This window comes from Histomonas meleagridis, assembly GCF_020186115.1.
Source record: "Histomonas meleagridis strain 2922-C6/04-10x chromosome Unknown contig_35, whole genome shotgun sequence".
Lineage (NCBI taxonomy): Eukaryota > Parabasalia > Tritrichomonadida > Dientamoebidae > Histomonas > Histomonas meleagridis.
In genome coordinates, this window is record NW_027150878.1 from 1 (window position 1) to 262179 (window position 262179).

The 262179-nt window shown below is 28.0% G+C and overlaps 70 protein-coding genes across 70 annotated transcripts; 38 read left to right on the top strand and 32 right to left on the bottom strand.

Moving 5' to 3' along the window:
* Nucleotides 1-31660: 31660 nt before the first annotated feature.
* Nucleotides 31661-32455, bottom strand: GO595_005484 (PRP38 family protein; the record flags this gene model as incomplete). Its single annotated transcript, XM_067918732.1, has 1 exon — nucleotides 31661-32455. One exon carries the CDS (start codon nucleotides 32453-32455, stop codon nucleotides 31661-31663), a length of 795 nt encoding a protein of 264 aa, XP_067774280.1.
* A 1342-nt stretch (nucleotides 32456-33797) lies between these two features.
* On the top strand, nucleotides 33798-35840 carry GO595_005485 (3'5'-cyclic nucleotide phosphodiesterase family protein; the record flags this gene model as incomplete). The annotated part of the gene is made up of 1 exon (XM_067918733.1): nucleotides 33798-35840. The coding sequence occupies one exon, from the start codon at nucleotides 33798-33800 to the stop codon at nucleotides 35838-35840; it is 2043 nt and encodes a 680-aa protein (XP_067774281.1).
* A 16675-nt stretch (nucleotides 35841-52515) lies between these two features.
* Nucleotides 52516-53442, top strand: GO595_005486 (flagellar outer dynein arm-docking complex protein 1; the record flags this gene model as incomplete). The annotated part of the gene is made up of 1 exon (XM_067918734.1): nucleotides 52516-53442. The coding sequence occupies one exon, from the start codon at nucleotides 52516-52518 to the stop codon at nucleotides 53440-53442; it is 927 nt and encodes a 308-aa protein (XP_067774282.1).
* A 14031-nt stretch (nucleotides 53443-67473) lies between these two features.
* GO595_005487 (uncharacterized protein) lies at nucleotides 67474-74787 on the bottom strand (the record flags this gene model as incomplete). Its single annotated transcript, XM_067918735.1, has 2 exons — nucleotides 67474-68820; nucleotides 71650-74787. The coding sequence occupies 2 exons, from the start codon at nucleotides 74785-74787 to the stop codon at nucleotides 67474-67476; spliced, it is 4485 nt and encodes a 1494-aa protein (XP_067774283.1).
* Nucleotides 74788-78243: 3456 nt separating this feature from the next.
* On the top strand, nucleotides 78244-78552 carry GO595_005488 (uncharacterized protein; the record flags this gene model as incomplete). Its single annotated transcript, XM_067918736.1, has 1 exon — nucleotides 78244-78552. The coding sequence occupies one exon, from the start codon at nucleotides 78244-78246 to the stop codon at nucleotides 78550-78552; it is 309 nt and encodes a 102-aa protein (XP_067774284.1).
* A 384-nt stretch (nucleotides 78553-78936) lies between these two features.
* Nucleotides 78937-80691, top strand: GO595_005489 (Clan MC, family M14, Zinc carboxypeptidase-like metallopeptidase; the record flags this gene model as incomplete). The annotated part of the gene is made up of 1 exon (XM_067918737.1): nucleotides 78937-80691. The coding sequence occupies one exon, from the start codon at nucleotides 78937-78939 to the stop codon at nucleotides 80689-80691; it is 1755 nt and encodes a 584-aa protein (XP_067774285.1).
* Nucleotides 80692-80873: 182 nt separating this feature from the next.
* GO595_005490 (uncharacterized protein) lies at nucleotides 80874-81539 on the bottom strand (the record flags this gene model as incomplete). The annotated part of the gene is made up of 1 exon (XM_067918738.1): nucleotides 80874-81539. One exon carries the CDS (start codon nucleotides 81537-81539, stop codon nucleotides 80874-80876), a length of 666 nt encoding a protein of 221 aa, XP_067774286.1.
* Nucleotides 81540-81866: 327 nt separating this feature from the next.
* GO595_005491 (acetyltransferase, GNAT family protein) lies at nucleotides 81867-83060 on the top strand (the record flags this gene model as incomplete). Its single annotated transcript, XM_067918739.1, has 1 exon — nucleotides 81867-83060. The coding sequence occupies one exon, from the start codon at nucleotides 81867-81869 to the stop codon at nucleotides 83058-83060; it is 1194 nt and encodes a 397-aa protein (XP_067774287.1).
* Nucleotides 83061-83644: 584 nt separating this feature from the next.
* Nucleotides 83645-84676, bottom strand: GO595_005492 (microspherule protein 1-like; the record flags this gene model as incomplete). The annotated part of the gene is made up of 1 exon (XM_067918740.1): nucleotides 83645-84676. The coding sequence occupies one exon, from the start codon at nucleotides 84674-84676 to the stop codon at nucleotides 83645-83647; it is 1032 nt and encodes a 343-aa protein (XP_067774288.1).
* A 1322-nt stretch (nucleotides 84677-85998) lies between these two features.
* Nucleotides 85999-87081, top strand: GO595_005493 (uncharacterized protein; the record flags this gene model as incomplete). Its single annotated transcript, XM_067918741.1, has 1 exon — nucleotides 85999-87081. The coding sequence occupies one exon, from the start codon at nucleotides 85999-86001 to the stop codon at nucleotides 87079-87081; it is 1083 nt and encodes a 360-aa protein (XP_067774289.1).
* Nucleotides 87082-87199: 118 nt separating this feature from the next.
* GO595_005494 (RasGEF domain containing protein) lies at nucleotides 87200-89101 on the top strand (the record flags this gene model as incomplete). Its single annotated transcript, XM_067918744.1, has 1 exon — nucleotides 87200-89101. The coding sequence occupies one exon, from the start codon at nucleotides 87200-87202 to the stop codon at nucleotides 89099-89101; it is 1902 nt and encodes a 633-aa protein (XP_067774290.1).
* A 2913-nt stretch (nucleotides 89102-92014) lies between these two features.
* On the bottom strand, nucleotides 92015-92962 carry GO595_005495 (serine/threonine-protein phosphatase PP1; the record flags this gene model as incomplete). The annotated part of the gene is made up of 1 exon (XM_067918745.1): nucleotides 92015-92962. One exon carries the CDS (start codon nucleotides 92960-92962, stop codon nucleotides 92015-92017), a length of 948 nt encoding a protein of 315 aa, XP_067774291.1.
* A 558-nt stretch (nucleotides 92963-93520) lies between these two features.
* GO595_005496 (putative ATP-dependent RNA helicase DDX49) lies at nucleotides 93521-94267 on the bottom strand (the record flags this gene model as incomplete). Its single annotated transcript, XM_067918746.1, has 1 exon — nucleotides 93521-94267. One exon carries the CDS (start codon nucleotides 94265-94267, stop codon nucleotides 93521-93523), a length of 747 nt encoding a protein of 248 aa, XP_067774292.1.
* A 70-nt stretch (nucleotides 94268-94337) lies between these two features.
* Nucleotides 94338-95423, top strand: GO595_005497 (uncharacterized protein; the record flags this gene model as incomplete). The annotated part of the gene is made up of 1 exon (XM_067918747.1): nucleotides 94338-95423. One exon carries the CDS (start codon nucleotides 94338-94340, stop codon nucleotides 95421-95423), a length of 1086 nt encoding a protein of 361 aa, XP_067774293.1.
* An 873-nt stretch (nucleotides 95424-96296) lies between these two features.
* Nucleotides 96297-97460, bottom strand: GO595_005498 (SNF7 family protein; the record flags this gene model as incomplete). Its single annotated transcript, XM_067918748.1, has 1 exon — nucleotides 96297-97460. One exon carries the CDS (start codon nucleotides 97458-97460, stop codon nucleotides 96297-96299), a length of 1164 nt encoding a protein of 387 aa, XP_067774294.1.
* Nucleotides 97461-98321: 861 nt separating this feature from the next.
* Nucleotides 98322-99455, bottom strand: GO595_005499 (PCI domain containing protein; the record flags this gene model as incomplete). Its single annotated transcript, XM_067918749.1, has 1 exon — nucleotides 98322-99455. The coding sequence occupies one exon, from the start codon at nucleotides 99453-99455 to the stop codon at nucleotides 98322-98324; it is 1134 nt and encodes a 377-aa protein (XP_067774295.1).
* A 481-nt stretch (nucleotides 99456-99936) lies between these two features.
* Nucleotides 99937-102473, top strand: GO595_005500 (leucine-rich repeat domain-containing protein; the record flags this gene model as incomplete). Its single annotated transcript, XM_067918750.1, has 2 exons — nucleotides 99937-101083; nucleotides 102460-102473. The coding sequence occupies 2 exons, from the start codon at nucleotides 99937-99939 to the stop codon at nucleotides 102471-102473; spliced, it is 1161 nt and encodes a 386-aa protein (XP_067774296.1).
* Nucleotides 102474-104109: 1636 nt separating this feature from the next.
* On the bottom strand, nucleotides 104110-105267 carry GO595_005501 (major facilitator superfamily transporter; the record flags this gene model as incomplete). The annotated part of the gene is made up of 1 exon (XM_067918751.1): nucleotides 104110-105267. The coding sequence occupies one exon, from the start codon at nucleotides 105265-105267 to the stop codon at nucleotides 104110-104112; it is 1158 nt and encodes a 385-aa protein (XP_067774297.1).
* A 672-nt stretch (nucleotides 105268-105939) lies between these two features.
* GO595_005502 (GTPase-activator protein) lies at nucleotides 105940-112596 on the bottom strand (the record flags this gene model as incomplete). Its single annotated transcript, XM_067918752.1, has 2 exons — nucleotides 105940-108176; nucleotides 108948-112596. The coding sequence occupies 2 exons, from the start codon at nucleotides 112594-112596 to the stop codon at nucleotides 105940-105942; spliced, it is 5886 nt and encodes a 1961-aa protein (XP_067774298.1).
* A 6951-nt stretch (nucleotides 112597-119547) lies between these two features.
* GO595_005503 (uncharacterized protein) lies at nucleotides 119548-120228 on the top strand (the record flags this gene model as incomplete). The annotated part of the gene is made up of 1 exon (XM_067918753.1): nucleotides 119548-120228. One exon carries the CDS (start codon nucleotides 119548-119550, stop codon nucleotides 120226-120228), a length of 681 nt encoding a protein of 226 aa, XP_067774299.1.
* Nucleotides 120229-121366: 1138 nt separating this feature from the next.
* On the top strand, nucleotides 121367-123247 carry GO595_005504 (Spc97 / Spc98 family protein; the record flags this gene model as incomplete). Its single annotated transcript, XM_067918755.1, has 1 exon — nucleotides 121367-123247. The coding sequence occupies one exon, from the start codon at nucleotides 121367-121369 to the stop codon at nucleotides 123245-123247; it is 1881 nt and encodes a 626-aa protein (XP_067774300.1).
* A 253-nt stretch (nucleotides 123248-123500) lies between these two features.
* GO595_005505 (RNA-binding protein) lies at nucleotides 123501-123872 on the top strand (the record flags this gene model as incomplete). The annotated part of the gene is made up of 1 exon (XM_067918756.1): nucleotides 123501-123872. The coding sequence occupies one exon, from the start codon at nucleotides 123501-123503 to the stop codon at nucleotides 123870-123872; it is 372 nt and encodes a 123-aa protein (XP_067774301.1).
* A 474-nt stretch (nucleotides 123873-124346) lies between these two features.
* Nucleotides 124347-124787, bottom strand: GO595_005506 (DNA-directed RNA polymerases I II and III subunit RPABC3; the record flags this gene model as incomplete). The annotated part of the gene is made up of 1 exon (XM_067918757.1): nucleotides 124347-124787. One exon carries the CDS (start codon nucleotides 124785-124787, stop codon nucleotides 124347-124349), a length of 441 nt encoding a protein of 146 aa, XP_067774302.1.
* Nucleotides 124788-125086: 299 nt separating this feature from the next.
* GO595_005507 (transcription initiation factor IIE subunit beta-like) lies at nucleotides 125087-125869 on the bottom strand (the record flags this gene model as incomplete). The annotated part of the gene is made up of 1 exon (XM_067918758.1): nucleotides 125087-125869. One exon carries the CDS (start codon nucleotides 125867-125869, stop codon nucleotides 125087-125089), a length of 783 nt encoding a protein of 260 aa, XP_067774303.1.
* Nucleotides 125870-125981: 112 nt separating this feature from the next.
* On the top strand, nucleotides 125982-126518 carry GO595_005508 (cytidine deaminase-like protein; the record flags this gene model as incomplete). Its single annotated transcript, XM_067918759.1, has 1 exon — nucleotides 125982-126518. The coding sequence occupies one exon, from the start codon at nucleotides 125982-125984 to the stop codon at nucleotides 126516-126518; it is 537 nt and encodes a 178-aa protein (XP_067774304.1).
* A 221-nt stretch (nucleotides 126519-126739) lies between these two features.
* GO595_005509 (uncharacterized protein) lies at nucleotides 126740-127063 on the bottom strand (the record flags this gene model as incomplete). Its single annotated transcript, XM_067918760.1, has 1 exon — nucleotides 126740-127063. One exon carries the CDS (start codon nucleotides 127061-127063, stop codon nucleotides 126740-126742), a length of 324 nt encoding a protein of 107 aa, XP_067774305.1.
* A 526-nt stretch (nucleotides 127064-127589) lies between these two features.
* GO595_005510 (XYPPX repeat family protein) lies at nucleotides 127590-128165 on the top strand (the record flags this gene model as incomplete). Its single annotated transcript, XM_067918761.1, has 1 exon — nucleotides 127590-128165. The coding sequence occupies one exon, from the start codon at nucleotides 127590-127592 to the stop codon at nucleotides 128163-128165; it is 576 nt and encodes a 191-aa protein (XP_067774306.1).
* An 83-nt stretch (nucleotides 128166-128248) lies between these two features.
* Nucleotides 128249-129868, bottom strand: GO595_005511 (PIKK family atypical protein kinase; the record flags this gene model as incomplete). The annotated part of the gene is made up of 1 exon (XM_067918762.1): nucleotides 128249-129868. One exon carries the CDS (start codon nucleotides 129866-129868, stop codon nucleotides 128249-128251), a length of 1620 nt encoding a protein of 539 aa, XP_067774307.1.
* Nucleotides 129869-135496: 5628 nt separating this feature from the next.
* On the bottom strand, nucleotides 135497-137269 carry GO595_005512 (ABC transporter family protein; the record flags this gene model as incomplete). The annotated part of the gene is made up of 1 exon (XM_067918763.1): nucleotides 135497-137269. One exon carries the CDS (start codon nucleotides 137267-137269, stop codon nucleotides 135497-135499), a length of 1773 nt encoding a protein of 590 aa, XP_067774308.1.
* A 145-nt stretch (nucleotides 137270-137414) lies between these two features.
* Nucleotides 137415-139307, top strand: GO595_005513 (ABC transporter family protein; the record flags this gene model as incomplete). Its single annotated transcript, XM_067918764.1, has 1 exon — nucleotides 137415-139307. The coding sequence occupies one exon, from the start codon at nucleotides 137415-137417 to the stop codon at nucleotides 139305-139307; it is 1893 nt and encodes a 630-aa protein (XP_067774309.1).
* Nucleotides 139308-141961: 2654 nt separating this feature from the next.
* GO595_005514 (DNA repair protein RAD51-like 4) lies at nucleotides 141962-142876 on the top strand (the record flags this gene model as incomplete). The annotated part of the gene is made up of 1 exon (XM_067918766.1): nucleotides 141962-142876. The coding sequence occupies one exon, from the start codon at nucleotides 141962-141964 to the stop codon at nucleotides 142874-142876; it is 915 nt and encodes a 304-aa protein (XP_067774310.1).
* A 2313-nt stretch (nucleotides 142877-145189) lies between these two features.
* On the bottom strand, nucleotides 145190-146860 carry GO595_005515 (uncharacterized protein; the record flags this gene model as incomplete). Its single annotated transcript, XM_067918767.1, has 1 exon — nucleotides 145190-146860. One exon carries the CDS (start codon nucleotides 146858-146860, stop codon nucleotides 145190-145192), a length of 1671 nt encoding a protein of 556 aa, XP_067774311.1.
* A 782-nt stretch (nucleotides 146861-147642) lies between these two features.
* On the bottom strand, nucleotides 147643-148098 carry GO595_005516 (uncharacterized protein; the record flags this gene model as incomplete). The annotated part of the gene is made up of 1 exon (XM_067918768.1): nucleotides 147643-148098. The coding sequence occupies one exon, from the start codon at nucleotides 148096-148098 to the stop codon at nucleotides 147643-147645; it is 456 nt and encodes a 151-aa protein (XP_067774312.1).
* Nucleotides 148099-148616: 518 nt separating this feature from the next.
* On the top strand, nucleotides 148617-149195 carry GO595_005517 (uncharacterized protein; the record flags this gene model as incomplete). Its single annotated transcript, XM_067918769.1, has 1 exon — nucleotides 148617-149195. One exon carries the CDS (start codon nucleotides 148617-148619, stop codon nucleotides 149193-149195), a length of 579 nt encoding a protein of 192 aa, XP_067774313.1.
* A 5752-nt stretch (nucleotides 149196-154947) lies between these two features.
* On the top strand, nucleotides 154948-156135 carry GO595_005518 (60S ribosomal protein L3; the record flags this gene model as incomplete). Its single annotated transcript, XM_067918770.1, has 1 exon — nucleotides 154948-156135. One exon carries the CDS (start codon nucleotides 154948-154950, stop codon nucleotides 156133-156135), a length of 1188 nt encoding a protein of 395 aa, XP_067774314.1.
* An 819-nt stretch (nucleotides 156136-156954) lies between these two features.
* On the bottom strand, nucleotides 156955-157752 carry GO595_005519 (CAMK family protein kinase; the record flags this gene model as incomplete). The annotated part of the gene is made up of 1 exon (XM_067918771.1): nucleotides 156955-157752. One exon carries the CDS (start codon nucleotides 157750-157752, stop codon nucleotides 156955-156957), a length of 798 nt encoding a protein of 265 aa, XP_067774315.1.
* Nucleotides 157753-158683: 931 nt separating this feature from the next.
* On the top strand, nucleotides 158684-159688 carry GO595_005520 (serine/threonine-protein phosphatase alpha-2 isoform; the record flags this gene model as incomplete). Its single annotated transcript, XM_067918772.1, has 1 exon — nucleotides 158684-159688. The coding sequence occupies one exon, from the start codon at nucleotides 158684-158686 to the stop codon at nucleotides 159686-159688; it is 1005 nt and encodes a 334-aa protein (XP_067774316.1).
* Nucleotides 159689-161210: 1522 nt separating this feature from the next.
* Nucleotides 161211-161834, top strand: GO595_005521 (CAMK family protein kinase; the record flags this gene model as incomplete). Its single annotated transcript, XM_067918773.1, has 1 exon — nucleotides 161211-161834. The coding sequence occupies one exon, from the start codon at nucleotides 161211-161213 to the stop codon at nucleotides 161832-161834; it is 624 nt and encodes a 207-aa protein (XP_067774317.1).
* Nucleotides 161835-162264: 430 nt separating this feature from the next.
* Nucleotides 162265-162732, top strand: GO595_005522 (Archaeal ribosomal protein S17P; the record flags this gene model as incomplete). Its single annotated transcript, XM_067918774.1, has 1 exon — nucleotides 162265-162732. The coding sequence occupies one exon, from the start codon at nucleotides 162265-162267 to the stop codon at nucleotides 162730-162732; it is 468 nt and encodes a 155-aa protein (XP_067774318.1).
* Nucleotides 162733-164445: 1713 nt separating this feature from the next.
* Nucleotides 164446-165483, bottom strand: GO595_005523 (sel1 repeat family protein; the record flags this gene model as incomplete). The annotated part of the gene is made up of 1 exon (XM_067918775.1): nucleotides 164446-165483. The coding sequence occupies one exon, from the start codon at nucleotides 165481-165483 to the stop codon at nucleotides 164446-164448; it is 1038 nt and encodes a 345-aa protein (XP_067774319.1).
* A 1931-nt stretch (nucleotides 165484-167414) lies between these two features.
* GO595_005524 (uncharacterized protein) lies at nucleotides 167415-168068 on the top strand (the record flags this gene model as incomplete). The annotated part of the gene is made up of 1 exon (XM_067918777.1): nucleotides 167415-168068. One exon carries the CDS (start codon nucleotides 167415-167417, stop codon nucleotides 168066-168068), a length of 654 nt encoding a protein of 217 aa, XP_067774320.1.
* A 3151-nt stretch (nucleotides 168069-171219) lies between these two features.
* GO595_005525 (cytidyltransferase-related domain containing protein) lies at nucleotides 171220-172260 on the bottom strand (the record flags this gene model as incomplete). Its single annotated transcript, XM_067918778.1, has 1 exon — nucleotides 171220-172260. One exon carries the CDS (start codon nucleotides 172258-172260, stop codon nucleotides 171220-171222), a length of 1041 nt encoding a protein of 346 aa, XP_067774321.1.
* A 355-nt stretch (nucleotides 172261-172615) lies between these two features.
* Nucleotides 172616-177820, top strand: GO595_005526 (uncharacterized protein; the record flags this gene model as incomplete). The annotated part of the gene is made up of 1 exon (XM_067918779.1): nucleotides 172616-177820. One exon carries the CDS (start codon nucleotides 172616-172618, stop codon nucleotides 177818-177820), a length of 5205 nt encoding a protein of 1734 aa, XP_067774322.1.
* Nucleotides 177821-178014: 194 nt separating this feature from the next.
* GO595_005527 (protein KTI12-like) lies at nucleotides 178015-178842 on the top strand (the record flags this gene model as incomplete). Its single annotated transcript, XM_067918780.1, has 1 exon — nucleotides 178015-178842. The coding sequence occupies one exon, from the start codon at nucleotides 178015-178017 to the stop codon at nucleotides 178840-178842; it is 828 nt and encodes a 275-aa protein (XP_067774323.1).
* A 536-nt stretch (nucleotides 178843-179378) lies between these two features.
* On the bottom strand, nucleotides 179379-179693 carry GO595_005528 (60S ribosomal protein L44; the record flags this gene model as incomplete). The annotated part of the gene is made up of 1 exon (XM_067918781.1): nucleotides 179379-179693. One exon carries the CDS (start codon nucleotides 179691-179693, stop codon nucleotides 179379-179381), a length of 315 nt encoding a protein of 104 aa, XP_067774324.1.
* A 1872-nt stretch (nucleotides 179694-181565) lies between these two features.
* GO595_005529 (uncharacterized protein) lies at nucleotides 181566-182756 on the top strand (the record flags this gene model as incomplete). The annotated part of the gene is made up of 1 exon (XM_067918782.1): nucleotides 181566-182756. The coding sequence occupies one exon, from the start codon at nucleotides 181566-181568 to the stop codon at nucleotides 182754-182756; it is 1191 nt and encodes a 396-aa protein (XP_067774325.1).
* An 892-nt stretch (nucleotides 182757-183648) lies between these two features.
* On the top strand, nucleotides 183649-184230 carry GO595_005530 (40S ribosomal protein S5; the record flags this gene model as incomplete). Its single annotated transcript, XM_067918783.1, has 1 exon — nucleotides 183649-184230. The coding sequence occupies one exon, from the start codon at nucleotides 183649-183651 to the stop codon at nucleotides 184228-184230; it is 582 nt and encodes a 193-aa protein (XP_067774326.1).
* A 79-nt stretch (nucleotides 184231-184309) lies between these two features.
* On the top strand, nucleotides 184310-185650 carry GO595_005531 (STE family protein kinase; the record flags this gene model as incomplete). Its single annotated transcript, XM_067918784.1, has 1 exon — nucleotides 184310-185650. One exon carries the CDS (start codon nucleotides 184310-184312, stop codon nucleotides 185648-185650), a length of 1341 nt encoding a protein of 446 aa, XP_067774327.1.
* A 1439-nt stretch (nucleotides 185651-187089) lies between these two features.
* GO595_005532 (putative importin-beta 3) lies at nucleotides 187090-190308 on the top strand (the record flags this gene model as incomplete). Its single annotated transcript, XM_067918785.1, has 1 exon — nucleotides 187090-190308. The coding sequence occupies one exon, from the start codon at nucleotides 187090-187092 to the stop codon at nucleotides 190306-190308; it is 3219 nt and encodes a 1072-aa protein (XP_067774328.1).
* Nucleotides 190309-195141: 4833 nt separating this feature from the next.
* On the top strand, nucleotides 195142-195507 carry GO595_005533 (uncharacterized protein; the record flags this gene model as incomplete). The annotated part of the gene is made up of 1 exon (XM_067918786.1): nucleotides 195142-195507. The coding sequence occupies one exon, from the start codon at nucleotides 195142-195144 to the stop codon at nucleotides 195505-195507; it is 366 nt and encodes a 121-aa protein (XP_067774329.1).
* A 3129-nt stretch (nucleotides 195508-198636) lies between these two features.
* GO595_005534 (soluble inorganic pyrophosphatase 1) lies at nucleotides 198637-199236 on the bottom strand (the record flags this gene model as incomplete). Its single annotated transcript, XM_067918788.1, has 1 exon — nucleotides 198637-199236. The coding sequence occupies one exon, from the start codon at nucleotides 199234-199236 to the stop codon at nucleotides 198637-198639; it is 600 nt and encodes a 199-aa protein (XP_067774330.1).
* Nucleotides 199237-201007: 1771 nt separating this feature from the next.
* GO595_005535 (40S ribosomal protein S20) lies at nucleotides 201008-201370 on the bottom strand (the record flags this gene model as incomplete). Its single annotated transcript, XM_067918789.1, has 1 exon — nucleotides 201008-201370. One exon carries the CDS (start codon nucleotides 201368-201370, stop codon nucleotides 201008-201010), a length of 363 nt encoding a protein of 120 aa, XP_067774331.1.
* A 1328-nt stretch (nucleotides 201371-202698) lies between these two features.
* GO595_005536 (uncharacterized protein) lies at nucleotides 202699-203265 on the top strand (the record flags this gene model as incomplete). Its single annotated transcript, XM_067918790.1, has 1 exon — nucleotides 202699-203265. One exon carries the CDS (start codon nucleotides 202699-202701, stop codon nucleotides 203263-203265), a length of 567 nt encoding a protein of 188 aa, XP_067774332.1.
* Nucleotides 203266-203865: 600 nt separating this feature from the next.
* Nucleotides 203866-204828, top strand: GO595_005537 (polymorphic repeat outer membrane protein; the record flags this gene model as incomplete). Its single annotated transcript, XM_067918791.1, has 1 exon — nucleotides 203866-204828. One exon carries the CDS (start codon nucleotides 203866-203868, stop codon nucleotides 204826-204828), a length of 963 nt encoding a protein of 320 aa, XP_067774333.1.
* Nucleotides 204829-206934: 2106 nt separating this feature from the next.
* Nucleotides 206935-208242, bottom strand: GO595_005538 (26S proteasome non-ATPase regulatory subunit 11-like; the record flags this gene model as incomplete). Its single annotated transcript, XM_067918792.1, has 1 exon — nucleotides 206935-208242. One exon carries the CDS (start codon nucleotides 208240-208242, stop codon nucleotides 206935-206937), a length of 1308 nt encoding a protein of 435 aa, XP_067774334.1.
* Nucleotides 208243-208879: 637 nt separating this feature from the next.
* Nucleotides 208880-209239, top strand: GO595_005539 (mediator of RNA polymerase II transcription subunit 10; the record flags this gene model as incomplete). The annotated part of the gene is made up of 1 exon (XM_067918793.1): nucleotides 208880-209239. One exon carries the CDS (start codon nucleotides 208880-208882, stop codon nucleotides 209237-209239), a length of 360 nt encoding a protein of 119 aa, XP_067774335.1.
* A 328-nt stretch (nucleotides 209240-209567) lies between these two features.
* GO595_005540 (Myb-like DNA-binding domain containing protein) lies at nucleotides 209568-210128 on the bottom strand (the record flags this gene model as incomplete). The annotated part of the gene is made up of 1 exon (XM_067918794.1): nucleotides 209568-210128. The coding sequence occupies one exon, from the start codon at nucleotides 210126-210128 to the stop codon at nucleotides 209568-209570; it is 561 nt and encodes a 186-aa protein (XP_067774336.1).
* A 689-nt stretch (nucleotides 210129-210817) lies between these two features.
* On the top strand, nucleotides 210818-211768 carry GO595_005541 (Clan SC, family S9, unassigned serine peptidase; the record flags this gene model as incomplete). Its single annotated transcript, XM_067918795.1, has 1 exon — nucleotides 210818-211768. The coding sequence occupies one exon, from the start codon at nucleotides 210818-210820 to the stop codon at nucleotides 211766-211768; it is 951 nt and encodes a 316-aa protein (XP_067774337.1).
* Nucleotides 211769-211772: 4 nt separating this feature from the next.
* Nucleotides 211773-212690, bottom strand: GO595_005542 (Bromodomain containing protein; the record flags this gene model as incomplete). Its single annotated transcript, XM_067918796.1, has 1 exon — nucleotides 211773-212690. One exon carries the CDS (start codon nucleotides 212688-212690, stop codon nucleotides 211773-211775), a length of 918 nt encoding a protein of 305 aa, XP_067774338.1.
* A 162-nt stretch (nucleotides 212691-212852) lies between these two features.
* Nucleotides 212853-213341, bottom strand: GO595_005543 (Myb-like DNA-binding domain containing protein; the record flags this gene model as incomplete). The annotated part of the gene is made up of 1 exon (XM_067918797.1): nucleotides 212853-213341. The coding sequence occupies one exon, from the start codon at nucleotides 213339-213341 to the stop codon at nucleotides 212853-212855; it is 489 nt and encodes a 162-aa protein (XP_067774339.1).
* Nucleotides 213342-213904: 563 nt separating this feature from the next.
* GO595_005544 (uncharacterized protein) lies at nucleotides 213905-216256 on the bottom strand (the record flags this gene model as incomplete). The annotated part of the gene is made up of 1 exon (XM_067918799.1): nucleotides 213905-216256. The coding sequence occupies one exon, from the start codon at nucleotides 216254-216256 to the stop codon at nucleotides 213905-213907; it is 2352 nt and encodes a 783-aa protein (XP_067774340.1).
* Nucleotides 216257-216706: 450 nt separating this feature from the next.
* Nucleotides 216707-217819, top strand: GO595_005545 (uncharacterized protein; the record flags this gene model as incomplete). The annotated part of the gene is made up of 1 exon (XM_067918800.1): nucleotides 216707-217819. The coding sequence occupies one exon, from the start codon at nucleotides 216707-216709 to the stop codon at nucleotides 217817-217819; it is 1113 nt and encodes a 370-aa protein (XP_067774341.1).
* A 1457-nt stretch (nucleotides 217820-219276) lies between these two features.
* On the top strand, nucleotides 219277-219933 carry GO595_005546 (putative splicing factor 3A subunit 2; the record flags this gene model as incomplete). Its single annotated transcript, XM_067918801.1, has 1 exon — nucleotides 219277-219933. The coding sequence occupies one exon, from the start codon at nucleotides 219277-219279 to the stop codon at nucleotides 219931-219933; it is 657 nt and encodes a 218-aa protein (XP_067774342.1).
* A 20423-nt stretch (nucleotides 219934-240356) lies between these two features.
* Nucleotides 240357-241166, bottom strand: GO595_005547 (40S ribosomal protein S2-4; the record flags this gene model as incomplete). The annotated part of the gene is made up of 1 exon (XM_067918802.1): nucleotides 240357-241166. One exon carries the CDS (start codon nucleotides 241164-241166, stop codon nucleotides 240357-240359), a length of 810 nt encoding a protein of 269 aa, XP_067774343.1.
* A 2779-nt stretch (nucleotides 241167-243945) lies between these two features.
* On the top strand, nucleotides 243946-244761 carry GO595_005548 (Phosphatidylinositol transfer protein; the record flags this gene model as incomplete). The annotated part of the gene is made up of 1 exon (XM_067918803.1): nucleotides 243946-244761. The coding sequence occupies one exon, from the start codon at nucleotides 243946-243948 to the stop codon at nucleotides 244759-244761; it is 816 nt and encodes a 271-aa protein (XP_067774344.1).
* Nucleotides 244762-247565: 2804 nt separating this feature from the next.
* Nucleotides 247566-249647, bottom strand: GO595_005549 (phosphatidylinositol 3-kinase, root isoform; the record flags this gene model as incomplete). The annotated part of the gene is made up of 1 exon (XM_067918804.1): nucleotides 247566-249647. One exon carries the CDS (start codon nucleotides 249645-249647, stop codon nucleotides 247566-247568), a length of 2082 nt encoding a protein of 693 aa, XP_067774345.1.
* Nucleotides 249648-250498: 851 nt separating this feature from the next.
* Nucleotides 250499-251566, bottom strand: GO595_005550 (actin 1; the record flags this gene model as incomplete). The annotated part of the gene is made up of 1 exon (XM_067918805.1): nucleotides 250499-251566. One exon carries the CDS (start codon nucleotides 251564-251566, stop codon nucleotides 250499-250501), a length of 1068 nt encoding a protein of 355 aa, XP_067774346.1.
* A 5619-nt stretch (nucleotides 251567-257185) lies between these two features.
* GO595_005551 (PIKK family atypical protein kinase) lies at nucleotides 257186-258148 on the top strand (the record flags this gene model as incomplete). The annotated part of the gene is made up of 1 exon (XM_067918806.1): nucleotides 257186-258148. One exon carries the CDS (start codon nucleotides 257186-257188, stop codon nucleotides 258146-258148), a length of 963 nt encoding a protein of 320 aa, XP_067774347.1.
* A 743-nt stretch (nucleotides 258149-258891) lies between these two features.
* GO595_005552 (uncharacterized protein) lies at nucleotides 258892-259632 on the bottom strand (the record flags this gene model as incomplete). Its single annotated transcript, XM_067918807.1, has 1 exon — nucleotides 258892-259632. The coding sequence occupies one exon, from the start codon at nucleotides 259630-259632 to the stop codon at nucleotides 258892-258894; it is 741 nt and encodes a 246-aa protein (XP_067774348.1).
* A 562-nt stretch (nucleotides 259633-260194) lies between these two features.
* GO595_005553 (Transcription initiation factor TFIID subunit 5) lies at nucleotides 260195-262059 on the top strand (the record flags this gene model as incomplete). The annotated part of the gene is made up of 2 exons (XM_067918808.1): nucleotides 260195-261298; nucleotides 262033-262059. 2 exons carry the CDS (start codon nucleotides 260195-260197, stop codon nucleotides 262057-262059), a joined length of 1131 nt encoding a protein of 376 aa, XP_067774349.1.
* Nucleotides 262060-262179: the final 120 nt, after the last annotated feature.

Below are 262179 nucleotides of genomic sequence, written 5' to 3' on the forward strand. Positions count from 1 at the left end.
AAATGGTAGTTTATTAAGCAGTCTTAATGAAGATTTAAAAACATCAATACAACCGTATTATTACAAAAATACTTATAATGCTTCTGGAGTAAAAACTACAACAAGAATTTGGCACGGTAAAGATAATAGTAATTTCTTTATAGGATTACCTTTTGCTGAAGGAGAAGATTTCCAAGGAGGCATTTCAACAACAGGTACTATACAAATAGAACTTCACGGTAATCGTGTAAATACAACTGATTATTTAGCTACAAGTGCAAATGCATCACCTGTAGGTATATATTTTGAAGATGCTATATTAAAAATACGTTCTGTAAAACCAGAAGGAAGATCACAAATTGAAATTACTAATGCATCTGTAGAACAAGTTATTAACGGATTACGTTAAAAATATATATTATAAAAATAATATATATAAAAATAATATATATTATTAAATATTTATTTTTGTTTGTCTATATTTTCATCAGATGCTGTTATAAGTAAATTACTGTTTTTAATATCTTCATCAATGTCTTCATCAGGTATTGGTCTTATAGATATTGTTATATACATAGGTGATAATAAATGAACTTCTTGCATATTAGCGTCAACTAATTTTAATTCTAAATGTGACAAATCACTGCTGTTAATCAATACTTCAAAGTCAGCATTATTAACAATAATAGGATAATTATTACTAAAAGAATTATCAATTCTGAGTATTATTTTTGATATATTGATGTTTTCATTTAAATTTCTATAACTACTTTTACCTAAATTACTTACTATATATAATACAGGTGTTGATAAATAATTCCCTACAGAATCACATAATATTTCATATTTATTAGTTTCTGTATTTAAATAAGTTGATGTTAAAGGTAAATTTGTATTGTATAAACCTGTTAATTGTTTTATATTATAACTCATATCATTTACAGTAAATTCATTACCGCTAATAAATATTAATCTGCTTGTAGAATCAGTCTCAACAATAACATTACTTTTTGTAATTAAACTTGTTAATAAACTTGCGAAACTTGTATAATTTACATCAGTATACTGTGTGTTAAAAATATATTTTGTATTATTGATTGTTATATAATCATCTTTTTCAATGACTACTATATTACAATGAGTTGTTAATGATGTAATTATCATTTTAGCAAATCTTGTATAAGGTAATGGTAAATTAACATTAATTCTGTTATAATGATTACTGTCATATGATGAAATTATATAATCAATTATTTCATTAAACATTGTATTTTATTTTTATAAAAATAATGATATTTGAATTATATATATGTATTATATCAACTATTTATGTAATCAATTCTGTAATAAATACATTTATAAAAATATATAATATTGATATTGATAATAATGATGAAGAAGAAGAGATACCTGATAATATTAAGAAATCATTATATTGTTAAAGTTTATTTTTCAACAGTCAGCATTTAATGCTGATAGCAGTTTTACTGCTTAGCTAATGTAATAGTTATTTTTTTGGCTTTTATGTATATATTAAATCTACTGTGTTGATCTCTAATTTTAGAATACTCATTCCATAACTTATCTACGTCAAAACAACTTGCAGGTGATTCTTTAATCAAATAATAAAAGTCTTCTTTAGAGATACCTGGAAATAATACTATATCAGATAATGTTCTTTTCAAATCTTTTGGTATTGATTTTACTGTTTGTACACATACAATAACATTAATATTGAAATGTCTTAATTTTTTCAATAATCTCATTAAATCAGTCTCTTTATTTTTTAATAACACGTGATTTGCAAAATCATCTAATATTAATAACATTCTGTGAGGATATGTTTTCCAATTGTAATAAGCTAATTTTAATGATATATATTTCAATATCTTTTCTTTTGAATTTAATTTATGTTTAAAAAAGACTCTTTCTAATTCCTCATTAATTTCTTTAAAGTTACTGTTAATATATTTCATTATTGAGTTATATTTTAAAATACGCCTCATATATTTGTTTAAAAAATCTAATAAATCGTTATCAGATATCGCTATAAGTTTACTGTTTTTAATTAATATTTTGAAAGAATTTACTGTTTCATCAAACTTATTACTAGTAGAACATATACATATTAACTCATAAAAAGGTTCATTAAATAATACTTCTTGTTGAGCTACTAATTTTAAATAAGTATAACTTTTACCCGATCCCATAGGTGCAATAAATGCACAAATACCGTTCTGAGAAAATGGATATTTTTCATGTATAGGTTTTATTAAAGCATTATCTAATAATACTTTATTTTTGTTACTAATCTTATTAAAATTGTTATCTATTTCCTTGAATTTTTTGTCAATAGATTCATATTTACGCATCATTTTATTAAAAATAAAAACACATCATATTTTAAATTGTTTTAATATTTTTTCCTCATATAAATATGGAATCATTTAAAAGTTATTTGTTAAGTGATTTTGAAAGTCTTAATTATAAAGCAGTAGATATTAAATTTAAACACTCTGAGAAACCAGGTATCGATAAGAAAACTAAAGAACCTTATATTCGTCACAGTATATTAGTAAATATGAAGTTTTATAATCAAAACCTCAAATTATTAAGTGCTGTTAATATTAAATTTATTAATGATAAATTAGCTCCTGTAAGTGCTAAAAAATTAAAAAACATATCACCAGATGAGCTCAATAATAAATTTATTGATGCTAAACAACATATTGTAAGTGAAATATGTAATGACATACAAAATAAAATTGAACATTTAACGTCAAAAATAAATTCTATTAACAATTATTGTCAAACATCTAATAATGACCTCGAAAATGATGATATTATTAAACCCACAAAATCTAAGAAGAAATTTGATATGTAAAAATGAACAAAAATAAAATAATATTATTTTTAATGACTTAATTCAAGGTTATATAATAACCCGTTGTCATTACATGACGCTCAATGTTTTTACAGGATCTTTACTATTAAAACATTTATTTTTATACTTATTATTAACGTGATATATATATTCATTATTAATATTTTTACCGATCCAATTATCAGCTGATTTAATATATATTTCCTTGAATATGTGTTCAATCTTAAACTGTCCTAATTTATCACCAATATATCCTAAATCCAATAATTTGTTATAATCTTCTTCAGATATTAATAAAGAATCAACTTTAGAATAATATACATCAGATATTAAACTTTTAATATGATTCATTTTATCATTAAAATTATTTAATACAGACTTTGCAAATTGTGGATAAGTAAAGTGTTCTCTATAAGGTTTTATTGTATAAACATAATTATTGGTATCATATTTAATAACGTAAGGTGCAAATTCTTCGATATATTTATCAACGCTGGCATCAGTCTTTAATTTTTTATTAAAATTAGGAGGTTTTCTAATAGACATTCCCCAACAACTATTCATCATAAATTTCAATGTAGTAGATAATTTATTATTGTTATTATTTTTGGCATTCATTCTTAAATTATATAATATTTCAATAAGTTCTTTTATTTTAGTATTTTGACCTTTAAAATTACCGTTATTATCAGGTTTACCTATAGGTATTGATATTACAGATGACATATAAGCACCGTTTAAATCTATATAATAATACTTTCCTGTTAAATGTATTTGTTGCCATATAGTCTTAGGAAATATACATTCATTACGTATTTTATTAGCAATATCACCTGATAACTCATATACATTATCAAAACAACCGTATTCATACATTATTTTTAACATTAAATCACTGTATCTGTAATAAGCTTTAACATTAATTTTTAAACCTAAATTATTAATAATATCTTGTAATTCATTTAACCTGTAGTTAACTTCATTATCATCAATATTATACCCAAATAATTTCTTACCGTGTTTCATTCTTTTAACAAAATTAGGTATATACTTCTTATCAGGAATATGTATTAATCTATAACTGTTATAAGATTTATTAATAGTTTTATAACTCCAACACAATTTATTATAAGTATTAATATCCATAGGTTTTAATAGATTGCATTGTTTCATAGTATTAATTAAATAATATACAGATATAGGTTTAGAAGCAAATTCCCCGTTCACGGGTGCCGGCTTTAAAGCCGACTATTGTCTTATTTTTACTATAATTTTTAATACTTTCAATTGATATATTAACACTTTCGTTTAACATATAATGATTATCTATAATGATTAATTTTATAGTTTTATTATATTGTTTACCGTAATCTCTGTGAGTAAAATCTTTGTTAGCCATATATCTGACATTAATATGTACTTTTAATAAATCTGATATATTATTTAATTCTGATAAAGGAACTGTTCTAGTATTTTTAAAGATCTTAACATATTAATCTCATTATCTGTAAATAAATTACTTGCAATAAATGATTGTATCAAACAAGATTCATTAATATGTTCATTATTGATATTGTTGAAAATACCATATTTTGTAAGATCTATATTAGTAGTATTAATATAAGGAAAGAATCCTGGATTAACTCTTTTACCGTTTTTCAGATCTTTGAACTCAAATTTTATAGATTTAATATTTTTAAAGGTATCTAATGCTAAAGTATTACTGTCACTAATATCATCTTTTTCATTAATTATATTATATAAGAAATTAACTGTGTTCATATTTCCATGATAATAAGATATATTATTATTATCGTCAATAATTGTCATCCTAATATCTTTATTAATTTTTGATCCAGATGATTTAATAGCATACATTAATGATTTTAACATAACATTGTTTTTATTAGAATTCACTGTATGAGTAAAGTCTTTCTGAACCATTAATTTCTTAATTAATTCTTTAGTTATATTGTTAACGAATTTATTATGTATAGGTTTCTCTGCGGGTTCATGATCAGATAAAGCTATATTATAATAATCATCAAAGTAATCATATTTACTGCGTTTATTGTGTTTGATTTTATACTGTAGTTGATTAACTGATAAATGATCATATTTATTATTCATTTCATCATAAACTTTGTATTTGGTTTTAGTATTTATATGTTCAAAATTATCTGGTAATGTATAACCGTAATTATTGAACAATTCTATTACTTGTTTTGTTGTTAGCTTTTTAGGCATATATATATTATATTAAAATAAAAATAAAATAAATTTTATAAAATTATATTTTTAAAGATTGTTTACTTATATGTTAATCCTGATGTTGATTTAACAAATTTGAGTGATATTTTACGTTTATCGATAAATTCTATAACATCTGGAAAACTGTACTTTAAATTATATGTTTCGTTATCCTTTTTGACGTATATTTTGCTAACGTAATCATAAGTATTACTCTTACAACAATATGTATCAGTATCAGCTTTTAACAGTTCAACTTCATTAGTATCACATAATAATTGCAATAATTTAATTAGCTCATCTTCGTCAGCAATTATATATTTATTAACAATTAACGGATTATTTTCAATAATATCTAAACATAATACTAATGCTTGAATTAATAAATCTTTGTCGTGAATAATGTTTTGTAAATTATTATTTAAATCATTAGCTGTTTCGACAGATCTGTTTTGAATGTTTTTCGTTATTATCGTTAACGTCAGGATATTTAACTTCTATATGATCTACACTCATAGAACGTTCATAAGGATTTACTACGACATTAACATTTTGATTTTGTTGCGGACTGTTGATATTTGTATCTACTTTTGCTAAAAAGCCTTTTGAACAAGATAACACTCTTGAATGAGGCACTGACATATTTTTATTATATGTAAAAATATACTATTGTAATGGACTTATTTGATTATATCAAAGAATTAAAACTTAAAAAAGTGTTTACTATAAAACAATTACCTTATATTGATTTAATCAATTTTTATATTGAGGACTTAGTAATATATAAATATATTATAATTGCTAAAAACAATATTTTAAAAAAGTCTAAAAAATTAGGTTTAAAACTCTATAAAATACAAAATAATGTAAATATAAAAATGAAACCTCCAATTAAAAACATTGAGAAAGGACGTTATATTTTAATGTATGATCCTAATAAAAATGAAATAACTGTATGTACAGGTGAAGAAAAATATTAATTATAACATATATATCCTTCATTTAAAAGTAATCAATACCTTCAGTTCTTGATTTAGGCTGTAATGAATCTAAATAATCTCTTATTTTAATGTATTCATCTTCAGTAATATTTGATAATTTATTATATAATTTATCATTTTTAAGTTGCATTCTTATGTTCATACTTGCGGGGAATGTATACTGAACAATAAATGTTTTGAAAGATCTGTTGTTATCAGCTGATATTCTAATAACATCATCATCCTTATATATTGTTAATTTACGATTTTTAACGTTATTAGATCTAACAGCTTCATCATAAATGATATATTCATCAATTTGTTGTTTTGCAATAAGTTCTTTATTTTTGTTTTTGTACAGCTCTAATTCATTTGTTAAATTGTTAATAACTTCTTTCATATTAGATTCATCATCAATTAATTTTGCTTTACCAATTTTATTAATAGTATCCATTATTTTTCCGACATATACTGCATACTTAGGAGAACACCAAATAGCTATGTAATTTATCAATCTTTGATCAACATAAGTACCCTGAACTTTATCAAAACCTTTCTTTAATTTATAAACAGGGTTTTTAGGGTGCACAGAATTCGGAGCACCGTCATTATAACCATATTCTTTAAATAAATTCATTTAAATATTCAACCCAAGATTTATTTTCAAATAGTTTATATATTCTTTTATTAAATCGTTTACATAATTTAGTAGCGTTAATAAAACCGTCTTTTTCTCTAATTAATACAGATATATTGTTGTAAGTAGAATATATAAATTTTTCATTATTAGATATTATTATTTGTTGTTGAACTTCTGACATCACTCCTTTTATGACAATAAAAATAATGATAAAATTTTATAAACGATGTGTTTTAGGTTGCTCCTTTTTCGCGCAAACCTCTTTTATCAATATCGTAGTATGCGGGACAATTTTGTCCCAACTCATTTTAACATATAAACTTATAAAAAATAATCTGTTAACAACAATACTTTTAATAAAATTATTTCAATGTAACTGCATTTCGATAATTATATATAAATACTAATTGTATAATAAATTTACAGTATCTTGGATATATAAATTTTTTATTACTGTTTGAAAATGTTATATTAAAAGTATTACCGTCTGTTGGAGGATTAAATAATACAGTCGGTTTATCATAAAAATCATTATTTAGACCTATAAATCTGCGTTTATTATCACTAAATGAAGCATTAAACTCAATATATTCTCGATCCCACACATTATCAAATTGTAAGCTTATATTAGATTGGTTTTTTAATTTATCAATATTTGTTTGTGAAGTATCTTGATTCAAAAACTTTAAGAAATTTGTTAGATTTTCATTAGAAGTGCTTTTGACATCTTGAAAACAAAAATTGCATTGATTTATTGTTTGTGTATCAGATTTATATTTACAAAAGATATTTAATGTATTGTTTTCATCTAAATCGAATAATAATATATAATTTGTTGCTAAGTTATTAAATTGATTACACATATCAAATAATATTTCACGTAATGTATTATTTGATTGAATATATAAAGTAACATTACGTGTAAGACCGCTTGATTGACTCGGACCTTTAGCCCAAATTTTTAACATAATAGTATGACTTGTAGGTGTTATTTTTAAACGTCTTAAACTGATAACTTTATTTTGACTTGGACACTCAATCCAACGCTGTGGAAATCTAAAAGTATAACCTTTACCTTTATCTAATTTATCAATATTTTGTTCATTTTCTTGTACATCAAAATTTGTATATATTTCTTCTACAGGCAGTTGTGATACACTAGTGCTCATTTGACGTTCATTTTTATACATTATTTAATTATAATAAAATATGTTAAATAATAGGATTGACAGAATTGAAAACGTTGTAAAATCATTATTAAATAAAAATAGTGTTGTATATTCTAATCACAGTAAAACAGCAGATACTATTAGTAACGGTATATGTTCATTAACAATTAATAGTATAGATAAATCATTTATATTTACTTACGGAAGAAATCATATAATAATTAATCCTTTAGATAACAGTATTAAGAAACCTTGTTCTTATAAATGATATATTTAGTAAGTGATATTATTACAGGGTCAAATATTATGAATAATGCTTATTTAAAACAAATGTTTAGTGATATTTGATAAAGTATTGACTTTATATAAAGAATTTGTTAAAATAAATGAAGATAATAATACTGTTAATATAAGCAATTTATTAATAGATACTATTAACGGCTATTCTACAGAAGATTTTGCTTTAAAAGATCATACTCATGATGACAGATATTCTTTAAAAGATCATAATCATGATGATAAATATTCTTTAATAGATCATACTCATAATATATTTAATAATGATATTACTGTTAACGGTAAAATTAATGATTATTATATTTTAAACAGTGCTGGAGGAGGATCTAATTCAACAATAACAATTCCTTGTATAGCCACTGTTAAAACAGACGGCGTTATGGAAGTAGGAGAATACATTGATTTTCATTACAGAGATGATTATAATAAAGATAATACTTGGAGGATTAGAGCAATAACTGATACATTAAGTTTTCAAGCAAAAGGCGGTAAAACAATTATTTTTTAATAATAACGGCAATATAACAACAAATAGTATTAATAATATATCTGTTGACAGTTTTTCTTTAACAACACATAACCATGATGATAGATATTCATTAATAGATCATATACATAGTGATTATTTAACAAGTGCTAATTTAGATAATATTAATAATAAATTAACTGGTATATATTATAACGAAGAATTATTAGAAACTAATGAGGAGGAAGAAGAGGACATTTATGAAAAATATACATTAATAAATCAAGATCTTATTGTTAACGGTAAAATTAATGAAATTGATACTAATAATATAGCACTTATTGAAGACGGTATTTTAACTATTTCTGATGTAATATTATTTGAGAATGGTGTTAATATATCAACTTACGATAATATCACCGATGAAGGAATTACTGAAAACAATTTATTAATTAATTTTCCAAACGGTAATAGTATTATGTTAGAAGACAGTGGTCATACTTATGGTATAGTTAATGTTGACGGAGTATTAACATCAGAATATTATTTAACAAAACAAATGATTATAGATGATGATGAGATACAAGAATTATTAACAGGAGCACCTGGAGAAGATGGTGAAGGATATAAGAAGAACTGGCTAGAATACTTATTAGATGCCTTTTCTTTTGCTATGTCATTAGCTGAATTTGCTGAACTGGCAAGTAAAGTATATAACAGTATTAAAAACAGTTCTTGGGCTATGTCGTTAATTAGCAGATTAAAGAATGTGGTTACAGGAGCCAGGGGTTATATACCTATACCTACAGTAAGATCTGTTGTATTTGATGAATATGATATATCAACAGATGAAAATTTAGATGATTTAGAAGGTCCAGATGATACTGATATCGATAATAATTTTAATGAATATAACTATTTAATAAATCTGTTTCCTGAAATGAATACTATATTTAAGAACTTAAAATATTATTATAAAGATGTTTCTAAAGGACAGAGAACTAATGAATTAGGTATGTTATTAGTTGACTGTCAGATATATAAACGTTTTATAAATCATACTCATGATCAATACTTAATAAGCTCTGATTTAAATAATTATACAGGAATTACTTATCATAAGGATTTATTAGAAACAATTATTAATGAAGAAGAGGAGGAAGAAGATGTTTATGAAATATATACTGATATAAATCAAAATTTAAAAATAAATGGTGATATAGAATGTAATTTTATTAACGGTATTGATTTAGATGAATTATCAATAATTAGTAATGATATATTTAATATTAACAATAAGCTAACAGGAATTACTTTTAATAAAGATTATATAGAAACTAATGAAGAAGAAGATGTTTATGAAATATATACTGATATAAATCAAGATTTAAAGGTAAATGGTAATATAGAAGTTAATTCTGTTAACAATATACCTGTTGATAATTTTTCATTAATAAATCATACTCATGATCAGTATTTAACTAATGATAATTTAACTGATATAAATAAGGCTTTAACAGGAATATCATATAATGAATACGGCGTTTGGACAAAGGTTGAACAAGATTTATTAGTAGATAATGATATTTCCTGCAGAATATTAACATCAAAACGAAATATTAATATTGATTGCAGCAAATATCCAGATGATACAAATATTTATCAAGGATTATTTATTTATAGATCTAATGCAGTAACAGGTAATTCTATCAGAATGGAAATAGGTGTATTACCATATGGCGATGATTGTAGTATAATAGAACATTACGTAGGTTCTGATGATAATATTGATACTTGTTTAAGATTTAAAACTTGTGGCGGTAATTATGTAAGTATATTTAGAAACGGTAATATTAGTTGTAATTCTATTAACGGAATTGATACTAATAATATTTCATTAACAACACATAATCATGATGAAAAATATTCATTAATAAATCATAATCATGACGATAAATATTCTTTAATAAATCATACTCACAACACAATTGATAATAATTTAACTGTTAACGGAAGCATTAGTTGTACTTATATTAATGATATTGATACTGATAACATTTCTTTAAAAAATCATACTCATACAGAATTTAATAATAATTTAACTGTTAATAATAATTTAACTGTTAACGGAAATATAAATTGTAATTATATTAATGATATTGACACTGATAACATATCTTTAATAAATCATACTCACAACACTATAAATAACGATTTAAAAATATATGGTAATTTAGAAGTAAATTATATTAATAATATACCTGTTGATAACTTCTCTTTAACAAGTCATAATCATGATGATAAATATTCTTTAATAAATCATACTCATAATACTATAAATAACGACTTAACTGTTAACGGTAAAATTAATAATTATTATTTGAATAACGGTTCTTCAGCAGGAAATTATTTAAACACATTGCCTTGTATAGCTACTATTAAAAGTGATGGTGTTATGGAAGTAGGTTGTTATATAGATTTTCATGATAATAATGAATTTAACAGTGATTACTCTTGGAGAATAACATCTACTGATTCATTAGAGTTTAAAAGAAACGGTTCTAGATCAATTACTTTTAATAATAACGGCAATATTCAATGTAATACTGTTAACGGAATTAACTTAAATAATTTAGCATTAACAAGTCATACTCATGAACCAAATGATATAGTTCCTTATCAAAATGCTGTATTAAAAACAGGTAGATTTTTAGATTTCGTATATCATGATCAATCAACAGAAGCACCGGGAACATATACTTGGAGAATAACTTCTTATCAAAATGAATTAGGATTTTGGCATTATTCTAATGATACTTATAGAAAAGCAATTATTTAGCAGTTCAGGAGGAGGTCAAATTAATAAAACAATTATACATAACAGTCCTATTTCTGAAAATGAAAATATTAATAATTTCACTATTGGAAAACCTGTGTTTATAACAGGAAATGTTTATAAATTAACTTCTGACAAAAATAATGTTAATAAATACACTTCTACAACGGATTCTACTAACTGTATACCTTCTGTTAAAAGTACAGGTTCTTATAAAGAATTTATAGGAATATGTGTTGATAAACATATTGCTAACAGTATTTTTCAAATAGGAGATACTATAAAACAAGATATTAGTATTAATCAAAATACTATAGATTTTAGTTCTCACGGAGATTATTATTTTAATGTTGATAATTCATCAAAATATAATATTGGTGATATAATATTATATGATGGCAGTATTTTAGATGATGATACTGTATTAACAACAAAAATAAACAGTATGATTATTGGAAAAATAACTACAATAATTGATAATAATACAGTAGCTGTTTTTAAAAAATAATTAAAAATAATATATTTGAAATCTCTTATTTTTAATCATTGTCAATATGTTCTGTTTGATGATATATATTTTTATACTCATCTTTTAATATATTATACCACTTTCTTTCACCAGAAGTTTGACGTTTTCTATAACACTTATCTTTTAATTGAAGTTGAAAAGACCTTTCTTTAATATCATATGGTTTATTATATAATACTTCTGAACATAACCAACCCTCACATAATTTATCATAATTATCACATATGAATTGTTCTACAGGGTTTCTTGATGCTTCTATTAAATCTTGTTTAGCTTCTGTTACAGGTATAATTCTGGGATTATAATTATTAATATCTTTTTTTATAAAATATGTTAATAAATGATTATAAAACTCAGGAGTAAAACTGTTATATAAATTATTCCAATAATCATGATTGTCCTTATATTTACCGTTACATAATAATACGACATATCTTCTGTCACCTGATTCTATTTTTACAGGATAACTGTTATTAGTAACGAATATACAATTAGCAACGTTTTCAGAAGTTCTTCTAGGTTGATTTTTTTCATTAATTCTTATGGTTTTATCAGTAATAATTGATTTTAATGTATCAAAGTTAGCAAGTCTGTCTTCACCTACATTTTTTAATTCATTTAATACTAACAACATTTTACTTTCAACAACGCTGTTAAAATTACCTGTTAATTCACCTATTTGATTAATATTTTTTTCACTATATCCGCTTAATAATTCACAAATAACGTCAGTAAATGTATTCTTACCAATACCTTGCAATCCTTTTAAAACAATTGCAGTTTCAGTTTTTTTACCGGGATTTTGTATTATATATGATACCCAATTTAATAAATAATTATATATATCATTATTATTATCAGCAATTACTTCATGAATAAGACTTAAGTATTTAGATATTATATCTATGTTTATTTTATCAACAGATTTGTATTTATATCCTTGAAATATAGAAAATATACCTTTATTGTTATTACTATAGAATCTAACTCCCTTTATAGTTAGTTTTGATTGATATGCTATAAAAAGCGTCGTAAGCAGTGATTGTTTTTCTATCATCTTTCCAAAGTTTAATCATTTTAAGCAATTCTTTCATATTAGTATTTGTCATATAACCAATAACATATTTATCATTATGAATATCAAACGTTTTAATAATAAACATTAAATTATTACTTTCTACAAATCTAATTACTTTGCTTAGATCTTCAACAATATCCTTAAAACATTTATATATATGTTTCTCAGCTTTCTCACGTATATTTGTCATGCTAAAATCGTCATTAAGTATTATATCATGTATAACAATATCGTCAACATCATTTTTGATGAATTTTTTATAAAAATCGTTATTATAAAGTTTGATTATTTTAATTAAAACTCCGTAATGAGTTTGTAAATGCATATATCTCTCTTTAGCATTATAAAAGTTAGATTTAGCATTAGGCGTTAAGTTACAATTATTATATATAAAGTCATATGCTTCATTTATTACTTCATTTGGTAAACTATTAATAGCTTGAAATAGCGGGAATAATGTAATTTCTTTTGATAAAGGTATATCACCAGAATCATTATGTATTTCAAGACCTTCTAAACCATACATTAATGTTCTAGCAAAACCGACAGTGATATTGTCAGAGTTATTATACATCTTAATAATATTTTGAACTTCCTGTGGTTGTTCTATAGTTATTTTTATATCTAAATCCTTTAATATATCATTAACATTTCTGATAATAATACTGTCATAATTACCTCTAATAAATTCATATGTTGAAATAGGTAATTTATGTGATGAATCTCTATATTTTGAACCCGCCATTACAATTAATGAACGTTTATTTTCATCATAACAATTAAATATATCTATATCAAATTCATTAGATTTATAACATTTAATCATTCTGTTATTATTAGCAATAAAATCATCTGTATTACAGTATATATGTAAACCGCCTGAAGCTGTTTTTACAACAATATCATCATCAGATAACTTAGATAAAATATTATTACGTATTTTATCTTTAGTATCGTTATCTAAAGATTTATTTATATCAATATCTATTACTGATAAATTTTTAATTTTATTATTTAATAAAGCTTTGCCTGTAACAGTGTTTCTTCCGGGTTGTCTTTTGTCGTGTTTATTGTAATTATATAAGTTGATGATATTATTACCAAAACGTTCTTTTAATGTTGTCGTAGTCTGCGACATGATCTATTTTTATAAGAGAAAAAAAAATGAAATTATATAAAAAGAATACTGCTTTTTAAAAGTAATATTTTTGATATATATTTTTCCAAACATATTAATATATATATATATTTTGAAACATAATACTTATGAAAACAATACTTATAAAAACAATACTTATAAAAACAATACTTATGAAAACAATACTTATAAACATATTATTTTTCAACAATCAATATTACAGCAGATTTATAGTAAATCTATAGTATTTCTTCAAAGTCCTTGATGTCCCAGTCTGTCCGTAGACATATAACTTCATCTAAAACTTACCCGCAACACGACAATTTACGCAATTACGCAACAAAAATATTATTAACAATATAATTACAAACAACATAAGTTTTAAAAAATGTTGTGTAAAAATATATGTATTAAAAAGTATGTTATTTTTGGTTATTTTTATAGTATTTCTTCAAAGTCCTTGATGTCCCGGTCTGTCCGTAGACATATAACTTCATCTAAAACTTACCCGCAACACGACAATTTACGCAATTACGCAACATAACAACAATAATATATATATATATTGCGTAATATATATTGCTAACAATTATTATAATAATAACCCTTTATAAAAGACGTAGACAGACAATATGTATATATATTATATTTTCAACAATTTATATTTCAACAATTTATATTTCAACAATTTTATATGTTAACAATTTATATGTTAATAATATTATGTCTGACTATGTCTTTTATAAAAGGGTATTATTAAAATAATTTGTAGCAATATATATTATACAACATCATATGTTTGAAAATTGCGTGTTGCGTAGTTGCGTGTTGCGGGTAAGTTTTAAGAGAAGTGTTCGTCCATAAGACAACCGTGGACACAAGGACTTTGAAGAATATATTTTGAAAATTCAACTTCTAAAAACCTAATATTTATCATTATCATGTTAGATATATATTTTGAAAATTCAACTTTTAAAAACCTAATATTTATCATTATCATGTAAGGATATATATATTTTGAAAATTCAACTTTCGAAAACCTAATATTTATCATTATCATGTAAGGATATATATGTTTGAAAATTGCGTGTTGCGTAGTTGCGTGTTGCGGGTAAGTTTTAAGAGAAGTGTTCGTCCATAAGACAACCGTGGACACAAGGACTTTGAAGAATATATTTTGAAAATTCAACTTTTAAAAACCTAATATTTATCATTATCATGTAAGGATATATATGTTTGAAAATTCAACTTTTAAAAACCTAATATTTATCATTATCATGTTAGATATATACTTCAAAATTTAATTTTATTCTCGAAGCGAATGAGAATGAGCTGAGAGCACACACCGAGCGAAGCGAAGTGCACATAGAAACGAAGTGGAGTTGTGCTGTGTGTGTGTTTAATGCCTCACACATTTAAATATAAATGTCATCATGAATTTAAATATATTTTATTACTTTCAATCAAAACCAACCGATTTATGATAATTCAATCGATTTTAGCCGTTCATCCTTTAGTTTATGTAGCGCGAGTGGGAGCGAGTGCGTAGCACGAAGCTCACATAGCGCTGTGTGTGTGTGTGTTATCTGTTATATCTCCTTTACGCTTTCTTACTGTATCAATTATTCCTGGAATCTTTTTACCAAATTCAATTCCTCGACTGATTATTGGCGAGACCTTACCGTAAATTCTCTTTCCTTTATCAATAACTTTTCTTACAAGTCGTCCTGCACCTTGAATAAATTTTCTTATTCCACCGAATATACGACCTAATCCCATTTAATATAATTAAAAAAACGTTTTAATAACTCTTAAATGAGTCTAAACGTTAATAGAGAAATTGACAAAACACATTTTAAAACTTACAGTCACGTTAAAAAACACGTGCAAAATAAATTTCCAAATGTTAGTGAAAAGAAAATTAAAAAAGTAATTTTAATAAGATTGAAGAATAAATTTATTAAAACAAAAGATATAAAACCTTATATGATAAAAATATTTTCATTAATTCCAAATTGTTGGTTTCATGATTTATATGATAACACCAAAGGAAAGACTCCTCGTTATTGGCACGTGTTTATTGGAACAAATAATAGATATGTTTATTGTCTGCCGTTAATGTCAAAATCAGCTTTGGCAGTTCATGAAACATTAAAACAATTCATTGTCAAATTCCATCCGGTAAAATTAACGTCAGATGAAGAACCAGCATTTATTGAAAAAAATAATTTAAAACTTCTTTCTAAAAATAAAGTTGCCGTTCATACTATATCAGACAAAAACCATTCGTCTTTAGGCATTATTGATAGATTCATGCGAACAATAAGAGATATGAATACTCCAACGGAAAAATCTAAACATCAATCACATGATGAAAAATACACATTTATTACTCCAGAAAGAATGAAAAAAGTTTCTAAATATTTATAATAATATTTACCATTCAGCCATCGGTTGTTCTCCAAAAGAAATGTTTGATAATAAAGATTTAGAAAAAGAATATATTATTAAATGTTTAGAAGCTTCAGATAAACAGAAAAGAATAAAATATCTCATTCTTCCTGTCGGTTCATTTGTACGTTATATATTACCACGTCATGAGGCGCCATACGGCGCCGGAGTTCGGAGAGCTCTCGGAATAACTAAGAAAAGATTTCAAATCAGCCGTGAATGTTATAAAATTGATGAAAGAAAAGGAAACATGTACGTTTTAATTGCTCAAGACGGAACGGTAATTACTAAACCAAGATACAAACTAATACCTATTGGTAAGAATAAACCAAATAATATTAAATATGCGTCAACTATTCCTGGTAAATGGGTTGGTTCTGTTGAAAAAATTTTGTCATTTAATCCTAAAACAAATAAGTATAAAGTACTTTTTACCGTTCCTGGGCAACGTTCATATCAAGATGAAATTCCTGCTTCATTTCTCCGCGGTAATACTCCTCATAAACAGTCAGAAATTGAAAAAGAATTTTTTGAAAATACTACTACTAATACTACTACTAATACTACTACTAAAAAAGTTATTAGCTAAAGGAAATTCGAAAGTGTTTTGTGAGTTTATCCGTTCATGTGAAATCACTTGAAAATCAAGAGTTTGAAGGAGAAAAAATAACGTTTCCGGAAAATACAAACAATAAGAAATCGTTTGATATGTAAATCATATGAAAATGCTCATTTTCTCCGATTCGTTGAGGGTTCACTTTTAGGTCATTTTTAACCCTCAAAATTTTAATGGTACTTTTTTGATAAAAATAAACATATTCATAAAGCATCAGTTATAATTCATCAGCAACTATTTGCTCTTCTAATGTCTTATGGACTTTTTCAAACCTATCATATACTTCTGGTAATGAATTATACACTTTAAATACTTTTCCATCAATCCTTTTTGCAGAAGCATTTCCAGTGAATTTTTTCATATTTGCAATAAAAGTCCTTTTACTGCAACTGTTAAATTTATTTTTATCAATAAAATCACAATATAAATTAAACAAGTCTGGTCCAGTAATATTTTTGATTTTATCATAGTCATCTCTAGCGAAAATTTCATAACTTGACATATAAGCTTTTTTCATATTTTCTTTTGCTTCAGTATTTGGTATTATTCTTAAATTTGCTTTTGACACATCCATCATCATGAAAAATGTAAATAAATTTTCATAAAATTCAGGTGTAAATGTTTTTGCCAATTTTGCAAAATATTTAAAATCTTGTAAATGTTTATCACTAGTTTTAGTCACAAGATATCTTATATCATAGCTTTCAATCTTGATTGGAACATCATTGTTTGAAACCATAATAAAATTAGCAACATTTTCCGTTTCACGCATCGGTTCATTCTTTTGATTGATATTCATTGTTTTATCTGTTATTATAGACTTCAAAGCATCAGAATTTAAAAATTTATTGGTATCAATACTTTGAAGGTCATTTAAAACCAGTAATTTTTTATTTTCTAATGTTGCATTGAATTTTCCTACGACTGACTCAATATTTGTAACGTTTTCATTTGCGTATCTTGCCATTAATTTGCATATTACATCTGTAAAGAATGTGTTTTTTCCTGTTCCTTGATTTCCTAATATAACTAATGCAATTCCAGTTTTGAAGTTTGGTTTTCGAAGAATGCTTGCAATCCATATTAAAATATATTTATAAATTTGTTCATTACCATTTGCTATTACTTCTCTCACATGATCTAAAAACGGTTGGATAATTTCATTTTTGACTTCATCAAGCTTTTTATAATCATATCCTCTAAAGTAAGAAAAAATCTGAGGATCATTTGGATAAAATTTTAATGCTTTAACAGTAAATTCTTTTGTATTTTCTATATATAAATTCCAAGCGGAAACATTTTTTGTTTTGTTTCCTTCAGTTCTTTTACCAATAATTATTTTTTTCAACTTTTGTTTGGCAATATTTTCTGATGTATATGATACTTTCACACAATCATTTAATGCGTCATAATCTATGAATATGAACACTTCCGGTGTTGAATCACATACTAAAAAACATTTCTTTAAATCATTTATTGCTTCGTCTCCGTTTGAATCATATGGAGCATTATTTCTGATGTTCATTAAACAGAAAGAATTGTTTATATTAATCGTAACTTCTGACATCTTTTCAGTTGCATTAAAAAATCAAATTACTACTTTAAAACTAAGCTTAATTTATAACTTGTAACGTAACGTAACCTGGTAACAGAGCCTCCTCTCACTTTTTATCCTCCTTCTTCTTTTTTCCAAATTGTCAAAGTTACAGGTAACGTTACGTTACAAGTTATAGTTAGATTTTCCGCACATGCTTATCTTTAAATGTGACCGTTGGTTCTAATTTTCATTCTTCCTCTTGGCGCCAATGCTTTCTTTTATTTAGCGCGGGATTGAGCGAAGCGTGAAACGCGAAGCTCAAATAGCGCTGTGTGTGTGTGTGTATAACATTATTAATAATAACACTATTATGTATAACATTATTAATAATAACACTATTATGTATAACACTAGCAATAATAACATTATAATGTATAACATTATTAATAATAACACTATTAATAATAACATTATTATGTATAACACTATTAATAATAACACTATTATGTATAACACTATTAATAATAACACTATTATGTATAACATTATTATTTTGTACAAAATAATGACATCCTAAATAATTACATTGCTATATGTAAAATTAGATTGACATTTTAATCAATCACTCAATTACTTTTCTATCCAATTTATGAATAATTATTATTCAACTTATATACAAAATTTATTAATTTCTACCAATATTAATATACATTTAGAAATATTAAAACGAATATATATTGTACAAAATTTATATTCCTTATATATATATATATATATATATATATCATAATTTTTGATCGACAACAATATATTAATGATTTTATCCTACCCTATCCTACAACATTATCGTGAGAAATTTTTTTTTTAAAAATACGATCTTATTACATTATTGATTAATTATCCATAAAAATTATTTGAAATTATTCAATGTATTTAGATACATTTAGAAACACTATTTGAAATTTTCATATTATATTCGAATGATCAATTTGGTAAAACTTTATCAAAATTCTGAGTAAAAATTTTCCTGATTATTATATCAAAAAGCAGAAAATCTCAGAATTAATTTTATAAAAATTTTTGGTTAATGTCATGTAATGTATAATATATAAATATTGGAGAACATTAACGTCATATCAGTAGAAAATCAAAAATATTTGAGAACATTTAACGTCATGTATATCAAAATTGAATTATATCCAATGACCTGTTTCGAAATATTCGAGATCACTTCATTTAATGGAAACAAATCTATTTGATTTATCAATTGAGAAATTATATGAAATGGTACCTTCGGATCAAAAAGTACCATTTCATTTTTTTCAAAAATTAGAAAAAGAAATTATTGTTTATGCAATTCAACAAAATTTCCCAATTCCAAAATTATTTATTCAAAATGTAGATATATTATTACCAATCAAACAATCAGGTATTAATTTTTTCAATCAAGTCGAACTTCCAAAATTCACTCAGAAGATATGTTTGAAATCATTGAATATTTGAAAAAGATCGCATTGGAGAATGGATTTAAATTATGCCGATGGGACGGTAAAAATGACATCAGATGCACACTCTATTGTGAAAAAGGAGGTAGAATTCGTAATTTCAAAAAGACTAAAAAAACAAAATGTCCATTCATCATAAAAATTACAAAAACAGGTTCAAATGAATTTTATATATCTAAAAAATCTATATTAATTAATAATCACAACGATTATGAACCCACTAGATATTTAAGCGTATTACAAGAAGGCACCAAGGATGTGATTATTAAAAGATTGGGTACAATTCTTACGCCCACACAAATACAAGATATTATTCCAATTTTTGCACCTGAATTAAATCTTACAACATTTGATATAGCACAAATTATTTATAAAAAAGAGCTCAAAAACTTTTTACCTGAAACTCTTATGCTTCAAGATTTTGTAGAAAAAAATGGTGGGAAAGTATTCTCATTTGATATTGGATTTTCTGAAAAAGTAAGAAGAATTGCTATTTTGACAATTATGGACTACGAATTACATAATCTTGATTGTTTCTCAGACATAATCCAAATTGATGGAACTCAACTCCCAACACATCAATTGCGTTGGGAAATGACGCCAATAACACTATTAGATAACGACTGTAGAATAAGATCTGGTGGTGTTTTATTTTCAGCCATGATGGATAAAACAATAATTAATTGGCTAATTCATAATTTATATACATTGAAAGAATTTCATTGTAAAACTATAATAACGGATGAAGACAGAGCTTATATACCTGCATTTAAAAAGTTAAACGCCGAAGGAATCAATTTTAATCACCTTTTATGTGCAAAACATAAAGAAAACAATTTTAACAAAAAATTAAATGAGTTTGGTTTGAGTAAAGATCAAAAAAAAGCTGCATCATTAATGTTTCATCAAATATGCTATGATAATAACCCAGAAGTAGTTGATGAATTAATCGAAAAATTACAAACAATACATCCTAAAATTAAAAAATACATGGAAGAAAATGTAATTCCTTTGATAACGAAATTTGCTAAATCAAAAATCAATGTTTTCACGAAAGGAATAAATACCACTAGTAATGCAGAATCAAGAAATAGAATGATTAAATGCAGGTTAAATAAATCGACAAATAATTTGCTTGCAATAAGACAAGCAATTAATATATGCGATATGAATGCATATCATTCCAACCGCCAAAAAGATTATAGAAGAAGAAAAATGGAATCACCATTTCTATATGAATTATGCCCAAAAATACAAATAAAACTAATGAAAAATTTGGAGAGGGCAAAAAATTATAAAATAACTCAAATGGTGGAAAACAATTATATTTGTTGTCTTCCAGAATATGAGGAAGATTCAATAATGGTCACTCCTGAAAAATGTATTTGCAATGAACACATGGTTTCAGGAATTCCATGTGTTCACTTAATTTCCTTATATATTTATCTTGATAAAATCAATGAAGTTGGTCGTTTTATAAATCCATTTTGGATTAAAGAGCAAAATCACCAATTAAATGGTGAAATAGAAGATATAATGGTAAAATTTGACGATGGTGAAAAAGAAGAATTAATATACTTTGAAGAAGAAGATAACGAAGAAGAAGATATAAGTGAATTAAAAGAAGAAAACCAAAAGGCTAGATATCTTGAATTACTTCATAGAGGAAAAGAGATCGCTTCTCTTGCAAGTCGTTCGAATGATGCATATCGTGAAACATTGAAACAATTAAATTATATATATGAAAACATGCTTAGAATTCAGGGAGGAAATAAGATTGAAGATATTGATGGACTAATATTTGAAGATGCACCTGGAATTCCAAGATGCAGAATACGAACAACAAAAATGCATCAACAAAATGTTAATCATCCAAAGATTTGTGAAATTTGTTCATTGCAACATGGAACAAAAGATTGCATTGGCTATAGTGAGTGGGTAAAATTACAACAAAAAATAAGCATGGAAGAAGGAAGGAGATGTAGTGTATGCAAAGAAATAGGTCATTATAAGAACAATTGTCCATTTAGAAATAAAATTAGAAATATATATTTCGAAAACGAAAATGCATAAACATTACCAAATTCAAGTATTGTTATAAGATAATTATCAAGTTTTGCTGTTCATGTAACTTTGCTTATTGCGATGAGATTAATGTCAAGAGTTTGCTAATTAGCACTTTTGTATATTGCTTTGAAATTAATTTTTGTTGATTTATAATTGGTCCTACCTCAGTTAATGCCAATATAATACACCACAAATTCATAAAATAGTTTTTTACGATACAAAATACAATTCTTTGCTTTTTTCATTCAAAAAGTCATTAATTGATCGTTTAAGTTACGATATAAGCACAATATATTTACAACTTCACATTATAAAAAATGATCATTTAAAGAAAAATCTTCAACAAAATGTCATGGCTTGCATGCAAATTTATTTATTTTCATATCATTTGATCTCTTATGTTTATATAATTATCTAAATAAAATAAAAAATAAAAACGAAAAAATTACAAAAAATTGCATGTTGATAAATCGAACTTGATGCATACCTACTTTTTAAATGTATATATGCAGTTACACCATTAACATATCTAATGAAATTGTCGGATAATCATAATCAATTCCTTTATTTATTATCAAAACTGAACTGGAAACGTAGGAAATTTCTCATATTCCTCGTCAATAATGAACAATATATTCATATTATGATTGATGATATTGCTTTATTGAGCGAGAAAATCGCAAATTATTCGCAAAAAATCCAAAAAACGATCAAAATTCATACAATATTTTATTTCATAAATTGGCAGATTTTCACCTTAGAACAGACATTTTCACTCAGAACAGACGGTAGTGTAAGTTTTTGTGATGGTATTCAAAAATAGGTGAAAAAAATGCCAATGAAAAAAATTGAGAAAAAAAATAAGCATTCAATATTGTCGTATAATTACGACGAACCATTCATTGTAACGAGTATATTTTCATAAATATAATATCTTATTTAATTTATTAGATACCAGTAATTTATCAGAATCCGTTGTTAGTAAAAATAATGCATTTTTGCCATAATCACTCTGATTTTTCAATTTTTTATTCATCGTAATTTCTGATCAAAAATAATTATACTTTTCTGATAATGGGTTATATTCTATTTTTAAATATAATAATATATGTGGTTATAACCATAATTGTTTGTTCGATATATATTTATACTTATTCAGTTATATGATTCCACAATATAGATTATAATGTTATTAGATTTTATATATCGTATTGTATCATGTCTTTTTACTTATATAAATAACATAACAATAATGAATGAATCTATTAAGTTCTATGTTATATTATATAAATATTTATGAATATGAAAGATACACTTCAAAATATCATTTAAAACATTCCATTAGTATAATTCTAATTGTTCTATTCCACATAATGTATTTAGTGGATGGAAATTTGTTATTTCAGTTAACTTAAGTAATTCAGTCAAAACAATTTCTGCATCAGCTTTTTCTAATTGTTCATCATTAGAAACAATTAATTTTGGAGTAAATATTGAAGGAATTGCGTAAAATTAGATCACATTACTATTCCAAATTTAGTTAAAACAATTCAATATTGTACATTTTCCGATTGTCTATCATTAGAAACAATTAATTTTGGAGAAAATATTGAAAAAATTGGAAGTTCAGCTTTTTCGAATTGCATAAAATTAAATAATTATTATTATATCAATTCCAAATTCAGTCAATGTAATTGATAGTTTAGTGTTTTATAATTGTTCATCATTAGAAACAATTAATTTAAGTTCTAATTCAGATGAAATTACAGATTATGCATTTTATAATCGCACAAAAATAAATAACATTACAATTCCTCAAGTATTTATTTTTGGGAATTATGTATTATCTAATTGTATAGAATTAATTTATTTATAGATCAATTTCATATTTTTATACACCCTGATAATAGAGTTTACATTATTTATATATAATTATTGGAAAATTTATTTATTTTTTGGGAGTACAATACACCTCACGAATAACATTTTTTTGTATGAATAACGATTATTTTCTGCTCATTTCATTAACGAAATTAAAATATAAATATCTTGGTCAATACGTGTAATAAATAAGATTACCACAAGAGAAGATGAATGAAAAAATAAATGTCTTTTAATTCAAGTGTATTTCTATATGAATATTTGGATATGAGGTTTTGACATTTTTATTCTCACCGAAATTTTAATGTCAACTACGATACGATTTACAACAAAATTTTTACAGAAATTCTATCACAATAATTGAATAGCATAGAAAAAGTTGACTGTGACGACCCAAACTAAGAAAAAGTTATACACCGATCATGTTTGCCGGTTATTCGAACGATATATATATCGGTGATTCAAATAATCTATCGTATTTTTTTTTGAAAAATTTTTATAATTTTTTATGTGTTCAATTAATTTTATTAAAATTTATAATATAATCACTACTCTTTGCCTTCATATTATTTTTAATGATGAAATGCTTATAAAAGCAATAGATAAAATTCATTTTTTGCATATTTTGATCGTTTTTCTATTCAAAAAGTGACTGGGGACGCGTACCCGGGACGTATGGAAAATCCCATGGGAAAAGGAAATAAAAATATTTATAATAATGAAATAAACGGTTTTATCGATATTTGTTATCGTTATGCTCCGATTTTATCATCGCAGAAGGAGCCTTCCATGTGCGAAAATAATAGAGGGGTTGCGGCAGAAGGCCTTCGGCATTTTCTGCCGAACCCCTCTAAATTGCACATAAAGCACTCACCATCCTGGAATAAATTCCAATGATTTTGCACAGCCCAAAAAAACTCTTTTCCCGACAAGTGCCATTATTCATTCAATATTTTCTATGAGGTCTCGCAACCCGAGGTAAAATGAATTCAATGAAAATCGAAAAACACAACACTTTTATAATAAACTATACAAATTCATCAAAACTCAAAATGTATATTTCAAATCCTTCTTTTTGGTGAAATTACAAAAGGAATCTTTGATTGCCCTTGAATATAAAATTAACTATTAGTGTTCTAACTATATTCAAGAAAATAAAATATAAATATATCGTATAAAAAAAGAAAAAATCATTTCCAGAAAGAATGTTGATGTTTTTAATCTTTCAATATTTTTTATTACTCAAATACTTTTTGTGGAACTTGTATTGTTTCCACGCATGGCATTGCCCCGTATACGTAGGATACTCTTATAAACATAGCTAAAGGTCTATATTGTAATCCCTTAAAATAACTTTTGAAGAATTCACAAATGCGCTTTTTCTCATTCTTGAAATATAATATCATCACATTATCAACTTTAGTTATGCAAGGAATCATAAAAAAACTTTTTGCCATTTTGGAGAAAAATTACATTTTTTCAAAACTCTTTGACGTTGCAAAAACATATTGGAATTTATACTATAACATAAATCTCATGATATGCATAAGTTAAATATAAAATTTCATCAAAAAATATGGAAATTTTTGAATCATCACGTATTTCTAAAAAAAAAAATTTATCTTATATTTTTCAATGCTATCCAAATGTTTGACTGATGTACATATATTGCTTTGAGTATCTTAGAATTAAAATGATTTTATATTGAGAAAAAATCAACTTTTTTAAAATTTACCTGAAAACACCGAAATTTTATTCATTTATATTTTCATTTGAAGGATGTAATCCAATACATACACAAACATTTACACCAACTGAAACAAATATTTTTACACAATCAAGTTCATTTTCACATTCAAATACATTTACTATGTCAGGTTTACATTCAAATACATTTACTATGTCAGGTTCACATTCAAATACATTTCCTATGTCAAATTCAAATACATATCCAAATACATTTACCAATTCAGGTTCATTTTCAATATCAAGTACAGGTTCACATTCAAATACACTTACTGAATTAAATTCATTTTCATCATATTCCACATTTACAGAAACATATTCTTCTGATGTAACTTTAACACATTCATATTCAGTGACATATATTTTATCAATGACACAAACATTAAGTATTTATAGTTCATTTTTCAATTCATTTATTCTTACGAATATTAATTCAATATCTACATATATTTCAACATCAGTTATATATTATGATTATACAGTTAGTCTTTATTCTGATTATTTCATGTCTTATTCAGATTTTAATATGGGTAAAAATAGTGAAAATAAAAATGATAATAAAACAAACATTTATATTGGTGTTGGAGTTGCAGTAGGAGTCGTTGTTTTTGCTGCATTAATTATTACATTTTTAATTTACATTCGAAAGAAAAGAAATCAAATTAATGAAGGATCATTTAATGATAATGATAAAATGATTATTATTAAAGATGATAATAGCAATGATGATAACAAAGAACAAAATTTTGGTGTTCGTGCATAAAAATACCCTTTTCATTGAATAAAACAACAAAATTATTCGGAATGTTTTTCATTATAATTTTTTTTGATAATTTATTGAAAGTTTTAAATAAAATTTTATTTTTGATTTGAAGTTTGACAAATTCGGTATGCTATATCAAGGAAACTTATTTGATTTTATTTATTAATAATTCTTTTATGTAAATCTTGGAGCACCACAGCAAACCGATAGAGCTTTTTGAGTCTGCGACTCTCAAAATCATTTGAGAATTTGGAAATCATTTATCCATTTAATACAACCTACTTATTCATTTGATGTTTATCTTAACATTCAATACAGTTAATTTCTTTAAATGATTTCAATTTATTAATTAAGTGCAATATTTTGTTCACTAACACTCACTTACTCATTTGTTACAGCCTTTAGTTGTTTGATGTTTGTCTCTTCATTTAATACAACTCATTTCTTTAAATTATCCGAAATTTTATTGAGATTATAATGGAATGCTCCACAACCAAATGCGCCTAAAATGATATGGTCAACGTTATTCTAAATACAACATTGAAGAATTGTTTGAATACGTGAATCTCTCTATTAAGTTGATCAATATCGATACCTTTTCGAACGCTAAGATAATCAACAGCAGATGTAATAAGTGTTGCAAAAATTGGTTTGTCCAAAAGTGTAAAATCTAATAATTTTTCCTTCAAATTGTACATTTGGACTGAAAATTAAGTAACTGGATGCTTCGCCTTTGGTATTATGTATGCTGTATTCATAAAATTCATTCTTTTGTATTAAGTAATAATTAATTTTATGAAAGTTGTCCTGGTATATAATCTTCTTGTGAACTTACTTTTCTTGTTATGGCTGGTACATTCATTGTAACAGGTGCATTGAATACTATTTGGAAGATTTCTCTGGTGACTGAATCAGACGAAAACTTTATTGAGTCGATGGTTGCTTGTAACGTTTAGATAACCTATTCAATTTTCGCTTTTTTTTTTTTTTTATCATAGCTAAAGCGACCTGGTATTTTGTTTCACTAAATTTTTACTTGTCCTGGACTTTGCAAAACAAAAATGAACAATTCAGTTTATTCAATAAAAAATATTTTTCTTAAATAAAGAAAATGTTGCTCAAGTAGTTCTTTCAGTGTTTGATATATTTGATAATAATTGTCAGTATTCATTAGTAAAATAATTTATTCATTATTTGTAGCAGGAATGAATAATTCAAAAGTCTATATGAATATCATTAAAGAAATAAAAAAAAATTGAAGATAACAAACAGATACAAAGTAAAATACATAAAGTTTTCTTGAAAAATGATTTTGAAAATATGTTATCAAGAATCAAATTATTTTCTTGAGAGAATGATTCAAGAAAATTTATGTGAATCGAACATAATTGAACAGGTGAGAGAAGAATCATATTTTATACCTTACATGTCCAAAAATTCCAGAAGAGAATGACTATTTGAAACCAAAAATGGGAAACATTAAAGAACTTTCAAAGAATGATTGGGAAATTAACAAGAAATTAATCAAAGAAAGTGTTAATCCAAATGAAATTGCAAAAATAATTCGAAATGATGAAATAGAAAAACTTCAAGAAATATCATCACAACCAAATTTTGATTTTAATCAAACAATTGAACCATCACTTTATGAAAGATGTTCATTTATTAATAAAAAAAATGTTTCATTAATTGATTATGCAGCATTTTTTTCTTCTATTAAATGTTTTAAATATTTACGTATGAATAATGCAAATGTAAATAACACATGTAAACATGCAATTGCAGGTGGAAATGAAGAAATCATTCATCATTTGAGGATGCATATGAAATAGCAATTGAATTCCATCGAAATGATATCTTCAAATACATACATGAAAATAAAATATGTCATATTAAAAAATTAGAAAAATTAAAAATTTAAAAAATGAAAAAATTCCAAAGATCTGGCTAGCAGATGCTCATTTGGGAAAGTATCTAATAACAACCCGCTCACCTCATGTTTTTGGTCTTTTCTTTTATCAATTATAATTTTTACACGCATATTTTTATAGTTTTTTTAATATTAACACATTAACAAATTTTTTCAATCCCAATATTTTTCTATTATACTCATATCTTTTTTATAATTTTATATCTATAGGGGGGTCCAAAAGTTCGTGTAATTCAACTTTTTCTCAATAAATAAACAAGATATAAAAAATCTTTTTATTAATTTGTATAGTACTCCCCTTTGTTATTAATAACCCATTCGAGACGGCGGCACCATTCTTCATATACATCTTCAATTTCTTGTGTTGAAATTCCATTGAGAATTTCCGAAATTTTTTGAATTAATTCGTTCTCGTTATTGAATGTGTAGCCTTTGATCCGTTCTTTCACAACACCGAATAGCCAAAAGTCACAAGGAGCAATATCTTGTGAATAAGCAGGGTGAGACATTCTTCTAATGCCTAATTTTTGGATCTCGTCGGAAGTAACGGTCGCGTTGTGTGACGGTGCATTGTCGATATGTAATAAACAACCTGAAACTCCCGACATTTTTCTTCTTTGTTTTATATTATTATTTAACTTTTGAAGTATACCTTGTATCATATACTGTGCACTAAATTTTATATTATTTGGTAAAGGATCTATTAAGATAATCCCTGCCGTACTTAGGTATACGCTAATCATCGTTTTGTTAACCGTCATAATTCTTTTGGGAATTTCTGGCCTTTTGCTTCCAATTGGAAGCCATTGACTTGTATTGTTGTTTTCCCGATATATCCATGTTTCATCACCTGTAATTATGTTGCACTAGGGGTTTTTATTGTTTCTGAGAATTTCTAACATTTCGTGTGCAGCCTGAACCCTATCGGCTTTTTGATCATCATTGAGTTGATGGGGGATCCATCGAAAATTCAACTTCACATAACCCATTTTATCATGTAAAACCCTAAGAATTGTTGTCTTAGGAGCGCCCAACATATTGGCAATAGCTTTTGCTGATAAAAATGGATAGTTCATTAAAAGATCCTGCACTTTTGGAACTAATGAGGTATTTTTAGGTCTCCCTGTACGGTGTTCGTCATCAAGTGATTCTGAGCCTTCTTCAAATCTTTTAAATTATTTTCTTATAGTATTTTCATGAGGACAATCTTCTCCATATGCTCGTATCATTTCTTCATGTGCTTCTCTTGGAGATAATCCTCTAAGATAACAATAACGATATACCGACCGAAATTCCTGGTTCATAAGTGGACTCAAACGGTCGCTATCGTTTTCAAAATGTGAATATTTCGATTCACAATTGATAAAACTCAAATTAATACATAAATAAATTATAGAACACTTTATGAATATTATATATTAAATATAAAATTACAGTAATGTTTACTCATTGAAATAAAGGGGATTACACGAACTTTTGGACCCCCCTATATATCTTAATAAGTTTATTTTAAAAATTTCTTATTGTTTGCTTCGCTTTGATCCGCAAACGGCGCGAAGCGCATTCTTGTTATGATAAGATTCTCAATTAAAATATCTAAAAATCAATCAGAAGAAATTCAAAAATGCATTATATTTGGAATAAATAGCTATATTATATTACCATATTATAAAGAAACCTTTTGAAAATGTTGAATCGAGGATACTCAAAATTTTATTATTTATCTTTCCCAAAAAGTGGTTTCAACTTGTTATTGATGAAACTCTCGAAATCATTAGAATCAATTGTCTTTAATTTAAACGAAAATAATTTAGAAACATCAGTTCAAGAAACAATTAATTTATTTGTTGATGTACTACCATATACATTTAACTATCTTGTTACCATACTTATATTTCAGCATTTGTTTCTCAAGCTAATGATGAAAATACATATATTAAATATTTATTGATTTTAAATGCAAAAGAAGAAGAAAAAGAAAAAAAAAACCAAAGTAAAACTGAAGTTAATATTGTTCAAATATTTTGTAAATATTTACTGAAAATAAAAAAGCAAGAATCATATTTCCTTCTTGAAAAGATGATCGAAGAAGAAATAGGTGAACCATCTTCAGTAAAGAATGTGAACACATTATATTTTTCTCAATATAAAACAAAAGAAGAAATAAACAAATTAATGAACAAATGGGCAGAACCTCATAAATTATCAAAAGATGCTTGGAAATTTCATATGCAATATGTAAAAGAAGGAGTTAATCCATTAGAGGTTGCGAAATGATGATTTAGAAAAGCTTCAAGAAATATCATCACATAATGAATTTGACTTTAATCAAATAATTGAACCATCACTTTCTGAAAGATGTTCATTTGTTAATACTAAAAAATGTTTCATTAATTGATTATTGTGCATTTTTTAGTTTGATTAAATGTTTTAAATATTTATTATCAAATAATTCTAATATTAAAAAATACATCTAAATATGCAATTGCAGGTGGAAACTTAGAAATTATTTATTTATGAGAACAAAACAATTCATCATTTAAAGAAGCATCTGAAACAACGATCGAATTTCATCGAAATGAAATTTTTCGTTCTCTTTATGAAAATAAAATTAACATTTTTTTCCATACGTGCTTGCCACATTTTTAGAATTTCAGGTGGCAATGAAAGAGTTTAAGTATTTTTATTTGAATGGGCATTACTGATTAATAAGTAAATTTGATTATTTAATGTGAAATAAAGTTAATTAAAATCTTAGATAATTAAAATATCTTCATTATTTTTTATTATTATATGTTCAAAATCATTTTTTCTAAATTTAATTGTAATATAAGGAGTTATCAAAAGCGTTTTCGAATTTAATAATATATTGAAACGTTGAAGGTGTACACGTTTATTTACAAGTGGCCGTTTACGAATCATTTCAATGGTTTTAAGCCCAAAAGCGCGCGGATACGATTTTCTTCTGCGATTTCATCAACAATAACAGGTTTCTCTTTTTTGTGTTTTTTCTTTGACTTGAACTTGAGCTTGCCTTTCAGTTTGAGTTTCTTTTTTTCTTCTATTTCTTCAAATAGTTGGCCATCAGGGGCCATTAAAAAAAAAAAAAAAACTTCTTCACGAAGGGCTTCATTAAGATGATTTAATGGTGAATGGCGTGGAGGCAATCCAACCCTTGGCGTAAGAGGAGGAAGTGAGACACCACACCAAAATTCATCATGAATAAACGAATGAATAATCTCATCAAAATGTGTAATTTGAAATTCATCATCACGAAGGATTGCTACTTGATTGTATTGCATAAGAAGTGGTTCAAGAACGATGTAAACTTCTTCTGGTGGAAATGTGAATCGAACATAAAGAGCTGCAAGCAAACGAAGATGTTTCATTTGCCAACAACGTGTGTTTAAGAAATATAAAATGATGTCTCTAGATGGTTCAAGTTCAAGAAGTTTGAGAAATAAGCACAAAAATTCACATGGAAGTTTAAGATGTCCATAAAGACCACCAACGCCTTTAATCATTTGTGCTCTATCAACAAAAACGACTAAATTAACACCAAAACAATATTGAAGCCAATACACTGAATTATAAATTTTGTGTCTAGTTTTTGGGTCAAGCAAATGTTGAGGTGCTGTGCCTCTAACACTTTTCTTATAGTTTTGTATTGGGCTCCAAGAAGGATGAACATATTTACTTTTTCTTTCACGCATTTAAAAAAAATTTCTTGTCGCTTTTAATTGGTAATTGAATTGTTTACATTTCGTTCGTTATTTTATTCTTCTGGCAATTGTTGTGCAATCAAACGTGATTTTCTATGAGGAAAAATGTTGTATCACTTGTCTTTTCACAACCTAATAGAATGAAGAAAGCAAATAGAAGATCTAAGCCAACAGCATATTCACAAAAATATTCACTTGTAAATCGAAAACCTCCAAAAATTTCATCACCAAATTCAGCCATATCAAGGCCAAGCAATTCAAAAAAATAAACAAAAACAAAATATATCTCCAAAACAAACAAATACAGTTATAAATTGTTATCAAGACATTTCTTTTGACACTGTTTTTGATAAAATGGTAGAAAATCTTCAAATAATGCCTCTTAGTGAATGTTTTGAAAAATTATTAGAAGAAATATTTAAAACGAAATATGTAATTTTTTGGGAAATTTCATCAACAGAAATATTTTCAGCAACGCACAAGAAAAAAATTCCAAAAGATGACTCTATATTATGGCGAGTATCCGAGCTTAAAGAATTTCTTTTTATAAAGAATATAGAAAGCGAAGAAGCATTTAATCACACAGAAGCCGATACATTTTTTATTCCAAAGAATTATTCAATACTTTACATACCCGTTTCATATGATTCCAAAGAAAACCAATTTATTTTTCAAATTGGTAAACCAGAAGAAGACTTTGTTGAAGAAGATTTCCAAAACTTAGATAAATTTTTAGCTAAGATTTCAATATATGGTGATTTTCTATTTCAACGTAAATCATTATTACAAATTTCATCGGAATTAGTTAATCCACATCAAAGTTCCAATTTTTTTTGTAATAAACTTATTGAATATTTTCATTCACGTTCAGCCGAATTTTATTGTTATAGACCGAAAACTAATCAAATCTTTCAAATCACTAAAGATTCGACAACAAATTCAGGCGAAATATTATCAACAGATAAAATTGGGTTTATATCATATTCATTTAAAACGCAAAAAATTATAAATGAAGAACATATCTTTAATGTTCCATCATATAACAAAGAAGTTGATGGTGAAGAAGATGAATCAATCTTAGCAATACCATATAAAGATGAAAGTGAACAATTATGGTGTTTTGTATTGCGAAGAAAAAAACGATTTTCATACATGAGTGAAATAATATTTTCAGTTTTTATACCATTCATAGTTCGAACGATTACATTTGTAGTATCACCACCACAACTTGAAATGCAACTTGATAATTTTGAGAAAAGACTTAAAGCATTACTTGAAGTTGCCGAAATTTTAAGTGGTGTACTTGATATTGATGTACTTTTTACCTACTATTATGGATCGAGCATGTAAATTATTAGATGCAGAACGTTGTTCATTATTTTTAGTCGATGCAACACATAATGAATTAGTTACACGTTTTCATGGCGGATTAGAAAATGCGATTCATGTTAAAATAGGAAGAGGTATTGTTGGTATATGTGCACAATCAGGTGAAACAGTTAATATTCGTGATGCTTATGCAGATCAACGATTCGATAGATCAGTCGATATAGCAACAGGCTTTACGACACGTACATTATTATGTATACCGATTTATAATAACAGAGGTGAAATTACAGGTGTTACCGAAATGATTAATAAGAAGAATGACGGACATTTTGATGAAGATGATGGGAAAATGCTTATGGCGTTTAATGTATTTTGTGGTATTTCACTTGATAATGCACGATTATATAAAGCATCATTAGATTTAACAAAACAATTACGTACATTTATCCAAATGTCAGTAGCTATAAATAGTACAATTTCACTCGAAAGTACACTCGATGGGATTATGACGAATATCCAAAGTATAGTTAATGCTTCAAGAGTTACTGTGTTTTTAAATAATGAAAACGAAAATAATTTATATGAATATCATACTATAGGTACACCTTCAACTTATGGTACTGTTTTTGCTGAAGAAACAGTACAAAATAGAAAATTCATGTTATTTGATCATCATGAAGTTTTAGGGAGAGCACAAACACAACAATTAAATAAGGCAATTGAAAAAATATTAGCTGCAGGATTAGATGCAGATATAATGGTCTTTGGTGATGAAGATGGATATTATATTGAAGAAGAAGAGGAAGAAGAATATTTACAATATGAAGATGATGAATTTTCTCGTATTTATCCCGAAAGTTCTAAAATTAGTACACAACATTCACGAACAATGAATTCTAATAATAATAATAATAATAATAATAATAATAATAATAATAATAATAATAATAATAATAATAATAATAATAATAATAATAATAATAATAATAATAATAATAATAATAATAATAATAATAATAATAATAATAATAATAATAATAATAATAATAATAATAATAATAATAATAATAATAATAATAATAATAATAATAATAATAATAATAATAATAATAATAATAATAATAATAATAATAATAATAATAATAATAATAATACGTCATCACATAACTCTACAAATGTATTTGATTCACAAGTTACAAATAAAATTAATGCGGACGAAAATACAGAAGTTATTTGTTGTATTCCTTTATTTAGTTCCGAATCTACAATTCTTGGCGTTATTGAGTTTTCTTGTAATTGGAAAGTTATGGGCGAAGATATTAAATTACTTGATTGCTTTTCAGTATTCGCAAGTGTTTCTATTGAAAGATCACAACTTAAAGAAAGAGCAAAGTTTGGCGAAATTGAAGTCGAATTAAAAAATTGGATAACAGAACGAGAACGAACTTTAACCAATAAAATTCCAAGTAAACTTATGATATCAATGGATAAACTTACTCAAGTTTTATTGGTACAATTCGATGCGCCTGAATGGGATGGAATTGGACATGTTAAAGTATTGTTTTCGATTTTCGATATTTTCGATTTAATGAATCACTTTAATATTACAAATGAAAAATTATTTCGTTTTATATTTGAAATTAGAAATACATATCGTAAAGTTCCTTATCATAATTGGCGTCATGCAGTTGATGTCACACAATTTACTACATTCCAAATACTTACAGGTGGTCTCGATACAGTTCTTACTAAATTTGAAATTCTCGGATTAATAGTTTCCGCTATATGTCATGACGCTGATCATGATGGGTTTAATAATGCATTTAATATTAAAGCCGAAACGCCACTTGGGATTTTATTTAAGAACCAAAGTGTTTTAGAAACTCATCATTGTTCAGTAGCGATTAATGTTATCTCTAAAGATGAATGTAATCTTTTTCATTCATTATCACCTGTTGAAAACAAAAACATGTGGTCATTAATCATCTCATTAATATTAGCAACTGATATGGCAAATCATTTCGATATATTAAAAAGAATTCGATGACATTTTCTCGGAAGGTAAATTTACTATGAATGATTCACATTGTAGAAATCTGTTGTTACAATTAATTTTTAAAGTGTAGCGACGTATCAAATGTTGCGCGACCGTTCCAATTGGCTGATAAATGGAGCGAAGTTCTTTGCGAAGAATTTTTTTTTTTTTTTTCGTCAAGGAGACTTGGAGAAAGCACGCGGAATGGAATATACGTCTGACCTAAATGATAGAGCGCACCTTGATAAGCCAAAAAGTCAAATTGGATTTTATACTTTCGTTTGTTTGCCTTTGTTTCAAGCAGTAGCTAAAGCTGTGCCGAAGCTTGAATGCAATGTTCAACAATTGAATTCAAATCTTGAAAAGTGGAAAGAAGCAAAGAAACAAGAAAATCAAAAAGAATAAATGTATGAATAAAATGTTTCTATATATTAAATTTTTATTTTGATTTGATATAAGTTATTAGTATGTGAAAACAGCATGCTGTCTATCCTTAATTAAACTTAAGTCTAGACTTGAATCATTTGAAATCATGACCATCATTTTGTAAAGTATTGATTTCACACGAATTTTGTGTTGCTTTAACTTCTTGAAATAATCAAGGACTTACATAAAAAATCAAACTATTGAAAATAACACATAAAGGCATCTTTCTTTCGAAATATTTTTTAGGTAACAATTATTATTGCTTCTTTGAACAATATGATCTCAATGAATATGAAATTCACATTCATGATGTTTATCATCTTTATTTCTCATTCAGTACAAAAATTTGATGACGCTACGGCAACACTAACAATTACAAAGTCAAGTGAATTTACAGACGAATACAAAAACAAAGCAAAGCATGTTATCATTTCAAGTGGAATAACAAATATTCCTAATAAAGCTTTTTATTATGAATGAACTTTATTGATTACTGTTGAAATTAGTAACTCAGTCAAAACAATTGGAGAAAAAGCATTTGATTCTTGTTATGTTTTAGAAAAAGTTTCAGTTGGAGAAGGTATTACAGATCTAGGAGAATCTGCATTCCAATATTGTAAAGCATTAAATCGTGTTACTTTTAAAGGTCCTCTTACAACAGTTGGATCAGAAGTATTCTATATGTGCACTGGTCTTGAAACTGTAATTTTTGAAGAAGGTGTTCAGTCATTAGGTTACTTAATGTTTTGCAAATGTTATAATCTTCAATATGTTACAATTCCAAGTACAGTTACTTCAATAACAATCAATCCATTTGCTTACTGCAGTAAACTTCAAATGATAAACATTTCAGAAAACAATCAACATTATTTACAAGTTGATGGTGTTTTATTTGATAGGAGTTTGACAAAGATTATAAGTTACCCAACTGGAAAACCATCAAAAGAATATAAACTTCCTGATTCAGTAATTTCTATTGAAAAATCTGCATTTATAAATTGCATTAATTTATTATCAATTACATTCGGAACAAATGTGAATACTATAAAAAATTTTGCATTCTCTGAATGCGTATTTCCAAGATTAGTAATTCCTGACTCTGTTATAAAAATTGAATCACAAGCTTTTTCTGATTGCCATCAATTGGAAACAATAAAAAACAAAAAAAATGTAAAAGATATTGGAAATTATGCATTTGATTATTGTACAGTACTGAAATGTATTTACTTTTTTGGTGAAACTTCTCCAACAATTGGAGCCGCTTCTTTTAGAAATGTTCCAGCAAAATCTGTTATGGTAAGTGAAACATATAGAGACAAAAAATTTGGAAATTTAGATGTTACGAATAAAACAATTGAAGGATGTACTCTAATTCCAACACCAACATTTACACCAAATGAAACAAATTCATTTACATATACAAATGATGATAATTAAGTAATCCTCTCAAAAGAATTTAATTAAGATAATTTTGTTGTTCACCCATGATCAAAAATTTTATTGAATAAAACATCAAAATTATCCCTAACCTTTGCATTTTATTTTATTTATTATTATTATTATTATTATTTGAAATGTTCTAAATTGAATTAAATCACTTTTAATCACCAAAACATTTCTTAATTTTCTTCTGATTACTCTCTGATAATTTTAATCTTCATTTCGGATATTAAATATTCCTTGTATAACTAGCTTTCAATGTTATAATTTTTTTATCTATTTTATTTTTCGAAATATTAGTGTGAATTATATTTTGTATCAGTGAATAAAATAAATTAAATGAATTTTTTATAAGCTTTTGATATGATATATGCTAATATCAGGATTATAAATAATATATTATTACTATTATATATATTATTACTATTATATATATTATTACGATTATATATATTATTACGATTATATATATTATTACGATTATATATATATTATTACGATTATATATATTATTACGATTATATATATTATTACGATTATATATATATTATTACGATTATATATATATTATTACGATTATATATATATTATTACGATTATATATATTATTACGATTATATATATTATTACGATTATATATATATTATTACGATTATATATATATTATTACGATTATATATATATTATTACGATTATATATATATTATTACGATTATATATATATTATTACGATTATATATATATTATTACGATTATATATATATTATTACGATTATATATATTATTACGATTATATATATATTATTACGATTATATATATTATTACGATTATATATATTATTACGATTATATATATTATTACGATTATATATATTATTACGATTATATATATTATTACGATTATATATTGTGTTGCAATAGATGATACTGAATACACCAATAGATTTCATTATCCCTTTTTACCCTTTTATGTATATGATGAGAATAACAAAAAAATAATTTTAAAAAACCATCGAGTTTTAACTACCTTTAATATCTGATAATTATGAATTTTTTATTTTTGCCCAAAACTTTGGCAATGAAAAGGATTATATATGAAAAATATTTTTTAGAATAAATAGAAGTGTTGATTTGCATTAGAAAGTGAGAAACATAAAAATTATTATTATTACATAGAAAAAAATATTAATATTGATAAATTGGAAAGCTTTCAGAGTTAAATTATCCATAATAATGAGGAAAATTGTTTGTTAAATTTTCACATTTGGATGATTTCGTAATTTAGAGATATTGAAGAAAAATGATCAAAAAATACGTTACTTTTGGTTTAACGTACAAAAAAGGGTAATCTTTCTGTGCGTCAGGATAATATTCTATTTCATGGATGATAATACCAAAAAATGCGCCGCGTCACATGTACCACGAAGAGTTTTGATTTCATCAACATTTCTATATTCTTCTGCAATAATCGATGGAATATCATAATTAATTTGTTGGATCTTGTTCTTTATTTATGATTAAACATATATAAAACATTGCTGTATTGATTTAATAAATATTGTAAAGTGTTTTATCCTTTCTGTTATAGTTAATGGTAAGAAGAAATCCGATCATGATACAATTAAAAATTCTCGAGCAAAAGAAATATTAAATTATATCAGAATTCAGTGGTAAAAAAAGAAATATTTACTGCATGTCAATTATTTAGAATGATCGATATAACAATACTTGAAAATTTAGCGAAAGGTTTATTAGAATGTTGGAAAAAAAAGCCGAAAATAATATAACTGCGGAACTTTCTCTATTTTTAAAGTCGAAGTTTGTTTTAATGAAGAAAAAATTATTATTACTCCATCATTAATAGAGTTATTAAATTTAACTCGATGTTCGTTTAATGAAACAATTTTTCATGTAAAAAAATTTATCACGAATTATACAAAGCCAACAATTAAGGAATCAACACCAAGAAAATATAAATGACTTAAATGATTTATTTGAAAATGGACCAAATTTCAATCAAATGGTTTCATCAAATATTTTATTCGATAGTATTAAATATCATGTTTTAAATACAATTGAAATATCTTATAAAGATGCAGAAGCTTTAGCTCAACAATATAATGAATATTATCCAATATATCACGTTGGACAAATTTGGGATCCAAATTCTTATTTATTTGAAAGAGGTGGAAATACAAAAATTATTAAATTATTTGAAAATGATGAAAATTTGGATGAAATAGAATTCGATTCACAAAAAGATCTAATTTTTGATTTTAATAAAGTAAAAAATGATATAAAACAATTTAAAAAAGATATAGAAACTTTAACACGATTTAGAGTTTGTGCTGATAGAGGTTCACTTTATATTGATTCAAGAAAACTTCAAAAGAATTTAGTACAAATTCCAAATAAATGTTTAAATGATTTATTTGATTTAATTAATGAATTAACATCATATAAAATAAATATATTACAAATGATTTTTAATGGCTGTTTTAAAAAATTTGAAAACGATTCAAATGATCTTGATAATTATATCGATTTTTGTAATTTTATTGATAATACATCTTATTTAACACCTTTAACTTCTCTTGAAATTGATTTTATTGGTGATGCAATTAAAGTAATGAAAAGAATTTGATAAGGATTTTTACCACCGATGCGACCGTTTATGACGACCGTTATGCCAATACCCTGTGTCTAATCTCTGTTTCACCATAAAAATAAATGCATTTGAGTGAAGTACAAAAATTAAAGGCAGAACTACCAATACTTTTTACATTTGCTCCAATGAAAATCGTGCTTAATTTTTCACATATGGAAAAAGCACCTATTCCAATTTCTACAACAGAGTTAGGAATTGTTATGTTTGTAAATAAACATTCAGAAAATGCATTATTTTTTATAATTTTTACACTTCTTCCAAATGAAATTGATAATAACTTTATACACAATTCAAACGCACTTTCTTCTATTGATATAACTGAATCTGGAACTTTAAATTCTTTAGATGAATTTCCATATGGATAACTTATGAGTTTTGTAATACTCTTATCATATAAAAACTCCATCACGTTCTGTGTACTATGGATTTTCTTTGGAAATATTTATAATTTGAAGATTGTCACAATCAACAAATGGATTTGATGATATCAAAGAAACTGTTTTTGAAATTGAAACATATAAGATCCAATTGTTTTCACACTTTCATTTAATTGAGTTGATTGATTTTTATGGTCTGACATTGAATAGATAAAAAAATTATAACATTGAAAGCTAGTTATACAAGGAATATTTAATATCCGAAATGAAGATTAAAATTATCAGAGAGTAATCAGAAGAAAATTAAGAAATGTTTTGGTGATTAAAAGTGATTTAATTCAATTTAGAACATTTCAAATAATAATAATAATAATAATAATAAATAAAATAAAATGCAAAGGTTAGGGATAATTTTGATGTTTTATTCAATAAAATTTTTGATCATGGGTGAACAACAAAATTATCTTAATTAAATTCTTTTGAGAGGATTACTTAATTATCATCATTTGTATGTGAAAATGAATTTGTTTCATTTGGTGTAAATGTTGGTGTTGGATTCAAAGTACATCCTTCGATTGTATCTTTGGTTATTTTTAATTCTCCAAATGTTTTATCTCTATATGTTTTACTTACCATAACAGATTTCGCTAAAACATTTCTAAAGGAATCCATTTCAATATTTGGAGAAGTTTCACCAAAAAAAGTAAATACATTTCAGTATTTTACAATAACCAAATGCAAGAGTTTGAATATCTTTTACATTTTTACCGATGACTATTGTTTCCAATTGATGGCAATCATAAAAAGCTTGTTTTTTAATTTCTATAACAGAGTCAGGAATTACTAATCTTGGAAACGCGCATTCAGAGAATGCAAAATTTTTTATAGTATTCACATTTGTTCCTAATGTAATTGATAATAAATTAATACAATTTGTAAATGCACATTTTTCAATAGAAATTACTGAATCAGGAAGTTTATATTCTTTTGATGGTTTTCCAGTTGGGTAACTTATAATCTTTGTCAAACTCCTATCAAATAAAAAACCATCAACTTGTAAATAATGCTGATTGTTTTTCTGAAATGTTTATCATTTGAAGTTTACTGCAGTAAGTAAATGGATTGATTGATATTGAAGTAACTGTACTTGGAATTGTAACATATTGAAGATTAGAGCATTTATAAAACATAAAGTAACCTATTGACTGAACACCTTCTTCAAAAATTACAGTTTCAAGACTAGTGCACCTATAGAATACTTCTGATCCAACTGTTGTAAGAGGACCTTTAAAAGTAAAGTTTAATAATGCTTTACAATCTTGGAATGCAGATTCTCCTAGATCTGTAATACCTTCTCCAACTGAAACTTTTTTTAAAACAGAACAATAACCAAATGCTCTTTCTCCAATTGTTTCGACTGAGTTACTAATTTCAACAGTACTCAATAAAGTTCATTCATAATAAAAAGCTTTATTAGGAATATTTGTTATTCCACTTGAAATGATAACATGCTTTGCTTTGTTTTTGTATTCGTCTGTAAATTCACTTGACTTTGTAATTGTTAGTGTTGCCGTAGCGTCATCAAATTTTTGTACTGAATGAGAAATAAAGATGATAAACATCATGAATGTGAATTTCATATTCATCGAGATCATATTGTTCAAAGAAGCAATAATAATTGTGACCTAAAAAATATTTCGAAAGAAAGATGCCTTTACGTGTTATTTTCAATAGTTTGATTTTTTATGTAAGTCCTTGATTATTTCAAGAAGTTAGAGCAACACAAAATTCGTGTGAAATCAATACTTTACTAAATGATGATCACGATTTCAAATGATTCAAAAAACAATTTATTTAAGAGTCGTAAATCATCATAAAATCAACCATAACTTGATATCTAAGTCGTTTTGATTAACTTTTTTTGATATAGATAAGTTTATTTTTGGATGATCTATTAAATGGATATGCTTGATTGGAAAAAAGAATTATAAAATTTAATAATAATTTTCAAAAATCAAAATTTAAAGAAAAATCAATTTAAGCATATCCATTACATGCTCACTATGTATCAATATATAAAAAATTAATTTATTATTATAATACTAAGAAATGACCTAGAAATCTGCACTTTTCATCAAAAATTTGCAAAATTTCACTAAATCAATCAATATGATGATAATAGCGTGATGTACAAATTTTTAAAAAAAAAAAAAAAATATCATACAGGAAATTTTGATTTGAATGGTCTAGGTTTTATTTAAAAATATAAGCTACATATGTAAATATAAATGAATAAAATTTCGGTGTTTTGAGGTAAATTTTAAAAAAGTGGATTTTTTTCCAATATAAAATCATTTTAATTCTTAGATACTCAAAGCAACATATGTACATCAGTTAAACATTTGGATAACATTGAAAAAATATATGATAAAAATTTTTTTTAGAAAATACGTGATGATTCAAAAAATTTCCATATTTTTTGATGAAATTTTTATATTTAACTTATGCATATCATGAGATTTATTTTTTTAGTATAAATTCCAATTGGTTTTTGCAATGTCAAAGAGTTTTAAAATAATGTAATTTTTCTCCAAAATAGCAAAAAAATTTTATATGATTCCTTGCATAAATATAGTCGATAATATGATAATATTATAGACCAAGAATGGAAAAAGAGAATCAGTAAATTCTTCAAAAAAGTCGATTTAAGGGGAAAAAATCCACTTTTTGTATCAACATTCTTTCTGAACACCAACAGTTGATTTTGTGTTCAATAGCAATCAAAGATTCCTTTCGTAATTTCACCAAAAAGAATGATTTAAAATATGCACTTTTAATGGACCTTTCAACAAAAATCGGTAAAATGGATTTTTTTTTTTTTTTTTTTGATGATGATGATGAAATTGTGGTTAAATTGCCAATAAATCACATAGGTCGAGCTGGATTATAATGGATAGATTGAATATGTCATAAAATATGCTTTTTGAGATATTATTCAATATTTGAAGTTGAAAAAACAATCGTTTTTATATCAACACAAATTTTCTAATAACTCTAAGAAAGTATGAATTATTGGATGATTATTCAAAGTGTGATAACTTTTTCAGTGAAAATATTTTGATTCAAATTTCAATTCAGCATGATGAGAAATTTTCTCGATAAAATCAACACTATGGAAGATATTTATCAAAATTTTACTCTATCAAATTGAGAGTTTATTCAATGGCTTTCAGACGATCGATTTATACTCAATATTCATATCAATTATACATTTATGAGTGGTGTTTTCGAAAAAAATTGGTTAATTATTTTGATGATCTTCGGAGTTTAATTAGGTTTCAATATTTTAATTAATATAAATAAAATTATGTAATCATTAATTTTCTAAACTTTAAATTTTGAGTATAATTATTGTATTTTGTTGTGTTTCTAGAAATTTATATTTTGCAAAAGTTTGCTTATTGTTAAATTTTAGAATTTAGTAGCATCAATATATAAATAAATTTTTATAAATGCTTATATATTACAAATGAATATCTTTAAAGCATTCCATGCTAATTATAAAGTATTTTATGTTAATTGCACAGTATCAATTGCATTCAATTATTCTAACATTCCCACAAATTATTTATGGATTTAGAAACATATTAAATCAGAATTCTAATTTGATAATCAAAAAAATTAACTAAAGAAATTATATTAACAATTTTTAATGATTTTTTTTGAATATTATCTTGTCCTTATTTTTGCAATAATTGCTGCAGATGAATCAATAAAATTCGGAGATGTCATCAAATTAAAAAGTGTTTGTATGAAACCTAATAATATATTTTTAATTAAGTTATATATTCAAACCTGAATTCGTTATATTTCTGAACAAAATATTGATTTTCCAATCTATGAAACAGTAAAAACAGCAAGACCTTTTACTCATTATTATATAGATTGTTATAATAATAAATCAAAAAATAATGTATTTAATCGAAGTGGTTCCCTTTCAGAGAACGCTATTTTATGTAAAATTCAACAAGGTGATTGCAATCATCATTATGTATATAGTACAATAAAAATTAATAACATTTCTATAAAAATAATATTAATATCGCAATACCATCTGGGAAAATGTTTGGAACTCAAAAAAATAATAAATGATATTGAAAAAAAATTTTAATATTACATTTGAAATAGAAGAAAAAAAAATATTAATTTTAATGGTAATATTTTTTATGCAGATAGTGACACAAAAACAAAATTTATTACTTATAAAAGTAATATTATTGTTTCTGATTTCTAATGTGATTGTATTCCAAATATTTATGGACGATTAATTTAATTCATATAATAACAACATTCGTTTCGATAATAATCAAGAATTAAATGTTAATCAAATAACACAACATGATAAAGAATTATCTTTAAATATCTAATTTTCATTTTTACAATCTGCGATTGTTTCACTAATAGGATCTGATAATAAATTGATGGGAAATGAAGTTTTCCCCATATGATCTTAATTTAGGATTTTTCGAGAATCTTTCATGTGGGTTATTACAAAGTAAAAATGTACAAATAATTTATCTTGCACTTAAAAAACTTATAAATGTTTATTTATTAGTTAATATCGGAGATGAATGAATGAAAAAGGGCAGGTGATTATAAATAAAGGAAGTTCTTAAGATATTTACACAACACATACTTTAACACAAACATATTTATTTAGTAAATCGAATAAGTTTTCTAAATCAAATACATTTTCGAAATCAAATTGAATTATTAATTCAGACATGTTTAGCGAACTATTAATATAGCATTATCATTCGCATTATTGTGTTTAAATAATCGTACAATAACAAAATGACATTTTTCATTTTCTTTGAATTATGCTGCCAATAATTTACAACAAAATAAATTTGAGAGTGCGTTTGAAATGTGTATAAAGTTATTATCAATTTCATTTGGAAGAAGTGCAAAAATTATAAAAAATAATGCATTTTCTGAATGTTTATTTACAAACATAACAATTCCTAACTCTGTTGTAGAAATTCGATTAAGTGCCTTTTCTTCAAGTGAAAAGTTAGAAACAATTATCATTGGAAAAAATGTGGAAAATATTGAAGCTCTTGCATTTAGTTTTTGTGTTTCACTTAAATGTATTTATTTTTATGGTGATATTTCTCCAACAATTGGAGTGAATTGTTTTAGTAATATTTTAGCAAATTCTGTTATGGTATATGAAACATATCAAAAAAAAACATTTGGTGGATTAAATGTTACAGAATAAAACAATTGAAGGATGTAAACCAATACCAACAAGAACATTTACACCAACTAAAACAAATACTTTTACTAAGTCAAGTTCAAGGTCATATTCACATACGCTTACAAAATCGAATACATTTTCATCATATTCCACATTTACAGAAACATATTCTTCTGATGTAACTTTAACACATTCATATTCAGTGACATATATTTTATCACTTACACAAACATTAAGTATTTATAGTTCATTTTTCAATTCATTTATTCTTACGAATATCAATTCAATATCTACATATATTTCAACATCAGTTATAATTTATGATTATACAGTTAGTCTTTATTCTGATTATTTCATGTCTTATTCAGGTTTTTATATTATTGAAAACAATGTTATTAAAAAATGAAGATAAGACAAAACTTTATATTGGTGTTGGAGTTGCAATTGGAATCGTTATTGTTGCTTCATTAATTATTGCATTTTTAATTTACATTCGAAAGAAAAGAAATCAAATTAATGAAGGATCATTTAATGATAATGATAAAATGATTATTATTAAAGATGATAATAGCAATGATGATAACAAAGAACAAAATTTTGGTGTTCGTGCATAAAAATACCCTTTTCATTGAATAAAACAACAAAATTATTCTTAATGTTTTGAATTATAATTTTTTTTGATAATTTATTGAAAGTTTTAAATAAAATTTTATTTTTGATTTGAAGTTTGACAAATTCGGTATGCTATATCAAGGAAACTTATTTGATCTTATTTATTAATAATTATTTTACTTAATTAAATTAAATAAATTATTTTTTGAATGAAATTTGTTTAACTTTTATTAATAATAAATAGTTATATTAAATAAAGATATATAATATTGAAATCATCTAAATTAAATTCAGATTGAAATTTATTATGAATAAAATCATTTAAAAATTAAACAAATTCAAATAAAAATTTATTTAAGAATTAATTTTAGAAAAATGTTTTTTTAATATATCTTTAGGTAAAGCATAGATAGGATCTATTTCTTTAATACCTGGGAAATTTATTAATGAAAGACCTGCACAACCAAAAAATGTATGATACGGATCTGAATTATTTTTAGGTTTATCTGAAATTCCGCCATTTATTAAATCTTGTGATGAAAGAATGAAATTTTGAAGATTTTGAACATTTATCCAATTTTGGCGTTTTATCATTTTAAGTGATGCTCCGACCCACCAGGAATAGCACACGTCTGCTGTCTTTTCTTGTCTTCCATTAAAACCTCCTGTTGAAGTTTGTCGTTCATAAAGCCAAAAACCGAGTGAATCTTGATTAATAACATTAACAGAATTTAATATCGATAAAGATCCGACAACTGTAAATATTTGACCTGAATGTGATTCACATCCTTGAAAACATCCAAAACCTGAATCAAAATTTTCACATCGTAAAAGCCATTGAATAATTTTTTCTTTATATTTATAAATTAAATTTATTTGATTTAATAATGATAAGATTGATAATGAACAATATGTAAAACGTGTATCAACTTCATTCTTAGAATTACCTTTAAATGACCCATCTTCATTTAAAAGCGAAAAAACATATGAAATAAGCGAATTAACATTAATTTTTTCAAGTGAATCAAACAATATTAAACAATAAACTGCTGATAAACTTGAATGAATATTAGAATCATATCCAATATTCCCTCCAAATCCTCCATCTTTATTTTGACATTTAATAATAAATTCAATAATTTCTTCTTTATTAACTCGATCTAAAGAATCTAAAAGATATAAACATGTTAAAACCCAATAATATGTATTCATTCGAATAGGAATAGAGATAATATATTGTGATGATTCTTTATCTTTCATAGAATTTAAAAGGAATTGAACATGTTTCTCTTTTTCGAATTTCATTTTTTTGTTGAAATAAACTTCTCAAATAAATAGTAAACGGTCGAAAGCAAAAAATAAAATAAAAATAAAAATATTTTTATTTATATAATGTAGATACTCGTTTCCGAAGCAATATAATTAAAATAATCAAATTAATAATTAAAAGAATATTATTAATATATATTCGAATATCTCTTATAATTAAATCTTTCATATAATTTCTTTCAAATTTCATAAATTTTTCTTTATTTTGAAGAAATTGAAGAAGAATTGTTCGAATTATTTTAGGAAGAATTAATATGATTGGTAATATCGATTTGTTATCTTCTTCAATAGTTTTACTAATGTTATTAAATAACATTTCAAGATTAAATGGAATTTTCCCTTCAAGCGTGTGTAATATAATATGGAAGTAACCTGTCGACGTTTTCGATGCTTCAATAATTCCATTTTTCGCTTTTTCTGTTTTGTTAAGTTTCATGTAAATTTGGTATAAATATTCACTGACATCTAATGTAGTCATAATATTAATAATTCGAAACATTTCTAACGATATCTTTAGTCTTTCGGGATAACTTACGATGTTTTTCTTTCGAAAGCTTTTTCCCATTTATATAACATTAAGCCCGAATTATATGCCGCGACAGGAATGCCGCACTCCGATAGTTCTAGCCATAATATTAATGACGTTTCATATCGTCGTTTTTTATAAAATTCTTCCGCAATTTCAGTGTTATCAATCCATGGACCAAATTGGATATTAGTAAATAAATAACTTAATGCTTTTCGATCATTAAATTTCGGTGAGCCAAGAAGTAGCATCTCTGCAACGTAATGATTCGCTTCTAATATACCTTTTCGTGTTAACTTTTTAACGTTTTATATGCTTTATCTCGCGTTTCTGGATTATTAATTTCACTAATCGCAATGTTAAATGACGCGCCGTCATGCCCTAACTCGGACGCGCGTTCAATGAGTTTTGCGCCTTCGGGATCTCCTTCGGACTTTTTGATGACGCCTAATATGTTCATGGCATTCGGCTCATTCATTTCAACAGCACGTTCATAATATTCTTTCGCTTTGTCAAGATTAACAGGGAACACCTTCGCCTAAATGATGAATGCGACCCAAGTGAACAAGCGAGATCGCGTCGTCTTGATGCTTCTCAAAGATTTGGCGCGCAGCTTCTTTGTTGACTTCTTGGCCTAATTTACCATAATAATAAACTTTACCCATGTCAATTTCTGCTTCTTTATCGCCAAGTGATATCTTATATTTTAATAATGAAAATGCGGATGAATCACTTTCTTCATCTTCAATTTCTTCAAATTTTAATTCTTTATTAAGTTTTTTAATATGTTTTTGAGTTAATCGACCTGCAAGATTTTCAACAATGATAGAACTACTAATAGGTAATAAAATATTAGATGAATATTTATAGGAATGTGGCGCACCATATCCAAACGCATATGAATATGATAAACTTAAACAACTATGCGAATTACCTTTTTGACACCCAATACTATGATAAATACTTGATTTAGCATAATCGCGTGTGACCCCTAATCCATAATGATAAAGAAATCCTAATTTGGAATATGATGCTTCAAAACCAGTTCGAATCGATTCTTTAAAATATTTCTTGGCTTTCTTAAAATCTTGATGATATGGTGGAATACCATACAAATAATAATTACCAAGCAAATGTAATGCAGGTGGATATGAAGATTCTCCTAAATTTTCAATAACGGTGAAATTAATATTAGTTTCATTATTGATGGCTTTTAAAAATTCTTCACGATAAATCCTTCCATATTTAATTGATATGTTTTGAAAACATGTTTTTAAACTTTCAATTTTACTTCCTTCTGAATCATATTTCATGATAATATCATGAAAAAGATATGTTTTATTTTCTATTTGTTCAATTGAAACAATAAATTGGATGAAAAATAACATTTGGTCAAATATTTTTTTTTCTTCTTCTTTTTTATTTCTATTTGTTTTTTAGGGTGCCCCTCATTCGAACAAAGTTACTCAAATTTGTTTTCATTTTTTTTTCTTATCATTTTTATTATGATTCTAAATGATAATTTAAAAATATGTGAAAAATTTGCATGGTGTTATAAAGGTAATAATAAACCAACCACAATCTTAGAATATAGTCAAGATGGTTCTATGGTTGGATTTTCAAACGAACCAGGTCAAGTTTTTATTGTTGATTCATTTGAAGGGAAAATTATTGAAAATATTACACAAAAATATACACAAACAAATATAACAGGATTAAAATTTCAAACGAATAATAATCAAGATCAAATTTTAATTACAAGTAAAGATGGAAACATTTTTTTATATGATTTTAACAAAAGAGAAATTTGTAAAAAGATTCGACATTTAGGAAGTGAATTACTTACTATGAATATTGAAACATTTGGCGACACATTTGCTATAGGTTGTTCAGATGGTTCTATTCGAATTTATGATATGGAAACATTTCAAAGAAACACTATCTTAAATAATCAAACGAAGAAACATAACATATCGAATATTTCATCATTAATATATGATCCAAACAATTCTAATATTTTATTTTCTAATATTAATAATTATATTTTAGTTTGGGATATTCGAACAGGTACATCAGAACGTTCAATTAAAGGAACACATATTCGAGGACAAGGCCTAGATATTTATGATAATATTCTCTTTACAATTTCATATTTAGATAAGAAATATATTGAACTTTGGGATTATCAAAAAGGTAAAAAAATATATTCAATTCCATTACAAAATAACATAAATAATGAAAAAATATATCAAAATAATATTGTTAAAATATCAAAAAATGGAATGGTCATCATTACAAGTGATGTAAGTTCAAGCATTACTGAAATATTTAGTTATCCAAAATGTAATTTAATTGGACAAATAAATCCTAATTCATCATTAATTACATCAATTAATGTTTCACCTTTTGGTGCTTCTTTTGTCACAGGTTATGAATCAGGTGATGTTTATTGTTATATGATTAGAGAAAAATAAAATAAAGTAAAAATTTATATTTATATTTATTAATTAAGTTTAATTCTTTTAAGATTAATTGCTTCTATTTGAAAATTTTGAATACATTTATAATCTTTAATATTAATATCTTTCGGTACTTTTACATGAACTAATATAATTGTCTTTTTAATACTCCATGAAATACGTGATAATGTTCGTGAAAGTTGATGAATTTCTTCCCAATCTTGAATTATACTGATCATATAACTTGAATGAACAAGTTCTTGATGATCACAATATAATACAAAATCAGTCCCAAATAATGAGCCATCTCGAATAATCCATAAATTAGTCCGATAATAATGATAAACTGAATAATGAATTGGGAAAATTAATGGTCCACAAAGTTCACAACAAATTTCCCATAATTCTTCAATCGTATATGATAATCCAATATCACCTTTTAATAATTTTAAAAAAAATACTTCATAAGGACTTAATATTAAAAGTTCATTAAGATATCTTCCAAAACCAAACTTGTTATGTAAAATTTGTCCATTTCCTATTAAATCATTAATAAAAAACATCCCACCAATCTTATTAATTGAAATTTCTGGTAATTCATATGATGGTGAAAATTTCTTTTCTTCTTCTGTTGTATTTTTCCTCATGAATTTAATGATAATGACACTTTCTTATCGTAATTTAGGGTACACTAAAAATTAAATAAAGAATTATGATAACTTCTAAATATTTTTTTTTTTTTTTTGATTTTTATTTATTATTCCTAATTAAAAAAAATATATAATAAATTACTTAAAATATTATTTTTATTTATTGTGCATTTTCTTGTGTTGTTTCTTTCTTTGGTGGTTGTGTGTAATGATGTTTTTCTTTTGGTTTCTTCTTGAGATGCCTTGGCGCTGGACCTTCGTTTGAAAGTAAACCTGTCGCTAAGTTAATTTTCCCACGCATTTGAAATGAATAAAAATCATTGGATTGCATGCGCTTAACTTTCTGTAAATATTTCCCTCGAAATTCATTCTTCTCTGCTTCTGTTAATCGAATAACTTTACGTTTGTTGATACCTTTGTTTTTTTCTTTTTCTTCTTTCTCAAATTCTTTGATATATTCATTTGAAACTCGTTCTAACACTTCTAAACTTGGATGTAACTCGGAATATTTATTTAAATATCGTTCTAATCCAAATGTTCCTGAACTCGCATAAGGGATTTCACGTGAATGTTTCTTTTTTTGATTTAATGCTCGTTCTAAACCTCGTGTACTTTGAAATTTAACAAACGCTGTATCACTATTAGGAAATGTAATTTCTTCAATGTGACCAAATAATGAAAATATTGATTCTAAAAGATTTGTTAAATTTTCTTTATTTGTAGATAAAGGTAAATTAAAAACTTGAATTTCTAATGCACTTTCCATCTTATAAAAGATACTATGTGAATATTTTGAATCTTGATAAGGTATTTGAAGTATTTTCCATTCTGTATCCATTTAAATAAGAAATTAAAGATAAAATTTTTTTTGGTCAAGCATGGAATACGTTAATTCAGCACGGTTATATTCGTTAAAATAAAATAAATATAAAAAAAATCAATGGAAAATCCAGCAGAAGTTCAAGAAATTAGGAATAAATTACGAATGATGAAATTCCCTCAAGATGAGATATTAAATACAGTTCGAAAACAACAACGAGCAATTCATAAACAAAAACAAGCGAATGAGACCATTCGAACAGAAATTACACAATATGAAGCACAAATTAATAAAATTAATCAATCCATTGAGAAATATAAGACAGATGAAGAATTACAACGATTACAAACACTTAAAAAGAATTTAAGTAATAAGTTAAGTGTTTTAAATAATGATTTAGCCGTTGAAGAATCTAAACGTAAAAAACTTGAAGAAGATGTAAGTAAAGCTAATTCCAAGACAGGAGGTTTATTTCAACAAACACATGAGAATGAAGAAATTCAAGCACGACTTCGGACCATGGAAAATCGATTAGACAAAGCATTAGTTCGATATAATAATAATTTAACGAAATTAGGAGAATTACGCAAAGAAATAGATGAATATCGAAAAGAGAAAAACACGTTTCAACATATCATTAAGAAAGCAGAAATCGAACGCGAACGTAACGACCAAGAAATGGCGCGACTTATTTCCGATTCTAACGAAGCATATTCCGATCGTGATCGCATGAAAATGGACTTAGCAGAACTTAAACAGAAAGAAAAAGAATCGATACAAAACTATGAAACAGATCTTTTATTAATTAATCAACAAATCGAAGGACAGCGCATTACACAAAATCATCCACGTGATCAGCAACAGCAAATTCCATCGATGAGTAGTCAACTTAGTTCGCAAACAGATCAACAAGAAGAACTTGTGCAACAAACTGAACAATTATATACATCTAATCAAAGAGTATTTGACTTGTTAGGTGTGAAGAACATTGAAGAATTGTTTTCAGAGTCAGAACAACTTGAACGCGAAAAATTATTCATTATTTAATTGTGTTATTGAATATAATAATAATAAAACGAAACTTGAAGAAGAAATTAAAGGACTTCAATTACAATATTTATCACTTCAAAGTCAAAGTGAAGAAAAAGAAGAAAATAATAACAATGAATTAAACGAAATTACGAATAACATTAACGAAATAAATCAAAAATTAGAAACATTAAAAGATAAAAAAGAAAAATCGCAAAAAGATTTCACAGTAATTTATAATGAAATTAATAAATTATTTAATACACTTAAATGTGAATGGGATAATGAAACGACGAATGACAATAACGAAATTACGAAAATCAATGTTATGGCCGCTTTATCTTCTATAGAGAATAAAATAGCGCTAATAATGAATAAAGTTGCAGAAAAGACTAAAATCCAATATATTAACAGTGGAATCAGTAAATTTTCTTCAGTTACTTCAATAGATACAATTTCACGTCAAAATACAACAAGAAATCAAATAAACAAAGAAATGCAAAACAAAATTGCTGACTCAAATAAGCCAATGTCAATCGATGAAATCAAAGCTTTAATTGGTTAAATTTTATTATTTATTATATATAAAAAGAGTTTGAAAAAAAAAATTATTTTTATTAAATTAAAACAATATTTGTGATTGTGTTTTATTATTATTTCCGAATATTTTGTTTAATTTCTTTTTTTGTTGAAATTTTATATAAATATATAATAATAGAAATAATGAAAACAATCGAAAAAATAGGTGAAATATAAATAAAGAAAAATGATAATATAATAATAAATGTTAAAATCTTGTTAATAGAAAATGATTTTTTTGTTGTTTTTGGTGATTCTTGTTTGGCTAAATTTTGATTTTCTTTTTGTAAGTTGAAAAGAAAATTATTATAATTACGTGAATAATTCTTTCTTATAAATGGCGTATTAAATGCTGATGTTTGTGGTGATTTAAATGCACTTTCTGGAATTTGTGGTGAAGGAGGAAAATAATCTCCATTAATCGAAAGAAAACCTTTAACTGGTGTTTTATAACTAAGTTCATTTATATGCTTTCTTGTAGAAGAAACTGGTGAATATAATTCTCTTTGATCAAAATTATCTGAATCTGTTTCTTCCATTTTTAATTTTAAACGTACACCAAAACCAATTCATCATTAAATAATTCGATTTTGTCTAATTTATACAAGAACCATTTAATTTATGATTTAAGTATGTTACGTAAGAAAAGATTTCAATGTTTAAAAAAATATGTAATAATAAAGAACAAGAATCTTATGAAATCAATAAACAAAGTTAACCAAAATCACTTGAATTCCTTAATGCCGAAAAATTAACAAAAACGCAAACGGCAAAAGAAAACATAATAAATTTTGATGAAATTAAAAAAAATTTACATTTTTCAAGATGATTGATTGAATTTGTCATTGAAATATTAGTTAATACATTTAAGAATGCGAACATCATTTAACTCAATAATATGTTTTTGATATTACCATGATTAAAAGTACTCGAAAATCTATCAGTAAAAGTTAATCCAATTTTTTAATGTTACATGAATTAAAATATTATACAAAGTAAGAATTTATAACATCCGTTGATATTAACATCATATTACAAATGTTTTATAAGATATCAACAACAATTAATGAGTTTCTATTAAAAAAAATTATTACAACAGCTAATAATACCTGTGTAAAAAAATTATCTCTAATTAGAGTTCATGTTTTCCATTTATAGATAAAATGTTACATAGTTAGTAATAAGCATAATGTTGTATTGGAAACATTGTTTGATAATTAATCTGGTTCTATTCAACAAACACTCGAAGGATTAAAAAGGAATATTAATAACTTCATTAAGAACTCAATTAATTTGTTACTGGATGATTTTAATATTTCATTAATAAAAGCGTTACATTTTTATATTTATGTTTCAGATTTTCGTTTACTAGATGATGAGAAAATAGAAGTCAATGTCCAAAATCAAAATCTATATTTCCTTTTTAAATATTATTAATAATTTCCAAATATTATTTTATGATATAAAGTTTTAAAAATAGACCTTAAATAAAACAAATAAATAATCTTTAGCATTAACATCATTTCCTTTATGTTCAAAAAGTAATTTAACTATTTCTACATTTCCATGATCAGATGCTCGAATAAGTGCTGTTCTAAATAATTTATATAATTTTCAAATATTATTTTGAAATCCAAAATTGTTAAAATAAATTTTAATGAAAACAAATATATATCTTTAGCATTAACATTGATTCCTTCATGTGCAAGAAGTAATTTAACTATTTCTACATTTCCATGATCAGATGCTCGAATAAGTGCTGTTCTAAATAATTTAAATAATTTTCAAATATTATTTTGAAATCCAAAATTGTTAAAATAAATTTCAAAGAAAACAAATATATATCTTTAGCATTAACATTGATTCCTTCTTGTGTAAGAAGTAATTTTACTATTTCATTATTACCATTTTCAGTTGCTAAGAGAAGCGCTGTATTAAATATTTTGAATAATTTCCAAATATTATTTTGAATTTCTAAATTATTATATTAAATTCTAAATAAAACAAATAAATATCTCTAACATTGATTTCAATTCCTTTTTGATCAAGTAGTAAATGGACAATTTTTGTAACATTATTTTTAGATGCCATAATAAGTGCTGTTTTTATTTCCATAAATAGATGAAATTGTTGGATTTTGTTGATTATTTTCCTCAGATTTTTCTGATTTATTTCCATAAATATATTTAAAAACATCATTTCGATAGAATTTAATTGCAATTTCATACGCATCTTCAAATGTTGAATGATTTTGTTCACATAAATGAATGATTTCTTCGTTTCCACCTGCAATTGCATATTTACCTGTATTTTCTACAATAACACCATTCATAAGTAAATATTTGAAACATTTAATAGAAGAAAAAAATGCTGCATAATCAATAAAGAAACTTTGTTCTTATTAATGAATGAACATCTTTCATATAGTGATGGCTCAATTTTTTTGATTAAAATCAAAATTATTTTGTGATGATATTTCTTGAAGTTTCTCTATATCATCATTTCGAATTATTTTCGCAATTTCATTTGGATTAACTCCTTCTTTAACATATATCTTATGAAGTTCCCATTCGTTCTTTGAAAGTTTATCATAATTTTCTTTGAATTGATTCAGAAGATGAGATTTTTTTGTTTCTTCATCTGACATTAAATGTATAAAATATGGTAACCTTAGATTTTGAACATTATTTGCTTCTATAAAATTATGTTCAATCATACAATTAAGAAGATAATATGATTCTTGTGTGTTTTGCTTAAGAAGATAATTTGTGAATACTGATGTTATTTTTTGATTCAACACTATTTTTTATATTCAAATTCTTCTATTTCTTTTAGAAATTCTAAATATATATCAGAAGAATTTAATTTTTATACAGAAAATTATATATACCATTTGACTTATAATTGAATTAAATGATAATGCGTTTGTAAAATCAAATTTATTAATTATTAAACCTATCATTTGAGTTATATTTTCTTTGCTCAAATTAAAAATTGCATTGTTAATGGATATAAGTTTGTCCAATTCGTTCTGAAATTTGTTCTTTGTTCCTTCCATATAATTAATTGTCAAATGACCCAAAAGTGACAGCAAGTTAGGGTACCCTGGCACTAAGACCTCGTTTGGTCTCCAAATTAACGGTCTCTGGTATTCTGCTGTTTATGTATACTTTTTAAATGGTTATCCCTAACAAAAAATGAGATGGAAATAAAAGGGAATTATGGGCATAAAATCATCTGATTTTATTCCAGGATGGTGAGTACCTTATGTGCAATTTACAGGGATTCGGCAGAAGGCTTTCGGTCTTTTCTCTATTATTTTCGCACATGGAAGATGGCTCCTCCTGCAAAGATATAATCGGAGCAGGATTTGCATTCATCATCATAAAATTTATTTAAATTAATGGTATTGTAATATGCAATATATTGAATAAATCAATCTTTTTAAATGTATCTTAATGTTTTTGTTCTTGAATTTGGAAAAAAAATTATAATAATTTTGATGTTTATTGCTTAAAAATATTCCTAATGATATGCGTAAACAGCAAAATTATTTTGTTTGAATTCTTTGAAAATTTTCTTCATTATTGTCACTATGAATACTCTATTCAAAAAATATATATTTCATTTTCAGTATCATCATTATTTACTTCATTACTTTTATTTCTTTTATTTCGAATGTAAATTAAAAATGCGATAATTAACGAAGCAATAACAACTCCTCCAACTCCGACTCCAACACCAATATAAATGTTTGTTTTATTATCATTTTTATTTTCACTATTTTTAGCCATATTAAAATCTGAATAAGACATGAAATAATCAGAATAAAGACTAACTGTATAATCATAAATTATAACTGATGTTGAAATATATGTAGATATTGAATTGGTATTGGTGAGAATAAATGAATTGAAAAATGAACTATAAATACTTAATGTTTGTGTCATTGATAAAATATATGTCACTGAATATGAATGTGTTAAAGTTACATAAGAAGAATATGTTTCTGTAAATGTGGAATATGATGAAAATGTATTTGATTCAGTAAGTGTATTTGAATGTGAACCTGTACTTGAAATTGAAAATGAACCTGAATTGGTAAATGTATTTGGATATGTATTTGAATTTGACATAGTAAATGTATTTGAATGTGAAAATGAACTTGACATAGTAAATGTATTTGAATGTAAACTTGACATAGTAAATGTATTTGAATGTGAAAATGAACTTGACATAGTAAATGTATTTGAATGTAAACTTGACATAGTAAATGTATTTGAATGTGAAAATGAACTTGACATAGTAAATGTATTTGAATGTAAACTTGACATAGTAAATGTATTTGAATGTAAACTTGACATAGTAAATGTATTTGAATGTAAACTTGACATAGTAAATGTATTTGAATGTGAAAATGAACTTGACATAGTAAATGTATTTGATTCAGTTGGTGTAAATGTTTGTGTATGTATTGGATTACATCCTTCAATTGTTCCTTTTGTGGCAGTTAGTTCGCCAAATGTTTTGCTTTGATATGTTTCAAATACCATAACAGATTTTGCTAAAATATTCCTAAAACAATTTTCTCCAAAAGTTGGAGAAGTTTCACCATAAAAATAAATACATTTGAGTGAAGTACATTTTGAAAATGAAGAACTTTCAATATTTTTAACATTTTTTCCAATGATAATTGTTTTTAATTTTGTACATAAATAAAAAGATTTAAAATCAATATTTTCAACAGCATCTGGAATAATGAAACTTGTAAATACGCATTCACTGAATGCAAAATTTCTTATTACAGTTACACTTTTTCCTAATGAAATTGATATTAAATTAGTGCATGAAAAAAATGCATATGATTCAATTGAAGTAACCGAATCTGGAACTTTGAAGATTTTATTTGTATTACTAATTGGGTAACTAATAACTTTTGTAAGATTTTTATCACATAAAGCTTCAATAAAATTAGTATAATATAGATTTTTTTTTGAAACATTTATAATTTGAAGACTTTTACATGCAAGAAATGGATTTGTTGATATTGAAGAAACTGTACTTGAGATTGAAACATATTTTATATTCTTACAATCGCGAAACATAAATTCTCCAATATGTTGAACACCTTCACCAAAAATTACTGTTTCAAGACCAGAACATAAAAGAAATGCATTTGATTCAACCCTAAAAAGTGGACTTTCAAACTTCAAATCTTTTAATGAACGACATTCTTGAAATGCAGATTCTCCAATAATTGTTATACCTGTTCCAAATGAAACATTTTTCAAGTGATCACAATGATAAAATGCTCTTTCTCCAATTGCTGTGACTGAGTCAGCTATTACAACAGTTTTTAGTAAATCCCATTCGTAAAAGGCAAAATATGGAATTGTATCGATTCCATTTGAAATGATAACATGTTTCGCTTTGTCTTTATATTCTACAGTAAACTCACTGGGATCTAAAATTGTTAAAGTTGCTGTTGTATTATCAAAATTTTGTATTGAATGAGAAAAAAAGAAAATAAATATAATGAAAATAAATTTATTGCTAATTTTACTTCTGATTTGATTAGAAATTAATTGATGTTTTATCGATGAAAAAATAATAAATGTTAATGTAAATATATAAGAACATAATTTAGAATTTAATTGAATAGCTTTAAAAAGAATGAAAAAAAATGAAAAGATAGAAGATAAAAATTTGTTCAATTGTTTGAAATGGGTAATCAGTTTACGAAAAATAATATCTTTAATATTATGTATTTTTGTTAAATTGTGATAAAGAAATGAATCATTAATTTTGTTTTTCATTTTGCTATTTTTAATTTTTACAGGATGATTAAAACCATATATTGGCATATAAAAATGATTTCTAATTGCCATTTGCATTATTAAAAAGAAACAAAACAGCATTGAATTTTTTGTCTCAAAGAAGTGATTATTTTTTTGAATAAAATAGCTTCAAAATAACAACATAATTTTTACATTCAATTTTAATTGTTTAGTTTTTAAAGTACGCCCTTGGTCATTCAAAATTAATTAACAATTGATCAATTATAGACAACAAAAGGACATAACAAAAATGAAACAATTGGAAGACACTTTAATATACGATCAAAAGCAATTTAATTACTACAAAAATAAAAAGTGACAGAATGACGTTCAGATTTTTCAAAGAACAGTTGGAATTCAAATTTCAATATTTTTGTGTGGTTTCTGCGTTATCAGATTCAAAAAATATTTTGATTTCATAAAATAACGTTGATAACGTTAATTAACCGCTTTATTTTAATTCAAAATTGAGATGATGTTTTTTTGACACTTTATTTTTATTACACTGCTCATGAGCAAAATTGCAGAAAATGAACAAAATCAATTATCTCCTGTAAAAATTCCCAAGATAACGACAACTATTTCTTCGTTTGGGCTTCTTAAACTATATGCAAATATCAAAAACTTAGGGAAATTTGAAGAAGTTATTAATTTCAAAGATCAAAATAATCAATACACTTTCAATGTTTCAGAACTCTTCGATATAACTATAGATAAATTAACACCTCAATTTAGGTATATAAAATATTACAATCCTCAAGGTGAAATTTCTCTTTTCATATGGATTGAAGGTTCAGATCTTACGACGCTTAAAGATACAATGATTTCGATGAAAAATGAACCAATCGAAGGAACTGATGATTATATAATTGAAGGATGTAAGATGCATCAAGGATATTATAATGCAGCGAAAGAAATTATTTCCCATTTCAAAGGAATCAATGGAGAAAAATATAAAACAAATTATTACAAAGAAATAATATTTTTAGGGCATTCAATAGGAGGAGCAATTGCTTCAATTGCAACAACACTTTTACGTTTAATTGATAAAGTTAATGTTAAAGGAATTACATTTGGAACAACACCATGTGTTTGTAGTCCATTAGACAAACGAATTAATGAAGAAAATCAAAAAGAAAAATTTTTAATCACTATATGTAATACAGATGATATTGTTGCATCAAAAGGCCATACATTTGGTGTTAACATTGCTAATTTCTTTTGGATTTTCATTAAAAATGCTGCTGTTTCCGTGATTAAAAGTGGAGGTAAAATTTCATATGAAAAATTAGTTGATGTAATTACAGGTCTTTATGAAGAAAAAACTAAATTTACATATAACAAATATATAATTCCTGGTCGTTTAATATATATTCAAGATCAAATAATTAAGTGTAAAGAACAAAAAGAAACTTTTTTAATATCAAAAGTTGTTTCATCCGGAAAAGTTTCAAATATTGAAATAAAATTTACTAAAAAAGCAATTAATAAATTATTTGTTCATAATCATTCGTTAAATAATTACATATCAATGATAGATCGAATCCAAAATAATAAAGCAGTTAAAATCAGTGATTCACATAAATTATTTCATGGAGCTCCAACTGAATGTGATAATGTTGCAACAGAGAAATATGTGTTAAATAATATCGATAAGTTTACTAAAATAAAAGAAAGAAGAGAAACAGCACCAGAATACTTAGGTTTTGTTTATAAAAATGCACAAAATGGCAATAAAAATATTAAAGGTGATGAAAAAGAAGATGAAATCGATGATTGGTTTGAACCTATAGATGAAGTTATATTATTTGCAAAGAAAGAAGGTATAAACATTAATGAAAATATTCATTACATATATTAAGAGCTTCTTTTTTATGTTTTGGGTTTATAATTTAAATTTATAGTTTATTCAAAATATATTATATTGCACTTAGAATTGCATCAAGAAAAGGATTAAAAGATATTGTTTCTTTAATTCTTGAAGAAAAAGGAATTGATGTTAATTCTAAAGATGTAAATTTATTTGTTTTGAAATTTGCTTAAATGATAAAATGTTTATATATAAAATTTGGAATTAAATCAAATGATTTTGGACTGCACTTATGTTCTCATCAAGAGGTGGGCACACAGAAGTAGTTAAGTTACTTCTTGAACAAAATGATATTAATGTTAATAATAAAGATATTTATTTACATTATTTGTAGTTGATATTAAATATTTGATATATTAATATGAAATTTGGAATTTATATTTATGATTTATGACTGCTCTTATTTTAGCATCAAGAGAAGGTCATATAGATATAGTTAAATTACTTCTACAACAAAATGAAATTAGTTTTAATGATAAAGAAATTTTTTCTTAATGTATAGAGATCATTCCAAATTTTTAAAATTTAATAATAATATTTGGAAATTGTTCAAAATATTTTATACAGCATTAATTTTTGCATCACAAAATGATCATACAGAAATAGTCAAATTATTACTCGAATGTAATGGAATAAATATCAATGAAAAAGAAATTTTTTCAACTTTTTAAGAAATCATTTCCATAATTTAATGTCTCAATATTATATTAGGAAATTGTTCAAAATATTTGATACAGCACTTATTAAAGCTTCTCGAAATGGTAATACTGAAATAGCTAAATTGCTTATTGAACAAAAAGGAATTGATATCAATACTAAAAACTTTTGTTTCACTTATTTAATATTTGATTGCATAATTTGATATCTCAAATTCAATTTTGAAGTTATTTTAAGTCGTTTTGTACAGCGCTTATGTGCGCATCTTCATATGGCCATTTAGAAATTGTTAAAATCCTTACAAAGAAAGATGCAAATATTTCAACTAGAGATATTAATTTTTATAATTTGAAGTAAATTTTAAAGTATTGAAGTTATTTTATATTTTATGGAATTTCTTTACAATTAATAGAACAGCATTTATGTATGCATGTAAATTTGGACAATATGAAGTTGTCGATTTTTATATTAAGAATAATATAGTTAATGTTAATGATAAAGATATTTATATATTTTTATTAATGTTTATTTTAAAAATTTAATATATTCAAAAAATATTTAAAAATTATTCAAATAATTTTATACAGCCCTTATGATTGCATCTGATGAAGGTCAAACAAATGTTGTTAAAATACTTCTTGATCAAAGAATAATTGATGAAAATACCAAAGATATTAAATAGATTTATTTAATGTTTGTTTTCATTATATTTTGTTTCAAAATAATATTTGGAAATTATTTTAAATATTTCAAACATCACTAATTTTAGCAGCTAAAAAAGGATATATTGAAATAGTAAAATTACTTCTTGGACAAAAAGCAATCAAAGTTAATGAAAAAGATGTTTATTTGTTTTATTTAATATTCATTATAATGATTTAATATTTATAAATAACATTTGGTATTCATTTTAATTACCTCAAAAAGCATTTATGGTTGCAGCTGCAAATGGTCATATTGAAATTGTTAAATTACTTCTTGAGAAAAAAGGAATCAAAATCAATGACAAAGATATTTATTTGTTTTGTTTAATATATCTTAAAATGGTTTAATATTTGATAATAAAATTTGGAAATTAATGAAATTATTTGAAACAATCTTTATGAAAGCAGCCAAAAATGGTCATATTGAACTTGTTAAATATCTACTTGAACAAAAAGGAATTAATATCAAATCCAAAGATATTAATTTGTTTTATTTAATGTATCTTTTAATGGTTTAATCTTCCATAATAATATTTGGACTTTATTTATACGATTTGAAACGGCATTTATAAAAGCAGCTGGAAATGGCTATGTTGAAATTGTTAAATTACTTCTTGAAAAAGGAGCCAAAATCAATTACAAAACTATTAATTTGTTTTATTTAAAGCTTATTTAAATAATTTGAAGTTTCAAAGAAATATTCGGAAAATATTCAATTTATTTTGGACCGCACTTATTAGTGCAGCAGAAAGAGGTCGTATATCAGTTGTTAAATTTCTTCTTAATCAAACAGGAGTTGACATTAATGCGAGAAATAATATTTATTTCGATAATTTAATATTTCAAAAACATATTTAAAAAATAATCATTTTATTTGATACAGCACTTCAGTTTGCATCAGCAAATGGTCATACTGAAACAGTTAAATTACTTCTTGAACAAAGAGGAATTGAAGTCAATACTAAAAACAATATTTATTTACATAATTTTTTGTTTTAATTTTATTTTTGGAATTTATTGATATTATTATGGACACCTCTCATTGCAGCATCTGAAAAAGGACACACGGCAGTAGTTAAATTGATTCTTAATCAAAAAGGTACAGCAATCATTGACATCAATGCTAAGAATATTTATTTGTTTTATTATGTATTTAATTTGTGATTTTTGTTTTTCAACGTAATATTTGGAATTCATTTAATGTATTTGATACAGCACTTATGAAGGCATCTTTACTTGGATATAAAGAAATAGTTAAATTACTTCTTGAACAAAGAAGAATTGATGTCAATGCTAAAGAAATTTATTTATTTTGCTTAAAATTTATTTCGATTATTTGCAATATCAAAATAATATTTGGAAATTGTTTAAATTATTTAAAACAGCACTAATGAAGGCATCGCAAAATGATTATACAGAAATAGCTAAATTACTTCAATAAAAAAAGGAGAGTAGGGTGCCTTAATAAACATAAAATAAAAAAAACTTTGCATTTAAGAAAAGGCTTACAATTGTATCGATTTTTTGATTAAAATTTTTTTTCTATGTCATAATGAATCATATAGATGAATGAATTGAATGTATGTTGTTTATATGAACTATTGTATAAAGTCTTATGATATAGGTTGTGTTTTAGCTTTGGTTGTCATTTTATTTCCGTTAATTATATTATTACTGGTGATTTGCACGTATGATTTAATGAAAGATTTGGCAGTTAATTCATAAACGTTCAACATTTCCAAAAAATAGCCGTTTAAAAAAGACGTTACGATTAAAAATAGAAAAATTATGTACCAGAATTGTTGATGATGTTAACCTAAATGGTTCAATTTATTCAGATGTAAAACCTCAAATCAATGATTTTAAAATATTCAAAACAATTTCAAAAAGTATCAGAAAATATAAAAAATTCTCGAATCGAATAATTAAGGAGAAAAGCATTTAAAACATTTAAAATAATTTAAAATCTAAAGCTGGAGAATTCGTTAAATCAGAAATAAGAGATCTTGAAACTAATATTCTGAATAAATCAATTTCGCAATTATATGAATACACTATAGGAGAAGTAAGTAAACTTATTATAGAAAAATGTAAGCCAAAGCTTCAGCAAGCATATGAACAAGACATTAATACTTCTATTTTAAATTTTAAAAATGAAATTTTCTCCGATGTTATAAATGAATATGGAAGATAAAATTAGAAAAGAACTCAAAAATAAAAATTACGATGCAAATGAAACAGTCAAAAATTGTGTTGACTAATATCTTATGAGTTAAAGAAAAGATAAATTATTGTAAGTAAAATTCAAACGTTATAACTTTTTTGAATTATGTTTTAATAATAGTTTTACGAAAGGATATAGTGCATCAATAGTAGTATAATATAAATATAAATTTGGTGATTAAAAAATTAATTTTACAGACATTTATGCAAATTGATTAATCGAAAGTATTTTTTGGTTCTAGCTCTTAAAAAGATACATATCATTTGTCAAAATAAAGTATTTAAATGATCTTTGATTAAAGGGAGCCTCGAATAATAAACGGTTGTATTTTATAATTAAAATTCATTTTTCTCTGTTATTTAAGAAAATATTAAATTTTTATATAAAATTTTACACTTACCTATACAAAGATAGTAATATACTTTGATTAATCCTAATAATTATCAAAAAAGTATTCTAAAAATCACACAATCACAATTAAAGCATGAACAATTTCTCATGCAAAATATTAAATTTTTGAGCTCAAATATGCTAAAAACTAGCAAAAAATAAAATAATAATTCAAGTGAAGTATATGAATTGTTTTTGAAATCTGAAATAATTGCTATAATTTTTCATAAGCAAAATTTCAAAAATATGTCTTGTGAAAATCTTATTTCGAGAGATATTACTATGAAATTGGTGATGTAGTATTATTTGATGGTAATAAATTATCAGATGATTTAGTAATAACTACTAAAATATTAAATTCAATAGTTGGTAAAGTAACAGGAAAAATAGATGATAATTTATTGAGTATATTTAAAGAATAAAAGAAAATATATATATTTTCAATTTTTTAATGGAAATATCTAAATTAAAAACAAAACCAAAGATAGATAGATTAAAAGAAATTAGAAGAAACATAGGCAATATCGATATCCAAGATTCCGCTCATTATTTAACCAAAAATTTTACATCTTTGTCAAAAGTAATAAATAATGAACTAACAATTTGTGAATTCATCAAAATAATAAATGAAAAATATAGATTAGTGAAAAATAAAATTGGTAATAAAACCTTAATAGAATGGTATCAATTTTTTATGAATTTAATCATTAAATACAGAATACAAACATTAGTTAAAAAAAATAAGAAATTCGATTATGAAACTATTATAGATGAATTTATTTCAATGATAAAAGGATATAAATTATTATTATATATTCTGACGTCAGCATATAGAATATAATCTATATGAAGATCCTATTTGTAATATTACAGGTTTTAAATTTTTAGCTAAAAATAAATATTTATTTAATAGTGCAAATATTCCTTATCATGTTGATTATTAAAATATAGGTAAAATAAAACCAAATTTAAAATAAATTCCTTATGAATCAAATAAAAAATATCAATCAAAATATATCGGAAATGAAGGAGAGTATCAAATGAATTTATTTTTTTCTAATAAAAATCCATTTTAATAACAATATTGTTATTTATTTACAAATTAAAACTAGATATTTATTTGATACTATGACTAATATAAGATTAAATGGCAAGTATAGTAAAAAATCAATAGAAAGTATAGCTAAAGCTTTATATAAATTTAACAGTACAGAACTTCTTAATTATAGAATTATACATTGTGATTCAGAAAAAACATTTTTATCGAAACCTTTACAATATATTGCAGCACATTTAATTGATACTAAAATAATTCCAGTAAAAAAAATAATATTTAAAAATAAATCTTATCCTATACATATTTCTTTAGCTATAATTAATAGAATTTGTAGAACTATTAGAGATATGGCTGATAATATGGGTTTAGAGTGTATTGAACGCCAAGATATGGATAAAATTATTCATAATTATGATCATGCTTATCATCATAAAACATTATCTAAATTAAATCATAAAAAAATCTCACCTTATGAAGATAAAATTAACAATAAATCTTTTGGTTTACCTTTACATGAATTAAATTATGAAATTATGAAACAAGAAAAATATTATTTACCTCCTGGTACTCAAGTAGCTGTTTATAATACAGATCAATTACAAAAGCGAACCAAAATTCTTAAGAATGAAAATTTCGTGGGCTTAATTAGAAGCTATTGTCGAAACACTTTTATAAAAAAATAGCAATTTCACGTCACAATCTAATAAAAATTTCATAATTTCCCTTTTACTTTACTCAGAATTTTGTTCGATACCTTTCATCTTCTCTTCGAGGTACTCCATCTTCCACCTACACAAGTGCACTCTTGATTCCAATTGCAGCCTCTTCATTAAGTGGTCTCTTGCAGCGGCCAAATTGATACCTTTTCCAGAGCTTGCTGAGTTCTTTGACTTTTCCATTGTTTCGCATAATTTTTCGAATCCTCCATTTATTATATTTAATTGTTCTTTCATTTGAGTAATTTCATTTGTCACGTTTTCGAAATCGATATTTTTCACTGATTCGCCAAATATTTCATTTAATTTCTTTGAGAATTCGATTAATTTGTTCAAAGTTGGTAAACCATTTTGTATTACATCATTAATTTCCTTAATAAAATCGATAATTTTATTACCCTTTTCCAATAATCCATTCAAGTCCTTCACATCCTTTAAATGATCTTTAGTATATAATAATAAATTAATATAAGCAGAAGCTCCAGAAGAACATAAGTTCAACAAAGTAATTGTGAATTCTCTTGTAGCTGATGGAATATTTTGTTTAATTTCATTAATTCTTTCATTAATGATTGTATATTGTTCTTGTAAAGGTTTAGATACAGCAAATATTTTATCCCTTAATTCACCTAAAGTTGCATCTTCATTATTAGCAAATGTTATAGCTTCATCACATAATGTTAAAATTAAATCTAAATCTTCAAGTATCGATTGCGTTGAAGAATCAAATTGTATTCTCCAATTAGGATTACTATGACATTTAGATTTTAATGATTTATTCATTAAGTCACAATTATTACATAATGAATTTGCAGCTTTAGATAAATTCATTTTGTTTTGTAAGTTCACTGAACTTAATGAAGTTTTAAGTGTATTAATAAGTGTTAAATCAATTTGTTCATAAATTTTGGTGATCTTTTCTACAATTTCGGAATTCTCTGGTGACGTTTGAATGAACAATGAAAACTTTTGTATGATTTCTTTGGTTTCATTAATGATATTAATTGTCTCTTTACATATTTCTTGTGTATTTAAGTTAGATGAATCATTTGTAAGTCGTGGCATCTTGATTTTAGATGGAAGTTTATTAGCTAATTCTGGTTCATAAGGTAAATATTCAATGTTTGTTGTTTGTTTAATGATTGTCGATAATTTAAATAATGTTTCATATATTGGAAATTCTTTGGTAATAATCGAATTAATATCATCATTTGTTATTAATGTAATAAATGAATTAATTTGTTCTTGAAGTTGATTAGTTAATGTATTAAATTGTTCATTTAATTGTTTCATTGTATTTTGTTGTAATAATTCAATTGATGATGGAATAATTTTATTAATTTCTTCTTTAAGTAATGGACTCTTTTGTGATAATATTAATAAGAATGATTCCTTAAGTTTAGAATTAGTGAAACCTGCGTTAATTAATGAGATATATAATATAATATTTATTAATATTTCTAATAATATTTTTTGTAATTTAATTATTTCATTAGTTTCTTCTTCATTATTAACGAATGACAAATCTTCAACAATATCTCCAATATTATCAACATATCTTCTAAATAATCTTAAGTTAATATTTGAGAAATCTTTAATATATGTTAATAAAACTTTAATCGATTGATATGATAAACGAATAAATTCACTATAAAATTGGATATCTGGTTTATTCTTAAGGATAATTCCATGTTCACTCATTATTTGTACATTAGATGTGATTAATAATAATTGTTTTTGATCAACAATTTCTGTTAAGTTTTGTGCATATAAATTATTATCTGTACGAATATCTAATAATTCATCAATATTTTGTACATTAATTATTGAATTAGTAATAATATTTGATATGTCTGTAACATATGAAATAATTTTCATTCGTAATTCTTTAATATTATCTTCATTTAATTGTTCAATTTTATCAATTTCATCAATAGTTGGTAATATATTCTCTAATAATTGATCTTTAACTTTCTTTTCTATAGCTGACGCTTGTAATGACTTAATTTCAATGATTTTATAATGGACTTCTTCTGTTTTATATTCTGATAATAAATGTATTAATTCAATTGATTTCTCATTCGATTTATCTTTAATTTCATTCTCTTTAAGTGACCTAAATTCAATAAATGATGAAATCTTTTTAAGTTCATCAAATACTTTCTTAAGTGATTCTTCATTATTAGAATTCTCAATAAGTTTTATGATTTTAATTAATGAAATATCTAAAAGTTCTTTAGAATCTTTTTGAATTGTAGGTAATATACCCATAAATGTTGATAATATTATCGGTAAATATTTAATGAAACTTTCTTTGTTTGTAACTTTCTTATTATATTTGACCATTTTCTTTTCGATTTTAGATAATTCAATTGATGTATAAGTTGGAATTAATTCAACAAAACTCTTTAATGATTGATAATATTCATTATTATAATTAATATGTTCTTTAATATAATTAATGACTTCTTTAGTTTCATCATAATATTGTGTACCTTCCATATAATTTAACACTTGTAAAAATTGTTTATTCGATGTATTATTAAATTCTGGAATTTCTTTATAATTTGGTTCTTCATATTTATCAATAATTTTAATGATTTCATCTAATAAATTATTTAAATGTGGTATCCATGCTTGAAGTTTAATATCTGCTTTATAACTCTTTTCTTCATTACATAAAATAGAGAATTGTTGATCAATATTATATATTAATTGATAAAGAACATTAAACTTATCCATAAATTCTTTAATATGATCTTGAATAGAATTAGATAATGATACAACAAATGATAAATATGAAATGATTTTACGTAAGAACATTGGGACTTTCATTGTATCAGTTTGTAATGTTTCAATTATTTTCTCCATTTCTTTCTTAGATTGTAATAAAAATGATAATGCCATTGATCGATATTGTACTTTCGAAAATTCCATTAATGGATTTAACCAAAATTGAGTTATTAGTTTAAATTGTTTCATTCTTTGTGTAGAATCTATTTCTTGAATATAACGTGAAATGAAACATAAATTAATGAAATTAGCCGTGATAATTAATGAAGGATTTTCAAAGATAATTATCGATTGTTTAATGTTTTCATCATCAGGTTTTTGATGTAAATATTCTTTAATTAATATTTCAGAATTAGAATAATAATATAATGAAATAGTTAAATCTAATTGAATCATAAATGAATTATATTTTTCGATCAAATTAATTATTTTTTCTTCTTTAATTCCTTGTAATAATAATGTAGAATAACATTGGATTTCATGTAATGAATCATATTTTAATGTAATTGATGGGAAACTTTTAGAATCAACTATAACATCCACATTAAATGAATTTAATGAATTCTTTAGATATTGTAAATAATAATTTGCTTTAATATCTTCTACTTTAAATGAATTAATTTCTGTTCGTAATTCATTAATTATATTACATAATGTTATAGAAAAGCCAATGATCATTTTTTGTATTAAATTATTCTTAAGTTCTTTATTAGCTTGTGCTTGAATTAATGTACGTAATTCATCATAATAAAATTTACCTTTTTCATGTGCTTTAATAAATGTTATAGAAGCTATTAAATTAGTTGACATTAAATCAGTATTTTGTGATAATAATTCGAATTTATCATCAATTATATCAATAATATCTTTAGATAAATTATCAAATGATTCAATTCGATCAAATATTTTTTGGATATCTATTGAATGCAAAACATTAGTAAAGAAATGTGATGAAGAAGATTGACGTATAATATTTGTAGATGTTGAAATATCAGTATATTTACTTAAGTTATCACAATATTCAATTAATATATTTAATAATGTCTTTAATGCTGAATCTTCTTTAATGATTGGTATGATTTCAACAATCATTTGATATATTTTATTAACATTTTGTTGTTGTGATTCTCCTCCTTCATTTGTAGATAATAAAGAACTTTGTAATAATCTAATTTTTGTAATAATATCAGTATTCTTAATTGTAGTTTGTGATAATATACTGTTAAGTTTATTAAATAATATATCTGTAGTTTGTTTAAAGATTTCAATATCATTTTCTCCAATATGAGGTTTAAGTATTTTCTCATTTATCATTTCACAATTCGAAAAGAATGTTTCAAGTTGTTTTGTATATGAATTAATTTCATTTACAAATGGCTTTGTAATTAATGTAAATACTTTAACTTGTTCTTTCTTCCTAAAGACTTCTTTTAATTTAGATAATAATTGTGATTCATTAGATTTAACTTCTTTAATAACTTTAGACATATTATCGAAATATAATTTCCAATATTTCATATTCATTAATATGTTTTTATGTTTAGAAAAGATTTCAATGTTTGCAAAATCATTAAAGAAACGTGATACTTCTTCAAATTGTGGTATAATATCTTCAACCATTAACTTAATTTCTTTTCCTGAGAAAAATGGTATTATTGTTAATGTAGGTGGTTTAATAGTTTCATATTCAGGTAATTGATTTATACATGAAATGATTAAATCAATTTGATCAATTACATTTTGTATTTTTGTGAATTTCTCTTCATTCGGTTGAGTTTTATCTTGTGAATCAGAAAGGATTTTTCTCATTTCTTGGAATGTTTCAATTTCTCGATCAATATTTTGAGATTCATTAATATAAGTTAAATCTTTTAATAATTTAGAAGAATCATTAGTTAAATTTGAAACATTTTTAATATTTGTAGTTAATTCTTCAAATATTTTATTTAATTCTTTAGTCGTAGCGATATGATTAGATAATATTTCTTCAATAATACGATTAATATTATTAAAGTAATAAATATTTGAAGCATCTGATAAAATTGTTGATAATTCTCTAATTGGTGACATTATTTCTTTAAGAATTGATAATGTTCGATTAATAGAAACAAAGATTGCACGTGTAGATTGTTTTAATTCTAAGTTAAATATTGTTGTTATAGTCTTTAATTCTAAAATCTTATCTTTAATTTGTTTATAAAGTTCATTAGCTTTAGAATCATTATTTTGTTCTTCATAACTTAAGAACTTAGTAATAGTTTCATTAAGTGCATCAATTAATGTTTTAATTTGTTTCTTTGTAGGAATTACATGATAAGGATCAATTTTAATTTCGTTTAATAATGTAATAAAGATATCAACTTTCTTCTTAGAAAAGATTAAAGCTTGTTGGAATGTTTTATCAGATGTAATTGAAGTTACCATTTCAGTAATACTTTTACAATCAATAATAGCTCTTTGTAATACTATAGTTTGTTCTTTAATCTGTTCAAAGTATGGTATCGAATAAGGACGAATTGTAAGTTGTTGACGTATTTTATGAACATTTGAATATGCATTACCTAATGATATTAATGCACTTTCAATCTTATCAACTAATTCTTGATTATTAATAATCTTTTGATCATTTTTAATAGTATTTCCTACTGTTAATAAAATTGCTACTGAAAATAATGCTTGATGAAGTATATAAATATGTTTTAATCGTTCATTTGGTTCATGTGGAATTAAAGGTCTTAATACATCTTTGATTATAATAGTGAAATGTTCAATTGCTGGTAAAAAGACTGATCCTTGACATAATGGTAATACACTTTCAGCAAATTCAGTTAATGACTTTAATTCTTTTAATAAGTTAATTAAATGGAATTGTGTATTATATAAAATTGTACCATTAGTAGGACATTGTTTAAGTTGTTTAAGACTATCTTGAAATGTTTCACGATATTTCTTTAAGAAGTTAACCCAATTTTCAATGATTATTTTACGTTTACCTTCAACTTTAACCATAATTTCAGATCGTATTAATTTTTGACATTTAATTAATATGTCAAGATTCGATAATATTATTTCAAGATTTCCGACAGTAATATTAGAAGTTGATATCATTAATAATGAATTAATAATTTCTTCTTTATCATTATCAGGTAATTTACCTTTTTTAATAATTTCATTTGTATTATATATTAATTGTAATAATGAATCTTGTTCAAACATATTCTTCATACATTTAAGTAATACTTCTTGAATTTGATTAACTTCATTAGGGAATTCATTAGCATAATTAGGTAATAATGGGACAACTTTAGTTTGATAAGGTTCTAATGTACCCGGATAATATAAATATTTCCCAGCGCCACTTAATGTATAATAATATGTGAAATTCGATATATCAATTTCTTCTGCATTATTTAATGATTCTTCTTTCATAAATCCATCAGTAATTAATTCTGATCCAAGTTCTTTAACAAATGTCGCATACGCTGAAATTATTGCATAAATTGTTGTGTAATTCTTATGATGGATTTTAAGTTTTTGTTCTTGGCCATCAGGTAATAAGAACTTAATGGTAACTGTCCCTTTAGATTTATGGACTGATACATATCGGAAATATGGTATTGAGTATAAAAGTTCTTTTGATTCACCATCAAGTAAATCAATTTTACTTGGACCAACAAATAACTCGGATGGTACATAATTCTTATCTTCGCCAATGGCATATTTACATTTGAAACTTTCGCTGCCAAAATTCGGTATCGATAATGAGATGGTGATGTATTGGCCAATCGATTCTTCTTTGGTAGGTGGCTTTCGTTCCTTAAGAAAATCAATGACTAAAGCTTTGACTTCTTCAGAAGTGTCCGCTGGAATCGATTCTTCTGTAACTTGGGAAATATCTGCGGATGTGATATATAATGAATAATAACAAAGTTCGGCTTTCTTTTCATCTGATATTGTAAGACTACTCTTCTTAAGATACTCGGATACATCATTATAAGCTAACATTGATGAAGATGGATCCATTAATTGTGATTTGGTGAAAACAAAATAACGTCTCTTAAATACAACTTTGTCATAATTGGTACACTGTTGAGGTAAGGATAGTTCTAAGTTAAGTGGGACATGTTCACCATCAGATGATATGGTAAATAATGAGTAACCAATTGCATTACCGATTCTAAACTTTTCTGCAATGAAAGAAACAAGCTCCTTAACGGTCTTTGAAATATCAATCATAAGTTTCTTGGTAGTTCCATCAGATGTTAGAACAGATATGGCTAAACTTGTCCTTAAAACAAATATTGTCATCCCATCCTGTGGATGGTAATGAGAAATTTCCTTGTCTGGATTTACCCACTTGAATTCCTTGTCTTTCTTACGGATAAGTAAACGAAGATTTTTAGCTTCAGGAATTTGCAAATTTTTAAGTGCAAGAGAAAGAAGTTGAGAGCCCTTGATGTCGCCCGGGTATTCAAACTCTTTTGCGTTTTTTCCATGTATGTTATCGCAGGTAAGAAGGCGGATTGTTGCGGACATATTTTTTTGAAACACTGATTAAACTTTTTCAATTGCTGTTTTGAAAACTGCCATTGAAAAGTGCCAAAAGAGAAGAGTTGGAGAAAAGATAGATATAAAAAAACATTTCAATTAATTAGTTAAATATGTTTGTAATCGAAATTTATGTAAAAAAACAAAATTAAATTTATATAGTATTCATGAAAGTTCATTATATGAATTAAATTCTTGAAGCCTCGCCGTTAAAAAAAATATCGTGAAGTGAACAAAACAAAGAAACAATAAAATTCTAATTGAAAAATTGAAACAATTTTTTTGATAGTGGAAATATAAATATTTCATTAAATTAGTTTATAAATTATAATTTTTTGATAATATATAAATAATAATACATTTGTATTATATATTTAATTTTATATTATGATATATTAATTTCTTTCATTAAAAATTTAGTTTAATTTGATTTGACATTAAAAATTTGACAACGGTTTGTATCATCGTTTTGTCTGTTTTTTGTATCAGCGTGGTAAATTTTTTTTTTAATAATGAAAAATTTATTTTTAACCTAAAGAAATTTATTGACGTCTTTTCTGCTTCATTTTTAGTTGTCATCTTAATTAAGTTTAATTATTTTATTATTGATTAATCAAAAGGAACATAAATCCAAAACATGAAAAAAATCTTTAATAAAAATTCACTTATTTCCTAGTATTTTCATATTATCATTTTTGATATTTATTTCCATTGTGTTAATCCCCAATTGAATCTCCGAGCATTCGTAAGTAAATATCTCAAAAATCTATCGTTTAGCTAAAGCACAAACGTTTTGCATGACTTGCAAGTGAAAGATAAAAAATATATAACATATCTCATATTATTAGAAAGTATTGTTTTTGAATTAAATGACGAAAATATTGAGGCTTTAGTTGAAAAATTATTAAATGTTTTTGATGCAGATAATTCATATTCTTTTTTTATTATAATATTCCATTTGTCATTTTCAGCATTTACTTCTAAAAAGATAAATACAAATGTAATTTTTACATTTTTAAATATGATTTTTACAAAGAAAGAAGAAATTGTAAAAAGCAAATTTCCTATTAAAAATATTCTTTCTCTGTTAAACATTGCATATAATCCTCAAGAATCATATTATTTTCTTCAATGGTTGATAGATCAAAAATTTATTGAGCCTGGTTCCATTCAAAATATAGAAACTTTATATTTCTCTCATTATAAATCACAACAAAAAGTTTTATTTTCATATAAAGCTCTTCCATCATTTAGTAAGTTCAAAGAAAATTTCGAAGAGCTTAGTAAGAATGATTGTGAACTTCATAAGAAATTAATTCGTGAAGGAGTTAACCCAAATGAAATTGCAAAAATAATTAGAAATGATGATATCGAAAAATTACAAGAAATAGTATCAAGCCCAAATTTTGATTTTAATCAAGTAATTGAACCATCTCTTTATGAAAAATTTACATTTATTAATCAAAATAATGTTAAACTTATTGAATATGCAGCATTTTTTGGATCTATTAAATGTTTTAAATTATTAAAACTAAGTGGTTCTAATTTAGAAAATATTGGGAAGTATGCAATTGCTGGTGGTAACCTTGAAATAATTCATATTTGTGAGCAAAGTAATATATCTTTTTTTGATTCATTTGAAATTGCGGTTGAATTTCACCAAAAAGAAATTTTTTATTATCTTTATGAAAATAAAATTGCTGAAATTAAAGATATAAATGAATTGGGAAAGAAATGTATTAAATATAACAACTTTGAAATTTTCTCATTTTTAGAAGATAAAGGAATGAAAGTAAATGATACCCTTTTTATGGAAGCAGCTTCAAATGGAAATTTATATCTAATTAAGCATTTTCAAAAAGAAAAACATTTCCCGAATGATATTTTATATTATGCGATAATTTCAAAAAATTTCGAACTTGTTAAATTTATAGCTGAGCAAAATAAAAGTTATATTAGTGCCAAAAATATTTATTATTTTGTAATAAAGTTTATTTTGTTAAATATATGTTTCAAATTAATAATTGGAATTTGTTTTAATAATTTGAAACTCCAATAATTTTTGCAACGTCATGTGGTTCTGTTGAAATCGTAAAATTTCTTCTTGATGGAAAAATTTCAAATATTAATGCTAAAGCTATTTGTTCAATTTATAAAGAGTTTATTTCAATTGTTTGGTAATTCATCGTTTTTAATGGTGTACATAAAAATTATTTAAAACTGCATTGATTATTGCAGCCGAAAAAGGTAACACTGAAATTGTTGAGTTACTTCTTAATCAAAAAAGTATAAATGTAAATGCAAAAGATGTCTTTTTTTCATATTCAATGTATATTTGAATAAAAAGCGATTTCCATATCATATTCAAAATTAAAATATATTATTTAAAACAGCACTTATGTATGCTACTACAAATGGTAATGTTGAAATTGTTAAATTACTTGTCAAACAAAAAGATATCAATATTAATGCAAAAGATATTTGTTTAATTAATTTAATGGTTATTTCATTTAATTAGTAAATTATAATATCATTTGGAATTAATTTAAAAAATTTTTTACAGCCTTAAATTATACATCAAATGAAGAAATTAAAGCATTAATTTCACATTATTCAAAGGACAAAAATAAAAGTTGATTAATTTCTTACCAATAAATATAAATAACAACTTAGAAAGTAAAATTTATGTTAGAAAATATCCCCTTGATAACCTAAAGTAATAAAAATATCAGATGAAAATAGATCTTTTTTAATGTTTTCCTATCTTGAAAGCTAACATATAATATTTTTATTATGTTTTGAGGTTTAACATCATCACCAGGTTCCTCAAAAAGATACAAATAATAAAACCATAATTTCGTAGAAATAAAAACGAAAATTATCTCATGTAAATAATGAAGATATTGTTCAGAAGCAAATCATTAATGATTCGCCCAGGTGTAAGAAAAACAAAAATATAATGAACCATATTATTAGGATAAGAAGGTGAGCAACTACTTTCTTTTGCGCCTTTTTCACGTTTATATTTAAATGTGGTTCTTATTCCAATATTTTATAAATATAAACTAAATTCACAAAAAATCATTTTGAAATTTAAATTTATAAAAAATTATTTATCTTTAGCCAAAATACATGTACATCAACAAATTATAAAATCGATACATTTAAGCAATAAATAAATTTTATGTTTTTTAACCTTGAAAAATTAAATAGTTTATATTAACGGTGATTTGCCTCCAGAGATTTTGTAAAGTATTCAATTTCGTACGGCTTTCCGATTTCTGGGGGGAACATCCCGTTCAGTACGATCGCTTATTACTTTTTCAATGCTTTAACCAAATTTGAGAGATCTATCAAATTTGAAAAAAAGATTGAAATTGAAAAGGGGTTTTTCCGGCATCCTTTGAAAAATACCCATTTTTACCCTTAGACCATAAATCTTGTATGGAGAACGAAACAACGAACCTTAGAAGCAGTATGCTTGAATCTAGTAAAAGCGATGGTGACATCGGCGAAGATAGTGAACCTCCACTTGATATATCCCAAAAATTGTTTTATGGATGCTTTAAATATCATCCATCAAAGTACTTAGCAAAGTATAAACGGCAACCAGTGGGAGTTACTAGAAGGGACTTTAATTGGGACTTAGGTGAATCAAAAGCTGTCCAAATTAAAAGCGAATCATTCCCAGAAGTTGGCCCACTTGATGCTTTCCACAGAAGCAACCACCTATGTGAAATTGATGTTTTTTGAATATTAACCATGTAATTATTAAAAAATAAATTCATAATATAAATTTGAAGAGGAATTCTTTCCGATCGCAAATTGTGATCCCATTTGGAATTCCATCAACCAAACTCATGAGTTCGGTTTAAAGCACGTTTTATCTTCTGTGTTTCCAAAAAAAAATTTTATATACATAACTTTAATATCAATCAATGATTAGTCATTTACTTTCTTGAGGAGTTACAAAACGACACAAATTCTTGCTGAATTAAATAAAAACTTATGATTTTTGCTAGCAAAATAAAACAATTAAGAATAAAGAGATAAAAGTTACTTTGGGCTTCATCTTGTGTCAGATATATTGTCATTGAAAACTGAATGACAAATTAATTGGTGCTCTTAAGGTAACAAATGGAATCCCAAACTCTTCCTGATTATCAATGTAAACCAAAAACAAGATTGGAAATCCCTATTTCATTGCAAAACCCAAATAGCCATCCAGGAGCGCCAATGATTCCATGTGTTTTTAAGCAAGAAAATCCTGATGAACTGCGGGAACAAAATGAACTAATTTATGATCCAATGGATCCAAATGTGTGTAAGAGTGATATAAAGTTCTCTGGTAATTTTGAATGTGGAAACCTTGGTAAAGTCTATCAAATTGGAGATAACAAGTATGAAATTCATATACTACCAGATCCTAATGATCAGCAAAGTGCACAATGGTTTTTTTTCAAAGTTGAATCACTTAAGCCAGGTGTTTATTACTTTATTATTGTTGGTTTTTATCGTCAATGCAATTTACATTTCAAAGGATCACAAGCTTGCGCTTATTCTCAATTTAAATCTAAACGAGGAATAGGGTGGCATCGTATTGGTGAAGAAATGAATTACTTTCGATGGAAAACAGGCAAATTTCCAGAATGGGCATGGAGCTTCAAATTTACTGTTGAGCAACCAGACACCATGTACTTTGCCCACAGTTATCCATACACATATACAGACATGCTTAACTGCGTTGGTAAGCTTCAGCCACTTTGCAAATCATCGACATTATGCCAATCAGTTGGCGGCTTAAAAGTTCCCGTTGTTTTCTGGGATGCTGACCAAGAGAGTTGTGTTGATGTTGCTCCGTATCTTGAGGAAGGTAAGCAACTCACACATGAAGCTCCACCAATTCGCGAGGAAAATATTGAAGAATTTTCACAGACAATTATTGATAAACTCAAACAGTGGGGTCGAAATGACCTTAATGATGGCGTAAAATCAGATAAGAAGCCAGTTATTGTGATAGCAGCACGTACGCACCCTGGAGAAACGAATTCGTCATTTGCAATCGAAGGTTTGATGCAAACGGTTTTTGCGAATAACGAATTCGGTGTAAAGCTCAGAAAAAGTTACTCGTGGTTAATAATACCTATGATTAATCCAGATGGTGTAATATGTGGGTTTTATAGGCCATCTCTTTCTGGTGATGATATTAATAGAGTTTGGCAAAAGCCAGATCCATTATCACATCCAATTGCTCATAATGTTCTTAACTTATTAACAGTTCTTCGACGTACAAGACCTATTCCATTCTTTTTAGATTTCCATGGCCATACCGGCGTATGCAATAGCTTTGTTTATGGATTTATGAATGATAATAATCCCGCGATTTATAAAGCTGAAAGAATCTTCCCATTGCTTATGACAAAACACACGAATTTGTTTTCGAATGAAATGTGTTCATATCTTAAGCAGGAAGCATATGAGGGAACAATGAGAGTTGTGTTGAGAAGGAAGTTTTTGATTTTGTTCGCTTATACACTTGAAATGAGCTTTGGCGGTTCAGACTTTGGTCCAAGACATGATACACAGTTCACGCCGCATGACTTTAGGGAAATTGGCGTTGCAACTGCTCATGCATTGGATGAAATGTTTTCAGAGCCAACAACACTCGCGTCAAGGGAAGTGTTTGAGTTGTTGAAATTCCCCGAAAATGTGAAAAATGACTTAAGTAGTAAAACAAATACGAAAATTGAAATTGAGGGAACTGTTATGGAAGGAAAACGCGAATTTTTCAGGTTCAACATAGACGACATAAGCACAAGTCCACCTAAAAAAGAAATGACATTAAAGTTAAAGCAACTTGTTTATGACAAAAATTATATAAATGTGTTGTAATAAACTTTTATATATTATCCGAAACTTTATTAAAAAAAATATTTTTGTAATTTATAAATCGTTGTGATGACTTACAACAAAGTTGAAAAAAGAAATATCAATATAATAAAAAGGAAATATCAAAAGTTGTAAAAAAAGTATGAAATAGAACAAACATTTATTATAAATATATCTATAGGTTTTCATTTCTTAGGCAATGAATGATCTTTTAGTTTCTGTATCTTAGCGATCCATTCGAATTCTTTCTTGCTGATTTCACTTCTCTTTGCTTGAATCTTTTGCTTCATTTCATCTTCCTCTTTTTTGTATAGTTTCTGTAGTATTTTTAATTCTTTTTGCTTCTTATTAATCGCGTTAATTATTTCTGTGTTTTGGTTGATGTGATTCTGAACTTTTACATTTTCATCGCCTTTAACTTGAGAATTCTCAAGAAGAAGTTGATCAATCCTTTGAAGGAGTTCATCTGCTGTTTCATCTGGTACGTAATCAGGAAATGGAAGATTTTCCTTTGCGTATTTGAAATATCGAGAAAATTTTTGTTCAAGTATTACTGATGTTGAATGTACTTTTTCGATTTTCCTTTGTAACTTAACAAGTGTCTTTTCCATTTCCTTAACTTGTGTTTGAAGATCCATTGCATCGATTTCGACTGAATCAATATTTGGTTCATCAAAAATTTTTAATAATTCTTGATCTTCCTCACTAAATGTAATTGGCTTGTTAAATGATAATTGAGAAATTCGAATTTCATTCTGTAGTTTTGTAATATTTGATTCAGAATTTCTAATTTCATTTTCAAGATATAAAAGTATATCATCTGATGAACGAAAATCAGTAGGCGCACTCATTTCTTGACTTTCTTCTTGGATAGCATCTGAAATTTCAAAGTCAATATTTATACTAATTTTTTCTTCGATTTCTTTTATATGACTATTGATCTCTTGAATTAGTTTTTTGTTTGTTGCTTGGAGTTTTTCTAATTGTTCTTCCTTTAAATAAATGTCTTTTTTGATTTTGAAAATAGCTTCTTCACTATTTTTAAATTTATTCGAAGCCACGGTTATTTGATTAATTTTTTGTTGAATTTGCCTTATTTCTTCTTTTTTATTTCTTATTTTTTGCTGAATTGATTTGAATTCATTCTCATACATTATTTCACATCACATTTCACCTCAATGGAAAAAGATCATTTAACATGGTTTCATAGACCACCTAAATATGTAAACAGAGCAGTTGCACCCGGAAATCGTCATTTATCACGAATATATACAAAACCAAAAGCGGCAGTTAGATTACCTGATTTTTATCCAGAAGGTCAATTAAAAATCGCACGCAATTATTATGGCGCTCACCCACAGCTACTCATGACACTCATTGGTGTTAAAGAAGTATTCAATAAACAACTTCCAAATATGGGTTCCTCATATATTACCAGACTTGTTTTCGACTTTCAAGCCGAATCAGTCATAATTCTACACAAAGGAATTCCCACAGCTGCCATTTCCTCACGTCTTTTTCCAGAACAAGGTTTTATTGAAATAGTATTTCTTGCTGTTGATATGTCCTATCAATTATGTGGCTATGGTAGACTCATTATGAACTTCCAAAAGAATGTTAATCTTGCACGCGGAATGACAGACATATTAACATGTGCCGACAATGATGCAGTTGGGTATTTCAAGAAACAAGGTTTCAATTCAAAAGACATCAGAATGAATCCTGACCGATGGGTTGGCTACATCAAAGATTATGATGGAGTCACACTTGTTCATTGTCGACTTCATCCTGAAATTGATTATATCAATTATCAGGATCATGTCCTTTCGGTTCAAATGCGAGAACTCGAGAAAAGAACCGGATTTCGAGTCTCGAAGCCCATCCCCGAATTTGCCAAGGAGACTCCAACTCTTCCTGATGGAGTTGTGCATCAATCATTGCCTCTGCCGGTTATTTTTAACCGCTGCATTCCAAAAGTGACAAGCAATGGGGTGACCCGTCTTCTTACTAACTATAATGAACACATGGAGACGATTAGAAACAAATTAAGAAAAATATTAAAGGCATTGAAAGCAGATCGTTATAACTCTGAGATATTCCTAAGGCCAGTAACAGAAGAAATTGCACCTGACTATTTTGAAACTATTGCATCGCCAATGGATTTGTTTTCTATTGAGAATAGATTGAATAAGTTTTATGATTATTATAAAAGACCTGAGATATTTGCAACAGATATGACGTTGATGTGCCAAAATGCTAAAAAATATAATGGACCGGAATCGCCGTTCTATACTAACGCAGTTGACATATTTCGGAAGTTCAAGAGACTCTATCACGAAGAGTTTCCGAATGCGATACTTCCAAGTACATAGGAAATATATGTGTGTTACATTTTATTATGTAGATTTATAAATAATACAATTTCGATTAGTTTTGTCTTGTTGGTTTTATTTGGTGTATAAAATTCGAAGAAATATGTAAAGAACGAAAGTAATAACAATTTTAAAAATGAAAATTTTAATTATTTCCTCAATTTTTACATAAATAAAATAGGTGTTTGATGAAAATCTTTTGACTATGTTCCTCCCAAATTTATGTTTTTATTTCATAGAATTTTATTTATGAGTTCACTCTAAATGTAGGTTCATGTATTTAATATTATTTTTAACAATGCAAAAAATGAATATTTTAATATGTTAGAACAAATTATTTGAAACAAAAAATCTTCAAGTTACTTCTAAAAAAATGTAAAGACAATATAAAAAAATATTAAATTTACATCCATAAACTTAATGTTATTTTAAAAACTTAATAATAGAAGAAAATTTGATCTTTTTCTTCTCTTTTATAAAAAAAATTTTACACATATAAATTAACAAAACATTAAAAAAAAATTCAAAATTTGTATATAAATTTTAACTTTATTCCACAATCTGTACATTACATCTTTAAAAAATCATTTCTTTATCTTATTTTGTGTTCCAGCATTTTCGCAAGCAGTTTTAAGATCGGAAATAAATTTCATGTTCGGTATAAATATCAGCAGCGCGTCCATGAAGTCAAGTATAGCGCCCGGCTTCAAAATGCACGAGCATCCGCAAGGAATTAGTTTGCCATTAACCCTAAACTGACGATTACCAATATTCTCCAAGTAGAAGTTGAAGTCGTCCATAAATGACAGCAGCGCTTGATTTCTTGACACGTGTGTACATGATGTCAAACCTGCGCTGGTCAAATCGACATCAACGTCAAAGTCAGCTGTACCTCTACCAATCATTACAGATTCACGGCACATACGATATTCGAAATTTTCGCCTCGAAGAATTGCTAAACAATCTTTCATCGATGATGAAAAAATTTGAAGATTGGATTCTAACATGTTAATTTCTGCATCAACTTTCTCCTTTTCGTATTCAATATTGACATTGTTTGGAATACATCTGTTGTGCCCATAAAATGATGCATTTTTTGTGTTAACGGTCGACAGGTGGAATTTGTATTCATTTGTGACTTTTTGTACATACTCATTCAAAAATTCAGAGGGGTCTAAGTTTCTGATTTCATTCAATCTGTCGATGATCGACTTCATGCTTCTGCACGGCTTGAACACGAAGCCAAATTTATTCATAAAGTCGGGAAATGATATCTCATTTTCATTACGAATGTATGTAAGAAGTGCAAAATCTTCATCTTGTGTAAAAGGGACTGTTGGAATATTATCTGGCTCAAATAAAATTTCTGGAGGTGTGTGTAGATATTGGAGCCAAAACGACCTAAGCTCTCCCTTGGAATATTTGTAAAGTGGACTCATTGATACTTGTAAATAATCAAAAGGTACACTCATTGCAGATATAATCAATGATTTTTTGGATTCATTGTCAAAATTTATGGGGATAATAATTTCTGGAGGGGCCAAAGGGGGAACAAATGGCCTTGATGTGTTTTCTTGAGTTTCTTCTGTGGGAGCTGTCGTTTCTTCTTCAGCCATTTTTGTCAGGTAATTCAGAGACTTTGTTTCAAAAAACGAGAAATAAATAAACGTTTCAAATGAAAAAAATTCCTCATTAAGTATCAATCCTTTGACAAAGTGTAAAAGGCGTATGGTCATAATTCGTCAAATGAATAAATTCATAATTTTGATGAAATGTACTATTTAACTAATGTCCAAAAATTTTCAAAAAGAAGTGCTTAACCCCAAATGAATAAAAAGAATTACTTATTATCCTTTATTAACACAAAAAATTCGAGTTATTCATTGGTTTTTCCTATACATTTCGTGCTTGATGTTGTAAACCGTCGTTACAACACACAAAATTGAAAGAAAAGATGCCAACGTTGTAAATGTTATAAAAACAGGACGTTTCGACCAGTCTGGAGCCTTCCTACAGTTTATAGCTGGAAGCAAAGGATAGCTGTAGTTTGATTTTGGATTTTTGTTTTCCATTTTTGTTTGGAATTTGAGTATGAAGCTATCTGATTTGGAAACATCGTTTGTTGTCAACTGAATGATTGGAGGAGCAATAGCAGAACCTAAAATTCTTTGGTATGTGAAGGATCCTATTTGCATGAAAACATTGGAACCATGTTCATAAATTGTGAGTGATGAAGATTTCGTTTCTAGAAATGCATTAATTTCTTGACTTGCTGGTGTGATAAAAACAAAACACTTGTCTTGATGCGCTTCAAGCCTTTGAAAACCTTGACCATTTGGACTCATTTCAATGTATTCTGTTGAATTGGATGAAATATAAATTCCATTAGTACATATTCCCAATGTTGGAATTAACGAAAAATTTAACACCATTTCAACACGGGATTTTATTGTTATTTCTGCAAAAGGATGTTGATAAAAATGCATGAGTTGAATTGAAGAACCAGTAAATTCTTTTTTATGGACAATGCTTTTATTTGTGGAAGCATGCCGATACTCTGTAAGTGTGATATCTTCTGTTGGACTATAAAACGCGATATAGAATGGATAAATAGTCGAATTAATACAAATTTCCTGACCTGTATTAATATTTTTTTGATAGTGAAGAGCATCATCAGTAACATTAATAGAAATATCACATATGTTTAAACAAAATCCAAAAAAAATACTTAACATAAAAAAGATGAATAATTTCGCTATATAAACGGTCGAATCTCATGAACGCGACCGTTAATCGTTCAAAAAATTCAGTAGGAAATAATCGTTAATTTTTATAAAATTTGTCAAACAAAAACTCTTCTTCAAAATGCCACTTTTTATTAAACATGAGTGAGCAGCAAAGACTTATCACAAAGTATATTTCAAAATTAAATAATATTATGCTCGCTTGTTACTCCTTCCATTTTCTTGATACTCAACACGATGAAGCAGCTCAAGTAATGTTACGAGAAAGTTTGAGCAATCTTTCAACTCAGTGTTCAAATGAAGCAATAAAAAAAGCAATTTCTGCTACCATACTGACAAAATCAAGAGTACCATTCGGAAAACGTGCTAAAACAGTAGACCAAAGTTTGAAATCTAATGAACCAAGGGAAGCAGTCAAAAAGACAAAATTGGATGAACTAAGAACTAGTTTTCTTTCTCTTTATGTTGAAGATGCACTTAAATTTTACAAAGAATATCGAGAAGAAAATCGAAAAAATCAAGACAAAATCGATAAATGTTACCGAATCAGAGCTACATGTCACTTAGCGCTTGGTAACTATACTCAAGCTCTTTCACTAGCGCAAAAAGGGAATATTTTTGACATTGCTTTTATATCTTCAATTGTCGAACAACAATATGATGTTGCGGAAAAGATGATACCTCTTGCTATCAGAACCATCAACTCTGTTACAAAAGTACCTGATTCATCAGTATCAATGTATGAATTAATCATATTAACAACAGTTGTTGTGCTTGCCACCAGTACCACTGGCAAAGCCGAGAATCAACTTGCAAATTTATTTACAGCCACAAACTATGAGTTTCCATTACTTGTCAAATTAAGGGATGCTTTTATCGATCGTAAATTTAAAGATTTTTTACGGCTTTTAAAGCAACTCCGTCCTATTCTTGAGGTATCTCTTTACACAGCCCATGTTGTTAAACCGATCATTAATGCGATCAAATTAAATGCGATTTTTAATTGCGTCCAAGTTTTTGCCGAGATCACATTTAATGAGATTTTTGATCAAACAGGTGTCAAACAAAGCAAAATTTTGGGTTTTCTTTTGACATTAATTCGCAGTGGAAAATTAAACGGAAAAATTGATATGGTCCAACAAAAGTTTATTGGAGGAATTTGTGATCTTCAATATAAAGAGAATGTCAACTTTCTAGATAGGGTCACCACTGTTAAGGACAATTATTTATTGAATCAATTTATTCAAGAGTATAACAAAACTAAAAAACCAAAATAAGTAAAAAAAAAAACGTTTATTTTTTGAGATAACTTTTTTATAAAAGTGTCAAGTTTTTGTCAAAAATTGAAAGTATCGTCATAATTCGAACAGACACTGTCAAAACCACATAAACAAAATGTCAGGCAAAGTCTCTCTATCAAGATCCTATAATCCGATTAAGCAACAGCTTAACACCCGCAAGAATGGAAGCGTAGTCGACTCATCTGTCCTCACAACGAAGAAAGAAACAGATCCTAAACTTCAAAAGGCACCACTTCCTATTTCTCACGAATTTGATCTCCTTTGCGCTCAACATCGTAGTGAAGAGAATGTCGATCGTTCAGATTGGCTTCAAAGGGTTCTTGATAAGCATCAAAACATTCGTGAGCTTCGAGAATGTGTTAACCCTGTTGTCCGTGCAGCAACATTTGCACGTCTTTATCTTCCATCAACACGTTTAATCTCACATGAAATGCTTCTTGCCCTTATTTCTCAACATTTCCGAACATTAGGTCTATCTGAAGCACAAGCTTCACTTCACTCAGAATGGGGATCAGATTTCAACATACCACCACATAAGCTTTATTCACAATTAGCACTTCTTATTCAACGTGGAGTTCATCGAGCCGAAAGATTTTGGGAACTTTCAATGCCATCAGTTCATGCATGTGCCACTGAGAAACTTACCCAACAAGCACTTGATGAAGAAATCTCCAGGACGATTGGAGCTGCTCCTAACATCAATGAAGATGATCAATCCTTATTAAATGAGACACCTGGCGATCCCAACTTCATTAAATATGATGAGAATGGCGAACCAGTTGAAGCCAGTCTTAACCAAATCATCTATTATGTCACCACGAATCTTGTCAAGAAAGATGAAGGTTCATCAGAGACCAGCAAATACAACAACACATCCATGTCTGAGCTCACCAGTGCGTTATGCTTAACCATTTCCTCCTATGCCTCAGCCAAAGTCTTTTTCAAGAAGATCCGCGATCGATTTGAAATGTTATTAGCAGATGACACACAAAAGACGAATCAATTGTTATGTGTTAAGCTATTTAAAGAATGGATCCATGGTGCGATTAATGATATTGAGCCACAAGTCTTAGATGCGGCAATGCAATTTACAGAAGAACATTTAATGTCACGTTTCCCATCATATTGCCGAAACATCTTTGAAGGACGTTCAGATAACACCACACAGCGCCAAAAAGACTTTGAAAGCAAAGCGAAGCCCGTTGAGTTAGGTAATTGCACAGGCATTTGGACTGGTGATTTTACATTATTTGATTTACCAGTTAAAGAATTAGCGCGACAACTTACAGTGTGGAGCTCAAACAAATACTATGCGATCAAGCGATGCGAACTTTTAGATTGCGCATGGGATAAACCACGTCTTAAGTATCGAGCGCCTAATGTCATTGCGTTAACTGAACATTATAATCGTTTCTCACGTTGGATCGAATATTCGATATTATCAGAGAAGAAGTTACAAGATCGAATATATCGTATGGAATGGTTCATCTCATTAGCGCAAGAGTTATTTGACTTGAATAACTTTTATGATGCGATGTGTGTTCTTTCAAGTTTCGAAGCAAATTCTATTTATCGATTAAGAGAACATCGAAAGTTATTATCACCACAATCACAAGAAAGATTACAAGACTTACAAACAAAGATGGATATCAATGGTAACTTCGTATCGCTAAGAAACCTTTATAACAAATGTTTGACATCTTCTACACCCGCATTACCTTACATCGGAGTATTGTTGTCCGACTTGTTTAAGTATTACGAAGGTACACAGGAATACGTCAATAAGCTAATTAACATTAGGAAGTTTAAGGGAGTGTACAAAATGATAGCAAAGATAGAAGAGTTCATGAGAGATAAGTATTGCATATACGCAATCGATCAGGTCCAGGCAGAGATAGATAAGTTCGAGGAGCAGGACGAGGACGTATTGTACGAAATGTCAAACGACGTCGAAAAGGAAGGCGCCAAAGGAAAAGAAGACCTTAAGGATGAATAAAAGTCGTAATGCCATTTGCAGTTTATACAAACTTTGGACGTTTTGGTAATGGAATTAATGTGTTGAGTATTATGAATAGGAATAAATGGAATTAATGTGTTGAGTATTATGAATAGGAATGAATGGAATTAATGTGTTGAGTATTATGAATAGGAATGAATGGAATTAATGTGTTGAGTATTATGAATAGGAATAAGTTGAATGAATTATTAATGACGATATCTGCGTTTAACTTTTGTTTGGAATTTATTACTGTTCGATTCTTCATCAATATCATCGACTCAGGCACAACATATTTCCAATAATTGCTACTTCATTCATAATATCATCATTGATTTTCATTCCTTCTTTAAGTAAAAATGAAAATATTTCATAATTACGATATAATATACAAAGCTTTCCTAATTCTTCTAAATTATTAATTTCATCTAATTCATTTTCATAAATATGTTTAAAAATATTATTTCGATGAAACCCAATTGCTGTTTCAGATGCATCTTCAAATGATGAAGTATTTTGTTCACATAAATGAATGATTTCTTCATTTCCACCTGCAACTTCATATTTACCTGTATTATTTACATTTGCATTGTTCATAAGTAAATATTTGAAACACTTAATGAATCCAAAGAATGCTGCATAATCAATTAATGTAACATTTTTTTGTTAATAAATGAACATCTTTCATAAAGTGATGGATCAATGCTTTGATCAAAATCAAAATTTGTATGTGATGATATTTTTTGAAGTTTTTCTATTTCATCATTTCAAATTATTTTCGAAATTTCATTTGGATTATGTCCTTGTTATTACATACAAATATTTTTGTTATTTGGCAAATATAGATTATTTGACATATTTAAGCGTTATGTTTTATTCATCTTTTAATTTTTATCAAATAATTAAATCGAAAAATCAGTCTGTACTTAGTACAAATTATGTCGAAGATGATCCATTTGCAAAAGATTTTAAAGAAGAAACATTTATAAAAGTATAAATTTCCATTAATGATTAATCATTAATAACCTATAAAATATGATTTAATGTTAAAAAAAGGCTCTAGTTTCATTAATTAATCTTTCAATTTTGATCTTATTTAGATATTAAATAAAATTTATTTAAATATAATTAATTATTAAGAATAGAATAAGGGCACTTCGTTGCAATATGCTGATCTGATCCACATATGCTACATCTATGTTTTTGGTTCTTCGTTCTCCAGGTTTATCTACATTTCTTCATGGTTGAGTGTTTGGCGTTCTTGGGATTAATAATGTTGAAGGAGGGAAAATATCTTCATTAACCAAGAGTTCTTAAAATATAATAATTTATACGACGTAAGTGTATTATGAGCATGTGATTTAAATATAAAATTTCATATAATATATTGATTACACACAATGAGTTTTTTGTTCGTAAGGATTTTTCTTCTTCGTTATATTCATTAATTGCACAGAATATAAAGCCAAAAATTATAACAAATTACAGTTATATTTATTCAACTTTTTTTGTTACTGAATTCACATTTTTATACAAAACAGCAAACAATGTAAATATTGATCCAGATGCAACAAGAGCCAACAGAACTATTTTTGTATTAGCCTTCATATACGCAAATGTTTTTACTTCAATTCTTTTCCATTTTGCATGTTTTGGTTTAAAACTTTTGATCCATTTCGGAAATTCATTAATATCATTTGGCCCTTCTGAAAATTTCTGATGAACTGGATCGATGACAACAATTTTTGGAGTATTATCTTTGTTTATATTACACCCACGTGCAAACTCTGGATTTTCATTGACGTCAACATAATAAACGCGATCTGTTTCATGAAGTTCTTTCTCAACGATGGAGAGAACGTTATCGTATTCATTTGATGCGCCGATAAAAGCGGTTATACACATTTGATGCGATTCTTTGAATGACGCAAAAAGAGAATCAGTTAACGGAGGGAGAACAGGAAGAATGTTGTGTAAGATAAATGATATTATCGATTCTGTAGTAAAGTGATCTGGTTTATATGTGATATTTGTTGATTTGGATCGAAACGCTATAAGTTTTGTTTCACTAGAATTCAAATAGAGAAAAAGCGAAGAAGTGTTTTGAAATGTCTCAACAGCTGTTTTATAAGAATTTAATGTTAGCTTGTCGTCTGTGTAAAGAATAAATAAAGAAAAAATTTTTGTTGTGTTGAGATATGATTGAATTAAATCAGAAGAGTTGATAATGATTAATGGATATAATAACTGTTTCTCAATGAATGCATTGATGGATTCAAAGGAATAGATGCCATCATAGGAAAGGGTCTTATTATCAACACTTAAATAAATGATCTGTGGATATTTAGATATATTAGTAAGTTTACGACATAGCTTTCTATCTGTGTCGCAATTTATATCATTGAAAATTATGTTTTCTTTGTATTGTGAATGATTTATAATATTTTCCCAAATAGGATTGAAATTAAGGCAGTGTGGACAAAAAGGATTCCATAATTTGATGACCATCGGCTTTCTTTCTGTACTTTTAATATTTTCTTCAAAATTATCATGCGTAAGTTGGATACAGCAAAAGCTGTACACCAAAAAACATAACATTCAGTAAAGTTATCAATTATTTTTTGCATAGTTTACAAAATATGTTCGTGAACAAAGAGAAACAATTCATCCTCTCAACATTGCAAGAAAATAAATATGTAAAAATAAGGTTTAATTTACCTTGCTATCAATGAAACTAAATAGATAATGTTTTTAACAAATTCAATATTGAAAACAAATATCTTCTAATTCATTTTTATTTACTATAATATAATGAACAATAATAATAAAATGTTATAGAAACAAATATAATTCTGCATTATTTAAATATCTCTAATTTATTAGTAGTAAAATGATTTTGTGGATCCACAAATATCAGAAATCAAAGAATTCATCTGTATCCGATTCAACGAATTCAAATGAGCAAGAAAGCTTTGCGTCTATTTTGAGCATTGCTCCTTTATTTCCATAATGTCCACAATAATTTGATGCTGAAAATACTGTAACAACAGTTTGTTGTGGATAGAATGGAAACTCATATCCATCAGGAACAACTTGATGAGCCCGACAAATGAGATCGAAATCATATTTGTAAAGAAAATCATTTGCAACATCGGCACCAAACGTATACGAAGTACCACGCTCGCTCTCTTGGAATCCACTGTAAACAGTAGATGGGTCAGCCCATACCAAATCTGTAACCAAACCGCTTTCTGGAATATCGAGTGGCCGAGATAGTTTTTCAATCATTTCAAGACTTGCCATTTCACCAGATATGCCGCCGTGAACACAAAATATGCGGTTACTGACTATAGCGGCTAAAGGAAGATAGCGAAATACTTCATTAAATTTTTTCCATATACTCACATCGTGCTTTTGTTTGCACTCAGTAAGGAATCCATAAAGTTCCGAGATGGCTTCGGTTTCATGATTACCACGGAGTAAATATACATTTTGTGGAAAAAGGATTTTCATGCAAAAAAGTGTGGTAACAGTTTCAATGGAGTGATCTCCACGATCAACATAATCGCCCAAAAAAAGGTATTTGGTATTTTCTGGATCTCCACCTTTCTCAAGATATTGTAATAAATCATTAAATTGTCCGTGAAGATCACCAACAACACAGACAGGCGCTTGAAGGTGAATAAGAGTTGAGTCTTTTAGAAGAGTTTTTGTTGTTAGATCGCATACAAGTTTTAAGTCTTCCGTGGTGATTGGGACATCTTGAATTCTTTGAAGCCCACGACTATTCATAAGTTGTTTATATATTTCTTGGATTGTTGATTTTTCAACAGGAGAAAAAATAGAATCTTGCTGAGACATTTGTAAATTGAGTTACAATTTTCCGATTTAAATGAATTATTTTCGGTTTTATCCAATTTTTTGAATAATGTTTTGGGCTTGCTCAGAAGAAAGATTGAGCCTAAAAGTTAAACGCTTTAGCAAGCTGAAAATACTTTTTCACCATAACGTCCGAAATAACTATCATAAAAATGGATGATCATCAATTTAAAATGGTTATACCATAACTAATTAATAAGAAATATTAAATTACAATATTGAGTAAAAAAAGGTGAAATATCGAGAACGTTTATTACCATGGCTTATGAAGCCGTTTATTTCAAATGAACCAACAAAACAATCATTTCAGCATAGTTATACAAAACGAAGCAAGAAATGTATATGAACAAATTAATAGTAGGCAGAGGCTTTCGATTGATCAAATGTTAAATGAAATCCAACAGGCCTTGGATTTTATTGGATACGTAGAAGTGCCTAACCAAGCAACAGATGAAGAACATGCAAATAGTTCAAACTTTGATTCTGACTCAGATATAATTTGTCTTTAAATTGTTTATTACATAATTAATTTTATTGTTTTCAAAGATTTCCATAATTCCAAAAATATGTATTACCATCACCACTAAGACTTTGATGTTCATCTGGTTGGAAACTTGCTGATTTTATGACATTTGGTGGTTGAGAAAGAATGTTTGAAACGAGCATTTTTTCATCTAAAGTAGCACTATATAGTAAAGTTTGTCGTGTTTCAGGCAAATATTTGACTATATCTTCAATATCTTTCCAAATGCTTTCATTCATTTGAAAAAGTATGTCAATTTCATCAAGAACAAGAAATCGTAGATGGTCGAAAGGAACTCGTGTTGCAGATTTGAGATATCGAAGAAGATGCCCAGGAGTAGCAACTAAAATATGTGGATTTCTTTCAATAATAGATTCCTGTTGATCATGTGAAAGACCACCAATGATTTCGGCGACATCAATTTTTATTCCACTTCCAAATAAATTAAATTGAGCAGAAATTTGTTTTACAAATTCACGTGTTGAAGTTAAAATTAAACAACAAATTCCGTGTGAATCTTTGGATAGTTCTGAGATTATAGGTAATACGTATGCTGCTGTTTTCCCACTACCAGTCGGTGCAATCGCAACGACATTTCTTCCAGATAAAATCTGTGGAATTGTTGCCAATTGAACAGGAGTTGGGCTTGTGAACAGGAGTTGGGCTTGTGAACAGGAGTTGGGGACCCCAACCTGTTCGCATGCTTTTAATATAAAATCTGAAAGTTCTAAGGAAGAAAAAGATTTGCTGATGCAATTATCCATGGGGAAAAAATCAGAACGTACATTCAATTTTACCCTTTTTGAATCCAAACGTAAATTTTTGTTTTGCTGAATGGAAAAATCTTCTCCAAGGAGAAAGAATTATGATCTCATTGATTTGAACATGGGGTTTGATCCTATAGTACCTGAAGTTCCATTTTCTCTACAAAAACCAAATTTTAATAAAAGTCAAAAACATTCTGATTCTGATATTCAGGGAAATAAAATTTTACCAAAAAAAATCGGAAGTGGAAGTGAAACTGAGTCAGATCCACACAAGAAATCAAAACCACGTAAAACAAAAAAAGTCAAAAAAATTTTACATCCATTCAAACGAAAAAATGCCGAGCAAGGGCTTGGACGTACATCACCAGAGAAACCAGAAATTAGTGAAATTTTGGAGTCAGTTAATTCAAAAAAAATCAGTACATCAAGTAGTGATTTTGATGAAACTAATATGCAAAAACCAATACCAGAACCAGTTCATGAGAAAGTTAACCTCAATCCATCCATCTCTAATCAACTATCTGAAAAAGTAATAATTCCCAAAGAATCGCCAAACGTCCAACAAGATAACCAAAAAGCAAGAAATGAGAAGCGTACTAAAAGGGCTTCCTCGAACCATATTGTTTTAGAGAGGAATTATTATATTAATTCTTCAATAGTTGACAACTTTTTCGACGCATACAAAGCAGACGTCAAGGCTGTTTTCAAGCAAACAGACGTTGATGTTTCAATTCTTGAAACGCTTTCATCCAATTTTCAAAAAGTGACAGAGAAAACGGTCGAATCGCATCAAATGCTTATGCAGGAAACGGAAAACCTTGGCAACAATCTTGATAATCTCATTATATCTGTTAAATCCACAACTAATTCCATTGATAATATTAATGGGAAAGCTAAAATGTTGCAAAATGATTTACAAACATTTCGAAGTGAAATTAAAAATTGCGAAAATGAACAATATACACAAAATAACATACTGGAAAAGATACTTTTGTTTTTCCTTTCCAAGCTTATGATAATTTTCGTGCTGATTAAGCATGTTTTGATTTTCCCGTTCAGAGCAACGAAAAAGCCAAAAGAGAAACAAATGGAAAATGCGAACACTCCAAACGAAAGAATTCATACAACAAATGCTTCGAATAATGCGGATTAGCAATGACTCGTCAATAGACGCATGCGGACTTGGTATTTAATAAAATATGTTGTTTTGTTTAAATCGTTTTAATCAAATTTCATAAAGTTATTAAAGCATTTTAATCCTATGAATTTTCTTATTTGAATCCAAATAAACTTTATTATGAAAACTGTGCAAAGGCCGTACACACCTTAAATATTTAAAAACTATAATGCTTTGCTAACTAATAGAAGCCCCTAGTCATTCATTTCAAAGCCCAAGAGCACTATTTTATTATTATTATTATTATTATTATTATTATTATTATTATTATTATTATTATTATTATTATTATTATTATTATTATTATTATTATTATTATTATTATTATTATTATTATTATTATTATTATTATTATTATTATTATTATTATTATTATTATTATTATTATTATTATTATTATTATTATTATTATGTATTATTATTATTATTATTATTATTATTATTATTATTATTATTATTATTATTATTATTATTATTATTATTATTATTATTATTATTATTATTATTATTATTATTATTATTATTATTATTATTATTATTATTATTATTATTATTATTATTATTATTATTATTATTATTATTATTATTATTATTATTATTATTATTATTATTATTATTATTATTATTATTATTATTATTAAAATTCCTTTCACAACTTTTTCCCTCTAAAAATTGAAATATAGTTTATAATATTATAAACATTTCTTAATACTTAATTTACAATATAAATATTATGGTCAATCGAAAGGAATTAGTATCAATAAATTTAAGTCAGCACAATAATATTTTCTTTATCCTCATTCCAAACTAAAATATTATCACTAAAACATTTATTACCAAAATTGGCTCTTATCCCGGGTAATACGCCATAATTCTTTCATTATAATTATTTTCATTATTCATTTGTCCCATATTATAACCATAGTAATGTTGTTGTTCATTACTTCTTCTTCTCCCACTTTCATTTTGCATCAATTGCTGTAACTCATCTTCCAATTCCTTTTCATCCTCCATCGAATACTGTTGCTGCTGATTTGCAACAGCATTTGTTACTTCTCCGTATTGATACATTTCGTCCATGTTTTTATATAATTCGTCTTCGTTAATTTGCGATGTCACTTGTTGCAAATATTTTGTGTTTTCTTCATAATGTGAGGCAACACGCATTGCTATTTCATTGTCAACTTTCTGATATAGAAGTTGCATTTGCTTCGTGTATAATTGATTCGTTTGATATTCTTGTTGCTCGAGAATTTTCATCATTTTAAGATGCGTCTTGGCTTCAGACTTATGTCCACGCTTAGCACACTTAACTGCAAGTGATTTTTGGATGTTGATTTTGTCTTGAAGTTCATTGATTTGTTTGACAAGTGAAAACATGTTTTTCTTATCGTTAAGAATCACTTGAACAAGTTCATTCGTAACATGTTGGATACGTTTGGTAGGAAAGTAAAAACCATTTTCATACTTCTTGACGCCGCGTGATCGTTCAAGCTCGCTAAATAATATATCTTGACTTATACCGGGAACCTTTTCAATGATCTCTTCATTGGTAAGAACAGTATCAAGAAGCCCTGATGCATGATTAAGAATTCCATGGATAAGTTCATCAACGAGTAAACGAAGATTATTGACAAAAACATACTCGTCACAATCTCGACTAACAACAAGCCCAATTAAGGCATTAGCAATGGAGCGTACAAGAGACTTGCTTTTTACATCATCTTTCTTTTTAATTACTTTTTGCGATTCTAAATATTGAATGGATGGTTTGATTGTTGGAATGACGGATTGATATTTGAATGCTTCTTGAAGCTTTGTAACAGAAAACTCTACAACCCTGGTCTCTGCGCCCCATTTTTTTATTATTGTAGACCAAAATTTTATTTGATCATCCCATTGAGATGTATTAACTGAACGATTTGGAAGAACCCTAAACAAATATTGAAAGTCTTCTGGGTGAAACCTTGTGTTGAAAATTATTGTTGCTTTGAGATAATCTTCCTCGTCCATGTTTATTCAACCAGATATACAACGGTTTTCCGGTAGAAAAGTTTGTGTCACTTTTAGCTGGCAATGAATTTGAATTTGTAAGCTTTTAAAATGCATTTTAACAACAGTACCCATTAGGAATACATGGATTTTTATTTTAATATATTTCTCATCATCTTTCCATTGATTTGATCTAATATTAATTTAAAGAATAAAGCTCTTTATTTTTATTCTTTGCTTAAAGAATAGTTTCAAGTGTACTCAGTTTCATGATCTGATTTGCAGCTTCCTAATTTTAATTCTTATTTATTATCATTTAAAATATTATTAAGTTGAATATTTATTTATTTTATTTTCAAAATCCACAATGTTATTATCAATGAATTATCCTCTCCTTTTTTATTTAGTTTGTTAGTTAGCGCTGTATCATAATTAGTTGTTGAGATGGTGCATGTGCTAAAGATTTCAGACTTGTTAATGGTGGTGATTTCGATGCTAAAACTGATTCAGTGAGTGAAATTTGCGTTGATGGTGATTGTGTAATGTTAGAAAAAAGTAATTCATATTGACTGCGATCTACTGAAAAAATAATCATTATCTTGAAACTTTCCAAGTGTTAATTCCATAATTGGTGAACAAGTTTTTGTAATTAATATCTTCCATTTTATCTTGCGATTTCCCCTACAACATAAATATTTTCTCCAAGGCACTCCTTTGTATTTTGAGAATAATACTTTTTTTTTTGATTACTTAAAATATTAAACATAAAACTTTTAATTAAAATATGCATTACATAAACAAAGGCTGTACTTAACACTTTAGAAACTTAATATTAAATTTAAATTTATTCATTACAATAACAATTTGAACGATATTTTAAAATTACGCGCATTCACTTAAAGGAACAAAAGCTTTTTCTTTAGAGAAAACTACAATGTGCAATCCATAGTGGATGTAGGCCTTTACCTTTTTTTCCTCAATCAAAAGGCATAAAATAGATTCTGTTTCCATGATTGTATAAGGGTGAAAGATCGAAAGCGACTGTTGAAAGACAGAGACAGGCACTTTTTCGCTGTTCCATTGGGCATGTGCCATCCGAAATATCTGGTAATACACTACGTTTCTTGATTTGCACATCAATTCGAACAGCCCGAGCTTAATAAATAAAATTTGATTTCTTTCAAATGCATCATCAAATAATTTCAAATCTCCATTTTCAATAGCTATGACAAAATCATCAAAAATTTGGAGGTCATACTTGGTCAAGAAGCCATCTCGTATATTAGGTAATTCACCTAGTGGAAGTTGAACTGGAATTAAATATAATAAAATTAATCTCCTGTTTTGGTAAAGGTCAAGTGGGCACTTAAGAAGCGCGTCAGTAAGATTATCCCTAGCTTCCTTGAGTTCGCCCTTAATTGCAGAGATTCGACCTTTATAGAACCTGAAGCACGATACATCACTTTTTGAGAAGAGGTTGTATTGAATTGGGTGCGTATCGTTGTCAACACTTGTCAACAGTTTTTCAGCGTGTGTGTACAAGTTTCTCATGAAGTATACAGCCATAAGTTCATTAACAATGGCTAATAATGGACTTTGACCTGGCTTAAATGTTTTGATTGAGAGTGCTAGTTTTAAAAGTTTTTGCATTTGTGAAACACTTTCATTATAATCTACATTTGTAGCAAAATAACGAAGTGATTTTGCTATTGATATAATACAAGGAACTGATAAATGAGGAGGTATTGTTGAAAATTCACGAATTATTAGTGAAATTGATTGTAAATATTGCTCAAAACATTCTGCTTCTGTTTCTGCTTGTGCTGCTTGAAATAGTTCTGTTAAGGCATCTGCCCAAACTCCCCCAAGACCAGTAATTATGTTATTTCCGATGAGTGCTTGATACGAATTTTGAAATTGTCTTAAATGCTGTATACAAAAACATGTTGCAATAATCCCTCCATCTTTGTTCCTAATAGCGCTTACTATTTGTTGTGGAGTTTTTGGTTCATACATTTTTTATGACCAATTTCTGAATTAACGTTCCCAAAATTGTTATAATGAACAAAAAAAAGTCACATGATCCAGAAAGCTAATCCAAGAAGACTTTAAAGAGTTAATTGTTGAAGCAATAGTGCTTCGTCTTATGTAAATTGAAGTAGTAATGTTTTTAGATTTATAAATTATTCTAATGGAAACTAAAATTTATTACACTAAGCTAACGTTGCTTAGTGGTTCTTAGTACTAAGGAAGTATCTTTTGAGGAAAATTATAAATGTACCAACATTAAAATATTATTAGATTTTTTCTGGATGATGTTCTAACGAATTAATTAGATAATTTTTACACACGTGTGGGGTTGTTTATTTACATCATGTTCTGAAAAAGCCACGTTTGATAAGTTTACAAAAATATCGAAATTTTGCAAAATTTTATTTTTGAAAACTTTATATTTCCCAAAAAAAACTGTCAGCGCGCAACTTCAAAAAATTTTTCCATGTGTTTTCTTGCATTAATTTTAATATTCAACGCAAGATGTGATACAACTGAAACCCTTGTTATTTCTAATCATGCAATTATTCAAAAGGGTGATTTTACTCAAACAGGAATTAAATATATTAACATTACAACAGGCGTTGATAAGATTGGCGATTCTGCGTTTTATAGCTGGGCATCTTTATTAAGTGTTGTCATTGGAGATTCAGTCACAGAAATTGGTTCAACAAGTTTTGCAAATTGTTCTCTTTTAGGATCCATAACAATTGGTCCAAATGTATTCAAAATATTAGGCGCTTCATTCGCTGAATGCAAGTCATTAAAAACAGTAATATTTCAAGGAAATAAAATCAAATCATTTGAATATGAATTATTTAAATTCTGTAATCACTTACCAGAAATTGAGCTTCCGGACTCATTAGTAGAGATTGGGGACAGGGTATTCTACCGTTGCATTTTTTTAACATCCATTAAATTTAGTCCAAATCTAAATAAAATTGGGGCCTCTGCGTTTTATTCAACAGGCTTACAGGAACTTACGATACCACCACTTGTTACAAACATTAGTGAACAAGCGTTTACATATTGTAATAATTTAAGGAGTGTTAATCTCTGTAATGTTCGAATTATTAAAGAATACGCATTTAATTATTGTGGTTTATTATGGAACGTCACATTTCCGGCAACAGTTGAAGTCATTGGAGCATATGCTTTTCAGCAAAGTTCTATAGAAGAACTTAATTTTACGGACAAGTTAACGACAATAGGTTCATATGCATTTTATTATTGTGACTATCTTGCCACTGTTACATTTGGGAATGGGTTAAAGACAATTGGTGATAATGGGTTTTCAATGTGCACAAGTTTAAGGAATATTATGATTCCGAACAATGTTTTAACAATTGGGCCTGATGTATTTAATACATGTGAGCATTTAAAGAAAGTTATTATTGGAAATGGAATAACTGTCATTAGTTCTCATGCGTTTTCTTCATGTAAGGCATTAACTGAAATCATTTTGCCTGATACAATTACAGAAATTGGAATTGAAGCATTCTATTATTGTGCGTCTTTATTATCTATTAATTTTAGTCCTAATTTAATGTCGATTAACAAAAATGCATTTTATGCATGTAGTTCATTGAAAAGTATTATAATTCCGGACAAAATCGAAATAATCAATGAATATTTATTTGCTTTTTGTTATGATATTAGTTCTTTGACACTTGGGAAAAGTGTTAAAAAGATTAATGATCAAGCATTTTCATATGATTATTCAATTAAAGAATTAATATTACCTGAACCTCTTGAAGAGATTGGCGTATCTGCATTTTCTTATTGTAGTAGTATTTCGAATTTAGTTATAAATGATAATATTAAAACGATTTCATCAAGAGCATTTTTATATTGTTCATCAATAAAAAGTTTAACATTTCCTGATTCACTTCAATCGATTGGTGATGAAGTGTTTGCACAATGTGCTTCTATTACAGAAGTTAATTTTGGAACAGGTTTAAAATCACTTGGTACATCTGTATTTTATTTATGTCAAATGCGAAATGTTATAATACCAAAAGCATTAAATATAATACCAAACTATACTTTTTATTGTTGTTATCGTTTAGAGTCAGCTGTTATTAATGAAAATATTAATATAATTGGACAAAGTTCTTTTTGTTATTGCAAAAACTTAACACAAATCGAAATACCTAAGTCAGTAACTGAAATATATTTTGGTTCATTTCAATATTGCACTAATTTATCGAAGTTAGTATTAAACGAAGGATTAGAAATAATTGGTTCCGAATCATTTTCATGGTGTTCTTTTACTAATTTAACAATACCAAATACAGTTAAAATAATTAAAGGTTATGCATTTGGGAAATGTAATTTATTAAAATCAGTTGAACTTAATCCAAATATCGAACGAATTTGCGAAGAAACATTTTATATGTGTTCTTCATTAAAGAAGATTACAATTCCACATAAAATTACTGTATTAGAACATTCATTATTTGCTTATTGTTTTCAACTTACAACAGTAGAATTTACATCAAACATTACTGAGATACATGCGTTTGTATTTTGCCAATGTTATCTTTTAGGCAATATAACATTATCTGATAATATTACATCGATTGGTGAATATGCTTTTTATTATTGTACATGTTTAACAGATATAATACTTCCGCCTTTAATTACTATTATTAGTGATCGATTATTTTCTTCTTGCGAAAGTTTAACTTCTGTTGATATTGGAGAAAATGTACAAACAATTGGAGCAAATGCATTTTATTCTTGTAAATTCACTACAATAACATTACCTAAATCATTAACATTTATTAACTCTAATGCATTTTTAAGATGTTTTAAGTTAAAAACTGTTATTGTTTTAGGTGATAACTTAAAAATTATTAGCGATAAAGCATTTGGTAATTGTACAAAGTTAAAATGCTTTTATTATAATGGTACAAATGAGCCTTCAATTGCTTCAAATGCTTTTAACGATTGCGCGTTAACGAAGGTTTACACGCCTGAAAATTATTACGGAAATGTATTCGGTGATTTCCCTATTGTAAGAGGAGAAACTTTAGAGGAATGTAATAATACAGACGAAAAACCAAAAATAAGAATTTTGTACGTCATAATACCAGTCGCGTTGGTAGGCGTACTATTGATTACGGGAATAGTAATTTTAGTAAGGTTTTTGCATAAGAAAAGATTGCAAAGAAGAGATAGTATATATAGCGAATCTTTACTCGATATTTTAAGGGAAGATAGCGTCGGCTAAAATATGTTTAATAAAATGTATTATATATTTCTTCATTCTAAATATTTAATACTTCTTCTAATTAAAATGAAAATGTTCCTTTTGATACCCTCATAAAATGTAAAAAATAATAAAAAGACCACCGGGAAGACTCGAACTTCCAACCTTGAGGTTATGAGCCTCACGAACTAAACCAATTGTTCCACGGTGATTTCGATTTTTAATGAAAAATAGTGCTTTTGATATAATTTTTTAAGTTTGATGGAATTCTAAATCTCCCAATTAAATTTAAGATTCGCTTCATCCGGAAGACGTTATGTCATGTGCTTTGAAAATGATTAACGTGCACTTGATAGTTCAAAAATTGAACAGTTTATTTGTACGTTATGTTTACGATGCTTCTTTTTATTTATTTTGTAATATCTAAAGAAATTATAAATGAACCCAAACCACTTCCTGAATTAATAGTTGGAGAATGGGACATAGCTGGAAATAATACTGGAAAACCAGAAATTTATTATAATATGCAATTTCAAAGAAATCTTGATAGAGGAACAACCACATGTTTTTTACGACACAAAAAAGGGTGGAATTTTTTGGGTCTTGGTGGTTCTGATTTACCTATCATTCAATTTGACTTAATTTTCCTTTCTGATTTATCTGGAAAATTATTATTTGATAACAATTACCAAATTCCTTTTACATTCCGTAAATCACATATCGGGGGTGTAGCGGCTGGTTTTAAAATACAAGACCTTGGAATCCATATATCTCTTATCAACAATACTTTCTTTTTTATAAATATACACAATCAATCAAAATCAACTCGGTATGTTGCTTTCCGATCTATTCAAGGTACTCAGGGCCTTAATCCCAAAGTTAAAATGATCTTGAAAATATGTGTAATTGTACTAATTGTGCAAATTGTAATTTTTGGTCTTTTAAAATTTGCACATTCATTCATAGAAAAGAAATTGAACATAAAGAATGATGAAGGTGTAATTGATTTGGACAAATATGGGGAGATATTGAAATATCAACAAATGAAAAAATCAAAAAAAGATTAATGTGTAAAATGATTTTGTTTTGAATAAAATAAATCAATTTAATAATTTTTCATGGTTAAAACAAATGTATATTCATTTTTTTATACAACATTTCTAGTTAGTAGAAAAGAATAATGAATATCATTAAGTTATAAAAAATATTTTAAAAATGATATGAATGGATATGGTTGATTGATCCATTCATATTTTTTATCTTCAACAAATTTTAGAAGTAAAACTTCTTTTACAATTTTTTATATATCAATTTCATATATCAAATGAACCACAAATATTAAAACAGCAATATCGCTTTGTATAATGTTTATTTAAATCTAATTGAAAATAAGTAAAACTTATTTTAAACATTCAAATCCTCTCCCATTTCCTTACCAGAAGTTTCAGGCAATAACAATAAGCCGAATAAGAAAGACAACACCATCAAAATAGAGAATGTCAAAAATGTATATCTCATTGTTAATCCGCTAATCATTTCTGGTATAACGAAAATTACACATGAGCACAAGATTGAGTTCACAGCTTGCACAATAGAATAAGCTTTAGATCTCACATCATCAGTGAATAACTCAGGGGATATGAACCATGGCAAAGGACCAAGTCCAAGTCCGAACAAAAACACATATAAAAACAGGAAAATGATTGGGAAATAATTCGAAATAGAAATTACATCATCAAGAAATATCACAAAAAGAGAAATGGCAGTTCCGATAGAAGAAATAGACCAAAGAATACGACGCCCAAACTTATCAACAATAAATGAGGATACAATTGTAGAAATAACTTGTGCACAACTTACAATAGCGGCAGAAATAGAAGGTGACAAAACAAGACCGACATTATTAAATATGGTTTGGAGATTGGTAAGGAGGCCATTGAAGCCAGAAAATTGTTGGAAGAAAACTGTGGCAATAGAAAGTAAAAGTGGCTTAACATATTTCTTTCGGAAAATTGTGACTTTATCAAATGACTTAAAGCCATTGTTATCAATTGAGACTTTGGAATCTGGGAAAAAGAATATAGTAATGCAAAGAATCATGGAAGGAACCATGGAGATGAATGCAATTTTCCAGTAATCAAGCCAAACACCCATAAGATAAATAAATACACAACCAATGGATACAAATAGTTGGCTCATTACACCGTAAGCACCACGATATTCGGTTGGTGAGATTTCTGAAAGAAAAATAGGAGAGATGGTCATGACCAACCCAATACCAACACCTGAAACGGAACGAGATACAAAAAGAAGCCATTTCTGTTGGCCTACAGGACATACAATCAAAAGAACCCACCCTACTAATACGACAATTGATGATATAAAGACTAATAAGCGACGACCTGTTCGACCAACTAAAAGTTGAACTAATGGAGCGCCTAAAACAGCAAGGAATGAGGTAATTGCATTGAACAATGTTGATTCAATAGAAGATAGATTCCATTTTAGAGTAATTTCAGGTAAACCAGGGGAAGTATATGAAAGAGTCATTCCAACTGCCATTGTTCCGAAACTAATGAAAACTGCATGAAGAAATGCAAGAGAAAAAAATCCCATTTCCCAAATTCTCTGTAAAACAACCCATTGCTCTCAATTTACCTTTCAAAATTTGAATTAATATTTTCAGGCTAACCTCATTGAAAAGTATTTAAACGTGCTGGCAAAAAAGCCGATAGAATATTTCATAGTTTTTCTCCATCAATTTATTCCACTATAATGGATGTAAAGTACCAAAAAACCAATACACAAACTGTTTTATCCCAGTAAAACCTTTTGATGTCTTATCTGGAATGTATAATGCAAAAGAAAATGAGGAAAATATATATTTCATTGATATCAGAAAAAAAATTGTAATAAAAACCTTTGAAAAAAATGGAATTGTAGTGTATAAACAATCTGGTTATGATAAAATGCATCTAAAATTTATATTTATTTGATGAAACATTAGATAGAATCAAATCATTTCAGAAAAACTTTCTGATCTCAGTAAAAATTTATTTGAAACAAAAAGAAATGATCAATGATCTGATTCATTTCTTTCTTCACACATTGGACAAAAATAGCCATTACATTACATTACAGCGCAGAATGATTTCTTATTTTTTAATTGTCCATCACATTAATGCGCGTGCGCTAAAATAATTATTAAAACTTCATTCATAACCAGAATTTTACTTAACCAAAGATTAATGCCAACAAATAATTGCATTGTTCGATATTGAGTTTCACTTCTTTCATTCCCTCATAGTAGTAAGGCAATAGCATTGGCTCCAATGTGTACTTCTGCGATGGGAACTGCGCAGTCATCACCAGCAGCGACAAGAAACTCGAGTTCTTCACGTTTTCGAAGAGCTCTCTGATGAACTTTGCGTTCAGCACTGGAAATGCGCTGAAACTTTCTCTGCTTGCTCGGAGTCGTTTTTCGAGATATTCGGCTAATGAATCAGAGTTTGTCATTCGTAACAGCATTAGCAATGCAGCGTTTATTGAAGCTGATTTGTCCCCGAATTCAACGTTACATAACTCATTAATAGTTTCCTTATTTTGATAATTTGCAAGACAGAAAACTTTGACAAAATAATTGTTAATGTTCGACATTTCCAATTTTTTGATATCTGCAGCTACAACGGAATCGCAATAAATCGATACAATTATTAATGCGGAATAAATTATATCATTTATGAATGGTAAAGAAGTACATTCATTTAAGTAATTTAAGACATCATTTGATATATGATTAATGATATTATTACAATCGTCGAATTTTGAATATTGATATAATGATGAAAATATTAAATCAATACCTGAACTAGAACATAATGTTAATGTCATAATAATTCCAGTGATGAATAGTTTGGCAGAAAGTGTTTGGTCCATTTTAATTAATGATAAACCAATACATACAGCATTAGTAATTATCGGATCTACGAAACCTGTTGGGTCAATCAACACACGTGTCAAAGATTCTGCATTAGATTGAGCTGCGAAAGCGCACGCGAATATAATTGATTGAGATTTCCTTAACTTATTATCAGAATCGAAATCATTTGAAAATATTTCCAACAAATTATTTTGAATGGTACGCTCAGGTAAAGTACTCAAAACGTTATTGAAAACCGAAGCGATAGCAGCGGTGTTTTTGAGCCATGGATAACAACGACCAAATTCCTTTAAGTCATCAGGCTGAGGGTTATTCGCGAAAGCTTTAGTGATCACAGAGGTATCCATTGGCAAAGAGGAGCCGGAAATATAAATTATGAAATGAATAGCGTTCACGAAAGCAGGAGCACATTTTCTTAATACGTTTGATGAATATTCCAATCTCATTTGAGATATATTATATATTAACCAAGGAATATAATTCACGTCAAACAAATGGTTACTAAATAATACGTTCCATACTCTACAAATGAATAATATTGTTGAGTCATCATTCTTATATGGTGGCTTAAAGACAGTATCACACCAAAACTTAGAGATTAAGTCAGGTTTGATCGAAGCAAATCCAGTGACCATTTCGATGTATTCATCATTCTTTAATTTGTATACATTATTCATAAACAATTCGATGGAATGTGAATTAATACATATACTTGGCCATATGAACTTAACAAAAGCGTGTGAATCATAAGCCAATTCCTTAAATGTTTCGAAGATATTCTTCATGAATTGAGGATATTTATCAATATTTAATGAATAATATTCGATCCAACTCTTTAAATATAACAAAGTTGAGTTTTTATATTTATCGATATATTGATAAGCCTTAAAATATTCAGTTAAGAATGAACTAAATGAATCGGAATTATTCTTTGCTAAATCGTCAGATAATAATTGTGCATAACCAATCATATTTAATGGTAATGCTTCTGTTGTAGCATTTGCAATATTAATTGTATGATTAAATTGGAATGATGCATAAGTAGCTGATATTAAATCTAATGCAGCTTTCTTAACTATGTTCTTTACGTCATCATTCATTAAGTTAATAAATGCTATGTTTAACATTAACCAATGTAATGTTGATGAATCAATTTTAACATATGATTGTGATTCAACATTTTTAATGATCTTAGAACGATTATATAAGTTTAAGAAACTTTCTGCTAATGGCGAATTCTTTGTTATTGTTATACTATATACCATTTCTTTAGTAGAAAACCCAAATTCAACTAAATTAGAATTAGTTTGTGATAAATGTGGTTTAATCCGTGATTTAATTTCATCTAATAGTATAACTTTTAATGGAGTAATCTTATAATTACCTAATGTTTCTGTTTGCCCTGCAAATTGGATTGAATGTGAATGTAATCGAACATTAGTTTCGATTGTATTAATTATAGCTTTATGGACTGAATCTGGTTGTGATAATCCTTCAATAACTTTTAATGGTAATTTAGTTGATGGTGTACCTAATAATTCGGTATAATTATTGATTGAATTTATGAAATAATATTGCTTGTTTTTGTTTTGGATTAATGATGGAGCTGAACTAATCCATTTAATAAATGATAAAGGTGTTAATAAGAAAATATGTTTGGTTACTTTTTGTACTGGTTTCATTTTTGCTAAAATTGATATTTCATTTAATGATGGTACTTTATTTTCATCAAATCCATCTAATATATGTACTAATGTAATATTTTGATCATTTGAATTATGTAATTCTTTAATTATTAAATGTGAAACTATTTTAATGTTTTTAACATTAATTAATTTATTATAAAAGATATAATATATTCCATTATTATCATTAGGTGATTTATGATCATCTTTAATTATAAAATCATTTAATTCTAAGATTTGATCTTCTGGGAATTCCATTGTTAATAACTTTTCTAATTGTGAATTATTATTATTATTACTATTATCTTCTTCTATTAAATTATTTTTACTATTAGTTTTAGTTAAGTTTTTAGGTTCACCTAATGTTTGTATCTTTTGTATTAATCGTAGTCCTTGAATTTTAATTGGATTTGTATCTTCCATTTCATTAATACCACTAGTTATTTGACTTAAAACAGAATATAATTCACTATGTAAAATTGAGATTTCTTCTTTTTCATCAAATTTCAATTTATTACTTGGTCGATTTAATTCTGTTTGAACTATTTCTAAGAACATTTCTTTAAAGACTTTATTAGCTCTTTCTGCTATATCATTAAATACCATTAAATGTTTACCTTTTTGATTTAAATGCCCATGTAATGTAGCAGCCATTAATACTGTCGATACCATTAATAAAGCTGCTCTAGGCTTTGGAGGTAATACATCTGGTAATCCTACTAATTTAGGAACACTAAATGCTGGTAATAAAAATCGTAAGAACAAAAACCCACTTAATATTTGTATTGAGAAATCTCCATATTTTTCACTAACCTTTTGATATATCATTTGTGATTCATATACTAAACTTTCAGGCATTGAATTACGTGCTGAAAGGATTTTATCAATACATTCATTTAATAAGTCTCTAAAGTTTTGTTGATTCTTTTCTAAGTTTTCTCCTGCTTCTAATTTATTTGGATCAATTTGATAACTAACACCATTTTTACATTTCTCAATAACTTCTTCAAATACTGGTCGTAATGTTTGTGTCATCCATTCAGTACCTACAATTTTAGGGAAATGTCCTACCGCACGTGCAGGTACTGCATTACCTCTAAATAATGTATTTTTACTTGCTTCATCTGATGATTCTACTTCTACACTTATCATCTTCTCTAAGAATTCATATTCAACTTTCCGGATAATGGCTGATTCAACCATAGCTGCACCAAATATTTCTGCTCGACTATAAGGTATACAACTACAGATGAATTCAACAAATTCCCAATTACCAGTAAATATGAAATCTATTAATGTATCATTAGTTTGTTCAGAAGTTTCATCCAAAATTTTTGCTTCTGGTACTTTAAAGACTGAAGCTACAGCTGATATAAATGCTGCTCGAACATTATCATTATTAGCAAATCCCATCGATATACAATGTTCAATACCAATACTTAAATTCTTTTTAAGTAAAGAAGCTAAAACTGGAATAATTTCAGATGCTATAGTTTGAGGTAAATCTAATCTATTCTTAATTGAAGCAAAATAAAATAAGAATTGTGAACTCGCTTGTTGTTCTGGTGTTTTAGGATCATTAGAATCAATACAATCGATTAATGATAAATTATCTAAAAGTAATGATAATGCTTCATATATTAATGATTCATAATGTTTTGATGGATTATCTTTAGTAGGTAACCAACCAATGAAAGTTTTAGCTATTTGATGTTTAATTATAGGTTCAATATCTTTAGAATTCTTATTTAATAATTTGATTAATGAAATTATAGCTTGAACACAAGGTAATCGTAATATTTCTCCTTGAACTAATCCACAATATGATACTATTCGTTTCATAAATGGTCCAAAAATATTAACTGCAATTAAATTAGGTGTCCATTGTTTTTGTTCTGCTAAACCTCGTACTACTTTTAATGCATTTTGTATAAATGTAGATGTAGAATGATTAACATCAAATGATCCATCTGGATGTTGAAATGCTGCTACCCAATTATTAATTAATCCCATAATAGGATTAAAATCTTTCACTGAAAATGCAGTAGGGACTGCACTAGAAATACATGCACCTAAATCTCCATCATCATGTAAGATAATTTTCATTTGTTTAGATAACATATAAAATTGTTGAAAAACTATTGTAAATAAAATAGATATTGTACCTATCCATTCTTCTTGTAACATTTCAATCGGATGTTGAACTTGTAATTGTGGTTGTTGTACTAATTCAATCTTTGGATTAATGGCTTTAGTTAATGCTAAGAAATATGGGAATAATGTATTAAATGCATTATCCATTGCTTCTCTTTCTTCATATATAACTTTCAAATGGATTTTTATCGAATTATCAGCTGTCTTTAATATCGGTACACGATGTGCTTCTGTTACAAGTGATTGATATTCAGAAACAGGTAAATTAAAATCAAGAAACATTTCAGATGAATGAACAATTTCTAATAATGATGAAAGTATTGAGACACCTTTTAATCGAATATCTTTATTAGAACTTGCTAAAAAGAGTATTGCATCATTCTCTAAATATGTTAATATCTTAAAAACTATAGTTTTGTTTTCTTTATCTTGAAATTGTTCATTTTGGAAATGTAATGTTAAGAACTCAGTGATTTGTAATAATACTTCTGGAATAGAATGTGAAAAACTTGTTCTCCGATATAATGTAATCTTTTGATAAGTTTCATTTAAAAATTCTAAAATTTGTGATACAATATCATAAAATGTTTGATTAGCTATAGTACTTTCAACATATTTCGAATCAAAGAAACATAAAAATGCATTTTGTGGTGTTAATGATTCTTCTTTTTGGATAACTTTAAATAATAACTTTAATGTTTCTGGTTTTTGGAATATAATCATTCTAAAGAAATCAGGTGAAGCTTGAAATGCTATTAAAAGTTGTTGAATACAAAAAATAGACTTTGAATCACTTGTAGTTCTCGAAATGATAGTTATTGTTGGTTCAATTAATGGTTGTAAGAAGTCTTTATCAATGTTTTGGAAAAATGATATTTGCTTACAAATACGTCGAATCATTCTAGATAAATAAATACGCATTTCATATGATTTCTCATTAAAATATATTGGAATTAATTTGGTATTAAAGTCATCCGGATGACGCCATAAACAATACATAGGGAAATCAATATGCGCCATTTGATTAAGTTCACTTTCTTTATATTCACGTTTTCCACTTGTATAATACTTGAGAAATGAATCATAAAAATGATCCATAAATTGACATAATGAATCATTACAATTGGAATAAACTGTGGCACGAAAACCTGTTAATAATGTGGCTATCGCAGTGTCTTTCTTAGAGCCTTTGATGTTTTTGATATTAACTAATCGGCCATGAAATGATTTCTTGTTACTAAAATCATATGTTCCAAGTTTGGATGGAATTAACATTTCTAATAAAAGTTGAGTGGGCCACGCAAAATAATTGCTCTTCTCATTCCAGGTGACAATAGTATCAATAATAGATTGGACACATGTAAGTTCTTCGCCCTTATTTAGGAAATCTACTAAAGCAACTATATCACGCTTAAATGCCATTAAAACAGTCTCTGTGATCATGTTACAGTAGGGTTGTCGAAAACTTTTAGGAACTTCGCCTAATTTGGTCGATATTGGCTCAAGTGAATAATGTAAATATTTGACACTATAGCTCATATGGATCCACGGCTTAAGCATTTGGTAGAGTTGCTTGGCTGATACATTGGAAACAAAGTCATGTTGAAGTTTTTGGAAAAATAAATTATAAACATTACGTGAATGTGACCCAAAGGAACCTAGAAAGGCTGAAAAGTGTGCATGAACAAAATATGTATTCCGACCAAAATCACTTGAAAGAATAATTGTTGATTGTTTTATGACTAATTCACATAGTTTTGGATCGGCAATTTCCTCTGCACCTGGTTCTTTGGTATTAATGCAGCTTGAGGCTATCCTATAATAGATACAAAGTTGATATAAAACATTAAAATCCCATGTTTTTTGCTTTTGTGACATTAGAATACTATCGGTCTTTTCAAGAAGTTGCTTTATGATTTCCCCAATCCATGCATTACTAAATTTATGTAAGAGTATGAGTTGTTTTTGATAAAATTTCTCAACAAATTGTGATGGTAAAACTGGATCAGTATTTTGGGAAGCATGACTTATGGCATTTGTATCAATAGCTACTGTGAGTTCATCTATAACATTTTTTATTGCCTTTTCGGGGGTGAGGCTATTTTTTCCCATTGATATTTTATTACCGTTCAAAAAGTCAGTTTAAAAAGTGGCACTTGTCAATTAGCCGCTTATGGTAGTATAAAACATTGAAATTGACTTTTGCTAAAATCCAAACCAGTGAAACACATTCAAACAAAGTTTCAGAATTTGAATTTAATACCGGTCTCTTTTAACGTTCTCGTTTTTTTTCATCTTTGTTATAAACATTTTGATCTTACTCAAAGAATTAGGTAGTGTTTAATATAAACATTAAGATTATATGAAATTTTCCTAAATTCAGAATTACTTATGAAATATCTAGTTGATAATTATCATTCTTCATTAATAATAGTTTTATTTTATCTTTTGTGTTAATGTGGTTTTTGATACAAAATCATTTTATATTTCTTATCGTTGTTTTTGCTAAGATATTAAATTTCAATTGATAAATCTATTTAGAAAACTTATTTAAGAAAAAATTCATATAAATATTGTACTTTAACTTTATTAATTTTCTAAAAAAAAAATTATTTTCAACAATTTGATAAAATTTACACGGTGAAAACTATATGATAAATAATAATTATTTCTTGTAGAAAGAAAAAAAATATTTGAAATTTATTTACTTTTAATGAATTAAACATTTGTTTTTATTTTTTGATGCTTTTTCTTCTAACATTTTTTCCTCAATTATTTTTACGATTTCATTGTTTTCATTTTCAGTAGCATACATAATTGCTGTTTTAAATAATACATTATAATTTTCAATTTGAAACATTAATTTACTTATATAAATATCACTTACTCTTATATCTTCCTGTTCAAGAAGTAATTTAGCAATTTCAGTATTGTTTCGTGCACAAGCCCACATTAATGCTGTCCAAAATAATTTAGTTTAATTCCAATTTTTAATTTGAAACATAAAATTTAATAAAAATATTGAGAAAAATATAATTTAATATCAATCTTGTTTTGTTCAAGAAGTAATTTAACAATTTCAAAATCACCTTTTTATCCTCAAATCATAAACGCTGTCCAAAATAATTGCTTTTTCATATGCACTTTTAAATGATGAATGATTTTGTTCACATAAATGAATGATTTCTTCATTTCCACCTGCAACTGCATATTTACCTGTATTTTCTACATTTACATTATTCATAATCAAATATTTGAAACATTTAATTGAACCAAAAAATGCTGCATAATCAATTAATGAAACATTTTCTTTGTTAATGAATGAACGTCTTTCATATAATGATGGTTCAATTGTTTGATTAAAATCAAAGTTATTTTGTGAAGATATTTCTTGAAGTTTTTCGATTTCATCATTTCGAATTATTTTTGCAATTTCATTTGGATTAACTCATTCTTTAATTAATTTCTTATGAAGTTCCCAATCATTCTTTGAAAGTTCTTCATAATTTTTTATAAAAAAAATTCTTTTGGGTCGTATAGTTTAAATCTCATATTTTGAATTTTCTTTAAATGAGAAAAATGTATTGAATCATTTCTAATATAGCTTATATCAATGAAATTTAGTTCAATAAATTTTTGTATTAAATAGTTTGTTTCATTGACTTTATAATCTAGATAACTCAAAAGTTTAATGCCGAAAGTTTGAGAAACATTAATTTCATTTTGACCTTTATCTAATTCAGAAAGTAAACGAAAAAACAACACATCATCTGTATAATGTATTGTATAAAATATCAAAGCAATATGTAACACAGTATAATAATAAGAAAATAAATGCTTGTTGGGAGACATTTCTATGATAGATTTAACAAATAGTTCAATATTTTCTTCATTCATATCAAAAATTAGTTTTTCCAGGGATACTAGAAAATCTATTATTTGTTTGCTATGTAATTTTTGAGATGGAGGCATGAATAATTCTGATGGAGAAAAAATTCAATATTTTTTCATTTTCAATATTTTGTAGTTGCAAACATTCCTTATAAGAATTTCTTATATAAGGTTTAAGTGTTATTCGCACGTTAGCATAAAACACTTCACTTTTTGCCAACAGAACTTTGAAAGAGCATTAACTTTAATCTCCTTATTTTTTTTTTCCTTGGTGTTTAACTTAAACTTATTTTGTGGTTTGCAAGACAATTATTGTATATTAAAAAATTTTAATCCCAAATGAAATTCTTGTGTTGGTTATTAATACCCTAAAATTTTTCGGTTAAATCGTTTTCACATGTTAAAAATAAAAGAGAATTTGGAATGGCCAATTATTTCCAAAAACGATTGGGTTTTTCTTATATTGGTCAAATCATTGGTTTATCGTCTTCTCATTGAAAAATTGAACGTTCTCAAATTATCTGATTTTTCATCTATTTATATGGGAGGTAATCAAAGTCAAGCAATCAATTATAATGAAAATCTTCAAAACCTTCAGAACATTGAGAAAATTATTTTCGATTTAAACGAAAAAAACATCAATGAATCAGTAGAATCTTCATTATCCAACTTTCCAAAGGAATCTGCATATTCATTCATATTTATTGTTTGCAGAATTGTATATTCATTTTTTGTTTCAAAAGGTCTTGAAAAATTATGTTTTGAGTATTTACAGACATTTGAAAGGAAATTAAAAGAAAATAGTAACATTTCATTCAACAAAGTAATTGATGTTTTTGCACAATTATTATTATCTATTAATAACCAAGAAACAAAATATCTTCTTGAAAGAATGGTTGAGAATAAAATGATAGATCAAAAAATTTGCACAAAGAAAAAACATCAATATTTTGCTCATTACATAGGCAGAGAAGGAAATGGAAATATGTTTGATTATGAACAAATATACCAAGATTTTATAAAGAATTATGAAGAACTTTCAAAGAATGATTGGGAACTTCATAAGAAATTAATTAAAGAAGGAGTTAATCCAAATGAAATTGCAAAAATAATTCGAAATGATGAAATCGAAAAACTTCAAGAAATATCTTCACAAAATAACTTTGATTTTAATCAAACAATTGAACCATCATTATATGAAAGACGTTCATTCATTAACAAAGAAAATGTTTCATTAATTGATTATGCAGCATTTTTTGGTTCAATTAAATGTTTCAAATATTTGATTATGAATAATGTAAATGTAGAAAATACAGGTAAATATGCAGTTGCAGGTGGAAATGAAGAAATCATTCATCATTTAAAAGTGCATATGAAACAGCAATTGAATTCCATCGAAATGATATCTTTAAATATTTTTATGATAATAAAATTGTTGAAATTAATGACATCGAAGAATTAGGAAGATTATGCCTTCTATATGATAATTATGAAATTTTATCGTTTTTGCAAGAAACTGGTATGAAGATCAATGAATTTATGATTATTAATTCAATTAAAACAAGTAATTTGTTTACTACACAATATTTTCTTGAAAAAAATCCAATATCAATAAACTTTTTGAAGCTCACAACTATCTCTGGGAATGAAGAACTTTTAAACTTTCTTATTAATAACAAATATATTAATTGTAGACAAGAAATTGTTTATTTATTTTTTTCGAAATCCTTTTGAAATTATTAATAATTCAATAAAACGTTTAAAATATATTTATAATTTTCGAAAAAGAACTATTAAATGCATCTGAAGCTGGTTATATTGTAATTGCCAAATTACTTCTTTTACAAAAAGAAATTGATGTTAATGCTAAAAATATTTTTTTGTTTTATTCGAGGTGTGTTTTAATGATTTGATATTTCAAAACAATATTAGGAAATTATATAAATTATTTAATACTGCGCTTATTTTGGCATCAGAAAGAGGAAATATAGAAATTGTTAAATTACTTCTTGAACAAAAAGGAATTGATATAAATACTCAAAATATTTAATTGTTTTATTTAAAATCTATTTTAATTTTTTTAATGATTTAATATAATATTTGGAAATTATTTATAATATTTGAAACATCATTAATGAAAGCATCAGGAAATGGGCATATAGAAATCGTTCAATTGCTTCTTGAACAAAAAGGAATTGATATTAATTCTAAAACTATTTCTTTCCTTTATATAATATTTCATTTATTAAATTTATATTTCAAAATAATATTTGGAAACCAAATAAAATATTTAGAACAGCACTCATTTGTGCATCTGAAAGAGGTAACGTGGAAATTGTTAAATTACTTTTTGAAAAAGAAGGGATAGATATTAATGCTAAAACTATTTATTTGTTTTATTTAAAATTTAAATTAATATTTTAAAATTTCCCAAAAATACTTGGAAATTATACAAATAACTTGAAACATCACTTATGTTTGCATCTCGAAAGGGATATATTAATATTGTAAAAATGCTTCTTGAACAAAAAGGAATAGAAATTAATGCTAAAAATAATTGTTTGTTTTATTTAATATTTGCTTTTATAATTTGATATTTCAAAAATATTTTTGAAATTTATTCGAAATATTTGAAACAGCACTTATGAGGGCATCTCTTTATAGTAATCCAACAATGGTCAAATTACTTCTTGAAAAAGAAGGAATTGATATTAATATTCAAAACATTGATTTGTTTTATTTAAAATTTATTTTAATAATTTAAAACATCAAAACAATATTTGGAAATTATTTATGATATTTTATACAGCACTTATTTTGGCATCAGAAAGAGGAAATATAGAAATCGTTCAATTGCTTCTTGAACAAAAAGGAATTGATATTAATTCTAAAACTATTTCTTTCCTTTATATAATATTTCATTTATTAAATTTATATTTCAAAATAATATTTGGAAATTATATTAAATATTTAGAACAGCACTCATTTATGCTACTTGTAATGGTCATTTAGAAATTGTTAAATTAATTCTTGAACAAGAGGTGGTAGATTTCAATTCTAAAGATATATATTTCTTTAATATGAATTATATTTGATAAATTTAGTGTTTAAATATAATGTTTGGAAATTATTTAAAATATTCGATACAGCTCTTATGTTTGCATCTTCAAAAGATGACACAGAAATAGTTAAATTACTTCTTGAACAAGAAGGAATTGATATAAATGAGAAAAATATTTATTTGTTTTAGTTAATATTTACATTAATAATTTAATATTTCAAAATAATATTTGGAATATTTTTTATTTATTTGAAACAGCTTTGATTTTGGCTTCTAAAAATGGACAAACAAAAACAGTTAAATTACTTCTTAAGCACAAAGGAATCGATATTAATGCAAAAGATATTTATTTATTTTATTTTTATTTTATATAGGCAATTTGATGTTTTATTATTTTATTTGGAAATCATTAGAAATATTTTATACATCATATAATTAAACTTAAGGAAGGTTTTGTTTGTAAATATTGTAAAACTTATTGGACTTCTGATTCTAAAGGTTTACATAATCATTGTAAAAAGAATCATGCATTAAATACTATTGAAGGTACAAATTTACCGTATTATAGAATTAAATGTTGTCCTTTAATGTATTTAAATTTTAATGAAACAGAATTAGAAGTAATTAAAAAAGATATTAAAGATTATGAAGATAAAGTGTTTATGAGTAGAACAATCACAGAAAGAGAAAGATTAGCGGTCAGAGAAATTCCTTTCATTTTAAATAACGAACAAACAAATGCTATGGAACAAAGACAAAGAAGAGAAGAAAATGACCGTATTGATTTCAATAGAGATTTACAATTACAAGCGATTCAAAATTCCCGAACATTATATTCTACTCTTCCAGATCAAATACCTCTTCCAGTAAATTTAAATTTAATTAATAATGAATTTGATTTAAATAAAATTAAAAATTTAAATAGAGACCAATTATTAATTTTAGCTAGGAAATGGACTTCTGATAATCAAGAACAAGAATCTCAATTTATATCATTGCCTAAAACTTGGGGTAAAAATAAATTTAAAATTAGAGCTAAATTACCAGATTTATTTAAATATAAAATTGAACCTTTAATAGAAATGCTAAAAATATTTATTTTAATAATTTTGGAATATTTCAAAATAATATTTAGAAATTGTTTAAATTATTTGAAACAGCACTTATTTTAGCTTCTGAAAAAGGTTATACAGAAATAGTTAAATTACTTCTTGAACAAGAAGGAAATGATATTAATGCTAAAAATATTTATTTGTTTTATTTGAAATTTATTTTAATAATTTTGGATTTCAATATAATTTTTGAAAATTATTTAAATTGTTTAAAACAGCACTTAATATTGCATCTTCAAAAGGTTATACAGAAATAGTTAAAATAATTCTTGAACAAGAAGGAATTGATATTAATGCTAAAAATATTTATTTTAATAATTTTGGAATATTTCAAAATAATATTTAGAAATTGTTTAAATTATTTGAAACAGCACTTATTTTAGCTTCTGAAAAAGGTTATACAGAAATAGTTAAATTACTTCTTGAACAAGAAGGAAATGATATTAATGCTAAAAATATTTATTTGTTTTATTTGAAATTAATATTAATAATTTGATATTATAAAGTAATATTCGGAAACTATTTAAATAATTTTATACAGCACTAATATTAGCGTCAGAAAAAGGTTATACAGAAATAGTTCAATTACTTCTTGAACAAGAAGGAATTGATATTAACGCTAAAAATATTTATTTGTTTTATTTAATATTTATTGTAATAATTTAATATTTTAAAATTATATTTGGTAATTATTTAAAACATTTCAAACAGCTCTTGCTATCGCAACTAGAAATGATAACAAAGATATAATCAATTTGTTTAATGAACATGAAACTAATGAGTAAAAATGTCCATTATTGGAATTTTATGTGTTTATTGTTATGAGTGTTACATGATTTGAATTACCATAAAATAGTGAACTTCTTTTTGTTGTAGATAATAGAATTATAATTAACGAAAAGAAGATTATGGCAAATGAAGTGTATTTTTCGAAATCATTTGTTGTGAAGATTAACGGTCTCTTGTATGCGTTGCTATCGTTCGATTGGCACTTTTTAAATGTTGGTTGGATTGTTCTTCTTATTTGAAATCGTTTTTTGTGTTCACAAAGAGTTAAATATATCAACATTCGTTGAAGGAGAATGGAATGCTACAATAAGTCATATTAATAGTGAAGGCGAAATTGGTCAATCTGAAGGATTAATATTCATTAATTTTACAAAAGAATCTGAAATGAAAAACTCTTTCATAGGAACTCTTAAAGGATATGACTATGAATTTGATGTTAGAATCATAATTAGTGATGAAAATCCTCAACAGTTCACAATTGAAAAAGATTTTCCTCTTATGCCACACCAATTTGTTACCAAAGCAGAAATGACCTATGGAAAGAGGAACATGCCATATGCAAGAGGTAAATGGCAAAACTCGACTCAACATTTTCAGATTTTGGTTTTCACTCAATTTCGTTTTGAACTATCTATTTATAGAACTCATGAAAAAACGGTTGAGGTCATTAGATTTGTTAAGACTCCAAAACCACAATATCCATCAATATTTTCTGCCATTTTACCATCAATACTTATTGGTATTCTTTTCATAATATATAAATTATATCGCGTTCATGAATATATAGAGGATCAAGAAGCAAAATCTAAGCAGGCTGCTGCTAAAAAGAAGGGTGAAGAAGGTAAATCACCAAATCAAGATAAGATATCAAATAAGCAAAAAACCGAATAAATACATAAAATATTTTACTATTTTAATAAATATTTATATTTTTGTAATTTAATAATGTTAAATATTTATTGATTTATCTCTTTTGATATATTAAAAGAAATTGATTCGTTTTTTTATTGATATAGTTTTGATGTTTGTTTGTAAATTTGCCTTAATAATTGAATATATATATAAAAATGAAAAATATTACATCATTTTATTATGTTTTGCCTTTCTCTATAAGTAAATCAGCTACTTCATTGCGTTTATGTATAATTGTAAACTTGAATGCGGTACCGCATTCGATAATAATATATTCACCAATTTTCATTCCATTTTTTAATAAAAATAAAAGAATTTCATAGTTTCCACATTGAATGCAATAATATTCAATTATATTCAAAATACTGTAGTTTTGGATTCGTTGTTGATAGTTTTCGCCTAATTTTTCTTATTATTAATATCTAATTTTTCTAATTTATTTTCATAAATATATTTAAAAATATCATTTCGATGAAATTGAATTGCTGCTTCATATGCACCTTCAAATATTGAATGATTTTGTTCACATAAATGAATGATTTCTTCATTTCCACCTGCAACTGCATATTTACCTGTGTTTTTTACATTAGAGCCTTTCGCAAGCAAATATTTAAAACATATAATAGCAGAAAAAAAATGCTGCATAATCAATTAATGTAACATTCTTTTGATTAATCAAAGAACATCTTTCATAAAGTGATGGTTTAATATATTGATTAAAATTAAAATTTGTTTGTGATGATATTTCTTGAAGTTTTTCTATTTCATCATTTCGAATTATTTTCGCAATTTCTAATTGATTAATTCCTTCACGAATTAATTTCTTATGAAGTTCCCAATTGTTCTTTGAAAGTTCTTCATAATTCTCAATAAAATTGTTTTCCGTTATCATATAACTCATCATTTTATTTTTTTTTTCTGTTTTATATTGTGCAAAGTATTTTATTGTTTCCTGAACTATTGATTCAAGGTTCCCTTGAGTTAGGTTAAATATGTTTTTATAAAGTGGACATAGTAGTTGTGAGAATATATTTGATTCCATTTTATGAAAAAAACTTGTTTACAAGCCGTTTAATTGTACGGTCAATTTCAATTGAAAATATTCTAAACGTAAAAAATGGTTGAACTGGTTATTCCAGATTTTCTTTTAATTGACACACCTCCAGTTTTAACCAAAGATACACTAGAATGTGAACCTGCTGATCTATCTGAACTACCAATATCAGTTGAAGAAAAAGCTTTAATTTCTGATCTTTTTTATTGCCTAATTGGTTGTGATGGTATTTATATCAAAAGAAATGAAAACGGAAACTTCAAAATGGCTTCAAATGCACGTGAGTCAGCTACAAATTTTATTGAAAAAATGTTACCTTCATGTGATAATTTTTTGATTGTTCAAAAGTATTCCGAGTCACATCTTGAATTTAAATATGGTAGAACATCTCACGCTTTGTGTGCTGCCTTAAGGACTTTTCTTCATGATTATATTCAACAGATTGCTGATTTAGAAGTCCAACCAAACATGACGCTTTCATTATTGCTTATACATCTTCAAATTCCTGCAGAAATTTTAAAAATTGCAGCTACTCTTGTTAAGAAAATTCAAAATTTACATGGAACTCAGATCACAATAGTAATCTACAAAATGCTTCTTTCTTTAAGAGGTAATCCGCATCTCAACAAATTTCTTTCGTTTTTATTTAACGAATCCATACAACCTTTACTTGAATTCATTGATAAATGGGTTTTCCTAGGTGAAGTTGATGATCCTCATAATGAATTTTTCATTCGTGTGAACCGAAAAGTCACACGTAAAGACACCATTCCTGATAGTTTTTGGGATGATCGATATTCGATAATTCATGATATGGTTCCCAACTTCATTCCTCGTAGCGTTATCGATCGAATTTTCTCGTCTGGTAAATCCCAATCAATTCTAAGTAAGTTTGGCAACATTAAATTATCGATCACTCGTCACCTCACATTTAAAGATTTACAATTTGAATCTCTGCTTACCAAAATATGGAAAATTTCTGCGACCACTCTTATTAATTTATTTGTTCATGAGCATCGACTTCTTTCATGTTTAGGGGCACTTAAAGATGTCTTTTTATGTCAACGTGGTGATTGGTTATCATTATTTTTACGAGCAGCAGATTCAACACTTCGAAAACCACGTGAGCAAATAACGCCACAAGATTTCGAGCCATATATTTTAGCCATTTTCAACAAAGATTATTATAAATTCATCACTGCATCTATTGAACAAGATCAACTTCCATTTTCATTACAAGTTATACATTCATTTGGGAAATCAATTGTATCAAAGAATGCGCGAAAAGCTAAAGTTACTTCAAGTAAATCATTATGGGAATATTTCACATTTAAGCCAAAGATTCCGGAGCCATTAAATTTACTTTTCACGGAAGCAGCGCAACAAAAGTATACATTTCTATTCAGACATATGTTGTTATGGAGAAGACTTGAACAAAAGTTTTGTCACGATTGGAAACTTAAAAAGACTATAAAAGAAATTAGTGTTGCGCGACACTCAATGCATGTGTTTATTACCGCTTATTTAAACTTCATGACAACTATAATCGTGCATCCTTATTGGAGTACGTTCGAAAAACAAATCCAAGAAGTCGATGATATCGAACACTTATGTTCTGCTCATGAACAATTATTACAACAGTTGATAAAAGGATGCTTCATCTTGAATGAAAAGATTTATAAAAGATTAACTTATATATCAACACTTTGTTGGCATTTCGCAAAGGAGTTGAAAAAATGGAACAGATCAATAGCTAATGAAATGACAGAAATAGAAACAATGAAAAAACTGGCTGAACCTGTGCTGAAGTTTTATGAGAGATTTAAAAAGGCTGTGAAGGATTTGATTCAAGAATTAACTGTTCAGGCCGAAAGAGACGTCGATCAATGCTATTTGAACTTCGTTTTGTTGTGTATCACTGTAAATCCGGAATTCCAAAAGTAAACAAATGTTTTCATATTAATTTTTATCCTGTTTTAAGCTTCGGAATTAGGAGGCAGAAGAAGAATAAAAGAAGTAAAATTTATGCATTTTATGATCAATTTAAAGTTACTTTATGTAATTCATGCCAATTTGTTGATTAAAAATACTTCTAAAGAATACATTTATAAATGATGAAAAAATTTCAGAGGTAAATGCAAAACTGACATGGCCAATTCGGAGGAGGTTTGAGCGGTTATTGTAGGCATTGCAAAAAATGACGTCGAACCCAACCGATATCCGATTTCGTCTTAAGTTTCACAAACCTCATTACCAAATATTTGTTGGTGGTGTTAGATACTCAGCAAAAGAGGAAGAAATACGAAATCTTTTTTCGCAATTTGGAAAAGTTATATCCGTGATAATCCCCCTCTCGAGATCAGGATATACAAAAGGATGTGCTTACGTAACTTTCACAAAAGAAGCTGATGCAAAGGAAGCTATTGCACACCTTGATAAAACAACCTTCCAAGGGAGAACTATCTATGTCGAAGAGAAAAGAGAGTACGATGAAAATCTCCCAAGGATAGATCCTAGAAATCCCGATCAACCAGGAAAATATTTCCCTCGAAAAAAATCTGATGATTAAAAAATTGTTATTGAAACTTTACAATAAACTTCCATATATTACCTGTTTTCTCCAGGGTTTGTTCATTAAGGAAAATTTGTATTTTTAGATATGGTTGCATACTTATCATTTGATTTAAATTTCTATGCTTATTTGACATAATTGAAGAAGCTATATCCTGACTACATAATGATAAGAAAATTAAAATTTTGATTCAACATTATTTGGTATTATTTTTTTATTTTTCTAATTTGAGCAATATTACACTGAGCCAAACTTAGTGTATTGTAAAATGGAAAAGGGCTTTGATTTGATGAAGAAATAATAAATATTAATTTTTTTAATCAATTATCCAAAATGGTAATTTACTTAAAAAATTATTTATTTCGTGTCGTACGACTGAAATAAAATATATAAAGAGAAGCATATATTTCTAATTTTTATATACTAAAAATTAATATCGAGTGTTTTCAAAATAATTTTTACTGGCTAAACTTAAGACTTAATTTCACGCATCAACAAGTAAACATTACGAGCAATTGGGATTTGACTTAATGCATGTTGTTCGCCAGTCAACTTCATTAATAATCCGCCAAAAGAAACATACACAGTAGCTTTATGGTTAGCACTATCTTCTTCATAGCGGTAAACTTTTCCATACATAATATAATCAAATTTTGAAGCAAACGTTGAGTTTTGTAACATTCCTGGATGCCAGTGTGTAGAATCACTTGGTGCTTCTGTTGATATTTCTTGGGAAATAACAAGGGAAAAATATTCATCTTGCCTCATTTCATAGAGTTGTGAATTAATATCTAATATAAGTTGTGAATCACCGCTTTCGTTGCTGCAAACAATACGTTGGATGTTATCAAAAGATCTTCCTTCAGGATCTATGGCATTTACAGTGAAGTTATCAGTAAAAAGTTCAGTCATGTTGGAAAATGCCCGACCAATGCAATTGCCCTTAAAAGGGTAATTTCCTCGAGTCCGTTTATTATATCCAAACAAAAACAGCTTTCACCCACCAGAATCAAATGATTCCATGCAAACTTAGTCATTTTTGGTGATTGTTAATATTGGTACAATTTTTATTTAATTTCTTTTGAATCTTGTTAATTAATTTTCTATTCGAAAATTCAATATAAGACATTACATGCCTGCTTTACTTCGAAAACACAAACCAACCATCAGATCTTAACAAGCAAGACAAAAAAATATTACCTTTATTTTATCTACTTATTATCATTTTCCAGTGAATCAAGTAACTCTTGGTTACGGGAGATTCTGTTAGTCCTTCTGACCCTCCTCTTTGTTCTTGTAATTTCTTGAGAATCATCATCAGTTGGAAATGGTTCTACCAATTCCATTGGCTTCCCACCGAGCTCCATGAGCCTTGTTTCGATCTGTTTCGGTGTGTCCGGGACTTCGGCCTTTTTCCACAAATCTCTAAAATATTGTGGCGCTTGTCTTGCTTTGAGCTCTGGGTCGAAGTAATAGTAAAGTTTGTTCTTTTTATCTTCGTCAGAGTTAAACTGACCAATTTTTCCTTCTTCTACAAGTGCAGCCAAATCTTTCTCAAATCCTTTGTATGCGCCTTGTAGGTCAGATAATTTGACGCTTTTCTCTTGTTCAAGAGTTTCTAGTAGTTGGTTGCGATCGAAAATTTCTAAATCAACACGATATGAATATAATTTTTCATTATATGTGATTCTTGGATTGTTCTTTAAAGCTTTTCGAAGACCTGGTATTGACTTGATCTCGAATTTTTTGTTGCCCTTTTTTTGGAAATGTTCGTTGATTTCTTCTTCTGAAACTGGTGGTTGCCCATTTTCTGATCTTTCTTTTAAGTAATTTTGAATGTTCATAATATGATAAGTAGCCATAAGGCCTTCATCTTGCGCATCTTCGGCTTGCCTACGATTTATTCCTGAAAGAAATGCTCCAGCATTCACAGGTAATTCTGTTGATTCTGAGTTTTTTCTCCTATGTGACTTCTTCTTTTTTCGTGAGCTCATGTTTGAGTTGATATCATTGAGAAATTGTTTTGTAATGTCTTCTGTTGATTTAGCTTTCATTTAGCACTTTTATTGAATAAACTAAACAAATATGTCACTTTTCAATAACCAGATGTGCACAAAAAGCGTTGATCAAATTTCACAAGAAGAAAAATTAATGCACGAAAAATATATGAGAGAAGCATTAAGTATAACAGATAATGCTTATGATGAATGCGAAGTAACAATTGGGTGCGTTATTGTTCATAATTCCGAAATTATAGCTAAAGGATGGAACTTAACAAATCAACTTAACGATGCAACTAGACATGCAGAGCTTGTTGCTTTTGATGAAATCATCTCTAAATATCCAAATGGCAAAGAAATCATACGAGAATCTACATTATATGTTACATGTGAGCCATGCATAATGTGCGCTAGCGCTATAAAAATGCTTGGTATCAAACTTGTTGTGTTTGGTTGCAAAAATGATCGCTTTGGTGGTTGTGGTTCTGTATTTTCAATTAACACAGACAAGCACATGCCGAAACTAAAGTCGTACGACTGCATCAGTGGCGTTTTGGAGGAAGAAGCTATAAATGTTTTACAGAAGTTTTATGGAAGAAAGAATCCAAAAACGCATGAAGGCGAAGAAAATTTAATGAAATAAGAATTATTGTTTATAAACATGTATAATAACCAAGCATTTTAGTATTTAGTTTAAAAAAAAATTGATGTGATTTCTTATTTTACTAAAAAAAAAAAAAAATTAATAAAATATTGTGCATTTATTCGGAAAAAAATGTTTTCACCGGGTCAAAGTTAAGAGTTTGGTAATAAATAATATCAATTTTGTGAAATTTGATTCGAAATTTGAAATTTCTTTTATTTTTAATGCGACTTAGCAGCTTCAATGAAGCCTTTAGTAAAGTCTTTGATTTGATCAAACGTGGCAAATTTTGAAGGATGAAATGATAAAATAAAAGTTATTGTTGGTGTTGAAAATTGTTTGGCTAATTGCATTACAAGGAGATTAAGCATTTCATTTTCTTGACCCATAAGTTGTTGTAATTCAATATCATTATCTTTTTCAGTCATTATAATATTTCCTATGCCAGGTATAGAATTGTGAATAATAACAACTGCGTTGTCTGCATAAAAAGAAATAGATATCTCAAATTCGCCTACTTGGAGCTTGGTTCTGTTTTTTTCCATTTTGTGTCACTTTTGACTGGCTAAAAAATAAAAAACAAAATAAAAAATTCTCGTGTTCTGGCTGACTTCTGATAAAAATCCAAATCAAATATTCAAAGCTAAAATCAGATGAAATACTTACTATCTATTTTCTAAGGAACAAGGGATGACTTTATAATGATAATTATCAGATGAGAAGAATTTCACTTTTGGTAGGTGATCATAATGAAGCTTAATTACATTGAATGTATTCTACAATCAAAATGATCTGTACTTAATAAGTTATTTGCCAATTAACTTACCCTCTCTATTTTTGGTCAAATGTTTTATCGGTTGCGGTTTTTTCGGTGAACGAAATTTAAATGTTTGGAAATTTTTATTGAAAAATTTTGTAAATAAAATCTTGCTTTTTAATTTTAAACTGATCCAATGAATTAACTGCTGAAAAACGCGGTAGAAAAACTGTTGTGTTTAAACGGTTCAACATCATATCACAAAGAATATGCAACTAAATGTAAGAGTTATTGAAGCCCAAGGGCTTCCAAAAATGGACAAATTTGGAAAAGTTGATGGATATGTCGTTGTACAACTTAAGGGGGAAAGTCTTCAACGTAGAACAAGAGTAATTCAAAAAGAATACAATCCAAAATGGAACCAAGAATTCTCATTCCCACTTAGAAATCCAGCTACGCAGTCAGTTTTATTTACACTCAAGGATCAAGATGCTGTTGGTAATGATGATACAATTGGAACAATTGAAATTCCTATATCATCAATTCCAGCAAATATTGTTGTTGATCGTTGGTTAGACCCACGGCCAGCTCGTGGTGTTAAGAATCCAGGTAAGATTCACTTGCTATTACATGTTGCGGATAAGAAAGTTAAACCATTTTCTGCGCCTGTTCAACCACCACCAGGTGTATATCCGCCAGCGCCGGCACCTGCAGGATATGGTGCTCCTCCTCCGCCTCCACAGCAACAAATCTACGGAGCACCACCTCCAGGTTATCCTCCTCCAGGCTACGGAGCACCTCCACCACCAGGATATGCTCCACCAGGTTATGCTCCACCTCCTCCAGGCCACGGAGCTCCACCGGGTTATGGCGCACCGTATCATCATTAGTAAAATTCTTTTCTCTTTACCAAAAAATTGATGTACAAAATCTAAATATTTTATATAAAAACAAATTCTATACTAACAAACAATTACCAAAACGGAGCCCAACCATAATACATTTGAGCCAGATTCAACTCGTCTGTTGCCATTTCGATTAATTTTTGCACTTGGTCATGGACGTTTAAGATCTCTCCGAATTCTTGGCCGCATAACTTATCGTTAACTCTTGCGATTGCTCTTTTCAGCATTGCGCCTTTTTCTTCTGTTTCTCCATTCCATTTTGTTGTGAAGTCGACTGCGTTTTTATACCAAATTGTATCAGTAATCGGATCTTGAACGAATATATCTAAGAATGCCAACAACGCGTCCTTGTTCTTCCTCATTAACTTCATTACATATTCCGCCGTCATTGAGAAAACGCCATTTACGCCACTTGCGCCAAAAGCTCTTACTATCATTCTCGTCAATCTAAAAGGTACAGTTTCATGTACATAAGCTCTTAAATTTGCCTTTTCGAAACAATCACTAAAGTCAATATGTACAACATTTCCAGTACCTTTCATCACTAATATATTCGATGGATGTCTATCGCCAATACCCATAATATAACCAATGATAGACATTAACCCATTTGATCGAGAGAAATTTGTGATTTTGTTTAACCAAATTTCGGCGTTTTGTGACTTTAACCAAAGTGTTTCACGGATGTCATCATCAGGATAACATGAACATACTTCTCGATGTAATTCAAGTTTTTGGACAATGTTTAATCTTAAAGTCGCTTCTTTTTCACCTATGATATGATTATTCCCAACGTATTCCCTTAACATTTGTTGTTCCTTATTTTCGATAATACCTAAAACTTTCCGATGCCATGAAATCATTGAATATAATGTTTCTCCTCCTTCTGCCCAAACAATTAAACCAGCGTTTGGTGCTATAGGTACAATTGGAACTTGTCGAATATGTAAATGTTTTTCTATTCCGAACTTATCATCATGTAATATCGAATTGGCTAATGAAAACAATTGCATTATTCGTTGATCTAATCTTAAGTCTTCTCTACCTTTTAATAAATATTTATAATTAATTCCATCGCTACCAATAATCCGTAATTTTCTTGGACGTTTTGCAGAAGGAATTAATTTCATTACATGGCCAATACTTTTAATAGTTGCTGGAGCTTTATTCACTGAATAAAACCCAGGAATAGCTAATGAGAATGGTTGATCGACAATATTTAAATCTAATTCATTAATATCAATTGTAGTAATTGCTTCCATTCGAAGTTGTAATATTGATTTAATACCATGTGATGTATTATATAATAAAACTTTATCTTTAGGCTTAATATTATTAATATTATTATTGTTTTGAAATATCGATGATAATCGATCATGATAATATGAGATTTTAGAAAATGTAAATATGTTCTTAACAAATTGTGATTGTGTAGAATCCATTATATTTAACACTTGTTTTAATAAGTCCATAACTTCTTTCTCATATTTTTCATTCTCAGAACATGCAACTGCTCGTTCTAATAATACTATAGCTTCTTCAACTGCTGTCACTGCTATATGTAACATAGCATTTGTAAATATTTCGGCATCTTTCATTACTTCATAATGTTTTTCACCCATTTGTTCAATAAATGTTAATAATGTTTTAGATGAAGTTGGCGTTCTTTTAACTAAACATAAAGGCATAGCTAATGCTTGAAAATGATTTATGGAAAAGTTTTCGACTATTTTATATACTACTTTTCGTACTTCTTCATTCTTATGATCAAATTGTACCATTAATTGTGGAATGATTTGTATCACTGAAGAAGGTGATAAAGAGATTAAATTCTTTGAGACATTTTTAAAATTTGTTAAATGTGATCCGAAAGTAAAAAATAAATTACATAAATGACATAAGAAATGTAATGATGGTCGAGTTAATGATATTAACTTAGCAAAGCCATTAATTGCATTACTTGCATAATTAACTCGATCAATTTCATTATATTCATTATTTTGTGCACAACCTAAATTAAAAAACGCCCAATTTTTCCATGCTCTAATTTTCGTTGGTTGAATTTCAATAACTTTTTTAAGTAATGGTATAGCATTTGGATTAATAGGACATCGATTAGTATAAGAACAAACTGCATCACAATAAATTTCATCATTAATATTCTCTTTGTTAATGATTTCAATGAATTCATCATAATTATTAATTAATTGATTATCATAACGATATTTAGCTTGAAGTAATTTAATTTTATCATTTTCTTTTGCGTTATTATTCGTAAATAAATTATTATAACAATTATTAAATAATGTCCATTCTTGTGATCTTCTTAATGAATTAACATAATCGAAATTAATTTCAAACATTTCTTCTTCATTACATTGAAGTAATTCTCGTACTTTATGTATATAACCTAATTGTGTTGGATCACGATTAATATAATTTGCTTTAGATTTCCATATTAATAAAATTTCTTTTGATGTAATTTTGTTTTCACGTTGATATATTATATCTTTTAACTCTTCAAATATCATTGATTTATAAATAATTGGTATCGATGGTTCATAAGTACCTGATAAAAATGACGAAAAATTCATTGATAACATTTTTAATCCTTTTTGTACCCATTTTTTAGCAGTATTTAATTGATTAAAATCTAATGCAACTAATGTTCTAAAGATACATGTTATAGGATCATCATTTTTAATTGACAATAAAAACTCATGTGGATTTAACTTCGAATTTCGTGCAGCTGCTACAAAGATTATCGCTAATTGTGCTTGAATATCTTTGGAATATGTTTTAAAGTCATCAAATTTCTCGATAATACTTTGCCAATCTTCAATTAACATTGAACATGATAAATATTTAATTAAATAATTCTCATTACATTTCGTTTCTTTCAGTTTTTGTGAATATACATCACGTGCTTGTTTCCACATTGATAATGCTTCAAGTAATTCACAATTAGAATTCGGAGATTGAACTATTGATAATAATCCTAATGCACATTCTTTACGCTTTAATAATGATTGAATACGTAATAAATGTTGAATGGTTTCAATGTTTAATATCGAATTCTTTTCATAAAAACGTATTGCTATAAACCATGAATTACATCGTTCTGCAATTTGCCCAATAATTAATGGATCTGTAAATAACGTAAATTGTGCTCGATCCATAGCTTCACATGCAGATATAATTATTTCTAAGATATTTGTAGGTGTATGCGAATTATGTACAATTTCTAATAAATAATTGCTTAACGTACTCCTGTCGTTTTCACTTGATATGTCCCAAACAGATACAATTACAAAAGGAAATAATCCTCGTTCAAAATCAGATGAAACTCTTAATAATGGATGTGAAGCACGAATAGCAGGAGAATTAGAACATAATACAAGCTCTTGAGTAATTTGTAATAACCAAGAAGACCAATCATTTTCACTTACAGAACTTTGAAGTCTTCCACGACTAAATACTTGTGATAAAGAAGAAGGTTTTATCGAAGGTTTTGACCTAATTGGATAAGGATCAGGTACAGCGTCGAAATTCCGTAAGAATTCAAATGCCGAATTTGAAGTAATTTCATTTAAAAACTTTGAAATTTCAGGATGTAATTCAGATAAATTTATAGGTAATGAAAACATTATCGAAGTAAAACGTATTATTAATAATTCGATTAAACGAATTGATATATATTGTAAATGTGTTTCAGTGTTTATAAAATTACAAGCTAAATGAAATGATGGTAAAACTATTTGAGGAAATGAACAATTACGTAATGTTTGACATAAAAATGTTATTGCGAATTCAGATGTGATATCATTCTTATATACATATTTTTGGATTAAATCGAAATATAATCGAATTGATCCATCAGCATATATTACTATTAATGTTAATGCTAATAAATAATTTATTATGTTGTTCGAATCTTCTTCTTTTTGTATTAAATCATATATAATTTTAAATGTGTTTGGTCCATATTCTTTAAAGTTACATTTAATAGCAAAAATTAATGCACATAAAAGTTTAATTGCATCAATACTTGTGTTCTCTTTTAAATAAGGTAAAACTAATTTATAAATATCATCTTTATATGGTAATATTGCAACATCTACAACTAATATTATCGTAGTTAAAAAATGTAATAAGTCATCAGATGCAATTAATTCTGGTTTTACATGAAATGAATTTATTAATTTAATGACATCTTCTAAATATATTAAACATTTTTGTGAATCACTTTGAAATATATATGTTAAAGCATTAATCAAAACAGGTAATTCATGTGGTTTGCCATCTTTTAATTGACCTAAAATATATTTCATTACATAATTTAATGTACTTTGTTCTCGATTAGTACTATCATATAATGGATATGATTCATTAATTGGTATTGGTGTCTTAGGATTATGAAATTGATGTGGATCTAATGCTCCAATAGTACCTAATAATTGTAATATTAATATGTTAACTCGTGAATTAGTTGATGTCTTTAAAAATTGATATAATCGTTGATGAAATTTAACAATTTTTTTACTACTGATTAATTTAGTAATAGGAAAATTACGAAAAAGTGATTTTAACGATTCTGTAGCTGATAAATGTATTGACGTCTTTTTATATATAAAAAATTGTTCAACAATCGATGATATTATCGAAAATAACATATCTTTATCACACGCTTTTTTATTTGCTAAAGCTGTGATGCTTTTTAATGAATATATTCGAATCTTTTGATCATATTTTTGTTCAAATTTATATATAACTCTTTTTGGTAATGTTAATGATGTTTCAACTTTTGAATTTAATATTTCGATTATAAATTTTATTAAATCTGTTTGATGTGATCTTGCAAATGATCCACTGCTTTGTATGATTAATGGTAATAAAGATATTTCTTGCATTCGATCACGTTTTAAAGGTATTTGAAAATAGACAAAAGGAAATTGTTTAAGTTTTGTTTGAAAAAATTTCATTGTCGATAGCGGCGTAAAGTTCTGAATTCTGGAAATTAAATCTAACGTTGAAATTTTGACTGAATAATTATCGTCTTCGTAAAGTTGTTCAGCCATAAAAAACAATGAATGATCTGAGAAATGTGATAATAATGAATCATCAATCGAATTACATAATGTGATTTTTAATTTAGATGAAAGATTATTTTGGAGTGATAATAATAAAGAAAGTAATTTTTTTTGTTTTTCATAATCAAATCTATGAATGATTATAAATAATGTTTGAATAGAAATAATTTTTATATTTTCATTAGAACTATTATTAAATATATTAAAAACAAATTCCCAATAATCTTCAATTGGAAACTCTGTTATTATTGATAATTTCGTGATAAGTTGAAGAATACATTTTATTGAGTTATTATTCTCAAATGATTCATTAAGTTTCGGTACAAATATACTTATAATTCGAAATGAATCTTCTTTAAATGCTGTAAAATATGACGAACAAAAATTAATTGAATACTCATTAAATTCCATATGTTGCATTTTATCTAAAAACAAATTCCTATCAACTAACTCTGGTGAACAATCAATAATGCTAGTGGCTATAATGAAAAAACAATCCATATTATTGACTAAAGTTGGAAGAAGTGAATTACCAAAAAGGCTGAACGTTTTTGGCATAACCCTCAGAATTTTTGAATAGATCATACAAATTTTTGGGTTTTTGAAATCTATTTGATCGTTGTTCTGAAAAAGCGATAAAATTGAGTTTGAAATTTCTTGCGCTTTATCATTGAGGACTTTGCATAGTTTAACAAGGATTTGAAGATGTTCTGGAATTGGACTTGTGTTTAAAAATGAGATAATACTTGTGAAAATGTCGTTTGCCTTTTCATTACATACATCATTATTATTTTTGAGAAAAGATTTAAGCAGTAAAAGATATCTTGGTAATTCAGTTGGTGGGCTGTATATAATTGTGGTGATTTCTGTGGAAACTATTTGATTACCTTGTGGACTGATTTCAATAAATTGTTGAAAAAGATCAACTGCTGGCTTTTGAGTTTCTTCTAATCCAATCTTTAAAAGTGCTGTGATTGCTGTTGTGAATTCACTTGAGAATTTGATGAAAAAATTGGGATCAATTGTAAAAAGATGATGCATAAGAAAAACTGATGACAATACACCAGACCTTGTAGTTCTTGCTGTTAACCAAGAAAAACACCTTTCAAAGAGTTTTGGAATTATTGGAATTGAAATAACTCGAGATATTCGTTTAACAAGGTGGGCAATTCCATCAATTAATATTACGGATTCTAATGGTAGGATTCTTTCGAGATTTTGATTGATTAATATTAGTTGATTATGATCTTCTTCAATATCAACATAATATGAAAAACCTACTAGAGCAGCAAGACGATCTTCAGTTTTCCTATAATGGAGTTTTTCTTGAGACCACCGAAAAAGTTCATTTAGAAAATTTCTTTGATTTTCTTCATTCGCATTTTTGAAAGATTTGGTAAATAAAACTCGTGAGTGTGTAAAAGCTTCCTTAAACGTGCTCATGGAAGATATTTCATTTTCAATATTTTCGAAGCTTTGCGAAAGAAAAGAATCCATGATTTGCCTAGGGATTTTGGCGTTGAACCCGTTTAATATTGTCCTTAATAACGGTTTTTACTTGTCCATCGAGCCATTCAAAAAGTTATGATGTAACGAGGAACGTCATTTTACATATCTCTCATGTTTTTTCTTCTACTAAGAATTATAACAAAAATGCTTGTACAATATGCATGTTATTCGAAAGCCGTTTGGAATATTCAATAAAAACAAAATAATTTTTTTACAAATTTATATTTGATATTTCCATTTCTTGAAATTCTTATGATTCAGAGTACCAAAATCATATTGTTTTTGTATCAACAACGAAATGTTATATATTAATTATAAAATGAAAATTCAATTGAATGTCAGACCGAACGTGTAAATAAACTTAAAAAAAAATATGTTTTATGCAAATATATATAAACTTAACTCAAAATGGACTGAATTCTAATGATTTTAGATATATTTATTTAATCAAGATTAAGAAAATCTGATACTATATTTTATGATTGTAAATACATGAATTCTCAAATAAATACATATCATATTATTATTACTCACGGAAATACAAACATAGTACGTAATGTTTTGACTTAGAACGTCTCCAAACACAAGACTTACGATTGCAGAAAGATTAGTCAGCAAAGTTATTAGATTGAGTGCAATTTGATCGTTCTCGTTTTCAAAAAGAATAGTCAGATATAAAATTTACTCTTTAGTTCTAACGTATTTAACAATAAAAATTCACTGTAGTTGGTACTTAACCAAATCGGCATAAAACCCGTTCTTTGCCAATAGTTCTTTATGTGTACCTTCTTCTAAGATGTGTCCATTTTGGAACACCAGAATTCTATCTGCGTTAATCACAGTAGCCAATCTATGTGCGACCAAAATGGCAGTCTTTCCGTGTCTGAACTTTTCGAGTGATTCGTGCACCAATTGTTCACTTTCTGTATCCAAAGCAGCAGTTGCTTCGTCCAAAAGTAGAATTGGTGCATTAGCAAGAATAGCTCTTGAGATACAAATTCTTTGTTTTTGTCCACCACTTAAACTTGTTTGGTGTACAACTGATTTATATTTCTTAGGTAAATCAGTGATAAATTTATGTGCATTACCTATTTGTGCTGCTTTAATAATTTCTTCTTTCTTAGCATCTTCTTTAGAATAACGAATGTTATCTAAAATCGAAACCGAAAACAAAACAGGTGTTTGAGGCACAACAGAAATAAATGACCTCAAATTAACACATGATAATTCGGAGATATCTTTTCCATCAATTAATATTTGTCCACTTTCGATTTCATAAAATCGTTGAATCAATTGAAGTGTTGTTGATTTACCACAACCACTTTCACCTACAAAAGCAACAGTTTCACCAGCATTAATCTTAAAACTTAAGTCTTTAACAGCATAATTCTCTGCTGATTCATATTTGAAACATACGTTCTTGAATTCGATTGTTCCATCAACTCTATCCAATGTGTCTCCTTTCTTTCGATCTATTTTAGGTTTCATTTCGATTAATTGTATGATTTTCGCTGATGATATTGCAGCTTTGTTCATATCATTACTTACTGCAACTGCTTGTGTAAGTCCAAAGATGCCCATAATCATTGAGAAGAATACAATGAAAATATCACCGCTTGTGTAACCATAATACATTTGATTCATTACCATGTCACTACCAAAATAACAAATTGCCGCAACCATTAAGTTGGCAAGTAATGATATTGTTCCATCTTTAATCCCTTGTGCTATACTTGTCTTGAAGAATACTTTATCAACTTCAATAAGTTGATCCTTATATAAGGATGATTCATATAATTCATTATCAAATGATTTAATTGTTCGGAAACTTGCAATTGCTTCTTCTGCTTTGTTGTTTGCTGCTGATGAACTTTCATTATATGTGATCCATATTTTATCAATGATTTTGTCTCCAACACCATAAACTATAAGACATACAATTAACACAGCACCACCAATGATGGATAAGCGCCAACATGTAACAAATGCTAAGATAACCCCTGCAATGGCTTCACCTGCCATTTGAAGTGCATTTAAAAATTTCTCAAAATAAACATCATGGATAATTGTTACATCTTGTGAAAGTCGGCCAACAAGAATTCCTGTGGGTGTTCGATCAAAGTAATCAATTCCTTGTTCAACAACATTTTTGTAAACACGTTTTCTTAGATCTTCTGGTAATGATGAATTACAATACGATCTAAGACCATAAGCAATACTAGATGCGAAGAACATTCCAACAACGAAATATGCCATATCGCATATAATTGGAACAAATTCATCCATGAAGTTTTCGCTTGCAAAGACAGTAACCATATCACCAAGCATGATAGACATCATAACAGGTAATGCCCCTACAACAAAATGAAGAATAAATGTTAATATGTATGGGACTTTATGTTCTAAATAGCCCATGATCTTGAAATATTCACCTCCTCTTCGCATTTTTTCATCTTCCTTACTCACAACATTCCTGAAAGTCGATTCCATTGTTCTGATTGGCAATGGCCAAAAATTTTGATTGAAAAAAGGGTTAAACCGTTCACAAATTTTATCGTAAAATTGAAAGTCTACAGAAAAAATTGAAAGCACTTTCAAAAATCACATTAAATTTCAGTCTTAACGACCAGATTTCATGCAGTCTTCAAGCTTAGCCTACCGTCATCCTTCTGAATATTCATCAATAGACATGACCCTTTCTGTTCATAAGGAAACAGGTGACTATAACCAGAAAGAAGAGTTTCATGCAAGAATCAAATTATATGGAATGTTAATGAAATATCCTAAAGCAATAATTGGTATTTTTCCATCAGTAATCTTTGGTGCAGTACCAATTCTTTCATTTCTTTTCATCGGTAATGTAATTAATGCACTTACAAATTTCGAAGCAACACATGGAGAAGTTAAAGATTTCGAATCCGTCAAAAACAATGTGTTGTACTTAGTTATAGTTGCCATTGTTGTCGCAATTTGTAAGTTTTTAGATAGTTTTCTTTGGATTAAAGTTGGCTCTGAATTTGTTAACGACTTAAGAGGCAATGTCTTCCAAAAGATCATGATGAGTGATGTATCATTCTTTGATGTAACGCCAATTGGTGAAATCTTAACATTACTTGGTGAAGAATCTCAATCAGTTCAAGATAATTTCGGCATTACAAAAGGACAACAATTCCAATTCATTGGACAATTTCTCATTGGAATCATCTTTTCATATGTATATTGTTGGAAAATGGCACTTATAGCCACATGTGTTGTCCCATATTTCATAGCTGTCATTGCCATTTGTAGTAAATACATTGATCGCCATTTCAATCTTAAATTCATCTTCACAGGCAAAGAGATTACTATTGCTGATGAAACATTATCTAACATTCGAACTGTTCGAGGATTTAATCGGGAAGATGCTGAATTCGAGCGATTTATGGTAGAGACACGTAAAGCTGCGCATGAAGATCGAATGACAGCATTATTCATCACTATAATGTTTGTTCTTGTTGATCTTGGAACGTGGGCCATGATTGTAGGTAATATATATTATGGAGGACAACTTGTTGATTCAGGAGAACTTAACTCAGGAAATTTGTTATCAATTTTCGGATATTTAATGTTTAGTTGTATAGCTATCATTAGCTTACAAATGTCAATGCAAGGTGAAGAACAAGCAATTCATTCTGGTAAGAAGATATTAGAAATTATGAACAGAGAACCAAATGTACCATTTGAAGGAGGGGAAATAATCGAAAACTTTAAAGGTCATATTCAGTTTCTAAATGTATCCTTCAAATATCCGACACGTGATGTCTACGTCTTAAAGAATGTATCATTTGAAATCAAACCAGGTCAAATGGGTGCATTAGTTGGACATTCAGGTTCAGGCAAGTCGACATGTGTACAATTGTTAGAAAGATTTTATGATGTAACTGAAGGTGTTATATTACTTGATGGTAAAGATATTAAAACACTTGATCCACGTTGGTTACATCAGAAGACAAGTTTAGTATCACAAGAGCCGATTTTGTTCCAATTATCTGTTAAAGATAATATTAAATATGGTGTGAGAGATGCAACTGATGAAATGATTAGAGAAGCTGCGGAGAAAGCTAATGCACTTAAGTTCATTGAGAAATTGGATGGAAAATTCGATTATTTCGTTGGCGAAAAAGGTGATACTGTAAGTGGCGGACAAAGACAAAGAATTGCAATCGCAAGAGCTTTGATTAAGGATCCAGTGATACTTATCACTGATGAAGCAACTTCTGCTTTGGACGCGGCAAGTGAAAAGAAAGTCCAAATCGCTTTGGATGAAGTAATGAAGAATAGAACTTCTGTCGTGGTGGCGCATAGATTAAGTACAATTAGAAACGCAAACATAATTTACGTGTTCGATGCTGGAGAAATTAAAGAAATTGGTAACCACGAATCACTAGTGAGGAAAAGAGGTTACTATTATGAACTGGTGAGAAGGCAAATGACAGAAGACGACGAAAAGATTATAAGTAAGGAAAAGAAGAAAAGCAAAAAGAAGTGAATGATTCAAAGAAAAAATCGATAATTTCTTTGATCCTTTTATATAAATTTAATAAAATATCTTAGATTAAGCAAATAAATTTTTGTGGTATTGCAATTGTTCAAGGAAAAACATAAATTTGGTGAGAAACTTGGAGATAATGAAAATTTGAGCAAAAACACCTCTTCTGAAATTTCAGAGAATTTTTCTGATGGTTTTGAAATTTGTTTGAAAACAGTTTATGACGAAATTGACAGAAACTTACAAAAATGAGGAGAAAAAGTTTTTTGGAAGAAAACATACATCTCGGTCAAGTCAAACAGATGACCTTCAATCAAACATGTCAAAATAAGTGATGAAGCAACTCAACTTGAAAATGAAGGGAAAACAGAAGAAGCGAACGGACTTTTGGCTAAAGCACAAGAAAACGAAAACATATTTGCTTAGAGAGAGATTGGATGATGAGATCAAAAAGTTGGTAAAGATAATAAATAATATTATTTGAAAGAGCATTTGTGCAATTTATGATGTATCATTGGAACCGATTAATATTAATGAAATTAGGATAACGGGCTATTTTTCATTAAATAATTTAACTATTTCTGTATGACCATTTTAGATGCTTTCATAAGTGCTGTTCGAAATAATTTAAATAATTTCCAATTATTATTTAGAAATCCAAAATTATTAAAATAAATTTTAAATAAAACAAATAAATATTTTTAGCATTAATATCAATTCCTTCTTGTTCAAGAAGTAATTTAACTATTTCTGTATAACCTTTTTCTGATGCAATATTAAGTGCTGTATTAAATATTTTAAATAGTTTCCAAAAATTATATTGAAATCCAAAATTATTAAAATAAATTTCAAATAAAACAAATAAATATTTTTAGCATTAATATCAATTCCTTCTTGTTCAAGAATTATTTTAACTATTTCTGTATAACCTTTTTCTGATGCTCTAATAAGTGCTGTTTTAAACAATTTAAATAATTTTCAAAAATTATATTGAAATCCAAAATTATTAAAATAAATTTCAAATAAAACAAATAAATATTTTTAGCATTAATATCAATTCCTTCTTTGTCAAGAAGTAATTTAACTATTTCTGTATAACCTTTTTCAGAAGCTAAAATAAGTGCTGTTTCAAATAATTTAAATAATTTCCAAATATTATTTTGAAATATCAAATTATTAATATAAAAACTTTTAGCATTAATATCAATACCTTCTTTTACGAGAATATATTTAATCAGTTCAAAATTACCTGATTCCATGCCAAAAATTAAAATATTTTTTGGAATTTTTGTATTTTTGAGAAAATATTTAATAAGATATAAGTTTCCAATCTTTGCTGTTTCATGAATGATATTATCATTAATTATCATTCCTTTTTCTCCCAAAAATGAAAGAACTTCATAATTTCCACTGTTAATACAATAAACAATCAAATCATTGTCTGATTTTTCTTCCAATTTATTTTCATAAAGATATTTAAAGATATCATTATGATGAAATATAATTGCTGTTTTATATGCATCTTCAAATTTCGAATGATTTTGTTCACATAAATGAATTATTTCTTCATTTCCTCCTGCAATTGCATATTTACCTGTGTTTTCTATTTTAGAACCATTCATAAGTAAATGTTTAAAACATTTAACTGCAGAAAAAAATGCTGCATAATCAATTAATGAAACATTTTTATGATTAATAAATGAACATCTTTCATAAAGTGATGGCACAATTTTTTGATTAAAATCAAAATTTGTTTGTGATGTTATTTCTTGAAGTTTTTCGATTTCATCATTTCGAATTATTTTTGCAATTTCATTTGGATTATGCCCTTCTTTAATTAATTGTTTATGAAGTTCCCAATCATTCTCTGAAAGTTTCATATAATTATCATTATAGTAAAATTTATTATGAAATTTTTTTTGTTTTTTGTTTTCATTTTTTTCCTCTATAATGTGAAAAATATTTTGATTTAATGCTTTTAACAATATCTTTATGAATTAAATTGCATTCAATCATTTTATCAATTAGATAATATGCATCTTGTGATTTAATTTCATATATATATTCATAAAAAAATTCAATGATTTTTGGAATGTTTTTATACATTTCTTCTTCTTTTTGAATTGATTGTAGATAATTAACATAAATAGAACTTTCTTTATGTTGTGAATAAAATGCAAAGTAAACTAAATTACTTATAATATAATTAAATGAATATGGAAAAGTTATATCAAATAATTTCATTGTTTGTTGGGTTGAAAAAACAAGATTCTCTTCTGCTAAATTAAATATTAATTGCTTGAGAGAAATAAGTTCTTCTATACTAATGGTTTGACTTTCAAAATTAATATTATCTCTTTTTAAATTATTTGTAGTTGAAGAAAAATCATGAATATCATTCATTTCTAAATGACACTTTTTCATTCACAATTTTTTTTTAATTTAAATCTCAAGAAACAATAAAGTTTCAATATTAAAAATTGAGACATAATAACATTAATTTTTAGTAAACTCTTTCAACCGGGGGCAAATGACTAAAGCCGAAACAAAACGCTTCCTAAACGAAAAGCAGGCATGTGGCAAATAAAGTATTTAATATTTTCACTGTATCTGTTAAAAATTTGTGTCAACGATGTGAGTGAAGTTCACTTATTATGGCGCTGCTTAAGGATGAGCTCCAAGAGAAGTTTAATTCTTTATTTAGTGGATGTAATTTATGTACAGATATTGATTTCGCACAAATGACAGCAGATCAAATGACTGATCCGCTTCAAAAGAAAAAAGATATGTATATCAAATGCAAAGATTTTTTATTTAATGGATATAATCATTTAATTAAAGCGGATTTAATTCAAGAAAGAGATCCTATATCAACATCAATGGATTTTTTATTCGGAGGGCCTTTTTATCGTGGAGAAGTTACAAGTATAGAAGGATCTTCAAGTACTGGCAAAACTCGACTTTGCCTAAAAATTGCTCACGAAGTTTCACAGGCAGGTCGCGTTTTGTACATCGATTCTGATTTTACCTTACAACCAAATATATTAGGAAAAATAAGAGAAACATTAGGTCTTGAAAACACTGTACAACCAACATATGGTGTTGCTGATATTACCAACCCCAATGACGTTTCCTCTTTTCATATTTGTAGTTGTACAAATATCATCGAATTATATGATTCAATTAATCAATATTTTTCACAAGCTAATGCAGACTTAATTGTTATAGATAGCTTAATAGCACTGTTTCAAAGTACAACATCCAAAGATGGCCCTGGATCTGCAATGCTCCAAGAATTTGCAATAGAACTAAAACATCTCGTTCAAGAAAAGAATTGCGTTGCCATTGTTACAAATGTTCTAAGGCGCGACCCTGGAAATAGGAAACCTTTTCTTGGGCGTTTATATTGTTCGTTATGGCATCAACGTCTTCAATTATTTTCTCGTAATTACATAACAAGTCAGTGCAAACTTGTAGCATCGCAGCGGTACAGAGAACAGATGCACTTGCTCTCATTGCAAAGGATGACTGAATGTCATGATGAAGTTGGTGATTTTGAAGAGGTTTAAACGGTCGACATCAGCTTTTTAAATGCTTATTTGGCTTTGCACCCATAAACGAACTCCAACTCAAAAAGTCGTATCGGGAAAGTCACTTTTTTGTGATTTTTAGGGCGCCTCGTTTTGTTCAAAAGATGGAAGTGTATCTCAAAAAGTTAAAGAAAGGAGTGCCCTTTTTCAAAATATGATCATATCATTATAACATCGGCAAAATAGAATATGTAATTGATTAAAATTAAATTTTCATTGATTTGATTTCGATGATTATCATTTTTTGTATCTTAAAATTTTTAATTAGTTAAAATTAAATTTTCATTGATTTGATTTTGTTGGTTATCATTTTTTTGTATCTGAAGATTTTGTTATAATTTAACAATTTTGATGTATCATTTTTGTATATTTGCCCGAAATTATGGGTTTGGTAAAATGAATGTCAATTGAAACATTCCCCATCGTTATTTTCAAAAAGCCATGTTTTTCACAATATTGAATGTGTTGTAAAATATTTGAAAGAAAATTCTTGGATTGATGGAAAGGATAGAGGAACCACTTATCGATGAAACAACATCAAATGATAATTTAACCAGTTACTCAGACTCGTCATCAGATAAAAGCACTCAAACAAAGAAAAAATCTTCATCAATTTGGAAAACAATAAATATGATAAGTTTTTTCGTATGTATTAGTCTTCTTATATTTTTCACAATTCTTTTTCCGTTGATATACTTAATTCCTCTATCGGAGTATCAGGAATCCAAAAGGCTTCATCCAGCTCAGGAATTTCTTGAGGTACCATCCATTCTTAATTTCTTTCATTGGTTCTATTATGCTGTTGCATTTATTGTTTTAATGGCGATTCCTTTTTCCAAAATTCGAGATCCAAATCTTAAATCACAAAGATTTTGCGTACTCACATTTTTTGGAATTATCTTAGGTTGCATCACTATACTGTTTCCCATTATTACTACGTATCGCTACATTGATAAATATATCGATAATGCAAAACAATACACAGAATACAATCGAAACATCACTCATATGATTTCATGGATTCCGAACATTATTTTTAGTGCCAATGGTTATACCTACAACGAAACAACGAAACAAAAAAAGATATGTACACCTGAAACAATAATTATCCAAGGAATAAATGCGACGACAATTAGCAACATCACTGATATTGAAGAATATGGCTTTATACGAATGAATCTTGCAATTACATTAACAGCAGAACAACGGCGATATATATCCGATTATTCTTCTCGATATAAAAAGGCTTTGCCTATTACAATTGATGGCGAAAAGATTCATTGGGATTACAAATTTGGAGTTCGAATGTTCGAATATCCAAAAGATTTGTTTTTGGTACAAAAACATGAATTAAATGGAAAGTTAAGTAAGGCGAGTTATGTATCAATGGGAATGTTTTGGTCATTGATTGGTTACACTTATCGCTTGTACGCGATTCCGATATATAAACATAAGATACAGAAAGTGAATATGACATTTGACATGAAAGAGATACCAAGCGAAGGAGATCAGCTGTGGAAGACACTGGCGCAGACAAAGTGTCGCCCGACTTTGTAAAAATGTATTATTCGTATTATTGTTGTTGTTGAAGGAAATTTGATATTTTAATAATCTTTCGCTTTAAATTTGAGTTGTAGACGTATTAATTTCTGTGTGATGTTCCTATGTGGTTTTATTAGTACTGTAAGAAATATATATATATATATATATAACACAATGATTATCCTTTATTTAAAATTAATCTACATTTTAATTTGAACCAGTCCTTGATAATGCATATGTGTTTTTAGAAGATGGACTACATGATTCATAAAACCTGTATATATATATATATATATATAGAAGCTTGAATTATGTAAGATTTTTGATTTGATATCTTTCTCATTTTTTCCAATCAAATTTGCTCAACCACACCAAGCACTCTTTGAATCTCGAGTCATTTTTATTTTTTATATGTAATTGATTTGTATTTAAAATTACATCTCAATCAAAGAACAAACATCAATTCTTCTTTTGTGGTTCCAATCGTTTTTGTTTGTAATTTGTCATCTTATGATTAAATTGATTTTTGATTATAAAAAAATAGAAAAATTTGTGCTATAACTTCATAGAAAAACCACAGTTACAAGATTACTTCTTTTGTTGTGTATCCACAACAATGTTTGTATATTTTCTTTTAATATCTTTTTGTATATCAATTCCTTGTTCATTAACAAATATTTTATACTCAATGCAATTCGAATATTTATCGTTAAAAATGACTTAAAAGAATATTTTAATTATTTTATTATTTTACTTTACTTCGATTTCAAATATTGGGTTACAATTTTCGAACTTCACATTAATTCTCTCTCCTTCCTTCCACTTCGACAACGCTATTGATGACTTTACTATGTTCATCAATATTTCTGTTTGCCACTTCGATCTCTTTCCTCCGTTAATTTTTGTAGCCTTAGCGATCATTTCCTTTGCGCTATTAAACTTTCTTGTTATTTCATTTCTTAGCACGTTGAGCGGCAAATTTTTTGCTTCGTACAACGCCTGAAAGTTATTATATGGTATAGCAATTGGCTGTATGAAGTATCTTAAAGCTGAAGTTCTTTCTTCGTAAATCTTTTGTTGACATGTAAACATTCCGTTAACTTTATTATATAAATTTTCTTTGTTTATAAGTCGCATCACTTGGAAACTCGCGTCCATATACAATGAATATGCTTGCGCTTCGATTTCTTGAATTGATTCTTCTTTACGTTGCCTTTGTATGTCTTGCGTTGATATCGCTGAACGATTTCCTTTACGTCGTTGATGTATCGTATAGATCGATTGAACGGTACGTTCGTTCTCATAATATTCCGAAAATTTGGACCATATCGATGATAAGTTCGAAAATATTGTTCCGTAATCATTAGCATTATATAGATTTGAGATGATTGCAAACTTAATATATGTGTCGGATAAGATTAATGAGGTTAAACGACTCCAATGAATCGTTGGATTTGCGATTAAGTATCGATATGAATCAGAAGTAACTTTAGGAAAATGATTCGAATTGACTGCCTTAAGTTGAAGTTCATGTGTTATTTGTTGGATGTGGCCCCAACATTTAAGTGTATATTCGGATAATATTCGATGCGCACAACAAATTGGTTGTATTAAGGCACGAATACAATGCTTTACGAAAAAGTAGTACTGGCTATCAAATTGTTTCTGATCAATTAATGTGGCTTTGAGAATTGATGTAGGAACATGATACTGTTGAAATTCATGTTCAAGTAATTTTAATGCTGAGGTCTCAAAAATAAGTTGGTCATCACTTTGTGGGAAAATAATGGAATAAAGAACGATACGGACGAACGTTAAGGCGTTTTGATGCGAAATGCTCCAATTCGAAGCTGTGGCAATTAGGTCGCTAGTATTGGTGCTACGTGGATATTCACGAAGGGAAGATAAGTCAGAAAGCATTTGAGTACAAAGTGAACAGGCTGTTTCATGATCTGGAATTTGAAGTTTAGATGGAGCACAATGAGACGGGAGTTGACGATTATGAATAGTCATACAAAAACCAATTGCAGCTGAATCTTTTGGATAATTGGGTGCTGTTGGTGGTTCAATTGATGTGGGATTCTCAACATATTTTGCAAGATTTACTTCATATTGACAAAAATCAAGTATGTCAGAAAGTTGTGGGTTTTCGGATTTTAATTTTTCTATTTTAGAGATTTCTTCTTCGATATTGTATTCATTAAAATATTTTTTGATTTCTTCTAATTCTTTAAAATCTTGCGTCCAAATTGCACTGTTAATAATACTATATTTTATTGCATACTCTTCAATTGTTAATGTTGCATATGTAAAAGAAAAAATTATGGATTTAAGAATTTCGTTTTTAATTTGATAATCTTTGTGAATGTAAATACAAGTTAAAATGCTTTGGAAAATGCTGTAACCTTCTAAGCGTGACATTTGACAATCAAATAAATATCCAGTAATTTTTCTAATTTTATCATCTGTTATATTTTCATCAGGAATTTGATTTTTTCCCATATAATCAGCAACGCTAAATATTCCATTTGATAGTAGATGACCATCAATTCGTTTTGAACCAACAGGTAAACAGCTCATTGTGGTTTTTGCATTCATTTTTTCATTTGATATATATTCATCATACTTTAGTTGTGCTTGACATTGTTGAAAGATGGAAATTGGTATTTCAGTCCAATTTTCTTCCATGTAGCCAAATGTCAATAATACAACAGTTCAAATTTTCATGACACAAAAATTATTGAATATGTGAAATTTGAATGACAGTTGGAACTAAAACCACATTGGGAAAATCTGTTTGAGGATAGTAGAATCCAGGAGGACTAAAGCTTTAGGTTTGGACAACTTCAAAGCCGCAAAGCCCTCTAGTCGGGCCTACTTATAACATTACAACATGATTTTTCACATCTTCTAATAACTGAATTGCGCCATTTTTCCTCTATCAGAATATTATTTCTATTAAAAATATTCGTCAATTTGGGGTGCCCCTATTGAGCAGACGTTTATGGGGGAGACGTTAAACTTTTTTTTGAAAAACAAAACTTTCTAACTTTAATGTTAACATTATAATTATCAACCTAATTTTTTTGCCAGTATTATTATTCATTGTAAGTATGAATGTGCGTATTTTAGAAATTTTTTAATAATAATAAATAATTCCTTATGAAACATTTGTAAATAGGTCTTACTCACATGAGAACAATTTAATTTGGCACAGAGATACCACACTCTTCCATAAGTTTGTCAGTATCAAAAACAACATCTTTTTCTAAATCGACACTTGGAGTCTGTGGCTTTTTGAAAAATTTCCCTAAAATCTTGTTGGTTTTCCTTCGCCTTGTTTCTTTTTCAAGAAGTGTTAGCCTTCCTTTAACTTTTTGAACAAAATTGAGCATGCAATTAATTGATTCAAAAATCTGATTTAACTTTTCCGTCAATTGATGTGGATCCCCAAGTTGATCAACTGCAGCGACCTCCTCAACCAAAGCTAGCATCTCATTTAAGCGAATGAGAATTGGTTCACATTTTTGACGTTCTTTGACTCTGAATCTGATAATTGCTTCATTATTTGGCCCAATTAGCTGTACTAATTCCTCACATAGATCTTCAAGAGAAACATTGCATTCTTCGATTTGTTTTTCTGTTTCTTGGGTGCTCATTTGAAAAAAGTGCAATTATTAAAACCGCGAAAACCGTTGCGGTTATGCATATGTGGAAGTTGTTCTGAAGGATTATAAATCGAAATCTAAGAGTCAAAATACTTCAAGAACAAAAGGGATTGATTTAATTCATTACGTGTTTTATGTATGATTTAATGTTTATATATAATATTTTAAGATAAATTTATCTTAATTTTAATATTAAAATTATTTAAATCAGCACTTCCAAAGCATTTGTAAATGATCACCCTAAAGTCACTGGTTTAATAATAATAAATAAATCAATGTATCAAAACAAAAGTATGTACATTGTTGATTAATCATTTTGATAAAAACGAAACTTGGGCTAAATACTCTTTAAAAAAAGACTTTTGTTGTCTTTGTGATTTGTTAAATATACAGATTTAAAATATTTTAAAAATATTTTTTTCCTCTTTATTCTTCTATTGGGCACCCGAAAACGGTTTCTTTAGTTTTGGGCGGGAAAACGCTTGACAAGACGTTAACTATTTGTTGGCATGAACGTAGATGATTTAAGCAAACTCAGTTCTGATATATTAAACACAAGCGATTTAAGTCCAGATGCATATGCCCTTGCAAAAGTCATTCAAGAACTCCTCCCATTATTCAAAGAAAATGCGGAATTATATTCAGACATGAGGAAAAAACTCGTTAATCATTATCTTAATCAACCATCACTTGAAATTGAAAAATCTTTTTCATTCGAATTAACAGATAAAATAGCAGAAGAAACTCCAAAACCAGATAATTCAAAATTAAAAGATCAACTATTAAAATTAGCTAAACAACTTTCTCAGTTTAACCAGCAGTCAATTGAAACCAAAGCGCAAACAGAAAAAACAATTGAACAACTTGATAAAGAAATATCTGATTTAAAGGATCAAGTTAAAAATTACCAAATGTTAATAGAAAGATTGTCTAGACCTAATTCAGAAATGCCAACGCCAGCGCGAGTCTCTTCAAAATCGTCAGAAAGTTCCCTATTTCAAAGCACATCTACTCCCAAAAGAAGATCATATACACCTCGAATATCACCATCTTCAGGACAAAGAGTAATGTTTTCAATGCCTAATTAGTTTTGTAAATAAAAATGTATTTATTTTTCATTTAAATCAAACGTTATGAAAAGTTTTGGAATTTGTTATATTCTTTAGCAACAATTTTATTTAAAAAAAATAATAAAAACAAATTTAACAATTTATTTAAGTATATTATGCATATAAAGTTCTGTTGTATATATCTTTTCATAAAACTCCTGCTGAGCAGCGTTCATTGTCTTTTTTAATGTTTTGCTTTGCAACGTTTGTTCGAATTTATCTTTTGCAGTTTTCAATTGCTTAATTAGAATTTCGTCATTAGTTTTTTGCAACTCTTCGACCAAAACGTTATACTTTGGGATAAATTCGTTTAATTCCAATTGCATAAACTTAATGATATCGTCTGTGTTCTGTTCAATGAGAAAATCTTTTTCAGAAAAAATAATTGGAAAATTTAATCCATTATTTGATATAACTTCCATAAATACATTTACATCGATTTGTTTATCTTTCGATATATTAATTGCCTCTCCGAATAATTCACTAATTATATTCGGCTTTAAATCAAATTTTAATTTTTTAAGTAAATTCTCAAATTGTGAATAAGTTATAATTTTATTTTTCTGTAAAATTTCATTACATTTATCTTTGAGCGATTCATTGATCTTCATACATTCTTCATTATAAGCTGTTAATATAAAGTCGATTATCCCATCAAGTTGTACTAAGTTCTTTCCACTAAATCGTATCAAATCGGCGCCGGAGATTTTGATAAGGCGCTCGATATAAAACTCTAAAATTTTACCATTCGAAAATCGTTTTAATACAATTTCGGCTGCGTTACATGCTGATGGTATTGGTATTAAACTCGTCGTTTCTTTGCCACTGCTAATGTCGGGAAACAATGGCCCTGGATTTGCTTTGTTCATCATTGTAAGTGTATATAAATAAAAATGTAAAGTTTGGATCGGTAATGGATCAATTAACCCGAAAAATCGTGCAAATAATGTAATTCGTGAAATGCCACTTTCAATATATTCTTTAATTGTCTCTAATAAATCATATAACGTTCGTTCTGTATAAAAACGTGAACCATAAACGTTTAATAGAATATCATATACAATATTACAAAATGGTTCGCGTAAAAGAGATTTATCATAGGTTTTATATGAAAAATATGTCATGTAATTACTATAAATATAAGAAATAATAGAAAATACCCACTGAAGAGAACGTTTGTTGGGCTTCGTATCAGATGGTAACGATAGGAAAAGTGGCGGGAACTTTTTGAGCGGATCAAATGAACTGTTTGGTGAAAAATCAACAAAATGCTCAACATCATTTAAAACATTGGCAATATCTAAAGGAGATACTACATTTTCTCGCATTTTCCAGCGGAAATTTTGAGAACGAGATTCAAGTTCACAACTTGAAAATGAAAAAGTCGGTTCATCTTTAATTTCTTCTTCTGGATTTGTATCTGTTATCTTTAACTTGGCTTTAAGTGCTTTGATTTCTTCGTTGAGCTTGTTACAGAGTTGAACTTGTTCATCAATCTTTTTTTGGATATCAACAAGCTTAAAACCATCATTCTCTTGAGTACTATTCCAACTGGCTTTATCTTCTTCATATGCGGATTGAACAGTATTTAATTGAGATTTAACATATTCTAAATCTGTCTTCAAAAACTGCATTCGATCTTTGTGACATGTGAGAATATATTTGCATTCTTCTTTTTGAACTTGAAAAAGCTTGGTTAAAAATTGTTGGTTTCGTTTCCATAAAACAGCAAATAATCTACCTCGCTCTGCACAATCAATAGAAACTTGACGAACAAGTTCATTGAAAGCAACAGAAAACCAATGTTGAGCTTGAACGCAAACATCTAAAGGATTGTCGTTTTGTTCAAGATTTTCTGCTAAAACTGAATTAAGCCATTCTCCTAGTAATTCTACTTCTCGCCTTGAAGCAGGTGCTGGTGTTGAAAAGTTTTTCTGCCTCCAATTTTTTGCTGTGAAAGATGAACGAGCAATAGATGGTTTTGAAAATCCTACCGGTTTGGAGCTAAGTGGCTTAATTATTTTTGAAGTATTACTTTGCTGATAGACTGGGAAAGGTTGTCTAACAGCCCTCATTTTGGTTCAATATCTCGAAATTCTTCCCAATGTTAAAAAACGTATTTTGGAGCACACCTATTTCGGCCGTTTATTTGATTATTAAACGTGCATTTTTTTCATCATTCTGTTTTGTTCTATATAAGCAATATGTTGGCTCAAAGTAAATCAAAATGATAATACTTTACGTATACTTTAATTAAATATAAATATTAGTAATAATTAAATATTAGTAATAATAATAAAGTATACTTTAATTAAATATTATAAACATATTGTTTATTTTTTATTATATACTGATAATTTATCCTTAAAAGATTGACTCACATTTTTATTTAGTATTACTTTTGGTGGTAGAGTTGATGCATTTGTTGTTGGCTTTAAATTAACTTTATGAAGATCTTGTTTTTTCTGTTTTTTCTTTTTGTCAATTGGTTTTAAATGCACATTTAGTGCAGCATATGCAATGTTTTCACTACGAATCTCTTTTTTGTTTGCTTTAATCTGTAAATTTGGTGATGAATGTGTTATATTTGGATTATTTTGAGATTTGATTTGTATATTCGTTTCAGATTGAGTTAAATTATTATCATCACTAATTGCACTATCATCAATTTGTGCATTTGATATTGGAAATAATTTTGGTTTTGTATGGGCTGAATTATCTTGTTTTAAATTAAAAGATTTTGCCTTTTTTAAGATTGATTTCTTTGTAGTTTTTTCATCATTTTCACTTGAATAAAGTGCTATTTTAGTAAGAATTGTTTTTGATTCATTAATATTTGTTGTTACATTTCTTGATAAAGCTTCTGATTGTTTAAATTCTACTTTTCCTTGAGGAGGAGATTCTGATGGATTACAAAATTTAGAAGGAATTTTTAAAATGAAAAATGAATTTATTTGAATTTCATGATTTTTATCATATCCGCCATAACAAATAATTTCTTTTGTACTTTCGACATATTGACAAGCAAATCTAGAAAATCCTTTTATAAAATTTCCTTCAATATTTATTGATTCTGTGTTTAATGTTACAAGGTTAACAACAACTATTGGTATATCATCGTTTGTGTTATTAATCCCACCAATTAAAAACATATATCTTTGAATAATTATAGCTTTATGCATTGTTCTTGGAATTGAAGCCATTTCTCCTGTTAAGTTTAATTTTATCCATATATTGTTTATTAAAGAATATGCCCAACAATCATCAAATACATTAATACCATCATCTCCGCCATATATTATCATATAATCTTTATATAAAACTGCAGAGTGACTTTTTCTTGGTGCTGGTTGTGGTGAATTTTCATTTGGTTTAATCTTTGTTATTTTATTTGTTTTTTGATCATATGATAAAATTCTATTAATTACTTGACGCGATCTTGGATACATACCACCAAATATTAAAAATCCTGTTTTAGTAGGAATCATCGTATGATATATTCGAGAAAATTTTTCATTTTGTGGAGGCCGATATATATGTTTCCATTTATTTGCTTCAAATATTGCAATATGAGAAGATGGACCTCCATAAATATATATTTTTTTCATAAAAACAATCATTGATGTAGTTATAGAACGAATAGTGATTAATTTATCAACAGATATAGTTTTATTTGTAATATTATATGTTATTAAAGGAGTTGGAACTTTACCTAATATATTTCCACCAGCAAAGTATATAATATCATCAAGAATCACGGATGATAAATCGGATATTGAAGGTAAAATTGACGAATTTTTTACTTCTTCACATCTTATAACATTTTCTAAATTCTCAGAAAATTGTGAATTTCTTAAATTAATAAAAGTATCAAGCCACTCATTCTTTATAGTAACATTTTGAAACTCTATAAAATACCATTTATCTTGCTGACTTTGAAATTCAATAACCTTTTCTGATTTTGAAGGAAGGAAACTTATATTTTTTAAAACTTCAAAAAATTTTGGTATTTCAGGATCTGAACCTTTTGTTAATAAAATCATATCATTAAATGTATATAAAGTTCCTTTGTTAGCAGTGTTTAAAATATTAATTGGTACTTCACTAATTATCCTTCGATCTTCAGTAACTAAATTTAATTGTTTTGAAAGTCGATAATCTATTTTACTTACTTGTTGTCTTTGTCTAAATATATCACCTGCTGTTTCCATTTCATGCGTTATTTTTTCAATTGAATCTAAAGCAATTGGCAAATCAAAACTATCAGGATGACTCAAAGGTGTATACTTAATTAATTCTCTAATTAAAAGAATATAACGTGGCATTCGTTGTATTGGCATTATTAAATAACCATTAAAATCAAGGCCTGTTTTATATGGATTAGATTGAACAATTTCAAGCATTTTTTTATCATTACGTAAATTTCCAGCAATATTATTGATTTTATCATAATCAACGATATATTGTTGAGAAGCCATAAATCTAGATGAAAAAGTAACAAATGTTTCAGATAATATTGATGAATACTTGATTCCATTTTTCTGTAAGCTATTAAGAAAATTAACATGACAATCAATCATTTTTGGAAGTTGACCAAAAATTAGATTCATATTTGATTCATTAACAATCTTGGCTTCAATCATTTTTTGGCGAAAATGATTATATAATGTATTAAGACCAAAGCAATATGTTACTTCAGTATCATATAACTCTTTAAGTATTTTTTCTCTTGTTTGTATAAGTTTAATTGATTCTGGTTTAAGAGAACAAGAAAAACTAAATTGGAATTTTTCAGCAAGATCAAAAATTTCATAAGCTGAAAGATTTTGATTTAATAAAGTTTTCCCAACAAATACTTGAGGATTATTAACTTCAAGTTCAAATTGTTCAACAATACGAAAAAACACATCTTTTCCTGTTAACTTTTTAAACTCAGTATAAATGAAACGTACTACAAATGGAGGAATATCAATATTATCTTTACATATAACTTGTAATATTAAAAAGAAGAATTTTTTATCTGATTTTGGAATTATTTGAAACGCATAATCTTTTGATAATGATTCTGGATCAGGATCTTTAAGTTGTTGTATTAGTTGTGGATATTTCGAACTTGGGATAAAGTTATTATCAATTAATGGCTTAATAAATGTTGGCGTTTTGATGGCAAGCATATAACCTTCAGGAATAGATAAGGAAGTTGAAATATTTAAAACAGTTTTATTAATAACGATGTTTTGATGTTTATATTTAGGTGGAAACCCAGATTGAAGGATTGCAACAACTGAAGCCATTCAAGAAAAATTAGACACAATTGGTTTTGGTTTTTATTGAATAATGAAATGCTACATAAATATTTTTAATTGAAATATTTTCGATATTCCGTGACAACTTAAAGAAATTATTTAATCAAAGAAGTATTTGGTTTTATTCAATAAAATATTTGATGATGAAAAGTATTATATTTTTTTGCTTGCCTAATGACATGAATAAATCTTTAAAATATTACTGTGCATTTCTGCTTTAATAAGTCATTTATTTATAATAGCATCAAATGATAAAGAAAAATCAAAATTAAATATTGAGTAATATTATGTATCAAAACTTTTTGAATTTTATGTTTTAAATAAATTTTTATAATTTTATAAAATTTACTTCAAAAAGCTGGTTTTACATTGGCACTTTTATAACGGTCATGGCGGTTTGCGGGTTTGGTCGTTCCTTTTTTCTAATGTCTCATCGTAAGTACAGTGCTCCACGTCGTGGTTCTCTTGGTTTTCTTCCACGTGGTCGCGCCTCCCATGTTCGTGGAAGGATAAGGTCATGGCCAAAAGATGATCAATCCAAGCCACCACAACTTCAAGCATTCCTTGGTTATAAAGCTGGTATGACACACGTTGTTCGTGAAGTTGTTCGTGCTGGGTCCCGTCTTAACAAGAAGGAAGCTGTTGAACCAGTTACACTCATCGAAACACCACCAATGGTTGTTGTTGGTCTCATCGGTTATAAAGAAACAGTCCATGGTCTGAAGCCAGTTACTACTGCCTGGGCTAGCTTTGTTGGTGAAGAAATGAAGCGTTGCTATTACAAGAATTGGGCTCAATCCAAGCAAAAGAAGGCCTTCGGTAAACTCGATAAGAAGGCTGATGACATGAAGAAACGTATCCAAGACATCAAGGAACAATCCTCAGTTGTTCGTGTTATCGCTCACACCCAACCAAAACTTGTCAAACTTGGTTCCCGTAAAGCCGAACTCATCGAAATCCAAATCAACGGTGGTGATGTTGCCGCTAAAGTTGACTATGCAGTCAAGCTCCTTGAAAAGACAATCAATGTCGGAAACGTTTTCGCAGAAGGTGAACAAATCGATCTCATCTCCGTTGGCAAAGGCCGTGGTTGGGAAGGTGTTATCCATCGTTTTGGTGGCAAGCGTCTTCAAAAGAAGACCCATCGTGGTCGTAGGAAGGTTGCCTGTATTGGCCCATGGCATCCAATGAGAGTCCTTTGGACCATTGCACGTGCAGGTAACAATGGTTTCCACCACAGAACCGAAATGAACAAGAGAATCTACAAGCTCCAACTCGTCGAAGGCGGAAAACTTGATGAAAGTGGTTCAACTGAATATGATATCTCCAAGAAGTCAATCAACCCAATGGGTGGCTTCGCTCATTATGGTAACATCACAAACGATTTCGTTATGATCAAAGGATCTGTTTGCGGTGCTGTAAAGAGAACCATTACACTCAGAAAGACAATCAACGCTAACACAAAGAGAATCGCAACAGAAGATATCAACCTCAAATGGATCGATACTGCATCCAAGTTCGGCCATGGAAGATTCCAAACAAAGGAAGAACGCAACAAGTTCCTCGGAAAGCTCAAGCTCTCAAAGGTCGCTGCTGAACAAAAGAAGGAATAAACAACCACAAATTATTAACCGAAATCTTTTCTTAACTTTATTTGAAAGTGTAACGCATAAACGTTCTCTAATATGTGGAAATGAATTCGTATTGACATCATAACATTTAGTGTGACTTTGTTCCTTACAAGGAAAGCAAAAATTAAATGAAGTTGAGTTACATCTAATTTTTTTGAATCCAGTTTGAAATCAAAATTTAGATAATTAAATCTCATATCAAATAATCTTAAAACAATTTCAGTTGAAGAATTAACTTCAAGTTAAACAAGAAATTCATTACAGCTTCTTTTACTAAAAAAATTTTATGATTCCATTTTTCATAAAAGATTTTCAAAGCTTTGAAGAAACTGTACTGACCAAGCCAATACTAGTTTGGCGTTTCTGATGATGTGGTACCTTGTTTTTGTTGTAATAATTCCTGAAGCATTTTGACTTGTTCCCACCTACTTTTAGAATTAATAACGTCAGCAGATACTCCAATTTCTAACAATCTTTCTTTTAATTCAGCAAGAGTTAACGTACGAAGGTCTCCACCGGTGGAGACAGATCCGGATGACATTTCAAAATGAAAGAATGACAGGTGATATAAAAAAGTGCAAAATTTTGAAGTCTGATTTTGCCTTTCACGCGCACACTGCTGATATTCTCTTACTAAAAATATTAAAATGACTGATATAACTAAGTCTATTCAATTCTTATTTTTCTTTTTTGCATTATAATTAATAATTGAAATAATTAATTAATTGTTTTTGTAAAGTCAGAAGAAAAATATAGAATAAGTTAAATTACAAACAAAAACAAAAATTTACTCAAAAGACCTTAGAAATCCTTGTAAAGTTGTTGCATTACTTCGCGTGCAGAAGGTCTTTCCTTTGGATCTTTCTTGAGCATTCCCATTATTGCTCTTGTAAGTTCGGTTGATACCTTTTTCTCTTCGAGGAGTTTAACATTTGGTTCATTGTATAAAACGTTGATACTGTATTCATATTCATTTCCGCCATCATATGGAAACCTTCCTGTGAGAGTTGCGTATAAGCAAACACCTAATGAGTATATGTCTGACTTGTAAGAGTTTGAACCAATTCTGATTTGTTCGGGAGCTAAATACATATATGTTCCACGTCTACCGTTAAGAGGGCCACCCTCAACAATTTGTGAAAGACCAAAGTCACAAAGCATTAATTCATCGCAGTTTTGTTTTGCTTTGAGTATTATATTTTCGAGTTTGATGTCATGATGAATAATTTTGTGAGAGTGCATAAAATCAACGGCCATAAAAATATTACGAAATGCTTTCCTGACCTTTGTTTCTTTTAATGGCCCGTTTTTATTAATGAATTCGTTAAGATCAATTGATCCTGGTTCCATAACAATCACAAAATGTTTTTTTGTTTTAAATGAATCAAGATACTGAACTACTCCAATAGTGCTACATTGCATGTGGATTTTTACCTCGTTTTGGAATTGTTTTTCATTAAATTTATCAAATGGAATTTTTTTTAAAACGACTTCTTTGTTTAAATCTGTGCTCCTACATAAGTAGCATTCTGAATATGCGCCATCCCCAACTTTGCAAATTTTTTCGTATCTTTTTTCCGATGTATTTGTTCCGTCCATTTTGTGATTTGGCTAAAATTTGCCTTCAAATTTTTGATCCATTTGAAATTTCAAAGGCCTGTCAAAAGCTGGTACGAAAAGGTTTCAATTCAATTATGAAAAAAATTCTGTATTAATTTTGACGTGATTTTATTTGGTCGGACACTTTTGGTTTTGAATGGGAAATTTCTTCCTGTTTAGGAATGGACAATGTTTAACGATTTATAAATCGTACTCAATAATGCGCTGTTCTATTCTTCCACTATGTAAATCTTTTTATCCCTTGGTATCAAATTATCATCTAAATTCAAAAAAAAAAATTTCTAATCAAATAAACTCAATTGTGACTACACAGTTAAACAACTTCTAAACTTGGATAACATTTTGCTAACAAAAACAAACATACATCAAGCTTTATGATTTCTTTTAAGAACAGAATTTGTATTAAATAAAATGTTGGATTGGGCCAGGTGTCTCGCGATAACGACAATCGGAAACGTTTATCCCACCATTAATTATGTAGAGTGTCTCATGACTTTATACGGAACGTAACGCTAAAGGTAGTAGGCACTCCAAAAATTGGTACGGCCATAACCGAAAAAACCGATATTTGGATTGAATTTTTTTTGTTTGTTTTAGCGTTCACAACACTAATGTTTTAAAAGGTTTTGTAGTTTCAAGTACTTTTGCTTTAATAACAACTAAAACATTATGTTTTTATGATTTTAAGTTAAGAGTTTAATTGAGTAATTTTAATTCATGGAAGACTTTTCAAGTTTAAAATAGCTTTAATCATTAAGAACAAATTTTAAATATAAAACTTATTCTTTACGCTTTTATATTATTTTTAAAAATAGTTTTATTTAAAATGTATAATTTTTGGAATTCGTTTTTTTAAAAAAATCTTTTTATAATGAAGTTTTTTCAAATTGGTTTTTTTTTATGATTTTTAATGATAGAAGTTGAAAAAATAATTGCAAAGCTATGGGCAATCGAAAATGAGCCAATTAGCATGCCAGCAGGTTTAACAGCTAAAGAAATTAAATGGATTCTTAAGAAAGTTCGAAAAATATTTCTTGAACAGCCAATTCTTCTTGAGCTTGAACCTCCATTAACGATCTGTGGGGATACTCATGGACAATTTCATGATACTCTCCGCATTTTTAAAACAGGAAAAATTCCACCACAAACAAACTATCTTTTTATGGGCGATTATGTTGATAGAGGTGCACAAAGCATTGAGAATGTTTGTCTTATGTTTTGTTATAAGATTCTTTATCCAAACAATTTTTACTTACTTCGTGGTAATCATGAATGCTCATACATCAATCGTGTTTATGGTTTCTATGATGATTGCATTTGTCAATTCAGCCTTTCTATTTGGAAAAAATTTTGTGATGTATTTAACTGTTTACCAATCGCAGCGATTGTTGCAAAGAAAATTTTTTGCATTCATGGAGGAATATCACCAGATATAACAGACCTTGATGATATTAGGAAACTAAAAAGACCTTTAGAAGTGCCTGAAGAAGGATTATTATGTGATTTGTTATGGTCTGATCCTTCACCTTTAGCTGAGTTCTGGGAACCAAGTGATAGAGGAACAAGTTACTATTTTGGGTTGAAACAAACTGAAGATTTTCTTCATAAGTTTGGCTTCGAACTAATTTGTAGAGGACATCAAGCAGTAATGAATGGATATGATTTCCCTTTTTACCCAAACCAAAGTATTGTAACAGTATTTTCAGCTCCAAATTATTGTTATGAGTTTGAAAATAAAGGTGCAATGTTGAAAATAGATGAAAATTTGTTTTGCTCTTTCTTAACATTGGAACCAGTTATAGTGGATATAGATATAATAATTGAAAGACCAGGAACTCCTCCACCCAGAATATGTAACTCACCTGAAAATAAGCTTATTCAAATTTCATGTGAACTAAAAAAATCAAATAATTAAAAAATTATTACATCAATTTGAAAGATTGGATAATTTAATATTATAAAATTATTAAATTAAGTAAACAAGTAAATTTCTAAGTGGTATAAATCCTTTGTGATTTGATTAGAAAATAAACGTATTTTTTTGAATGCATAAATAATTGAAAAAGTTGTAATGAATGAATTGTGATATGATATGATTTTGGTCGAAGAGAATCTTTGGGTTCCACATGAGTTCAAGCGAGATACAAAGATTTCTGAAAGCATCAAATTATTATGAATCCCTTAAAATATCAAGAGGATTTTCACAAAAAGAATTAAAGGAATCATATTATAAATATATTAAATTGTTTCACCCAGACAAATGCAAAGATCCAAATGGGATTCAAGCGTTTCACCTATTGAAGAAGGCATACGAAACTCTCTCAGATCCTGAAAAGCGAAGACAATATGATATATCAATTGATCCAAAGTCAAAACCAATAATTGCAGAACCATATCAACATACTCACATTCTCAATCCAGCATCATTTGAACAATTCTTCCAAAAGAGTAAAAAGCCAAAAAAGCAGCCAACAAAAAGTCGCGTTTCAATCTTAATTTCGATGATTATTTTACTCATAATCATTTTGTTTTTCGCAAGTGCAGAACCAAACAAAACCAAGTTAGCTAAGAAGGAAATCGAAAAGAATATACGTTTTGGAAGTGGCGGATATTTTGATTCAAAATTTGTTAGTAAGAACTATAATCAACAATTTTATGTGAGTAACGAATTTATTGAAAAACAACAATTTACAAGTGATGCTGATGAAAACAAATTTATTGATTATCTTACAAAAGTTGCTGATGGTATGTACATTGAAGACTTGAAGAAAAAATGTAAAGAAGAAAGAAGACAGTATAGTAACATTAATTTTAGGAAAAGCTGTAAAAAACTTGATTCTTTATCCATTCGACATGAATAAATATGTATAGATTTAATAAATATTTTGTTTATAAAAGTTGTTCTCCATTTTATAGAATAATGAGCTTCTTTAAATAATGATTAATTCATAAAAGGGAATTTTAAGTTTAGTTTAAATTGAAAGTGTTTGTTCGAATAAAAAATACAAATTGACCCTTTATTAACGAAAAGCGCCCCCCAAACATCTTTAAAAAAGTTTAGTAAGACAGATCAACCAGCTTTTGCACAATCACTAAAGACAGTTGATGATCCATTAAGTAGGTTTCCATTTGACTTTAGCTCAAAAATTTCTAACGAATATGATAAAGAACCTAAAAAATTAGTTTCTCCGATTACTGTTCCGGGTTACAAAGTTGTTCGATGCATTGGTTCTGGTGCAGAGTCAGATGTTTTTGAAGTTATTCAATATTCTGGTACAGAAATGGAAGCAAAGTCATATGCCTTAAAACGATATAAAAAAGGTGTGTTTCCTGAAGGTAGTTTACCACATGAATTTATTATAAGCAAAATGCTTAATCATCCAAATTGCATACAATTCCATGATAATTTTACAATTGACAATTATCACATATTGATTATGCCTCTTTCCAAAGCCGGTTCTTTTCAACCACCTAAAGATCCAGAACATCCAATTCCATTAATATCCATTTTTATGGCCATATCATTAATTAAGCAAATTTCATCAGCACTTAACCACATGCATAAGCAAGGCATTGTCCACCGAGATATCAAGCCACAAAACATTCTCATATTTAAAGGTTTATTTCAATTATGCGATTATTCAGTATCGCAAAAACTGAAAAGAGAAGACGAGAAAATCGGAGGAGCGATTGGCTCTTATCCTTTTATGGCTCCTGAGATCTTTAGTGGCCTTCCATATGATCCGAAATCTGCTGACATTTGGTCATTTGGCATCACAGTGTACTCTTTGATATTCGGAACTTATCCGTTTCATATTAACGAAGCGATTGCGTCAAATGAACAACAAAATAAAACATTGGAAAAATTCATTTTGGGATTTCCGCTTTTGTTTCCGAAAAATCCTCATTTGCCAAAAGAATTGAAAATAATAATTTCGGAAATGTTGGAAATTGACCCGAAGAAAAGGATTCAAGCAAAAGCAATCGAGAATAATGAATGGATAAATGAACAAATCGATGAAAACAATTCAATTTTCGAGAATATATTTAAAGAAATATAATGCATATAAATTTGCTTTAAATTTTTTTTTAATTTGTAAATTATTTAACAATGATTTTGCATTCGTTTCTGGTGAAATAGAATTTCTTCATCTTGTGATTCATGAAATGTGATAATCATTAATGCAAGTAAAAAGATCAAAATGACATATGAAATTTTTATCTCTCATAAAGATTAATGTCTTTATTTTGATATAAGATTATCTTGAATTTTATATTTCAATAAACAATGGATTTAAGATAAAATTATTTAATTTGTAAATATTTGAATATGATTGAAAGAAGAAAGAAGTCAATGATAATAATTTAGGCATCAATCATTTCAATCTTGAATTTCAAGATTAATATTGCGTATATAAAGTTTTTGCGATTTTGAAATTAACGGTTTCATGTGCAACGACCGTTTATTTTCGGTTTTGGTCCTTCCTTTAGATGTCTGACATCCAAACCGAGCGCGCTTTCCAAAAGCAAAAACAAATTTGCCTTGCATCAAAGAAGTACCGCGGTTCCGATAAAAAACCACGCTATACAAAGAACATCGGCCTTGGAATTAAAACACCAAAGACTGCAATTGAAGGAACATATATTGACCATAAGTGCCCATTCACAAGCGACGTCTCAATCCGTGGTCGTGTAATGCGTGGAATCGTTGTTTCAACTAAGATGAAGAGAACAGTTATCGTTCGTCGTGATTATCTCCAATACATTCGTAAGTACAAACGTTTTGAAAAGCGTCACACAAAGATCCCAGCTCACTGTAGCCCATGCTTCATTGTTAAGGAAGGCGATATTGTTCAAATTGGTGAATGCCGTCCACTCTCAAAGACAGTTCACTTCAATGTCATCTCTGTCAAACCATGCGCTGTCGGTGCTGACAAGAAGCAATTCAGGGTCTTCTAAACAATTAAAATAATTGATTTATTTAATCAAAATTTTGAATTGACTCACTCTAAGTTTTTTATATCAAAATAAACTATTGTCTCCCTAATTGGAAACATCTTCAAGTAATGAAAGTCTGGTTCAAAACATGCTTTTTTTTAAAATAAAAGTGACCATAAATTCATAGTTTATTTGGTCAGTTAATCTATTTAACGGTCATCCAAGATTTTTAAAAATTTAAAAATGTTTACTCTTTTTGATGGAATTATTCATAAAATTATTGATAGTCGAACTAAAAAAACGACAGTTTTAATCTTAGGTATTGATGGATCAGGTAAAACTACACTTAAAGAAGTTCTATGTCAACACGCAAACCCAACACGAAAACCTAAAAAAATATTTCCAACATATGGACTTAATACAGAGACCATTAAAGAAGGGAATATAATGATTCGAATTTGGGATCTCAGTGGACGCCAAAATTTTCGAAGTCTTTGGGAAGATTATTATCGAAGTTGTGATTTAGTTCTTTATTTAGTTAATGGACATCAAATTGAACGTATTCATGAGACACGTAAAATATTTGATGAACTTTTATGTCGTTCAGCGACAGCAACAACAACAACAACAGAAACATCAACAACAACATCAACAATGAAACCAATGATTGTGCTTTTATTTAATCAATGTGAGAATGATATTGTTGATATCTTTCCGAGTTCAGAACGTGTTCCAACATTTTTTATTGATTTAGAGAAACATCAAAATATTTCAGAATTATATGAATATATCAAATCTACTTCACACTATTAATTTATATAAGCATATGTGGATATAAATATATTTTTGTTTAATAAACCATAAATTTTATTTTTTATTATTAATGGTAAAAAAATTTATTTACTCGTAAATTATGAATATTTTTAGCATTAATATCAATTCCTAATTGTTCAAGAAGAAATTTATCTATTTGTATTATAAAAATAAAAGTGGTATATAAAATAATTTGAAACATAAAACCATCAAAACAAATTTTAATAAAACAAATCAATATCTTTAGCATTAATATCAATTCCTTCTTGTTTAAGAAGTAATTTAAATATTTCTATATGACCATTTTGAGATGCAAGCATAAGTGCTGTTTCAAAGTAATATATGCTTAAGAAGGAGTTTGACTATTTCTGTATAACCATTATTAAATGCATTCATAAGTGATGCATTAATTATTTTTTAGAAATTCCATGCATTGTATTGAAACATCAAATTAAAAAAAATAAACTATAAGAAAAAGATTGAAATGTCTTAATCATTAAAATTAATACCTTTTGATCAATAAGAACCTTTGCAACTTCATTAGAATGAAGTACTGTTTTAAAAATATTTGATGAACTTCAAAAAGATAAATAAAACACCAATCATTTAATAAAACCATATTTTTCATTGAGATTAAAGATAAGTGAGATCCTCAAGCGATTATTAATTTTATTAACAAATCATAAAAATCAAACTACCTTATGTTTATATCATTATTCTTGTTTCAAATGTTTTTTCTTTTATTTTCTTTACACTTCCTTTTCTTGTATATTTAAAAAAAAATAGTATATAAACATTTGTTTTCAAATCATGATTCTTAACACATCAAATGAAATTATTTTATGAAAATCCAAAAATCACTTTTATATGTTTAAAAAAATTTGAAAATTAAATAATTTTTATTTATAAAATATATTTAAGTTATTTAGTGAAACCTCGAAGCGAAAAAACGCCGAATAACAAAACTCCGATTGAAGCAATTGTCAAAAGGTTATGAGATTTAATCTTTTTCCTTTCATTACTCTTTTTCTTTGATATATTATTTCCGGCAATTTTCAACAGTTCCAATTCTTTTTCATTCATATTATCTTCAATTAAAATGAAATCCGGATATCCATATTTATAACATTTAGACAAAATGTAAGCAGATTCTGAATTTCCTTTTTCTGCTTCTTTTTTAAGGATATAAAACCAATTTTCATTAGCCTTCATAAGTGTTTCTATTCGTTTTAAATCAGTGTATTTCTCGTAATAAAATATCGATTCAATTAAATCCTTTGAAACTCCTTTACCAAGTTCTAACATTTGTGAATAATACTTACAACAATCAATCGAATTTAAATCCGCAGCTTTTTTATAATATTTAGCTGCTTCTTCAATATTTTTGATTTCGTTTTCAAGGATAAAAGCACAATTGACTGTCGATTGAACGTCGTCGAATTTTTCAGAACACTCTTTGAAATATTTGAATGACTCTTTGATGTCTTTTTTGACTTTTTCAGTGCCGATAGCAAGCGATAATCCGTAGTTGAACAACGATTGCTTGTGACCACTATCAGCGCCAAGCTTGCAATAATGTAATGCTAATGTTTCATCAATAGGTATACCTCCAAGTCCATAATGATAAATTTGCCATAATTTATAATGTGCCTCTTGAAAGCCTAAATCTGAAGCTAACTTATAATATGAAACTGCTAATTTTTCGTTAATGGGAACACCAATGCCATACCAAAGGTGTTCCGCATAGGCATATGCACCATTGCTATTTCCTTTGTCTGCTGATGATTTGGCATAAAAAGATGATTTTTGTAAATCTTTTGTACAGCCAACTCCATTTTCATACATGGTACTAAGCTGAAGATCAGCATCAGAATGACCGAGAGATGAGCATTTTTCAAATATTGAAAGTGCTTGCTTTTGTGATTGCAAATCTGATTGAAGAAGACATTTTCCATACATATAAGTGGATTCAAGGTCCCCTTGATCTGAGCATGTCTTGAAGTATTTTAATGCATTCGTAAAATCATTTGATTGAAAATATTTCATCCCTAATTGGAATTGTGATTCGATGTTGTTTTCATCAACTTCGCCCGTTTGAGAATAAATTTTTTCATTAGATTCTGTTTCGTTTTTTGTTGCCTGTATTTTAGAAAAATAGCGAACATGTTTTGTGTTAATCTGTATTTCATAAGTTTTTAATAATTTTAGTTCAACACCTTTGAGAGAGCTTTTCCCATTGGAAAATGATATCTTGGGGTTGATTAATAAATTTTTTGCTTTGAACTTAGCAAAGCAACATTTTTGGGTAAGCATAAAAGTGACCATAAATTCATAGTTTATTTGGTCAGTTAATCTATTTAACGGTCATCCAAGATTTTTAAAAATTTAAAAATGTTTACTCTTTTTGATGGAATTATTCATAAAATTATTGATAGTCGAACTAAAAAAACGACAGTTTTGATCTTAGGTATTGATGGATCAGGTAAAACTACACTTAAAGAAGTTCTATGTCAACACGCAAACCCAACACGAAAACCTAAAAAAATATTTCCAACATATGGACTTAATACAGAGACTATTAAAGAAGGGAATATAATGATTCGAATTTGGGATCTCAGTGGACGCCAAAATTTTCGAAGTCTTTGGGAAGATTATTATCGAAGTTGTGATTTAGTTCTTTATTTAGTTAATGGACACCAAATTGAACGTATTCATGAGACACGTAAAATATTTGATGAACTTTTATGTCGTTCAGCGACAGCAACAACAACAACAGAAACATCAACAACAACAACAACAGCAACAATGAAACCAATGATTGTGCTTTTATTTAATCAATGTGAGAATGATATTGTTGATATCTTTCCGAGTTCAGAACGTGTTCCAACATTTTTTATTGATTTAGAGAAACATCAAAATATTTCAGAATTATATGAATATATCAAATCTACTTCACACTATTAATGAAATTTTTGTTTTGTTTTAATTTGTTTTTATTGTCAAAACAAAAATTCATATTTTAAGTGTTGGATAAAATATATTTTTCCTCATTAATTTTGTACATAAATGCTCAATGAAATTAATAAAAATGTTTGAATTTGTCTATTTATTAAATTTTACACTTTTGAATATCTTTGCAATCAGTTGGTTTTATAAATAAATAACCAATCAATATCAATTTTCTGACTTTTGGATGCAATAATAAATGCATCTTTCTCATTAGTAAATAAAAGAACAAAAAGAACAAATGCAAATCAAAAAGAAAACATTTTTTTTCGGATGTTGTGCAATCCAGTACATCCGGGATTGCACAACAAAAGTCTCAAAATGTGGATTTGGATGCTCAACCAAACCAAAGTATACAATTGCCAACAATTCGAAAGTTTTCTTCAACACCAAACAATGCTGTTGCTTCTGATGAATGTGATAACAGTAATACAGACAATAATAATAACGTCGTTCATAGGACAGTTAGGATTTCAAAGTCACAGAACTTTAGAAGAGTGATCCTAACACAATAAAAAATAAATAAACCTCAATACATTCCTGGATGTTGCTCTTTTTATAATGTAATTGGTTGGTGTAATGCGCTTTGAATAATGCTTAGAAAATTTGATTTGGATTTAAATATATAAATTAAAGAGTATTTTGATTACCAAAAGATGCTGTATGGAATGCGTTTGGGAAAAACTAGTATTATTGTTCAAATAGAATATAATGAAACATTTATAATCATTTTTTAGTGCATTTGTAAAGGCACAAGTTTCATGTTGTTGTTAAGGCAAAATCAAAATGCTTGTGATAATCAAAAAAAAAATTAAAAATAAGATAATGGGAGAAGAAAAGGAAACAAAAAATTGCAGCAGCCGTTTAAAAGACGTTTATTTGCAATGAAGAAATTTAAGCACGAATGGAATGGTCCAACTGCAATTGGATTTGATGAAGATGAACAAAATGAAATAATTGAAATTCGAAGGAAACTTCGTAAAGCACTTTCACGTCGCCGCAGTCGTTTGGAAAATATTCAATCTCTTCAACAAAAGCAAAACTACATAGAAAACAGGTTCAATCAAAATTTAATGACATTAGATCTTCATAGCGCTGCTCTTAAATATGATAAAAGAAAACTTCATGGTATTAATATTGGAATTGCAGAATATTTAGTAGATTCTTCCTTCCAAATCAAAGAATTTGAGTCGGAATCTCGTGGCCTAATTACAAAAAACAAAGAAAAGTTAAAACAATTGGAAGAAAAGAAAAAAGCAGATTTTCAAAATGATATGAAACCGCTAGAAAAAGAGCTACAACAAAAAAGGCAAAAAGCTGAGGAATTAGAGGCAGAAGCAAGAAGTCTTGATGAAAAGGCTCGCCAAAAACAAAGGCAAATGGAGCAATACAAAGAATACCAAGAATGGGTTTCATTAAGTAATGAATACAACAGACTTTGTGATGAAGCGATTGCACTGGAAAGAAGCCTTCCAAAGGAAAAAAGTATTTCCAAACCAATGCAAAGGAAAAACTTACACACAAGATTCTTTGATTAAATTGTTATATAAATTCGTATTAATATTTATTTCATTATAACTTTTTTGATATATTAGAAAAGACGCGTAAGTTATAAAATCTGTTTACTTTCATACAACTACGAAGAATTGCTTGAAAAAAATATATAATGATCCTTGTGCTAGAAGATATTTATCACCGAAAATGCAGAAGATTTTAACTTTTACAAATGCATCAAATTGTAAGTTGTTAAAAATGAAAGGCCTTAAACAACAGCTTCTTCAAAAAAGAATTATGAGTGAAATAAAATGGTATAATTTAACATCTGTTCATTTAACTTTGTATGTATATATATACTTTTTTTATTTGTTAATAAAAAGCTCCTAATGAATGACACTCTTATCAAGGTAGACAGTTTTCCATAGTGTCTTTTAATACTATATATTAAACTCGACTTGCGATTTCCACCCATCGTATATAGCGATCATCCTACGATCTTGATATCATGAATATATAATATATATACATTATTACATCTATGATTAATATATATCTAAGAATAATATCATAATTAGCACGAGATAGATCTATTCTTTCATACCAAAAAAGTGACAAAAATTGACTTTTGTATGGTTTATATCAAGCGATAGCAGCAACGATAAGTGACGATAGCAGCGAATTTGAATGATGGTAAATTTCACGATATTTTTACCCTTTCCTCGAAAAGATATTTATTTACATCATTGTAATTTGTCAACAGCCAAATTAAACGATTCTTGGTTTGTTAAAAAATAAAAATATTGATATTTTATCATAGAATCGTGATTTGTTTTTTATTCCAAATAATTATATGAAATCTTGATTTTCTTGAATTTATTGAAAAAATGAATGATGTGATAATTTTCGTAATACCTTAATGATGTACTTATTTAACCTGATTAATGATTTATTATCAATAAAATAGTTTCTGTAGAATTACATATTCTTGAAATATCTTGAGACAAACGATACATTTTTTTCTGAAAAAAACGATTCTAAAGCATTGAATTTATTTGATGATTTTTTTTTTTTTTTAATTTTTGTATTTTAGCAAAATGTTTAATTTTATTGAATGAATATTATACAAATTCAATTAGCAAATTATCTTTAAAATACTGACTTGAGATAAATTTATCGATTTTTTTTATCTCATATACTCATGTGCTTTCAAATTTTAAATATATTACATTTTTCGAATTATCCGACATTATATGTAATGATGTTGATTTCTCTATTTTTCCGAATATGATTCGATACCACCGCTTCCTGAGCAAACAAAATTCGAAAATTGTTTTTGAGAACGATACGAGCTGATTGAGTGATTTTTATACGTCATTGCCCAAATAATTTCTGAATTTTTAATTTCTAAATAGATTAAGATATTATTCTTAGTTTTAAATTAATCATAGATGCAACTATGTATTTATATATTATATGTCCATAATATCAAGATCGTAGGATGATCGCTATATACGAACATAAGTTATTAATATCATTCTACATGTTCAAGCGGTTCGAAGTCAAATTTGAATGAGTGGACGTATAAAAATCACTCAATCAGCTCGTATCGTTCTCAAAAACAATTTTCGAATTTTGTTTGCTCAGGAAGCGGTGGTATCGAATCATATTCGGAAAAATAGAGAAATCAACATCATTACATATAATGTCGGATAATTCGAAAAATGTAATATATTTAAAATTTGAAAGCACATGAGTATATGAGATAAAAAAAATCGATAAATTTATCTCAAGTCAGTATTTTAAAGATAATTTGCTAATTGAATTTGTATAATATTCATTCAATAAAATTAAACATTTTGCTAAAATACAAAAATTAAAATCATCAAATAAATTCAATGCTTTAGAATCGTTTTTTTCAGAAAAAAATGTATCGTTTGTCTCAAGATATTTCAAGAATATGTAATTCTACAGAAACTATTTTATTGATAATAAATCATTAATCAGGTTAAATAAGTACATCATTAAGGTATTACGAAAATTATCACATCATTCATTTTTTCAATAAATTCAAGAAAAATCAAGATTTCATATAATTATTTGGAATAAAAAACAAATCACGATTCTATGATAAAATATCAATATTTTTATTTTTTAACAAACCAAGAATCGTTTAATTTGGCTGTTGACAAATTACAATGATGTAAATAAATATCTTTTCGAGGAAAGGGTAAAAATATCGTGAAATTTACCATCATTCAAATTCGCTGCTATCGTCACTTATCGTTGCTGCTATCGCTTGATATAAACCATACAAAAGTCAATTTTTGTCACTTTTTGGTATGAAAGAATAGATCTATCTCGTGCTAATTATGATATTATTCTTAGATATATATTAATCATAGATGTAATAATGTATATATATTATATATTCATGATATCAAGATCGTAGGATGATCGCTATATACGATGGGTGGAAATCGCAAGTCGAGTTTAATATATATGTATCAATATATATTATAGTTGCAATATCAACTATTTAATATCATTAACCACCTGTTCTTGTAGATATACAATATATATATTATAAATTAATAAAAATATTATTTGAATAAGATCGTTTTTTTGTTTCAAATACATTTTCAAAAAATGATTTTTTTCTTATGGAAAGTAATTGATTCAGTTTCCTATTACTTCATGAATATACAAACTTATATAAATAAATATTTCAATGAATTATATCAATACACAACTTTCAACCATTTAAAACATTTCAACCTCGATCGGAAGAATACATTTCATTAGTGATAACTTAATAAATTGATTATGATTTATATGTAATTTTATGTTTTGATATCTCTACATGATGTTAGTCCATCCATTATTATACATTTTCGATTAAATTACTTATCTTTCAAACATAATTTACTTCAAATATAATATATTCAAACAATTTATAAGATGTTTTAAAGCATTCACATGAAATTATAATTCATAGTATATTATTATACTATTATTATACTAGTAATATTACAAGTTTCAGATTCGATACTTTGATCGATTTATAATTGATTACCGATTTTACAAATGAATCGAAACAAATTTTAAACAGAAAGAATTTAATTCAGGAAAATTACGTAATTTATATTTAATTCTCAATTTGACACGTATTTCCATATGATGAAAGAATTTTTATTACTCTGCTGGATGCACTTCGTATGCCGAAGTTTCCTTAACCTTATTTCTGTTAGCGTATTGTTGGTAATTCTCCAGCACTCTATGTATCACAGACTTTGCTGTAAATTCCGGATAATCTGATTGTATTTCCTTGAATATTCCGAGTTGCTTCGGCACTCTAAACGCATCTTCGCCATTTAATCTCGATGGCGACGAACCCTCGACAACGAGCGATGGATTGATTTGGTCCATTAACTCTTTGGTGATTACATATGGCGCGCCAATGATGACATCGTCGACGTATTTCATCGCAAGGACATTAAGGACTCGTTCTTGGAGAGTAAGAATTGGCATCGATGGGCACATAAGGGCTTCCATTGTTCTGTCATCGTGAACACCAACAACTAAGTAATCGCCTAATTCTTTGGCTTTACGAAGAAATGAGACATGTCCCGGATGTAAAAGATCAAATGTACCATCAACATAGATGACTTTATCGCCATATTTGGGCTCTTTTTGATTGGAAAATTGGGCAATCCGATGGGTTGTTGGAATGTATGTATAAAGGGAAGCTGATGAACCAGCTATTTCACGAATGGCTGGAAGATTGATTCCTTCAGGTAACTCGGATTCAGGAAGACGAAGCATACGGCCAATGATGTTGGTTGTTGAGATGGCTTTGGTTCTTGGAACTGTTGCGAACATATTTGCTTTACGAATTTCTTCATAACAATCATTACCATCACCATTTAAAACAATGTCATCGCCATGAACACAAGCTTCACATCCAAGATTTTTAACATAATCTACTTGAGCAGTATATGGTGCATTAGGAATTACTTTTGTAACCCATTTACAAGAAGAAACAATTTCCAATCTTTCTTGGAGAGTGAAAACAGGAGGACCTTTGTTAAGTTTAATTTCTTCATCATTATGAATTCCGACATATAATTCTTTTCCAAGTTGAGAAGCTTGCCTAAGGAAGTTAAAATGTCCAAAGTGAACAAGGTCATAACATCCATCGACATAAACACGATTATATTTAGGTTTTTGTTCCATTGAAGGCCTGAGCAAACGGTTAATTGAACGAAATCAGTGCTGTGACAAATTTGACATGTGATATCAAAAGATCCTTGAATCCAAATTGCTTAATTCATGTTCCAAAATTGATATTTTCAATAATATTTTCATAGAATTGATTTGTTATTAATGTTTGTTAATCGGAAATTTGAATATTATTTCAATATATTTTAAACTGAGAGGATGAATGGTTAATTCATCACTTCATTTTATAACCGTCATTTCTAACAAAAGTGAATTCTGTCATCTCATCTTTTCACTGCTTTATTTTGAAATATATTCAAAAAGTAAACCGATTATTTTTAATGGAAAAATGGCGGCTATTCATTCTCTAATGGGTGAATTGAATATAACCCTTTCTGTTCCTTATTCTAGCGAACCGACAGTCCAAGCAACTGTTTCTGCAAGCTCAACAATTGGAGATCTGTTTCAAAGGGCAGTACATGTTTTCAATGCAATTCCAAACATTTCATCCTATGAAATCCTTGTGTCTTTAACTGATGGAACATATGCTTTCGCAGGCAGTGAAGAAGCTCTCGGTAACTTCAACATACCTAAAGCAGCTAAGGTCATACTTGTTCCTAAAGAATATGAAGTCGAAGTCACTTATGAATCATTAAAACCATTCAAAATCATGGTTGCAGCTCGCGAGCCAACCCAATCTATTGTCACTCACGTTTGTGAACAAATAGGTTCAATGAATCCAAAAGATTTCATTTTAGCAGATGGTGACTTTGCACTTATTGATTCTCTTTCACTTGCTGAGCAACGCCCAGGTGTTACCAAACTCCAGATTGTTGATTCATCTTCCGAAAGCATCAAAGTTAAATTCATGGATGTATATCTTCGAGGTCCAGTTTATTTATCATATTCAGATGCTCTTAATCTTTCAGCTTATCTTCTTCAAGCCACAAAAGGACCTTCCAGATGTTATAAAGGTACGTCAGCAGCATTAAATAATTACATGCCAAAACGTTTCCAATCTATAGCAGGTGCAGGTGAAGAACTTTTCATTCATTGGGAATTTCTTCGTGATACCACACGTACCAAAGCCATTAAATTATTTACATCCAAAGTTCAATTACTTCCATTGTTTAACTGTACATCATTTTCAGGTGAACGTATGCGTAAAGACAAGACATCCAATTTACCACAAGAATTTGAAATCATTGTCACTGATAAGCGTCTCATCTTTTTGGACTATAAGTTATTTAAGACACGTATCTCAATTGCGTACAGAGATCTCTTAGAGATTGAACGTGATGATGATGAAATTGAGATTACATATAGTGATGATGCAGAAAACATCAAGAAAGTCAAATTTGAGACCAACACATCAAAGTCACTTTTGCGTAAACTTATCGAAGTCAACAAATCCGAAGAAGAAGCCGAAAATTATGAAATTTCAGGAAGCACACAAAACTATGTATTCCATAAAATTGAAGAATTAAAAGAAGACAAGAACCGAATTCAATTTTTCCCCACCGATTTCATCTATAAATTTGTTAACACTGATGAAACAGAACCACGAATTACATATTTTGAATTAATGCATGCGTTATTAATTCGAGCCGATAGTTGTGCATGGCATTTATCAGTTTTAATTGGTAAAGCTAAGAACCAAACATTAAAATCATTTAAGAATGAATTAGTTGCATATTACAAACGAATGATGGCTTATTTAACATATTTAACATATGATTATCGACCATATGATACTGCAATAGATTTAGGTCCAGTTTTATTAAATTTAGAGAATGAAACTAAGAAAGCTAAAGAAATCATTCAAGAAGTTCTTAAGAATTTATCATTTGTTAAACAAATGTTTATCCCAATTTCATCCGACGCTATTTATGTCTCATCGAATAATGTTATTGCATATGTATTATCACATTTATTCTCAAACATTGAATTTAAATATGCGACAACAGAATCCAATAAGTTAGAAGTCTTTGATCAAATAATTAAAGAATTTAATGATAATTTTATCCAAATGAAAGAATATATTCGTCAATATATCTTCTCAGTAGGTTCAGTTGACTTTAAGAATGATTTACAAAAGACATTAGACTTTGTCTTTACACATTTCTTATTATCATTAGATAAATTATCAATTATTGTTGATACATCTGAATTTAAACAATTAGATCCATCAATAATATTACATCAAGATTCTTGTAATATAATGATGGAAAACATTGTTCAATTCTCACATTTAATTTGGGCTGATCGTCAAGCATTATCACAAGATCATTTAGCTAAGTTCCTTGAACAAGCAGCAATGTTAGCTAATTCATTATTAAGTGATACGACTAAATATAATTTACATGTATCCGCAATTTCACAATTCTTAAAGATCGCACGCTTAAATTTAGTTGGATTAAATTCTACACTTAAATCAATCTTTACACATTTCGTAGTATATGCAGAACGATTTATTTCTACATATGAAAGAGTTCCATCATTTGAACCACCACATATGATGTTAAAGTTATTACAAATCTCTTCATTACTTGTAGTAGCACAACCATTAATCCATCCAAAAGAAATTGATATTATTCTTAAACAATTAAATCGAATAGCAGTTGAATCATATAATAAAATCATTGAAGATATTCCTACATTTGATTTATTACTTGAAGAAGGACGTAATTCAAATATAGCTGCATTAAAATGTTATATTGTCGATAACTTAAAGAAATGTGAAACAGAAAAACCAATTTCTGAAATCATTAATGATTCATTACCATTATTTGCATTACAACAATTAATAGGACGATTAGTAAGTGAATGGTGTCCAATTTTATTAAATATTTTCTTCTCACATTTAACATTTATTCAAGCATTCTTTGCACATTTAATATTCCAAGCTAAACAAGATGTAATTTCTGGTAAAATTAAAGTTTCGCCATTATTACAAAAATCTATTGAAGGATTAACTAAATTTGATGAAAGTTCTTTATGGTTACCTGAATTAAATAATGAAACATTAAAGAAAACTACATTAATCTTTGAAGGTGATAATGAACATTTTGGAGAAATATTAAAACTTTTAAGAATTGGTAGTGATGCTTATACCGGATTGATAATACCAAAGATTACTACACATGAACAAGTTAAAATATTAATCGATGCAACATGTTGTATCTCACAACAAGCTTATAATGCTGTTAGTATGACATTACAAAATGATATCTCTAAAGCTATGGCTTCATTTGCACCATTATATTTAATGTCTAATTTCATGATGAACTTATTACATGATATCGCATTACAACCATCATATTTCACAGTACCTGCAATATACTTAAAACAAAAAGAAATTGTCGAATCAATGAATTATGGTGCAGCTTCATTCTTTAGTAGTTTTAATATGAATAATGTATACATTACAAAGATTCATTCATTTGGAGAATTAATTAAAGTTATATATAACATTACATATTATTCTGATTTAACTATATTATATCCAATACAAAAATTCGACTTTAAAGTTGAACTTAATCAAAAAGATGTTATTGATCATCGTATTGATATGACTGATTTAATATGTAATTATCGAACACTTAAAAGTGATTTAGTTGAATGTTTATTATTAAATGAGAAATCAAATCTTGAAATCATTGCAAATAAAATTGCAGAAGTATCTACAAAAGTTATTGGATTATTAAATTATATTGATTCAAGTAATATTATAACACAACGTATTGTTGAAGGATATTCTAAATTTGCAGAATCTTTACCACGTATTTATACATATAAATTAAGTTCAATACATTTACGAGAATCTTTAGATTCATTAGATGTAGCTATTGATGAATCAATTGATTATATAGCAGTTAAATTATATGAAACTATTAACCAAGAAATGATTAATGAATTAATTAATCAAATTAATAATAAAACATTTCAACCTAATGAACGTAATAAGTTCATACATAACTTTACTAATTTAATTAAAGAGATATTAAGTAATAATGAAAATGATGAAGAATTACTTCAAACATTAAATGAAATCTTAATGTTAATTGAAGATAATGAAATATATGAAGTTAAATCATTAGTTAAAGCATTACCAGATGATATTAATAAGTCATTACTTAAATGTATTAAAGATTCTGATTATTGTAAATATATCATTAAAATAGAGAAATATAATGATGAAATTAAATATAGTAATACATATATATGGTATAAATATTCCATTAAGAATATCATTGATAAATTAAAGACAACAGAATTAAATAATGATATAGTTAAATCAATTGATGAACTTACAAAAGATTTAAATGTTTTATCAATCGATAAAATCGAAAAGAATATTAATAAGTCATTAGACAAATCAAAGATTGAAGAATTAAAAGAATTACAAAAACAATGTGAAAGAGTTAAAACATATTTAGTTAAACTTCAAAAAGATTACGATAACTTTATCCAAACAATATCGACATCAACATCAACTAAAGGCCCAGCATTAATATATAAGAACTCAATCAAACAAATCATTCATATGTTTTATAATGAATATCAATTACAAGATTGGGATAATGAATCATTCGAAAGTTTATGTAAAATTGCTATATCACCAATTGAAACTAATTTCTCATCTGATTCAATTGCTGACTCATTAATCTTTTCTCGAAGATTAATGCGAAAACTTCGATTAACTAAAACTACAGTTCAAAGTAAATTCGTTACAAACATTGACTTATTATTAACATCAGCAGAGAAGTCATTACGTGAATTATATATTGGTATCCAAAAGACGTCAATGGAATTAATGAAGAAACAAAAGATTGTTGTTGATAATTATGTCGAAACATTTAAGAAATTAAAGGATTCACAAATTAAGAAGTTTGTAGTACGATTAATGAATAACTTATCATTAGATATCGCTACAATGGATGACTTTAATGCTTCTGTGATATCTCAAGACGTGAAAACTTTATACGAAGAAATGAATTCTGCAATAGATAAGTCAATACAAATTCAAGCATTAATACATTTCATTGAAGGTATCGAAAAGTCGATTTTACCCGTAGATTATGATCGACTTTTAGAAATACTTCATAAGTTATTAGAGAATATGAATAGTCGAGATGAAGTGATTTTCGATTATGAACAAGACGCAATCATTGAATTGGCATTGAAATTGTCCGATTGTTTGGCTCAATTGTATTCAATTAGGAATTCGTTAATGTTAGTTAAAGATATGCACAAATTGATCGCTATAAAGGATAAACTTTTCAAATTCATATCGGAATTGATCTTAACGTACGAAACTTACGCTGAAGAAATTAACGTCTTCAAGAGCACAGGGCACCCCATATTGGGCGTGTTAAATACAATACCAGTGATGTGCGAAAAGTTGTCAGCTTTGATCGAAAAGTCGTTCATGTTACAAATGAAGAAAGAAGACGTAGAAGCTGTCATCGATGCTATGAAAGAATATGCTAAATCATGTCCAAAGGAAATCGCGCAAACTATGGAAACAGCAGTGAATGAAACAATTGATGTGATCCAAAAGTTAAATAACTAAGTAAAAAGTACACTGCCATTAGTTTTGTGATGATTCAAAATTTTTGATTATGAAAAAAAAAAAATGAAAACTGTGAAATTTTTGTTCGTTTTCTTCGCGTTGTTCCAATAATAACTTTGGATTTGTTGGAATGATTTTGTTCTTTGAGGATGAGATTAAACTTTTTAAATGACGATTCGATCGGTGAACAGTTAATGATTCAAAAAGTGGAATTGGGGCGCCCCGGTACAATGGCGCTCGTTGTTTTGTCTGGGGTTCCTGGATCAGGAAAAACTCGACTAGCACAACATTTAAAGCCGATTTTCGAAGCTACTGGAAGAGAATGTGTAATTGTTTCCGAACCTAGCGTTGAAGATGGTACGTTTTCTGCATCAAGACGTGAAACTGCTGGAAGAAGTGATTTTAAGGCTGCTATTCGGAGAAACATCTCACCAGAGAAAATTGTTATTGCAGATGGAATGAATTTTATCAAAGGTTTTCGTTATGAATTATACGCAATGGCACGTGAAATTGGACTTGGTTTTTGTTGCGCATTTTGTGATGTCCCTGAAGAAGTGGCAAGAGAAAGATCAAAAGATAGATATCCAGAAGCAACATTATCTGATCTTATTGGAAGAATGGAAAAGCCAAGTGAAAGAAACAAATGGGACCGCCCATTAATAATCGTTAAAGATGCAGATGATAAATTGGTTCAAGAGCAAATTGTTTCACATGCATTATCAAAATCATCAAAATTAGCACCAAAGAAAGCAACATCAAAAGCTATTGGTTCATCAGCACAAGTTAACACACAAATTGATCAAGCAATTAATGCTTTTTGCAACGAATTGTTAAAAGTTCAACAAACAGTTCCTCTCGGATCAACGATTGTTGTCTGCGGCGCAAAGTTTGTGCTCAAGAAACAACTTAACTCTGGACAGCTAAAGAGAGCACGAAGAGATTTTGCAGCTCGTGCAAAAACTATAAGCGATGCGTCAAATATAACACAACTCTTTGCAGATTCTTTGGAAGTGCTTTTCTGATATTTGATTTACGAACTTGAAAAACTAAAATAAAAGTATGTGAAATAAAACAAAAAAAAAGACAAATTTTTATTCAAAAATATCATTAAAACATTTTTGTTCATTCGAATTCTTCAGGAAATACGTTTCTGTTTTCTACAATATGATTCATATTCATTACAGAGCCATTATGCTACTTTAAAATGATCGATGGAGTACTTTGAAAATACATTTTTTCCAACATACAAAAATTATCATTGATGAGATTTTACCCATCAAATAACAATGAAGTTTCTCATTTAATCTTTATTGGTTTACAATGTACAAATATAAAAAAGCTCATAATCAAAAAATTATAACAATAAGCTTCATATACAAAAATGCTTTGATTTTAAAAATAATTAATTTTTGAATATAAGAGAATATGCTAACGTTTCTCCCTTTACATTCACACCATAATGTTGGTTATAAGAGAAATATAAAAAAGCATAAAAAAAATTGAGATAATATTTTATCATTCTTCTCTCAATATAAAAAGAAAGAATTTGTTTTAGAATTTACCAAGTTGGTTCTGCATGCTTCTTCTTCTTGTCAACCATCCATTCGAACTTCCTGAGACGACCAAGGCAATACATTGATGATTTCTTGCATTGTTGGCATGTGAAACGAAGGCTGATCTTCTTTGATGTCTTCTTGCTACGACGAAGGAATGGTTTAACACGACCCACGAAACCTTCTTGCTTACGATCATATCTACGACGACCAAGTGCAACCTTACGTTCTTCGCCACGACTTGCTTGTGTAACCTTAACTGTGGTGTGCTTCTTGCAGAATTTGCAGAAGAATTTCTTTGTCTTTGGGTAATGAACCATCGAAAGAAAGGCCAAAACCTCCAAAACCACTACGATAGATCAAACGATCGTTTTTAATTCAAAATACTTTCCAACGTTAAATTTAAGGCACCCCAAAACACAATTCCAGTCACTCAATTGAGTTATTTTTAAAAACAAAAAATTTGATAAATGTATTTTAATATTTACTTTATTTTTATATTAAAGCTAGAAAAAACAAAAAAATTAATCTTTAGATTTCAATAATTACCATTAATAAAATAGATTATACATCAAAAATAATTAGGACTGGTATCTAAAATCATATATTTTGAAAAAATGATTTCAATATTCATCAATTTGATAGCAATTTTTTATTTTTGTGATAAGGATTTAATAAAAATCAAAAAATTCACCAGAATTTTAACTACTCATTGAGGAACTCTATTTTTTCTTTCCATAAAGGTCGAAAAGAAATTAGATAATGGAACCTGTGTTATAAGAAGATGATATGGAATCCATAATAAAATCAAATATTAATCAGTTACACATAAAAATCATGTTTATATCTCTGGTTCCATTTAATTAGAAACATATAAAAATAAGGTTTAGTATATATATATATATATATATTAAATGTTTTATTAAAATCCATTAAATTTTAAAAATACGCTCTAAAATATCAAGTAAGAACATGTTAAATCATAATTTTCCTGAATAAATCTATGCATTACAAGAAATCTATTTAATAAATTGAATTCTTTAAAGAATTCACTGATTTTTAAATAATATAAAACTTAAAACTTCTTTTCGTTTTGATATTGAAGTTAAGTTAGTTAATCTATATTCATATTCTTAATGAAATATATTTAATTTATAGAATTTATTTATGTAAACATGTTTTTTGTTCTATTTTTAAACACATGGAAAATGTATTGCTTTTTCTCCAAGCAAATTTTTTCCTTCTCATTCATCCGAAAAGTCGTCAAAGGTGAAATCTGAATCAGAGAAATGAAACTCATTGTCTCCGGATTGGTTTTGATCTTCATCTGTAGCCGCACGAATATCGTTACTAAAAGACATATCATCAAGTAATCTGAAGAATTCTCCATTTTCTTGATGTGTATTTTGCCCATTATTTATTTGCGCTTGATTGCTTGTGGATCTTCTTGTTTCGGCATATGTTTTAATTTCTTCCAAGAGTTGAATTGAATCTTCGGTAAATTTATTATTCTTAAAATAAAGGGTATAAACTTTACCGCAGGGTAATGAAAATGTTATAGTATCATGAACTTTTATGAATCTTGATCTTCGACCCATGAAGAAAAAATGAAAATCTGTTTACGTGACTTGACATTCTGACAGATGCATTGAATATTTTGACCAATTTGATTGTTTTGCCAGAAGTTTAATAGGTTATTGACAAAAGATGTCAAGAGTTGTGCAAAGAAACCGTTAACAAAAAGGGGAATATGAAACAAAATCCCATCAGCAAATTGTTAAATAATTGCTATAAATTATGAAATGATATCATTGATCTTGAAAAATTTTTAAGTGGAAGGTTTGAGGATACGTCAAAAACCATTAAGCATTTCATTTAATTACAAAGAGTTATTAATAGGTAATTCATTATTTTTGATTATTTCATATGAAATAATATTTGTAGATGGATAGATAGATTATTCTTCAATCAATAAGATTATTATATTTTGAAAGAATTTGCTTTATGTTATACACTATCTTCCGTTAGTTCCATTTGTGTTTCCTACCATATGCACCCTGTGTAAATTACAAATCAGTGTAAAACAAATGCGTTTGAGAGTGCCCAATTCGAACCTTCTGCTTGAAAAAGTGCTATTGGCAAATTTCGGTTTATTCAAATACGATCAGTTGCGCTTAAGATTTTTTGCTTCCATGAATACAACCATCATTTCGTTAATTGCATCTAGTTTAGCAAAAAGCCCATTCATTTCATTAAGAGGAGAAACTTTAATTTCTAAATGTATTTTTTCTCGTCATTTTGCAACAATACTTCATGGAGGTTATAACTTTAAATCAAATGCAAAAATTTCTTCAACCACATTTCGTGACACTCTTGGTACAGCCATAAGAATTTCAAATAGTGGCTTTGAAGATTTAATATTTAATTCACCACAAGAAATAACAAATTCCTCAAACCTTGAAATAACCCATTGCTTATTTATAAATTGTAACTCAAATCAGCAAGGAGGTGCTCTCAAGTTTGGTACAACATCAACAATTGGTACACTTCGAATATCTAAAACAGGATTTCACAATTGTCGAAACACAAAAGAAGGAGGAGCTTTCTATGTCAAGTGCACATACTTTGAGATGTCTTCTGTATGCATTGATCAATGTTCAGCAGAGACATATTCAGCCGGATGTTTCTTTGGCAAGTATAACAAAGCCATAGTAGAAAACTCCTACATAACCAGCATATCTGGGAGTGAGAGTGGCGCCGTTCTCCTCATCGAGAACAACGAGCCTTCTCTGCGCGCATCGAATATAACATCCGTCACATGCGCAAACGGTCGCTCTATCGCTGAGTTCGGCGGTTATTCCAGTCAATGTCTGAAAGTTTCGAATATTCTTTTTCTTCGATGTTCTGCGCAGAACATCCTCTATTTTAGTGAGCAATATGCTGCGACAATCAGCACAATTAACTTTATCAAGAACAGGGGCACAAAGAACTTAGTTTATTTGCACCCGAATTGTTTGACCGTGACCGAATGCGCATTCATCGAAGACGAATCCGAAAGATTCTTTAACGACGCTTGCTTCCTGAAGAACTGCGTCTTCAGCGGAAGTGACCAGGCGAAGATTCCCGATGCGGCCGTGAAGCAGAGCCTCACGTTCGACGCCGGCTTCCAAACGTTCCAATTTAACATTCCCAACAGCGACGCGTGCTGGAACTTGATGACAAAGGACACGGCAGGCACTGGAGGAGGAGGATCTTCCGCGTCAACGATTTTGGCGTTCTTGCTGCTGACTGTCGCTGTCATTGGCATCGCATTCGTGGTGTACAAGTTCTGGAAGAGCCGCCGACAAGGCGAGGCACTCCTCAAAATGTATTCGTCTGTCTAAAGGAGTTCATAAATGATAATGATCATGCTGTGAAAAATTTGTACTTTTTGAAATTGTGTTTTTGAGTGTTGTTGTCGCATTTTTTGGAGGAGAAAATTTTTTTATTTTGTGCCAAATAATTTGACAACAACAAAAAAAGAATTTTTGAAAGCAAATTTTGCCGGTTCTATGAAGTGATGTCATAATTATTTTGACACGTCAATTTTATTTTTTGAGCGGTTTTTTCTGGATATAATTTTGTTTTAAAATGTTTACTTAATACAATATTGTGTGGTACGTTGGGTTTAAACGTATGAGTTTTTGTACAAAATGCCATGGATTAGAAATAATGAAGTTTAAACTTAAACTTGCAACTTTTGTATATATCATGGGCTAAATGATAAAAGTTTTACTTGAATATATATAGGCATCAATTTTTAAAATTTTTATTTTAATTTTCATATATACACAAAATCCTGGATCTCCCAAAATATATTATTAAATAGGGAAACAGTTCTTTGTACAAGCTCAAAAGATCTTTGAAAGTATTTTAAAAAAATTCGTAATGAATGAAATTCACAGGTTAAGTTAGAAGCCAAGGAAATAAAAAAAGAAGATTATTACGAACTAAGTCTTTCGAGAATGACTTAATAAAACTTTAAAAGTAATATTTGATGAATCAAATAACCAATATTTTGACTAAAAAATATACGGCAGCTGACTCTAGCAACGACACTAGCCGGAGCTATCAAAACTGCAGCTTTGTTAGGGATTTTGAATTGGCTTCCCCACGAAGATGGCCAGGCCAAATCCCAATTGCTCGTTCAAACAAACCTCAGTCAATTTATTGAATATCCATTCTATCGTCCTTCTCATAAAAAATTGAATATCTCTGTTTGGCTTTCCTTTTTTCATGCAAGACGTGAAACTCTTCGGAAAGTGGTCTTATTCCGACATTGATTTCAGCCTACTTGACAAAGCCCTTGTCGACTACATCTCAGTCCACGAAAAGCAACAAGTTATTCTCCCACATACAGCCGGACGTTATCAACATCAACAATTCCACAAGGTTAGCTGCCCACTTGTTGAACGCTTTGTTTGCTACCTCATGTGCCACGGTCGTAATGCAGGTAAGAAGCTTATGGCTATCCGCATTGTTCGCCAAGCTTTCGATCTCATTAACCTTGTTACAGGTGAGAACCCACTTGTTGTCTTTGTTAAAGCTGTTCAATACTGTGGCGCCCGCGAAGATTCCACCCGTATTGGTGTAGGTGGTACAGTCCGTCGTCAAGCATGCGATGTTTCTCCACTCCGTCGTATCAACCAATCACTTGCTCTCATAACAGAGGGAGCTCGTAAGTCAGCTTTCCGCTCATCCAAGACAATTGCCGAATGTCTTGCCGATGAACTTATTGCTGCATCAGGAAACACAAACGATAGCTATGCTGTCCGCAAGAAGGATGAACTTGAACGTATTGCCAAATCTAATCGTTAAACAACTCATCAATTAATTTTACTTATTCGCCACTTTTTCGATTTAATAAAAATTCATAACTTTACAAAAACCATTTCAAATGTCCTCTCCAAAGAGAAAAGAAGACAAGAAAAAATTCGATGTTTCAACACCATATGAATTGCAAAAAGGAGTATGCGTAACTTTTGACGAAACAACAGGACAACTTAAAGATGTTCCGAAAAAATTGGTGGCAGTCTTGGGACCAAGAGTTGCTGCAAATGTTGTAGAAGATCAAAATATTGACTCTTCATTATTACCTCCAGCAGCTACAATGTATAATGGAAATCTTATTACTGATCCAATTTCTTGTGAACACGTAGTTCACGTAGATTTTAATAGCGAAATGGGATTTGTTGGTCTGCCTCCAGAATGGGAGAAACTTCTTAAAGTTAACGGTATCAAAAAAGAAGAAATCATCCAAAATCCTCAAGATGTAATTGATACAATGAACTTCGTGAATAATCCTTCCCAAATGATATCTACAGTAAACCAAGTTGTCAATGGAGACGTACCACCACTTCCAGAACTCAAAGATTTTCTTCGAAGCGATAATCCAAGAACTTTTCTAACAGACATTGAAAAACTCGATGAAGGTTCCACATGTACTGTCTACACAGCAAAGCTTGATGGCAAAACTGTTGCTCTCAAAGAGATGATAATGACAGAAAAAAATGAAAAGACACTTCTTGAAGAAACACGATTTATGAAAAGCATGAACAGCCCATACATAGTTGAATTCTATTCTGCGCATCGCATTGACAATCAATTGTGGATTGTAATGGAATACATGAATGGCGGGTCATTAACAAATGTAGCCACATTTTGTGATTGTCAAGAACCCCACATTGCATTCTTTGCTGACAAGATTCTTCGTGCTCTTGAATACATGCATAGTCAAAATAAGATTCATCGTGATATTAAGACAGATAATGTCCTTCTTACAACTGACGGTAAAGTCAAGCTTGCTGACTTTGGGTATACAGCACAACTATCATCTAGTGGTGAAAGTCGTAAATCAATTGTTGGCACGCCATATTGGATGGCACCTGAATTAATTCGATCACAACCGTACACTTTTTCAGTTGACATTTGGTCACTTGGCATTTTATGCAGAGAACTGGCAGAAGGTGAACCCCCCTATGTTGAGGTGCCCCCAATGAGAGCACTTTTCCTTATCGTCTCTCAGGGGCTCCCCGAAATTTCCAATATCGAAAGTAGGTCACCCCAATTTTTGGACTTCTTGAATCAATGCTTAAATCCTGATCCAGCTAAAAGACCAACTGCAACAGAACTTCTAAAACATCCATTCTTGAAAATGGCCTGCGATATAAAATACATTCCTCCACTTCTCCAACTTGCAGCAGATCTTGCAAAGGAAGATGACTTTGAGGACTTTTAATTAAACTTCTATCACTTCTTGAATCTATCTTTTTATCATCATTGTCTTTTTTAGTGTTTCCCAATTGCTTTGTATGACATTTGACGATGCAATTCTAAGTACAAAGTTAAAAGAATTATCACAATTTTAGATATCCAGCGCACGAAAATTTATCTTTTATCGATTATTTCTATGTTCAGCATGTGACTTATTCATGAAAATTACTCAAAAACATTTTATTTTTATTTAACCAAAATTTGAAACACGTAAATATTGAACACAACTCGAAACTGTTTCTGAGAATGATTTGAATCCTTTGTACTGCAGCTGCGTAATTCCGTTGCTGTCTTTCTCAATATATAACCACTCTGATCCATCAATTTGTCCAATAAATCGAACAAATTCGTCGTTCGTTTGTTCGAATGTTGTCGTGTTCTCAAATGTGATTTTGTCTTTGTTACTGTTACTGTTATTGTTATTGTTCGTTTGTTGTTTCCGATTAATTGTGTTCGTAAGTAAAAACTTTTTGATCAAAATGCGAATTCGGAATTGTGACAGCGCTGCTCAAGAATCGCGATGAAAATTGTTGTTTAATGTTAGAGAAATTTGATTTTATGGCGTTTTCGATACTTTTGTAAATGATTTCTTTCGTGATTGGAATGCTAAAGATCAAAAAGATCAAAATTTCGTCTTTTTCATACGCAATGCAATAAAACTTTTCGCCACTTTCTAATGTGCCTTTCGAAAATTCCTGACTTCGGAAAACCAAACCACATATGATAAATGTGACAAAAAATATCCAATAATTCTGGAAGTAATTGACGTTGTAATTGTGTTCGTCCAATGTTTTCAAACGTAGCACTGCAATAAACTTCTGAGCCAAGACTTTTAAGACATGTAAAATATTGATCTGTTTCAAAATATTCGCATTCTTTACTTGATCGAAAATCTCGACAAAATCCTAAAAATGTAAGATATAAACCAACTTCGTTATATTGTAAGTCTACAAGTTTAGTTGTTGGATAATAATAATAAACTAAAGGATCTGCGCCTTCTTCTTTTGGTGGAATTCCATCATATATTGTGAATGAAATTAGTTTTGGAATTTTAATATCTTTTAAACTATTTTCCATTTTTTGAACCGCATTTTCATATCAAATGTCTCAAATGAAGTGAAAAAAATGACGGCGGCCGTTTATATCACCTTTCACAAAATCTTTTTAAAATGAATATTAATATTAAAATTAAAAAATACCCTTGCCAAAAACACATAAAACAATTGCATAAGCTAAAATTAATATGGTTTGCATTCCATTCTGGTACATGATCTCCAAAAATTTTTGATCGTTCTTTTTTGTCATTGCGGACTTTGAATACTTTATCATCTTATTACGTAAAACACAGAATTCAATGCAACGGTTTTATCATCTAACAAAATCCACACACAAAACCAGATTAAAATGGATATAAATACATTTTGTACACTTGCTTTGGATGCACTTTCATTTAGTGAAACTAGAGAGCAGAGTGATATGACGCTCTCTAATTTTGTTCAACAATCACCTATTCAATTTGCCCTTCTTTCTTATCAACTAATTTGTGAAGGTGCTAATCAAAAAATCCAAGATGTTGGAGCAACTCTCCTATACCATGTTATTAAGGTTGGTATTTGTCAATCACCTGAATTTATGAATGTTTTTTGGGGTATTTTTTCACAGCATTTCAAAGATATTCTTACAAAACCAACAACATCAGAGACTACTAAGTCATTACTTTCTAATACTATTGCTACAATGGCTAGTACCACATTTAAATTAAATGGTGTTTCAATAATTCAAGAATTTATTATGGAGCTAAGCGACATTCCTGAATTAGAAACTGTTATTCTTCTTGTTGTACAAAAAATTTTACTTGAAGGATCCGGTCTTTCAGGATTTCCACATAATTATTTATTACAACTTGTTTCTAAAACCCTCCAATATGACTCTTCTGTTATTCCACGTGCACAGCTCTTTTTTGCTTTATCTGGGTCAACTGAAGATAATGCATTTTTTGTATCAGTTTTTCCACAACTGTTAACACAATTTCCACAGGACAAACTCCAGCAGTTACTTGTTGTGATTGAAGGGTTTGCTGAAAAGCATGCCATCTTATTTAATGATATTTTAGAAAGTTTTGTTGGTTTTTTAGTTAGTATAGCATTATGTCAAACATGTGAGTATCGGAACATGGCTCTTTTTATCTTTGCTGCTTTATCAATAGGTGCTCCATTAATGTGTTCTAATTCCCCAGCATTTTATCAAAATGTATTTCCATGTCTTATCTCTATTATCTCTGAAATTGATGAACAAAGTATTATTATTCATGATCATAATGATACATCATCACCAGCAGTAGCCATTGACACTTTTAATTTAATTTTTCAATCATCCGGGGCACCCCAATACTTTATATTTTTAAATCAATATCGTAAAGAATTTTTAAATCAACAACGAGAATATAATTGGAAACAACTATATGCCTTATTATTTCCATTTACTATTGCTTCTGGTTTAATATATCAAGTATTTTTAGAAAATGATGATTTAATGATAGATTTCACACGAGATTTAATTGGTTTTTTACAGCCTAACATTAATAATCCTTATATTAAAATTGTTACATATAAAATAATCTCACGAATGTCCATTCATTTATATATCCATTTTCCTATTAAAACAAGTGAAACATTACTTCCATGTTTATTAAGCTTTTTAAATGAGCCACAACTTGAAGTACAAAAAGCAGCAGTTGAAGCATTATGTAATTTCTTAGTTGGGTTTAATTATCGTCTTAAAGATTATTTTAACGCAGTTTATCCACATATTATTGATTTAATACCTAAAGTAGCTCCAGAAATCCAAGCATATTTATTTGAAATCGTCGCACGATTTGAAAATGCAGTTCGTGAAAACTTTATACCATATTTCCCGACTGTATATTCATTAGTTAAACAATTTTATCCAACGTCACAAACATATTCACATCGAATTTCTATCATTCAAGCATTTGCTGAAGGGTTATATAACATATTACATAAAAATAAAACAGTGCCACAAGATTGTTCACCATTAATTCATACGTTTTTAAATGATGTTATCCAAATGAAAGATCGATATATTAATGAAGTCTTTGATCAAAGTTGTCATAATGCGATGTTAAAGTTAATTCGATTATTAGGTAGCGATATAACTAATTATGCGGATAACTTATTAAAAAACTCGATCGAAACAGCACAATTAGATTTATCACCCGAAGTATTTGAAGAATTCGAAGATACTTCATGTTGTCCATTATCTATTTATAGCAAAATTAGTCCGAATGGTAAACCATTAAAAGTCTTTGTCTTAAAGACAAAAATTATTGAGATACATAATGCTATTGAAATCATTAATGTTATTGTAATCTTATTACGGAAAAAATTAACGCCATATTTAAATGTATTTATAGGAATCATTCAAAAATGGATTGATTACCCTTATATGTCATTTACTATCATCAATAAAATCATTAAATTATTCGATAACTTATTAAAATATTTCTCTGATGAACAAGAAATTATGGATCAATTATTACCATTTGGATTTTTAATGTATTTCCATATATTACAATATTTAGATGACATCATTAAGAACAATGAGTTAATTACAATTTTATTAAATCATTGTCGTGTATTATTGTCAACATCATCGAAACTTGGACGTGTTAATTTAGAAACATTTGAGAATACTTTTCGTTCATTTCCACAAATATTACATAAAATTGTCGAATCGAAAGCTAAACGAATTAAAGACTTAGATAAGTTTAATACACAAGAACAAGAACTTGATATCAAAGTTAATCAAACAGATTCTTGTTTAGGTACATTATTTGAAGTTGTTCGTATAGCAATGAAGAATTTCCCACAAATCTTCTTACCACTTTATGAAGAAATCTTTTTACCGCAAATCGAACAAATAATTACAAATCCATTAACAAAATCAACAGGTTTAAGTTTATTAGCAACTTATATATTAGTTGTTGGTAATGATATGTCACGTATAAACATAATAAATAATTTCTTTCAACAATTAATTAGCTCAGTAATGATGAAATCATTGGATGTCTCGATTTCAGCATTAAATCAATTAATCGAAATCGAAGAGAAAAAATTTCCTTTATCAAATGATTTAATCCAAGTATTATATAATACTTATTTAAGTATTATGCGTGATGATAATTTAGTAAACTATAAGATGATCGCAGAAATCCCCGATGTGGCATTCGCTGCTTTCACATTGTTAGTAAAAAATTATTTAATGCATACGCCAATAAGAGATCAGGCTATTGACGAGTTCTTCGAATCTTTCCCAGTTTGGGAAGAAAACCCTTTCTCCGATATAGTCTTTAGCTTCTTGGCAGACTTGTTGGAATCAAATGACCCGAAAATTTTGGGTAATCCCGACTACATATTCACCGCTATTAAAGAGGTCGCTTCGGCAATAGGAAACTTCATGATGGAGTCCAAAACCGAAGAAAGATTGGTGGAAACGATGAAATCAATATCAGTGAGGTCGAGAGATTTGTTCGAAGAATGCGCTAAAGAAGTGTCGCCAGAAAGAATGAATAAGTTGTTGCAGTATATGGGATTGGTACAATAATGATTAAAAAATTGTGTAATCTTTGGAATAAATTAAATTTGTATCATAATATGTTTCGATGCATTCATAAGATGATTGCAATGTCTTTTGGTTTATTTTAAATTGCCTTGTAAAAATTCATTTTATTTTAATTATGAGTTTTTAGTTCATTGCAATATACATTTCATTTGTTTCGCTGATGATTCATATATTTATTTCCATAGTTTAATTTTTTTGCTAATGATATGATATGTATTGATATAATGGGAATTATTCAGAATTAAATCATGTAAAAAATTGATTCATGAATTAATGCAATATTTATTTATTTATCAAATTATCAAATACATTCTATTTTAACACTTTCATTGAGAACCATTATATTAATATTTTTTTTATCTAATTTTTGTTCTGTTCGTCACTTTCTTGTGATTTGATGTCTATCAATGATCTTTTTGTATCTTGCAATAACAACCAAATTATGAATTGTTAGATAACTTCGGTGGAGATCATTTTTAGCAATTTTGGATACAGTTATTCAAAAAAGCAAAATTCTTTTTGGAGCAAACTTTTCATTTGTTTTAAACCACCTTCTTTCGTGGTAAATTCTCAACTTATAAGTACCAAAAATTTATTTTTGTTAGTTGGCCTACCACCCAAAAATTTAGGAGATCCAATACTTTCAAGCATGAACAACATGTTGGTTTAGGCGACCAAATAATCATTCAACACTATTTTCTATAGTTTACCCAATCGGATGTCCTACTTAGGAGAAGAATACAAAACAGAATTTGGAGAATTTCTAGACTTCGAAACAGATGATAATCCACACGTTGAGTTTAGAGAACAGTACGATGAATTTATTCCTCTTGAATCAATAAGTATTGAAAATTCTCCAATCTATGAGCATATCTCAACAATTGTACAGAATATCAGAGCACAAAGAGAAAGCCAGGCAAACAAATAACAAAACATCAAAAAATGTTATGAAAATACAACTTAAATTATTCGTATTTTTCATAGTGAGTCCTTAATAAAAATCATTAACACCCAATCTTTGATCCTTATTTTTAGAGTTAAGTTTGGCCAATTGTTTTCTAAGTTCATTATTTTCTTTTTTGAGCTGATTGACTTCTTCTACAATGATTTTTATTTCTTGTTCCTTGCAAAACTTTTCTTGTTGAAACCGTGAAGCCCTATTTGTGTAATTTCTTGTCTCAGTCAAAATTTCTTCATCATAAGTTTGAACATTTGAAAGTGTTTCTTTCATTCTTTGTAAATCATCTCTTGTTGTTTGTATTTGCTTTTGTCTAAATTGTTGAATTTGTTTAATCATTTTCTGAAGACTTTCATTTTTAAAATTTGCATATTTTAGTTCTTGCTCTAATTTTTGTTTCTCACATGTGTACTGTTTGTCTAAACTTTGTAAGTGTTCGTTATATTTTTCTTTTCTTTGTTCTATCTCATTTGTTAATCTTTGAATCTCAGTTTGATGTTCTCTCTCTCTAAGCTCAACAGAATGTAAACACTCATTAATCTTTGAACGAATAGCGCGCATTTCATCTCTATGCAAAATTGTTATTTCTGATAATTTTGCTTCAAGTGATTGAATATGTTTGTTGCTTTCAGCTGCTTTGTGCTTCGATTGTTGCAAAAGAGTATTTCGTGATATAGCTGCTTGATTGGCTGTTGATCTTGCAAGACTTTGTAGAGAAGAAAGCTCGTTTTTGAGTTCTTCAAGCTTTGATGATTTTTCAAAAAGAATAGAATCTAAATGTTTTTTTGCCCATTGCTCAGCTTCATTTAATGCTTGTGTACAATTTAATCTGAGCGTTTCTATTTCTTTTTGGTGATTTTTGTGAAGCCTTTGGATTTCAGTTTCATATTTTTGTTTGATTTCTTCAATGGCTTTTTGTTCAATATTAATATCTTCATTATCATCATCACTATTTTTATTTATATATGTTAGTCTTGATGCTTTATAATCATATTCAGCTTTCAGCTTTGTTAAAATAATTTCAGATTCTTCTATTAACTTTTGAATTTTTTCAATTTCATTTGCTTTCTGTGTTAAAATTTCTTTTGCATCTGTATGTATTTCTGATATTTTTGTATTGGATGAACGAGTGTTCATCTTTGGTGATTCGATTCCTAAACGTACAAAAAAAAAATCTATCGTCAAACAGAGCTCACAATTTCCAAGCTTCTAATGAATGATATCTTTTCTGTTCTTGGGAATTCAAAAAAATCAGAAGAACCAAGCAAAAACATTGAACTACGCTTATCAGAGAACTCACAGCCTCTTGTTATAGCATTAACAAAAAAACTTACACCGCAATATTTAAATTCAATTTTAGCTTCAGCATATAACTTCGGACCAAATTCTACATTTATATTATCACAAAAATGTGATAATTTTTTACTAGATAAAATTAATTTATCTTATAAAGATTCATACATGCCTCAAAGTGAAGAATATTTTATCAATGTAAGCAAATTTGATTTCGATATTGATCAAAGATATGAAGAGATGAAAGATGCAAATGAATCAATTCCACCAAAATTAACAATAGATGCTTTCTTCACATTTATTTCCCATCAAAGAACAAAAAATACATACCATCCATTACAAGCTTACGAACGATTTCTTTCAAGGGCCATCATTGATATTGTTAACAATGACATAACGCCATTATCAAAATCATTAGTTCCATATCTCAACGAAAACACACCTATTGCATCTACAACTAAAGACATAACAACTAGTATTTTGATTGACGTGTTTACGACTCTCTTTGGTGATAGTTGTCTTTGGGAATTAAATCAATCCCCATCTTCATTTCCTTTTTGGCCAAGATTAATTGGTTTTATAGCTGGTCTTCTAATCAACCATGACATTGAATTTTCATGTGTCCGCAAAGCTCTTAAACCTTTTCAACCGTCGAAGTTGATAGAGTTATTTATCGTTGACATTATTAGCATCCTTCGTCAAAAAATTGTTGTATCTGAAATCTTTAAAATTGTTTCAAGCCTTTTCCCTGACTTATGGATCATTAATTCTTTTATGAATTATAAAGATGTATACAACATGTTAATCGTAAACGACTTTTTTTCGATCATGCCATTTGTCGCAATTCGGTGCATTGTTCACCGAGCGCTCAAAGGACAAATCGACCCAAGTGATGCTTCAAGCTCAATTTTACAGCTCGGGAATATGTCACTTTTTGCATCTAAACGGTTTTCGAGTGCAATGATTGATCCAATTTTCGGTCACATCTATAAAACGATTCTTAACGATGATTTACCGTACCTAGAAATGAGCCAAGATCAACTTGATAGTATTTTATTACTTTTAAACAGATTATCACCAATGTTAATATCGACATTTTCAAAAAATAAAAACTCACAAATGTTGCTTTTGACGAGGCTTCAAAGACTTCTTGAAAAGCGTGGATTTGAACCAAAAGGCTTATGCTTAGTTTTATTTTCTTTTATGTATGAAAAAGGTATTGTTCATTTTGATGCTTTAAATAATTACGTACAAAGTACACCAACGCATTTGGGTGGAAAAAATTCCGTAATGCTCGAGATAAACTCGTTTTTGATGACTATGGTACCAGGACCTTTTCCATCTCTAGCAAAGGAATTTGTAGTGGGAAAGAACACTCAACAGCAATAAATGTTAATGTAATTAGTGTTATGTAAAATAAATTTTTTCGTATAAGCTTTATTATAAATATTTTAATAGTATATCTTGAAATACAATAAATGGTTATAAGAAAACAACAATGTGGAATTTCAATGTATTCATGAACTTAAAAGCAAAATTAATACAAATTGGTGGTGTTTTTATCTGCGATTATATTCTCTTATGTTGGATTATTTCACACATTGCATTTCAAAATGCAATTCTAAGAATTTCATAGCCATTTGTGTCGTAATTTTGGTATTATATGCTAAGCTTTATATGAGATGTTTTTAGTGTTATAAAATATTTAAATAAATGTCACATTCATTTTTCTTTTTTATAGCAAAATCAAATTTTCAAGAAACCGTTAAAATCGTTTCTCAATTTAACCGTTTGTAACTTTTCCTTAACTTTCACGTGAATAAAGTTAACAAAAATGAACAACAATATTGTTTTCAAATTTCTGTTTAATATCTCAACAAGTCAGGATTAAGTAATTAGAGATGAGCGACTTAGAATCTGAAGCCGAGATTAAAGATTTAATTCAAGAGAAACTTGCAAAATCTGATAAACAAACCCAAGATATACCGCTTTCTTCTTATTATCATTATGAAAAAAAACCAAAAAAGATTCCATGGCTAGTAATCTTTATATGTTCATTCTTAGTAATTTTTTTCACTGTACTTTTCTTTTGTGTATATTTCATTCCACGTAGCGAATATCTTAATGCCAAAAATGAACATCCAGAACTCGATTTTTTTGATATTCCGTTCTCACCTGTTATATTACATTGGCTATATTATATTTTTATACTTGTTCTCCTTGTTTCAATTCCATCCGTAATATATTTTGATTACTCTGTCGCATGCATTATGATAGTAAGCACAGCCGCATGTACAGTATTTTCTTTCATACTGATTGTACCAATTCTGGACAACAAAGAAAGTATTCTTCGGAGTGCATTTGATGATTCTCAATTTTATTCATTTTTTGAAAATAACATCAGAGAAATTGTTAACCAAAATCCAATATTATCTGTCTATTGGCAAGGCCGTAAAAGCAGTGGTTATCAATGTTATCCTCGAACAAAAATCATTGAATCAAATAGTTCAAATACTTCTACATATTTACCACAGTTTGCAGACTACGGATGGGTGCAGTTAAAGATGAACATTGAACTAACGCGCGAAATGATTGATTATGCATATAATTATAGTTTGATATATCGGAAGTATTTGCCAAATTCTAGCTTCAAAGGACACGCAATCACATGGGAAAACCAAACTAAGTACACACTAAGAGGCTACAACACTGATGTTACGCTCATTAAGCGGAAAAATTTGGAAGGCAAATTGAGCCCTGACGTCGGAAGAACTATGATGGCGTTTTTCTCTGGCGTGGGCTACATATACCGATTGTGCACAATTCCGATATACACTGCGCAAATTAATAAGACAAATGTTGTGATGAATTTTGAGCCAATTAATGAAAGTGATCAATTCTTTGAAATTATTAGTGTGACAAGTTGCTGATGAATAATAAAAAATGTAATTTGATGTGTGTTAACATATTAAACAAATACGTAAATGGTTCTTTTTTATATAGGATAAGAAGTGAGAGAAAATGAAATATTTTTATTAAATTTAAATTAAAATATAATGAGAAAATAATGGAAATTTCTATTTTGTTTTTTCCTTTCATTATTATTTAAAATTTTTAAGAATATTGATATGAAAATATCTTAAAACTTTTCACAATTTAGTAATTAAATTTGATGAATTAAAAATAAGATATTATTATATACATTAACAATTCCATTATCAGTCTCATGTAACTAACTATTTATGAATTCATAAAATAGGATATCCTTTCTTTGTACATATACATTTTATTAATTTTCCATTTTTTTATTTTATTTTAGAACATAGTCATTATTATTTATATCATAATAAATATTATCACAATACATTTTACTAATACATGTTTTGAATAAAAAAGCAGAAATTTCTCCAAATATATTCGGGTGAAAAAGCTCTATTCGGCATAAAAAACGCCATCCGCATCATTTTTCTATATAAAAAAATCATCATTTTGCGGTTGTCTGGTTTATTGTTCAATTTAAATCTCAAAACTCAAATTAGTTAATCATTCTATGAATTTTTTCAAAAACATATTGAACCTATCACTGTAAGTTCGTTAACAGACTTGTTTGTTGGATTTCCGACAGCAAGATTTCTTTAAAACTGCTTTGCATGAAAATAAACGTACGATTTTATGGTAAAGCTATAACAAACCAAAATGGAAAGCCATGAAACTGAATCTGAAACCAAAACAAGCGCTCAAAAAGAAACTGAAAGCTTAACTGAAGTTACTCCCGTTTCAAGTGAACCATCTAATAAAATTTATTTTACCAATTTTTTTAATAATTTAGAAACAACAAAAAACAAGCAGGTACAACTTCAAGGTGAGGTTGATATTCTTTCAAAAAAATTAGAAGCCCTTAAAACCATATATTCACAAATCAATCCAAAATTTATTACACAAAATGAAACCAATTTAATCAACTCCCAGATAGGCTTCCTGTTTAGCCAAAACACAACTCTTCAACTTCAAAGTGCATTAACGCAATTAGTTGAAATAACGAAACAAATCAGTTCACTGAATGAAATTTGCACAAACATTGAAATAAAAATCAATTCCGAGAAATCTCTTCGTTCACAACTCATTGAAGCCAACTCTTTTATTAATTCATTTTCACCCGCCATTTTCACATCATATTTCACATTACCTGATTTCACATCACAATTCTCTTCAACAAATGATTCTTTTGTATTACAATCTGATATCTCAAATCTTGAATCACGACTTAAGCAATTAAATTCATTAATACACAGCTGTTCGCGCGCTCAGCCGTTGACTTCACTTAACACATCTATTTTTACTTCAATATTTCGATCATCAGAACTTCAATCAAATTCACAAAAAAGTCTTTACAGTGAATCACAGCAAAATGTGAATGAGCTTAAACTTGAACTTCGAAATACAGAATCATTAATTAAAGAACTTCAACAAAATAATTTCGAATGTCAACAAAAACTTCAAAATTATAAATTTAATTTATATAAAAATGAACAAAGTTTTGCCCAAAAATATAACAAAAGTCTGCAAAATTTCGAAAACGAACAATTTGATTTGGATACAAAAATATTAAATTTAAAGAAACAATTAAATGAATCAATTAAATGTACAAATGAAATTAATTCGGAAATCGAAAAGATAATAAAATATGAAAACGAAAATGAATTTACTGAAGAAGAAAAAAGTTTGGAACAAAATATTAACAAATTAAAAAATGAAATAAGTGAATTAAATGCGAAATATAAAAATGTTAAAATAAATGAAAAAAGAAAAATAAAAAAATTAAAAACAGAAATTATAAAATTGAATAAAATTTATGAAAATAATATAAGCAAAATTACTTATAGTGATAAGGAAAGAAAAATTAGTGAAATGTTTTCAAGTATTGATGAATCAATGAAAGAAACATTTGAATCAGAAAATTTGATTTAATGTTAAATGTGGTCTAATAAATGTAAAATTATCTTTTTTTGTTTAAAATAATTTATGTGTGATTATATTGACAAAGTTATATAACATTTGATTCAAGTAAGTATTGATTTGATTTATAAGATTATAACCGAAAAATTATTTTTAATTATACTTGTCTGCATCGCAGCTTTATCAATTTTCAGTTCTTTGAAATGATTTGCTTCTTTGAGTTGATTTTTCATATAAAAAAGCTATAACATGCTGTGAACTGTCGTTGTTTCGTCAAATCTCTATGAACCAGTCAATATTTAATAGACTTATATTATATTTTATATCCTGCCACTTCATGCATATGAATTTAATTCCAGCATTAAGCAAGATATTGTATAACTTTTTTTATATTTTTTATCGCACAACCCAAAAAATATATATAATGTATTATTTCTATTTACGCTAGATCATAACTATATGGTGGCCAATTACCTATTTAAAGCTCCAGCTGGAGCTCCTCATCACATTGAGAAAATCTTTATTATAATAAGAAACATGGTATGATGCTTCATCTTGTTGCCATATCCATTGGCATTGGCCAAAAATGTGATAAACTGTGGTTAATACTGAATAGGTTTTTAAAATTTCATCAAACTTTTTAATTGAATATTGAAATTATATCATGTGATATTTATAAATGGCAAAACTGATATTGGGGCGCCCCATCTACTGGACCTGGGTCTAGACCTTTAAATTGTGTGAAAGAGGTTTTGACAGGCCAAATTGGTTATTAACACGATCTATTCGTCAGTATGGGTATGATCGCCAGTTTGACCAAACAAAGGAGTTGATCAAATGGATAGCATCGTTGCTTAACATTCCATACAGCCTCTCCACATTTTTTATAATAATTTTTTTCAATACTGCAAAAACAAATTTGTTTATTGCAATATTACAAGTACACGTATAATATTTTTTCAAGCAAAGACTAAATATTATCCTGCTGATTAAAGTATTCATCATAAGAATTTAATGAGTATTATTTTTTTTAATCAACTTTTATGGAAAAACTTTTTTACACACACATGTTCTTACAAAATAGAGTAATAGAACAATTTTTTTTACACATGGAAAAATTCGTGGTACGCAGCATTGCAACTTTGGATAACTTTCTTTGCTTTGTTCGCACCTTCCATTTCAAATGTTTTCATGTCTTTATGTTCAAGCATTTGGCTGTCATCGAAAAATTGATTGATTTGGATCATTTTATGAGGTGGAAGTTCGGATATATCGAAATATATATTATACTCAGGATCAGTAACACATACCCCGATGATTATATCATCGCTTTTACCTTTGTTTATTGTGGGCATAACACCAATTGGGCGAGCTTTCATGAGACATAATGGTGGAACCGAAAGTTGACATAAAATAAATATACCAAGTGGACCACCTGCGTCGGTTAGAGTTTCTGGTATTAAGCCATAATTTGCTGGGAAAACAGTGGATGAAAAGAGAATTCGATCAACTTTAAGAAGACCTGTTGGATTATCAACAGATGTTTTTAGCCTAGACTCTGCTGGCGTTTCGACAACACAAGCAACAACTTTGGGACTAGCTTGACCAATTGGAACATTATGCCATGGATGATGCATCATCATAGAACGATCAGAAACTTTCTTGGGTGAAACTATTTTTGATTCAGGTTTGTGAAAGACCATATCCAAATACAACCTGTATTCGTTATCATCGCTTTCAGATGGAATCATTATTTTTTAGATTAAACGGCCGCCGTCATTTTTTTCACTTCATTTGAGACATTTGATATGAAAATGCGGTTTAAAAAATGGAAAATAGTTTAAAAGATATTAAAATTCCAAAACTAATTTCATTCACAATATATGATGGAATTCCACCAAAAGAAGAAGGTGCAGATCCTTTAGTTTATTATTATTATCCAACAACTAAACTTGTAGACTTACAATATAACGAAGTTGGTTTATATCTTACATTTTTAGGATTTTGTCGAGATTTTCGATCAAGTAAAGAATGCGAATATTTTGAAACAGATCAATATTTTACATGTCTTAAAAGTCTTGGCTCAGAAGTTTATTGCAGTGCTACGTTTGAAAACATTGGACGAACGCAATTACAACGTCAATTACTTCCAGAATTATTGGATATTTTTTGTCACATTTATCATATGTGGTTTGGTTTTCCGAAACGAGAAAAGGAAAATTTGACGTCAGAAAGTTTAAGACATATTAAACGTAGCGAAGAGCTTCTCGGTATCTTTTCAAATCGCCCATTTCTATTACGTTTATCACCATCACATGATCTTTGGGAACTTAGCGAATCGATTATTGCTGACTGTAAACAAGTTTCACCACAATTAAAAGGAATTTTATTTTTTTATCGCGAATATTTTGTTCATGGTAATTTATCACTGAAAGATACGCAAAGTTTATATCATTGTTATCGAAATAATAATTTTATTGAACGATTTACGACACAATTCAATAGTCAGGAATTTTCGAAAGGCACATTAGAAAGCGGCGAAAAGTTTTATTGCATTGCGTATGAAAAAGACGAAATTTTGATCTTTTTGATCTTTAGCATTCCAATCACGAAAGAAATCATTTACAAAAGTATCGAAAACGCCATAAAATCAAATTTCTCTAACATTAAACAACAATTTTCATCGCGATTCTTGAGCAGCGCTGTCACAATTCCGAATTCGCATTTTGATCAAAAGTTTTTACTTACGAACACAATTAATCGGAAACAACAAACGAACAATAACAATAACAGTAACAGTAACAAAGACAAAATCACATTTGAGAACACGACAACATTCGAACAAACGAACGACGAATTTGTTCGATTTATTGGACAAATTGATGGATCAGAGTGGTTATATATTGAGAAAGACAGCAACGGAATTACGCAGCTGCAGTACAAAGGATTCAAATCATTCTCAGAAACAGTTTCGAGTTGTGTTCAATATTTACGTGTTTCAAATTTTGGTTAAATAAAAATAAAATGTTTTTGAGTAATTTTCATGAATAAGTCACATGCTGAACATAGAAATAATCGATAAAAGATAAATTTTCGTGCGCTGGATATCTAAAATTGTGATAATTCTTTTAACTTTGTACTTAGAATTGCATCGTCAAATGTCATACAAAGCAATTGGGAAACACTAAAAAAGACAATGATGATAAAAAGATAGATTCAAGAAGTTGAACATCAATAGCTAACTTTGTGTAAAAATTGTTATTCAAAATAATAAATTTATTAATAAGTCACTGAATAACATTTATTTGTTGGCATTGAAATTTCTGCTGATAAAAAATATGATGATTTAAGTGTTGTATCTTAATTCTTTAAAGAAAGCAGTGGTATACTTAAATTTCTAAGGAATTACTCATTATTATGTTGAATTATTATTGTAAATTGATAAAATGATTATATCATAATTCAAATTATATTTTACTCAGTGATAACTGAAACTTCAACATGAACTTCGGGTTCAAGACCAATTTGTGTAACCTGCTTTACAGCGGCAGGTGTTCCAACAAAGTCAATAACACGCTTGTAAATACGAAGTTCAAGATGATCGTATGTTTCAGTACCGTTACCACATGGTGCTCTGCGGGTTGTGATCCTAAGTCTGCGGCGTGGCATTGGGATTGGTCCACGAACTTTGAGATGTTCAGCCTTAAGTTTTTGAGTTAAGTTATTGCAAACTTTTTGAAGATTTGGGAGCTTTGAAGATGTGATTGTGAGGCGAATGCGCTGTTGTGCTTGGGTTGTAGCAACTTCCTTCTTTTCATCACCAGTTGGGACGCTCATTGGAAAAGGAAAGACCAAACCGCCCAACGATAGAAAAACCATTTTCAAAGTATGGACATTTTATTATAAAATAAAAATACGTTAATTGCCCAGATGGAGCTTTTTGAGGCTTCAAAAGCCAATAATATCGAAAAAATTAAGTTACTAATTGACGAAGGAAAGGATGTTAATGCTAAAGTTTTTAGTTTTGATTTATAGTTTCTTTCATTATCTTTTTGTTTATTTATAATTACCCGAATGTTTTTCTTTACGATAAGATGTTTCTTTATTTGTTTTGAAACAGCACTCCATTGGGCTGCTATTAATGGTTCTTTAGAAGCAACAAAAATTCTTATTGAAAAAGGTGCTGATCCAAATGCTCAAACTGTCTATTTTATAACATTTCTGTTTATCTTTATATCATTATGTTTATTTTTTGTTTATTTTGTTTCATTAATAATTTTAAAGAAACTCCTTTACATCTTGCTATTCAAGAGAATCAAAAATCAATAATTCGTTTTCTAATAGATAATGGATCAAATCCAAATATCAAAGTTTTTTCTTGTTTTACAATGTTTCTTTTATATTTTATTATGAAGTTTCATTATTTAAAATGGAATTTCTTTAAATTATTTGAGAACAGTATTTTTCTAGCAATTCGATGGTCTGATGCGGAAATTCTTGAATTACTACTTGATAAAAATGGAGATCCAAACACATATAACAAATTAGCTGCTTCACCTCTTCATCTTTGTGTTGATTTTCGTGATTATGATTGTGCACGAACTCTTCTTAAGCATAATGCTAATCCAAATTATCAAAACAATGATGGAAAAACGCCATTTCATAATGCTGTTGAACAAAGAGAATACAAACTTTCATCAATCTTTGCTGAAAATGGAGCGAATTCTGAAATTCGTGATGCACAACTTAGAACTGTTTGGATGCTTGCTGATGATAGTTTTAAAAGAAAAGTATTACATGATGAGAAAGGTAAAATGAATGAAGAAATAAGAAAAGAAATCAATGAAAATGAAAATGGTTCAGAGGGAATGAAAGATATTTGCTTTTTATGCAAAACGAGAAAAGCTAATAGAGTGCTTTTGCCTTGTGGTCACCGAGTACTGTGTTCTTATTGTTCAAGAAAATTTTTAGAACAATATAATATTTGTCCGAAGTGCCACATGGCAGTTTTCGGCTCTTCATTAAGATAGAATATAAAAAGTATGTATGCGATTTTTAAAAATATATATTCTTCATAAAATAAAACATATATTTCTTTTTAAATTGGTTCTTTTCGTAAAAGCCTTTTTTATGAAAATATGATGAGGTGCCCCATTTACAAAAAAATGAGTTTTTTCAACTTTTTGCGCTCCTTCCCAGAGTTCCACTTCATGCTCGATGCATTTAATGAAACAATTACTGCAGAAGAAAAATTGTTAGAAAGTATCGAAAAAACTTTTTCTGATAATTTTTCGGAATTTGCATTTTCTCTTCCAAAAGAACTTTCTACTGGATTAAAAAACATAAGATATGCTGGCATTCATCAAGCAAATGCCGAAAAAGAATTGGTTTCAACTTTGAAACCACTTCCAAATGATCTCCAAATTCTTCAAGTTCTTCAAGAAAACATCAAAAAAAGAACCACTGTTTTAGAAAATGAAAATGGTGGTCAACCAGTTGATCCTGACGTTATCAAAAATGATTCTGAAATTCAAGAAAACAAAAGACAATTTGTGAAAGAACTATCATTCGTTCTTTGTGAGTTTGTACAAGCTAGAGCTAGAAATGCTGATCAATTGGTTTCTGTTAGTCATGAGTTTTCTGAAGCAGCTCTTTCATTTTGTGAATATGAAGATCCATCGATTCCAAAACTCGAAAATCTTTTAAAAGAACTCGAATATGAAACAGTTTAGATATGTTGTTTGTAAGTACTAAATAATGTTTAAATGTTCTTTTAACAATAATTATTTCTGTTTTTAGAAATTTAGAATGGATGAATTATGAGTTATCAACAACTATCTGAATAAATAATTAAATTATCAAAAATCCAATTTAAATGAAAGCCTTTTACAATAAAATTTTATAAATCAAGAATGTTATTATTATAATTATTATTCATAAAGTCGCAGGAAAAAGTATCCAAACACAATTTTAACATATTTCATTGTCATATTTTTGAAAACAACAACCCGATTAGTGAATACAATTTTGAATTTATGTTTGCTTCGTGAGGTACAATGCATTGTTCCATCCAGTTATCTTGATTACAGCATCCGAATCCCATAATTACTTGATTAAGTTGCGGCGCATAATGTTAGAATGAAATATATTTTAGATTTAAGATAAATTCGTTTAAAAAATCAAAGACGTTAAGTCACCTCACGCAAAATAGACATGCTATATGAAATGTATTAATGTTTGTACTTTTCTTCACCTTTTCTTTTTTAAGGGATCCAAGAACATTATACATTGATAACACACAAGACGGAGACTGCCTTTCTACTCCATGTTCAATGAGGACAGCAACATTGATTGTACGAACTGCTGATACACTAATATTTCCATCAGGAACCATTCATCCAACATCATATCCATCTGATTTTTCTGATTTATTCATACAACTTTCCCTTATGAACACTACAGTTAATGGAAAAGGCACTATTGTTGATGGAACATATCTTGCAGGCGAAATGTTATGGCAAATCACAAGTCAACCCACATATACATGGTGTTTATTTAACGATTGGGTATTTACAAAGTTTTCAAAGCCAATAGCAACCCGTCAATTTGCATGGTCCACTGCACCCTATATAATATTCCGAGATTGCACATTTCTTGATTCCACCACAGATCTTTTCATAATGAAAGGGGGCACTCTCATCTTTGAGAACTGTGTCTTCAAGAATATCACAGGTCGGGCTGTTAAATCTATTTCCGAGTTTCGATCAGATTTTGTAGATTGTATTTTCGAAAACTGTAATTCCTTATTTTTCCAAAGCAGCAGTGGCACATTTACCAACTGCAAGTTCATTGGGATGCATGGACAAAGAGGCGGCGCCATTTATGCGATTCGATCAACAATATCAATAATTAATTGTCACTTCATAAATTGTATAGCTGATGTGAGCGGTGGTGCTCTGTACATCAGAGACTCGCCAGAGAAATATGAGAGCGAAGTAATTGATTCGTGTTTCATAAATACAAAAGCTGAAGTAAACGGAAGCGCAATTTATGTATACGAATCGAACTTGGCGCTTTCGCGAAATTGTTTCGAAAGTGAATCAAGTGTTTATGCATTTGGAAGTAATGTTTCAAATGAAGAAACTAAATATGATGCGAAATGTAATGAATGCTTAAAGAAAGAGCCGAAAAAGTATATAGAAATAGACTACACACCAACGGATACAAATAAATGGTTCCAATTCGATGATTTGAAATCAGGAACAACAATCGTTGTCGGGGATGACGAATTGTAAAAAATACACAATAAAATGTATATATGGATAATATTATTTATATCAACATGAAAAATTATATATAATGAAAAACCTGTTTTCACAACAACCTGTAACAAATTTTTAGATAAATAATAAAATTTTTATATTGTTTGTGTGTTGATCGAAATTTCAACGTCTGTTCAGTCCGAAAAATATGAATTAATCAGAATATGTAAAGAAAATCGATTTAACATAATGAATCGATTAGTAAAACTTATTTATTGTTTCAATTGGAATAATGTCCAAAACTTCCGATGCACCAAGATAAAAATTTTATGTGATGTGAATCGAAAAATGTCAATGGGTATTCATCAAAAATTATTTTTTTTGTAATTTTTATTTAAATTTATTCATTGCATATGATATAATTGTGTATAGCAAAATACACAGGAACGATGGGTGCAAAAAGTAATGAGCCCTCCATCTTAACTTTCTAAATAATGAAAGCTGGCCATTTTTTACTATATCATGTCAACCAGCAAGCTTCCATATCATGATATGATTCATTTTTTAAGGTGGGAGGACAATATATATAGATATTGATTTATTCTAAGATAATATGTAAAATTGATCATTATATATGAACTACAAATTTCTGTTGCCATATATAAATTGCCGATTATAATATATTCGAAATTTGAATCAAAGACATAAATCAAAAAAAAAAAAAAAAAAAATAAAAAAAAATGTAATGAACAGCATAAAATAAGATTTTACTTATGTATTTTTTTCGACCTAGGTCAAAAAAGAATTCTTAATCATAGTAAATCATAGTTTTTGTGTTATATCCGTCTTTGAGGATGCTATCTAAATACTGTTTTCAATAATTTAAATAATTTTCAAAATAAAACAAATAAATTTCTTAATTCCATTTCGTTCAAGAAGAAATTTAACAATTTCTGTGGTACCATTTACAGATGAATTGAAAAGAGTTCGAAATTTTTTGGAAAAATATTAAATATTTTTGAATCTTTCAATAATTTTATAAAAATTATAAAAATATTAAACATCTCTAGTGATATCAACATAATTATTTTTTATAGAGAACTATTCATAGAGAACATATTTAGTAATATACAATTAATAAATTTTTTATGATTTAATTTTGTAGTTTTCGCAATATTCCTGTTTTCACTCACTTCACCAAGGAGAACGTTAATATGAAGAAATCTTTTTTCTCGATTTTTTTTAAATATTTTAATTAATTCATATTTTTGGGACTGAATATATGTTAAAATTTCAATTTGCTAACAAAATATATAAAAATTTATGATTTATCTAAAACTTTGTTGTTGGTCTACATGTTTTTATCACGGCAGTCTATAGTATAAGCTTATATACCTATTTTGGAGTAACATCATCTTTTAATTAAGAGTTGTTTTTCTTGAAATCTTCGGAAGATAAACGTACTAGTCACCAGTTCTGAATCAGAACTTCAGGTTAAATATTATGTTTTCTCTCGATTTATTAATAAATTAGAAGAACACTTACCAAAGTCTAAATTAAATGGCACCTTTTTCACCAAGTAATTGTTTTTTTTCTCTGGAAACCAACCGTTTAGCTAATTCAATAGCTGTTTCGAATTATTAAAACATATTCCAAATAATCAAAACATATTCCAAATTATTAAAACATATATAAAATTATTCAAATGAATATATTTTTCATTAACATCAATTCCTTTATCTAAAAGTAATTTTACTATTTCTATATTATTATTTCTAACTGCTATATGAAGTGCTGTTTCAAATTATAAAAACATATTTCAAATTATTAAAACATATTTCAAATTATTAAAACATATTTCAAATTATTAAAACATACATAAAATCGGCTTATAGTGATTGAGAAAAGATGCATATGGATTATTAACAATCTCATTAAACAAAAACAATTTTTAATTTTTATTCAGCAAAATAAGGGTGGAAGTAACCCTTTCGAAAGTATTAACATTATTATGTATAAAATCATATTCATAAGTATTCTACAATTTGTCCATTTACGTATTTAAAAACAAATTTAAAGTTTCTTCAGTCCAATTGCAAATGTTTTCTCAAAACGAATTATTAAATTCACTTTAATTCTTTAGTTAATCAGTTTGCATCTTGCGTATAGTGCGTCTACGACTCCGTCCATCTGTTCAATTAGTTCTATCGACTGTGTGAGCAGTTCGTTTTCTTCCTCGTCCTCGAATATGTTCAGTATTCCGTCGCTTTGGTTAATTGACGCCTTCAGTTTCTGGTCCAATATCATTTGCACCAACTTCGCCTCGACTTCTTCGACCGGCAAATTGATCATTTCGGCGATCCGCGACAACTCGACTGCAGAGTACGGCTTGACAATCCTCAGAAGGTTTTGTTCTTCCAAACTATCAATCAAGTTATGTATGTTCGACGCGACGACGGGGTCGTTCTCCAAGTCGTTATGTCTTCTTTCCATTATCTCTGTCAGTTGTTTAAGTGATTTCGCTTCAGATGCTTTTCCGATTTCGAGCATTGCTTCGATTTCGTTCTTAGCATTAGAATCATCACCTGATGTGGAATGCAAATGCGTTAATGTTAACGCAGAGTTTTGATATATCGAAAAACATTCGTTAGGACGATCGTCTAAGATCTTACATAACAAGTTATACTTTAGCGCATCTGTCGCTCGTGGATCATTGGCGCTAGAAAATGCATCAAATGCTTCAGAGAAATATGAGCTCGCTGTTCGGTAGTCTTTCTCTTCAGTGAATATGATGCCTGACTCTAAGTCTAATTGGCCTTGGAGTAATGGCGATGTGTAAACTGCCGCGGCGTTGGTGCGTGCTGCGGTGAGTGAAGCTTTGGCTCGACTGTAATCACCAAGGCCTCTAAAGGTACGGGATTCTATAAGATAGACTTCGATGAGTTGGGATTTGTGATCAACTTTTCGAAGTTCGGTTGTAAGGCGTGAAATGATTTCAAGTGTCTCGTTGTAACGCTTGTCTTCAAGAAGAATCTCTGATAGTTCGATCTCAAGGCGTTGACGAAGAAGTGTGCGCTCTTCTTTAATGGACCATTGAATCCATTCTTGACAAAGTGAGATTTGAAGATCACGTGTATCGGGAACCTTACGCAAAGATTGGATAATAAGACGAACTAATTTGGCTGTACGGGCTTTGGGAATTTGGATAAAATAGGGTTGAAGATGTGCAAGAAGTTGGGAATATTTAGATCCATCGCCAAGTGAAACATAGATAGAAAGAAGTGAAACAAGAACTTTCTCAAAGACACCTGCAACATCTTCAATGTGTTCGGTATCTTTAGTGATAAGATCAATTAAATCTTCCAATTTTGCTGCACAATTTACTTCATCTTGAGACCTAAGTGCCATAATTTCGTCTAATTGCTGTGTGAATTCTTCTGGATCCATGTTTGCAATTTGTTTTGAAAGTTGGTCAGATGATTTTACATCACATTTCACAAAAAAGACGATCAGAATTGTATAGTTTATTCAAGTGTAACTGAATGGAAAACAAACAAGACCCACCACCTCAAATATCTTTACGTGCTGCTCAGGCTTTACATAAACCACTTAGAGCTGATCCAGAATACTTCAATTCTTTTTCAATGATTCCAATTATTTTTTCATTGTTTGGATTTATTAAAATTAATCCAACATTTAATTGGATTGGAATCTTCATCTTAATATCAATGATAGTAAATCGAGGAAGAGATAAATCTTTAATTTCACAAGCATTTTTCGCATTTGCTATTTCACTTTTCTTAACAGGATTTTTATACTATAAAATGGCTCAAGGCTTTGGACAATAAACAATTAGAATGTTTTTAACATTTTTTTTTGTACATTTTGAAAAAAATTAATTTTTAAAATTTAATATAAAACAAACATTATTATTTAAAAAAAAAACTAATTGTTAAAATGAGTGAAACAACATTAAACTTTAAAGTTACATATGTATAAAAGTTATTTTGCATGAAAAAATGAAAAATTTGTAAAAACGTACAAAGTAAACGGTTTTAAGATTTTTGGCTAAACATAAAAAATCATGGATGGAAATGACCAGGTTGAAATAGCACTTCTTACACTCATTCAACAACTGAGTGATGCCATGGACATTATGGAAAATCTCGAAGAAGAAAATCGACCTGCTCTTGTTGCGACTGTTACTCAGATAGTTCAATCATTTCAAACTTTACATGAACTAGAACCAACAATAACAGGCTCTGTTCCTATTGAGCTTATTGAACAGATTGATCTTGGAAATAATCCAGATGATTATTCAAGAAAAATGATAGAAGAATCAAAACAAAGAGCTCAAAGGGCTGAAGAGAAACAAAAATGGATACGAGCTTTCAAAGATAGCTTGGATAAGTCCATTAGTGCTTATTTTCCAAACGAGAACTGAACATATTTAGAATTATAAATTTATTATCTGCCGTTACTATTTGTTGACCTTGATTTGTAAACATGACTGATTTTTGGTATTTAATGATATTTTGTCAACGATTAATTAAATTTAGTTTTTCATATTTGATCTTCTTAAACCAATTAATATTTCACATTTGTTCGCTGGCAATTCTAAACATCATAGGATTTCCAGAATTTATGAGTTTAACAAGTTTCAAAAGATTTTTGAGAATTAATTTTCATTACCACTTAAATATTCTTATCAAAACATATTTCATTTAAATTGTATTTACATAAATACTAATATTTGTAAGATTTCAAAAATCTCAATAATCAAATTCGTTGACAACTATATTATAGAAGTCATCAATTTCAAAATCATATGGATCATCAACCTCATATGGATCATCAACCTCATAAGGATCTGAATTTGTTGCTACACTTTCACATTTGATCATTGGGATTACAAATTTTTCATGGTGTTTGGAATTCTGAATTAATTTTTTCCTCGAAATACATGACCAACGATTACGAATACTGTATGCTGTTCTTCCTGGAAAAAAATTTTGGAGATATTTCCATTTTTGTCCTATTTCATGAACTTTAATTTTTAATAAATCATCTTCTGCTTTGGTCCATTTGCTTTTTTCTATGGTGCTAGAAAGATTGTTAACCCATCTTTCTCGGCATTGACGGACAGATCTATTTGGCATTTCTTGTGAAATTATTTTCCAATTTGATGTTCCATATTTTTCAACAAGAAGTCGAAGCTTTACGTCCTCTTCTTTGCTAAAATGTCTTCTTTTCTTTTGTATTTCGATTTGGATTGCTTGCATTAAAAAAATGTGATTGTTCTTTTGAGCAGTAATTGAAACCCTCACAAACATTTGTCCGAACAATCCTTTGAATGAATAACCGTAATTGATTGAAAGCAAAATTCAAAGGTGTTCCAAATTTCTTTGCCTGCAAACCGACGTAAATAATTCAAAATTGAATATCTGGAAAACAAAACAACATTCAGATATTGTACAATTTGGGCATGATTCACAATTACTTGTTCACCTTTATGATTAATTTTATCTTATCAGAGTTTTTTCTGTTTAAAATATGAATTTCATAAAATCACAAAAATTCAAAATATTTTATATTATAATTAATATATTTAATATTATCCTAGACTCATTTTAAATTATTTTATACAAATATAAATAAATGAATGTATATAAAAAATATTAATTATTTTGAACTTTTACCTTTTGTTCTCGATATCACAAATGCATGCAATGTCTGTTATATTTTCTCGTGCAAAAATATAATTTATTTTAAAAAGATAAAAAATTCATAAATTGATTGTAACTCTTTTTCTTTTTGAAAAAATATCATTACAAAAAGACATTAATGCCCATAAGCCCATATTTATATGATGAAGATATTATATAAACTATGTGGCGTGCATCACAAGCCTAGGGACAAAAAGTTTTTGTTTGATAGCTTTTCAGGTTGGGTTTTGAATTGAAATTTGAATGCAACGATCAAATTTCCATCATTTACCGTCTCAAGAGTTTGGGGAAATCCAATGGGGAGCTACATCGAAATGGGATTCCAAGCGATTTGCAGACCACCACGCACAACATATGAAGAAGACAAAATACCAAACACAATGTTAATTGAAGGATATGGTGAAATACGACGTCATCCTGTATCTTTCCCAAATTCACGTGGGCAAAAAATAATTGGATCATTTTATCCGCCAAACGAAATGCCAGAAAATCCATCCTGCGTGATATATCTTCATGGTAATGCGTCATCACAGATTGAAGGAACATTTTTAATTCCTATACTTGTTCCTCTTGGAATTTCGGTTTTATGTTTCGATTTTTCAGGATGTGGCATGAGCGAAGGAAATTACATCTCACTTGGACTTTTAGAAAAAGATGATGTTTCTGGAGCAATTGCACATTTGCTTGCAAAATACAGAATCAAAAGATTTGCACTTTATGGACGTTCGATGGGTGCTGCAACGTGTTTCTTTTCCATTGCAGATAATCCATTTATTGAATGTGCAGTTGCAGATTCACCGTTTGCATCTCTCCCACAATTAATATCAGAAATTGTACAACAGTATCATGTACCTGGTTTCATGTCTTCCTTTTTAACATGGATTATCTCTGGGAAAACTAAAGAACTTGTCGGATTTGATGTTCGCGATTGTGTTCCAATCAAATATGCACCACAATGTCATGTACCCATTATGATTATTCATGGGCAAAAGGATGACTTCATCAATTGCTCGCATTCTCGAGATTTATATGATCAATACGGATGTTCTCGGAAAGAAATTCGTATCGTTCATGGAAATCACAACTCAGAAAGGCCGATACAAACGGTTTTCGAGGCCGTCCAATTTATCACTAACGTTCTCAACGTACCGTTTAATTTGCAAGCGGATCAAATTCATATTCAAATTGAATCGGCTTATAATCACTTTTCTAATGTACAGGAAATGATTGATAATTATGAACAATAAATCTTTATGCAGATAGAAGTATTTTTTTCAAATCTATGAGCGTTTGTTCCGGAAGATGATCAAGAGAAATTGTTTGTTCTTCTCGGATCTTCTTTGGATCAAGATTCTTAAGAGAGACTTTAAGTATATCCCAAGCTGCTTTAAGATCACTTGGAGGAGTGTTAGAAAGTTTCTCAGACATAAGCTTGAGTTGTACTCTGTTTGGTGGGGTTTCTGGTATTTTCTGTTTGGGCTCTTCTTTTGGAGGCTGAATTTTGGCGGTTTTGATCTTTTTGAGATGGGGGATCTCGGGGCGGTTGCGAAGTTCCTCCATGTTTAGCAGAGGAGAAATTGTTTTGTCAAGATCAGAGAGAATTGTGTCCAGTCTTTGAAGATCTTGGACTGCATCTGACTTAACAGGAGGAATGGAATCATACCAAATTTGATTTACAATCTTCTGTATTTCTTGTGCAAGAATAGTACAAGAATTTCCAGGACCATTAAAGTTGATGCAGTTTTCCCATATTAAATCAAGCTCAGATTTAAATTGAGAAACAGAAGTAACAAGTCCTGTATAAAGACGATTTTGAAGTGTGGTAAGATCCATGGGATTTTTTATTACATCATAATATCCTTTAATTCCTTCTTTCTCAGCATTGACAGGTTTTTTAAACAAGCTTAAATCTTTGCATTTGAGAAGATCTTGAAGAAGTTTATCACAATATTGAAGGGTAAGAACACCCTTAGTGAGCTCGATGTGGATTGTGTGATTTGTAGATGAATGGAAAGAACAACGAATCTGTGTTGAATTTGGTTCTTGAATATATGCTGAAGCTTGGGGATTATCATATTTAAATATAATTTTGGGGTGTGGATCTAATGAAGAAAAAATAAATTGAAGTTCATTTTTTATTTCTTCAGCTTTGATTCCGCCCTCTTCCATCTGTTTTTTGAAATTCTATTATCATACATTCCCCTTTATTTGGCCACATCACCTTTATAACGGCTAAAAAATATAACTTCACAGGTTTGAATCAATCAAAAATGTATTAAATCATAAAACAAATTATTATAATTGATATCAATGTACATATGTTTACAAAATTTAAAAGTCAAATGGTCCAACCAAAATATTGGATTCGCCCACGTCAAATTCAAAGGCATTATCGATCTCAAATGGGAATGAATCGCATGGTGAGTCGTCGTGGGTTATCATTGGAACAACAAATCTTTCATGCTGCCCAAGGTTTTGAACTTTATTTTTTCTTAAAAGGCATGACCAACGATTTCTTATATCATATGGTGTTCTTCCTGGGAAGAAGCGTTGAAAGTACTTCCATTTTGGGCCAATTTCATGTACTTTAATTCTTAATAATTCTTCTTCCTCTTTGGTCCATTTGCTTTTTTCAATATCATTTGAAAGGTTATTAACCCAGCGTTCTCGGCATTGACGAACAGATCTATTTGGCATTTCTTGTGAAATTATTTTCCAATTTGAAGTTCCATATTTTTCAACAAGAAGTCGAAGTTTTTCGTCTTCTTCTTTGCTAAAGTGCCTTCTTTTCTTCTGTATTTCGCTTTGGGCTGTCTGCATGAAAAAATGTGATTTTCATTTTAAGTACCAATTGAAATCCTCATAAACATTTGCTCGGACAATTCTTTGAATGGATAACCGAAATGAATTGAATGAGTGTTCAATTTCGTTATCAAAATCCACTTTTTGAACAGTTTTTTCCTTAAATTCCTTCAGAAAAAAATTCCATTTTTGAAATTAGTTCATTCAAACAGTTGTTCAGAAATATTTCAGAATATCGATCAAATTAAACTGAAATCATTAAATCCGCCTCAAACATTTTTTTTGTGCACCATTGAAAAACTCGAAAGTTCGATCAAAATCAGTACAAATGTTAACATCATTTGTCACTTTTTGTCTCGACTTATAGCTATAATGAAATATGTTTTCGTTAAACATGATTCAGACAATGTAATAATACAAATATTTTCAAAGAAATCAAACTATAGATTTTGGCGCATTAGTAAAGGATTTCATTTTGTTAATGTTTGAAACGACGATGTTAAATGGAATAATCACTTATTTAAAAAAATAATTTATTTAAATGAAAGAAAAATGTTATTTTAGACAAATCTTTAATAATATTATTTTTTGTATTTAACAACTTCTTTTAACAACATCTTTGTGATTTGATCCGAAATCTTAAACACATCAGCCAGCAAATCCCATTTATCAGGTATCTTAAATTCGATGCCCTGCAAAATGTTATTATTCCCAAAATTATCATTTTCTTCATCAATAACGATTGTTGAATTCTTTAACCCTTCAATAAATGTATCTGTGTCATCGATCTCTGTTTCAATTTTTTCGTACTTCGCAATGAGTTTTTCGAATGGATCTTTCATTTCTATTTCTTCATTTTCGTCGATTTTCAATAAATTTTCTGTTTCTGTTTCAATATTTTCTTCAATTTTTAATGAATTTATTTTTTCTTCTTTGTTTTCTTCAACTTTAGATAAATTTTCTGTTTCTGTCTGTTTGTTTTCTTCGTCTTGTAACAAATTTTCTGTTTTAATTTCTTTTTCTTCAATCTGTTGTGGATTTTCTGTATCTATTTTTTCTATTTCTTCGAAATTTTTTAGTTTTTCGATTTTCTCTGTTTGACTTTGTTCGCTTTCGTCACTTTCGCTTGATGATTCATCAGAGAACTCGAGACTTGTTGCTACGAATTGATATTTCTTTGAACTACTTAGAACTTCAGAATCAATAAAATCTTTTTTGGAATCTGATTGATTTAATTCGATGATATCAATGTCATCACTTACATCAGACGCGCATACAACAGCGCTATCGGAACTAATTATCATTTCTTCCTGGTTAACTTCAATTGATGAAATTTCATTAATATCATCGAATGAAAGAGATAAATTGATGTTAATGACTTCTTCTTCTTCTTTTGTATTATTTGTTTCAATAATAAATTCGCCTTCTCCAATAAGAGTTTCGCCATCTTTAATGTTTTTATCTATTTTAAGGATTATTTCATTATTTTGTTCATCTTTTTCGTTATCAGATTCATCTTTGCTATTTACAGTTTTATCTTTATCTATTTTAAGAATTATTTTATTGTTTTGTTCATTTTCATCTTTATCACTAATTGATGAATTGTTTTCATCTTCGTCATCAATTTTAATAAAATCATTGTCAGAAGAAATCGCTTTGTTGCTTTCACTATTAAATTCGAATATTTCGCCTTCTTCACTATTTGTCGCACTTTGTTTGTCTTTTTCTATGGCTGTTTCACTTGTTTTGTCGATTTCTTCATCGCTACTTTTGTTTATAACAACTTCTTCTTTTGAGCTGCTTGTTTCAATAAAATCATCTTTGTCAATGATAACATCACCGCTTTCATCTGTTTTAATATTTGTTTCATTTTCACTATCAAATTTAATTAAATCTTCTTTATCGCTAATGTTATCACCACTTTCTTCTGTTTTAATATTTGTCTCATTTTCACTATTAAATTTAATTAAATCTTCTTTATCGCTGATGTTATTATTTTTTTCGTCTGTTTTGTTTTCATCATCAAATTTAATTAAATCTTCTTTGTCACCTGTTTCAACATTAATTTTATTATCGGATTGAACAATATTTTCCTTTTCGCTAAGATATTTTTCTGCACTTTTGTCGATTTCATTATTTTCACTACTGAACTCAAAAATATCATCTTTTATACTACTTGTTTCGCTGTGTTTATCTTTATCATTATTTATTTGTTCGATTTCATATTTTTCGTTACTAACTTCATCCAAATTATAACTACTGGATTCATCTTTACTTTCTATAATTTGTTTCTCTGTTTTGATTTCTTCTTTGTTATTTGTTTGTTTAATGCTTTCTTTTGAACTTGAAGATGAAATGGAAATATCTGAATTATCAATAGTTGGATTCTCGATGCTTGAATCAGCTGTAGTATCTCTTTTTTGCGTGCTTATATTTATTGGTTTGATAATTTGAGCTTTTTCAAAATTATCATCTACTTTGGGTTTGTTTATAATTTCGGAAGTAAAACTACCTGAAGATGATGTGTGGCTTGCAATACTATTTGAATTTTCTTTTTCTTTAGTGTATTCTGTATTTTGAGAATTTGAATTTTCATCGAAACTTGGATTACTAATTATTTCTGAAATGCGGTGAAAAGCAGAAAAAATAGTGCGTTCCCGCCGTGGTGATGCATGAAAGATTCCTGAATGTAAAATAAATTTAGAATTTTGGGTTTCTTTTATAGGATTATTTTCTTTAGTTTCACTTATTTTTTTGGGTTTAGTTGGAGGCAAATCTGATCTATGACTTGAAATTGATGACATTACTTCATTAAAACGAGATTGAAGAGAAGACTTCAACATTTCTGTTTTTGTATTTTGCATTGCTAAGAAATTTCTATCATGAACACCGCGAATTGCTGATGAATAATTGTTTGGTGTTGCTCTTGACATCAGCTCTTAACGGAAAATCCGTTAACAAAGCGCGGTGCACAAAAGGAATACGTTAACATGTGATCGAAAAAATCCATAACTCAAAAATGATCGACGAAAGAATCAGCATGAACAATTTATATTTAAATAAAAATATGCGATTATCAATATAATGTTATTTATTTCAAATTCAATAGAATTAATTTTTTTATTGAAGAAAAGTATTTACACTGATTGCTTATTTTCTTATTCAGGTAATTCTTTTGTTCGGGTAATTGCATTTCTCTGAGTGCCACAGATATTTCTGTATCAACAACATCCAAATTCGTCCCTCATGCCGTATATTCAATATAATCCTTCAACGTTATGAACGTTAATTGAATCGTTTTTTGAGAAATTCGAACGTTGAAAAACGGTTTTGTAAATGTACTCATCTTGTTGTTTTTAGGGTTTTAATATTTTTTTGTCATTATGGAAATGCAAAACAAGTTTACATCTGAAGAAGAATGGTTTGAAAGAATATTTGGGTTCAAGGAAGTCCCTCAGGAAGTTCCCTCTCAAATTGAATGCATCGAAGAAAAAGATGGAGCAATTTTACGATCCAAAGTAAACAACAAGTCATTTAAAGCTGGGAACTTCCAAGTTCGTAATGTTTCTTCTTTTAACTACCTAGTTTTCAAACCACGTAAAAAAGGAAAATTTAACATTATCAAAGGAAATGGCTTTACGTCAAAATACTATGAGCTAATTGATGTTTTAGAGAACGAAGGCTTACCTGAGAATGACGGTGCCACTTATCTTGCCGCCTCCCATTTTAATTGTAAACATACAATTCCAGGTAATAAAGTTACCAACTACGCTCTCATCAAAACGCAAGGGCCATATTGTTCTCTAGGCTCAGGCCCAGCTATTGTTTATTTCAATTATTTTTATAAACATCCAACTGGTAAAGAAGGCCAATTCACCGATGAAGTTGAACTTTTATCTGCCACGCCAATTACTGTCAAACATGGACTTCCGCAAATTCACGAAGCTGATTCTGAGTCATTAGAGAAATTGAATTTTGATTGGCAAAATCCTGATAACTATCCAATTGGTGTTCACCGTAATTGCCAACTCACAATGTCACGTAACAGCGAAGGGTTTTATCTCATTAACGATTCTGATGATCGCATAGTTCATCTTGTATTTGCATCAGCATTTGACTTTTACAGATTAGTCACATACAACGACTTCACACGAATGATCTCCGAGAATATGCTCGCAGCGGAATATAGAGGTGCGATTCTTGCTGCATGGGAAAATTCATTATTGTTTCCTGGTAGAAAAGGATCGAACAAATTGTACTTGACTCTTTTGGGCTGTGGATCACTTTCAAATCCACCTGATCTTATTGCTGGCGCAATTGAGAAAAATATTGATTTGATAATTGAATCAGGTTTGGACGTTTACTTGGTTTGTTTTACCAAGGAATCGTTCAAAAGTATAAAGAAAATCATCAAGAAATACGTGAGGAAAACAGGTGGGAAAGTGATTTCAGCTGACTCAAAAGGAAAAAAAAGAAAACCCCGAGTTGATAAATAAATCTTGAGTAATGTTTGAGGCCAGAATAATGTTTTGTTTTCGGGAACAGTATCAAAGTTTGATACCATACAAGCATTTTAAATGATGTAAATACTTTCAATTGAATGCTGATCAAGAAAATTAAGGAAAAAATTCTTGAGGAGGTCGCGAACAAAGAGTTGATTTGGAAGATGATGAAAGTGATGTGATTTCAGATTCAATCAAAGCATCCTTCAATATAGTTAGGGATTAAAGTGTCAGAAAATTTTGAAATAAATATAAATATCTCATTTATTTATTAATTTTAATTGTTTATATTTAAAAAAATTATTTTAAATTATTCTTTGAAAAATAAATATATATTTAAACTGTTATATCTCATGTATAAACATTAAAAAGTGCAATTTAATTTGGGATAAATGCACTTTTTCCCACACCAAATATTTTTTTGATAAAAAATAACATTGTTATAATTATTCATATAAAAGATTATGAAGATGAAATTATTTTAATAGGTTATGATATCCATTAAAAATAATATATAATTTCTATAGAATAAACAATTTTATTTCATAATTTCACATCTAGTTAAAATAATTTCTACAAAAACAATACCTATATATTATTCATAAAACATCATATATAAAATATTTATGGATAACATATCTGTGTATAGGGACAAATTAAACTTCTCTTTGATAAAAGATAATATCTGCCTTTGGGTCATTGAATGTCCCTCATTGAATGCTTCGATAATAATTTGATCAATTATTTCTTCTATATCTTCATCAAAAGCTCTGTGCCGACCTAAAGATTTTGGATCTTGTGCGCCCTTTAAGATACTTCTAGATACCGTTTTATGGCACATATTGAAGACGAATGCTAGCTGATTATAAGTGAAAGTAACATTATCGAATTCAGATGCATATTTGTGGAGAAAACAAAGTTGGTGATTTTTATTTTCTAAATTCATGGAATCAGGATCCCGTTATTAATAACGACCTAGTAAATCTTTGTGAAATATCAATGATATCTAATTTTTGTTTGATTTCCTCTACTGGCATTGATGGAGTTAATATTGACATTGAGAAAAATGAAGTTTTGTAAAAATATTTTATGTCAATGATTCTATTATATGTTAGATAAAGTGCTGATTAGTAAATGTAAATTAACGTTTTAATGAAAATTTAAATAAGAATGTGTGTTTGAAGAAATGAAAATTATGTTCATAGAAATAAATTGAAAAGATGACAAGTTCCAAAATAGATTTCTTCAAGCATTGCAACAATCGACAATTCATATGAATTTCATATGTTAAATTGATCGAATTTGATTGATAAATATCTTTAATTAAGGAAATATGATATTTAGTAGGTATATGAGCGAAATTAATAACATAATAATTTTTTATCAAATAAGATTTGATGATTTGGGAAGACGATACATATTAACGTTTTCTCGAAGCAACCGCCAGACAAATGGGCGAAAACCCAGGAGGAAGACACGGAGCAGGTGAATATAATGCCCAACTTGATAGAATTCAACGTGTAAATAGGATAACTGAGCTTAAACTACAAGAAAAAGATCTTACTGATGATCAAAATCTCTTTCGAAACCAATATGGTCTTTTAGAGTGCAAACTCTGTTGTACTCATCACCGAACAGAAGCAAGTTATATTGCACATACGTATGGTAAGCAGCACCAAAGAAATCTTGAAAGAAGGCGTGTTGTTCTTGCACGTAAAGAAGCAATGAATGGTGGCTGTAGGATTGGGCCACAACCACAACCTGCACCAATGGTTCATAAACAACCAAAAATTGGCGACCCAGCATTTAATATTTTCAAAAATAAAAATCCAACAGGAAGTCTCACAATACTCTTTGAACTCACGTATGATCAGATACGCAAAAATACATCGCCTCGGTACCGAATAATGTCAGCTTTTGAACAACGAGTTGATTCACCAGATCCAAATTATCAATATGTTGTCTTTGCAGCACAACCTTACAATACAGTTGCATTTAAGATCCCAAATCTTCCAATTTTAGAGGATCAAATCATCCATGACTGGAAACCATCAGAACACATTTACACATTTCAAGTTACTGTTTCGCCGCCGCCAACACAAAATTAAATATAAATTGTTCGATTATAAAATTTGATTTTTTTTTATTTCATTACAAAAAATATTAAAGAAGATATCTTTCGAACGCACATTAAAACATAAAAGAGAGTTTTATATATATTGGAAAAAGATACATGAAAGTTATAAATAATAATATATTTTCAGATACAAATTAAATTTTAATGAAAATAACAAAAATACATTTACATGTTTATTGCATATAATTTACTTTTATAAAGGCGAGTTTGAACCATTGATGTATTTCCATAAGTTGTAAGATAAAAGTTATGTTGTAGCACAAATTTATCCTTTTCAACACCGTATGTACCAAATGACAACCAAACATCTCCAGTTGATGCATGATAAGTAGTATGACTTTTAGGAATTGTTGTTGTAGATCCATGTTAAAAAGTTCATATGAATAACTTGTCAGTAACACTTTACGCTGTGTTAAAATTATGTTAGAATTAATCTTTTTATAATTTACATTGCTTTTATTCACTTTTATTTCAATATCGACAATGTCGATCTTTTGATCGAATACCAAAAAGATCTCTGATTGAAAGTAAACTTATAATGCTGAATCAAATGAAAGTGATTTATGTCCATATCCTTTATTATCTCATAATGCCTTCTGTAGAATTAATTGTAACGCTGTAACCTGAACTAGCATCCCATGAACCAAAAATTCATAATCATAAATAAAACTAGAATTTTTGGTAACATTGAATTCAAAATCATTAATAAAGTCTTTCCAAATAAGTTTCCCGAACGATAGTATTTTGATTGAGTAATTTGAGAAAGGTTAATTCCTTACTTAGTATATTATTTTCTTTGGCATATTAATTTTTACTATTGATATATATAAACAGTTTGAAGCTATTTAAATCTTATTATATAAAAAGTTTAATTTTATTTGTTTTTATATCACTTTTTTTACAATAAAGAGTTTGCATAAATAACAAAATATATATTTTTTCGCAGATTGAGAATGATTATCCAGAAAAATTCCTATATGAAGAAAAAAATTATTAACGTGTTCTTGTCTGAAATTTTAACTGTATTTCACAAACAAATGAAAACTTCATCAATATTTCAAAGAAGAAAAATGAAAAATGCACTTTTATTTTTTAAAATACTGTTTTTTCATAGGAACAAAACAAGTTGTTGATTTCCCTGGTCCACGTAAATTTTTAGATTGTTAATCTTGTGCAAATGACATATTTTTTATGAAAATTTCAATTATCTCAAACATAATATTAATGAATTTATTCGTGTTCATTTTTTTTCCTACCAACACCACAGATGAATACAATAAATTTTTAAATTAAATTATTCGGAAATATGTAGGGAAAGGAAAAATTGAGCAGTCAATCACCAAATAAATATGGGTATACATTGATATTACTTTTTTATTTTTTTCATAAAGCAGTTTTCGAGAAAATAAACTAAATTTAATTAAGCATTAAAATCCAGAAAATTCAAATATCGATTCAATTCTTTTTTTAAACTTGTTGTGGAAAATTGGCAGCACTTTTCGATCGGTCTAATAGAATCACGTGCAAAAAGTGGAACCGATACTGAATTTTCAACCTAAACTTCTGAAATATATATTGTTGACAAAACCGTTGGTTAAAAAAATGTTTTTGAACAAAATATGGAAAAAAAACATTTTTAACACTAAACAGGATCATATATTTTCTTTCCTGTGAGATTTTGGATTCGGCTCGCTAAGGTGGGTGTGAAAAGTTTCGAGATTGGAGGCTCCTTTTTCGAAGTTTTGTTATGTTTAGGTGTATTTGGTTTCTTGGATTCGGTTTCGTTGTTGGGCTTTATTTTGAAAAATTCGTTGTTTTTGGCTTTCTTCTTGGTATTACTTTGGTTGATAATTCCAGGGATTAAACATTCCGGTGCTTTGTTTCTTCCTGAACCTGTTTGCTTTTGAAGTTCTTCCATTAAATGATAATTTTCTTCTTTGAGCTCTTCGATCTTGGCTTCTAACTCCCGAATCGTGTTATTCGATTTATTAAAGTGATTTCGTAAAAGCTCTTTTTGGTTATTATGAAAACGAAGTACGTTCATCGTTTTTTGTAACAAATTTTCTGGTTCTTCAAAAAATTGAAGAATTTCGGGTGGAAGAGAATCAGAAAGGGATATAGTGCCACACTGTGATTTACAAATTGGACATGTCGCTTTCCCATCATTTGTTTGAATTTGGCAATCTGGTCGATTACAAAAAAAATGGCCACAACTTGTTAAAATACCGCCATTCTTTTCGAAACCCTTAAAGCAATTGTTGCACCGTATCCAGTCATTGACAAAATCAGACATGTTTCGGAATTTGTGTCAGAACATCAAAAAAATTTGATGTGGGAAAAAGTGACATATTGAAAAAAAAATAGAAATTTTAATATAAATAAAGCAAAAAATAAGGTTAACACTAAAGATTATAAATTTTAGTAATTAGCTTAACCCTACAATAATCATCTTTGATTTTCTTCTTCAAGTAAATATAAAATTGATTTGATGTAAAACGAATAAAATATATTGAGATTTTTTCCTAAGACTTTGCAAGGCACTGAGAAAATCCACAAGAAAGAATTTTTGGTAGAAGAAAAAAAATTAAAATATAATTAGTAGTAATCTTCTTATATGTTTTAAGGCTCCGCGTTGATTGATTATAGTGGTTAATAACTATGAAGAAACTTAAAGATAAACAATAAGTTGGAAACTTGAAAAATGTGGCTGTTTCTTATTATGTCACTTTTTAGGATAAAATGGATAAAAACTCATTCGAATATGCGAAAGGAATTATCGAAAAGTTGTTTGAAATACCAACTAACACTGATTTTTCATATCCTGTTGCAGATTATATTAAAGATTATCGCGATATAATAGAACGTCCAATGGATCTAATGACTGTAAAAAATAATCTAGCTAAAGGCGTTTACAAAACACTTAAGGAATGGTACGATGATATTTGCCTTGTTTATAACAATTGTATTAAATATTATTCTCAATCACAAGATCGAGTTGTTGCCGATCTTTATATCAAACTGGCAGAATACAATTTAAATAAATTTAAAAAAATGACTGCTGCATTTTCATGTAATTCTGACCAAGAATGGTTTGATCTAACATCAAAAATTTACAACAAATTATTTTCCACCATTAAAAAATGTCCATTTACAATAAATCAATTACAAAACAATTCTACAGATATACCACTTACCTCACGAGAAATCTCAGAAACTGTTGAAAAGTTAAATTCAATGGTCAAAGATGAATCGACCAAAAAGGAAATTGTCAAAATCCTCAAAGAGACAGACCCTGAAATAGAACTAAATAATGACGAGTTGACAATAAATGCCGAAGACCTAAAACAGGAAACAATGAATGCGCTTTGGGTATATGTTAAATCCCAAGAAATTTAAATAAAAATGTTTGGGAATTATTAAATAAAGTTTAAATCTGTTAAATTTGTTTTAACGAAATCTTATGAGAAGTATTTCATCCTCAAATTATCAATCTGATCAAATTTGTTTTTGCAACAAGACAAATTTTAAACTGTTTCACAGAAAAAACCATCGTCGTTCTGAATTTTTTATCGTTTGTCCAGGATTTTGGGCACAGAAATGACAATGAAAACATCTAAAACAAGACTTTTAACTATATTTTGCATTTGTTCATCTGCTATTTATAATCTCTTTGCTTTATATTGATGAAATTACATTAAAAATTTTTAAAAAATGAGATTTTTTAAATATATTTTTATTAATAAATGAAATAGTTCAGATATTTTACAAAAAAAATTATTTTTATAGCTTTGACAAAATGGCCGATATTCTCAATGATTTTGCTCTTGACTTTCCACACATTGCCTGAATTTTCGGCACAATTTGCATATTATTTCTGATTAATCTTAGCAATAAATCTTGTAACTGCTCTGCTAATTGTGCGTCAATCATATCACTTAATTTCTTTTTATCGAACATAAACAATCGACACAACGAAAATGTTACGGCGTTTTGTAATTCAATTTGGATAATTTTTCCTGAATCGAAGAAAATGAGCAAATTGCGAAACATCGCATCTACATTTTCAGCATCATTTTGTGGGAAATCCTCAAAAACTTGACATAAAATTCCTTGCGGGAAATCATCAATTGAAATTGCAAGTGCCAAAAATAACGAAGAAAGATTTTCTATAACATTTTGGTAGCCACTTTTTGTAGACCTTGCAATTTCCCACCATTTAATGAAAGTGTTCATCAAATTCATTATCAAAGGTATTAATTCCGGATGTTTAATCACGCAAATATTAAACAAATGTATAATATTTTCTTGCATTCCAGGATAAGTCGCAGATTCTATAGTCGAAGCCACTTCATTTATAATTGCTTGATGCATTTCATTTGATACTGCATCATAAAGTATTGCATCAGATAATGCGCCAATTGCAGCACATTGATCTAATTGTGAATTTCTTTTCATCCAAAGTAATAAAAATTGACATATTTCATTATTAATTGGTGATTTAACAATGATTAAAGATGTAATTAATTTACATATGTTTAAGAATAATGTTAAAGATGTATCAATTTGTATTAATGGTAAATCCCTTAAAAACGAAACTTTTCCATTAATAATTTTAGTCAAAAGATTTATCGATGATTGTATCATTTTAGCTAAGATATTATTATTAGATGAATATTTAAGTAAACTTGAATATGAATGTAATGATTCTGATATAACATTAATGTATATATCTTCTTTAATAATTGTTCGAAGTTTCTTCGAAAATATTAATCTTTGTTCATCATTAAATAATTTTGATAATGATCGAATTGCTTCAATAGATGTTAATTGTAATGTTTGTTCATAATCAAGATATTTAAGAATAACTTCAATTAATTTCGGTGAAATAATTTGTATTATGTTATTATCATTTGTATACTTAATAACTTTACATAATATAAGAATTGAAGTTGATGAAATATTTTCATTTGTTTCAATGTTATTTATAAACCCAAATATTATTTCAATATATGGTAATATTATATCTAAAACAGACTCATGAAATGATGTAATTAAATCTTGTAAAAATCCTAATGTCATTGTGATAACATCTGAATTAGAATACATTAAACATGGCTGAATTGATTTCCCAATTATATTTATTACATCTGTAATTAAATCAGTATCAAATTGTATTAATGCATGTGCCATATTAAATGATGATGCTATAGCTATTACATTTTCATTATTATTATGGACGTTTTGTAATAGATTTAATATGATTTCAGTATCACTATCATCAAAATCTGTTGTAATATTAATGGAATATGCAATTATAGTAAAATATAATGTAATGTCATCAGGATGAATTTGAGGATAATAATTCCAAACGATTTTAAAAAATTGTGGTATTTCACAATCAACTTGTTTACATATAGTTAAAATTGCTGTGTAACAATGATGTCGTATTTCTGGTGATTCAGATATAATTTGTGGTATAAGTGCATTAAGTAATGTAAGATTATATACTTTCAAATATGAAAATACATTTTCTTGAAGTGATTCAATAACATATGCTGATGATTGTATTAATAATGGATTCTTTGTATTAATTGCTGTAGTTAAAACTTTAATAAAATCTTCTGATTGTTTTGCGGAATATTCACCACCATCATTAAATAAAATTGAAAAAATTAGAATGGAGGAAGATGTATGAGAAACACTATTTTGTTGAATAATTTCAAATAATTTTTGTGAAAAAATGGGATATATGGTTTCATTTGGAAATGATTTGAAAAGTGACTCTATCAAACTAAGTTGGTCAAATGGAAGTGTATCGGTTTCTTCGACCGTTTGCGCCATGATGTCAATGCAAAGTTGAAGAATTGTTCCTGTTTGATCTGGGTAAAGATAAATACCATTAACAAGAGAAGTGGCTGGAAGTAAACGAAGGCTTGATGGAAAATTTCGAGATGATACACAATTTAAAGAGATTTGTATTAATTCTTGAGCTGCTTCTGGGATAATTTTTCCTTTAACAATTATATCACTAATGTAATTCCACAACCTTGAAAAATTGTTTGGATCATATGAAAATGATTGTCGAGATATTTGTAGTATTCTTTCGAAAATTTGAGTAAACCATGTCATATCAAAATCATCAGTATAAACTAAAATATTAGAAAAGATATGAATACCATTTAACTGAATTCGAATATCATCTATTGAAATAAAAAAGTTAACAATTTCTATAAACTTATTAAACTGATTTGAAATAAAATCACCTTCAAAAACATCAATAACAGAATCAAATATGTATGAACTTATTAATGGATTTGCTTGAAAATTGTTAAATAAATAATTTAATAAATCGTTCCATTCTTGTGAATCATTTTGAAAAACAAAAGAAATTGTGTCTGAAATAATTTGGATGTCATTTTGCGATATTGGATTTTGAATTATTTCAATTAACCATTGTTTTATATTAGCTTGAGATTCAATTGGAAGTGATTGCCAATGTTCTTTTATTGCCTTATAAAAGTAAGTCATTGACCCGTGGCGAATAGAATTAGAAATTGGATCAACATTTGTAATATTTCGGTATAAATTAAATAATGCTGGGATTGAATTAGGATTTGAAAGCAGAACCTGAAGATTTTGTGTTGCTTCTTGTACAGTTTCAGACTGTAAAGTATTTACTATGAGTTGTTGAAGAGTTAAAGAAAGCTCTTCCATGTTGCTCGACCAACTCCATTTTTTGAAAAGTTTATATTGGGGCACCCCAATTCTATAAAATCAAAATTAACAATATTTATTAAATTCTAGCCTAATGAGATATCATCAATTAATATAATTTTACGTGGTATCTTTGATGCCAAGTTATTGAGTTCTTGCAAATATTTGGTTATTTTATTTTCTTTCATATTTGGCAAATCTTCACCAAATGCATTAACCATCTCTTTAAAGTATTCTTCCAATTCTGGTGAATCAACGTTCAATTCTATTGATGTAATTACTGATAAATCAAACAACAAAATTTCTCTGAAAGGAAATGCCGTTTTTTCAAAATATGTTTCATTATGATTTAAAATAAATTGTAACATCCTTAGGAATATTCTTTCAGTTTCTTCATGAACAAAGGCAACGAAATCTTGGCTTGTATTAGCGTAAAACAATTTCAATACATTACATCCTATTTGTGCGAAATCGGAATTTGGCGCGAACATTGAATATTCAGAGGCGGTCAAACAAATTTGAAGGAACTCAGAAAGATTTGTGTGCAGCACGTTCAAATGCTTAGAAACCAATACATTCAAAAATTGAGACAATTTTTCTGCGCATTTTGGATAACAAAAAATTGTTTCAACACCAATATTTCTAACTACTTGAAAGAACAAATTTAACAAGTTAATTAAAACAGGGTCATTATAAATCTTAAATGCATTGAATTCTATATATCTTGCGCTGAATAATTCGATGAAATTTTGAAGTAAAAGTTCAAAAGCAGTTAAATAATCGCCGAAGTTTACATTCGTTGCAACATTTAATAACATCTCTAAAAATGGAGTGAAAATAAGTGAAGAAGATTTAAACATTAAAATTCCATTTGGCGAGAAATCACCAAATTCAATTCGTGTTCCTTTAGATGTTATAAAACTCAACCAAAACTCAAACAATGCAATTGTTAAATAAGAGAATTGTAATAACAAATTAATATTTTTTTCGAGTAAATTTAATTTATTTGGTACAAACCAAGAAAAAAGGATATTATATTCATGAGATTCAGAAGCTTGTTGGAATAGTGAAGATAAATCTATTAAAGTTTTAGCTAAGTTTTGTGGATCATTAAAGTTAAGTCTATTCGAAAAGTTATTTAAAACATTTGGAATTGCTTCTTGATAATTTTTGTCGAAAATTTTTTGAAAAATTAATGAAAAGAAATTCTTTCGACATTCTTTATCAGCATTTCTTAAGAATGAATAATCGGAAAACAAAAACTCTTTCATAAGATTATTATCAACAATTGTTGATTTAATTATACCGAATTGTGTTCGTTCAAACAAATCAATAATTTTTCTTATTAAAGAAGGCGAATTATCAAATGTTTTCATTGATAATAAAATTCTATGAAATATTTGATTTGTTACATATTTAATATCTAAATTATCATTACCATAATCTATACGCATATTATAATAATATTTCCGTGATTCATATGTATCTTTTCCAAAGTTGGTGTTCTGAAATAGAAAACAAAATGTTATAATTTCATGTTCTAAGAATATTTCATCTTCACCTTTCATTTCTTTATAATTTATTAAGAAATCGGATTCTTTAGATTCTTCAACTAATTTATATAAACATATAAATAAAGGAATTTTAAGTTTGTTGAATTCATCATCATTTTTTTGTCCTTTAAGAATATAATTAATGATTTGTATTACTGTTGCTAATTTAATTTCATCTTCTCTTGATTTAGTGTTAAAGAATTGTTCCTTAAAATTATTAAACATTTCAGTAAAACATTTCGAAAAATATTCGAAATCAACTTCTGCTAAATTCGAAATATAACCAATTTGAACATAATTATAATATTCATCAGCTGTAAATAATGTTGAAGCTTCATCAAAATTCTCTGATAATGCTTTTATTGTTATATCAGTATAATTTTGACAAATTGGTATAATCAAATCATGAATTTGAATATATTTATGGACGGTGTTTTTACTATCAAAGAATTCCATCCAAAATTTAATCGCGTAATATATCGTTTGTGGATTAGATATAAATGTTTCATAATTTAATATATTTAATGTGAACTTATGATATAATAAAACATAATCGTTATATATTTGTATAAGATCTTTCATAAGTTCATCATTTGGTACAATATAAATTTGAATTTTATATGATATAATACATATCAAATGAATTTCTTCAATTCCAAATTCTTTTGTTTGAAGTAAATCATTTAAATATTTTATTATATACCCATAAAGTTGCTTTATTACATTTATCTTTTCATCAATAATGAAAGAGCTGTGGATTGTTGATGATAATTTATATATAATTTCTAATATAAGTCGTATAAATTGTGGACATTTATCACTATACATATATAATAATGATATAAATTGTGGGTCACTTATAGTGCGTGATGAACCTTCTGGCATATAAACTGTAAATCGTTTGATTTCATCATCTGTACAATAGAGAACATCTGAATTAACTTTATATAAAAAGCATGAATCAATAAGTTTAAGTGACGATGAAATAAGAAGTTCTTGTGAACTATTTAAATGTGTTAAATCACATGGTTCTGATAGAAATTTTGATAATGTATCAACAGATTTTTGAAGAATACGTGGCAATTCAAAAACATAAAAATTCTGCGAATTTTCCTCACTTCGAGAAAACTGTTCAACAAGTTGAATAAAAAAATTAATTGAGATTTCATCATTTAATTTACTAAGTCGTTCAAAAAATTTTGTAAATGTGGGATGAAACCTATAAGACTTGGATACTAGTGTAGCATACAATATAGAAAGACTAAGAATTCTTGAAGATGATATGAAATTTTGGGGATTTTCTTGGATAATATTAAAAACCCAACCTTCTAGATTTAAAGAAATATCAATATCCCAGGAACCAGAAAATCTTTCTACAATAATTGTCATTATTTTGAGAAGATTAAATTTTATTCTTGGATTTACATTTGGATGAATATAAAGTTCTTGACAAATAGATAAATTTGATGAATCGGAGCATGTTTTTTCTAATTCTTCATTTCCTGCTTGAGTTGGATGAATAATTTGTTCTTCTAATAGTTGACAAATAAAATTCTCCATCTGAAATCAAGCAAACATTGTCAATTTTTCATTATCGAATGAACATTTTTTTTTCTTGAAAATAAAATCAATACTAAAATTTATGAATTATCCTTTTACGAAAAATTCGGAAAGTACGAACCAAAATTAAATGGTTTCCTTGCAGCTTTATAAGGATCGTTTTCTTCTTCTTCTTCTTCACCATTCATAATCATTCCAGGATAAACTTTTCTAAGTATTTCTTCGAGCAATTTTGAATTTTCTTCATTAATTTTCATTAACCTTTTCTTTCCCCATTGTTCTTTTATTCTTTGTTCGTCATATTCAATTCCTTTGATTTCTTTAAGCATATCAATAATTTCTTTTTTCTCAAATTCAGCTGCATTGAGAATTGCCGAGAATCCATCATTATCTTTAGCATTGATATCAATCCCTTTTTGTTCAAGAAGTATTTTAACTGTTTCTGTATGACCATTTCTAGATGCTAACATAAGTGCTGTTTTAAATAATTTATATAATTTCCAAATATTATTTTGAAATATCAAATTATTAATATAAATATTAAATAAAACAAATAAATATCTTTAACATTAATGTCAACACCTTTTTGTTCAAGAAGGAATTTAACTATTTCTATATTACCATTAATAGATGCATATATAAGTGCTGTTTTAAATAATTTATATAATTTCCAAATAATATTTTGAAATATTAAATTATTAAAACAAATCTCAAATAAAGCAAATAAATATCTTTAACATTAATATCAACACCTTTTTGTTCAAGAAGGAATTTAATTATTTCTATATGACTATTCATAGATGCATATATAAGTGCTGTTTTAAATAATTTAAATAATTTCCAAATATTATTTTGAAATATTAAATTATTAAAATAAATACAAAATAAAACAAATAAATATTTTTAGTTTCAATACCAATTCCTTCTTGTTCAAGAAGTAATTTAACTATTTCTAAATAACCATCTGAAGATGCTAAAATAAGTGCTGTTTGGAATAATTTAAATAATTTCCAAATATTATTTTGAAATATAATATCATTAAAATAAATTTTAAATAAAACAAATGAATATTTTTAGCTTCAATATCAATTCCTTCTTGTTCAAGAAGTAATTTAACTATTTCTATATGACCATTTAGAGATGCTCTAATAAGTGCTGTATCAAATAATTTAAATAGTTCCCAAATATTATTATGAAATATCAAATTATAAAAATAAATATTAAACAAAATAAATAAATAGTTTTAGCATTAATATCAATTCCTTTTTGTTCAAGAAGTAATTTAACGATTTCTGTATGACCATTTTCAGATGCACATATTAGTGCTGTTTCAAAGTAATATATAAAACTCCAAGAAATAACATATAACGCCAAATTATTATAATAAAAATCTACTTTAATAAATAAACATTCCCAAGATTAATATTAATATCTTTTCGTTCCAAAAGTAATTTAACTATTTCAACATTTCCAAACGAAGATTCACACATTAGTATTGTTGAAAATAAATTTAATATATTCCAAATTTATTTTTGATATATTAAATAATTAAATCATGCTTTAATGAAAACATAAAAATATTTTGTACATTTATATCAGTTTTATCACATTCAATAAATAATTTAACAATTTCGGGTCTATTTTCCATAAATGCAATCAAAATTGCAGGATAAATTATTATAAATAAATTCCAAATATTATTTCCAAATATTATTAAATAAAAATAAACATTTATCACATTAACATCAATATTATCTTTTTCAAGAAGTAATTTGACCATTTCACAACTACCATGTTTGACTGCTGACATAAGTATTGTCCAATATTATCAAAACACACATCAATTAAAAAATTGAGGCATTAAACTCTTTGAATAAAGTTCATGTTAAAAAAATGTATATCTTTGGTATTGACATCGATTCCTTCTTGTTCAAGAAGTATTTTTATAATTTCTTCGCGTTTATTTTGAAATGCCATTTGAAGTGCTGTTCGAAATAATATGAATAATTTCCAAATATTATTTTGAAATATCAAATTATTAAAATAAATATCAAATAAAACAAATGAATATCTTGAGCATTAATATCAATTCCTTCTTGTTCAAGAAGTAATTTAACTATTTCTGTATGACCATTTTCAGATGCATTCATAAGTGCTGTCCAAAATAATTTAAATAATTTCCAAATATTATTTTGAAATATAATATCATTAAAATAAATTTTAAATAAAACAAATGAATATTTTTAGCTTCAATATCAATTCCTTCTTGTTCAAGAAGTAATTTAACTATTTCTATATGACCATTTAGAGATGCTCTAATAAGTGCTGTATCAAATAATTTAAATAGTTCCCAAATATTATTATGAAATATCAAATTATAAAAATAAATATTAAACAAAATAAATAAATAGTTTTAGCATTAATATCAATTCCTTCTTGTTCAAGAAGTAATTTAACGATTTCTGTATGACCTTTTTCAGATCCCCACATAAGTGCTGTATCAAATAATTTAAAAAATTTCCAAATATTATTTTGAAATATTAAAATATTAAAATAAATTCTAAATAAAACAAATAAATATCTTTAGCATTAATATCAATTCCTTTTTGGTCAAGAAGTAATTTAACAAAATCATATTGATTATTAATTATAGATTTTTGAAGTGCTGTACAAAATAATTTGAATAAATTCCACTAAATAAACTGGAAAAATATTAAATTTAACAAATATATATCTTTTTCATTGATATCAAAATTACAATGTTTAAAAATATAATTAATAAGTTCAAAATTTGCTGATGCGCAAGCATAGACCAAAGAATCTTTCGGGAATTCTTTTCCTTTAATAACATATTTTGCAAAATATATGTTGCCTTTTCTCAATGTTTCATGTACAATATCATTATTAATGATTAAACCATTTTCTTCTAGAAACAAAAATATTTCATAATTATTATGTTGAATACAGTTAATAGCTAACTCTGATAATCTATTTTGATGTTGTTCTTCTTCAGTTAATTGAAAATGTGCACCAAAAAAATAATTTTGTTTTGCTTTGTCAGGCTCAAGATAATTTTTCTTATAAATATATTGGAAAATGTCATTTCGATGAAATCGAATTGCTGCTTCACAGGAGCCTTTAAAAGTAGCATGATTTTGTTCACATAAATGAATGATTTCAATGTTTCCTCCTGCAACTGCATATTTACCTGCGTTTTCTATTTTAGAACCATTTATTAGTAAATATTTAAAACATTTAATTGATCCAAAATATGCTGCATAATCAATTAATGAAATACCATTTAGATCAGTCATAAGTAAACATTTTTCATAATAAGTTGAATTAATTCTTTGATTAATATCAAAATTTGCATGTGTTGATATTTCTTGAAGTTTATCAATATCATCTTTTTGTAATATTAAAGTTATTATTGGTATATATACATATGCTATAGCATATAAAAAGTCCATTGGATTTAAATCATTGTTATATTTCATAATTTCTTCAAGATCATAATCTTTAATTGAAAGAAATAATTTCATATTAAGATTACTTCGTTTTTGCTCAATTATACCAGAATTTACAAGATCAGCATATAAATATTTTAATTCATTTGAATGAATACTGACATAATCTTTAAACATTTGGATAATTTCAGGATTTTTATTTAAAATTTTTTCTTCCTTATCTTCAATTAGTTTTAAGTAATTTAAATATATTTTGACATCCTTATATTGCACAGAATAAGCTGTGCAAATGTTTTGCGTTATGACGAGATTAAATGTCATAGGAAAATTCTGGTCAAAAAATTCAACTGTTGTTTGAGTCGATTCTTCAATATTATCAGATTCTAGTTCAAATATAATTTGATGGATTGCTTGTAAAAACTTCATTTTTGATGAACTTTGTGTTTTTTTCGATTTTGGACAAATATATATTATACATAGCCATCGACCACTTTTTTAATTATTATTCATTCAAAAAGTCAATTGAGTTGAAGGTGACCGTTATCATTCTATACATTCTCAATTATTTAATAAAATAAAGTAGTCAATGTTAGTTTGGCAGAAAAGTGGAATACAAACAAAAGAAACTAGAAGATAAGAATATCATCATTTTAAACAGATTTTGCACATCAAAAATGAAAAAAATTTAACAATGCTCCATTGCGAGTCTATCTGAACGGTATCAAAGACATAAGAATTTGAAAATCACATTCATATGGTATATCATATCAGAAATTTTTGTTATTTCTCCTTAAACATTATTAATGATATGATAATATATTTAAATAGAGCAAATTCAATTTTTTAGTTTCATTTCAATGTTAAAAAAAATTATATGAAAATTATTTTACTTTTGGAATACATGATCTTAATCCACTATCGATTACTTGTGCGTAAGGTGAATTTGGATACATTTGTAAATATTTCTGTGCAATTGATAAAATTTTTGGTTTTTCCAAAAACACTGCATTTACTTTCATTTGTTCTCCAATTACCAAAAACAATGCCATCGAAGCCAATTCCAGTTTTAATCTTTCTAACACCGTTCCAAGAGCTTTTGCAGTTAAGAAATCATCATTTAGATTCCAGTTCTGCAAATCATTTTCGAAGACTTCTATTAACACTTCTAACGAAGCCTTTTTTAATAATTCGCATTTTTGTAATTCATAATTTATATTTATATTAAAGTATTCGGCGAAATCAAACAATTGCAAAAAATGATTATGTTCAATCATTTTAGATATAAATGATTGATTAAATTCTTTTGTAAATATATCTTTTAATGAAAGAAGATCATCAAATATTTCAGGACTTGTATTTAATAAAACAAATTCTCGAATATTTGACGATAACTTCATAAAAATCATTTTCCAATTTAATGGAATTTTACAAATTTTTATTTTATTTTCGTCTTGTGCAAGTGAAAAAGCTTTTTCAACAATATCTTTAAGAAGATTTTCATCACAATTCTCAATCATTCTTAATAAGTTATTATTGTTATTATGAAGTGCAGAAATAATAATAACCATTGATATGAATAATACATATTTTTCTTTATCTTTCATCAATGTTGAAATACAAAACTCGAAAAATTCGGGAAATATATCATAAGGTATATCAACTAAAGGATAAGGAGCAAAAATTACTGACGTCAAAGGAAGTGTTTGAAATTTAAATTCTTTCGGTAACATTAATATTTCGATTCCATTGGAGAAATGAAAACAACCTTGAAATTCCGAAAGATAATTTTTCGTTATAATAATATAACTATTATCTTTTTGTAAAAACAACATCGAAGGTTGATTAATTGAATAAATATATTTTATGTTCCTTTGATTAATCATTTTTTGTGGATATGAACAAACATAACCGTCGAAAAAATGTAAAACAATTCCAAATATTGAACTAAGTAAAGCATTTTGGATTTGGCCATTAGCAGTTTGTGTTGTTATACTATAAAAAAGATTATTTGTAACTTGATGAAAATCTTTTTCTTTTTGATGTTTCCGGAATTTTAATATCGAAAAACGTGTATGACATGAAACGATTATATCATTTTTATTCGAATTTATTTTATGAATAGAATGTGGAAATGGCATTGAATATATTTCATTAAGTTGGAAATCAAATATTTTCATTTGATATTCATCATTAGAAAATGTAAATACTAATAAATATTTCTTAATAAAATAAATACTTTTGATGACTTGTTTAATATCTTTGCTGATATAAGCTTCTTTTTGTTGCAAAACAATTGTACTAAGTGAAGAAATCGCATATAAATAATTACTGGAATTGTATTCTACAAATGAGATTGGATAAAAAGTACCATTATAATCGATAATGTTAGAATTACCAATTGGTATAACTTTAGATGATGTAAATGCATATTCTGTCCTCAAATGTGCAAGTTCAATAACACAAATTTGATTTTCTTTGTTAATAAAATAAACCCCATGGATCAAATCACAATAATCAAATGATGTTACATTAATCAAATCTGGAATATGTGTAATATGAACAGAATTTGATAAAAAATCAAAAAAAGTGACAGCGCCATCACTTTGAACGATACAAAGAACTTGATGATTGCAAATCCATTTTAGGTATGTAACAACATTAATATTGGAAGAGTCAGTGGATGGAGGAGAAATTAATGTGGGCTTTGAATTTGGAAGATTGGAATTCATAATAACAACACTCCCATTTGTTAAAGATGCTGCAATGAGATTATATGTAGGATTCGGATCAATAAGAGTAGGATCACTGATTGAAAAAAATGTAAACATAAGCTTTGTCTGTGATTGAATGGATTTACGTGGGATTGTGATGAAACATGGTTTATTACTAAGAATGGTAGCAAGAACTTGTTTGCTTGGAATAAACACTGATGTGCTTGGCCCACTATCTCCAAAATTCAATAGATATTGAGATGGAAGAACTCGACAATCATTTGAAACAAAAACAATTGAAGAATTGGCAAGGAATAAACCTAGAGCATTGTGAGCTGAAAATGTAGAGGTAATTAAAACATTTGGTATGTGAAGTGATTTAATTGTATTCGGATCTGAAAGATTTGAAATAAAAATTGCACCAACTTTACTTCCAAATGAAATTGTACTGGAGTTTATCCATTGAACCCAATGGTTATACCCATGTTCTTTAATTGAATCTTCTTTCCGAACAATTTCTGTTATTAAATCATGTTTGAATTTAAGTGAATCCCTAATTATAACTCTATCTTTTTGTAAATAAGCAATGTAAATCCCATTTGGAGATGTTTTCATGGTGATTGGATTTTCTGATATTTCTGTGTTTCGCACATCGAAAGGCACAAAAACATCCATTTAGATAAAGACGATAAAAACCGAAATAAGAATAAATCCAAATAATGCGTTAAAGCAAGATTTGGAAATTTTAAATTTGTTTAACATATAATTTTTAAACTAGATGAGTAGTGTATAAAAAGCAGTGTACGTTACGATAACCAACTTTTTCGATAATCATTTCCCACATTTATCCAAACTTATTAGAAGTCAAATATTATATGCATCTTTTGTTTTTTTTTAACAAAGGATTTAAAAATATGTTTAAACTTTTTTTAAAAAGTCGACTCAAAATGACTCAGTTTTTATATATATTTCTTCAAAAAGTTCATGACGAAAAATAATTTCATAGAAGCAAAAATTACCTATAGATTGCAATGATATTCCCCCGAATTTCATACATCGAAAAAGGTTAAATATTTTATATAGACAACACCTATACAACTGACCCACATATATGAAATAAAAATTATTCAAATCAAAAAGGAAGTAAAATGATAAATTCGCATATGAATCAGCAACATGTTCATTGTATGATAAGTAATAATATAAAACACGAAGGGAGTGAAATATTTTATCAGAAAAATCAAACAACATAAATTATTTATTACAATATGTTTCATTCAGTGATTGTATGGATAACATTCGCATAAACTTTAAGCATACTATTCCTTCAAAATAGTATTTATTTGCCATTCTTCAACGAACTTCAATGATAATAATAAAAGAAATCTTTCAAAGATACAACATATTATAATTGATAATGTTGGAAAGCTTGAAAGTAATGAATTCAGAGATTGGCCTTTATTAACATCAGCTATAATTAGAGAATCAGTTGAATTTAAAAATAGTGGAGCATTTTTATCATGTAAATAATTAGAATATGTACAATTTCCAGAAAATTCAGTGAATGGAATCGGAGATACTGCATTTTCTGAATATATTTCATTAATTAATACTACAATTCTTTTTGATTAATGCATTTTAAAAATGTACAGGACTTGCAAAAATAACTTTAGATGTAGGTGTACGTACACAAACAATTTGTTCTTATGCATTCAGAAGATGTTCAAAACTTATGAATATTTATATACCAAGTTCTGTTTCTTCAATTGGAAATCCATTTTTATTGGTGAAAATATTAATGATATTGGTACTTATGCATTTGGTAATTATACATCACTTAAATGTATTATTTTAATGGAGAAATTTCACCAGAAAAACAAAATGATTCATTTATTAATAATGTGACATTAGTTACGACATTAGAAACATATCAAAACATTTGGAAATATGAATATTATTAAGAGAACAATACTTGACGAATGTCTCCCCCCAACACGCACATTCACACAAAGTGATACATTATAGTGTACTTGAGTTATATTTAGTAAAAATATAAATACAATTTCATTGATAACATTTAAATCAACTCATAGTTATATAGCGACAAATGTCGTTTATTTCGATTACACTGTTATATATATTTAATCTTATATTAGATATTATTCTGACTTTTATAAATTAGTTGTAACTGATTATGATAATACGCCAAAAGATAATTCGATATCAAATGGATTGTTAATTAGAATGATATGCTGCGCTATTGTGATAGTCTTGATAATTGTCGGATTTATAATGTTTATGTTCAAAAGAAATAAGAAACAACGAAAGCAAAATCGTTGTCAAATAATAATACGTCATCATATATGGGAGGAAATCACAAAGATGTGAACAATGAATTTAAAAGTTTGATAATGGAAGATGAGGACCAATGGATTTGAGTATAAATAAAATATGTTGAATATTTATATGTTTTAATTATATTAATTAATCAATGTTTATCGTGAAAAGAAATTACTAATTTTTTATGAAATATAATTAAATTTTTCTTTTCTTATTCATCAATGAAAATGAGTGAAGATTATATTGTATATACATTACATTAAATATATTGAAATATGGTAATAAATATTTATATGGTCACCATTGTTCTTAACTACCTCTTTTAGGCGTTGGGGCATAAAATTTATCAGATTTGTCATTTTAAATATATTTTAATATACATTAAAAAGTGCAATTTAATTCCCACCACGAAATATTTTATTTCATCTTTTTCTTCATATTTTGGAGTTTCATTGACCATTAAAGAACGACCAGATTAAAGATATTTCGAATTCACTACACAGAATTTATATTGCTTTTTCAATTTGACATCATTGATATGCGAAAAACGATGAAAAAGTTAATAAGCTGCCGGTATAAATTCAATCCTCTTTCCATTTTTGATTTCCAGCTTATATGTCTTTTTGATGACATCAATAATCAATGAAGTTTTTGTACAAAATTCTATAATGAGACTTTTTTTTGGTTTGGTTTACTGACAATGATAGGGTCTATCATTTCACTTATATTAGAATGTTAGACAGTTAATACATAAAGATGAAAATTATATCATTGTTTTAGTTAAAGAACAAAATATTTCATGATTTATCATATTCGAAACAAATTTCAATGGATTTTTTATTCATGAGCCAAATTACGCATCTTAAGGTGTTTTTTGTTTGGGATGAATACAATCAAATGGAATACATATACCATTATTACCAACCATATATTCACAAACACTAGTTTTTTGTTTTTTAGGAATGGAATCAATCCTTAATAAAGAGAGGTCCTCTCTAAAGGCATAACTATGAATATCACCTAAAGTTTGAATGTTTGATAAAGATAAATTATTCAATACTGGTAATTACCTTGTGTGTTTCATTAATCTCAAATATTTCCAAAAAATCTCTGAGATTATTTCAATCATATGGCATGATTATTATTGCAATTCTTCTAATAATATCACCATATTGTAAATCAAATGTAGAGCATATCCTCCTTTTGACAAAACATATTCTTTCAAGTGAACTTTTTTAAAACTATTCACTTCATTTTTATGAACAATTTGAAGAATATTGAAAGTAGAAATTCTTAACTCTGACGAGAGTACTGAGAAAATTTTCATTGGACATATAGAAGCACCTAAATGATGAATTGTTTCATGAATTGCTTCATAATGAATGACAGAATGATGGCGTGTTGGCTTAATAAAAGTTGTTCGTCTATGGTATTTTTAGCTTCTTCTTCATCGAGACGACGGTTCGGAGTTGGGAGATTGAACTTCGCTTCTGTCATCCATTTATATATTGTGAATGACTTGTAGGCATTCTCACCAAACTTCATTTTAAGTATGTCTGAAATTTGTTGATGATTGCACTCTTGTTTTTATAGATTAATGATGATATCCTTTCGACTCATATTTTTTTTCACCACTAACGGTCGTCGTACGAAATTCGAAAACACATTTCCTCAATATATAATAAAAATCATAAAATAATATAAAGATAATTTATTAAAGAATTCTTTGATATAACGCGATTTTACTGATTTCTTTTATGCATCGAGATTCTACGGAAAAGTGGGACACCCTATATATATAAAATAACTCCATAAGCTTGGGAACAAATACCTAATCTCTATGATTCTCAAAATGAAGATGAACTTGAACTGATTTATATCTAACAAATAAATAGGCATTAATCCAATTTTCACACTTTTAATGAATTTATAATAAGCGACCGTTAATATAAGCCATCTATCGTACTTCTGTCATTTTGAAGGCACACCTTTGAATGCATTCAAAAACAAACAACAATTCCTTAAATAAAGTTGATGTTATTTTCTTGTTTACTCCAAGTTGATATTAACTTTTGTTACTTTGAATTCATTATCCTTGGCAAGAACATCGCTGTATTGAACAAATGGATGAGCTTCTGGTTCCTTCTGCTCCCATTGATCTGGTGTTAAGAATGAATATGTTGCCTCAATTGCTTTATATGTAGCAACAAGGAAGTTAGCTGATGTCTTTGTGTTACCAATTGATGATGTGAAAAGATCTTCAAAGCCGGCCATAGCTAAGAGCTTCTTGGCAACTGAGCCGGCAACAATACCTGAACCACGTGGGGCTGGGATAAGTCTGACGCGAACAGATCCACATTTACCAGTAACTGTACTTGGAACAGTATGTGGTTGACCAATTTTATTACCCCAGTAACCACGACGAACAGGAAGAATAGAAAGCTTAGCATAGATTAAAGCACCTTTGATGGCATTTGCAACTTCTGCAGATGTTTTAATACCAAGACCAACATGTCCATCATAATCACCGACTGCAACGACTGCCTTAAAGCGTGTGCGTTGTCCGGCACGTGTTTGTTTCTGAACAGGCATGATTTTCATAACCTCATCCTTTAAGTTATCACCCAAGAGTGCATCAATAATTTCTGGTTCCTTAATTGGCATAGCATGAAGGTAAATTTGTTCGATTGATGTGATACGACCAGAAGCAACTAAACGTCCTAATTTTGTCTTTGGTTGCCACTTATCTTTTCCACCTCTGTTTTGTGCATTACGTTGTGGGCGTTCACGTTGTTGGCGTCCTCGCATTCCGCCTTGGCGCCTTTCAGTTCCATTTTGTTTTGGGACTTGTTCAGACATAGCAAGAAAGGTTCGACCAAACCGTTTTTGGTGCACCCCATACGTTTAAATTAAACACATAAAAAGTGATAAATTAACGTCTTTTTTCCCATTTAACACAATCTGAGTGTTATTATTTGATTAATATAAAAAAGAAATATTCATTAAACTTTATAAAGAACAATTAAAATGATTTTTTTTGTCCAAAAATATTACTACATCAAATAAAAATATGAAAATATGAAATTTCAAATAAACTTATCAGCAAAATTCGTTTGAGAAAGACTTTCTTGAAATAAAAATGTACATAATATATTTAAATAAATTGTATATGTTGTTAATTTATGAATTTTATGAGAAATTATAAAGAAGTGAATGATTTCAAAAAATTGATGATTTTTCAAAAAACATATTTTAAACCTTCCATAATTATATATGTTAGCCTACATTCATTGTAAATTCTTTTTGACTTATACAAAAATCTTGAAAATCATTAGACATTTAAAAAAACTCAAAATTTCGTTTTCTAAAACAATGCTTCAAACATCTTTCATTAAAAATTTATTTTTCTAATCTACGCAATTATGAGAGAAAAAAAATTAATATTTTTCCTTATACAAAATTCATTAAGATAAAATTCTTTAAAAAACAATTTTTATTTATTAAAAGCATATATAATTTTAATCCATTATGAAATATGTTCCATTTTGTTTTTGTTTTTGATCCTTCACAGAGTTATATTTGTTAACTCTTGTAAAGTTACCATTTGAATCTGTTCTCATTGTTACCTCCAAACTTCTCAAGAAATAATTTAAACCTGTCACTAAGCTTTGTGGTCTTTTAGCCACAGTTTCCTCATTAGGTATTCCATCGAACACTATTACATTATTTGCCAAATAACTTGCCATCATTAAATCATGTTCTACTATAAAAGCCATTTTCCCACAATTTACAATAAAACTTTTTATTATTTTTGATGCTATAATACGTTGATCCACATTCAAATAAGGAGAAATCTCATCAATTAAATATAAATCAGCTTTTTTTCCGAACGCAAGTGCAATTGCAACACAATGTAGTTCATTACCACTCAATTTCCTCACTTTTTTATTCATTAAATCTTTAATATTAAGTGGCACTATAACCATTTCATCAAATGATTTTTGTCCAAATGATTCAGGTATTTTAGTTTGAAGTAATTCATTTACAGTTCCTTCGAATCTTGGAATGAATTTTTGTGGCTTATAAGAAACAGAAATTTCAGGAATTTGAAACTCTTGTTCATTAGGTTTTAATCTATTAGCTAACAACCGAATAAATGTCGTTTTGCCTATTCCATTTCTTCCTATTAAAACAATTATTTCTCCGCTGCTTAATTTTCCTCGTTCAATTTCAAGTTTGAAATCCCCAATTTCATATCGCATGTTTGGATATGTGAAACTCAGATCAGATTTAACAGGATTTAAATCATTCTCAATTGGTATCATGTTTGAAAAAAGAGTATTTATTCCATTACGAATAGTTAATGGTTCCGAAATGATTCCATAAGCATTTGGAATGCCATATAAAACAGAGACAAAATCACTCATATATTCAACCATAGCAATATCATTATCTGTAGTAATTACATAATCGCCTTCACTAAGGCAATTACGAATTATACGTGAAACTCGAAAAATCCAAAAAATATCAAGGAATAATGATGGGGAATCAAATAAATATACATTAGTTTTTTGAATACATACAAAAGCAATACTAACGCGTTGAAATTCGCCTCCTGAAATCATAGAAAAGTCGCGTGGAAGTAATGGTTCAAGATTTAATTCTTTAATTATTTCATTGAGTATGTTTCGACTATCTCTTGATTTGAGTATGTCACCTATTTTTTGATCAGATATTTTGGAAAATTGATAAAAGTATTGGGGTTTAAGAAGAAAGCGCATTTGTCCATTGACTAAATTGGTGAAATATGTTTGTGCATTAGTACCATTAAATTTATGGATTACATCTGCCATGCTTGGACGCTTTTTGTCATCAAATATACCGAAATTTGGTTTGACTTTATTGGAAATAATATGGAGTGCAGTTGACTTCCCGATGCCACGAGGACCAACAAGACTAAGAACGCGCTTGTATATAGGTTGGGGAAAATGACATAGCATAAACCCATTTTTTCCATAACGATGAATTGTTTCTGATTTCAAGGAATAAGGAATTTTTATAATGTTGATGGCATGAAGTGGACATGATCGAGCACAAATTTCGCATCCATTGCATGACATTTCGTTGATCGAAATGTTTTGATCAGTTGCAATGCAGGATTTATTACTACAAACTTTAGTGCATTTAAGTTTGCATTTGTTAATCTTGCATTTATCTTCATCAATAATAATAGCTGTGTAGAAATTTTCCATCCCTGGGGATTCAATTAACGTTTTTTTCCTCATGCAATGGAAACAAACTTATTGCATAAATAAAATTTGGATTTTCATCAATGACACATAAAGTCAAATATGGATTAATGTTCTTGAACATAAGTCCACAACTAATTTATATTATTTCAAATATAATTTCATTTTAAAATAATACATTTCATCCAATATTATGATCATTTCTCACCCGTTATTACTGTCTATGCAAAGCAGACCTATGAAAATTTTGTTATTCAGCTTCAATTGGCGAATCACGTGATTTTGTCTTTTGTTTCACCTTAACCGCAATTTTAAGTTCAATTAGCGCTGGTCTGACAGAAATTTGAGAGGATTTTGCGGTGTCTTTTCAAAAAGTCATAGTCAATTTTATGAAGATAATAGAGTTTCGCATTATTCTCCCAACAAATGTGCCTCAATACCAAATTGGAAATCTTTACATGTGTGCACAACGTACTCGCGAAGAATCTGGTGGTGGTGAAGGAATCGAAATTTTGAAAAATGAACCATACAATGATTGGAATGGTGAAAGTGGACAATTCACACACAAAGTACTACACTTCAAATCAAGGATTCCAGCTTTTATCCGCTGGGCAATACCTGATAAGTATCTTCATGTTCATGAAACATCTCATAATGGTTATCCACATTTTCATACTGAATACCATATCCCAGGTCAAGATGATTGGTTTTATATGTTGGTTGAATCACAGCACATCCCTTATACAAGAGATACACCAATTCCTGACAATTTAATGAACTTAAAACCAGAAGAGCTTGCTATGCGTAAAGTTTGTTACTTAGATATTGTTAATTCCAATCCAAAGCCACAAAAGAAAGAATGGGATATGCATAATTTTGTTTGTCCAGAAGCTGAAATCACTACTCCACTCTCAACACCCAAAAATACAAGAGATGAGACAAAGCCACCCGAATGGACTGAGACATATCCTGGTACAATGATGGTCTGTGTCAAGATTGTCAAGATTATGTTCAAGTGGAAGGGCCTCCAAACTGCAGTTGAAAAGCTTGCAACAGATTCTGTTTTCCATGACGTATTCCTTGACTCACACCGTGCATTGATGAGATGGGCTGATAAATGGTTCCCAATGAATATGGAACAAATAAGAGCAATGGAGCAAGAACTCCAAGATGAACAAAAAACTCAAAAGTTCGATCAAGAATAAATAGTCAATTTCAAGATCAAATTTAACTTTACTTAATGAAACTGAAATATGCTCTGTGAGGATTTAAGGATGTTTGAAATAAACTTGTTCAATAAAGCGATTTGATAATTATCATATGCCGAAATTAATTAAACAAAATGCTTTTGTAAACCTGTGATTTTATTCAAAAACATCTTAAAATATATAAAAATTTGATTAAATTTGATTCTTCTCCTCAGAATTTTTGGTGAAATATCCTTTGCGAATTCATACCCATTGATTGTACAAGCAGGAAGAGTTGTGAATGAATATTTAAGTATTTTTATGCATACTGATTAATTTCCTTATAGTTGGATACCCTCAAGTCACCGAAATTATTAATTTTTTTTTGATAAAACAAGAAATTTCTTTTTGAACATGGGCCAAAGAAAATTAAAAATTTGATTACCGATTTAAATGATTTCATTGTAATATTTCAAAATGTTGTCAGTTCCCATTCCAAACATTATTACCAACAATGCTTGATATCAAAAGGAAATATATCGGAATTAATTAACATTTGGAAAACATTTTTAATGCATTTGAAATCAGATGAAGTCGCTAATGCTTTCGGTAATGCGCTTTGTATGAAATTAATTGATTTTTTGGCAGTAAATGTATATTTTTTACCAATGGAATTCCATGGTTAGAGAGGCATTGCAATTCACTTGCTTGCATATGCAAATGGAAATAATGAAGTTGCACAAGAAATAGCAAAACATCAAAATGTTTTATTTTTATTTCATTAATGTTTCTGTAAAATATTAATAAATTATTTATGTTCATTACATTTTTTTCGCTTTCATATTATCTATTAATAATATTAATAATATTTTTTTATATATTTATTTTGTGAATTTTTCATTTTCATGAAATTAATGTTGAAATTCTTACTTTCATTACATCGATTGATGTGTATTTGTATCTTTTAATGTAGATTTCCTGCAGAAATAAATAATGAAAGCCACAATTACTATAAGAATTATCGCAATCACAGGATCAACAATTATATATGTTTTTTTTGAACCAGATTTTTCTTCTTTTTCAGGGGCTTCTGGATTATCTTCATAGTAATTCTCAGAGTATTCATCAGAGTTCAGCTCTTCAAATGTAAATCCGGTTGTATAAACTGGTGTACTCTCTTTTGGTGTTGTTTTGGTAGGAGATTGTGTATGAAGTTCTTCATAAATAATCGGACCATAGTCTTCATCAGCTTCTTATAATTCAACAATTGTTACTTTAAATGGGTTAAACAAATGAAATTCAATATAACTATGGCACCTTAAATGCCCCTCAAAAATTATGCATATCAAATCATATGGATCTTTGGTTACTACAAAGTGAGTTGCTGGAGGGAACATCATTGTGTTTGAATCTTTCTTATTTATATCCTTGATTATTTTCAAATTCCTTTTTGTAGTAATGTTAAATATTATAGGTACATCACGATTACAAACTGATTCAAAAGAAGAGTGAACTAATGTAAATGATCTTGTTGAAACATGAGTATTCTTCTTATATAGTGTTGAGGTAGAATCTTTAGAAGGTTTGTAAACAGTTGTAAATCCTGCTTTTGCTAATCTATCAAATCCTCTTTTAAAACTATAAAATGTGCACTTAAAATAATCAGTGATATTCCCATTGAAAAGTTCATTATCGAAGCTTGAAGTAAGTTTTGGATAAAATAAGTAATCATGAATTATTTTAGCTTCATCGTAATTTATAGGATCTGAAGGATTTTTTGACAACGATTTTAGTTTTTCCAAATCATTAAATACTTGTTTAAACCAATTATTTTTCATAAATATCTAATGGAACAAAGCTTGATACTTAATTAAGTACACATTGTTTTAGAGCACTAGGATCTTGTAAATTTGGTGAAATGGCATGTAAACTATATGCTTTATTCTGATTTTCTGGAAAGAAACCTTGTGATTCTAGAGTACAAATTTCTAAAATATTAAAGAATAAATACATTAAAAATAAGTGCTTTATAATGAATAATTTATTTATGTTAACATAAAATTTATATATATAAAGGTTTAAATACATCAAACCAAATAGTATGAAAACAAAATAAATAATCGGTTATGGGACCGATACCACATAACTGGGCTCGTGAAGGAAGACGCAGCTGATATAGCTGGGTTTATCGAGCCAATGCTGGCAATAATCCCGAGCCAGAGACCATCCGCAGAAGAACTGCTTTTCTCTCCATGGTTGAATAAGATTTGATATAATAAAACAACTTGGTGTTATTGCTCAATAACAATTTATAATTTATTGATTTTTTAATGTGTTTAATATGTTTCGTATTATATATTCATTATTCGGTGATGAATTCCTATAAACTGAAGTCATAGAAATTTGACTGCAAGAACAAAATTAAAAAAATGGGACTCCGCGGACTCGAACCACGTACCTCACGATCTTCAGTCGTGTGCTCTCCCAGGTGAGCTAGAGTCCCTGTTGACTTTCACAAAAAAAAGTGCTTGTATTGAATATAGCCATCAATTAATGATGTAATTGACATGTTTATCTTCATTAACTTGAAAAACACATTAATTATTGAAATAATATCATTAACTTATAAAACTAAAATATCATAATCATTTATAATATGTCTGATTTTTGTGAAAGATATAATAAATAATGTATGAAAAAATATTAAGAATATATATATATATATATAAATCGAGAAAACATCAAACATTTCTAATAAACAAATACTATAAAAAATCCAAAAATTGTTTAATAAATGACAACAAATTTTATATATAATAACATTAAGAAAAATTCATTTTTGCTTGATGAAGCCATTCGAAAATTTTTGGGAATAAAGCGGCGACACTTTTATCCACTTCGTTGACTATTAATTTTCCTGCTTGTTTCTCAGTCAAATCCAAGTGTAATCTATCCAACAAAATTGCAGCAATTTTTGTATCTTCATTTGGCAAATGAGGCAATTCAGCTTCTCTCATCAAAGCTATTAGACAACAAATTTCGTCTGCTTTTCTTCGAATTGCGTTATAAACCACTGCGCAATATCTTAAGAACTTTGTGTAACCTATAGTTTGTTTATCCTCTTTCGAATCGAAAGCAGCGATCATTTCAGGTATAACACGGACGGCGCAAGGCAAAGGCTTTGGGTCTTGTCCGAACAAATATCCATAATCGACGTGGAAAAAGTTTCCATTCGAAGTCATTAACAAATTGTCGAGATGTCGATCTCCTACGCCTAAAACATATGAAATTACGGTATACGCTGCCGAACTTTTAATGAATCGATCTCGACATTCTTCTTTATTCTCTTGGTCGAAGAATTCCTCCAAATTTCCATTCGTTTGTTCAAGGACTTTAGATATCGCTTTAGCTCCGACTACAAATTCACATAAACCAAATTCACGTGAAATAGGAACAACGGAATAAGGTGTTAAATACATATCGATATTAAATCGCTTTAAGTTTTCATCAATGAAACGTATTGTAGTTAAGGCTAATGCATCTTGACGCATATCATCTCCGACTTTTAATATCGCAGAATATACATTTCCATTTTTATCTAAAAAGTCTAATTTTATAGGCTGAAGTGATGAACCAAAGACAATGATATTATCGATTGATACCTTTTCTACAACAAATGATGGACATAAAGGTAAACGAAATGGACGTTCAAATGTAATGTTTGAAAGTGAACTTCGAACATAATTCAGTTTGTTCTCTTTACCATTAATACTTTTAACGCCATTAATTATTTCTTTTAACAACATAATTTGTTTCTTACCATTATGAAGTTCTTTAAATAATGGCTCACAGCCGGGATATGTTTTCCATTTATGATATATTCGTTTGACATCATTTTCTCGTTTGGATTTATCAGATTCGACATGAAATGCCCAATATGCAGCTACTGCAAATTCGGGATCATTTAAACTTGTTTGAACCATAAAATCAAATGCGGATTGTGATGGTATTGATTGTTCAACTATGAATGATGCTAAATTTAAGACTTCGTCATGTGATGCTTTTGTTAATGATGTCATTACATATCGATCAATAATGTTTTGTGGTGTCTTTTTGACACGTGATGGAGATAATAGGAAAAGTGCTAATGTAATTGGTAATGTTAATTTGGTGGAAAATGAATTTAATTCAACATCCATGTATAAGAGCTTTAATAAGCCGGATGGATACTTAGAAGTGAATTCTTTATAACGTTTTAATAGTTCACGTTCATCTGGTGATGAATTGGAAAAATCAATGATCGGTCGATGAATAATAGATTTTAATTGATTAATACGAGGATACGGTGGCATAACAACAGACTTAAAAAGTCGTGTATGGTGAACATTTATCTTAGAGTTAGGACAACTATAACAATCAAAACTTCCTTTTAATAATGCAGAAAAAGTGTCAGTTACTGATTCAGAAAGTGAAATTATATCACCATGAAAAGTAGATGACTCATTAGAAGTTGTACGCTCTTTTGGAAAAACATCATTACTATTTGAATATGTGTTTGTAAAGGATGGTGATGGAATTCGTGGAAATGGTGGAAGAATATGAGGGAGATAAAATCGCATCAAATCACACATAACAGCACCAGAAGAATCAGTGGAGGTGGAACAATAAAGTGGAAATATATGTTCATCTGATATACTTGAACAGGTACCAACTGATATGGTTTGTGATGGGATACCTGGGATAGAATGAAGAAGCTCGATGGTAATGGAAAATTCTGGACGTGAAATTAGAGCTTTAGGATAATCTATTGTAAAATCAAATAATAAAATTTGATGGAATTGTGAGGATGATTGCTGAAAATCAAATGGAGAAACAATGTATTCATGAATGGTGGACCCAAGCATGGTTTTAAATTTAACTTCAAAACATGAAAGTGGATGATAAAGAATTCGATTATTATGTTCGTCATGAGACTGTTTTAGAAGCTTCTTATGAAATAAGATGAATGGGCCTATAATTGCGCGGAGTCTAACATCTGTGGTTTCTGAAACTTGATTGAAAATTATTGCATTTTTTTTCATGATTGCATGTTTTACTATAGGGTGGTCCAAAAAACGATAGAGAAATGGTGTTGTTCACAGATATCAACTCAGATAGCAAAAAGTGACACCTCTCAATTTTTTGAGTGCAAAGTGGGGGAAATTCAATTTCCCAATTCATATTTCAGTTGGGAGAAACATATTTCTCTTAATACAAATATCAAAAAAAATTGTTAATATTCATCAAATGCTAAATGGTGCATTGCACAATGGTGCTTTTTATGTTGTTTTAGCAAGGGTTCTCAAATTAGGAGATATAAATGGGGGGTTTGAAAACATTATCTCTTTAATCTTATTTTTGATTTCATCTATCTATAAGTGAAAATGCTTTGCGCCTAAATGTAACTGAGAATCAATGTACACAGTAAAATCATTTGCTATTAATATCATCTATTAAATTATTATCTTCATAGTTAAAAATGTTAACATTAAAATCATCTCCAACCAAATGAAACATTAAAGGTCTTCAGGATAAATTTTTAGTGAAAAACGAGATTTCCATAATAAGTTTTTTGCTGTTTTTGCAAATCATGTGCTTATGAATTACTGTATGAAGAAATTTTGTTTTAAAGATTTCCAAAACACAGTAAAAGTTAATGCTCGAAATTCTCAAAATTATGATCACCAAACTAAAAAAAATATATATCAAACAAAATTTACATAAATGACTTATATCTAAAGATTTTATCTCCTTCATTAGCCCAGTCCTGTTTTGTTATTTGAAATTGTTCAAAAACAGAAGTTGAAGCAAAAATTGATCCACCGACCCATGCACCATATTTTCTTTCAGGAGTCGCAATTACTTTCACTTTTTTCTTTACGATATTTCCGATATCATTTTCTATTCTTTCAGCCATTCCTTGGAACATTGTTGATCCTCCACTTATAACAATATTTGGAAGTAATTCTCGACATAAGAAATTATCACAACGATCTATTGATGTAGAAATAGAGTTACTAATACCAGTACCATTAATATTAATTAGTGAAGGATCAAATAAAACTTCAGGACCCAAATAACGTTCATTACCAATCATTAGCTGGCGACCGTTTGGAGGTTCATATGCTGTTGGCAAAGGATCAGGTTGCTCTACTGATGTACGCACATAACATAATTGCTCTTTAACTTCACGAACTGCATCATTGTCATTCTCTGACATGCCAATCTTTGTAAGAAGAGAACGTAGTTGGGAATCAACATCACAGCCGCCAATTAATGTGGTTACACGTGCATGCTCAAGGCCATAACTCTCAAAGATTGGTACAACATTTGTGACCCCATAACCACACTCGCATACAAGTCCTGTAACACTACCAGTAGAAATTAAAGAAAGAGTTGCTGAACTAATGAATGAGATGCTGGGAGAATAAAGTGTTTCAAGAAAATATTGTGTAAGATCTTCAAGTTGCTTCGAATCACAACCAGGCGGTTTTGTAAGTAATACATGATTAGAATCTCCTTTAATTCCAAGAGTTGAATAAATGTAACGAATGATTGATTCAAGTCCATTCATATCGCAAATAACAGATCGCTCGATTGGAGATCTGTAAAGTGAGTCTGAATATGGTTGTCCTGCTTCTCCAATAATAAATTCTGAACCTTTTGAATTTCTTTGTTTACGAAAAATAGTTGGAAATACTAAAGAAGGTGAATCACTTCCTGCGAATCCTGCTTTAACAAGACCAGATCCAAAGTCAATTACAAGTGTTAAATCAGAATTCATGACAATTCGTTTCCTAAAAATTGAATCAAATTTAATCGTCAATTGATGAATGTTCAAAAATCAAGCGATGTGCAAAAAATACCAACAGATTTAGAATCATGGAAACAATGTCATACAAAGCAGATTTCAACTTTAAGAAAAAAGTTATTAGTTTTAAATGATACTGAACTTTCATCTATTTTCTCAAATTGGGAAACACAAGTTAAAGAATTGTCAAGCAGTAGTCTACCAAATGATCAAATGGCATGCATACAATTAATTTCACAGCTTCAATACTTTCATAATTCATTTGATCAAACACAAAGATTATTTCCAATTCTAAAATCTTTTGCAGGCTCAAAGATTAGACTCATATGCCAGATTGCTGTTTATAATATTGTTCATTTAATGGATGAATCTTCTGATAATTTACCTTTTCTTAAAGAGATACTTGAAACAGCCAAACTTTATATAACCTCTAGTTACCGGAAGATCTATATTTATAATGCTCTACAAATATTACGTGAAGTAGGTCAATTTATTCCAACTGATGTTTTTAGTGTTACTCTTAGTCATTTCCCAGAAGTTTGGAGCTCTGTTTTATCTGAAGACAAAGAGCTTCGCGAAGTAGCTTATGATGTTGTAAAAATTCATATTCAATATGTCCCTTCACATACAGCCAATAACTTTGCAGATAGTCTCTTTATTGATTGTATCAATACTTTAAGTCATAAACAAAAAGAACAATATTGTGGTGCAATCATGGTATGTCAAATTATTTATAAACATTATCCAAATTCCATCAAAACAAAGCAACTTTTTGATAAACTATTCGAAGTTTTCAAAGTTAATAGTGATGTTGCTCATGCATCATGTGAATTATTTTTAGATATATTTAAATCAGATCCAAGTTATTTCACACCTAATTTCACCACTCGAATTGTCAGCACACTTGTTCCAATTATATTACAAACTCCTAAATCCGAATTAATTGAAATTTTGCGATCATTTGTTTTAGTTTTTGACAAATCTATTTTAGAAGTTAATTATATAATTGATTTTATTGGTGTTTTTTTAGCAGCATCTCATCAATGTAATAATGAAATATTTTCACTTTTATATACAATAATCAAAAAATATCCTGAAATCCCAATTCAACCAAAATTTTTTTCTAATGGTACACCATGTAAATATTATATAAAAGCATTAAAATATAAAAATTTATATACAAATGAAATCAAATCCAAATTCATTACATTTTTACAAGGAATTCAAAGTAATTCAACTGATCAAGAAAAAGAAACTTCTTTATTAATTATACAATATTTTGGTAATGATATTTATGATTTAAACACTATAATTGATAAAGTATTACAATTAAGTTATTCAAGTTCAACACAAATTCGTTTAACAGTCGTAAAAGCATTATCTACATTTAATAGTAAAAGATCAAAAGATGAATTAACAAAAATGGCATTATATGACTTATCTAAGTTTGTACGTATTTATGCAGTAAGGAATTTAAAAGCACCAATTCCACCTTCATTAATATCATCTTTATTATCAGATAAATCATTTAAGTTACGAAGAGTAGGAATACCATTAATAGCTGAAACAGCTCGAATTTGTCCATTTAATACAATTCCTATTATTGAATTATTTTGTAATAATAATATTCCTTCAGGAATTAATCAATTTAATTCATATTGTTCTAAAACTTGTTCATTATTACCTAAAGTTGCTAAATATTTTGTAGAATTTATGGATAGTTTCATCCCAAATATATTATGGGTTTGTTTATCATTTTTATTACCTGATAATTTAAATAATAATAATTTTACAAATCCTTTACAAGATTATGTTGATCAAATATTTTTAAAAATTAATTTTAAGAAAGAAATCGAATTTTCTGATAAAGATATTTATTTATATCGATTTTATCAAATCGAAAATGAAAAATGGACTGAGAAAAGAACAATTTCATTATTTAAAACTTTAGAAATTCTTTCAAATTATACAATTCCATTTTTAGATCAAATAATGCCAATTTATTTCCATGTTTTTTCTATAAAACTTCATGATTCGATATATTTTGCGGCAATAGAATCTTTAACAAAGATTGTAACATCAAAAGAAATTAAATTTAATGTTTTATCTAAATTCCCTAAACTTGGAACATGTTTAATACATTTATTAGGTAAGAAAAGTTGTTCTAATTCATTAATTACATCAATTTTAAAACTCGTAGGTAATTTAGGTATATCAAATCCTGATTTAATTGGAATAGATAATGAAAATAATACTGTTGAAAATATGTTTTCTACAAAGAATTCATATTTTTCGAATTTCATTTTGACTCAATTAACTCAAATGTTATCAAAAGAATCTTCTCCAAGTTTATTTGAAGCTATTTCTATAATATTTTATTATGAAGTTGATTATGCTATACCATTTTTAAAGCCTGTTTTAAATGGTTTTATTGATGCATTACAAATTAATGAAGATAAATCAACATTATTTAATGAATTAGAATTAATTATCATAAAATGTAATTCTCATATAGTACCATATCTTGATATATTAACACCAATTTTAAAGAATTATATTTATGATTTACAATGTTTAAGAGTTGCTTTAGCTTTATCATATTATTTAAATGAAGAATTTTCTAATGTATCTTCACAATTATATATTTTAATTTTCCATTATATAAATACTAAAGATTTAACATATTTTAAAACTTTAATACAATTTATAACATTTTCAATATATTTCCAACATCAAAGTTTTGATATTTATTTAGAATCTATTGAAAACAATTTTAGTAATTCAGATTTAGATAAATTAAATATAATTTTAATGTCATTAGTAATGTTAATTCAAACATATTCAACAGAAATTAATACGTCACGAATTACACAATTATGTTTATATTTATTATTAAATAATAATACACAATTAAATCAATTAAATAATTTGGTACAACTTTGTTATAGTTTAATTATTTATTGTAATGTACCTTTTTATGTATTTGAACAATTTTGTAAATATAATAACATTAAAATTGAAAATTTAGACAAATTTAATAAAATTAACTCAACAAATATTTCATTAGAACAATTTCCATTTGTTAAAAAAATACCATTAGAATTACAATTTGATCATTTAAATTATTTAACAAATTCAGTAATTTCAATAACTTCTGATATATTTAAAGAAGTACCTAATCCTGTTTATAATAATTCAGTACAATGGGTTGAAGATTTATGTGTAAGAGTTGTACAAAATTCTCCTCAACCTTCAATTAGAAGTTGTTTAAGTGTAATGAATCAATCATTATCATTTCGTAATGTATTATTAAATGTCGCATTTTTATCATGTTGGAAAGAAGCTTCACTTGAAGATCAAATTAAATTTTCAAAAAAAATCGAAATGATTTTAAAAGATTTCGAAAAGAAAGATCCAAATTTAATAAATTTAGCAGACTTCTTAATTAAAAGTGGTTATCCATTCCAAATTCCAGATGATTTATTAGCACAATCTTGTAGTTCTACAGCTTCTTCATTATTTTATTTACAAAGACATCATCAAGAACATCCTACAAATTTAAATACAATCGAAAGTTTATTAAAACTTAATTCAAGAATGGGACGATTTGAATCTGCTCGAGGTTTACTAACAGCTGTAAGTAATATTGTAAATCATGAAGATATAGGTAATTGGTTCACTGAATTAGGTGAATGGGATAAAGCATTAGAAATATATAAATCACAAAAAGAAAGTGATATCAATTGTTTTTTAAAGTGTTATGCACATTTAGAATTATGGGAAAATATTCGTCAAAACATTCATTCGTTTGATTTAATGAATGAAAAAGATAAACATAATAATGCAATATGGTTTGCATGGGCATTTTATCATTCACATGATTATGATAAAGTTAATCAATTCGTTTCATATATTAAAGATAATAATGACTTAAAATCAATTTTATTTCAAGCATTATTTTTAATATCTTCTGGTAAATATGATGAAGCAGAAAAATATATATTAAAAGGTTTTGATCAATTAACTAATGAAAGATATGTTTTTAATTTATCAAATGAAAATAAGGCATCGAAAATTCTTGTGTATTCTCAATATTTTATAGAGTTACAAGAAGTTTTAACAATGAAACAACATAAATTAAAAGAAGTACCAAAAGTTTGGCAATATCGATTACAAAATTTATCACGAGAAAGTGATGCATGGACAAAATTGATTGAAATTCGTTCATTAGTTTTATCTCCTGCAGAACATATTGATGCATATTTAAAGATGTTATCTATCTTAAGGAAAGAAAGAAAATGGGGTTTAATCGATGCTTATTATGCACGATTTTTTTCGGAACAAAAAACACCAGATATATTAATATCGCAATTAAAAATCAAATGGGAACATGGCGAAAAAGAAAAAGCAGAACATTTAATAGGTAATTTAAATTTAATATTAAATGTTCCTAATTTTAATATATTAAATCTTGATGAAGAATCTCAAAAACTTTTCTCGAATTTAAACGTTTCTAAATTAACGAAAAAACAAAAAGCTCGTTTATTAAGGATTCATGCGAATTGGAGATTCCAACTTAAAAAGAATGATCCAAATTCATTAAAAGAATTATGTGAAATATTTAATAAATCAATTTCTTTAATATCTAATGATTATAGAACTTGGGTCGGTTGGGCTTATGCTAATAGTTCCGTATTAAATTTAGTTTCAAAAGATAATCAACAATATGTATTAAATGCAATTCAAGGATTCTTAAAAGCAACACATTTAAATCAATCAAATTTCTTGGAATATCTTTGTCAAATGTTTTCCATCTTCTTTAGATATGGTGAAGATGTTCAATTCCCAAACGAAATTTCTAATGAAATGTTTAATTTACCTCCTCAAATTTTAATAGAAATTATCCCTCAAATTGTGGCACATATTGCAAGTAAAGGAACTTTCGTAAAACAAGCAGTGGCTCACATAATAGAAACTTTTGGCAAAGACCATTTTCAAGCGGTTTTTTACCCTTTAAACGTTTTATGTTTACTCGACGACGATGAAAAGTCAACGATAGCTTTATCGTTGATCGACCGTTTAAAAGTGAGCCATGAAAAAGAATATAGTGATTTATGTTTATTAGTAAATGGAATGAGGCGAACTGCTATATCAATCCATGAACAATGGCTAAATGCAATTGATCATATTTTTCATTCACCGAATAATTATGATTCTATAATTCGGACAATATCAAAATTGATTCAAATTAATCGAAACCCTAAATGTGAAAACGATAGGGAATTTGTTCATACATTTTCTCATTCATTACAAAAAATTAGTGTATTATTTGAACGATTTATAGCTAAAGATAAAACAACTATATCACAATTTTATGATGAACTTAAATCATTTCGACATAAATTAGAATGCAAATTAAAGAAGACTGATTTTATTCAATTAGAAAATTTCACATCCTCATTAAGTCATAAACGTAATTTCTTAATTGCAATACCAGGTACATATTCCGTCAACTTAAAATATCCACAATTATATTATATTGAGCCAGTTTTACAAGTATTATTTTCACAACAACGACCACGATGTGTTGTAATGGTTGATGATTCTGGTAATAAATGGAAATATTTACTTAAAGGTAATGAAGATTTACGCTTGGATAGTCGAATCATGCAATTATTTACCTTAATTAATTCCTTATTACAAAAATATCGATTTACATTAACACATTCATTAAGTGTTGTCCAATACTCAATTATACCATTTGCTCCAAATGTAGGATTTATTTCATGGGTAACAGGATCGGACACATTACAACAACTTGTAGTTGATTTCCGACAACATCGACGTATTCCACGAACACTTGAGCGAGATATCTCTAACAAAATCATTGGCGACATTTATAATTCATTAACAAGTATCCAACGTATTGAAATCTTTTATAAAATCAAGAAGCATACGAATGCTAATGAACTAAGAGAACTTTTATGGTTACGTTCACCAACTCCAACGATTTGGTTACAAAGAAATCATAACTTTACTGTGTCGACTGCTTTGATGTCTATGGCTGGTTATGTCATTGGTTTAGGAGATCGACATCCATCGAATATAATGATACAAAGACACACCGGACGTGTGATACATATCGACTTTGGAGATTCTTTCGAGGTGACAATGTCAAGAACTTTCTTCCCTGAAAGAGTTCCTTTCCGTATGACGCGAATGATACAGAACGCTTTGGACGGAGGCAGAGTCGAAGGTTTGTTCAGGAGATACTGCAAAGACGTAATGAGAGTACTACGAGAAAACCAAAGTTCAATAATCGCACAGTTGGAGGTGTTCATGCACGAGCCAATTTTCTCCGAAAGAAAAGTGATGAATGATAGTAAGAAGGTGCTGGATAGAGTCGCTGCGAAATTGGAAGGATTGGACCCTGTCGAAGAAGGTAATGAAAATTGTAGATTAAGAGTGGGAAAACAAGTGGATAAATTAATAGAAATAGCAAAAGACGAAAATTTGTATATTAGACATTACATGGGATGGTGCCCGTTTTGGTGAAATAATTGTTATTTGTTTTAATTTCATATTAAACAATCGGATTTTTTATGATTTTTGTAGCAGAAAATACAAAAAGATCGAGAGCTTGCACTTTAATCAAAATGTATTTCTATTCATTGTGATAAAAAATCACCAAGAGCACCACTAAAATGTGTTGTCATGCTATCCATCAACAAATGTTTTATCATTAAGGTGCTCATGCTTTGAATAATGAACGATCAAATCAAAATTGATTTATTGTCACTTTTTATGTGCTTTACCAAAAGTGATGTCTGGGAATGAAAAAGCAATCCAAGCACTAATTACTCTTTTAAGTCAACTTAATGACGGAATGTCAATATTGGAACATTTTGAGGAACAAAAAAGAATAGATCTATATACTAAACTTTCAGATATTGTTGAATCTTTCAAAAAATTGCAAATAATTTCACATGAAAATGTCACAGGATCTGTACCAACTGAGCTTATTGAACTCCTTGATGCAGGTGAGAACCCTGATGATTTTGCAAAAAAGATGGTTGAAGAATGTCAAAAAATTGCACAGAATATTGAAAAAAAGCAGAACTGGATGCAATATTTGAAAGACAACCTCGACGAGCTTATTTCATTAAATTTTCCAGATGTCACACCAGAATAAATAATATTTGAATATACCAAATAAACATAAAATTAAACATTTTTTAATGACCTAACCAATAAATCTCTTATGTTATAAAACGTTTACTTCGACTAATCGAACATATTTAATCCCAATCATTTGATTTATCTGAATCAACATCATATGGATTTTGGGGCATCTCATTGCTGTAGTCCATATTTGGTTGTGGCGTTGCAGCAGGAGCAGCATTGTCTTGTTGGATTGCTTGCATTTCGATTTCTTCTGGGGTTAATTCATGATGTGTGGTATCAAAGTGTGTACCTGTGTCATGTTGCCCTGTTTGGTTTTCTTGGCGTAAGTCATTTGGTTTAGACATAGATATGAAGCAACAATCACAAAAATTAAAGAAAAACACTATAAGTACTACAACAACAGAGACTGCAATTATTACTCCTGCATGTATGTATTGGTCTTTAAAATTAGGAACAACGTAATTTGTATTTGTTTGAACAACCCAATATGTTTCTGTTTGAGTATAATATGGGGAAAGATAATATGATTCAGTGTATGTACGGCTTATGGTGTCAGCAGTAGATATATTGACAATAGTAAAAGTACGAGTAGGTATATAAATATAACCTTGGGTATTTGTATATACTACAATCCATGCATCACTATTGTAAACGTCGTATTTAATGCTAGTGTTAGACTCACTTGATATGTTGTAAGTAGGAAAATGTACAAGATCTGGTGTTGCAAAGACTTCATTAGAGATAAATTCATTTAAATCAATTTCATGACTTCTTCCTTTAAGAGCGTTGAGAGATGAAATGCTAATTGGTGATTTTTGGGAAGAAGCGCAAAGAGAGATAAGGAAGCATAACATAACGGTTTATAATTTAACGGTTATTTGAGTGCAAAAGCAGTTATTTCTGAGAAATCAGCATGAGAAGCGTTATTATCATAAACGGCCTCCATATTTCACATAGCATGTCATATCAATGAACAATAATTTACCACCTTTTGTTGTAAAATTACTTCAAAAAAGAAATATACAAATAACACCAATCGAAAATGGAAAACAACCACGAAGGTTCCTAAACACAAAATCGCAAACAACATTAGACCAATCAATAGAAAATCTTATTCAATCAAGAACATATACAAACATATGTCGTTCATATGATAGTTTCCTTGGTGTCACATTCAAGGCACCTATGATTCTTCAACTTGATTTTATGCAATTCATTTTTCCTTTTTTTATACATCTTGCGTATCAACTTTATCAACTTCACAAAGATGATGATGCACGCAATTTCATTCAAAGGTATAAACATATTCAACCCACTCAATGTCATGAAGAAATTGATGAAATGTTAGCAAATGGGATCAACTATAAACCGCCTCACTTTGATATTCAAATGAATCATATGGCATTTGAAGATCTTATGCGTATCATTGAAAGTCGCAAGCAAGCACTTTTATCATTTATCATCACAACGTTTATCAACATTACCATATCACCAAACAATAACCATCCACTATTATATGTTGACATATGCAATTGGGGGTCAATGACTGAACCAATTCTTACGCCTATAGCAGAAAATGACATTTATATCAAACCAATGAGCGTTTTATTTCATCCCGAATTAACACTTCCACCATCAGTTACAAACGTTGACAGTTCTATATATCTTACACAAACACTTCCCGACGTATCACATGTTGTTGCATATAATCATAACAATCGAATTTCATATATGAAAGTTTCACTATGTTCACGCCTTGTAATCATAGGACGTGATTCAAGTGTTTGTTTAACCCCATTAGATAGTAACATACGATTATTTAATGATAAGCCTAACTCGCCATTAATATCACATTCGGGCCGAGTACTTAATGCAGACATAACACGTGATTCGCGCATGATAGTTTCATGTGGAACTGATTGCCAAATACGTGTAGCACATGTTGAAGCGTTTCGTCCTATAGCACATTATAAAATGCATGCAGAGCCTGTGGTAAGTGTTGCATGGGATAAACGAAATGAATTCTTTGCTGGCGCTTCACGTGATCGAACTATTTCATTATGGTCATTACGTTCGCCAAATGTTTTACGTTTGTTCATAGGCCATACATTACCTATTAACAAAGTGATTTTTTCACAAGATACTCGAAATATTATATCATGCGCAAATGATTTAACTATGAGAGTTTGGGATATCGCAAGTGGAAATCAAACAGCAATGTTTAGTTGCGGGAGATCTCCACCGATAGCGTTGGATGTAAGTCCAAATAATAATTTGGTCGCGTGCGGTTGTGAAAATGGTAATGTAATTTTATGGAGTATGGAAAAAGGTGTTAAAGTTTGGGATGTTAACGAGTTCGGTTCTCCTGTTTCAGACTTAAAGTTCACAAACGATGGATCGGTGCTGTTGGCAAGTTCAATATCAGGCGCTTTGTGCGCGTGGAATGTTCATGATAATAATAATAACAGCGAATGCGTATTGAAAACAGACGCAATTGCTTCAACTATAGATTCAATAACTGTGACAAATCGGAATTTGGTTTGTACAGCTGGAAGATCTATAAGAGGTGGAATAATAATATAATGTAATAAAGGTTTTTTATATAAAGTTCTGAATCATTACCACAATTTGAGAGATGTAGCGCTCAGGAAAATGTTATTGTAAATAATACCGGAAAAAATAACCAGTTTGCACATTCCCTAAATAATGATGCGAATGATCGAATTATTACAAAATGTCAAAATTTGCAAATTTTAATGATCTTTAAAATACTTGAGATACAAATATTCGACATTCTATGTAATATTGTTGACTTCTCCGAATATTAGTCAACACATACCACCGTTTCATGATAGATTTATTCTGAAATTGTTTTTGAGAACGATATGTGCTGATTGAGTGATTTTTATTCGTCCATTCATTCAAATTTGACTTCGAACCGCTTGAACATGTAAAAATATCAACTGATTGAGAAAAAAATTATTTATTTCTCACCTAAAATTTATTTTTTACCCAGTGCAAAAAATAAATCCATACTTTTATAAATTATTAGTTGTGCTTTTCTATATTTATTAATTTTAAAATTCTGAATGAAAATAATAATAATAATATGTTATTAGTGCATTCAAAAAGTCATGATACATTCAAAAAGCGAGCTTGCTATCACATTACTATAGACAATGTAGGTAGGTATATAATGCGGTCGGGAATGATCACGAGGACCCTAGGGGACCCGCCCCCGGCGGGTCCCCTAGGGTCCTCGTGATCATTCCCGACCTTAAGTTTTCACTCGGGGGATTGGAGGGGTCTGAGGCCTCCGGAGGTGCCCTTCGGACCCCTCCGGAGGCCTCAGACCCCTCCAATCCCCCGAGTGTGCTCGCTCCGCTCGCAACAAAAATCGA